Consider the following 288,358-nt stretch of genomic DNA (forward strand, 5'->3'; position numbering starts at 1 on the left):
AGGATGGCTTCGCAGGCCACATGAAACCACTTCGCGGGCCGGATCCGGCCCCCGGGCCTTGTGTTTGACATGTCTGGGGTACAAGAATTCAACTAGAATTGTAGTTCTAAGAGACCTAAAGCAGAGCTTCACAATCTTTGCAACTTGGAAGATGTGTAGACTTCAACTCCCAGAATTCTAGGAGTGGAAGTCTTCAAGCTGCCAAAGTTGAGAAACTCCGCTCTAGAGAATGGAGGTATTAGTAAAGCAGCAGTAACTCAGTGAAGGAATATATGGACAAGGCTGGAGAAGATAAATACTCACATTAAATGCTTTTCAAGGAGGGAAGATGTTTCTTAGAGAAAATGTAATCAGCTCCAACATAGTGATACAAGAATATACAGAAATAGGGGCACTTTTAGCTCTGGATCTAGCAAAACTGCAGCAAATGTATTTATGGCATTGTTACTGTTTGTTATCTCAATAACTGAGTCATCTGGGTATGCTAGCTCTGTTAGTTTTTGGTTTCAGGCTGCCTAGCTAATTTTGCATAATATTTTAAGTTCAAAGATTTTTGCGAAAACAACAAATTTATTGCTCCTGCTAGCAGGATTCATTCCCCAAAGCCAGGAAAAACAACAACAACAACCAACCGGTCGGACCAAGGGTGGGATATAAATGGAATTAAAATAAAATAAATAAAAATAAAAGTAGGGTCATTCCGAGAGTGAGATAGGCACTATCTAAATTTGATAAATAATTAAACAAACAAACACAATTAATCTTTTTTCAGCTAAAGCTTGAGGGGTTACCAGCCGCCAGGCCCCAAGGACCAGGAAAGACATGAAGAGTTACTCCTGAGCTGTTTCCTTTATTGTTCCTCGCCTATACAGAAAATCTTGCCAAACTAAAGCAATTATTGTCATCACTATAGATACACTCTGGGACTCATTAGGGGGGAGCCTTCTTAACTGTCTTTCCCCTGACCAAACTACCGTAAGTAAACTTTGCTCTCTCTTGGTCCTCTGGAATGCAGCCCCTCCCTCTTGGGAATCCAGACTACATTCCACCACATCAGTGAGCCTTTGGAAGTACCACCACCACAACTATTTCCCCCACATACAGTAGGACAAAGTTTTTTTTTTTAATGATACAATCATTGGGTCAGCTATGGAAACAAGAGGTCATACTCACTGTAGCTAGAAGTCCATTTTTGTGGCTGCAGATATCATTGTATTGATAAGGAGGAGTCAGGTCCATCTAGATGCCATATGAAAGTCATTCAGACGTTCACGTGAGCCAGAGTTTTAATCCTAGATTCATACTTTTATTGTCCAGACATGCCTAGAAACACAGAAAAGCAATTTTGAACAGGTACAGAATGCTCTTTCACACTAGCAGTAGTTCTCTGCGGTTTTGGTGAGTGTTTCCTAGCCCTAGCAAGTGATACTATCTGGTGTCTTTGGTTGGAAAAGACATGGTCATAATTTGGCTGGTTTTAGTCATACTTAATTTTATCTGAAGTGAGTGTGCTACATGAATGGATTCTGGTGTCAAATGATTGGTCCCTCCTGCTGATGTTGCCGGCAATTGGCTGGGTTCATGCAAAGCTGGATTATCGGGCTACCTTTTTCTCAGCTCTTGAGGCAGGCCAGGTCAGAAAACAACACCACAAGGATTGCTAGAACTTTCTAGTAAGAATATCTTAAGGCTGAGATCATTTTTCCTCCCATCCTCTTAATACCAAGAGAATTAAGGTGGAGCCAGTTTAAATTTCTAACTTCCTCTCCCTGTTAAAATGTAGGTCCCCCTGAATTCACCCTGAAATTTTTGCATTTCAATTACTTCTTCCTGAGGCAGTGCAGAATGTTTGCTATTTCTACGCTTGCATTCTAGAAAAGCCCTTTTGAACATTAAATATGATTTAGCTCTCCAGCAGGGCAAGGATTGGCTGTCACTGTATCTGATAGTTGGTACTGGTTATCCAACAGTACAAACTGAACACTCTGGCATGAAGTTTAACAAGCAGAGAGGGCTGGCATTTATAAACCATAATTATTTTTAATGAAACAAAAAAAACAACAAGAAAATTCACCAGCAGAAGCATCCAGGATGCATCTTCAGTAATGGGCATTTTGACCTTTTCTAAAATTCAGGTAATCTCTTGTTCAATGTATCCTTTTGGAAGAGAACAGAAAATAACAGACATCTTCCTGCCAGACAGACTGAAGTTCTGGGGAGAATAATTGTATTATAAACATATAAAATATATCTTCCATTGTATGCTGTTTTATTGTGGCGTAATATCATTGTGATGTGGTGGTGCAGGTGTTGCACTAGGAGTGGATAGACCAAGTTGCAGGTCCTCCCTCAGCCATGGAAAGTCCTTGGAAAACTTGGCATTAGTCACACATAACTGGGTGGTTGTTGTAAGGATAAAAAGATGGGAAATTTCCCTTGTGTCCCCCTCTCCCAACATATCTACAAAGCTTTCATGAGGAATAGTCTAGTAGTCTTCTGCTGGATAAAGTCACCTGGATCTCTTCTGGGCTCTGACTGGGCAGGTTCTGTTGAGTTAGTCTTTTCCTGTTGCTTGGAAAGAGTCTTACAGAAGTGGACAGGATCTTCACGATTGTTAAGTCTCTCCACTGTCAAAGTTCTGACTGTTGAGCCCAATGATGTAAGCACAGCTGAGGCATTCCAATCTCTAATGCAAAACTTTATTGAGTACAGCATATCGGCACTGATGAGTAGAAAAGCAGCTCTGGCTAATATGGCACCAGAACGGTAAATTACAAATGTAGAACCACCCTTCCCCCCAATAGTGCAGGTCACATTCCCCAGTTAAGTGTCAGACATTTGTTTTGAGAAAATCTTCAGTTCCCAGCCAACTGCTCTCTGATGACCTTGATTTTTATGAGGGACTGCTCACTCCTACGATGAGCATTCCAGTTCTCCTGCCTCCCCACCCCTGGGTCTGTTGGCAAGCTAAGAAACAACAATGGCTGAAACAGAATAAGTTTCTTTGAAGCTTGACATCCACTTGCTTATTAGATCCTGGACCCTCCTGGTTGATGTATGGTGCAACCATGGTGGTAAATTCATGCCTGAGAGATGAGATGATTCTTCCTAGAGTACTCTGAAGGTGGTGGAGGAATCCCTTCCTCCAAGAAAGCATTGCTGGATCTAACAGTTCTAGACAATTTTCATTGTCTCCATTCTTTCCTTTTTGGGTGTGGTTGCCCAAGTATAACTCCAGGGAATTAGTTGGACCCATTTTGATAGGGTTTCAGGTCAGGGCAAAGTACAGAGAGAGTATTGATCCCATTATTTTGCAGCCCAAAACAGTGTGCCTGCCTCTGCTATTAACAGAGGGACCAACGCCTCCTACTTCATGTCTCTTGGTCTTCTTTTGCAGCTTCACCCAGCTGGTCCGCAGCCGGTGAGGTCCCTCCAGGTGGCCATGCTGAATGGGGAGACAAGCAACTCTGCCGCCAGGAATGTGGTCCGCAGCTCCAGCATCAGTGGAGAAATGTACAATATAGAGAAGAGTAATGGTGGCAGTTCCGATTCAGCAAGTCTCTCCTCCACCAAGAAGCGGCGATCCAGCCTGGGGGCCAAGATGGTAGCTATTGTGGGGCTGTCACAGTGGAGCAAGAGTACCATGCAGCTCAATCATCCTGGTAAGAAACTTCATGATCTGACTGAGTCTTCCTTGGGCTCGAAAAATTCTCTGCTCTGCAACTGTCACCTGGTGTCTCTGCAGGTCTTTCGATTGCTTGATCCAAGAACTGGAATCACATGTAAACCCCAGCCATAAAGATCTTGGTTTGGCTTTGGCTTTGGCTTAGGAACCAAGCTAATCTGGGTACCTCTGAAGGCACTGCCACATGAAGTGTCTTTGGTGGGCTTCATGTGTAATGTTAAGCTGTCATGTGGTTCCTTCAGGCTTTGGCTTAGTATGTTGTGTGAGCAAAACCATTGGCATTTTATTATGAAAAGCTAGCAAACTGTAAACTAACATTAACCAAATTAGGACAAGATGTAGTGTAGACTCATCTTGCATAAGCGTTTTCCATAGTTCTGCTTTCTACTCTTTCCAAAGTGGAATACGCCCAAAATTTAGCAGATAGGAGGTCAGTCTGAATTTTTATTTATTTATTTATATATCGAACTTTAAAACTTTTAAATTTAAGATGACTCCTGTGCTTCGCTTTGTGAAATAAAATAAGACGGGGAAAAAAAGAGAGAAGAAGATGAGCAATATAGAATGCTCGATTCGCATCAAAAGGTTTTAGGAAATCTCAATAAATGGTCTCAATAAATGTAATGGGTTTTGAACACATCGCAACTGTTAATTGATAAGGCACTTATAATCGGTCTCACTTGCATCCTGTTTCTACATAAACAACCTTTCTTCTTGTTTCCTCCCTTCCTTCCCCCCAATTTAAATCCTACATCGATTTAGCCTCTTTAAGCGTCTGATCAAATGAGTTGCAGCTCAAGAAAGCTTTAAGCCATTTAATAAAATTAGTTAGCTGGAAAAGGAGCTACCGGACTTCTTGTGCTTTTTTTTTTGTCCCCACAGACCAGGGGTCTGCAACCTTGACAACATTAAGACTTGTGGACTTCAGCTATGCTGGCTGAAGAATTCTGGGAGCTGAAGTCCACAAGTCTTAAAGTTGTCAAGGTTGCAGACCCCTGCCATAGACCAACAAAGAATGAGCCTTGGTGGAGCAGTGGGCTAATGCCTCCTTCAGTAACACCAGCTGCCTGCAATTAGTGCAGGTTCGAGTCCCACCAGGCTCCAGGTTGACTCAGCCTTCCATCCTTCCGAGGTAGGTAAAATGAGGACCCAGATTGTTGGGGGCAATTAAGCTGACTTTGTAATAATGCCGCTGGGGGGGGCACGAAAGCCCTAATAAGCAGGCATATACATAGAATGAAGGCTATTGCTAAGCACATTGGTTTGTGCTTAAATTGTAAGCTGCCCTGAGTCTTCAGAGAAAGGCAGGATATAAATGGGATTAAAAAAAAAAAGTTCTCCCCCTACAAGGCAAATCTAATCATATCACTTTAAAGGTAAATTATTTAGGGGAGCAAAGCTATTTTAATTTGAAGTAACTCTTGTATTAGCAATGGCTTCTGCAAGTGGAATGCCAATGAGATTCAGCAGATACTCGGTTATTAAACTCATTAAGTTCTTTTTCTGTTATTGTTTATACCCGGTGATTGTATTGTTTGGTTTATGACAGTACAATTATTTTTGGTAATTGAGTCTTGATTACGCTTGAGAGCAGGCATTTAAATCTAGCTCCCAATACTGGCCATACAAACAGTGCCCCTTACATTTCCCAAGAAGATCAGTCCAGAAGCAGGAATACCTTGGCCTAGATGATGTAGGAAATGAACAGGCTGAGCTGGAAGGCGGGATCAAATGCATCATTAGATTGGAGTCACTATGCTCTCACAAAAGACCCAAGTCCAGCCCCATCCCCCAGCCCAAATTCCATTGACCCCTATCTACCACCAATTTGGTTTGACTCTTAGTAGATCAGATTCTTGTGTATAAGTTGCATGTAATAACCTTTTAGGTCTTTGAACTCAATTCCTGTTCCTAGTTCCTTGCACCTGACAGATATTCTGGAAAACAGAAAATAGCTTATTGGAATGCCTGGATTCAGATGACATATTTAGCCTGGTTACCGATTTAACTCATTTTCTGGATTTGTGCAAAGTCCATCATAAGCTAACCCAAAGGTCTGAAGGCTCACAGTGATCTAACTTACAAAATATTAGCCAAGTTTACAAGTAACCAGTATTCATTTTCTAATTGGTAGTATCAGTGAAGACTCTCGGTCATCCAGGCAAAAGTGTCTGAAGTTTGAATCATGACAACTCAACACATTTTGGTTAGCCTGAGATGTTTTGCTGCTCATTCAAGCAGTTTCATCAGTCAAAGCCAGTTAGGCAGAGAGTCATTGGAATGTACCAACTCTTGCTGCACCAACTTCAGGGGTTTCGTCCCTAAAATGCCTTGCAGAGGAAACTCCTGAGGTTGGTGTAGCAAGAGTTGGTACATTCCAATGACTCTCTGCCTAACTGACTTGCTTTGACTGCTGCTTGGATGAACAGCAAAACGTCTCAAGCTAACAAAATGTTTTTTCCCAGTTGCCACAATTCAACCTTCAGACATCTTTGGCTGTCATGATTCAACTTTCAGACAATTGCTAGTACCCATTATTTTCATTGGAGGGATGCAAAACTGAATGCTCCAACTATAACAGTGGTGGTGAACCTATGGTACAGGTGCCAGAGGCGGCAGTCAGAGCCCTCCCTGTGGGCACCCACGCCATGCCTCGGAGGTGGCAACTGTCCCTCTTCAACCAGCCGCCCCCATAGGTGTCCCTCCCCACAAGCGACATTGAGGTGACCACACCCACCCAATCTTCCATGACCACCACAGCCACACCCACCCAGTGGGCCATGCCTACCTGGACCCAGCAATAAATAAATGGGTTTTGGTTTGCAGTTTGGGCACTCAGTCTCTAAAAGGTTCGTCATCTTTGAACTTTAACAATATTTTTTAAAAAATAACACAGGTCACCAGAAGGAAGGAGGCAGGCAACATGTACAAAGCAGTTGGTCTTTAGGTTTGGAAATGAGATGAGACATACGTTAATGCAACTTTGAACAATCTTAGAATTTCTGTGTGCTTGTGTGTATGTTTTCCTTTCCCCCCCTCTCCCAGGGTGTGTTTCCTTTTCACACTAACAGAACACTCTTTGCATGTGGGGTCAGAAAGAAGACTCCTCTGAATCGTAGGAGCAATGCCTAGGATTCAGAGTCTAAAGGGCCCAATCTGTCACATTTTGCCATGAGCCCTGGCGGCGCAGTGGTAAGAATGCAGTACTGCAGGCTATTTTTTGCTGGCTGTTGGCTGCCTGCAGTTTGGCAGTTCGATCCTCAGCAGCTCAAGGTTAATTCAGCCTTCCATCCTTCCGAGATCCAGATTGTGGGGGGCAATAGGCTGACTCTGTCAACCACTTAGAGAGGGCTGTAAAACACTTTGAAATGGTATGTAAGTCTAAGTGCTATTGCTATTACTACACCTCATCTAATCTTTTCTTAAGTGTGTTTGCATTTTGCCCTTTTTTCCTGCATGCAATGGTTCTCCTTAAAAAAGGGGAAAAAATCCATGCTGCCATTTTCTATCCAGCAGACACTGAAGGTGTTTCTGTTCTTGCTGAGTGGTGAGCATCAGGATCAACTGACACTAGTTGGCATCTTGCTTGGCAAAGCTATTGCTTTCTCCCAGGACATTTGGCAGAGTCAGAAGGTTAATTGACAGCTCTTGTTCCCTTCACCACCTGCACTTCTCTTGCCAGAAGAGTGATCAAATTATGATTATCCAAGGAAGCGAATCCCACTCCTCTTGTAACCACCAAAATTTGATAGTTAACCTCCGAGAACAATATTTCTATTGCGGCTTTTATGATTTTAACTGATTGTTAACCTGCCCAGAGTTTTTGCAGCTGAGCAGGCAAAAACAAACAAACCATAATTAAAATGAATCTCAGAGCAAGTATACAGGATGTGTAAGTAGTGACTATCCTGAACAATTTACTAGCAGAAACAGAAGGCCTATTGTGTACCCAAACGGTACATGATATGATTTGAATGTAGAATTCTGCCATGCTTGTTTTGAGTTTTGGACAAGCTTCTATCACATTCTTGGGGAGTTTTGGCAATTTGAAACGGGTGAATTTGTTCTACCAGCAGCAAGATCTGACTGCTGGCCTAGTGATGGATTGTATTGCAAATCAGGGCTGTTTCCAGAGGAGGCAGAGGAGGAGAGGACCTGGAGCTTATGGGGCGAAGGAACTGGATGAGGCTGTCAGCAGGCCCAGAGGAAGAGAGAGAGAGGCTTTTGGAGGAGTTGGTGGCGGCGGCAGCAGCGTGCTCCAGGGGCGAAAAGAAGCAAGGCCTCTTTAAGGAAAGGGTGGAAGAGTCAGGATCAGAAAAAGGAAAGAAGGCGAGGTTGTCAGAATACAAGCTAACTTGAGGGCTAATCCACATGGAGCCCCATTTCCATCTGTCCTGTTTGCCATCGTTCATTCCCTGGAGACTAAAATGGACAATGTGAAATTTAAGCGGGCCCCGAACAAGGAGCATATATCGGAGGTGGTGACCCTTTGAGAGCTGTATGCAACGAAATTTCATTTTGATGTATGCCGGTTGGTGTACATTCAAAGTGACAATAAAGTTATCATCAGTCATCATCATCATCATCATCATCATCATCATCATCAGTTATCATCTTTGTTTTGATTGGGATGGTGGTTAAGCATCAGAGACATCTCATAAAAAAGATGCCTTGTTGGAAGGAGTGGGATGAAAAGCTAAAGAATTATTATAAAAGGTGACATTCTGGTTTCTATTTGACTCCTCTCTCTGCCAGCCCCTGTTCCAAGGGAAGCTGTTGCTACCCAACTCTGCATTGGCTTTGAGGGTGAATAAGAACGACATGGTGGCAAACAGAAGTTGTAGTTATGAGTTCTTGTGTGGGGAGTACAGATAGACCTTGACTTATGACCGGTTGCTTAGTGGCTATTTGAAGTTGTCACCTACCTAAAATAGGGAACAGACAACCTGGCTCCAAAGTTCTGAAGGTTGGGCCTCTCACTGTGGTCATGTGACCACATTTTGGGTGCTTGTCAAAAACGGCTGCGTTTACAGCCTTGTGCAGCATCCTGCATCCACGTGATTTTATGATGGTTTTTCCGACACTCAGCACTTTTGGTTTTCAGCAAAAGAGTGCCCATAGCACAAAGAATGGGTTTGCACTTCTGACTATGTTGTTGAAATAGAACAGAACAGAACAGAATAGAATAGAATAGAATAGAATTGGAAGGGACCTTGGAGATCTTCTAGTCCAGCCCCCTGCTCAAGCAGGAAAACCTATACCATCTCAGACAAGTGACTGTGTAGCCTCTTCATAACAATCTCCAGTGACGGGGTGCCCACGATTTCTGGTGGCAAGCTGTTCCACTGGTTAATTGTCCTCACTGTCAGGAAGTTTCTCCTCAATTCCAGGTTGCTTCTCTCCTTGATTAGTTTCCAGACATTGTTTCTTCCTCTGGTGGTTTGGAGAATAATTTGACGCCCTCTTCATTGTGTCAGCCCCTCAAGTACTGGAACACTGCTGTCATGTCTCCCCTATTTCTTCTACTTTTTAGACTAGCCAAACCCAGGTCCTGCAGCCGTTCTTTGTATGTTTGAGTCTCCAGGCCTTGGATCATCTTAGTTGCTCCTCTCTGAATTTTTTCCAAACTTTCAACATCTTTTTTGTGATTTAATGACTAAGGTGTTCACCTAATGCCTGGGATGTTTGTACTTATGACTGTAGCATTCATACTTATGACTGCGGCATTGTAAAATTGGTTCAGATAGACAGATAGCCTATATTGTCATTTTTTTCCCCTGGGGGCACAATGGCACACATGAAAAATGAAATTTAGTTGCTTGCTCTCGAAGTGTACATATACACAACACACATTTAAACATACTATACACAACATATGTATAGACCTACACCCTTACATATAGGCAACGTATAAACACTAATCCCTGTCCATCTTGAATACATAATGGAAGGAGGTAGCCTGAGAATTCACATGGTTAATGCTGTATGGAATGAAACTATGGCTGAATCTGGATGTTTTGCTTCGGATACCACGGAGCCCCCCCCCTCCCAGAAGGTAACAAGGAAAACAGGTCATGGAGAGGATGTGTAGCATCCCAGGCAATCTTGTGGACCCTGCTCAACAACTGTGTCACTAACTTAACAATTGCAATGATTAATAACAGTAACAAGAAAAGTTGTAAAATGGCATAAACCCCCCCCCCTTAACAGATGTTTCACTCAGCAACATAACATTTGGGCTTAAATGTGGTGGTAAGTCGAGGGTTACCCTTATTTATTTATTTATTTATTTATTTATTTATTTATTTATTTATTTTAATTCCATTTATATCCCGCCCTTCTCCGAAGACTCAGGGCGGCTTACAAGCTTAGAAGTAGCCTTCATTCTATGTATATGCCTGCTTATTAGGGCTTTCACACACACCCCAAGCGGCATTATTACAAAGTCAGCTTAATTGCCCCCAACACAATCTGGGTCCTCATTTTACCTACCTCGGAAGGATGGAAGGCTGAGTCAACCTTGAGCCTGGTGGGACTCGAACCTGCACTAATTGCAGGCAGCTGGGGTTACTTAAGGAGGAATTAGCCCATTAGACCACTGCTCCACCAAGGCTCAGTATTATTATTATTATTATTATTATTATTATTATTATTATTATTATTATTATTATTATTAATCTGCAAAATAAATCTTTATATAGAATTACTGAAGAAGGGGTTTGGGAGACGCTTTTTCAAAACTAAAAAAGGTTTGTCAGCTGCGGAAGCTTGAGGGAAAATTTATGTGCCCAATTGTGGTGGTGGTGGTGGGGGAAAAGAACCCTCCTCACTATGAAGAGACAATTATAATCTTGGTGACTTGCCTTGCATTATTTCGTTCTGGTTCTGTTAGGCAGTTTATGGCTCAGCTGCTATTTGAAAAGAAGTTTATTTGGAGCCCTATTAGACTTGTGCGTTTGAAATGCTTTAAAGAGGTTGTAATTATGTTCAGAAAAGCTAAGAAAAGAAATAGGGAAAATCATAAATAGAAAATAATAAGAATCCATGCTAATTCAACTAGATAATAATACTGAAGAAGAGTTTGGGATATTAAACAACAAAAAAAAAACCGTTGTGACTGCATGGAAGAACAGAGAAGGCTGCTAATATTTAATTCCCATTTATAATATGTGTGTGTGTGTGTGTGTGTGTGTGTGTATGTATATGGTTTCTAGTAAAAGTTTTAAAGAGAACATAAGATGAAAGAAAGGACAAGAAAGGAAAAAAGGAAAAAGTGCAGAGAAAAAGATAAAAAGAAACGGGGGAAAAAAGCTTTCCATTTCCTTTGTGAGAAATGTAAGTGTGGTTGTGAAGTTATCTTGCTGTGTGAATACAAAAAAGCTCACTTTTTCTACAATCTATTTTTTTCTAATCACCAAAACCACAAGTTATGCTCCATCTTGAAAGTCTGGAATAGATATAAAGTAAGATTGACTTCCAAAACTCCTTTATGTTTGGAGGCCATAAAAGAATTTCTATAGAAAAGGCCAAGAGGCATTTTTAGAACAGAAATGATAACCACACAAACTTGGTTCGTGTATTCTGATTTATCAACATTCTCTGAAAGAGAACCTTAACCTGATTGTTACATTGTATAAATACCTGTTGAAAATAAATAGGGAGGGGGATGTAGGGAGATGAGAAGACTGAGGCTTGAGGGAGGGGTCAAGCATGTCATTAGTTTTGAATCCCTTTGTGCTCACAAGAGATTTAAGTCCAGCCCACATCGAATTCCACTGATTCTTATCTACCGCCATTTTGCTTTGACGGTTAGTAATTCAGATTCTTGTAAAGAGTGTGAACTGCAATAAACCCGTAGTCATTTGAGCTTCCTTGCTTCCTGATTTATTGCACTTGACAGATGAATATGTTAAAGCTTGTAAGATCAAATGGGCGAGAAACTTTGATTACAGCATAACGCTTAATCAATAGGAGAATATGTTGGGTAAGGACTGAAATTTACATTGCATTATAACTTAAAAGAGAATTTTGAAAAGATGATGTACCATTGGCATCTAGCAGCTGATAAATGGTCAATGTATAAATGTGTCAAATGTATAAACACATGACACATGAGAGTGTGTCAAATGTATAAACAGTCTGAAGGGCTTTTTTATCATCTCTGGTGGACATATAAGAAAGCGAAGACTTATTGGAAATAGATAGGTATTTTAATTCGGAGAATTTTTAATCGGAATGTACAACTGAAGTAGGGGCTTTTAGGTTTGATGGACATACAGCTTGAAAAAAAAATATAGCTTTGTTTTTAAAGATGACAAGAGTGCAAGGCTCCTGTATATGCACAGGTGTAAGGACTCACACATATTCACAATGCAAGAATTGATGGTGAAAATTAATGGAGTTGGTGGAGATGGTGAAATCGTTTTGAATGAACAAAAGACTGTATCCAGCTTCACTTGGAAACTTCGTTGCAACTGAAATAAATGAAATTCTCACCTTGGGTTTTAACAATTAGACTTGTTTATAACGATAGAAATGCTGTTTGTTTTGGTTTATACTAGTTCAAAGGGTCACTGATTTTTAGATTTCTGTCTGTACTGAAGAAAGCCAGAATTTATTTTTTTCTATAACTTTTTTCCCTTTTTGTTTGCATTCCTTGTTTTTGTTTTTGTTTTTATTTATTTTATTTTATTTTATTATTACATTTATATACCGCCCTTTCCCGAAGGACTCAGGGCGGTTTACAGGGTGATTAAAAACAAAGATACAAAAGTTAAAAAACAGATTTTCCCCTACCTCTTCCTTTTTCCATATTTTTTTTGCCGTTTGTATTTTACACTTTTTTGAAAAATCTATAAGGGGCTTCCTATAAGTGTGAATATCGTCTTTTCTTTAATCAAGGTAGTCAATTTAGCCATCTCGGCAAGTTCCATCATCTTCACCAACCATTCCTCTATCGTGGGTTGCCTTGAACTTTTCCACTTTTGAACACAGTGTAATCTCGTTGTGGCTGTCATATATAAAAACAGAGTTCTGTTTGTCCATTTTCCCAAAAGAAAAATCTCTGGTTTTGTTCATCCTCAAAAGATTTATAATTAGGTCTAATCGTCCATCTGGTCCAGTTGCCTTTCCTGCTTTATAGTTTCTAATCGCTTTTGAAATTTCTTGTTATACTTCATCATTTGTCTTTGTACTTCTATCATCCTTGGTAGATTTTGTATTCTGAGATATTTCTCTCTCTTTTCCACTGAAATATCATGCCCTCTGTATGACTAATTAGGTGAATATTGATAAAACGTTTTTGTATACCCACATTACAGGTTAGTTTACTGTTTCCCTCTTGTAATTTCAATGTGATTTTCTTTCTGTAATTTATAAGTTGACCATTTAAATGGCTTATTAGCAAATTCAAAACTAATTTGTTTCACATAATTCAATTTTCTTTCCATTTTTCTTATTGTCAACGTGGATAGCTGTTGCTGTAAAATCTTAATTTGTTGAGAATACTTGTGTTCCCTGGAAAATCTTTAATTCTTCTTTTCTTTTTATCTCATCCAAGAACAGAAGAAGCCGTTCTTTACTATCTGATGTATATTTTTCAGGTCTCTTTTCTGCAGCTAGTGCTTTTTACAACACAGGCATTTATTGATCACAGCAAGTGGCAACCCACTTGGGGGGGAGAATTGGGGGGGGAGAGAAATGCAGAAAAATGCAATGGTAAACCAGTTCCATACTGCAGAGGAGTACTAGAACTGTTAGCAGAATTGTTAAGACATAATAAAATAGAAATAAAATTATTATTATAAAATTATATTAAATAAATATTTTTAATTTTTATAATTAGAGATGTTAAGACTATTGTAGTGCCAACAGTAGACAAAAAACACACACATCATATACTTAAAGACATAAACCAGTAGTTGGCACTGTGTACAGGATTCCACGGAATCCAAATAAGAGATTCCACAGAAGGTTGTGGAAAATAGGAGGGCTAAGATCCAGTGGGATGTCTACATCCAGACAGACAGGCGGTTACTAACCAATCAAGCAACCAGACATCATCATAGTAGATAAAGACCAGAAGATGGTGGTGGTAATAGATGTAGCAGTGCCAAGCAATGGCAACATCAGGAAGAAGAAGTAGGAGAAACTGGAGAAGTACTAGGGCCTAAAGGAGGAACTGGAGAAGCCAAAGTGGTCCTCATAGTAGTAGAAGCTCCTAAGCTGGGAGACTCTCTGTCCAGAATTGTGCAGTGCTAGGAGCAGCTAGCATCCCGTGCAGAACCTTCAAACTCCCAGGCCTCTGCTAGTGGACCAGAGACTGAGGAAGACAAAGACTACCCATAAGTTTGTTTGTTTTTCTTTTTTTCTGAATGATCCAAACATTCTTCTGTTTTGTTTTACCTTGGTTGTATTTACAGTAATCAGACACTGGCTGCTACAGCAATTTCCAAGCTCCAGATAAAGGCTGAAATAAACTTTCCCCAAAACTCCTGAATAAGTTTGTAACAGAAGTGACACTGAAATTGCGCTCTCTCTCTCTCTCTCTCTCTCTCTCTCTCTCTCTCTCTCTCTCTCTCTCTCTCTGTGTGTGTGTGTGTGTGTGTGTGTGTGTGTGTGGTCATATACACAAATCCCAGTCCTCACCTGCTTAACACAGGATGAGGCAGTCGTGAGAATCCTTCCTTTTTTCCCCCCTTCCAAATTGGACTGGGGGTAAAAATAAGGAGAACATCCACAATGCCATGAAGAGGCTGGAATGGAAGCCTGTTCATCTGGGTTTTCCAGCATAAATATGCAATAGGTTGCAGGGTAGTAGTGTAAAAACACAAATATCATGAATATGGAACATCTTGAGAGGCCTCATTTTGCAGGATTTCTTTAGGATTTTGTCATGGTCATGGAGGAATTTAGAGTGGTTTGTTTAAGTACTTTCAAGTCATAGCTGGCTGAGGAATTTTGGCAGCTGAAGTCCACAAGTCTTAAAGTTGCCGAGGTTGCAGACCCCTGCCTTACAGCACTCTCTGGGCGGTTTACAATGTCAGCATATTGCCCCCAACAATCTGGGTCCTCATTTTGCCAACCTTGAGCCCCATCAAGATCGAACTCCAGACTCTGGGCAGAGTTAGCCTGCAATACTACATTCCAACCACTGTGCCACCAGGGCTCTTGGCAATTAATCTTCCAGCTCTACCCCAATCTTCTTGCAACTCCATTTGGGAAGTTCAGCACCTTGGACAGGGCAACATACAGCCCAATTGAAAGGTGATTGGAAAGATGAGTAAATAGTCTATATTTTTTTAAATGCTTAAACTATTGTCTGGCTCCATGTCAACGGGACTCCTCCTCACATTCACAGCCCATTGAATTGGCAGATTCAAAATATCTGCAGCTTACAGTCACAGCAGGAACTGAATGATATCATAGATTTTATCCAGAGGTTTTGTAACTGACGTAGTACATGAGAATAAAGATGGAATATACATGATATTAAGCATTCAGGGATTTTGCTTCCAAACTGAGCTTTCAAATCTGTGTAAGCTATAGCCATTTTGTTCACGACAGCAGAGAAGTATGTATTAAGAAATCTCCTTTGGTCTTTATATATATTCTTGTTGCAGGCGGCAGTTTTGCTATTGAACAGCATAACCGCATAAAAGATAGACGCCTCCAAGTTATAGGTTTTGCAGACAGTTGCAAAGAATACCATGGGTTGCAAGAAGCACCAGCCCACCAATCTAGGACCAAATGAAGGCTGATTTTCCCCTGAGGCAAAAATCAGCAAAGAAAGCCTCATGCAGTTTAGGACAAGTGGATGATTAGAAGATACAGTGATGCTCAGCAAGGTTGAGGGAAGGAGAAGAAAAGCAAGGCCGATGAAAGGATAGGGTCAAAGAGATGATGGGAATGTCTTTGAAAGAACCGTGAGTTATTATCAAAGGAAGGTCAAGATGGTGAGCATTGATCCTTGCACCTCACCGGGTGTCAAGTACAATTCCATGGCATCATATGCAAACAGATTGAGTTGGTTTGCTGCCTTAGATAGAAACTCTGTTTTTATCTATTGCTTTTATTTAGAAAACCAGTTTGATATAGTGGATAAGGCTCCAGGCTAGAAGCCAGGAGACTGTGCATTCTAGTCCTGCCTCAGGCATGAAAGTTGGCTGGGTGACTTTGGGCCAGTCCCTTTCTCTCAACCCAATCCAGCTCACGTGGTTGTTATGGTGGAGAAAATAAGAGGAGAAAGGAGCGTTAGGTACATTCCCTAGCTTGAGTTATTTATAAAAATAATAAAAGGTGGAGTCAAACATGAATCAATGGATCTCCTAGAATGTCTCTCTCCCTGGCTGTAAAAATACTACAAAAAATATCTTACAATATTGTTTGTTTTGTATTTCCATTATCTCCTAAACTGTCCCATTATTTATATGAATTGTCCCTATTAAATATCTAGTTGGCTATTAGAGATTGAGTAAACAGTAAACTCAAATCCTTTGGCCACCTAATGAGAAGGAAGGACTCACTGGAGAAGAGCCTAATGCTGGGAAAGACTGAGGGCAAGAGAAGAAGGGGACGACAGAGAATGAGGTGGCTGGATGGAGTCACTGAAGCAGTAGGCGTGAGCTTAAATGGACTCCAGAAGATGGTAGAGGACAGGAAGGCCTGGAGGACCATTGTCCATAGGGTCGCGATGGGTCGGACACAACTTTGCAGCTAAGAACAACATATCTATATATAGCTATATCTATATCTATCTATATCTATATCTATTTCTCATTGGCCACCTAATGAGAAGGAAGGACTCACTGGAGAAGAGCCTCATGCTGGGAAAGGTTGAGGGCGAGAGAAGAAGGGGACGACAGAGAAGGAGGTGGCTGGATGGAGTCACTGAAGCAGGAGGCGTGAGCTTAAAGGGACTCCAGAAGATGGTAGAGGACAGGAAGGCCTGGAGGAACATTGTCCATAGGGTCGTGATGGGTCGGACACGACTTCGCAACTAACAACAACAAAACTCAAATGTTGTTGTAAACTGCATTTGTATTTATAAAATTTAACATTGAGTGCAGACACATACAGGGTACAGGAGGAGAGGTAAATCTTCTTATCAGAATTTTGCTTTGCTTCTATGTATTTCAACGTAGGTTATATGGGTGCTTTGGTCCAGCAATGGCTTCCGTATCAAAAAAAAAAAAGAGAGGGTTCTATGCCTGTCTATTTATTTAATTTTAGGCACTGCCCAACTCCCAAGCAACTCTGGCCAACTTGTACTATCAATGTTCTTGGCAGCCATACCATTCCCAAGATAAGCATTTCTGCAGGTTACCTGTGTAGTATAGAAATGAACTAACTAGTCTGTCATTCCCTTAACATTTCCTTAGTTGGAGCATGACTCACAGTTTGAAGGCCACTGTTGTTCAGGGTATGATCGATGAAGATGAGTCACCACCCAGAAAGCTGGAGGAGATGCCATGTCAGATTAGACTACTGGCCTCTCTTGTGGTCTTCCCAGTGATAGTTGTTTGCTTTAGGATCAACACAACTGTTGTTGCGGTTCCATACTGCTGTTTCCTTTAGTGCTATAAAAGGCAGTGGGAGACTGATCAACTGCCAGCAGGTCCCTTCCTAACCTTTGAATCAATTGAAAATCTTACCTGCTGTGATGTTCTAGCTGAACATTTTCCAAAAATGTTCCTCAGAGGACTGTAGGTAAACCTAGGAAAGAAACAAGGACATGAATTTTGGACATAAAGAATTATGTCCGAGACCATAGTTATTATTGTGCAAAACAAAGTTCTGTTTATAGGTCAGTGATCCCCAATTTGGAATCCCCAAGGAAATTCAGCTATGGTGAATGTCATCTACATATACCTTCTCTGACAATGTCCGACTGAGATAAAGGATTTTCATTTTTGTTGAGCAGGCTTATTGGTGGGAGAACATCAGATGGTTTCTGGAGGGTATATAATGGGGATATCTCCTTAATGGGTCAAATTGTGGGATGAGATGGTGAAAGCAGCTTTATGTAACAAGACATTGAAAACAAAAATTGGGGATTTTTTTTTTAAAAAGTTACTTGGGATGTTAATATCCTTATTCATAAATTATAATTGAACAGCATTATATGAAAGCCTGGACTGACCACAGCCAAGATGATCAAGTTCTAAATAGTGCATAAGACTGCAAAGGAAATAATCTTGAGCAAATGAGATCTGTGTTGTCAAGATCTTATTGCAAACACCACTTACAGACTAACATGTCTCTGTTACTTATCTACAATAGTTAGCCCTGAGGCCAGGTCAGGAAATACCCAGGATTGCAAGAATTTTACTTTATTGTTATATGGCAGGGCTCTTCAAACTTGGCCCTTTTATGACCTGTGGACTTCAACTCCCAGAATTCCTCAGCCAGCGTGCCTGACTGAGGAATTCTGGGAGTTGAAGTCCACAAGTCATAAAAGGGCCAGGTTTGAAGACTCCTGTTATGGGGTATGACGAAAGAAACTTGAAAGCCCACCAGTGTTTCCTTAAGCCCAGTCCCCCTCTTATGCCAGGCAAAATCAAGCTGGGGTTACTTTGAGTTTCATCTCATGTTTTCCTAGAACTGAGTTGTTGTTTTTTTCCTTAATGGTTTATCCATTCTTTCTTCAAGGTTATCACTACATTCCCCTCCCAAAAATATGGATTAACCATTTAATATGGGATATTTTTGCCATCCTCTTGAGATGAGTGAGCTTGCCAAAACATGGTCTGCTTTACCGCAATTTATTGAAATGGCTGCTCAGAAAACATGGTTCCCAAATAACAGTTTGGTAGGGACTGACTGTCACATGATGGTTTCATATGAACCTGGACTCTGACAAGTTGATATGGAAGGAGGACATTTTGGAGATGTTAAGAGCTACAGTAGTTATCATTTTTAGATTAAAAAGTTGATGAATTGGGCAGACTCTAAGCAGCTTGAATCCCTCTATCTTGAGCTCCCACTTCTAATCTACGTAGGCTTATCTTCAAGTTTCATGATTTCTATCCCTTTCAATACATCAGTGTTTCACAGCCTTGGCAACTTTAAGATGAGTAGATTTCAACATGCTGGCTGGTGAATTCTGGGAGTTGAAGCCCACTCATTCTAAAGACCTTGTGGTTGAGAAAAACTGCAGTGGATAGTTGTTATAGGTACTCCTCGACTTACAGCTGGTTGCTTAATGACTGAGATTATGATGGACAACCCCAAAAGGTACTTGTGATCTGGTGCCAAAGTTCTGACAGTTGCTCCCTTCCTGCAGTCACATGACTGCATTTTGGGCATTTGGCAACTGGCCTGTGTTTATGGCCTTCAGTGGTGTCCTGCATCATATGGCAGTTTATGATATTGTTGTGTTTACTGCCAGGTTTTAGCAAAAGCATCCCACAGAGAACAATGGGTTCACTTAAAAACTGCAGCCGTTGTTCAATGACCATGGATTCACTTAACAATCATGTTGATTTCTTAATCACCACCACAGAAAAGGTTGTAAAAATCAGGTCAGCCATGTGATGATCCCTTTACGACCAATACGACTGCAATGGGCAGGCTCCATTATGTTTGTAAATCGAGAACTATCTCTGTTATGAAGTTGGCAGGATTTTCTTGGGCTGTTTTATATTCCCTTGAAATTAAGGCCAGCAAGTGTATCTGAACTGCTCCTGCTTGGGAGAGTGGAGAAGGTTCAATGCAAATTGGAGAACCATGGCCCAAAGCTAAATTCATGTGGTAAATGTCACCTGGATTCCCAGAAGGGAGGGGCTGCTTTTCAGAGACCAAGGAGGTAACAGAGCTTGGAAAGTTTGGTTCACAGGAAGAGGATTAAAATGTCTTCCCCCTAGCAGTTCCCAATGTAAATCTGTAGTTATGCAAATAGTTGCTTTAGTCTGGCAAGATTCTGTCTATAGAGAACTACTCTTAAGTAACTCCATGTGTTGTTCTTGGTTCTTGGAGCCTGACAATCCAGGAGTGAACGAATAGATAAAAGGGTTTTCTTTCAGCAGAATCCCGTACCTTCCTTCCCTCTCTCTTCAGATTCCAGATTGATCCCTTATGCCTCGTGTCTTCCCATCGGATTTCCTGATTCTTAGAGTCAGATGACATTTCAGAAATTGAAGGTGCCTAAATCCACCCTTGATCTCTCTCTCTCTCTCTCTCTCTCTCTCTCTCTCTCTCTCTCTCTCTCTCTCTCTCTCTCTCTCTCTGGGTGGTATCTGGTCCTGCAAGTCTGCAGCCCATGCCCTTTCTCTGAGCTGTAGGAGTTCTGCCAGGTCTCTTTCCTTCCTCTGGGACTGACCTGCTGGAGGATGCAGGCACACACATTAGTATTACTGATGCCAAGAGAAAGCGTGAGGCTGGTTTTGCAAAAAGGACAGAAAGAAGAAATGGGTTGGGAGGGGGGGGCAAGAGGAGGAAGAGTTGCCATGGAGACCTGTGAATGAGGCACCAAGGCGCATGTGAAGTGTTGATTAGGAAAGAAAGTGAGTGCTGAAAGGAGCTAAAATATTACCAATTGCTTTCTTTAGCAACACTACACTGCTACGCTTGCTTTCTTCCATAGGTGTTCCTCACTGGATGGCCTGTAAGGTCTTGTGCCTTGAGAAATCAACCAAAAATAGAGTAGAGAAGAGTAGAGTAGAGTAGAGTAGAGTAGAGTAGAGTAGAGTAGAGTAGAGTAGAGTAGAGTAGAATAGAATAGAATAGAATAGAATAGAATAGAATAGAATAGAATAGAATAGAATAGAACAGAACAGAACAGAACAGAATAGAATAGAATAGAATAGAATAGAATAGAATAGAATAGAATAGAATAGAATAGAATAGAATAGAAGTTGGAAGGGACTTTGGAGGTCTTCTAGTCCAATCCTTGCTCAGGCAGGAAACCCTATACCATTTCAGACAAATTGTTGTCCAATCTCTTCTTAAAAACTTTCACTGTGGGAGCATTCACAACTTCTTGAGGCAAGCTGTTCCACTGACTAATTGTTCTAACTTTCAGGAAATTTCTCCTTAGTTCTAGGTTGCTTCTCTCCTTGGTTAGTTTCCATCCGTTGCTTCTTGTCCTGCCTTCAGGTGCTTTGGAGAATAGCTTGACTCGCTCTTCTTTGTGGCAAGCCTTGAGATATTGGAAGACTGCTATCATGTCAGTCCTCCTTTTCATTGAACTAGACATACCCAATTCCAGCAAATGTTCTTTATATGTTTTAGCCTCCAGTCCCCTGATCATCTTTGTTGCTCTTCTCTGCACTTCAACTTCACCTACTAAATTCTTAACTACGGAATGGTCAGGAACAAGTCTGTATGTGTGCAAATACAATGGCCATGGGGAACCAACCCATCTGGCCTGATCTTCCAGGGAACTGATTTCGAATTCTAAGCAAGCTAGTACGATGCATGCAAAATATGGAGTTTAAACCTCAGAGTAGGTTTGCTGGTGTTAAAAGGGTGCTGACGATCATGGAATGGATGCTTTGATTGGCGGAAGATTGACAAGATCATGCCCTTGCAAACCATAGGCTGGGAACCATTGCTTAAGAGAATGCATTGTTGGGAAGGAATGGTAGCAATGCACAGTGAGTTCTAGATAATTGATGATTCTAATTTAGCTGTTTTTTTTAATTGCTGTGATCCTAAAGGGGAGATTTGTAGGTGCCTTCAATTTAGTTTTTAACTCCTTGATGACTCCTTGCACACGTATCTGCATGATTTCTTGGCAAGATTTCAGAAGTGGTTTGCCATTGCCTCCTTACCAGGGCTAAGAAAGAGGGACAAGGTCACACCCAGCTGGCTTTGTATCCAAGGTGGGACTAGAATGCCTGTCTCCTGGTTTCTAGTCTGATCCCTTAACCATTAGACAAACTGGCTCTCGAAATACATTGTAGGATGACTTAAATATCCTTGGATAGATCATTACTTCTTAAAACATTGGACTTGAATGCAAGTTGAAGTCATACCAAATGATCAACCAAACTGGGCTCTAGGTTATCACAGTAGAACTTTAAAAAGAGCAATTCTTTTAAAAAAAATGGCAAAATCAGATTTTATTGATTTCTATACTTCCCATTTCACCTAAATGATTCTGGGCATTTTACAAAAAAAAATATGTGTTTCTAGTCCTTGTAAAGTTAAAGTTTGAAGGCAGAAATGTGGCAGATATATCAGAGATCTGGCTTTTTGCACTTTGTATGTCTTTTGCAGCTGTAGATTCATGTTAGCAATTTGGCTATCATTAAAACCTTCACTCTCTCTCCCTCTCTCTCTCTCTCTCTGTATATTTAGTGCAATTGTTTGCATGAATTAGTCTCATTTGGAATTTGTTTGATATTGAACCCTCTGATTAATGGAATGATTCTAAGAGCCACCTAGGGACCATCTGGCGAGACGTAATTTGATTTGCCAATTTTCTCCTGCCCAAAAAAATAGCCATTGCTTCTGCTGCGGCAAAGAGTGGATTTGCTGACTTGAAAACAACCCCTCAGTTCGAGTCTCCGACTTTCTATAATTATAACCTCAGAAGCTGAGTTAATATCTCAAAAACAAGTTCTGATTTGAATACATGACTCATGTCATGTCTAGCTTACACTTGTTCTAGAGGCTAGTCTCAGTATGCTATTGTTAGGGTGTTTTTTTTTAAAAAATAATCTTTTTTGGAAAGTTGGTTAAATCTCAGTGAATCTGTAAAAACAGGATGGCAATATGGGGACCGTTCCAAATCTCTTTGGAACAGGCAGTCAAAATGCTAATCAAATGCTGTTGTCTGTTTTTCCATTCTTTTCCTAAAGCTGGTTTTGCAGAACAAAGCACTTTTTTGGGGGGGGGGGGAATTGCCGGTCTTGCGAGGTAGTTCAGACCAAAAGCACACCCAGAAGTACTAATTCTATCTTTATTGTAAGATTACATCAGTATTTCTCAACCTTGGCAACTTGAAAAAGCTTGGTTGGCTGTGGAATTCTGGGACTTGAAGTCCACACTTTTTCAAGCTGCCAAAATTGAGAACTACTGGTTTCATTAACAAAATCTTGGAAGTCAGAAGTATCTCTCTCCCCCATCACCTTTACAGTCCAAGAAACTAGGGGTGGTGGTGTCCCTCCTGAGACATTACCCCCTCCCTCCTTCCTTCTGCAGGCTCAACTCCCTCTTATCTGCCTCCTGTCTCCCAGTCCTCCTCCTTTGCCATTAAGGGATTGACCAACTGGGGTTCCTATCACCTTTGCCAGAGCCTTGGTGGAGCAGTGGGCTAATGCCTCCTTAAGTAACACCAGCTGCCTGCAGTTAGTGCAGGTTCGAGTCCCACCAGGCTCAAGGTTGACTCAGCCTTCCATCCTTCCGAGGTAGGTAAAATGAGGACCCAGATTGTTGGGGGCAATAAGCTGACTTTGCAATAATGCCGCTGGGGGGGGGCGAAAGCCCTAATAAGCAGGCATATACATAGAATGAAGGCTATTGCTAAGCACATTGTGTTTCTTAGATTGTAAGCCGCCCTGAGTCTTCGGAGAAGGGCGGGATATAAATGGGATAAAAAAAAGGCCTGGAGGAACATTGTCCATAGGGTCGCGATGGGTCGGACACGACTTCGCAACTAACAACAACAACAAAAAAAGATAAGATCAGCAGTGTGTTGTGCAATTAGCTCGCATGGTGTAACAAGATGGTGGTTGTGTTGTCACTGTGTTGAGGTGTTGGGGGCACGAAGGGAGGCTCAGCCTGTCTCAAGGTATACATGTTGTACTTTGATAATAAAGGTTCATTCATTCATTCATTTATTCATTTCTAATGCTTGATAGCTGAACAATAAAACAGAAGCACAAAGGGGTTCTTTGCTTTCCTGAGCGATTAGGAGATTAGTGCAGCTATGCAATTTAGACCCAAGAGTAGGAGAAAGCTCCAGAGACAGATTTACCGCTCCAAATTCATTGTGAATTCTGAAGTTGGCTCTTTGTGGGATTGGTGGGAAAATCAAGTTATCTTTGGCATGTTAGACTACCTGCCAGGCATGGCGAGTTTGGTCTCGGCTTTCCAGAAAATTAAACATGCATCAAGGAGCTAAATGCTGATAGATCATTTGCTTTGGATGGGTCTCCCACATCCAGTAGGAATGAAGCCATATGCAACTGGTGGATGGGTGGATGTCAGCAGCAGGGTTTAAATCCTAATCCTCTTCTCCTGCTTTTTACGCAGTAGACTTTTAGCTGTTCTTTTCTTGGCCTTGAGACTCGAGAGGCACCTGTTCCATGTTTAGATAATATTCTGTCTGGCCTGAGAATTGTGGCTTTGTTAATGTTAGCCTTTACAGCACACTCTGTATTTTATAAAGCAATCTGACAGCAACAATCAGGAGAAGTCATATTTATGTCAGTGCCTTGAAGAAGATTCTTCCTCCCTATCCAGGTGAGAGAGAAAATCAGGTGGTGTTTTTCTGTCAGCACCACTGTATGAAGACAGTGATGAGTGAGCCAAGAAGAGCCAGAACTCAATCAATAGGCTTTGGGATAGTATTATTTTGGGGGTGAGCAAGATGGTCTACTTGGGGGTATCAGGTACCTTGACCACCAGGAGGCAGTTATGTGATCCGTTTCATTCTGATTAGCGGTCAGAAAGAGTTTGCAACTTTGCAGGATCACGTGACTGACCAGTCTCTTATCATTGGATGCATTTTAATTTGCTAATTATGCAAACTGAATAAGTTGCACTTTGCCTTACCTCAAACTGCAACGTAGGGATGATAATGATGATTGACATCAACTGCATTTTTATGGCAAAATTCAGTTGACTTTACAATGTCAGGAAATTCTTTTTTGAAACACATACAAATGACAACTGGCTTATCTCGTCTCTCTGTCATCATCACTCCTGATGGAAAGATAGCTGTAAAGTCTTGTTGGTTCTTCACAGAGGGTTAGATTTTACGTGGAAGAGATGCCATATACATAATAAGGCACTAAAGATGCACTGAATTGCATCTGGAAGCCAGCTGTCAAACAGTGCCACTCTCTCAGAAGTGCAGTTATAAGGCAAAACCAGGGTTAAATTATTACTGTGCAGACAGCCGTAGCTTCTGAACAGTCTTCACGCTGAGCCCATGTAGAGTGAATTTCAGTGGCCTGGTTGTGAGGTGATAACCACACGAACAATGTCTCCCAGTGCAGGAAATATCTGACACATTATCCAAAGTTGGGCTAAAGCTTTCCTGGCCATCTTTCAAGAGATATAAGTCCAGGAGATTCTCAGATTGTAAACGTGGTCTCTATTTGGGAGTGCAACGTCATGTAGAGGCAAAGTTGGAATTTTTCTAGAATCGGAGGACTGCAGAATCAACAGCAACTGTATCTTGCTATGATTAATACCAAGCCCAAATGCCCAATCACACAGAGTGAATTCAGGCAACATTCTAAACTACAAAAAAAGCCCTTACCAAGGTTAAAACTTGGTCAGTCGTAGAGGAGATCAATCCTGACTGCTCTTTAGAAGGCCAGATCCTGAAGCTAAAACTCAAGTACTTTGGCCACCTAATGAGAAGGAAGGACTCACTGGAGAAGAGCCTAATGCTGGGAAAGATTGAGGGCAATAGAAGAAGGGGACGACAGAGAATGAGGTGGCTGGATGGAGTCATTGAAGCAGGAGGCATGAGCTTAGATGGACTCCAGAAGATGGTAGAGGACAGGAAGGCCTGGAGGAACATTGTCCATAGGGTCGCGATGGGTCGGACACGACTTCGAAACTAACAACAACAACAACAAGGTTAAAACTAATCAAACCCTAGTATATTGTCCAAATGCAGCTGTTAGGATTGTAAGTGACCTGGGTGAGCTTGTTGTGTGAATCGCAATACCTGATCCTATGGTTTGCAGAAATACCCATAGTCAGAGAGTGGTCATTTGAAACTTTGTTCTAGAATGTAGGCCCTCCAATGTATTTACAGCCAACTGATAAGACTGACTGAATGTTGAGATGCTAGAAAGTGTACAGACAAAAGCAAGATTTATCTTCTTTGTTGCTTTTGTATGTACTCTTTCTAGCACCTCAACAGATCTGGAGGCTAAATCATATGAGGAATGACTGAGGGAAGTAGGCATGTCTAGCCTAAAGACGAGAAGGACTAGGAGTGACATAATAGCTGTCTCCCAATATCTGAGGGGCTGTCACAGACAAAAGGGATTTGACCTATTCTCCAAAACGCCTGAGGGCAGGACAAGAGGTAATGGGTGGAGGATCACTGAAGAGAGATTCAATCTAGAATTAAGGAGAAATTTCCTGTCAGAAAGGACAATTAATCAGAGGAATGGCTTACCTCTAGAGGTTGTGGGTGCTCCATCACTGGAGGTTTTCAAGAAGAATCTTTGTCTGGAACGTATAGACTCTCTTGTTTGAGCAAGGGATTGGACTAAAAAAATCTCCAAGGTCTCTTTCATTCTATGTTCTTTATTCTAAATATCCTAAATGTCCCTTCTATTCTATGGTCTTTATTCTAAATGACTTGTACACCTATTGTATTTACACTTCACTGGCGTCTAGCCAAACAAAAGCGTAAATCACAAACAAAAAACAACTGCATACAAATATTTCATCACCTGAGGAGCAAAAACATTTTTTTAAAAAAGGTTATATCGAAGCCTGCAGAGACCATCAGTGCTAGTCTCTGGTTTTGGGAAGCCCAGGGGTGAGATGTTTCTATGGGCCCTGCTCCCAAGGGCAGCCATTCCCCCAGCTTGCTACTGCTTCTGTAACAGTATTTGCTTTTCTCTCCTTCTGGGTTTAATCTGCTCAGCCTCCCAGAGGTAAAAAAAAAACATGTGGTAGTGACTACTCATCCTTGCTTCATTGTTTGCTTGCAAACAGAAGGCAGAAGACTTCTGGAGTTGAGTCTTACCGGGACACAGGCTTTCAAAAAGACGCAATAACACTGTCTGTGCATGCTAACTGTAAAACAGACACAACTGCCCTGTTCAGATTCAATCTCTGATTTCCAAAGAGAGAAGAAGGGGGTGGGGGGAGAGGGGGAGAGAGAGAGCCAAATCACTCAAAAGGGCTTACTTTCACTTGAGAACGCAGGAAACTGGGACCTTTTGCGTTCCATCCAAAAGCTACAGTTAGGCAGGAAAGAAACTAACCAGAATCAGCTTAGCTCTCACTGAATGTATTGTAGGACAAGTCCCATCCTTTCCTGGCAGTGAGATGATGCCCCTGGACTGCCTAACCCTCTATTCGTGTGGTTTCCCCCCCCCCGCCCCCTCCAGATGGTGGCTTAAAGAAACTTCGAAGTAACATCCGTCGCAGCACTGAGACTGGGATTGCTGTGGAGATGAGAAACAGGGTCACCCGTCAAGGGAGTCGGGAGTCAACGGATGGAAGTACTAACAGCAACAGCTCCGATGGCACGTAAGTCCTGCTGTTGGTTAACATAGTCACTGAATAAAGAGTAGACATTGCACAGAGAATATAAAAACAAGTGCTACATTTTTTTAAGGAAAATGTCCTGATAATATTAACTCATAGATAGGAAACCCCCCCAAAAACCAAGATGCATGAAAATGTCTGATTCAGTTGGTTTATTGACTCAAGTCTCATGTAAAGGCAAAAAAGAAAATGTAGGAGAAGGATGAATCTCTTTTCTGCATGTTCTTTCATGCTATGTCTTCTTTTTCTCTCACACTTGTCTTTCTCACCCTTTCCTTCAGATTTATTTTCCCCACAACCAAGCTGGGAGTTGAAAGCCAGTTCAGTGACTTCCTAGATGGTCTTGGACCAGCACAAATTGTAGGGCGACAAACACTCGCTACTCCACCAATGGGTGAGTGAACCTTTGGTGACCATCTCAGCCCTTTAGGTTCAGGGTCACTTGATGGAGGAGGATCTCATTTGGATCTTTCTTAATTAACAGTCTCCCTGGATTCATATTTTGTGAGGGACTGTCTAGTGTTTATATATTGAGCCATAATTCCTGTAATTTAGAAATCATGGTTTATGGCTGAGTGTTTTTTGAACCTATCTAATTGTGATTTACTCAATAAAATCTTCTTCAGTGTAAGCATGATTCCTGATGTCAGCTGGCTGGGGAATTCTGGAAGTTGAAGTCCATACATCTTCAGCTGTCAAAGTTGAGAAACACTGGTTCATACTATACATTTTTGTAGCAAATCCCCACGTATTGCATGAAATTCGTGACCACAAAGGCTATTATAAGTCCTAATAGAATCTGTCTAACAATAAGTCCTTGAAAATCTTCCTACCTAATTAAATAAATTTGACATGAGTCAGGTTTGGCCATCTGCAAATTTCGGAAGGTGAGTGGGACTCAGGTTGTTAAAGTTGCTTCAGGATATACCCAATATTCTACCAGTAGGACTATTTTTGATTCGTCTTTCTTTTATCCTTAAGATGTGAACAGATCAAGGTCAATTGTAATTAATTTTTTCATGTTGATTTAAGGAGAGTAATTCATTTTGGCTAGAACTCATGGGTGAAGAATATGTGATTCCCCAGGTGCTACTGAATTTATTTATTTATTTATTTCTATTTATGTGTTAAATTTATAGGCTTTCTATATTTCTTACCATTGGCCAAGTTCCTTAGATTTCTTGGAAAGTCTGATTCAGCAATATTTGGAGAACCATAACATCTCCATCACAATTCCATGGGTTCCATTACTTTGAAAAAGTCTCCTAAATATAGATCTACCACAAAACATTAAGATGAGCTGAGACACCACAATCACACATGGAAATGGGGGAAGACGTTGGTGTGAAGGGCAAAAAGCTATTCTTTACTATATAAAAAAAAATCCAATTGAACTTTGAAAGACCTTTTTCTCAGGAATGCTAGTAATCAAACAGCTTGTTAAAGATGGATGCACACAAACTGTTTCTAAAAAAACAAAGGATACTTCCCCCCCCACACACAGTTTCCTTCTTTATTTTGCATAATCACATGTGGACAGCACAAAACTCTGGAGTTGTGTCCATGCTGACTTTACTGCCGTTTTCCTAGGTGATATCCATGTTGGGATGATTGACCGGAATGGCCAGCTAGAGGTAGAAGTGATAGAAGTCCGAGGCCTCATTCCCAAACTAGGATCCAAGTCTTTCCCTGGTAAGTAATTCCTTCAGAATAGGACTGAATAGAGATAAAGTGAAAAGCTGCCTGGGACAATTCTTGATACATACAGAAAGTTGTTTGTATACTTTATGTCTGTTCTTTAAATTACGACCGATGTAAATTCAGCCAACTGACCTAGAAGAATTCTAAGCAAATTAACATATTTTCAAGTCAGTTCAAACTTTTCAAAAACTTGGAAGCTAAAGATTTTTTTTACTGTGACAGCGAGTCCTCACCTAGTCAAAAACAGGCAGCCTGACTGCTTCTGATTGGGTGTGACCCAGACTGGATCTGGCTGTTACCCAAACAAGGAGTAGACTGACTCATTTCTAGCCCTCTACACAGAGCAGGCAGGAGAAAGTGGCAAAGTAATTTGAAGATTGATCGCAATATAAATGCAGTTCCCACTTTAACACACAGAAGTAACTGAAATTCTTTCCTAACGGTTTGCAGGCTTTTCTATAATAAATCAGAAATGTTTGCATTTTTGTGGGCCCTTTTAAATGTTCTATTCCAGTTTATTAGGTTGAAGCCTGATGCACACCTGTTAGTATATCCATACTGTCTTGAATCTGGGTTACTAGGTTACCTTAGCATTTAATGCAAGAGGTAATTGCATTAAAGTGTACTTAATCAGATACTTTATTAATAAAATAGCTGTGGACTAGGACTGACGGGTTCCTCTTTAATCCAATAAATTTGATTTGACACATGCAGTTAGTCCTTGAGTTTAACAATTACAATTGTAGATCAAAACAGTCGTAAAGCAGGCCACCATGTTATGAAACCCAGTTTTATGATCTTTTTTACAGTGGTCATTAAGTAACATCATGGTCAGTAAGCAAGCCCATTGTTTATTATGGGGTGGTTTTTGCCAGAGACCAGAAATAAACACCAGTTTCCGGTGAAATCATTGTAAATCACAGTCATGTAACCGCGGGGTGCTGCAAATGGCCAAGCACCTCGAATGAGGTCCCACGACTTGCAAGGGAAGACCAACATCAGGATTTTGAAACTGGGTCTCTGGTAACTTAGAATGATTGCTAAGCAACCAGTTATAAGTTGAGGACTACTTGTAGATGTTTTGCCGGCCAAAAATCTTATTGCAAGAATTAAAGCATCCTTGAGGGGGCTTTCTGAGCTTGGCTGTTTTCCTGCAAACATTTCATTACCCAAACTAGACAACACCCTAAGTGCTAGATACTGATGATATTATCTAGTCAAATAATGAAACATCTGCAAGAAAACAACCAAGCTCAGAGAGCACCAAACCCTCATTTCAACCCTGAGCTACAAATATTCTCCACTGCATGCATGAATGCACATATACACTTCTACAGATGCAGCTGGTAGAACGTTCAAAACATCCCAGCCTGGGGCAGAATAGCCATTATTAAGCTCCCTGTTTCTATTCCCTTCTCTCTGCCAATATAGCCACCTACGTTAAAGTATATTTGCTGGAAAATGGGGCTTGCTTGGCCAAGAAGAAAACAAAGACTGTCAAGAAGAACTATGACCCGTGCTACCAGCAGGCCCTTCTGTTTGACGAGGGCCCTCAGGGTAAAATGCTACAGGTGAATGCTTTCCTCCTCTTTGAAGGGTAAGAGGATCCTCCTTCAGCCCATATGCATTTTAGAGCCACAATTCAGCCACAGGCCTACTGAGATGCCCTCACAGCAGTCCCCTGGTGTCCCCATGGGAGATAACTTCCTACTAGGTTTTAGACAAGCAACCTATGTAGGTCCAGTAGACATTCTAGTCAGTTTCCCTGTGGCCTTTATGGGAAGGTGGTTCTGGTAGCTATTAAGGTAGACAATCGGTATGGTTGCCGTAGAGATTCCTGTTGGGTTGTCCTCTGAAAAGGTCTCTGGTGTCCTCATCAGAAATAAGATGTTTCAGCTGGGGAACGTGTGTAGTTTCCCCCAAAAGATTCTGAAAGCCCCAGAAGGGAAGTTGGATGCTATGAAGATACTTGAAGAAGAGGGTTATCATGAATTGCCTCAACTATTGAGTTTAAGATCTAGTTTCCTGTAAAGTCCCAATTTAGATAAAAATGGAGATGTTTGGTTTCAGGAATATGCTGAATTCAAAGTTCAATTCAGGAACAAATGGCCTTTCAGATATTGCTAAGGAAATCTTCCAGAAATCAAGAGAGGCAGAAACACAGATTTCACATTCCTGAAGGAGGAAATAGGAATTTGATAGAGAATCAGGAAAATATTTTCCTGAAATCTTAATTAAGATCTTGGTGTAAGCAAGATTTTTATTTTGAGCAGTGGGATTTCAGAGGGTTGGCTGTATGGCACCCAGAGTCACTTTATGTGAGATGAATGACCATGCAAATTTGATTATTAAATAAAGTCAATAAATAAAAGGTAACTGTCCATAAATGATGAGCTAAAAATTATTGACTCATTTTTAGTTGAAAGAGCAATTTATGATATACTTACTTTCCATCTCCTCCTTTTTAGAATCTTTATCGCCCAGTTAGGGAAAGCCAAGAATTAAAAATCTGATTCTAGATTGCAAAGGAGAGCAAAGGGCAGAATCCTGACACCTCCCACTATTGGATGGTTGTAAGATATTAAAAGGGTACCAGGACCAGGGTGCTTCTCAATTTACTGATTGAAATGATCCTTCTTCTAGTTTTGCACACTGACTAAAAACTGATACGGGGGGGGGGGATGTTATAACTAATTGAACCTTGTGATGTTATGTGGATGCATTCACTAAATCTTTAAATGAATGGAAGAAGCATTTTAGGGTATTTTCAAACCATTGGGTACTTTTAAATAGCCCCTAGCACTACCAGTCAAAAGACATTTTAATATCACCTAATCATGTATAAACTGGGATCCACATCAGTTAAGCAAGAGCATATATTTTCCCCCATTTCCAGGATAGTAAATGATTGACAGAATGCAAAACTCGTTTTTTTAAAGGCTGCAAGGTTTATGCCAATGAGTTTAAAGGGATATCTTTGAGAGGCAAAACAGACCCGCTCCTACCTTACCTAAGAATAAGTTCTGGAACCCCTGGAAAGGTTAGTTTAGAGTCAACATAGGTAGGACTATGCTGTTAATGATTTATGATAATAGTATGAAGAACCAGGGTGTTAGCCAAAAAATAGAAACACCCCCAAGGCTGAGTTTTTTTTTTTAAATCCCATTTATATCCCGCCCTTCTCTGAAGACTCAGGGCGGCTTACAATCTAAGAAGCACAAATCAATGTGCTTAGCAATTAGTTAGTTATGGCAGCGTTTCCCAACCTTAGGAACTTGAAGATGCGTGGACTTCAACTCCCAGAATTCCCCAGCCAGCTATGCTGGCTGGGGAATTCTGGGAGTTGAAGTCCACGCATCTTCAAGTTCCTAAGGTTGGGAAACGCTGAGTTATGGCATGTTGGTAAAGGCCTTCTGCTTTCCACCTGACTCTGTAGGTCTTCTAGTCTTCTAATTCTCCTGCCTTGGATTCTCGTGGCAATCCAGCTCTTCCTCCTGTTCCCCTTTAGGTGATTGTCTGGGGAGATTATGGCCGCATGGACCACAAGTGCTTCATGGGGATGGCTCAGATTGTCCTAGATGAGCTGGACCTGTCCAGTGTAGTGACAGGTTGGTATAAGCTCTTTCCCACTTCCTCACTGGCAGACTCCACCATTGGACCCCTTACTCGTCGCCTTTCTCAGTCTTCGCTAGAGAGTTCCATAAGCCCTTCTTGTCCTTAAAGAAGACAACACAACAACAGAGAATGCCTTGTTCTACCACGGCTCCCGGAAGTATGGTTTGTAAATATTCCATGTCTTTTCCTCCCATCACCCTTTCTCCAACCTCCTCTTCCTCCTCCTCCAAGAAAACTGCTCCAGTGACTTTAGACATGTCTGATCCTCCCGCTCTGGGGTGGACAACTTAGGAGAAGTCCAAAAGGGTGATGGAGGAGGAATTGAAAGGGAAAGAAAAGAAACACGTATTTGAGGGGGGCGAAAACCCCTGATAAAAAATGGCCAGTTTCAAGACTGTTACATCACCCCAAAGAAAATGGCCTGTGGAAAGGAGTAAACCGTTTCTCACGTTTGAAACATCTTAGGCAGGATCTCAACCGTTAAACCCACTTCAAAATAGCACATTAGGTTTTCTTTCTCTCTCAGTCCTGTATTCTTTTGGCATCTCTGGAGGATAAGCTTTGTTCTCCTAGTGTTTCTTTAAAAAAAGAAGGAAAAAAATGGAATGCGGCACTAACGTCTTTTTTTTTAAAGGAATGTAGCATTTTCAGACATTATGTAGCTTGCCACGTGCTTACGGATTCCTCTGCAATAGTTGTACAGTACGGTCATCTTCCCACCTGGCAGGAGCTGTCAGCATTTCACTTCCTGCTTAAATCCTGGGTTTGGAATCCTGGAGAAAGCAATTTTGTTTGCATTGCATATCTGGAGAAGGATAGGAGGATCTGCCAAAGGTGCGGAAGAAGAGAGATCTCCAAAGGGTGCATCTGACTGTTAAGTTCAAAGAATATTAAGACTCATGTTTTGCTTTGTCATGCTTAGAGAAATTTAATTGTGTCTCCTCCTTTAGACACTCCTGTTTTGGATATTGGATCTTTGATGCTACTTTAGCAAGGCATATGCAAAGAACACTCTTATTGAAATGGGCCCTTTGTTCAGTTTGTCCTCATTGTGTCTGGACCAATTTGCAGCCTGAAAGGCAAGATACCAAATCAATCAATTTTCAAACAGAAGATAAAATATAATGAGAAGAAATGTACTGGGCAAACATAGAAGCTCTTCAAAATTTCGTAGGAGAGCCCCTGGATTTCTCAAAAGGATGAGTATGGAGTCTCTCCATTTATTAACTGTTTCAGTTTAATCCAATCTGGCTGCTATCCAAAACCAATTAATTTGTTTAAAAAAAATGAACATTTGATGGAATTTGCTTCTGTGTAAACCTGCATAGGCTGGATTGTTAGTTGTACGAATATGTGTTTTATGTAGCAATCTGGTCTCTCAGTGATGGCCAGTTCCCGTAGCAAAATTGAGAATTACAGAAGCTTTTCATGAAGGTGCCTACTAAAATTTGTTGCAAATACTCAGGGGAGATACTACTGAAAATCACAATTTCTTTATTGTTCCTGTTGTTTATTTATTTTTAAAATTTCCCATAGACTATAGCAGCAGTAAAAGCTGGCAGATTGAGTGTTGACCTGACAGCAGCCTGAAAGCTACTGGTTAGTTTCTGGATACTAGACAGCCTTGGAAGTGGCTCTTAAATTGGAATGCTCATTTTAGCTATCTACACTTGATTTTAACTGGAGGCCAAGAAACAGTTTTACTTCTTAGGTGTTTTATATAAGTAAAGTAAACATGGGTTCTTCTGTAACTTCAGTTAGGATAAAGCGCAAGGGAAGTTCTCAAGAAGAAAATTAAGGGGAAACAAGACCGATAGCATTTAATTTCCCCCTTACAAGGATGACAAGTTTCCAGAGGATATTTTGATGAGATCCCATCACACCCTTCAAAAAAAGGACATGTAAATATATTAGTAACTTCTTTCAGTAACATTAACCGGCACCGATTTTTGGATATGGAATTTCTGTAGCCACCAATTTGGCCCTACAATTTCACCAGACCAAACCATCTACAGCACAGGTGTCAAACTCGATTGTGTCACATGATGTATTGTGACGTTTTTGCCTTTGTGGAGCTGGGGTAGGCGTAGCCTGCGCACGACGCATCTGGCCCGCAGGCTGCCAGTTTGACACTGACCTGATCTACAAGTTTCAAAGCAGGGAGTTGATAAAATTATCTTGGCCTTGTTCTCCTTGAACGCCCTGTCGTTCTGTTACTCTCCACATGTATGGACTGTTGTGACATTTTCCAGAATAAGCAATATATTGGTTTTGAGTCTACACCTGAGACACTCTGTCTTGTTCATTTTAGAAAGTCTTTTCTGACAAAAAGACAAAAATATGTCATCTGGCATTCGCCTCTCAATCAACAAATGTTGCCTGGTTTCACTGCATCCTGAATCTAAGTTTGAATAAATGCAATTTACAAAAGATTTTTTTTAAAAAATGCAAAGCAGGACTAACTCAAAAGTTTGCCACTAACGACAAAATGTGGTCAATCGCTCGGTTGTCTGTTTTGCAGAACACCAAGATCTGCTTCCAAGTAGAAAAATATGGATTACGAAAGCCTTGTGATAGTTTGTCTTGTGGAGTCAGCACAATTTGCCCTCTAAAATACAATTTTGAATGAATAGCAGAACTGGGCCTCAAATTATGACTCACGGCGACCGTTCTGCTAAAGGATATCACTTAGCACAACAATTATTTAAAATATAAGCAAGGAAGGCAGTAAAGATTTTGTGCAACCAGCGACGGGCTTCTCCTGAAGGGGGATCTCTTTTGAAAGAGCAGCAGAAAATGAATCAATGAAGTGCCTGCAGAAAGTACAACCGTCAGTGGAAGCTGGTCCAGGTCCAAGAGGTCCTGCCGCAGAAAGAGCAGCTACTCTCAATGAACAGCACGAATCCACTCTTCTTCCGGTTCCTAAACCGAGAAGAGTCCTTCAAAGACCAATTGCATTCTTGAGACTGAAGTTTGGCTTATCCAGGGATCCTTGCACATTTTCCTAGATAGTTGGCAACTTTTGCCAATATAGATATCCTCTTCTCTAAAGCATAGAAGTGTTTTTTGAACAATCCCTAGTGCTCCGGATAATTGTGCTACGGCCCCCAAGCTTGCTATGTACCCAGATTCTGGGGTCTTTGAACTTTCCTACCTCGACCTTAAACCACTCTGGATATCTGCTTGTATCATCTCTTTGGCTCGATCACCTGAACTTGTTTTTTCCCCCCCCAGTGTATTGATTGCTGACCCTCAAAATGGTCTTTGCTTGTAAGATCTTGAATTGTGCTTCATCTTAGCTAAGCAGCTCCTCGAAATACATTTTATTGCCAGCTTCAAGTCGTGGTCTACACTGAGCAGTGCCCCGGCTTGCTTAGCGAGTAACACTAGTTATAGGAATACAATGGCGTCTTTTGGTGGCGGACAGGCAAAGGATGCCTTATTTATCTGTGGAAAGGTCTGCATAATAATGCTCATGGTGTAAAAGAACAAGGATGAGACACTGCCACATCTGGAGACACCTCAGCTAGTTTAGAAATGGCACCGTCAGTCTGAAAGAATGGAACAAGGTAGCAGATAAATAGAAATCAAATTAATTCTGTTCCCCAGTAGTGAAATTAAGGTACTAGGGATTTCTAAGTAGCTTCCAGCATTTTTATAACAGTTCAGACAAGAGCGATACGATGCAATCCTAAGAATAGCATGCATGTTGTTGCAGTCAGGCACATACTGAAACCAAAGTTGGAACCGCTAAGACATTTCACATGCTTTTATAAATTCAGCAGTGAAGGAAAGAGGTACAAAGAGGGATGTCCCAACCTAAAAACTACAAATCTGGATGCAGTAGAAAGTTTTGGATTTGTCAGGCAGCCCATAATCATTTTGATAAAAGTCTTTATTTTATTTAAAAACAAACAAAAAAACCCCCCACAAAGTATTCTCACAGTCAGGAGCTGATGTTAGAGAGATGATCAGGTTTCAAATAGAGTTTCATGTCTAAAACTGCTCCCAAATACTAAAATGAATTTCATGGGAACAAAAAAAAAGCAACTAATTCCAGGCCATGAAAGGAGCTTTTGGTTTTTATTTCATAAGCATCAATCCTTTCTCTTTTGTGCCAGAGCTGATGGTATCTCTCACTCAGAGGATTTGATGTGAGCGAAAGTCCCAGTGAGGAATCCCAAATGCCTTTGAACGTGCTAAGAAGGAGTCCTCTAGATCTTGGGTTTTTTATTTGGGCTGTGACCTCCATTTTTTTTTTAAAAGTGATTTCTCTGCACAAAATAAAACAAAGATTCCCAATGGCAAAATGTAAAAAAAAAATTCCTGTTGAAATGTTAGCTATTTTTGTTTCAAAAATAGGGGGGGAAATAGTTATATCCCAAGACCATTACATTGCCTTCAAATTGGGTAGATGCAGAGAACATTTATCTCACGATCTGCATTTTGAAGTGGACCACTGGCATTGCCATATTTCCAGATGATGCTGGTTTGTTTTTTTTGCCCTCTAACATTGTTCCCTTGTCTGCTGTTTCCGACAGGAATCACTGAAATGCATTTTATTTATCTGGCACATTTATATCCCATTTTTCTTCCCTCGTGGAATTCAAAGTGAGATATATAAGTTTGCCAAGCCCCCCACAAACCTTTCATTTTTATCAGAGAGGGCTGTTTTATCTACATTATTGCAAAGAAAGGGCAGGAAAGTCTAGAAATCAGCCCCAGTTTCAGTTAAAGGTTTGCCTCCGACCATAATTTACTAGAATTATTGAATGGAGGGAACTTGATCCGAATGAACAAGAACCCTGGTGAATTGTACCCTCTGAATTTTAATCCACACTACTTCGGTGGAGAATAAGAGTTAACAATAACCAACCGCAAGCTAAAATGGAGAAATGAGCTAAGCAACATGGGGATGGAGATAGAATTTGTCGAAAGATTAAAGAAACATGTAACAGCTCATCTTTACAGGGGTGGTGGTGGTGGAAATGCCTCTGGACTTCTTCCAGTACAAAAGACAATTTGATCGAATGTACAATGGAGATGCGTGATAGATTCAACACTGCCATCTGCTGCTCGGAGAGAGATCCCGTGAACAATTTCAGTAAAAGATTAAAAAGCAGCTGACATCCTAAAGCTGCACCTGCCTCCAGGTGATGGACTCTGCAGAAATCTTGACTCATGCAACCCGAGGCTTCGTATTAAGTAGAGTTAAAAGAATGAAGAAATTTATCCTTTTTCTCCACAGTCCACGAACTGAAGTGTATGAAGATGGGAACGATGGCTAAAATTCTTTTTTTTTTTTTACCAAACTATTTGTACTGGAATGGTAATTAAGGGTGCAAGACAAGCTGCCCAAGTGAAGTGCAAATTGTTGGTTGTATACCTCATGATTTTATAGCTAATATGTTGTGACTTGTTTTGTCTGTTAGTCTAGTAGTAGCGGCAAGAGAGGGCAAGGGACAGGGATGGTAGGACTCTACTAGCACATCTCTTTTCTTGTTGCCTTCTCCTTCAGCGTGCAAAGGAATTATGTGGGACAGCTTCTCCAGTATTTTGTATTTATTTTAATAATGCATATCTCACCTTAAAAAAATAATCAAGAGTTGCTTTGCAAACTCAAAGCAGAAATAAAACAAAATCATAGCTAGAACAGTGTTAGACTATTAAGGATTCAGTCTGAAGAGAAGAGAATAGATAATAGAACAGCTTATTGAATTCCAGCTGTTCAAACAATTAAGTTGGGTCAATTTTTATGAGAATTTTTTTCCATTCTGTGCATGGGAATTCTGGGAAATGTAGCTCAATATCACTGGGATTCTCCAGGATACAGGCAGTTCTGATATATGACTTGATAGCCTTGAATATTTATTTTGCCCTCGCATTTCCCGTAAAAATGGTTTTTTCAACCAGAACTTAGCCGTTCCCTCAATTTGAAAGCTTCTTTCAGGGTGTGTTTTTTACATCACCAGTACAATGAATATAGAAAACAATCATGACTGGCTGTTCTGATGCCTTCCTGCCCAAGTTAAATTTCAAAGTGGAGAAGCCACAGAGCTTACACAATTCATGTGATTATTAATGTTGCCCTTGCACCAGGATTCAGGAAGAGCGTGCACAGTTGCAAAAGGTATTTTGAGGTCTGCTGTTCTCAGGGGACACTATACTGTTGCACTCTTAAAGGTATGGAATTAAAATGAGAAATAGACAAGATGGTTAAAATGCAATAGAGAATGGTTGTCCTGGGCTGAGCCTTTGAATGTCCCTTAACTGAAATCAGCCAATGTTGGTGAAATCCATATTGGGACCGCCACTATTATTGCCTGTTCTGGAGCTTTTAAAGAAAAAAAAAAGTATATTTAAAAAAAAAAACAACCTTTGGAGATGATGACTGAGAAAAGAGATGTGTGTGGAGATGGTACTGATTTAATGTCACTAGTTAAGGCACGGGTGGGGAGAGAGTAGGATGTTTGTCTCATTGGACGACTGTGTCTCTATTTGAGGTTCTTGGGATGTGCTGGGAATCCGTCAGTCATGCTTGGTTGAGAATTCCAGTCCTAAGACACCAATTGGAGGAGTTGAAGTTGGGGAAGATTAGACTAACCATTCCACTTACTGCTGGAATGAAAGATCTGTTATTTGTCATTGTAATAACGATGTTAAAGCAATGCTCTTCTGATGCCAGAGTACTTTTCAGTCGGAGTGTGGGTGCAATAGGCTGTCTTGAGTTGGACTATCTGGCTCGTTGGATAGCAAACCCCTCTGGATTGTAGCACTTTTGATGTTGGTGGCCTTGTTGCTGTTTTCCTTTTAAAATATAAGGGCTTATATGTGTTCATGTTAGCAATGGATAACTTTCTTCTCCCCGCCAATTAGTTCTTCCAATGCCCTCCTTTCCCCCAAAAAAGAATGTTGAACAAAGCAGCTTATTGTTCACTGTGACATTGTGAAATTATTCCCCAGAGACGGTCACTAGAAACTGAAGGCAATGCTACCTCTAAATTTTGTTTGGCCTGGAGCCATTCTGGAACTGAACTCTTAGTAGGGGCTTAAGATGTATTTGTATTTGTTTATTGGGGTAATTTATATCTAGCCTTTCTCCTAAAAACGTGGTTTACAAGGCAGCAAGCAAAAGCTTTATAGAATAAAATGAAAATATTAATATGCAGTGGGAGCAATGTAAACTTGACCTGGAAGCTTAAGTTCATTGTCCTGTTTTAAAAAAGGTCTACTGACAGGAGGAATCAAACATTTCAGCTATGATTGGATGAAAGGGAATGTTTTCTTTTACATACTGAAAATACATCTTTATAGCAGCTTTTCAGAACAGAAGGCCCCAAACGAAACAGAACGAATCAGACCTAACAACAGTTTTTAAAATATCAGTTAAGCGACATCGATCAATGGACAGGCTTGAGAAAAACAACTGGATCCATAGAGCTCCTTGAAACCATAGCATGAGTAGGTTCTAAAATGGTTGTGAAAAGGAAAGGATTTAAATAGGTATGACTTATTTAAGTAAGTCTTTGTTTGGGAGACTTAAAATCTGGGTAGCCATCTCCAAGGTGCTTTTCCAAAAGGCAACTGGACTTTTTCTTTGAAAACGTTTTGCTTCCCATTCAAGCAGCTTCTTTGCTTCTGACTGACTTATTTATTTATTACATTTTTATACCGCCCTTATCCCGAAGGACTCAGGGCGGTGTACAGGGCAATAAATACAAAAACAGGATACAAAAGTTAAAAGCGAATTAAATAAATGCCCAAGGTTAAAACAGTAGTTAAGATGTATTAAAACCCCAACCCTAACCCATCAGACCAGGTCAGACTGCTCAAATAGATATGTTTTTAGATCGCGCCGGAAGGAGCGAAGGTCGGTGGCCGTCCGGAGCTCAACCGGCAAGCGGTTCCATAGGTCTGGCGCGCCCACAAACTTCTTGGAAACATTTTCAAACAAAAAAAAATAATAATCAAGAAAGCCCAGTTGCCTTTTGGAAAAGCACCCTTGGAACAACCATGACCTGGATGATTGAGAGTCTCCACATCTGGGTGGTCTGTCATATAAAAGATTTCCTCACACAGCAAAGACCCATTCATTATGGCACCTTTGGTTAAAACCAGCATTCTTGAGCTGAGCTTGAGAAGGTGGCAGGCAAAACAGATGGCTCCATTCTAGATTCTTGAAGTTGAAGTAGCTTTAGCTTTTATCTTCAAGGCTTGTTCAAGTAATGGGGATGGGTGGGGGCCTAAACATGCAGTCCACCTGACCCAATTTTATTTGGAAGCAAATTCTAACTAAACTCATATTCCCTCTGTTCCTTTCTGTGAACAGAGTAATCCCGGGATCTTGTCATGCAGAAGAATATCAACAGAAGAAACTATTTGTAGCTCAGGGTTGAACTGTGGAGTCCTTGGCAGCCTCTTAATTTAATTGCTCTCTTGCAGATTATCTAACTAGGTAACCTCTTCAGTGTTCTTCACTGAAGATGCTACTTAGGAGGGTAATGGAATGTCTACAAGAAAACAACTAGGTTCAGAGACCACCAAGGGCTCCACAGAAGAATATGGCAAGGGATGGAGTAATCCTAGAATAGGAGTCATTGCAAAACAGTAATTAGGTATTATAGTAATCTTGATCAAAGCATAGCTAAGGTTTCTAAACTGGGGTTTAGAAGGAGTAAATCAAGGCTGTCCAAGCCAACCAATGATTATATGAGCCTGCCTTCTTACTTGCCTCCCAAGATTATGGCATAGCCTTGGCCTTAAGTAGATTATTTGAGAGAAATATGAATGGGGATCAGAAGAAGAATTTCAAAACTTCCAGTCACATTGAGCACAAGGGGTTGTCTTGCAATGGGCAGTGGAGAGAACAGTTACTAATGGACCAACACACACACACATACACACACAAACAAACAAACAAACACACAGACAATTTTATACCTGTGCTCTGTAATGTTTTCTATGTGATGTGGTCTTTCCTAAATGTAAAACTCTTGTATTTTTCTGTGGATTTATATATGCAGCAGGACTGACAGCTTTGAGGGTGCACGCTCAATTTTGTAAATTATTATTGACAAGATTTTTTCCCCCTCTTTCCAAAGGAGACAAGTTGGATTTTCAAAAAAAAAAAGGTTAATGTTTCTCCATTTGGCTTGTTAACTGCATGTACAGTACAGTATTTGGACAGCAAGTAAAGATAATTAAAGCCAGTTTTGAAAACTCTTTTGTTTTCAGGTGTTACTGTTACTAGTTTTTAACCAGTGATGTTTCATGCACACATACAAAACACAAAGGTGTACTATAGTTGAGTTTCTATTGTATGTATGTGTACTTGATTTTGATATAAGTGTATCTTGTTTACATCATTCCTCTGAATACAGGGAGGAGAATGATTTATCAAGTTCCTTCTCTAACCACTAAAACAATATTTAGCAGCTTGTTGAAGGTCTGAAATGTCAAGAGATCTTGACTATGGATTTGCCGCAGCTGCAAGACCCAGAAATTTCAACTTAATTTTCAGTGATAGCTGTGTTTCTCATAAAGCTGCATTTGGCACGCTTGGTCTCCTACTGGGCGCATGATATTTTTGATGCTTTTAATACAGGGAGCTTATTACTTTGGGTTAGATCAGTGTTTCTCAACTTGATCTACTTTTAAGAGGGGTGGACTTCAACTGTCAGAATTTCCCAGCCAGCATGCTAGCTGGGGAATTGAAGTCCACAGATTTTAAAGTGGATCAGATTGAGAAATCCTGGGCTAGATGAATAAGACTAGTCTTAAATAGTCTTGTAGGACTATTGCTGTGATTGGTGTGTGTGTGTGTGCCACCTATTCTCAGAGACTCTGGGTGCCTAACAGTGTCAACATACTCGACTCAAAATACATATTAAAAATTGGCATAATGAAAAAAGATAAACACCAAACACAGAAATGCCATGCACCATGAACTCATAAGTTATAACATGCCCTCCTACTGGCAAGGCAGAAAAAGTAGGTTTTCACCATTTCCCTCTACTTCAAGAAGGATGACGGTGACCAAATGTCTCCTGGTAGAGAATTCCAAAAGAGAAGGCCTTGGTGGAGCAGTGGGCTAATGCCTCCTTAAGTAACACCAGCTGCCTGCAATTAGTGCAGGTTCGCATCCCACCAGGCTCAAGGTTGACTCAGCCTTCCATCCTTCCGAGGTAGGTAAAATGAGGACCCAGATTGTTGGGGGCAATAAGCTGACTTTGTAATAATGCCGCTTGGGGGGGCGGGGCGAAGCCCTAATAAGCAGGCATATACATAGAACGAAGGCTATTGCTAAGCACATTGTGTTTCTTAGATTGTAAGCCGCCCTGAGTCTTCGGAGAAGGGCGGGATATAAATGGGATTTAAAAAAAATGTTCTGAAAGCCTCATCACTTGGCAATCTCAAAGAGATTGCAATCCCAAAGAGGATCTGCAGGAGATTGGTCCTATTTGATCTGGTTGGGCAGATAAGTACAAAAGGCACGGCCTCAGGTAACCAGGTCTAGAGTCATAGGAGGCTTTAAAATTGACAATCGGCATCTTGAATCATCTCTAGAAGCCAACTAGCAACTAATGAAGCTCTTGAAACAATGGAAAGAAGGTATCACTTAAGTATTTTGGGAAAAATGGTCTTGAGAGTATTGCTGTTGCATAAATTCTTGGTATGCTGGTAAGATCAAAGTGGATGGAGGCAGGTAAAGCTATTTAGGCACGAGGGGAAATCAACTCACTTAGAAGGAACTGCAAAATGAAATCCAGAAAGTACTGCAAAATCAGTTTCTTTTGCTAGGAAAGCTGTATGGCTATGCCAAACATTTAAACTATCTGTGAAAACTCCCCAGTTCAAAAGGTACTCCCGTTACTGTGGAAGAACCTCATATGCTTTGATAAGTAGATCCGACTGTGATAACATGGCCAGCTTAAAGCTGCAGCAAAGTCTCGATCACTGGTGGTGCCATTCCTGAGAGGCTCCTCATTTTGCACTTGGAAGAGCAGTGTCAGAAGCATCAGTGAAGGAAAAACTGAAATTGACATGGTGGAAATGAAATGAACTAAACTGGATATCTTAATGAATAAATGTATAGTCACTTTGCCACTTTTAAAGAATAGAATAGAGCAGGAAGGGACCTTGGAGGCCTTCTAGTCCAGCCCCCTGCTCAAGCAGGAGAACCTACACCATCTCAGACAGGGGAATGTCCAGTCTCCTCTTAAAAATCTCCAGTGTTGGAGCGCCCACGTTTTTTGAAGGCAAGCTGTTCCACTGGTTGATTGTCCCCACTGTTAGGAAGTTTCTCCTTAATTCCAGGTTGATTCTCTCTTTGATCAGTTTCCAACCATTGTTTCTCGTCCTTCCCTCTGGTGCTTTGGTGAACAACCTGGCCCCCTCTGCCTTGTGGCAGCCCCTCAGATACTGGAACACTGCTATCATGTCTCCCCTATTTCTTCTTTTCTTTAGATTAGCCAAACCCAAGTCCCGTAGCCATTCTTTGTATGTTTTAGTCTCCAGGCCTTTGATCATCTTAGTTGCTCTTTTATGTATTTTTTTCAAAACTCTCTACATCTTTTTTTGATATGGTTTTGAAAGAAATGGCGTGGCAATCATACACAAAAGGGATATTGCACACTATGTGCTTAGCTTTAGCTCAGTAAACAGAATTGTGTCTATTAGAATGAGTGGATATCTAGGAAACAATCAAATCATACACAAGGTTGTGCAGCTACTACAAATTCAATGGAAGCTGCAAAAAAAGCACATAATGGTATTGACCAGTATTTGGAATGCAAGTGTTCAAAGGAAAGGGTGAACTTGGAATTGCAAGAAAAAATTATATTGAGTAAACAGAATAATGCAGGAACTGAGTTAGTGGAGTTTTGTGGAGAAAAATGGGGTTTAGGCATGCTGGTGAGATATGTATCGGAAAATATATAATCAGAATGCAAGACTAATGTGAAAATAGTTTTTGTAAACTTAACTTACGTGAAATAAAACTTGGGAAACTATGGAAAGAGAGAATGCATCGAGCACATAAATCAAGAAGTAGCATTGCTAACCTTTATCATAGGAACAAATTCCTCTTTCGTACCATTTCAGTCTAAGACGTACACCTGCAATTTTCAACAAGCCAAATAAATGTGATTGACATGCCTCTATATAACAGGGGTCCTCAACCTTGGCAACTAAGCTGGCTGAGGAATTCTGGGAGTTGAAGTCCACAAGTCTTAACATTGCCAAGGTTGGAGACCCCTGCTCTATAATCTTTATATCTAAGTATCTCATTCTGGGATTCTCTATTTTTGTACAATTGCAGAGGGGTGGGTGGCATGCAGGTTTAACCCAGGAGACACGACGGTCATAGTGATTATGCCAGTTTATTATTGAGAAACCTCATGCCTCTTCCTCATATGATGCCCTCCGGTGCAGCAAAGGGATTTGCTAGCATAGAATAGTGGAGGTGGATCACTTAGTGCCATGTCTTTGAATCCTGCAACTCCTAAGTTCTACCCAGCAGATGAATCCAGCAGGCAGAAATTCAGAGATGTAGCATTGCAAACAACAGACTAGATTAATTCCATAGCAGTACGTTAAAATCTAATGGCATTCACTGTAAAGTCTTTCAACAAATCTGAGAAAAAATGTTATCTCCCATTTGTTTTAACACAGGCATTTAATACAAGGACAAAAAAGGTAAAGAGTTTCATTGCAGCATTTTATTAATGAATTTACATATACACAAGATAGGTGCCTGGCTTCAATTTGTGCTACAAAGTCTTTCAAAATTGTGGATTGGGTGATCACTGCCTGTGTGAAATGACTGAGATGGGAGACTGGCCCCATCTCTGATGCTTCCCCCACCCCCCTCCGATAAAAGTCATCATGCGGGCAAGCTGAGTGCTTGTGAGAGTTACACAGGGGAAAGCAAATGCAGGCGAAAACTTGCCAGGGTTCTGGACCTTCATCAGTTAGAGCAGCGTTTCTGAACCTCAGGAGCTTCAAGATATGGACTTCAACTCCCAGAATCCTCCAGCAAGCACTGGAATTCTGGGAGTTGAGATTCACACATTTTAAAGTTGCCAAGATCGAGAAACGCTAGGCTAGATCTTTCAAAGGTTAAAATAGAGAGAGAGAGAGAGAGAGAGAGAAAAAAAAGCATTTAAATATGCCAGGACTAAACAAGCAGCACTTCCTTTTAAGAGGTATGTTTCCTCCCCAACTCACTTTCAGAAAAGAAGCGTCATTTGTGCTTGAGGGCTCACGGAACTCCTCTTCAGGGATAACGCATTTCAAGCTCATGAAGTAGTCTTGGAAAACACCACAAAAATCATGGAATGTATTGGTGGAATAAAAAAACAACAAGAAGAGTATCTGGTGCCAAAGTTCTAAAATGCAAAGTGCCTTGAGGTGAAGCCTCGACTAAAGATGCAGAGGTCACATCAGCCATCATGACCGCTCCTTTCGCAATCCCAGAACAGGCTTTGAAATGGATGGTTACATCTACCAGAAAGGCCAGCTGCCATCTTTGGTCCACCCTCCTAAAAAAAAATAAAAAATGCTCGCCTACGGACAAGATGAGCCAAGGTAGCAAAGACTCCGTCGGTGTTTTGAACATGAGGTGGGAAATTGGTAGAATAGATCTCCGTTCGCAAGAGGAAGATCCGTCTGGAGACCCATCAGCAAGGTAAGTAAAAACATAACGTCAGGGAATAACTGATGTTTCATACAGAACCGGGAAAACAAAACGAAGAGAGCCGAAGGTAAAAATGAACGAGAAAATGGTCCAAATCTGGTGTGTGTGTGTGTGTGTACTATTTCCACACCTGGGAACTGAGGGCTTGATTGGTTCCTGGGGCACCCCCTCTGCCCATTGACTGTCCATAGCGCATCACCCCGTTTGTGCCACAGAGGTTCATCCCTGCCATTTGCTGCGTCACCTGAAGGAGAAGGCAAGGAGGGGTCAGTTCAGTTCTTCTTACACCCATTGCTCAAGCTTCCCTGATGCAGACGAGCTTTGCAGTGGCTTTCTATACCCAGTGACACCTTTCATGCCCTCACTGCACTGGAGCTGATCAGCCACCTGGTGACAATCATGGTGCTTAGAAGCTTGAAGATACCTCATGTTCTTATCCTTGATAGGCATGGTTAATGGGAGGAAAAAGCTTGGTTGTTGTTGTTTTTTTTTAAAAAAAAATCTGCATAATGTTGGAAATCACCATGCGGGTAATCCATGCCAACAAGAGGTGTAAAACAGTGCTGAAGAACACGGCTGGCTATGATTAATGGGAAGCTGAAGCCAAACACATTTACAAGGCACGAGGTGCTTGAAGGATTGAGAATCTGATTACCTCTCAGCATTCAAGAATAAAGATAACACCAAGGCTTATGTTGACAGACGTAGAAGTTTTCTTAAAAAGGGTAAACTTAAAAGAAAGCCAGACATGTGCAGAAGAAACATTCTCCCTTCCCACAAAGAATTTAGGTGGGAAAAGATTGGGAAAAAAATACATAATGAATCCTAATTAATCCAAATCATCCACGTGTCCATTGTAGCAAGCACTGACTTCATGTACGGCCTTTGACATATTCACATAACATTTTGTGGCAGGTCACCAATTTACCAGAAAACTAGACTTCCCTTATATCCCGGTGAGCTATGAAATGCTCTTTTTGGGAATGAACTGAGGTTTGATTGGAGTTTGGTTTAGGGTACTTAGGAGAGAGGGTTATAACTATGTATATTAGGATGATTAAAGAATGAATTCCATTCCTAAGATCTGTCCTCGAGTCAAACCTGTATGTAAGCCACAGCAGTATTATTATATAATACTGTGTAAATATTGGTTAATGAAATAAATCAGTGTAATGAACTTGAACCATTGTATATTTAACTTGAATCACTGTGAATTTAATTCAAATTTTGCTACAATAGGCTCTATTCTTAACTATGGGTCATCCTTAAATTGGGCTACTCTTAACCCATAACAGGAATACAGATTTTAGGTGCTATGGTTGCCACTAAAAAAAGGTAGCTCTAAGGATGTGAAATTTAGAGGACATCAGAGAAGAGACCTATGGAGATACTGGTGCCTGTAGGCATTGTGTTAAAATTAAGCACATCTGCATATTATCCTCTACGGGAGGATTTTTGAAATGGAAGAATATTTTTCTATTTCCATCAAGTTGATTTATTTCACTCAACTTATGGGCTACATCATGAAAAACTGCTGATGCACAGAGAATATAAACATGATAGGGCTTCAGAAAATACTTCATCTTTTCATCAAGTGATTCTCAAAGTTGCTTATAAAAAACTTGGGAAAGAATTTTATGGTTGCTGCTGGTCATTCAGCATCTATCATTTTCGCTCTTGATCGTGACTACCAGATCAAACTCTTTGAGAAAAAATGGCAAGGTAAAAACTTGTACATTAGGACTAGCAACTTGAAAGAGACCTCACTCAGACGCACACCTGAATTCTCACGGTTGGCTCTTACCTGAGCAAGGTTCCATTGTAACTGGTGAGCTGGCTGTACAACATACACTGGTGGTGGGACAGGTGCCATGCCAGGCATGTACCCAGCTTGCTGTGTTGCCATCATCCCATTGGGGACCCCAATGACTGCAGTCTGCATGCCGCCTACATAACCTGCTGGGATCGCCATAGGTGCTGTCATGCCTGCTGCCACTCCTGGCTGCGCCATCACCCCCACTGGTGGTGCCATCATGCCACTAGGCGGTGCCATGCCTGGGAAATTGGGATAGGTGGCTGGATAGCCCATTGGGGTTGGCGCTAGGAACACGGCTCCTACAGAGACGTGAAGAAGGGAGAGATCCAAATGGAGATGTCACCTTCTGCCATGAAAACTCTCTTAAGCTACCTCCTCTATGTGTCCCACCAAGAGGAACTCAGAAACACTCTTCTGGGAAGAAACGGAGGACAGCCCTTTCCCCCCACAGCAACTGGGGCTGAACTTTAGGAAAAGGGATCAGACAAAGATGGATGAAGCATTCCAGGTTCCAACCCCGGGAAGTGCTTCGGGGGTGATGGTGGTGGGGGGAAGAGTTTGGAAAGAGGGGAAGGCCTGTAGAGATGGAGACAGGAGTGGAGTGTGATGCAGTCAGCAGAGGGACAGAACACTTGAACTAAACCTTTGGCTCCGGTGGGAAGCTTCTTAGTCCCAGACCGAGGCTGGATGAAGAGGAGATTAAGTGCCTTATTTTAGCATGAAACCCACCATGAGATCATTGGCTGCTCACCTTCATTCATCCCTGATCCTTTGGGCCAGTCACTTGAGGGAATGAGTGTGACCAGAGTGCCCTCTAACCCTCATTACAGAATTTTTCAGTAAAATCCAGCTGTTATTTGGCAGTGAAATTGCTCTGAACCAGGAGGACAGGGAAGCAATACAGGAGGAGGAATTCAGAAATCTGCCCGTCAAAGCCAGGTAGCTTGTCCTACAGATATGGGTTGATCTCGACTTAGGATCACCATTGCGACCAGAAATTCCATTGCTAAGCAAGGTGTGTCAAGTGACTCGTGCCCAATTTTACATTGTTGTGTGTGTTTTTTTTTTGCCATGGTTGTGAAGTGCATCATGTAATTGTTAAGGAAATCCATCTTCTCCCATCAACTCTGCCCATTGGAAGCCGGATGGGAAGGTCCGAAATGCTGGTCATATGTCATTGGGCTATTGCAACCACCATAAATACATGCCTGTTGCCAAGTGCCTGAATTTTGATTGTGTGACCATCAGAATGCTGCAACAATTGTGTGAGGACCAGCTGTAAGTAACTTTTCAGTGCCATTGTAGCTTCGAATGGTCACTAAACAAATGGTTGCAAGTCAAGGACTATCACAGAAGTGGGGGCCTATAAATTGAATATGGAACAGGGCCTACACTTAATGAGCTTCATATCCGAGAAGCCGTAGTTAGAATGCAGTATTGCAGGCTTACACTGCCCATAGACTGGAGTTCGATCCCGATGGGCTCAAGGTTGGCTCGGCCTTCCAGCCTTCCGAGGCTGGTAAAATGAGGACCCAGATTGTTGGGGGGCAACAGGCTGACTCTGTAAAAGTGCTCAGAGAGGGATGCAAAGCACAATGAGGAAGTATGTAAGTCTAAGTGCTATTGCTATTATATCAACCCATTTCTAACAGACCTCATTGGCTCCTAGGGCAAGAAAGGCAATCTTCAGCCATTGCCCACCACCACTCCCTGCACTGGGACCACAGAGCATTCCAGAACGCTACCCACCTCCCCATCGGCACTCAAGAGATAAGGATATTTCTGCACTTTCCCTGATCCCTGAAAAGCAAATTGAAACCAATCCAGGATGTCTTCTTTCTTGCCAACTTGACAAGGATGTGAGAACCATAGGTGAAAATCTGCCCTGCCCTGAGTTATTACAGAGCCTGCAGTAACAAAGCCATCTTATTCCCACTCATGCAGAATGAAAATTAAATATTTATTTATTTATTTATTTATTTATTTATTTATTTATTTATTTATTTATTGATGGGATTTATATCCAGCCCTATCTCCCTAAGGACTCAGGGCGGCTAACAACAAAACATATAATAAGTACAGAAATCAAGATAAAAATAAAATTAAAATCATCTGTGCAATAAATTAAAATTAAAAATTAAAAAATAAATTAAAAATTCTAAATATTATTAATTAAAATGCCTGTCAGTCCAGGTCAGCCTGGTGGAAAAGGAGTGCTCGAAAACTCTAGCCACCCCCCTCATCATTTTTAAAAAAACTTTCTGATGTTACACATTTTCCTGGGGGGAAGCCAGTCCCTCCTAATCTCAACTCAGTTTCAGATCCTTATTCACAGGGAACGGCAATGGCATCATACCTATTTTACCCTTGAAAGATGAGACACTCGGAAGCCACGGAGGTGGACTGACTGCACAGTGTTAGCTTGCTTATTTTAAAAGCTTTACTGCAATTCCAGATACATCCACAGTTCAGCCAGAATTAAACCAGTTCAGCTTTTAAGTCCGAGATCACTAAAGTCTGTGGTGCTTTTGAACTAGAGCAAAATTCTTGCCTAGCAGCATCCTACAATAACCAGGCTATTTTTCTGATGTACTCCTAGCACAGTGGAAAAATCAGAAAGACCATTCATGAAAACTCCTCCAACAAATCCACCTATGCAAATCAGATCTCTTAATGAGAATCTTCTAACCTGGAACGGCTACTCACCACTCGCTCCACCTACTACAACTTTATGTTGCCAATGACTCTCTCATAAAGCAGTGAGTAGCCGTATAGGTAGTTCTCGAGTTAACAACCGTTTGTTTAGTCACTGAAGTTACAATGGCACTGAAAAAAGTAACTTATGACCATTTTTCCCACACTTAACGACCACTGCAGCTTCCCCATGGCCATGTGATGAAAATCTGAATGCTTGGCCACTGCTTGAATTTACGATGGCTTGCAGTGTCCCAGGATCATATGATCACTTTTTGTGACCTGACAAGCAAATTCAATGGGGAAGCCCGATTCACTTAACAACCGTGTTACTAACGGAACAACTGCAGTGGTTCACTGAACAACTGTGGCAAGGCCGTAAAATGGGACAAAACCTACTTAACAACCATCTCACTTAGCAACGGAAAGTTTGGACTCAACCGTGGCCATCCCTCAAGGACTACCTGTATGATGAATCCATTCCTGAGTATAAAAAGCCCGCCAGGTGTGTCTGCCGTGAGAGGTGGGGTGCATACCTTGTGCAGGGATCTGTGGCGTATGGGAGCCATAGAGGGAGAGGATGGAGTCTTTGGAGAGCTGCTTCTTCCCCGTCTCCTCAGCCTTGCTGTCAGGCTCAGGGAACAGGTTCAGCTTTTCAGGAACAGAGCCAGCGCTTCCAGCTTTGGGCATTGAGCCGACAACCTGGTGAGAGAATATAAGTTGGGAGGCCAGAAGAGAACTGACACAGCAATTTTATTAAAGGTTCCAGTTCAGGTTTTCCATTTTTTCAAAGTACTGCATAAACTAATTTCCCACCTTAGAAGAATTCTGCAAGAGAGGCAGTATCTCTCTCCTGACTCTCAAATGGGAGATAAAACCAAGCCAATATGAATCAACCCGTTCAGATAAGCACAGACTCAAGGGATCAAGAAAGAAAAACAGCTAAGAATTCTCTACAATCACAGTACATAAAGAACGTGTTCACACCTTGCTAAATCAGAAATGAAGAAGCATACCTTCTTCACGCTGACCTATGCTGCTCAAAAAAATAAAGGGAACACTTAAACAACACAATGTACTGTATTTAATAGTAGGATGTCTTATCTTGTGTTCCCTTTATTTTTTTGAGCAGTATATATCAGTCCTTTTCCTATTAAATGCATAATCAATCCAATTGCAGTTGAATTAGAACTCCCCCAAAGTCTACGACAAATCCACCCAGTTTTCCAATGTACTGTATTTAATAGTAGGATGTCTTATCTTGTGTTCCCTTTATTTTTTGAGCAGTATATTTTACACAATGATCTGTAAAGTTGGCTCTTGAATCTAACATGTAATGAAGATCTCGTTGACTGAAAGATTAAGCAAGACTTGCATCTTACTGAACATTTCAATTAAAATTTAGAACTCTTTACTTTTTTTTAAAAATCATGAATCTGTTTACATCTAAACGTAGTTTTAGACCTATTTTTCCCACTCTCATTCCTGGGATGAGAGTGAGGTTCTGGCTCAAGGTCTCCCACCATTAATATAACTTTCTTACCTTTCTCTCAGTACCCAGGGATCCAAATAGGTCCAACTCTTTCTCCAGACAACTGCTGGATCTTCCATTGGGCAGGGCAGCTGAAACAGGAACATCTGGGAGAAATGGGGTGGGGTGGGGCAGGGGAGGTAGTATCAGCTGGCTTCTTGAGATCACCCAAAGGATCACCTTCCCCAAATTAGCACCCTCCAATGTGTTGGAGTGCAACACCCAGAGTCAAAGGCTAAACTTGGTAAGCCCAAAGATGATACTGTGAGGTCCAAATCACTGTGAGTTTTTTATTTGCTTATATTTAATAAGACAAAATCTTGCCAGACTAAAGCTATAACCTTTTAACCAAATAGATATACCTTGGGAGATTCCAGGCCCGTGGTGGCGAACCTTTGGCATGCATGGCACAGGTGGCATGCAGAGCCCTCTCTGTGGGCACGCACACCGTCACCCCAGTCCTAGGCCTTCAACTGGGTTTTATAAAACCTTTTTGCTTTAGGCCTCCGCCGCCGTGTCCCCCCCAAAAAAAAGGTTCAATCAATCAATTTCAACTTCTCACGGGAAAAAAAAGATCTCGCAAAGTTGGAATTGATTGAACTTTTTAGTCCCACCCAGTCTGTCGTTACCACCGCAGCTACGCCCACCCAATGGGCCACGCCCACCTGGCACCCGACGATACATAAGTGGGTTTGGGGTCGCAGTTTGGGCACTCGGTCTCTAAAAGGTTCGCCATCGCTGTTCTAGGCTGTGGCTACCCTGAACCTTTTCCTCCCCTCACCATCCATCTCAGGAATATGCAGTCTCTTGTCTTGGGCTTCTCTTTGGAATGTGCTGCCTTCTCCCTGAGAAGCTGCGGTGTGCTTGCTAAGATTCCCTCCAATCTTTTATCCATCACAGGATGGATGTCTTGGCCTTCTATATTGGATGGTCCTCAAATCTTGTGGAAATCAACACATAGCTGCTAGGGTAGATCTGGATGGCAGAGAAAGGTCTAACTTTTCAGTGTTAGGTTCTGCTTTTCTCCCCAACCCCAACTCCTCCCCCGTAGCGGGCTGTATACGTCCTATTGTTAATACTGTATTTTCTGGCGTATAAGACTACTTTTTAACCCATGAAAATCTTCTCAAAAGTCAGGGGTCGTCTTATACGCCGGGTGCTGAGAATTTAGGGACAGGGCTGGCTGGAAAACCTGGAGCAGATCTCTCATTTAGTCTGCGCAGGGAAAACAGGACCAATTGGAGAAGAAGCTGCAGTCTGTGATTTTTACAGGGTTTATAGGGTTTCCTGCCTTAGCAGGGGGTTGGACTAGATGACCTCCAAGGTCACCTCCAACTACTACTTCTTCTTCTTCTTCTTCTTCTTCTTCTTCTTCTTCTTCTTCTTCTTCTTCTTCTTCTTCTTCTTCTTATTATTATTATTATTATTATTATTATTATTATTATTATTATTTAACCCACTTGCACTGTTTTGTTTACATGTTTGATGACAAACAGCCTTATGTTTATAAGTGACAGTTTTCCTACTAAGCACCTGCATGTCATAAGCATTTGAATTAAAATTACCATATTAAAATCAAATCTGATGTTTTTAAATTTTTATTTAGTGTGCGTTGGAAGAGGGGTAGTCTTATACGGCGAGTATAGCCCAAACCCTATAATTTAACAGGAAATGTAGGGGGTCATCTTATACGCCCAGTCGTCTTATACACCGGAAAATACGGTAGATCACACTGATTCTCTTCAAGCTGCATAAATTGCTATGCTATGCTCCTGTGTTACATTTCTTTGCTTGTGTTACTGGTATGGAGGACAAGAAGCTGTAGTGAGGAGTATGAAGTCTCATCATTCTTCCTCTGAATACTTGTTCAGACCCAACTCCTGTTTTTGAGATGACTTGGCAGCCATTACCATCACACCTGGCAAGCTGTTTTGGGTTTGCTGGAAAAGATAAGATTCTTATACAGCTAAACCATTGCCACCATCACACGTGCATGGATGTGCCCTGATGCAGGGGTGGAATTTGCTCGTTTTCAGTTTTATATGCAGAATTCAGCTCTTAAGCTATAATGTACAGATTATCCCTTACCTCTGCCCTTTTCACACTAGCTGAGCTGTTACTGGCCTTTAACGGCAATCATTCTGGTGGCCTATTTCCTCTTTTTAGCCTCAATCGTTTACCATATTTCCTTTGCACAGGAAATACTGATTGGCTCAGCCCTCAAAACGCAACTGTTGATGAGCTGTCGCTGATGAAAGAGGAACTGAAAAGCTTTCCAGCCCACATGTATCTTCTGCCACTGGTGTGTTATGCAACTTTAGGCTAGGAAAGTCAGGACTGCTATTTGCAATGTTTTTGTTTTGAAAATGTTATAGTACTGCGTTTTCAGTGGGACTGGTGGCAAAAAAAGACGTAAAAAAAAAGATTCCCCGTCTTCTTGTGGAAATCTATCTGCCCTATCAATTTAAGCTGCAACCTTGCACTAACCTGATCCATTAAACTGAAGAAACCTCTGAGCTGAACTTACTGCAAAGCATTCTGGGATGTTGGCAGGAGTACAGGTAGTCCTCACTTAACAACCAGTGGCTTAGTGACCATTTGAAGTTACAATGGACCACCCAAAAGATACTTACGACCCAATTTCAAAGTTACAATGGCTGCACACCCTCTTGGTCACTTCACTGCATTTTGGGCACTTTGCAACCGGCTCACCTTTACGACCATCTGCAGTGTCCATATGACCGTGATTTTTATTTTATTTTATTTTACTTTTTTGCCAATTTCTGGTGTTTACTTCTGGTTCTGGCAAAAATCTCTCATGGGATAAAACAGATTCAATTAACAAACACCATGCTCACTTAATAACCACTGCAAAAATGGTCATAAAACTTGGCACAGTCACGGTGTGACCTGCTTAAAGACCACAACAACTTACAACCGTTAATTCCAGGTTTAATTATGGTTGTTAGTTGAGGACTAGTTGTAGTTCTGGGCCTCCTTTTCCTCCAATATAAAATTAGGGTCAACATTTCCCTGCATCTATCACAACTGAAAAGATCTCACTACACAACAAACAATTGTTTGTTATTAATGACCTCCACGATAAACCTCCATGTTCTAGAAACACAAATAACTGATTTAGCAGGAAATAGTGAAATCACAGCCAGTATTTAGGTCCTTCTTAGCTCTCCTCCCCCAAATGCAATAAATATTGCAACAGGGCAATAAATACTTTGAAAAGAAACGAGTCTGTCAGCCGTGCTCTTACCAAGTCCCAGCAGGTCTGTGACTGGCTCTGAGGGTCTGGAAAGGCTTTTGGTAGGTTGAGCATCCTCTTTCTTCTGAGGCTGCAGGAAGCAGAAACCACCAAAATGCTTTGATGCATATTCCATGAAAAGAGCAAGCTTCTCATTTCTGTATCTCCAGAAAATGTTCCAGAAATGCTCGTGGATTTTGAAACCTATTCTAAGGCCCATCCCAATGATTCAGCCAGCCAACTAAGACAGTTGGGCTTAGTCTCTCTAGATAAGCGTTGCTCAACCTTGGCAACTTGAAGATGGATGGACTTCAATTCCCAGAATTATCCTGCCAGCATATGTGGAACCAGGTTATTCTGGGAGTTGAAGTCCACCCATCTTCAAGCTGCCAAGGCTGAGAAACACTGCCCTTGATTCTGTGGATGTTAGCAACTCATTCAGTTGACAACTGTTAGCATTGTTAGTAATCTCTTACTGACTACCTCTAGCCCCCTTCCTCCCCACAAGACACCAGAAGGAAGCCAGAAATAATCATAGCCACCTTACCATTTTGACTTTCTCAAAGATAACTGGCTCCATTCTTTTTTCAGTAGCTGCTTCCTTCTTCCGTTTTTCATCCTTTTCTCTCTATGAACAAACACAGGCAGAATGGTGAGAAAGCAAACCAACTGGTTCAATGGAATAATTTCTCCCTCTAGGTCAAAGGGAAAATTTCCCTGCTAAACATCAAGGGATGGTCAATGCAAAATGCTTCCTTTCGCCCAACCTAACAGTGCTGTTTGCACAAGCCTTTTAATGTGGACTGACCCATTTTTGGTGCTCACATAATACAGCGTTTCTCAAACTTGGTCATTTTAAAATGCTCCCAGAATTCTGGGAACTGAAGTGCAGAGATTTTAAAGTTGCTATGGTTAAGAAACACCGCCCTAAACACTAAATTAACCAAAAAGGACTGGTTTTTCACAATATGCTAAACTGTTCCTCCCACCAGTGATCAAAGTTAAAACAAGCCAAATCTCATGAAGATGCATTGCCAGGCCTTTCATTAACCTTATACACACACACATATGCATGTGTATGTGTATGTGTATGTATATATGCATATATGTGTATGTATATATTTTGTATTTATTTTTATTTTAATCCCATTTATATCCCGCCCTTCTCCGAAGACTCAGGGCGGCTTACAATTTAAGCACAAACCAATGTATGTATATATGCATGTGTGTTTATATGTATATGTGTATATATGTGTGTATGTATATGTGTGTGTGTGTGTGTGTATCCATCCAAAGAGCTCTTTTGGATTGCTTCAGTCTAATTTGTTTCTTCTCTGTACAGTAAGCAATTTAGATTTCTCTTTTCCACAGCAAACGATGATACCACACTCAAAGAAGAGGGTGATAAAACAGAGTGTCAGAGAGATATGGGTATTTTTTACCTATCATGGGCTCTGCCCCATTCACTATTTCCTATATCCCCTCCCACACGACCTTGAAATAATGGGATCCTTCATAGAATAAAATTGTTCACCCCCCATCTCAAGACAGCTCCTGCCGGTCAAAATTCTGGATGGAAGCAAAAGAACAAGCATTGACGCGTTTAGAACCAACCAACCCGTAACGTGTTGATGTCGAGACTTCTGTCCATGTACTTCTTCTTTTCGTACTTGTCTCTGATAAAGCTCTCCACTGCTCTGGAAGGAAGCTAGATAAGGATGAATAAGCCAAGAGCAGATAGTTTCGCTACCAAATTAAATGCTACAATAACTTTGGAGACAACCATCAGGAGGCTGAAGTTAAGCTAATCAGAACTGGCAGGGGTGGGGGGGGTGGGGGTGGGGGTGGAGAAATGTAGTTGTTTTCACTGTGATAAATGTAAAATCTGGACTGCCATTAGATTGCAGCACAAGTTATAGTAAACTCTAAGCATCGTCTGCCATCCATCTGTCTTTGTGGATTTTCCAGCCAAGATAATGGTAAATTTGCAGTTCTGCTCCAATCCAGAGAATATGGTACTTTTGCTTCTACTATGCAAAGCATGACAACAAATTATAGGATAGGAGATTAGGGCTGTCAATCTGTGGCCATGGGCAGATAAATTTCTCCTGTCAGCATAGATATTGCTGTTTTTATGAGTTACCTGCCTCCATATAGAGCAGCGGCCAAACTTCACAACATTAAGATGTATGGACTTCAGCTCCCAGAAGTCCCCAGCCAGCCATCCTGGCTGGAGAATTCTGGGAGTTGAAGCCCGCACGTCATAAAGTTGCCAAATTTGAAAACAATGATCTAGAGCCGTCCTTTTGTTCCGTACAAAACTGTTTTAAAAGTTATCTCCAGCAAATCCAAGCGGTGTTAAATGAAGTAAAAAACAAAAAAAAACAAACCCATTTTGGATAAAGGCAACAACAATTCCCATTCATAGTGCTGCCAAAAAAACCAAAATGCAATCTCCAGGAGTGCATAGACTAGAAGGAGAACACTGCACACTGGCCCCCTAGCCAGGCTTGACCTATGAGGCTTGGTTTTCCAGAAGACCAAACCTGACCAAAATTCTGAAAAAGGCTGCGGACACCAAAAGGGTTTGTGCAGAAACTGATCTAGAGATATCCCCTTCCCAGACTCCCTCCAGTGATGCTAAGCCTTTCAAAGGCTTCCATCTTCTTGTGGGGAAAACAGGCAGAGAAAGGATGCTGGTCTGTCTGGGGTCGTCTGAAGTTCTCAGGCAGGTAACCCTCGTAAAGGCGATTCGCTTTCCCATTTCCCATTTCTTGCATGCACTGAAATGTAAAATAGAAAGTCTCTGTGACGTTGTATAATTAATTAGGCTTTTCTTGCATTCGTTTCATTTCTTTGAATTAACTTCAGGAAGTACGCTTTTTTTTTTTGGAACCCTGACAACCAAAGCACCGGTGCCTGCCAGAATATTTCTAGAATGGTGTTTGGACATCAACCTGCAGTATCAAGGATTATGATGACTTGGTACTTAAATGCATTATCAGCTTCTATCAGCTCAGCAGAAAACTGCATTTGGATCTACTGGAAGGAGCAGTTATGTTCCCTCACCAATCATGGTGATTTTATCTGATAAAACGACAGGTCTAATGTAGGCCTCTCCTTCTGAAGTGATCGTTGCTTATTCTGAATCAACTTCTCTGAACCTGAAGAGGAATGGTGAAGAAAGGGGCCTTTATGAGCCCCATCAATGTGTTTCCTTACGAAATGTGTATACAGATTACTCCAGATTGGTTTTGTGGGGAATGAGGAAACTCTGAAGAGAGAAAACTAACATATAACGTTAGTTGACAACTAGATTCTCTACAACTCATATAGTCGTTAGAAATGAGGAAAAATGAGATCAGAAATAGAGATGCCAACTATCACAGGATATGTTAGATTGGGTATGGGGGAGAAAATAAAAACTTGTCAAATAACTTACATTAAGGCCTGGGGTTACTACTGGGATATAAGACTACAATTTTATTTTTTTTATTGTTTTTTAACATTTTAATGTAATAATGATTAAGGCATAGGAAATGGGAGATTATGAGTTCTGGTCCCATCTTAGGTATAAAGCTAGCTGGATGACCATGGGCTAGACATTTTCTCTCAGCCTCAGGAACAATCTTTCTCAACCTTGACAACTTTTAAGATATGTGGCTAGGGAATTCTGGGAGTGGAAGTCCACACATATTAAAGCTGTCAAGGTTGAGAAACACTGACTAGGAAAGAGACAATGACAACATCACTTCTGAAAAACCTTAGAAGAAAGATGCAGATACTGTTCAGGCAATCTCCGAAAATCGGACACAATTTTTGAAGAATACTAAATGTGTATACAAACAAATTACTCCAGACTGGTTTTGTGGGGAATGAGGGAACTCTGAAGGTACAAAACTAGCATATAACATTTGTTGATTCTCTATTGTCTAGTGTGCATTTATTTGAGGACAGAAGAGCATTCCACTAATTTTAAAACTGCACACACACATCCCCCTATAACTTTTCTCTTATGCTGCTGGCAAACATCTATACTGACCTGTATTTGTTCTTGTGTCCATTGATCCAGATTGACAGATTTTACTCGGGAGATATGAACTCCCATGTTCCGGTGTATTCCAGCACAGCGGATGCAAATGAAGACACCGATGTTCCATGAGGCCCATCTTGGCCCTGCAAAAGTGTAAGGGAAAATGGTCATGAGAATGGCTGTAAGTTTCTGGGCAAGATCTCTCTTCCAAGAAACTGCTACAGATAGTCCTTGACTTACAACTGGCCACTCAGCGACCATTAGAGGTTATGAAGGACATTTGCAGGGGCATTAACGATGAGGATTTGAAGTCCCATCAGCCGCTTCCCCTGGTCGTATGATCACATTTTTGGTGTTTAGCAACAGGCCTGAATTTCCAGCTTTTTGCAGCATCTCACGGTGATGTGACTGTAATTTATGATGTTTTCATCCAGAAACTGGCGTTTACTTTTGGTTTCTGGAAAAAAATGCCCATTTACTTAACAACCAGAGTGATTCACTTAATGGCTTAGCTGCAAAATCGGGTATGCTCACACGGTCACCCATTTAATGCATGACATACAACCATAATTCCAGGTTTAATTACGGTACTGTATAAGCAAAAAAGTCTGGAGCTTCCAGCTATGGTACAAAGTGGTTTTTAAGTATTCATACCAAGAAACAAAGTCATAATTTTATCAGATGAAGAAATAACTAAAAAAATACTAGAATGTGCTGAGATGGACAGACTTACTTTGAGGTTGAAAGAAAAAGAAGAAACAGAGTATTATCAAACTTGGGACTTATTTTATCAATGGCTAGAGAAAAGAATAAAGGATTAGGAATTAAATCTGTATTAGTGAATGTAAAACTCAGACAACACGTTTGTTGAACAAGTACTACTGAATGTATGAAAAAAATCAATAAAATTTTTATAAAAAAGAAAAATTCAAGCAAAGGAATTTTTTTTATTAAGGGGGGAATCATGTCTTTTTACAGGGTACAGAAACAAATGATACATACATCCAGTACATGGAATATGTCAGTAACTTTGCAAGTTGTTCAAAATATCCACGATTTCTGGATTATGAATCCTGATAAGTTTATAAATCATTTGCCAGTGATTTGCATTCTCTGAAAAAAACTCTTTCTGAATCATTATCAGCATTAGTAAAGAAACCGAGATGCTTAAATAAAACAAAACAAAATCCCCCCTCCCCCAAAAAAAGAAAGGATGGAGAAACAATCTACCTATGATACTGTTGTAAAGCAGGGGTGGATCAAGAACAAGAGAGGGGGAAAAAAAACCTACACCGGCTTATTGTCTTTTCCAATATTGAGTCCAAACTCTGCTCATGAATAGATCATCTCACTACGTGTACCAACGTTAATTAATCTGTTATTTAAGGCATGACATTCAAAGCTTCAGTTTATTTGAACAAGAAGAGGCATCATTCAACAGAGGCAAAATTACAAGTCTTATTTAAATGGCTGACTGTTTTACAAATGTCAAAAGGTGGGCACAGGATGACACCCAGAAGACTATTATCCTTTTCATACTTAAGTGGAGTTTTTCCAGCTGGGTGAGAGGCTGAACAGAGTTTGCCAATGCAGACTGCAGGCAGATGAATGCTCTTTTTTTAAAAAAAATTCCATTTATATCCCGCCCTTCTCTGAAGACTCAGGGCGGCTTACAAGCTTAGCAGTAGCCTTCATTCTATGTATATGCCTGCTTATTAGGGCTTTCACACACACTCCAAGCGGCATTATTACAAAGTCAGCTTAATTGCCCCAACAATCTGGGTCCTCATTTTACCTACCTCGGAAGGATGGAAGGCTGAGTCAACCTTGAGCCTGGTGGGATACGAACCTGCACTAATTGCAGGCAGCTGGTGTTACTTAAAGAGGCATTAGCCCACTGCTCCACCAAGGCTCTTTACTTGCACTCTCACCACACTCTTGCAAACCTGGTGTTTCAGGGCAGAGAGAAAGGAAAATCAGCTTTGTTATTGGTGTTCTTCCTTGCACACCAGTAGATAGAAAGAAATAACTGCAGGAAGGTGCCATTCCTTTTCCTTTGAATGCCCTTGAAACAGAACATTCCATTGTTTGCCTTGAATATGGGCAGCAGCCACAAGATGCAATCCAGCTCTGGCTGAGGCTTTTTTGGCCTGCCAAGTTCTTGAAGGCCTGGAATCAGTTCTTCGAGTCCACAGAGAACCATCATCGTACTTGTAGGAGTGGGTGAAGCAGAGAATCCGGGATACTCCGTGCCAAACTGGGGTGTAAATGTCACTGAAATTCTTTGCTGTGCTTCAGTTTGGAAAAACGTAGCTTAAAATTCTGGGAGTTGGAGCCCTCATACCCGCAGAAAGCTCCAAGGAGAGGAAAATAGTTAAGAATATGACTTGTTCAAACAAGCAAGATTCAAATAACAACAACAACAACAATAGTAATATTGGGAGGGACCTTGGAGGTCATCTAGTCCAACCCCCTGCTCAGGCAGGAAACCCTATACCATTTCAGACAGATGGCTGTCCAGTCTCTTCTTAAAACCTTCCAGTGTTGGAGCATTCACAGCTTCTGGAGGCAACTCGTTCCACAGATTAATTGTTCTGTCAGAACATTTCTCCGTAGTTCTAGGTTGCTTCTCTCTTTGATTAGTTTCCATCCAAAGAGAGAAGCAACCTAGAACTAAGGAGAGGTTTCCTGACAGTTAGAACAATTAGTCAGTGGAACAACCTGCCTCCAGAAGCTGTGAATACTCAGAAATCAGAGATAGAAGAGCTGATGGGATATTAGACCTTGAAAACAGCTACTTCAGGGCACTCTTCACATCGGCTAGAAACAAGCCTGAAGGGCAAATGGGTTTGGAGAAGGCTGCAGTGCCCAATGACAGCTTAAGGTGAATTACTGGAATTGGCAAATTATGGAATTTCCAGGCCTGACTTTGCTGTATGAACAAGACTGGCAAGACCGTCGTAAGGACTGCATCATCTATGAAGCACCATGAACGCAAATGTCAGATGAGTAAGACCTGCAATGTAGGAGAGGTTCAGTCAGCGCAAAGAGTCGCTTCTGTGTTTTTGTAATCTTATCTCACAGACCACCATTTCGGCTTCTGCCTCTTTCAAAGAGTTGCTCTTTAGGGATCATTCGACAGTGTCAATCCAACTGCAGAGCAGCAGAGAGGAAGTGCCGAAAAGGAAATCTTGAAAGCGGATCCCACCCGGAGAACTCTCACATCAGACCTGGCAGGTCAAAGGAACAAAGAAGAGAAACTCAAATTTAACACACTGAAGTTGTACTTCCAGCTTCAAGAGCCAGCCAGGAATCATAAGGAGGATGGTATATTTCAGATTTACAATGTAAAGATTAGCAGCAGAGCCTAAACTCTGATGCAGGCACACCTGCCGACACTTTTAAACTATGATACTTGCTCCTTCCCAAACTTAAATATTCACCCCCCCCCCCCATATTTTAGCAGACTGGATTTATGACATTTCAGTGAGGAATTTCAGGCTGGTTGCCAACATTTCCTCCTCCCCGGCCCACATGCACAAATCTTGCAGCATGATTAAATCAGCTTTGCATGCCTGCAACACGCCGTTATGCACCTATCCTCTCCTGTTTTAAGTGCCTCTACCCAGCTCAAGCCCCAGCACTTTGCAAAGCCAGATCAAAACTCTTGAGGAGCAATGTGGATTGCAATGCTGGAGGGGGGGGGGAACTGCACCTGCCACAAAGTCCCACTGTGACAGGTATGGAAGATACAGCACAACTCAAGACAGTCTTAATATGCCTCCCAGCTCATCTTCCATTTGTCTTTTTTTTTTGGATAGGGGTGGGGGGGGGAGACAATCCAGGATAGTTCCAAATAAATTTCTGCATTGCAGCCACTCATTTTGCTTTTATTTTCTCCAAATGCCTGTGAGGTTTAGAGGTGACCCATTGACATTGCAGCAGGGAAGTCAGGTCCTAGAGCAGTGTTTCTCATAATTGACTGGGCTTAGCTTTAAAGGAGGTATGGACCTCGACTCCCAACTTTGTTGGCCGGGGAATCCTGGGAATAGGAATCCTCACCTCTTCCAAGTCGCCACGGTTGAAAAGCACTGTTCAAGAAACGTATGCTTTGCCATGTAGCAGCCCTTCTGTCATGTGCTTTACAGAATTTTATTTTATTTTGCTGGTGAGTGCCTGGACTTCCATCTTCTTTATTCGTTTTGTATTGTGTTGTTTATCACTTTCGGTATTCATTATATGCGAAATTGTGAGCAATACAGAATTATCTGGGAATTGGACACCACCCATACAATACATACAGACAGACACGGGTGATAAGAAACAAGAAAATGTATGATGGCATGAAAAGACAACAAGATGGATAAAATAACAGTGAGGTATAATTTTAAAAAAATATATCTGCAACCTTGTCTTTATTGAGACTTACTGCCAGTGTATTACATGGTGTAATAAGATGGAGGGTTTGTGTCACTGTGAGTTGTGGGGGTGGGGGCACGAAGGGAGGCTCAGCCAAACTCAATGTACACATGGTTGTACTTTGACAATAAAGGTCCATTCATTCAGTAAAGATAGGAACTCAACCAGGGCTCATACACAAAGTTGAAGGGACTTAGCTTTGTCTTGGATTGATTTCTAGGGCTTTCCAATAACACTCAACCCATAATTATTGAGAAAAGTCCCTCTTGCCTGTAGACTTCCTTTTTAGAAAAAAGTCCAGCTGTTTCTCTTGCAGGATTATACCGTGGGTTCCATTATGCAAATTTTCAATGTTTTACGAAGTCAGGAGCCTTGGTGGAGCAGTGGGCTAATGCCTCCTTAAGTAACACCAGCTGCCTGCAATTAGTGCAGGTTCGAGTCCCACCAGGCTCAAGGTTGACTCAGCCTTCCATCCTTCCGAGGTAGGTAAAATGAGGACCCAGATTGTTGGAGGCAATTAAGCTGACTTTGTAATAAGGCCGCTTGGGGTGTGTGTGAAAGCCCTAATAAGCAGGCATATACATAGAATGAAGACTATTGCTAAGCCCATTGATTTGTGTTTCTTAGGATTGTAAGCCACCCTGAGTCTTTGGAGAAGGGCGGGATATAAATGGGATTTTAAAAAAAATGCAAAACAAAAGGAGGAAATTCTTGATGTTCTTCTCTAAACAAGGAGAAGAAATAACTTCACTAGAAAACATGATACACAGGGAGGGAGTTTCAATTCTGCTGTAGCTGAAATGGGCCCATAAGAGATCTTCAGAGAGTATCTGGAATACTGGCAGTCACCTGATGCTTTCTTTCTGCTTGATAAAAGGGATATTATTATGGGGAGGACCTTTATAATGCTACTCCCAAGAATTATATAAAAACCCCAAATATCTTTCTGTTCACGTTTTTAAGATCTTCAGAGGTGGTTCCTATCCTATGTTTGTTTGCTGTGGGAGCACACGGTATACAAGAAGTCGTCCTGGGGCCTGCTTGTGGTGCCCCATCTTTAGGAAGGTCCACTGAGTCCAATATTAATACAGGTAGTCCTTGACTTACATCCAGTCACTTAACAAACATCCAAAGTTACAACAGACCCCCCCCCAGCTACTTCTAACCCATTTTCGAAGTTATGATGGAAGCACTATGAACACTAGACAATCAGTTCCCCTTTACGGCCATTTGCAAAATCCCCTGGTCCTGTGACTGTAACTTTTTTCACTTGTTTCTGCATTTATTTCTGGTTTCCAGCAAGCAAAAAAAAAAGACACTGGGGCAACTGGATTTGCTTAATGAGCACGGTATTTTCTTAACAACTGCTGCAAAAAAATGTCAAAAAAATCAGTTGTGTTTATGTCATGCATTGACTCCTGACTACAGCAACTTACTTCTTTTAATTCCAGATCATGGTCATAAGTCAAGGACTACCTGTATTTTAATACCAGAAGTTATGATGCTGGCTCCTGTTTGCATCACATTAACTGGTCTGTATGCTGATGCTTTAGGAAGAGGGGTCATTCAATACACCTAATAATTATTTAAATGAAATATTCCACAGTAAGAACAGAGACGTAGATTCCCCAGATCCCAGAGACTTAAGCATTTTACAGGTTAGCTGCTAACAATAAAGCCAGCCAGACCTTGCTGGGCAGGAGAAACATTTAATCTTGCATACTTGATTACAGATGTCACTAGATCACGGGTCGGCAACCCGCGGCTCCGGAGCTGCATGCGGCTCTTTGAGCCGTCTCCTGCGGCTCCCAGTCGCCCGGTGCGCGTGCACCTCTTCGAACGGGCAGTGGTGCGCGCGCACCTCTTCGAATGGGTGGAGGTGCGCGCGCACCTGTGCGCGCACCTCCACCCGAACGGGCAGTGGCGCCGCTCGTCGGGAAAGCAGCAGTGGCCTGCTTGTAGAGTTGCCGCCTGGCGGCAGCCTGCACTTACAACACACCAGCTTTCCCAACGGACGGCGCCACTGCCCGTTCGGAGAGCTGCGCGTGCACCTCTCCGAATGGAAAGTTGCCGCGGCCCGTTACTAAACTCTACATATTGCAGAGCACACATAACTTGCCAGTTTCTAAGGAAACTGACCGGGGCCTGCGCACACCGGTATCCCTCGCATACCTTCTCTATACCCGCAGGGGCGCACGCACGCGGGGGGTGGTGGTGGTGATGGTGAGCGCCCTACGCTTTGAAGCGCTATTGTTCAGCTTGCAACTATTTCCTGGAAAGCCTGGAATGTGGTGTCTTTGGCACCATCCATGCGCCCGGTGACAAGTCCAAACGGCGCGGATTTGCAAGGGAAATGCTAAAAGCCATAATTAAGGCACTGATTGCGGCCCTCCGCCGGGGGCTTAAAAGAAGCCAGTCAGGCTTGTCGTGGTCTGATGTTGATGACAAACAAGCTTACATTTCCTTTAAAATAAAATAAAATGGATTCCCCTTCCCCTCCTTCCACCCCCCCACCTCGCCCCCCGAAAGGAACACAGTATAACACTAGGCGTTTTACGTGAGGGGAAACGTCTCTCGTCTTCGCCCATCTTTGCCGCCGATGCTGTTTCCCGAGGCGCTCGGCTAAGGAGGAACTTTTTTTTTTTTGAGCGTGAATGAGGACGGAGGACTTGTCCTGTGCGTCCATAGGCAACGAGGGCAAAAGCCCTTGCGACCTGGTTGTGAGAAATGGGGAGAATGAACACCCCCCCACACACACACACGGCCTCCCTGTCGCCTGGATTCTCACTTCCCCTTCAGGCGTGCTCTGAGACTCAGGCGCGCGGCGCTTTTCGTTTGCGGAGCCGGGGGAAAAAAGTTGCCTTTCCCCCATGTTGCTTTTCTTTCTCCCTGTACTTCTAAGATTACGGAAACTTTGCCAGAAAATTTTATGCGGGTGGTTGAAAGATGGCATCACAATAAGGAGGTGACCGTTTGACTGGGTGCCAGATTAATGTCGGCTCTGCAAACGGGCTGTCGCTGCCGCGGAACCGGTCCCATCACACATAAAGTGGCAACCGTGCGTGCGCATCTGCGCGCGCGCAAGAAACAAAACGTTTTGCGCATGCCGACCCCTGCACTAGAGTAAACTCTGGTCTGCAGCATAGAGGACTAAGAGCCGCAGAAATGGAAAGAAATAGCCACTTCCACACACCATGCTTATTAGCTCAATGGCCTCCAGGTTCGCATCAAAGGATTTTCTCAAGAAACCGGGCATCTTGAACAGGATGCTGAGAAGTACAGGTAGTCTTCAATTTATAACCATTTGTTTAGTGACTGTTCAAAGTTACGACATTGAACGAAGAAGGGATTTATGACTATTTATGATTGTTGGAACGTCTCCACAAAAAACATGACCAAAATTTGGGCGCTTGGCGATCAGCACATATTCATGACTGTTGCAGTCACATGATTGCCATTGGCGACCTTTCCAGCCAGCTTCTGACAAGCAAAGTCAATGGGGAAAAAGTCACACTCACTTAACAACCATGGGCCAAAGGTGCTTTTTCAGGAGGCAACTGGACTTTCTTGTTTTTCTTTGTAGATGTTTCGTTTCTCATCCAAGAAGCTTCTTCAGTTGCCTCATGAAAAAGCACCTTTGGGACAACCATGACCTGGATGACGGAGAATCTCCACAGACATTTATCAACCATGTGATTCACTTAACAACTGTGGCAAAAAGTCATAAAATTGGACACAACTCATTTAACAACCACCTTGCTTAGTAATGGAAAAAGGTTTCACATCTAAAAGAAAGCCAGCAAGCTCAGAGAGCACCAAGGACCCCAAAGTTCAAACTTGAGCGACAAATAGTCTCGTCTATTAGATCTATTTCTTGTTCATCATCAACCTTTCAGGAAATTATTTTGGCATCTGCTATGATTTTAGCTGAAGAAAGAAAGCTCACTTACAGCCATATGCAGGTAGTCCTTGACTTACAACAGTTCATTTAATGACTGTTCAGTTACAACGGCACTGGAAAAAAAGTGACTTATGGCCATTTTTCACAGCTGCAGTTACAGCCTTTGCAGCATATCTCCATGGTCGTCTGTTGAAAAATCACATGCTTGGCAACTGGTTCATACTTATGACCGTTGCAGCATCCCGTGGTCATGCAATCACTTTCTGCAACCTTCTGATGAGCAAAGTCAATGGGGAAGCCAGATTCACTGAACAACCAGCTTACTAACTTATTAACTGCAACGATTCACTTAACAACGGTGGCAAGAAATGTTGTAAAATGAGGAAAAACTCACGTAACAAATTCTCACTTAGCAACATAAATTTGTATATTTGTGCTCTTGAGCAGAGGTCTCCAACCTTTGGGGCACCAGGGACCGGTTCCATGGAGGGAGGTTTATCCGCGGACCGGAGGGTGTGTGGTTTTGTGTGGTGCCTGCATTCCATAGATGGTGCTTTGCTTGCTTGTGCGGACTGGTTGCTGGCATGCCGCGGCCTGGTACCAGTCCACAGACCGGGAGTTAGGGACCCCTGGTCTTGAGAACCTTCACAAAGAAATGCACACCATCTCTGATACAGTAACCGAACAAGGTCAATATCGCCATGACTGCTGCTGGGGCTATCCAGAAGAAACAATAGATGAGAAAGAGAATACAACTGCATTGCTACTTGATCCAGCAAACCGAGACGTCTGCCTCTTGTAAAGCAATTAAAGAGAAAGCAGCAGCAGCGTTTTCTGCAGTGACATCTAAAAGGCTGATTTTAAAAATATAGAAGGCTAGACCTCAGAATTAGCAAATGGCCCAGAATCTATTTGGAATTATTAGAAATGTGAAAGGATCTTTGGGGCTAAAGTAGTACCATAAAAACAGAAACACAGACACAGAGGGTTGGAGAGTATCTTCAAGATGATAAAGAATGAGTTACATCGAAAGAAACCAATTTTTCACAAGAATAATTTTAACAACAGAACTACAATTGGAAATCCATGTGTATGAACAGTACGTCTTGGATGTAGAATAGAAGAGAGTAGACCTGGAAGGGACCTTGGAGGTCTTCTAGTCCAGCTCTCAGCTCAAGCAGGAGGACCTGTATCTCAAACAAGTGACTGTCCAGCCTCTTCTTAAAAACCTCCATGATTTCTGGGGGCAAGCTGTTCCACTGGTTAATTGTCCTCACTGTCAGGAAGTTTCTCCTTAGTTCCAGGTTGCTTCTCTCTTTGTTCAGTTTCCAACCATTGTTTCTTGTCCTGCCCTCTGGCGCTTTGGTGAATAACGTAGTAGTATTATTATAACAATAGATGCAAGAGAAGTTGCGATACGTCGTGATACATCACGTGACGTGGTGAGTTTGATACCCGTAAGCTAAGCTTTGATTTACAACTGTTCCTTTTGTGCAAAATTACAAGGGCGCTGAAAAAAAATCCTTGCACTTATGACCACTGCAGCATCCCTATGGTCACATGATCAAAATTTGGATGGGTGGCAAACGCATGCATTTATGACAGATATACCGTCCTGGGTTCACATGATTGCCATTTGTGACCTAGCCAGCCCAACTTTCCAACAAGCAAAGTCAAGGGGGAAAGTCGGATTCACTTAACTGCACTGATTTGCATTAAAGGGTTGTAAAATTGGGCACAATTCATTTAACAACTCTCTTGCTGAGCAATGGAAATCCTGGTCCCGGTTGTGTTTGTGAGTCAAGTGCTCCTGGGATGTTGAGGAGCCGTTTCTCTGCTTAGATGATAATGGATTTCTCCCCCCCCCTTGGACAGTCAACTGGACAAACCAAGTAGGCAGGAATTACATAGCAGAGTATGCGTGAAAATCAGTGGGAAAGTTTTCAAACCCCTCCCCCTCAAAATCTTTTTTACCCAGAAATGGTGAATGGGGTCCTCTAACAATATTAGCCGTGGAGCTAATTAGGAGAATGATGAGCGCTGAAGGTTATGTAGACCCAAACGTTTCCCACCTCACGTAGGGGTTTCTAGAGTTGGATAGAAATACATTAATCTCAAATTTTTCTTAGCTTCTTTCACTGCATCCCATCTGGGGAACAGGATAAAAAAATTATATGCTCTTTTGGATACACAGTCTGCACTTTTCCCGTCATCTGACTTTTTGCAAATAATTTTCCTTAACAATATGCTTCCTCTTAATGTATTCATTTTGGGGCATTTCCCCCATTTTTATACATTTTTGTACATTCTTTTTGGCTATAAACTGCACTTAAAATTTACAGATTTGGTGTGAAATTGAGTTCCCATTCTGCATTCATTTGGGAAGTACAAATTGATAATTGAATTTAATTTTGTAACTCTGGTTTTAGATCATTTCCTAGGGCACAAATCAGCTCCCACGGCTGTCCTCCACAGGGTCCTCTGGAACAAGGACAGGCAGAACCCAGGATGAAAACTCCTGCTAGATCCGAAGATGGCCTCCAACAGATTGGCAAAGCATCTGAACCACAGAGGCCTAAAAAGAGCATAAAGGCTAGAAATTTTGGGCAACTCCACACCCAGCCATCTTGAGGAAGAACAATAAAGTGGCTCTGGCCTTCAACATTTCCTTCCCTACAGGAATCTGGAAAAGGATATTTGTGTGGAAACTAGGGACATGTTTTAGAAAAAGACATTTTTTGTGGGATTAGTTTTCATTATTAATCACAATTTCTTGGCTGAACATGTGTCCAGAAGCACATACCCACCCATCTGAAGCACAAAAAAAAACTATTTGGAAGACTGAAGTTCGTATCAGAGGGGCTCAAAACTTTCCCACCAGCTACATGTGGCTGGAGAATTAATAATTTCTTGCCTTCCTCAGGAGGAAGGCCCTGTGCTCAGTCACTTATGCCTTAGTCATTTCTTGGTTGGATTACTGCAATGTGCTTTACATGGAGCTACCATTGAAGATATTTGGAAGTTACAGTTGGTACAGAATGATGTGGCACAGAAAGTTCTGGAGGCCCTCAAGGTGGTGCATGTTATACTGCTGTGAGGCAAACTTCTATGGGTTGCCAGTTTTTCCTGGGTCCACTTCAAGATGTTGGTTATCACCTTAAAAGCCCTTCACGGCATGGGATCAGGTTATCTGAGGAACTCTCTTGCATCAATGGGATTGGTTCATCCCACTAGCTTTGGCCGAAGGGCCTTGCTAAGGATCCCAGCGGCCAAGAAATTTCAGCTAATGGAGTCTAGGAGAAGTGCCTTCTCTTCTGTGGCCCTCACCCTCTGGGACACCTTGCATCTGGAGGTGAGATCTGCCTTCCCCTTTCTGGTCTTAAAACTTGGCTCTGCTGGTTGGCTAACCCAATGGGGGTGTGCTGGGGATGGCTGACTGAATGAGACACAAAAGGACGTTGATGCTTATTCAATTTTGTTCATTCTAATGCTTTTATGTTTATGCTTTCGTGCTATTATAAGTTGCCCAAAGTCATTCTGGATAGTGAGACGGGCGGCATATAAAACAAAAAAAGCAAACAAATAAATATCCTATAAGTGCATGTTACAGAACGCCAACATGGACCCAAAGCAACTTATTAAACATTTCTTAGCAGTCTTTCTCAGCCTGCAAGACATCTTGCAGCCTTCTGAGTCTGGATTTGGGGAATAATTCTAGGACTTGCAGTCTACTGCATCTGAAGGAGACCAGATTCTCAGACTATCCCACTATCCTGAATTGCTGGGATGATAAAAGATAATTGAGGGACAGCATTAAATGCCACAATGAGTCTGCAAGAGGAATAGTTAATACAAAAAAGTCATCCAGAAATCCGAGGTCCTCTGGCTGCAGTCAAACGGCACAGCATTTATTTCACCCTCCCTCATTATGAATGGGAGAGCCTGACCTGTCCACGAGCCTGCAGAAAGCCAATTTATTTGTACTGTATTTATGAAAACCCAGCCTTGTTTCTGTCAGTGGTCCAGATTCTGTCAATTTAGTCTCTGCTAAAATCCCAGGCAGATTCTGTTCCAAGAGAAAATGGCATTCCCGCTTTAGATCGGCATGTGGGTTCATGAAGGCGTTCTGACATCTCCCAAATGCATTTCATAAGGCGGTTACCCTAGCAACCAGAAGTCATTGCATTGTTCAAAAAATAAATAAACTGAAAGTTCAGTTTTCTGTAGCAAAAGCTGCCTGTCTTATACACAAATCGGCAGGCTTTGATTTTATAATGCATCACAGGTGCTTGTGCCGTAAACCCAGCATAACAAAAAAAAATGTAAGAAATGCCATTGTCCATCTCTCGACAATTTAAGTGTGCTGGCCTCTAGGTGGTTAAAAAAAATGTCTTGATTTTCACCAATACAGTATTTAAAACACATGAACAATGTTTGGAATTAGTTGAACTTCTACAATTGTTTGCAGAGAGCCAGTTTGGTCCAGGATTTAAGAGGCTAGAAACTGGGAGACTGTGAGTTCTAGTTCTAGAAAACTAGTTCTAGAAATCTGCAGGGATTTGTCCAAACAGCATTTGAGAATCAGACGCGACTAAATGGAAGAAGAAAAAAAACTGTTTCTAGACACTTTGCAAATTTGGTCTTCTAGTTATTCTTACAGAATAATCTTTGTAAGAATATTCGAAGGGCTTCAAAATTTGAATATTTGAGGAGTTCTAATATTTGAGGGGCTTCTACAAAGACAAGGGGTCAAACTGTTTTCCAAAGCACCAAAAGGCAAGATGAGAAACAAAGGATAAAAACTAACCAAGGAAAGAAGCAACCTAGAATTAAGGAGAAATTTCCTAACAGTAAGAAGAGTTAACTGGTGGGACAGCTTGCCTCCAGAAGCTGTAAGTGCTCCATCACTGGAGGTTTTCAAAAAGAGACTGGACAACCATTTATCTGCATAGGGTCTCCTGCTTGAGCAGAGAGTTGGATTAGAAGACCTCCAACGTGTCTTCCAACTCTATTACTCTATGTTCTAAAATGCTTTCTACTTCAGAGTGACATTGCCCTGAAGCTACATACTGTATGTCATGTGGCCTGGTAAACTGAATGCAGGCAGTGTCCACTTGGAAGATGACAAGACTGGGTGCTGTTCAGGGCAAAATAAGCAGGTGGCCCACAATCCAGATAGCATAATAGTCTGTCTCTCTGCAGGAAGAACTCATAGGAAGATCTTAACATCTTCCAGGTTTATTTCAGTTTGAGCCTTTATATAGTCTATCGACCCAGTGGTGGGATTCAGCCAGTTGGCAGAAGCAGTAGCTAATTTTTTGTTGCCCAGGCCCAGAATGGACTTCCGGAAGTGGCATCCACACAGAGAACCGGTTGTTCACATATTTGAATCCCACCACTGAGTCTACCTTTTAACTGAAATACTCAAGTTCTCAATATTTCTCAATTACTACTGTTTGCTAAGGCTACTAGCAAATTCAATATTGATCTCAAGAAACCTATATTAAGCCATGTCTTCCAAACTGCCATTTGAAAGTTGGAGAGGAACACAGCTTGCTGCAGAAATACAAAGCCAAAGCATTGCCAGGAAATTGCATTGCAGTCTTGTTCAGCTACTCTGGAGACAGAAGTTAGATAAATTGACAAATAGGATTTCGAGAAGCTTGTTAATGTTCACTCTAAATATGGTTAAGAGTTGGAAAAACTATTTGTCTGATATTCCCCCAGGAGTACTTAAGTCTACAATATGGGATCTATTCACGAATTCTTAATTTCTAAAATAAAACAATATAGGAAGCTGGCTTGCTATAAAGCAATGGTTTCTACTATCACTTTTCTTGCCAAAAAAATTTCTTTTTATCTTACCATTTCTCCTTCTTAGGAAGAAGAAATGGTAAGTGGAAAAGGGGGAAAAACAGAGAAAAATTCTCATTTGTTTTTGGCTCTAAGTATGTTTATGTAACTTCCTTTGTTGTTTTGTCTATTTTTGTACTGCTTGCATGTGTTTCGTCTTAACATTTTAAGAGGAGCAGGGTGTATATCTTGTCTGTCTGTATTAAGACAGGCATTTTTCGGCATGTGTATCTGTGTTTCTTTTTGCTTTCTGAAATATCTTACTGTTATCTGTGATTTCCCGTGGTAGCTGTTTATTAGAATACCCATTAACGCCTTTCAAAATTCCAAATAGGGCCACATCAATCTATATAGTAATTTTATCTTGTTTGAATGAATCCATAATTTCAAACACATAGACAACAGATCAAATCTTAAGGACAATGTTGTTGTTGTTAGCTGCGAAGTCGTGTCCGACCCATCGCGACCCTATGGACAACGTTCCTCCAGGCCTTCCTGTCCTCTACCATCTTCTGGAGTCCATTTAAGCTCACGCCTCCTGCTTCAGTGACTCCATCCAGCCACCTCATTCTCTGTCATCCCCTTCTTCTATTGCCCTCAATCTTTCCCAGCATGAGGCTCTTCTCCAGTGAGTCCTTCCTTCTCATTAGGTGGCCAAAGTATTTGAGTTTCAACTTCAGGATCTGGCCTTCTAAAGAGCAGTCAGGGATGATCTCCTCTAGGACTGACCGGTTTGATCGCCTTTCAGTCCAAGGGACTCGCAGGAGTCTTCTCCAGCACCAGAGTTCAAAGGCCTCAATTCTTCGGCGCTCAGCCTTTTTTATGGTCCAGCTTTCACTGCCGTACATTGCAACTGGGAAGACCATAGCCTTGACTATACGCACTTTTGTTGACAAGGTGATGTCTCTGCTTTTTAGTGTGCTGTCTAGATTTGCCATGGCTTTCCTCCCCAGGAACAAGCGTCTTTTAATTTCTTGGCTACAGTCCCCATCTGCAGTGATCTTGGAGCCCAGGAAAATAAAATCTGTCACTACCTCCATTTCTTCCCCATCTATTTGCCAGGAACTGAGAGGGCCGGATGCCATGATCTTGGTTTTCTTAATGTTAAGTTTCAACCCAACTTTTGCACTCTCCTTCTTCACCCGCAACAAGAGGCTCTTTAGTTCCTCTTCACTTTCTGCCATTAGGACAATATCTGTCCCAAAACAAATATTACATAAGCCTGCATAAAGGTTTTAGGTCCATTTGTCATGTAATTCTCAGGGAACCTTCATATCCATTCCTGGCATCTCAGAAAGATCTGAGAAGGCTTTCTGAAATTAATAGACACCACCTAAGGAGGAATTACATTGTGAACAATTAAGCTATTTGTCTCCCGGAGTTGTGCTCCTTGCTTAAGATGTCAAATCTCCTGTGCCCAACATAATAGAGAGAGAAAAAGAGATGGCATTGGGCAGGTGCTATGTTGTCATCACTTGCCTAATCGTTTTGAAAACAAAATTCCAGTTTTTAAAAAACTGTTTTGACAACCAGCTCTAACGATATTCCCAGAAGCTACTTCTATGTAACTTCCTAGAACAGGGGTAGGCAACCTTGGCTCTTTTATGACTCGTGGACTTCAACTCTACGAGGCGTAAATGTTCTGTAGCAGCCTGCTACCGGCCCTGCAGAAAAGGCAGGGACAACCCCTTTACAAACGGCAAGAGGCTGGAATAAAGCCTGCCAAATTTATTAACATAAAACAGACACCAACCATGAAACAGGAGCTATGAAACAGGAACTATTCAAGCGGTTGCCTTCAGCAAACCAGCCCTCCCACGCATTCCCCCTTAAATACAGTTCAGGGCGTGGCTTCTCTCTGCCTCCTTCCGAGGAGCCCCATTGCCTTCCTCTGTTTACTCCTGATTGACTGCCTCCTGCGTCGGGCGTCCTTGAACAGGGCCAGCTGTGGGTCATCTTCATCCACGCTGTCAGGCTCACAAAGCTGGGTCTGCGTCGTGACCAGATGAGAGGGGCCTGGCTGGGGGCTCTCATCAAGCTCTTCAACACCCCCCTCCTCCTCCTCCTCTGAGTCGTCCGACCCAACTGCCGAACCCACAGGCTGACCCTGAATCACAACAGTAAAGGAGCCAAGGTTGCCTACCCCTGTCCTAGAAGCTACTTCTATGTAGCTCTCCCACGTGAACTGAAACCAAAGAATAGTAGGCCTTGAAATGATTATGGAACTGAAACAAAATCAAAACATTTTCCCTTGCAGCTGAGCCTGACCTGGAAACAAAATGTAAAAATGTTGTTTTGAAACCAGGGAAAACAGGAAAGTGTACAAAACAAAATCCAAACAAAACAAAAGGAGAAATTTAAGGTGGCAGCCTAGACTTTCTGAAAACCCCTAATGTAGCTTCCGTGAGCTAAGAGGCCCACTGGAATGATGATGGACACTACGGCCACTCAACCCTACTTTCAACCACACAGTTGGAAATTGTTGTATCAAAGCTCCATGGTGAGATGAAAACCATAAAGTATTGAAAAATCTGAAGTTGACATCCAGAGGTTTTGAAGTAGACTATGGAAAGCAAGAACCTAGAAACGTTTCTGGTTGGAGAAAAGGTGTTTGCACTCCAAATTCTCCAACCTTACTCACAGGAAGTTCTTGCTATACAAAGAAAAGTAAAATGTTATGATTAAATACGAAGAATAAAGATCATAAAGTTGGTTGGTTCCAAGCAAGAACTCCTAATGCAATCTATTTTTTTTCTATTTATTAACAAAAGAGGACTCTTCTGTTAAAACTGAAAAGTCCAAAGGTTCTCATAAAGCATTACTCGACTCCTTTTCCAGCACCTCCCTCCCCCCGCCTTGCTATTTAACTGCATCTATAGTAATTGTACAATCGGCACCGTTTCACTTTGTGTATCTCAGTGCTGAATCTTGGGGGAAATTGTATGGAATCATTTCCAGCAAAGCGATTTTTCACAAGCACATTTAGTTGTTTAAGATGCAAAAATTACCTTGACTCAGTTTTATTATGGATTCCTTGAAAAAACAAAGGACAGAATATTTTATCCTTTCTCTGGGTAATCACTGGACATTAATGCAAAAGGATCTTTGGCTTCTGTTAAGGAAAGAGTACAGGCAGTCCTTGACTTATGGCAGTAATTGAGCCTGAAATTATCATAAGTTGTAATGATCATTAAGGGAGTTACCATATAACCATGCCTGATTTTACACATTTTTTGTGGTGGTCATTACTGTAAGAGAGCACTGTGGTTGCTAAGAAACCTGTTTTCTTTAATGGGCATGTTTTGCTAAAAACCAGAAGTAAAGGTTAAAAATGCTAAAAGTCATGGTCAGATGAACCTGGGATACTGAAAATGGCCATGAGTGTGAGCTGGTTGCCAAATGTCCAAAATCTGATTGCATGACCACAGGATGCTGTTGTATGACTCTGGAGCCAGGTCATAATCAGCTCTGGGGAGGTTTGTCATAACAGTTGCTAAGCAACCGGTCATTAAGCAAGGACTACTTGAAGGCTCGCTTGAAGCCAGGGAAATAGTCTTTTTTTTAACCTAAGCCTTCTTCTCTTATTTTTTATTTTATTTTAATTTCATTTATATCCCGCCCTTCTCCGAAGACTCAGGGCGGCTTACAAGCTTAGCAGTAGCCTTCATTCTATGTATATGCCTGCTTATTAGGGCTTTCACACACACACCCAAGTGGCATTATTACAAAGTCAGCTTAATTGCCCCCAACAATCTGGGTCCTCATTTTACCTACCTCGGAAGGATGGAAGGCTGAGTCAACCTTGAGCCTGGTGGGATGCGAACCTGAACTAATTGCAGGCAGCTGGTGTTACTTAAGGAGGCATTAGCCCACTGCTCCACCATGGCTCTCTTCCCGGATACACTATGAAGTTTGCGAATTTCCACTCAGCACAACCAACAGCATAATTTAGAGCAACTGGGCTGCAACAGGACAGAAAAGCTACCTTAATTCTCACTTCCTACATACAACTGGAACTAACTGGGGGGAAAAAGTTGCTTTTGGTGAATTTACTTTGTTCTAGCACCATGTCAAGTTCCAGCCACATTAAACATGTCGTTGGTTGCAAGAGAATCCTTTCCTTGGAGCATTCTGCACAAGTAGGTTCTCAAATAGCAGGGAACAAACTGGAATAAGGGGGCACTTTTTTCTCTAAGAAAGTTGCCATCCATGGAGACATGCTTGAAAAAATTAGCTCTGATTTAGCCCAAATTTAAGCATTCCTATAAGCAGGTTTGGAAGATGCCTGCCTTTGATTTCTGCCTGTGGGATATTATACGCAGGGGCTCAGTGGCTTAGGACGCTGAGCTTGTCTATCAGAAGGTCGGCAGTTTGGCGGGTCGAATCCGAAGTGCTGCGTAACACAGTGAGCGCCTGTTACTCGTCCCAGCTTCTGCCAACCTAGCAGTTCGAAAGCACGTAAAAATGGAAGTAGAAAAATAGGGACCACTCCGGTGGGAAGGTAACAGCGTTCCGTGCGCCTTTGGCGTCTAGTCATGCCGGCCACATGACCACGGAGACGTCCTCGGACAAGCGCTGGCTCTTCGGCTTTGAAATGGAGATGAGCACCGGCCCCTAGAGTTGGAAACAACTAGCACGCATGTGCGGGGGAACCTTTACCTTACATATACATATACATATATATACACACACACACATACATACACATATATACATACACACGCACACACGCACGCACGCACACACACACACAGAGCTTGGTTTTTCTCAGCCTAGTTGGCAGTAAGATGCAAGATATATTCAGGTCTACCTTTCTCTTTCCTGCAGCCTGTTCCAGGCTGGGGGTGGGGATATCAGAAAGAGGAAGGAAAGGAGGGAGGGAGCGAATGAGTGCTGAGAAGATGACCTTGATGGAAATACCGGTACCTTGATACAAGAACCGTCAGAGAGGCTGAAACTGTGGTGATTCTTGCAAGCTGGTTTTTTTTTTTGGTGGTGTAACACATACAGACAAACTCTTGGCAAAATATCTATCACTCTAGTATCTGCATCTGCAATATATTCAGAGAACTAACAGGAACTATTATTTCCCTCACATATAACATCTGGGCTGAGTTGCCTCTTACTCCTCTGGAATGCAGCCCCTCCCTCCTGGGAATCCATGTCTTCACAATATTTCATCACATCCACATTGCTTAAATCTTGAAAAGTGAACTAGTCTTGGGAACTGACTCGGGCAGAGAGGCCTTCCTGATTCACCGGAGAGCAAAAGGGGAAGGAGATACAGCCCAATCAGACTAGAAAGATTCCGCTTTAACAGCCAATCTAAACAAAGGTGAAATTTATTTCCTGGTCAGTCTACGGGGGGGGGGGGGGGGGATGGGTGACAAAAAGTATGTCCCCAGTTTTTCTTATGTTCCCTCTCCCCCCCCCCCACTCAGTCTTTGCTTGTACAACATAGCCCAAAGCACACCACAGGTTGTCCTCAGCTTACAACCACAACCGAGACCAGAATTTCAACTGCGAAGCAAGGCGGTTGTTAAATGAGTTGTGCCCAAATTTTGTTTTACACTTTTTTGCCAGGGTTGTTAAGCAAATCACTGCAGTTGTTAAGTGAATCACACAGTTATTAAGCGAATCTGGCTTCCCACATTGTTGGAAGCCATCTGGGAAGGTCGCAAATGACAATCACATGAACCCAGATACTTACTGCGACTGTTATAAAGACATGCCGGTTGCCAAGTGCCCAAATTTTGTTCTGAATTTTGCCTGTGGGGATGCTGCAATGCTCTTAAGTGCGAGGACCAGTTGTGAGTTGCGAGGACCAGCTGTGTCGCTTTTTTTCAGTGTCATTGTAACTTTGAACATTCACTAAATGAATGGTTGTAAGTTGAGGACTACCTGTATCCGGAAGTTTTCTGCAGAGAGGGAAGTCTGCTTCTGATATATGGCATCCAGTACATTTGTCATTAAATAACTTATTACAATACAAGAAGTTAGGGCTGGCAAATTTCTTTCCCTCAGACTTGAGCACTGCAGCAGGGTAAAGAACTCATTGCTCGATGATAGACAAAAATAATATCAGGGAAACAGCAACTTTACCCAACCTCTCGCTTTGTAGATGTAAGCTGATAATTGGCTGTACAAGGCATTCTAATTTAAATATAAGGATTGTGACCTATAGGTCCTCTAAGCCAGGGGTCCCCAACCTCTGGGCTGCAGCCCACTACTGGATTGTGGCCTATTCAGAATTGGGCCGTGCAAAAGTGTCTGGTCAGAATGCAACACAAGCGGTGCGCACGTGTGCTGGCCTACCTCTTGTGCAAGTCGAGTTGTATGCATACACGCCGCTCCGCCAGTCCCACAGCCCAGATCCCCTCTCCCCACCCCAGCCAGGCCACCAAGCTGCAAAGGTTGGGGACCACTCCTTTAAACCAACCTTCTTCATCATCATCCCAATTCCCCAAGACACATGTGGCTTCACAAGGTTGTGGCATTAGCCCGGAGAGACTATTCACTAACCTGGCACACTTTAGATGGAGAATGCAGCCCTTCCCCAAATGAAGCAGGTCTCTTGATATACAAAAGGTCCTATTTTCCAAGCTATAATGGCATATGCTTGCCAGAAAGAGAATTATTCTTCATACAACGACGAAAGCATTGCTCAACTACAGAAGCAGCGTGCTACTTATTTAATCTCAATTTCCATAATCATCAGAGTTGATATAACTGGTAGTCTCTAGATGATACATGCCTAGTGGAGAATGGACATCACGTCTCTTAAGCTCAGCAAAAAACCCTATATTCTTTTTTTAGTCAGAATATCTAGTGGTTTATAGTGATATATCTCAGTTGGGGAAAAATAAAATCATCAGTTCATTTTTTTATGGGGAAACGTCTGACAGAATTGATGCAAAGACTCTATGAGAACAAGCACTTACCATCCAGCTAGCATCCGAGATGTTTATATTTAGGATTTGAAGAAGCTTGAATTCTCAGCCTTCCTCAAGAGATGCAGTTTATCCTGATCAACACACACAGAGACAAGCCATACACACACAGAATGAAGATGCAACACAAAGGGGAGAGATTTCTTAGGAAAAGATGAGCAACATAGTACAAAGTTGTGGTCTAGTGAAGAAGTCTTTCCATATAGAGCTCTTTCCAGTTAACTATAAAATGAAAGAGAAATGGGTTTATAACAGCTGTTATTCTGAGAATCCATACATGGAGCAACAGAAAAGAAAGCATTACAGAAGGCAGAATTAAAAGACGACAATTGGGTAGGTGTAAAACCCAAAACAGTGAATACAGGAGTTTGCTCTGCATCCATGGGAAGAAAGAGGAGGCAGTACCCAACCTCATGGACGGATCCCTGCCCTTTTGAAGAAGCGGCAGGTGTATCAGTCATGCCTCTCTAGCAACCGAACCTCCAGAGAAGAGAGGAAAATAGAGGGCATCCCACTGAGTAAATACTCATTACCAATAACATGTCCTATATTTGACTCTCCCACGTGAACTCAAACCGAAATGGTTGACTAAAACGAGGTGAAATGATTACTGAACTGTTATGGTCCACAACTGAAAAAAAAGCAAAGTAATTTTCCTACTTGCTCAGCCTAAACTAAACAAGCAAAACGGCCTGTTGGTTCACCATTCCTTTAGTGATAAGTTTAAAGTTACCACCAGCCCTTTTACAGCCATCTTCACGTCCCCATGATCACATGATCAAAATTTGGGGGCTGGCATATAGTTAGGACAGCTGCCATGTCCTGGGGTCATGTAATTGCCGTTTGTGACTTTCCCAGTGGGCTTACAACAAGCAACGTCAAGGGAGGAAGCCAGATATGCTTAACAACTACACAATTCGCTTAAGAGTCACAGTGATTTGTTTTGTGACCGCAGAAAAAGGGGTTGTGAAATTGGTTGCATTGGTTGCGTCTCACTTAACCACTTCATTTAGTAATGGACGCTCCGGGTCCAACTGTGGCTGTGAGCGGAAGGTGACCTTTATATTTATCAGAGCAAACAAGTTATATAGGAATGCCACTCTACCAAAATTTCATGAAAGATGCAAAATAAACCTTAATATAAGGAATAAGCTTTGAAATACTAAAGAGGAGTTTAAAAAGAAATTAGATCAGGTAGTCCTCTACTTACAACCAGCCGTTTAGTGACTGTTCAAAGTTAGAACACTACTGAAAAAAGGGACTAATGACTGTTTTTTCACACTTATGGCCATTGCCACATCCCCATGGTCACATGATCAAAATCCAGACACTTAGCAACTGGCAGGTATTTATGACAAGTTGAAATGTCTGGGGATCACGTGATCATCCCCTTTTGCAACCTTCTGACAAGCGAAGTCAATGGGGGAAGCCAGATTCACTTAACTCAGGGGTCTTCCAACTTGACCCTTTTATGACTTGTGGACTTCAACTCCCAGAATTCCTCAGCCAGCGTGCCTGGCTGAGGAATTCTGGGAGTTGAAGTCCACAAGTCATAAAAGGGCCAGGTTGGAAGACCCCCTGACTTAACTGGTTTGCTGACTCCACAACTGCAGTTGATTCATTTAACAACTGTGGCAAGAAAGGTTGTAAAATGGGGCAAAGCTCATTTGACAACTGTCTTGCTCAACTGTAGTCTTAACTCAAGGACTCCCTGTAAAGCCAGGAGGAAAAGAGGAAAGTCTTGCTTAGTGCAATGGAAAGCTGTTGTCTTATCTAAGTGGGAGATATGACAAGGGAGGCTACCGCTGAATCTTTACCGATGGAAAGGATATCTAAAATCATGCCTGCTTCCAAGCATCTCCCTCTCCAGCCCAATTATCAGACATGAAATCATTTCAATGTAAAAAAACAAAAAACCCTCTGGCAACTGTTTTATTGATGATTACAAACATAGCCAAGGACAGTTTAGTCAAGCGAGTGTCCAAATATTTTTCTCCAACGGTATCTCCTTCCAAATTTATTTTTTTTCCCCCTCTTCCCTTCAATCATCTCTGATTCTCGGAGACTGCCTGGAAAGTCCCTGATATTTTCTTGACAAGGTTTTTCGGAAGCCTTTTGCTACTGCCTCCTTCCTAGGGCTGAGAGAGTAACTGGACCAAGGTGGCTCCCAACTGGCTTTGGACCCAAGGTGGGACTAGAATTCACAAGCTCCTGGCTTCTAGCCTGATACCCTCACCAGCAAAATACCAAACTGCCGCTCAAAACGTAAACTCTGGAAACTATTTTTTTATATATTAGCAAAGGGCTATATAATGTAGCAACAGTGTGGATTTCTGCAGTTTCCGTTGTAAACTAACTGATGTGAAATGAAGGAAACATCTCATGTTTTATATCCATGTTATAAACTTTTCCAAGTGACGTTTAACGATTAACTCTTTAACCCAGATGTTTTCAAACCTCAGGAAATGTACTACAAGGCTATAATGAACAATGCAGCTGTTGCATTGCTGTTGAAGTGACAAACTCTACCTACTGAAATATTGGCTAATCTGTTTGCTTTCACTATTATTGTGCAATTAGAAACAAACTAATCCACTTGATGGCCTCCGGTATGTTCATAATTCATTGCAGGGAACCGCTGATAAACCAACCTAACAAATCCAAAACCTTAATGATCCCTCCCTCCCTGTCTCTCTCAGTTGGGTCAGAACTACCATACTGGACTCAATGCTGTCGGTTATATTTTGCTAATATTGTTCTTTTTATCATTTCTAATGTAATTTAATTTTAATGTGTTGTGAGATATCCAGCCACATCTGAGATGGAGTGCCATATGAATTGTTTAAACAAATGAATAAAACATATCCCAAGAAATTCCCTGGTTCTAAACGAATTACAAAAACAAAGCTTTTAACACAAACCTCAACACATTTATCGGCATTTATTCTAAATGATTAGTGAAATACTACTCAGAAATCATTTTATTTGATTAAATGAATGCAGAATTTAAACAGGACAATTTATGCGCAAAATAGGAATGGCACTAATATTTAAATGTACTGCAGATATTATCCCCAATGAAAACTGGAATAAGATGTTTTACACTGGCATATTATTCCACTAGGTAAAGGTAAAAGTTCCCCCGCACATGCATGTTAGTCGTTTCCGACTCTAGGGGCCGGTGCTCATCTCCGTTTCAAAGCCGAAGAGCCAGCGCTTGTCCGAGGACGTCTCCGTGGTCATGTGGCCGGCATGACTAGATGCCAAAGGCGCACGGAACGCTGTTACCTTCCCACCGTAGTGGTCCCTATTTTTCTACTTGCATTTTTACGTGCTTTCGAACTGCTAGGCTGGCAGAAGCAGGGACGAGTAACAGGCGCTCGCTCTGTTACGTGGCACTCGGGATTCGACCCGCCAAACTGCTGACCTTCTGATCGAGAAGCTCAGCGTCCTAACCCACTGAGCCACCGCGTCCCTAATTATTCCACTACTATTTGCTAAAACAAATACAGTAACTCAGAATACAGAATAACCAAGTTGGAAGTGACTTGGAGGTCTTTAATTTAGTCCAACCCCCGCCCAAGCAGGAGACCCTATCTCAGGGGTAGGCAACCTTGGTTCTTTTATGACTCGTGGACTTCAACTCCCAGAATTCCTGAGCTAGCATAGCTGGGAGTTGAATTCTGGGAGTTGAAGTCCACGAGTCATAAAAGAGCCAAGGTTGTGTACCCCTGCATTCTGGACAACTCGCTGCCCAATCTCTTCTTAAAAACCTCCAGTGATGGAATACCCACAACTTTTGAAGGCAAGCTGGTCCACTAATTAATTGTCATGAAATGTCTCCCTAGTTCTATGTTGGACCTCTCTGATAAGTTTCCATCTATTACTCCTGGTCTTGCTCTCAGGTGCTTTTTTTTTTTTAAAGAAAATTCATTTTCTTTAAAAAAAAAGTTGAAAATACATCGTTTCATATTTGGTGGCAATGTTATAAAGCTCAAAAATTCTGGAAAATGATTTATTGTAATTTTCGTTAAGTTGAATTCTCTTGCCAACCAGATATTTTTCTATTAAATATTGCCATGTTCCCATGAAGGATAATAAGCTGGCTTTTTATATGATAACATCTACTCAGATGCTGTGTGCTCACATATACTCCCCTCTGCTGCAAAATGGCAAATTAAGTTTTAGGAGTAGACAGAATGGGGGGGGGAAGGGGGGGGGAAACACAGTATTTGAGCAGGAAATTTGATACAGAATTTAACTTGGAAATTATTCATGAATAATAGTTCTGCATATGGGCTCATACTACCTCTTAGTTTGGGTTTCTCTTAATATCTTTAATACTTTAAGGCAGGGGTGTCAAACTCAATTTCACTGAGGGCCGCATCAGCACTGCGGTTGCCCTCAGGGGGCTGGGTGGGTGTGGCCTGGGTGGGCGTGGCCTACTGGGTGGGCGTGGCCAGCTCTACATCGTTCGCATCAAGGGTGCCTGGGCAGGAGTGGGACAGATCTGAGGGTCTCTGGCAGGAGGAGGGTCTCTGGGCCAGGGCCAAGGCAGTGGGGGCTGTTCCCTCACTGTTTCCAGGATGGCTTCGTGGGCCGCATGAAACCACTTCGTGGGCCGGATCTGGCCCCCGGGCCTTGTGTTTGACATGTCTGCTTTAAGGTAAAGGTAAAGGTTCCCCCGCACGTGCGTGCTAGTCATTTCCGACTCTAGGGGCCGGTGCTCATCTCCGTTTCAAAGCCGAAGAGCCAGCGCTTGTCCGAGGACGTCTCCGTGGTCATGTGGCCGGCATGACTAGACGCCAAAGGCGCACGGAACGCTGTTACCTTCCCACCGTAGTGGTCCCTATTTTTCTACTTGCATTTTTACGTGCTTTCGAACTGCTAGGTTGGCAGAAGCTGGGACGAGTAACAGGCGCTCACTCTGTTACGTGGCACTCGGGATTCGACCCGCCAAACTGCCGACCTTCTGATCGACAAGCTCAGCGTCCTAACCCACCGCGTCCCTTTCTTCAATACTTACATTTTCCTAAATAAGGGTAGAATTTTTAGCTATGCAGAAATTTTGATCTATGATTCACACCATAGAATAGAATAGAGCTGGAAGGGACTTTGGAGGTCTTCTAGTCCAGCCCACCGCTCAAGCGGGAGAACTTATACCATCTTGGACAACTGAATGTCTATCCTCTTCTTAAAAACCTCCAGTGATGGAGCGCCCACGATTTCTGAAGGCAAGGTGTTCAACTAGTTAATTGTCCTCACTGTTAGGAAGTTTCTCCTTAATTCTAGGTTCATTCTCTCTTTGATTAGTTTCCAACCACAATTTTTTGTCCTGCCCCTCTTCTTTGTGAAAACCTCTGAGATATTAGAACACTGCTATCATGTCACCCCTAGTTCTTTTCTTTAGACTAGCCAAATCTTGCAGCCATTCTTCATATGGTTTAGTCTCCAGGCCTTTGACCATATACACTATTATGGTTATTTATTGAATATTTACTCAATTTTAATATTGTTCTAGTTTTAAATATAGGATATTTTAATATCCAGCACTATTTTAATACTTTTTTCTCCAAATTCACCATTCTCCATTAAATTGTTTAAGAACATTGACCCTGCATAGTTGACTGATTTACTGTTTGCTATCTTTATTTTTATTCACTCTTCTGCTGCTGGTAAATCTCTTTTGCATTTTTTTGTTTTCCTGTGTTCCTTGATTATGCTCTTAAATATCTGCTGCAATAAAAAGTATAACTTGTATACTCTGGATAGTTTGGATTTAAAATTATGATCTATTTTTAATTCTCATTTTAATAACATAGACAGTTTTGCATCAATTAAAAGTGCAATTGCAGACCCACTATGGTTTTCAAATAAACTTTAGGAAATGTTTAGAAAGCATTTCTAGCTGTCACAAAAGCAAGTCAAAATTTGGCTTCTTAGGGAACCATCACAGAAATCTAGTCTAAGGAAGAGAAGGACTAGGGGTGACATGACAACAGTTTTCCAATATTTGTGGGGTTGTCACAGAGAAAAGGGGGTTGACCTGTTCTCTAAAGCAGTGTTTTTCAACCTTTTTTGGGCAAAGGCACACTTGTTTCATGAAAAAAATCACGAGGCACTCCACCATTAGAAAATGTTAAAAAATTTAACTCTGTGCCTATATTGACTATATATAAAGTAATTCTCTTGAATAGGAATCAAATAAACACAAAGAAAGTATTTTATAATTACTTTTCAATTTTTCCCACGGCACACCAGGCAACATCTCGCGGCACACTAGTGTGCCGCGGAACAGTGGTTGAAAAACACTGCTCTAAAGCACCTGAGTGAGGGCAGGACAAGAAATAATGGCAGGACATTTATACAATCTAGAATTTAGCAGAAATTTCCTGACAGTCAGAACAATTAATTAGTAAAATGGCTTGCCTCAGGAAATTGTGGGTGCTTCATCACTGGAGGTTTTTAAGAAGAGACCAGACATCCATTTGTCCAGAATGATACAGAGTTCCCTGCTTGAGCAGAAAACCTCATATTCTGCTATTCTATATTCTGTAAATATCATCCAACCCTCCAACAGAGGAAGCCTAGAATAGTCAGCACCACAAATACACAGGAAAACATGCAAATAAAGTCAAGAAACTTTTCGTTTGATAAATGAACAGGAAGAGGAAGACTGAATATGGCAAATAAGCCATCAAACAGACAAAACAAAGCATTACGCAGTGCTAGCATTTACAGTCTCTCTAGTACATATGCTGAACTATCCACCAAAAAATTACCTTTTTTAAAAAAAAAACAATTCTTCCTTTAATGAGGCAACATAAGCTTATCTCTACCAGAAAATGAAATCTGGTATCTGTTGTACCTGATCCTGCAATTCAATTGCTAAAGCTATTTGCTTGTCCATTTGCAACCTATTGTAGGAGGAAAGTCTATAGTAATAAAAAAAAAACAACAGAAGAAGTCTGGGACAGCATCTTTTCTATCAAATTTTATTCAATTATTAAAAGGCTAAAGGACTTGTGAGCCACAGTTCATCTTATCAGACGGCTTGAGTATCTAAGAGATAGATCAGGGGTCTTCAAACTTGGCCCTTTTATGACTTGTGGACTTCAACTCCCAGAATTCCTCAGCCAGGCGTGTCTGGCTGAGGAATTCTGGGAGTTGAAGTCCACAAGTCATAAAGGGGCCAAGTTTGAAGACCCCTGAGATAGATAGTCTATAATTCGCAGACACAAGCACACTTACTGAATTTCTATGGCTGCCCATCTCAAAGTGACTCTAACCACAACCTGTATCTACACAGAGATCATGGTTATTCCAACAAGTTGCAGCTCAAAGAAAAAAGAAAAAAAAGCTTAGGCTGTTTAATAACATTTACTAGTTGAAACAGGAGCTACCAGATTCTTTGAAACCGAGCAACTGATAACAAGCAAATGGCCCTGAAGAGAATAGGAAGTTTATTTTTATTTTTTTCAGTTCCTCTTTAGGACAAAAGATGAAAACAGCATTATATGGGGAGCCAAAGGTATATATATACTATGGAAATTTAGTTAAAAATTGACTCAAGGAAACACTTAAACCAATTATTTCCTTTGTACAGAAGCAGGTACTGTACTGTAAGCTGAATTCACAGAGTTTACATAGCATTTTTAATGTGTTATTTGACTGCCAAGTAAGTTTGCTGGAATATACATTTAATTTTATAGGACTCTGAACTACTGTTTGTCATTTATATTTTTCCGCTTAGATCAGGGGCAGGCAACCTTGGCTCTTTTATGACTCATGGACTTCAACTCCCTGAATTCCTGAGCCAGTCCAGGAGTCCTAAAAGAGCCAAGGCTGTCTACCCTTCCTTGTCTTAGATGGAGGCCAAAGGCCCTGCAGGTATTCAGCCTTCTGGGTTACAAACCTGACCATGAGCATGCAGAGTGAGTAGCTGGCAAGGACCAGGTGTGCCTCCAAGCAGTAAATGCGAAAGCAAGTCATCACCAGCCAACTCAAGTCAAAATATGCAAGAAGCAAAATAAACAAGCCGACTAACAAACAACAAGATTCCATTCTTTTTTTTAAATCCCATTTATATCCCGCCCTTCTCCGAAGACTCAGGGCGGCTTACAATTTAAAGCACAAACCAATGTGCTTAGCAATAGCCTTCGTTCTATGTATATGCCTGCTTATTAGGGCTTTCGCGCCCCCCCCCAAGCGGCATTATTACAAAGTCAGCTTATTGCCCCCCACAATCTGGGTCCTCATTTTACCTACCTCGGAAGGATGGAAGGCTGAGTCAACCTTGAGCCTGGTGGGATGCGAACCTGCACTAATTGCAGGCAGCTGGTGTTACTTAAGGAGGCATTAGCCCACTGCTCCACCATGTTTCATTTTTTTGACCCCAGGGTAGAGTAATTATAGAGTACCGTAATTACTAAACTCTTCTGAAAAGAGGTTTAGGTCAATATCTTTAATCAGCCTTCCTGAGACTCTTTGAATATACATTTTGAAAATCAGAATTAGTTCAAAAACAAAAGCAACCGTTTCTAGGTACAAACTTTTCCAACTTCCCAGCAATCATGTTAACTAGAAAAGTATGGCGTTTAAGGATAGGAAGCTGGAATTTTTTAAAGCAAAAACCTGCCTGGGTAGACAGCTATTGACAAAAAAAATCCAAAAAACTCACAGCTGATTTTTCTATTTGATTGAATCAAATATTTGCCAAGTTCAACCTACCCATTTCTTTTCTGATGCTTCTTTACTTTACATATGAACCAAAGGTAAAGCCAAAATTCAATGCCAATTTGCTTTCTCTGGGTAGAATACCTGTAACCACAACTGCTGCCAACTTTTGATGGCATTATATAACAAACTGCAAGCAAGCATCCCCTAAATTACAAATGGGTTCCTTCCCTTCTCATGAAAGCCAGCAACCTTTATACTTCTGCATCCTACCACTCTAATTCTCAACACCAGCCACAAATCCTTCACAGCAAATATTTCCGAGAAAGGAACCTGCACTGCATACTATTTGAAGAGTTACTAGGTTCAGGGAAGACAACCTGAAATGCACAGCGCTTGCGCCTAGAACCAACACTATGACGCTGCTTACACAAAGCAAAAGCTTACCTGTGTGGGAGTTTGCGTTATTTCTTGCTATCGGCAAGTGCTCACCTTTCAACAACAAAAAAAATATGCCCGCCAGTATAGACACTCGTCACATCTACTCTTTCTATGGGAAGACGAAATTCAAGGACCATTCTGGCCCCTAAGACAGACAAACACACACACACACACACACACAAACACAAAACACTTAAAAGCCACACAGGTTACCTTTCGCCTGACAGTCTGCACAGTATTTGTTCTCTTCTTCCAGCAGCAGGTTGGTAAGGACAGCCTGGTATCTGTCCACATCCCGCACGGATTTCCCTGTCATTGCAGATCAAAGCTGGCTCCGTAGAAGTGCAAAGAAATAAAGGGGGGGGGGATAATTTAAAGGGAGGAAGACCCTTTCCTTCCTCAATGCTTCAAAGGAGACTCTCTGGCCATGCAACTCAGAGAGAGAGAAAGAACAGAAAGAAAGTCAAGAACAGCCAGCCAGGGCTTCCCTATTCCCTTCTACATAACCAGCTGCGGCTGCTTGAGAAGATAACCTCCAGGCAGGACTTCCTCTTTCAGTTCTCAGCAGATGCCCTCCTCCTCCTCCTCCTCCTCCTCCTCCTCCTCCTCCTCCTCCTCCTCCTCCTCCTCCTCTTTCTTCAAGGTTGTCCCACAGCCTTGACAATGACCGACCAGAGCGCTTCTCCATTGCCTTCGTGTCAATGCCGGGCACAGGCTGGCTGGCACAAGGCAGGCTGGCGAAGGTTGCACCTGCAAAGCCCCAAGGCCTCTTTCTGGGATCCCCAGATGGCACTGGCTAACCCATTTATTTATTTATTTATTTTATTTTTATTCCATTTATATCCCGCCCTTCTCCGGACTCAGGGCGGCTTACAAACTTAGCAGTAAAGACCCAGGCACCCTGAGGGCAACTCCAAGAGGCCAAGACCCTCCCCCTCCACTTCTTGCCCACCCCGGGGGTCTGCGGGGTCAGGGTCTCCCACCCCTTTGGGCCTCTTTTCCAGAAGGACTGGAGCCCCCACCCCACCCAGACAGGCACACCACACACACACACACACACACACACACACACACACACACACAGAGTGGCCCCGTTCTGCTCTCTCCACCCACCCACCCAGGCCTGGGGGAGGGACCCTGAGGCACCCCCAAATCAGTTGGGGGACTTTCCAAGCTGAGCCCCTTCCCCTTCAGAGAAGCCCTCTTTTGAGGTGCCCCCCTCCCCCAGGCAGGGTCCCTAAGACAAGGCTCGGGACCCCCCCCCAGCCTCTGGGAGAGACCCCGCCCCAGCAGGACAAAGGAGGGACCCGAGGAGGAGGAGGAGGAGCGGTGCCCCTCACGCTCCCCCCAGCCGGGCTGCCTTGGCCTCCCCCCGCACCCCACCTTTCCCCAAATACTGACCCCTCCCCAAGGCACCGACCACCACCCCCCACCCGCTTCAAATTGGCCGCTCCCAACCTCCTAGGGTCCTCAGACGAGCCCCTCCGCGGCCCCCATTTGCCTCAGCCGTGGCGTCTAAAGAGAAGAGGAAGGGGCGCTCAGAAAGGGAGACACCCCCCCAGTCCCCCCCCTCCTCCAATGGGCGGGGGAGGGAAGGAAAGAGAGGAAGAAAGGGGGGAGGGAGGGAGGGAGGAGCGCGCACGCGCCCGCCTACCCCGCCCGCGTCTCCAGGCAGCGGCCGACCACGGCTCCTCCCCTCTCGCCGACTGGCGCCGCCCACCGGCAGGCGCACGCGCCCTCCTTTCCCCTCTCTCTCTCTCCCTCTCTCTCGGCCGCGGAACGCGAGCGTAGGCGGGAAGGGGAGGGGAGGGAGGGAGGAGCGCGCACGCGCCCGCCTACCCCGCCCGCGTCTCCAGGCAGCGGCCGACCACGGCTCCTCCCCTCTCGCCGCCTGGCACCGCCCACCGGCAGGCGCACGCGCCCTCCTTTCCCCCCTCTCTCTCTCTCTCTCTCTCTCTCTCTCTCGGCCGCGGAACGCGAGCGTAGGCGGGAAGGGGAGGGGAGGGAGGGAAAGAGGGAGGAGCGCGCACGCGCCCGCCTACCCCGCCCGCGTCTCCAGGCAGCGGCCGACCACGGTTCCACCCCTCTCGCCGCCTGGCACCGCCCACCGGCAGGCGCACGCGCCCTCCTTTCCTCTCTCTCTCTCTCTCTCTCTCTCTCTCTCTCTCTCTCTCTCTCTCTCTCTCTCTCTCTCTCTCGGCCGCGGAACGCGAGCGTAGGCGGGAAGGGGAAGGGGAGGGGGGGCGTGGCTTGCCCGTTACGGCCGCCTCCTTCCTTAGGTGATAGCGCGCGCCAGCTAAGGGAGAAAGAGCGAGCGAGCGAGCGAGAGCCAATCCGAGGTCTCGCAGGAGGACGAAGGGGGCGGAGCGAACTAGGCATGAATGGAGGAAAGGATGAATGAATGAACGAAGGCGCAAAGCGAAGGGGAGATGCGGGGGGAGGGGCGTAGCGAGGAAAGGCTGGGCTGGGGTGGCGGGGTGTGTGTGTGGGGGGAACAGACCCGGGTATCTCCGGGAGAGGGGGCTGGAAAAGGATTTTCCCAGAGGAGGAATGCTTGCGAGCTGGCTGGACTGAGCCAGCCTGGGAAGCCCCGGTGGGTGTTGCCTCGCAGGGTGAATTGTAAGCTGCTTATCTCTTGCAGAAAAGAACCCTGGAGGCAAAGGAAAAATCTCGTTTCTGGGAATTGTATTGGCCATTTTTTTTAAAATCCCATTTATATCCCGCCCTTCTCCGAAGACTCAGGGCGGCTTACAAGATTAGCAGTAGCCTTCATTCTATGTATATGCCTGCTTATTAGGGCTTTCACACACACACACCCCAAGCGGCATTATTACAAAGTCAGCTTAATTGCCCCCAACAATCTGGGTCCTCATTTTACCTACCTCGGAAGGACGGAAGGCTGAGTCAACCTTGAGCCTGGTGGGACTCGAACCTGCACTAATTGCAGGCAGCTGGTGTTACTTAAGGAGGCATTAGCCTGCTGCTCCACCAAGGCTCTTATTGACGGGGAGCCTGTAGCTCTCCAGAGCAGTGTTTCTCAAACTTGACAGGTTTAGGATAGGGGAGTCGGGATTGCAGCGTTCTAATGTTGGAGGGGGCTCCTCGAGAGACAAAGGGGTCAAAACTATTTTCCAAATCACCAAAAGGCAAGACAGGAAAGAGTGGATGGAAACTAACCAAGGAGAGAAGCAACCTAGAACTCAGGGGAAAAAAAAATTCCTAACGGTCAGAGCAATCAGTGAGTGGAGCAGCAACTTCAGAAGTTGTAGATGCTCCATCACTGGAGGCTTTTAAGAAGAGATTAAAGGTAAAGGTAAAGGTTCCCCCGCACATGCGTGCAGGTCGTTTCCGACTCTAGGGGCTGGTGCTCATCTCCGTTTCAAAGCCAAAGAGCCAGCGCTTGTCCGAGGACGTCTCCGTGGTCATGTGGCCGGCATGACTAGACGCCAAAGGCGCACGGAACGCTGTTACTTTCCCACCATAGTGGTCCCTATTTTTCTACTTGCATTTTTATGTGCTTTCGAACTGCTAGGTTGGCAGAAGCTGGGATGAGTAACAGGCGCTCACTCTGTTACGCGGCACTTGGGATTCAACCCACCAAACTGCCGACCTTCTGATCCACAAGTTCAGTGTCCTAACCCACTGAGCCACCACGTCCCTTTTAAGAAGAGATTAGACAACCATTTATCTGAAGTGGTATAGTCTCCCTCTCAAGCAGTGGGTTGGACTAAAAGAGCCTCAAGGTCCCTTCCAGCTCTGTTATTTTATGTTCTATGTTCTAAGATGGATGGCCCGATTCCCACAATCCCCCAACCAGCAGGTTGCAACACCATAAAGAAGCTGAGAGCTGACTTTGGCAAGAAAAACCTTGCAAGCCCCGAGAATAAAATGTGCCCCTTTTAAACAGAAGAATCTTAAAATGGCTGTGGAGTTACATTGGGCCACGCTTGCCTGATAAGAGAAATAGGTGCTCTAAGATACCGTATTTTCCGGCGTATAAGACGACCCGGCGTATAAGACGACCCCCTACTTTTAAGAAGCTTTTCAAGGTTTTTTGTCTTATACGCCAGAAAATACTTACATGCCCTGCCCTCCCTGTCCGTCGCAGAGGAGGCGAAGGCCCGCCGGCCCTCCCGCTGCTCCCGCGCTTCTGCCGGCCCCCGAGGTGCAGCGTTTCCCAGGCGGCAGGCAGCGCCGGAGGGCAGCCGGCGCCCCTCCTGGTTCCCCCCCCAGGCCTTGAACTTCTCCCATTCGGCGCAGGGCGGGGCAGCCCAGCGGCCGCACTCTTAGGCGAGGCCGGCCCCTCGAATCAGGCGCGCATAGCTGACCTACCACCAGCCCCAGTACCTGCTGCTGCGGCCGGCTAAAGAGCCGGCCTACACGGTACCAAAATCCTTCTTGGGCCCAAGGCGCGCACAGGCGCCTCTCCCTCTACGCAAGGCGAAGCCGGGTGCGAAAAGCGACAGCGCGCAGGCGCCGTTGAGCCAGCCATTTGGCGCAGCTTCCGGTCCGCCTGTATGTAAGTAAGTCTAGGGACAGAACCGGGCCATAGAGTTATGTTTCTGATGCGATCTGGTGCGGAGGGTTTGTACGGCTGACCTGCTGCAGGGGGGCAAGAAAGATCCCATGTAAGACGCGCGAGAGGCGTAATGGTTGTACGAACAAGCCGTCTCTTTACCTGCTTCTAGTGCGGAAAGTATAACCGGGCGAGATCCATCGGTTTGCTCAGCGAGCCACTGAGGTTGCTGCTCCTTTCTTGGTGTATGCGCATTTCGACAGGGCAACTAAAGCCAGTGGGGTTGCCCACAAAGAAGAATTCACAAGAAAAAAAAAGGCGGCAGATGGGCCATTAGCATTCCTAATGACGTTGATTTAAAAAAGGAAATCCCAAAAGCGGATTTTTTGGGATACCTTTGGTGCAGTTTTTTGGGATACCTTTGGTGCGCGCGTGTGTGCAGGACTTCCCTGCCAGCTCCCGTCTGACGCTCTTCTCTTTTGAGGCAGCTGCTGCCTCTTCCCTCTTGAGGCAGCAAACCTGAGGACTCCTTAGGAGCCGGGGAGCGATGCTGCCTCAAGAGGGAAGAGCGTCGGGCGGGAGCAGGCAGGGCAGTCCTGCACACGCGCGCACTCCCCAGCTGCTAAGGAGCAGCCGGGGAGTGCGCGCGTGCGCAGGACTGCCCTGCCAGCTCCCGCCAGATGCCACCCACTGATTTTCCGGCATATAAGGCGACTGGGCGTATAAGACGACCCCCCAACTTTTGAGAAGATTTTCAGGGGTTAAAAAGTCGTCTTATACGCCGGAAAATACGGTAAACCCGCAACTGCACCTCAAGATATTTATAAGTATGTACCTGGTCTATTGGGCTCCCATTAATTTGCCATTTATGTAACCTATAGTTTTGTGCAAACACTAGCACTTTTTGTTTTTGACTGCACATTGTTCTTTTCAGCAAAAGGATGCAAAATGTCTTCAGTGCTCTTCTCCTTCACACCTGGGAGAAACAAAATTACTACATGATTTCCTGTGCTGTGCCTCATTGCCTGACATGCATTTTTTTGTATTCTCCTCCCTTGCAGAGGGGAAGAGATTGCTTGACAAGCTACTTCTTTCTAAATTGCTTTACTTTGCCCCATTAGTTAATTAGCACTTTTGAAGGTTTGCCCTGCTATTTAAAATAGACATGATCCTAAATAATTTTACCACAATGGTTTCCTTTTGTATTCTAAGCGGCTAGGCTAGAAGCAGACTAAGCTTGCCAGTGCCAACTGTTTTCCTGTTGTGTGCTTGCTTACTCTCTTGTAATTTCTTCCTTTTCAATGAATGTAAATACAACTTTGATTTTTCCCTTGCTAATAATCCTAGAACAGAGATGAGCATTATAAAGGGTGGGGTGAGTGGGGAAAAGGGCTATAATATTTATCCCTTTTCCCCAGCTTCCTCATGAGTCAAATTCTGGAATATGAACCTTTCCATCATTAGGGCTCACCCGGCTAATTGGGGTTGTACCCTCCTGACATTGTAAGAATTAAGGGGGATTAAGAATGTATAGGTAGTGCTCATTTAGCAACTGCCTTGTTTAGTGACTGTTTGCAGTTATAACAGTGATGAAAAGTAACCTAGCTCCCATTTCCAGATCCTCAGATTTATGATCTTCGCAGGTCTGCAAAGCAAAAGAAAGCTGAAATAAGATCATAATCTCAGTTTCAGTTAGTGGCCACTTTGCTTAACAACCAAGTTGCCCATCCCAATTGTCATTAAGTGAGGACTATCTGTAAACCCACAAATTTCCAGTTTTGGGTGGTACTACTGTGGGGCTAAGCATCTAAATTCTGCTTAAGTTGACTTATAGGATGTTCAGATTTGAAATCAGCATTGTGCATAACTCCCAGTGTGTAGTGGGCTTTGCTCTGAAGTTTGTCAAGATAATGCTTCTTGTTGTTAGTTGCGAAGTCGTGTCCGACCCATCGCGACCCTATGGACAATGTTCCTCCAGGCCTTCCTGTCCTCTACCATCTTCTGGAGTCCATTTAAGCTCACGCCTACTGCTTCAGTGACTCCATCCAGCCACCTCATTCCCTGTCGTCCCCTTCTTCTCTTGCCCTCAATCTTTCCCAGCATTAGGCTCTTCTCCAGTGAGTCCTTCCTTCTCATTAGGTGGCCAAAGGAATTGAGTTTCAACTTCAGGATCTGGCCTTCTAAAGAGCAGTCAGGGTGGATCTCCTCTAGGACTGACCAGTTTGATCACCTTGCAGTCCAAGGGACTCGCAGGAGTCTTCTCCAGCACCAGATAATGCTTATTACCGGTAATCTTATTTGGGAGTAAAAATGATGCATCTTAAAATTGCTGTCACCATTAGCTTATTTGTCAAGAAAGTGATGAGAGATTAATAATGTGTGAACACATTAATAACTAGATGGGTAATATTATCTGGTGCTTTAGAGAATTTTTTTTCAGTCAAAAGAAAAGAAGGCCTGTCTTATTTCCACAGAACATGTAAGTCACAGTTCATGGTTTGTTGGAATAAGGCATAGTAGCCAAATTCATAAATAATGGTTAATCATAAATTTTGTTTTATCTACAACTGTCACTGGGTGTACACAGAAAGCTAATGTGTAATGTGTAAAGCATTTGCTGTGCTTGCTTAATGCACTTAATGTGCTCAGTTGTAAACCTAATAGTTTTTTATTTTTTATTTTTTTATTTTAATCCCATTTATATCCCGCCCTTCTCCGAAGACTCAGGGCAGCTTACAATTTAAAGCACAAACCAATGTGCTTAGCAATAGCCTTCATTCTATGTATATGCCTGCTTATTAGGGCTTTTGGGCCCCCCCAAGCGGCATTATTACAAAGTCAGCTTATTGCCCCCAACAATCTGGGTCCTCATTTTACCTACCTGGGAAGGATGGAAGGCTGAGTCAACCTTGAGCCTGGTGGGACTCGAACCTGCAATAATTGCAGGCAGCTGGTGTTACTTAAGGAGGCATTAGCCCACTGCTCCACCAAGGCTCTCGCACAATGCACTATTGCATTAGTTTTGCTTTTCGATTGGTTTATGTTTTGTATCTTCTAGTATCCTGTGTGAATCCAGGCTGTTTTATGAGACTGACAGTTCAATTTCTGTCAGCTGTCTTTCCCTTGCAGAAAGAGACAGAAAAATATTTTGATCTCAGAGGGAATGTATGTATCCGTATGTATTTATTTCTATCCCACTTTTATTATGTTTACAAACAACTCAAGCCAGCGATCATAATTTCCAACATACCTAATGTCAACCATCCCACTCAGTCATTCAGCAAAGAAAGATTCCTGGCCGTTTGTGTTTCCCAAGACTCTATTTTACTGAAGCTTAAGTGGTGACAGAAGTAGTGCAAGTTGAATCGGAGGTTTTCCCATACAAACAATACAAGGTCAATTTTCCTCTTCACCCTCCCACCATTCCTCCACACACATCCCCTCCCTTATCTGGAAATATCCAAATAGGTACTTGCATATTGTTTAGGACAGGGGTCCCCAACCTCCGGGCCGTGGACCGGTACTGGGGTATGGTACGCCAGCAACCGGTCCGCACAAACAAGCAAAGCCCCATCTGTGGGATGCAGGCAGCACACAAAACCACACACCCTCTGGTCCACGGAAAAACCTCTCTCCACGTAACCGGTCCCTGGTGCCCAAAAGGTTGGGGACCTCTGGTTTAGGAAGCAGGTTCTTGGTTATAGTTATAGTTTATAGTTTATTTGATTTATATACCGCCCTTCTCCTTGGTAGGGACTCAGGGCGGTTCACAGGGCATATATAAAAAGAGAGACAATACAAAAATTAAAAAAGGATTAAACCCATGCCCAATTAAAAACAGTAATACAAATTTAAAAAACAATTAAAAACCCATAATCCCCCATCAGGCCAGACCAGCTAATTCGAACAGGTGGGTCTTCAGGCCCCGACGGAAAGTTCGGAGGTCTGGTGCCATCCGGAGCTCCACCGGCAGTTGATTCCATAATACCGGAGCACCCACAGAGAAGGCCCTCCCCCTGGGGGCCACCAGTCGACATTCCCTGACTGGCGGCACCCTGAGGAGGCCCTCTCTGTGGGAACGCACAGGGCGGAGGGCAGTCGATGCCGGCAGCAGGTGGTCCCTGAGGTATCCCGGACCCATGCCATGTAGGGCCTTAAAGATCGTAACCAACACCTTGAACCTCACCCGAAAGACAACTGGTAACCAATGCAGCTCGCGGAGCAAAGGTGTAACATGGGAGTACCGGGAAACTCCCAAGACAACTCTCGCGGCCGCATTCTGTACCAGTTGGAGCCTCCGAGTGGTCTTCAAGGGAAGCCCCATGTAGAGAGCATTACAGTAATCAAGGCGAGAGGTCACGAGCGCATGAGTGACCGTACACAGGGCATCCCGGTTCAGATAGGGCCGCAACTGGCGCACCAGGCAAACCTGGGCGAAAGCCCCCCTAGTCACGGCCACTATATGATCTTCCAGGGTAAGCCGTGAATCTAGGAGGACTCCCAAGTTGCGAGCCCTATCCACGGGGGGTAAGAGCTCACCCCCCATAGAAAGAGATGGAACATTTTGAATGTCCCGGGATGCCGGAATGCACAGCCACTCAGTCTTGTCAGGGTTGAGTTGAAGTCTGTTCCTCCCCATCCAGACCCGAACCGCCTCCAGGCAACGGGACATCACGGCGAGGGCATCACTGGGGTGGTTTGGGGTCGAAAAGAAAAGTTGGGTATCATCGGCATACTGATGATACCCAACTCCAAAACCACGAATGATCTCACCCAGCGGTTTCATATAGATGTTGAACAGGAGAGGCGAGAGAACCGACCCCTGCGGAACTCCACAAACGAGAGACCTAGGGGCCGATCTCTGCCCCCCTGCCAACACCGACTGCGAGCGTCCCAGGAGATAGGAGGAGAACCACTGAAGAACTGTGCCTCCCACTCCCAATCCCCTGAGACGCCGCAGTAAGATACCATGGTCGATGGTATCGAAAGCCGCTGAGAGGTCTAATAGGACTAGGACAGAGGAATATCCCCTATCCCGCGCCCTCCAGAGATCATTCACCAGAGCGACCAATGCCGTCTCCGTGCTGTACCCGGGCCTGAAACCCGATTGGTAGGGGTCCAGATAATCCGCTTCATCCAGGACCAGAGGGAGCTGATGCGCCACCACACTCTCAACAACCTTCGCAAGAAAGGTTGGAGACTGGACGAAAGTTGTTCAAAACGGCTGGGTCCAGGGCAGGCTTCTTGAGGAGAGGTCTCACCACCGCCTCCTTCAAGACGGTGGGGAAATAACCCTCACTCAAAGAAGCAGATATAACCGCCTGGAGCCAGCCTCGTGTCCTCTCCCTAGCTGCATAAACCAGCCAGGAAGGGCACGGGTCCAACAAACATGTGGAGGAGCTCAGCCTCCTCATAATCCTGTCCACTTCATCAGGGGTCACAGAATCAAACTCTTCCCAGATAACATTGACAAGACCGCCCGTGTCCTGATCGCCTGACTCTGCCCAGCTGGAGTCCAAACCGGTCCGAATCCGAGCGATTTTATCCGACAGATGTTGACTAAATTCCTCGGCACGACCTTGCAAGGGATCCTCCCTCACCTCCTGATTAAGAAGTGAGCGAGTCACCCTAAACAAGGCGGCCGGGCGATTATCTGCGGACGCGATGAGGGTGGAGAAGTAATTACACCTCGCCACCCTCATCGCTGCGAGATAAGACCTAATATAGGTTCTTAACCGCAACCGGTCGGGTTCGGATCGGCTAGACCTCCAGCAGCTCTCTAGGCCCCGTTTCCGACGCTTCATCTCCCGGAGCTCCGCGGAGAACCATGGAGCTCGCTGGGATCTGCGCCGGGTCAGGGGCCGCAAGGGTACAACCCGGTCAAGTGCCTCAGCGGCTGCCCTTTCCCAGGTTTCCACTAAGGCATCCGCCGAGCTGTGAGCAGTGGAGGCAGGTGGGGACCCCAGCGCCGCTTGGAATCTATCAGGATCCATTAAGCGTCTGGGGCGGTACCATCTAATTGGCTCCGTGCCCCCACGGCGGGGGGTGGCAAAGCGGAAGACCAGCCGCAGGAGATGATGATCGGTCCATGACAGGGGCATAATAAATGGAGAGCCCCCACCTAGATCATCCAACCACCGTCTAGATAAAAAAATCAGGTCAAGGGTGTGGCCTCCCTGATGAGTTGGCTCTGAAATTACTTGCGTCAGGTCCATGGCCGCCATGGAAGCCATGAACTCCCGAGCTAGCTCAGATGAACCTCCCAGGGATGGTAGATTGAAGTCTCCCAAAACTATAAGATTGGGAAACTCAACCACCAAGCCCAAGAGGATATCGAGCAGCTCGGGCAGGGCTGCCGCTGTGCGACTAGGCGAAATGTACACCAGCAGCAAGCCCAACTGCGCCCCAGGACCAAATCTCATGAAGAGAGACTCACACCCGACTATCTGAGGAACGGTGGTCTCCCGCGGACATAAGGTCTCCCTAATGGTAACCGCCACTCCCCCACCCCTACCTTGAGCTCGTGGCCGGTGTAGCACCCGGAAGCCTGGTGGGCAGAGGTCAACCAAAGGGACCCCACCCTCTAGGCCCAACCAAGTCTCCGTGATGCAAGCCAGGTCCGCATGCTCACCCTCAACTAAATCCCTAACGAGGGGAGCTTTATTAACCACGGACCTGGCATTCAGGTACACCAGCCGGAGCTCAGGAGGCTGCACATCCCCGCTCCCGGGACCTCGGGGAAGAACCAGAGGGTCGGAGCGCCTCACCGCTTGTAGACAGCGGAGACGGCCCTCCCGGTAACGATATGGCCCCCTGTCTATCCGCCTGCTGCCATTCCCCGTCGTGGGAATTGGTAATCCCACGACCCGCTCATGAGCCCCAGATGTAACCACAACCCGCTCCCCCCGAACGCCGTCAGACCCAGGCCTGGCCTGCAACAAAGTTGTTTGGCTACCCCCCACCACCAGACAACCACTACCCCCCACCCCCCTCCCCAACCCCCTAAAAAATTTGACTAAAAAATTAACCAGGGGCCTCTTGTTAGATTTATATCGAGAACCCCTGGCCTTTCCCGGCCATCTCTCAGGGTCCCAATAATTGGGCCCCTCATCGAGACTAGGGATAGAAAAAAAGGCGGGACGCACCCAGGAGAGGGGGGCACCCCTGAGGGCGAGTAAGTCCGTATCGGAATATCGATGCATCCAGTCAGCAAGTCCAGAGAGGGCAGTCCAATAATTAAAACCAACAGGAGGATCGAAGGAAAGGAGTGGGACATTTGGGCCATCCACCAACCAACTGCCACTTGGTTGGATGCTCCCAGGGGCACACCACAACCCGTCCTCTCACAACGGGGCGCGAGTATGCCTCCGGGGATGGTCCAAAATGCCCACCCTGGGTGGGGCAGCACCCACAGAGCTCCCACCTCTATGGGGCTGCCGATGTAAAACAGGCCACTCTCCCACTGTGGCCTGTGCCCAGGTCCGTCCCAGTCCAAAGGGGAAAGAAGGAGGCAGATGGAAAGTTAATAAATAAGATAGTAAATAAGTTAATGAATAAGTTGGCAGTCCGCTGTATCGCCATCGTTGCCACAGATATCGTTGCTGCCGGCAAAACAGGCCAATGGGCCACGGAGACGCCACCATCACCGTCGCCGCCATCATCTCAAGCAGCCGGAAACCAACGAATCGCTGTCGCCATGGTCGTCCTCTCCACCGCCCAGAGCAGCCCGAGGACGCCGTCGCCATCGCCACCTCCATCGCCGGCAGTAACTCAGAACCCGCACAAAAGGCAGCCTTATCAATAAAGTAACAAGCGGCTGTCTTCTCCGCCGCCAAACGGCCCGAAGATGCCGCAGCCGCCAACAAAACGGCACAGGCAGGTCCAACAATAAAGTGTCTCCGCCGCCGCTGCCGCCATTGCCGCCGCTGCCGCTGCCGCCGCCACCAGAATAGTCTGCAGGCATCTCACACAGGCTCTCCTCCCCTCTCACGGAAGCGCCGATCAGCTGGGGCTCTGAAGACGCCGAAAGCTCTGAAGACGCCGAACGCTCCAGGGACGCCGAGAACACCGCCGAAAACGGGCGAAAATCGTCCGAAACAGCAGCGCCGACCCGACAGTCCATGGCAGCCCAAGACAGATGGAAACACCCCCGCTGCCGACCGCAGCCTCCTAGGAGAGGTCCGGAGACACCAGGGCAGCAGAAACCGGCAGGCCGAAAAAGCCGAACCCAGCAACACCGCGGGAGACAAACAGGCGAGGGAAAGGCGACGCACAGATGGAACAGGCAAGCAGCAAAACTGCCTCCTCATTTGCCTCGTAATTCAGCTTCGTGGATTAAGAATCCACATCCCCTACCCAGCGGGCCCAAAAAGACCCCTGAGGGACTCCGAAAGGACGCCCCACAGCCGGAGTTCACGGAGCTCAGCCCGACACGTCCGCCATCTTCAAAAGCCGTAGGGAAAAAAAAAAACTGATGGTTGACCTGGGCTGGCTGAAGCTTCTCACAAGACTCAGCTGGGCTTCCATTCCCCCCATTCTTCCTCCTTACATTCCAATCTTTCCCTCTCCCCCCTCCCCCCTCTTGCTGTCACCTCATGAAGTTTGGATAGGAGAGATGCAGCCATGACACCTTCCCCTTCCTTCCCCTTCCCCTTCCTATTTTCCCTACAACAACCCTGTGAGGTGAGTTGGGCTGAGAGAGAGAGAGAGAGAGTGACTGGCCCATTGTCATCCAGCTGGGCTTCAGGGCTAAGGCAGGACTAGAACTCATGGTTTCCTGCTTTCTAGCCTGGTGCTTTAGCCAGTAGAACAAACTGGCTCACATAGTAATAGCATGAATAGGAATAGGAACAGTAGTCTGTTACAGAGAAAATTGGGTACAAATGGAATATGATAGTCATTATATTGGCTGTAGCTGTGCTCATTCAGTATGTTAGCTTTCTTTAACCATAGCTTGTTGAATATCAGTGGCTAAGTTCATGCAACAGGTAAAGTAAAGGTAAAGGTTCCCCCGCACACGCGTGTTAGTCGTTTCCGACTCCAGGGGCCGGTGCTCATCTCGGTTTCAAACCTGAAGAGCCAGCGCTTGTCCGAGGACGTCTCCGTGGTCATGTGGCCGGCATGACTAGACGCCAAAGGCGCACGGAACGCTGTTACCTTCCCACCGTAGTGGTCCCTATTTTTCTACTTGCTTTTTACGTGCTTTCAAACTGCTAGGTTGGCAGAAGCTGGGACGAGTAACAGGCACTCACTCTCTTACACGGCACTCGGGATTCGACCCGCCAAACTGCCGACCTTCTGATCGACAAGCTCAGCATCCTAACCCACTGAGCCACTGCATCTCTTTTAAGTTCATGCAATACCATACACTAAATGAACTGCACTCTTAATGCATTGTGTGAACTCATACATAAAAGAAAAATATTAATATTAATAATAATTGTACACTATTTGCAGTTACTTGTGTGATTGGGCAAGTGATGTATAGCCTAGTCTTGCAGCTTCAAATCTCTCCAGTGTCAATCACTGTGACCAATTTAACATAACTGGAATTTGATAGCTTTTCCATCTAGTCCTTCTTTCTCCGTTTCTGAATGTTTGCCTGCTTCAACTCCTGCCTGCAGTCTATGAGAAGAGCGGGGCGATAGAATAGCCTCAGTCAGTGGTTAAGGAAGGGCGTTTCAGTTCCCACCTTTTCCTCCCCTTTTCCCCAAATGCTAAATATTAAGGTTCCCACCTCCCTTCCTGACTTTCTCCGCTCCTCTTAGCTCTCTTCATTCAAAGGCTGGCTGTGTCCCAGCCTGAAGCTTCTTGATATGGCTAGATTGCTGGGACTCTGCCTCCTTCTCCAAAGCTTTGTCTTCTCCTTAGGCCAGTTGGTAAGTTATTTATTTATTTATTTTTGGAAATGTATTGGGGGAGATATAGAAGGTGTTGCTGATGACCTGAAAGGGAATAATGTTTGGGAAACAATGTCAGTCACCGTTGAGGATGCAGTGTTGGCAAAAGAATGGGCCAGTGCAAATGTACATGTGTCAACATCCTTTTCTGCATGCCTTAGAATCAGTATTGTGTAATTGGAAAGCCCTGGGCATTCTCAGACTCTGTGAGTTTGATTGCTTTTGTTTTGTGTTTCTGTGTGTTTTGGGGTGAGAGGAGAAAATTCTTCTTGTTTTACTTTGTATTTCTTCTTTAGGTCTAGTCATTCTTGGAAGTTAGTTTCTTCTGACTTAATGGACTAGGTTTCTTTAGGTTTCAGTCTTTATATGCGTTGTGAGATGGTTTCTGCTGTCTCTATGTGCGCTTGGTTGGGAATAAGTTCCATTGACCTCTACAAGGTTTGCTTCTAAGCGGGTGTGCCAAATCACACTGCTACGGTGAGACTTTCAGTCCATTGGGCGGATAAACTATTTCTCGTTTAGTGGACAAGGAAGTCCCAATGAACTTTATGGAGCCAATTTTGAGTCCTAAAATATCTGCATAGTCCGGGGCAGAATCTAGTTAGGTAAGACAGGTCTCCATCCAAAATCTGGGTTAGAGAACCAGTCGCATCAAAGAGGCAAGAAGGATGGTGGGGAGGATGGGGTGAAATTAAGATGAACTTATTTTGGAAACCCGTAAAAACACCCCTTTTGGAACAGGATGGTATAGACTTTCTTATCTGTTCCCCAAAGGCAGAACAGGCGACGAGAGAATGCAGGAGGGTTACAGTGGAAGACTATAGCATCCATTCCCCTGTTCTCAATGTTTCCTCTGCACGTATCTTCTGTAATTCAACAAAAAACAGGGAGGCTCTGTCTGGTGAAATTACTATCTTCCGACTGCAGTTTAAGAATGAATGAATGAACCTTTATTGTCAAAGTACAACCAGGTATACATTGAGATTGGCTCAGCCTCCCTTCGTGCCCCCCCCCACAACTCACAGTGACAACAAACCCCGCATCTTGTTACACCATGTGAGCTAATTGCACAACACACCGACCTCGCAAGTCAATCATACATAAAATTATTTCCCGTTCAAGAGCCTAACAGCCCATGGATAAAAGCTGTTCTTCAGCCTGTTGGTACGGCTGGCTATACGCCCTATATCTCCTACCCGATGGTAGGAGAGTAAAGAGGTACCGACCAGGGTGTGAGTCGTCCCTGAGAATTTTCCTCACTCTTCCAACAACAGCAAGTTGGCTGTTGTCTTGATAGCAGGCAAGAGGTTGGAGTCAAATTAAAATTGCATTACATTTGAGTTTCAGAAGCAATCGTCTCCATGAGCAGCAGGGAATGTGAAAGTTACTCCTTTTAAGAAGGAGAGAGTTAGTGTCAGGATATCTGTGCCCATCTATACGATGCTGTCAGTCCCTGCTAGGAGCTGAGTGCTGCTTTCAAAAAAGAATCAAGTACTGTTAGGTAGCTTGGTAAGGACAAAGAGGGCCATTCACTCATCAAATACTTTCTGGAAACCTTCACTGCAAAGGTGGTATTTTAAGTTCAGTAGTTCAGTTGTCTTCTTGGAACTTGCAAGCATTCCATACTCAAAATATCACCTTTAAATATATTTATTCATTTCCAACATTCACATAGCTGCCCACCTTCTAACCGACTCTGGGCAGCTCCCAGTCAAAATTAAGCAAAAGTGGAAATAGGTAAACAGTTTCCTCAACTTCTTGAGGGAGGGAGGCATTGGGCATTTGTTTGAAACCTGTGGCATTTTGATTACCCTGGAAGGCAGATGTTCTATGATACATGGCATTAATTAAAGGATTGAATTAGGAGTGCAACATTCTAGCTGATGACCCCAGAAAGTGAAAGTTGAGAGACTTGGGCCTATATTTTATGACAACTTGTTCTTACGTCTTATGACATCTTGAAGCTCATTTTAGCAATTTTGCTGCCCCCATCCCTAAATTAATTTCAGATTTAATTTAACTTAAATGCAGTTTGTCTCAGGGGAAGATATTGACTTTGTAGCCTTCTAGAGGCCCACAGTGGTTCCTTGTTTGCAATTCATTTCTGATTTAGTCTACCTATCTGTAGACAAGCAGGCAAAAGTCTCAAACCAAGAGAATCAAGGAGAGACAATTATACTTCGTTTTGACATGTCCCCAAACAATTAGGATTCTTAACCCGACATTCTCCCCTTATTCTGCAAACAGGTTAAAGGTGAAAGACATAAAACTTTCCAAGTGGGCTCTCAGTGCAAGTAGGTTTGACATTTTATTTCTGAGCAAATAGATTTTGTCCACATGTCTACACAAACTCTAGAAGACCTAAAGCTGTTCAGTGATGGGGCAGACTAAGCTGGAAGTCTATCTATTAGAGATATTTCAGCAGAGGCTGGAGGTCCTTTGCCAGAGACTGTAAGAGCAGATCCAGTATTGAAAGAAGAAGGGTCCCCATGACCTTTAGATCCCATGGAGTCTAGCAAGAGTAAGCATGATAGGCCCAGAAGGCAATAAGAAATGTTTTGAGTCTTTTTTTTCCCTCCCTTCTAGTGGTATTTATGTGGTATTCTTGATTTCTTTTTGTCTGTCCTTTAGAGTAGGTAAAGTAACAGAATAACAGAATTGGAAGGGACCTTGGGAGTCTTCTAGTCCATCTCCCTGCTCAAACAGGAAACCAGTTTCATTCCAGACAAATGGTTGTCCAAACCCTAACCCTAAAAACCTCCCAGGGTTGGTGCACACACAACTTCTGGAGACAAGCTCTTCCACTGATTAATTGGTCAAGAAGCAGACAGAGCGGAAGATTTCAGGAATGCTACTTTTCCGTTATAGGATCCAACCAAGGGAATCTTGGAAAGCCTACCAGAATGTCAGTCAGTCTATCTGCTCTTATTCCAAACGGAACCCAAGTGGAGTTAAATTTTGAGTTTCTTTCTCGCGTCTTCTCCTCCTTTCCTGGGACCGAGTTTTCATTTAGTTTTCCATAAATTTCTTGCATGCCTTCACGGGTGTTATCTCCACGCGCTCCCCCACCTCTGAAGAGTCTCTTTTAAAAAGAAATATGGAGCTGTTCTTGCTCTTGAATTAGAAAACTTTAAATGGAGATTTAAGTGAACGAGTGCCAGCAAACAAAAGACTTATCAGTTAAAAGACAGCTTTCCTTTACATCTCTGAAAAAGTCCTGCTAAGGGACGGGACTGCACCTACGTTGTGACACCTGAAGCAACACTTTCTCAAAGGGGTTTCGTCCTTCATTCCCAATGTATTGGGGTGCAACACTCAGAGCTGCAAAATTAAGCAATAACTGTCTAAATGTAAAGAAGAAATATCTAATTGATTTGCAAAGACTTAAAGGCTGACTACTTCCATACTTTAAGGACTATCTATTTTACGAGCTGCTTTACAGCTTAAAAAAAGATAGGCCCCATGTTCACTTTAGTTCTTTAAATATATGTAATTATTCACAAGTACTTATCCTATTTTAGAAAGCTATAACTTCTGTGACGTTCTTAAATTCACGGTTTGCTCTTTATGTTGCATTATTATTTTTATTTTTTCATGTTCTCTCTGGGCCTTGTTATAAATCATAATCATAATAATAAAAAATGACAGATCTGTATGAGAAATAGGTAACTCAAGCAAAGAAGTCAAGCTGCATGCTACTGTGGGAAGCCACTTGTTTTTAGAACTATAATTCAGAGAAAATATGTGCTCATTTCACAATGAGTTTCTTAGGAAATGAACTACTGCTAAGGTACTGTTAATCCCAAATATAGTACATCCAGGAACACATTTTTTTAAGAACTAAAAAGGGATTGTTCCTCCTCTGAATGAGATATTATAATTCCAACCTCTGGGCAAAGTAGCAATTGAAATATTACTGTCGTTCCCCCGCTCTCCTCTTCTTTTTTTTCTCCTTTGGATCGAGTGTTTCAAAACTAAAATGTGTTTTAACCTTTCAGTCAATTGGATTAAATTGCACTGCGGCATTTTTTTTTGGACTTGGTCTGAATGCCGATCGGGCTTTTCCAGTGGGTGGTTCTGGAGAGTGGCCAAAGAGTCTGGTTGGGCCCCCTGGACTCATGATTGTCCCTTCCTGCCATTTGCCCTATGATTTTCAGGGTTAAGCAAGACTTCTCCAGCCTCTTCTCAGCCACGGTGTCTCTCAAGATTTGGTGATCCTCAAGAGTCTCTCCTGTTTTCAGTGTGGTTCTCAAACATGGATGGGTCTTCCAACGGTTCTGTTTTCCCACCCAATTGCCAGGGTGCTTGAGTTTGGATTGACTGAAGACTTGTTTTAATGATCCAACCAAGCTCTGAGGAGCTTCAGACCTCCAGGGCCTCATCAAATATTAGGGTGACGCTGAGGTCCGAATTCAGAATATATTTGGCCTAAGGCAGTAGTCTTCAAACGTGGCCACTTTTAAGACTTATGGCCTTCAACTCCCAGAATTCCTCAGCCAGCCCTGGCCTAAGGGGTTCCCCACAGGTCTGCTCTGGGTTGCAGTTTGCCCTTCAGTCCCCATCCTTGCATAGCCCTATAGATTCCAAGCCCTTCTAGGGGAAAAGGTCCCAGCAGCTGCAATCCAAAGATCCTTTCCATCGCCCATATCTCTTTTTTTCTCCCCTCTTATTTTGCAATGGTGGAAGAAGTGCCACGGGTTCAGCTCTTCTCCTGTTTTCCTGCGGTTCTTTTCCTCCACTAAATAACTTTTTTCTCTCCCTTTCTTTCCTTAGCAAGGTCCGCCAGGAGAACCTGGGCCACGGGGCCCTCCAGGCCCGCCTGGTGTGCCAGGATCGGACGGCATTGATGTGAGTCCACCGCTTAGCTCCGAAGCCAAAGCAGGCAGGGAGAGCACCTCTGCGCACAAAGATGGGCATTGTATCCAGAAGGAAATGTGAGGCTCTGTCCCTCCCGTGTGGCCCAAGGTTGCAGGGAGGAGGGGGAGGAGTTGCTGTGGGCTCACTCCCCCCCCCCGTCCCCATCTGGCTTCAGCTGCAAAATTATCCAAAGCCAGCACACCCTATTTTATTTATTTATTTTTTTCTGCAGGGAATTTTGCAGCAAAATTGTGAGAGCAGCAGAAGGGGAAGTTTGCAATTGGCCCTCAGCAGCCTTCATTCGTTCACTGGTTTTTAAGCAGAAGTGTTAACTTTTTTTTTTCTCCTCCCAAGTGAAGGTAGAAAGGATTCTGTGACTATGGGAAATAGTCCTGCTGGTTACTTTTGGAAGATGGAGTTGTGGGGGGGGGGAGGAGAGAGAAATGGGGTGGGGAAATAAACCTGAACCAGTTTGCTAACTTGGAGATGAAATTTGCAACCTGCAGCCGCTGTCTTAAAGAGAGTCGGAGTCTAATTTAACCCTTCTCTCTTTCCTTTCTTAACAATGGAACATTATTCATAGAGGTTTTCTGTGTGTGTCTGTATTGGCAGTATATTGGCAGTGTAGTCCTTGACTTACAATGCTTTATTTAAGTGACCGTTTGAGGTTAGAACAGCACTGGAAAAAGTGTTTTTCACACGATTGCTGCAGCATCCCCACGGCCATGTGATCGAAATTCAAATGCTGGGCAACTGGCATGTATTTATGACGGTTGCAGTGCTCCGGGATCATGTGATCACCTTTTGAGATCTTCTGACAAGCAAAGTCAATGGGGAAGCCTGATTCACTTAACTGGGTTACTAAGCTTTAACAACTGCAGTGATTCATTTAACAATTGTGGCAAGAAAGGTCATAAAATAGGCCAAACCTCACTTAACAATTGTCTCGCTTAGCCACAGAAATTTGGGGCTCAAGTGTGGTCATAAGTCAAGGACTACCTGTACAGAAATTGGTATCCGGACTGAAGTAGAGAAATATGGAGACTTTGAATTTCAATGTGATTTGAAGTGCAAGTTTCTAGTCCATATGGCTGCGTGCAAGCAGGCACATACAAACACATAGGGATTTGGGGAAACCCATGGGAGTAAAAATGAAGATGTCAGAGGCCTCATGGTATTAAGGAGGTACCAGCTCTGGGGTTTTACTGTCCTGGCCATTGTTTTCAACCATCCTCTCCAATCATTTTTGGTTACCTTGTGTTCTGTTCCAGCCTACTACTGGCCCTGCAGAAAAGGCAGGGACAACGCCTTTAGAAAAGGCAAGAGGCTGGAACTAAGCCTGCCAAATTTATTGACACAAAACAGAGCAAACAGAGCAAAACAAAAACACGAACCATGAAACAGGAGCTATTCAAACGGTTGCCTTCAGCAAACCAGCCCTCCCACACATTCCCCTTTTAAACAGTTCAGGGCGTGGCTTCTCTCTGCCTCCTTCTGAGGTGCCCCATTGCCTTCCTCTGTTTACTCCTGATTGACTGCCTCCTGCGTCGGGCGTCCTTGAACAGGGCCAGCTGTGGGTCATCTTCATCCACGCTGTCAGGCTCACACAGCTGGGTCTGCGTAGTAACCAGATGGGAGGGGCCTGGCTGAGAGCTCTGCGAAGCCTCAGAACTGTCCTCTGCAGGCTCTCCAAACCCCTCCTCCTCCTCCTCCTCTGAATCATCAGACCCAACTGCCGAACCCACAGGCTGACCCTGAATCACAACACCTTGATCAGGATGATGAATTTTTCTCTCCCAACATACTTCATTTCTATATGATAGAAGGAGTTACAAGTTGCTGGCAATGTGGTTCTCGAACCTGGATGGTTCCTCCAAGAGTGCCCCCCCACCCAAGTTTCTGTTTTCCTGCCTTACACTGAGGGTGTTTGAGAGGTCCTTGGTTCTCTATGAGCTTAATTGTTTTCTTGCAGACATTTCATTACCCAAATTAAGTAACATCATCAATGCTAGCACTCATTAACGGAATAACAGAGTTGGAAGTAACCTTGGAGGTCTTCTAGTCCTTCTCAGGTAGGAAACCCTATATCATTTCAGGTTGTTCAATCTCTTCTTAAAAGCCTCCAGTGATGGAGCACCCACAACTTCTGAAGGCAAGTCATTCCACTGATTGTTCTAATTGTCAGGAAATTTCCACTTAGTTCTAGGCTGCTTCTCTCCTTGATTAGTTTCCATCCATTGCTTCTTGTCCTGCCTTCAGGTGCTTTGAAGAATAGGTTGACCCCCTCTTCTTTCTGGCAGCCCCTTAAATATTGAAACACTGCTATCGTGTCATCCCTAGTCCTTTTCATTAAACTAGACATACCCAATTCCAGCAACTGTTCTTTATATGTTTTAGCCTCCAATCCCCCAATCATCTTTGTTGTTCTTCTCTATACTCTTTCTTGTTTGCAACATGGTGAACTTTTGTACATTATAGTGATTATGTTACCTACTTTGGGTAATGAAATGTCTGCAGGAAAACCACCAAGCTCAGAGAGCATCAAGGACTCCTCATTTCAACCCTGAACTTCAAATATTTTCCTTTATTTGTAGGGTGTATGAGTTTGGGACGCAGTGGCTCAGTGGGTTAGGACACTGAGCTTGTCGATCAGAAGGTCGGCAGTTTGGCGGGTCGAATCCCGAGTGCCGTGTAACAGAGCGAGCGCCTGTTACTGCTTCTGCCAACCTAGCAGTTCGAAAGCACGCAAAAATGCAAGTAGAAAAATAGGGACCCCTACGGTGGGAAGGTAACAGCATTCCATGCGCCTTTGGCGTCTAGTCATGCCGGCCACATGACCACAGAGACGTCCTCAGACAAGCGCTGGCTCTTCGGCTTTGAAATGGAGATGAGCACCGGCCCCTAGAGTCGGAAACGACTAGCACGCATGTGCGGGGGAACCTTTACCTTATGAGTTTGGATTGTTCAAGATCTGTTTTATTGAGTTTGCTGTCTCCTTAGAAGTAGGGAGAGCCTAACTGTTGGCATTAGTGTTTTCTCTGATGAGCCATCCTGAAGCCCAGGGCCGCCTCCCTGGCTGCTCAGCTTCCCAGTCTCAGAAGGGTCCAGGAGAGGCCTTCCCTTGGGGGCGAATGGAAGGCTGAGAAGCCAGGGAAGCTGGAGACAAAATAGTCCCACGAAAGACAGGACGTTTGCCCTCCCATCATGTCCCATGCTTCACTAAGCCAGTGCAAGAACATCTAATCCCAAGGCAACTTCCCCTGGATTCTTCTCTTCGAAGGACATTTGGCAATCCGAGCAGATCTTTGAGCTTTGAGAGTGAAACGGGCAGTCTCTAAATTTGATACATAAACAAAATATTGCTGCTCTATCAGATGCTTTGTTTTTGCCTTGAAAGGATGACTTCCCAAAAGGGGGCTGAAAAACTATCAAACCGATTAATAATGACTATTCTTTTTTTCTTCTTCTCCTCCGTAGGGTGATAAAGGTCCCCCCGGTGCAGCAGGCATTCCTGTAAGTATGCTGACTTTGCAAGCCACGATCTGCAGGTTTCTTATGCCTGCATTAATATACAAGGCTCAGGATATGGGGCAGAACACCAGAGGGAGTCCTGCAGCTATTTTCAGGGTCTCGTTTTTTGCTAGATGTTGCAAAAATAGCATATTTTGAAGACACTCTTTGTGGACAACTAGAGTATAAGTAGTCCTTGACCTATGACCAGTTGCTTGGTAACCATTCAAAAGTTATGATGCACCTACCTTGATCTACGTATGACCCATTTCAGATGATCGGGCTGCTTCTATAGTCACGTGACCAAACTTCAGCCATGCGGGAACACAGTTGACTTTAGGAGGATTTCCAAGATCATGCAGTCATGTGACTGGGATTTATTTCCATTTTATTTTATTTATTTTGGCAAAACTATGCCCATAATAGGGACGCGGTGGCTCAGTGGGTTGGGACGCTGAACTTGTCAATCAGAAGGTCGGCAGTTTGGCAGGTCGAATCCCGAGTGCCACGTAACAGAGTGAGCGCCTGTTACTCATCCCAGCTTCTGCCAACCTAGCAATTTGAAAGCACGTAAAAATGCAAGTAGAAAAACAGGGACCACAACGGTGGGAAGGTAACAGCGTTCCGTGCGCCTTTGGCGTCTAGTCATGCCGGCCACATGACCAAGGAGACGTCCTCGGACAAGCGCTGGCTCTTCGGCTTTGAAATGGAGAAGAGCACCGGCCCCTAGAGTCGGAAACGACTAGCACGCATGTGCGGGGGAACCTTTACCTTTACCTTTATGCCCATAATAAACCATGGGTTTGCTTTATTACCATAGGGTTTGTTTTATGACCACTGTGGTCACATAATAACTGCTGCAAAAAGGGTTGTAAAATCAGGTCAGTCACCTGATGACTGATCCATTTTACAACAGTCACAACTTACAACTGCAATGAACAGGCTCCATTACAGTCATATGGCTTGCAACCATTCGTTTAGTGACCAAAGTTACAACAGCATTGAAAAAAAGTGACTCAGATGAATTTTTACACCTGGACTGGACTGGACTAGGAGAGGAGAGGACAGGACAGGAGAGGACAGAATAGAATAGCAGAGTTGGAAGGGACCTTGGAGGTCTTCTAGTCCAACCCCCTGCTCAGGCAGGAAACCCTATACCATTTCAGACAAATGGCTGTCCAGTCTCTTCTTAAAAACTTCCAGTGTTGGAGCATTCACCGCTTCTGGAGGCAGGTTGTTCCACTGGTTAGTTGTTCTAACTGTCAGGAAGTTTCTCCTTAATTCCAGGTTGCTTCTCTCCTTGATGAGTTTCCATCTGTTGCTTCTTGTCCTGCCTTCAGGGGCTTTGGAGAATAGCTTGACTGCCTCTTCTTTGGGGCAGCCCCTGAGATATTGGAACACTGCCATCATGTCCCCCCTCATCCTTCTCTTCATTAAACTAGATCTACCCAGTTCCAGCAACCATTCCTTGTATGTTTTAGCCTCCAGTCCCCTAATCTTTGTTGCTCTTCTCTGTCCTCTTTAGTCTCAACATTTTTTTTTACTTACAACTGTTGCAGCATCTCTGTGGTCACATGATCAAAATTCGGGCGTTCATATTTATGGCAGTTGCAGTGTTCCAGGGTCATGTGATCCCCTTTTGTGACCTTCCTGGCTAGTTTCCGACAAGCAAAATCAGTGGGGAAAGCCAGATTTGCTTAATAACTGCATGATTCACTGAGCATCTGTGGTGATTTGCTTAACAACTGTGGCAAAAAGAGGTCTTTAAAGGGGGTACAACTCATTTAACAATTGTCTTGCCTAGCAATGGAAATTTTGGGCTCAGTTGTGGTCATGAGTCAAGGACTACCTGTATTTTAATTGGGGGAAATGAGGGAATTTTGACAGTCTAACTTGCCCTTCCCAGATAGGTATTTTCCAGATACGTTGGGACTACGGATTCCATCCTTCTCACCCAGCAAGGCTAAAATCAGGATTGCATGTCCCAATAGACCTGGAGAGCATGAAGTTGAAAAACAACAGCTTAAGTCTTTCCAGAAGAGCTAGGCACGAGGCCCCGGCTTGTTCTTGAATTTTTGAAGACTCTTTTAATACCTACATCATTTCTTTGCAACAGGGAACCAAAGGAGATCCAGGCCTGCCAGGACCAGATGGAGCTGCAGGAAAACCCGGAATAGATGTGAGTAGTTGCTCAACCCAAAATCTGAACTGCATATTTTATCATTGCTTTTTTTTATTCTGTCTTCTACCCTGATTGCAAGCTCTGACGCTCTATTCTTCCAATCCGCTTTAGTGTGCTTTTACAAGTTTATGCATTATGCTTGACTTGGTTTGCTGCTTTTATGGTCAACAACCACCCTGTTACATCCATCACTCTCCAATGATCAAAAGTAGGCAGTCATTTTCTAAGTCTAGGCCCTGAGTCTAGGTCTAAGGTTCAGTCTAAATCTTGTAAAGGAGGCTGGAGGAAAGCAAAGACTATCTCTCCTTTGAGGGCACCATTGGCATAGTGTTATGTAGTGGGTCCGACGCAAGGAAGAGACGCCAGCCGGAGTACGTGTTCAGCTCTTTATTGGGGGGGGGGGAACGTACTGAGGAACAAGGGTTACCTGGCCTCCTTAAATACCTAGCCAGGTAGGCATCCAGCCAATGGGGTTGGCCCTAGGTTTCCCGCCGAAACTAGGTTTCCCGCCAAAACCGTCCAGGCCAATGCCCCCTGGTGGCTGTTGCTATGCAGATGCCTGCATTGGATACATAACACATAGAGTCCCTTTATTTTCTGCTTTCCGGTTGCTGTTGGTAAGTGACTCTCGTGCCATTATTAAGTTCAACATCCTATGGATTTGCGACCTCTTGCTGGCTTCCCCATTGATTTTGCTTGTAGGAAGCCAACAGAAGTTTCTGTTGTTTAAGTGAGACGTTTGTTAACTGAGTTTTGCCCCATTTTACAACCTTTCTCGCCACAGTTATTAAGTGAATCACTGCAGTTGATAAGTTAAGTGAATCTGGCTTCCCCATTGGCTTTGCTTGTCAGAAGGTTGCAAAAGGCGAACAAGTGACCTTGGGACACGGCAACGGAAAAACAGTCACTTTTTTCCAGTGCCGTTGTGATTTTGAACAGTTGCTAAACGAACCGTTGTAAATCAAGGACTACCTATAAATATTTTTCAAATTCCTTCCCTCACAGCCCAAAATTGCCAGAAACTCAAGGTTGTGTCCTAGAGTTTTAGTAACCAAGGGACCTTGCTAGATCCTTTTAATATAGAAAGCTTTTGTTGAGAGTCAACCTGCCACAATTTGCTCTCTTCCAGATTGGCTGGAGCAGAAATCTCCAGCCAGAGTGGATGAGACTTGCACTTCAGCATATCCATGGGGCTCTGGGTTCTTATTTACAAGATTAATTTGCTTCATATCAGTATGCAAATATATGCAAACACATGCTTCCCCCCAAAAACAACAACAACCCACCTTAATTTGACACTTGCTAATTCCTTGATCTTCTCTTCTTGGCTTAGTTTCCAGGCTTCAGCAAAGCTTGTACTTCTCTCTTCCAAATGCTGGTTGATACCCACAAGCTGATCCCTATAATTCTCCTTCTTATCTTTTTTTTCTTTTTGTTTGTTTCTTCTGGCAGGGCGTTACAGGAGCGAAAGGAGAGCCAGGCCGTGTTGGGGGACCAGGTCCCAAAGTGGGTAACTCTTGCTCTGCCTGGGGGAGAGATTTTGATGCATGTAATGTGCTGAAGTGACTGAAGCACCCTTCCTCAGCTTCTTATTCCCCACGTGTTGGAATTGCACCTCCAGATATCCCTAGTCAGCCTCACGCATATGGGTGTGTGTGTGTGTGTGTGTGTGTGTGTGTCACAGTTTGGAGAAAACTGCTTTGAAATAAGGCGCAGGATAAAGAACTGTTGGAGAACGACTCTCTCACCTCTCTACCTCTCTATCATTTCTCTGTCTTCTATCGTATCTATTTACCTATCACCTCTTTCTCTATTTCTTTATCGACGGAATCCTAGAAACATAGGGCTGGAAGGGACCTTTGAGGTCTTCTAGTCTTCTAGTCAAGGCAGGAGATCTTATACCAGGGGTGTCAAACTCAATTTCATTGAGGGCCGCATCACCATTGCGGTTGCCCTCAGGGGGGCGGGTGGGTATGGCCAGGGTGGGCGTGGCCTACTGGGTGGGCGTGGCTAGAGTGCGTATGGCCTACTGGGTGGGCGTGGCCAGCTCTACATCATTGGCATCAAGGGTGCTTATGGGGGCCCGGGCAGGAGTGGGACAGATCTGAGGGTCTCTGGCAGAAGGAGGGTCTCTGGGCCAGGGCCAAGGCAGTGGGGGCCGTTCCCTCACTGTTTCCAGGATGGCTTCATGGGCCACATCAAACCACTTCGCGGGCCGGATCCGGCCCCCGGGCCTTGTGTTTGACATGTCTGTCTTATACCATTCCCAACAAGGGGCTCTCCACTCTATCCTTGGAAACCTCTAGTGATGGAGCACCTACAACTCCAGGAGGCAAGCTTTTCTTTTTCTTGTCTTTTTCCTTTTTTTCTTTTTCTTTTTCTTGTCTTTTTCTTTTTCTTTTTCCTTTTCTTTTCTTTTCTTTTCTTTTCTTTTCTTTTCTTTTCTTTTCTTTTCTTTTCTTTTCTTTTCTTTTCTTTTCTTTTCTTTTCCTTTCCTTTCCTTCTTTCCTTTCCTTTCCTTTCCTTTCCTTTCCTTTCCTTTCCTTTCCTTTCCTTTCCTTTCCTTACCTTACCTTACCTTTCCTTTTGCTTTTCTTCTTTTTTCTTTTTTCCTTCCTTCCTTCCTTCCTTCCTTCCTTCCTTCCTTCCTTCCTTCCTTCCTTCCTTCCCTCCCTCCCTCCCTCCCTCCCTCCCTCCTCTCCCTCCTCTCCCTCTCCCTCTCCCTCTCCCTCTCCCTCTCCCTCTCCCTCTCCCTCTTTCTCCTCCTCTTTCTCTCTCTTTTAGTTGGTTACCTGCTTTGTATGATGGGCTAAGGCGTTGAGCTGTCCTATGATGGCGAACCACAAACTACCTGGTCCCATTGTAGTTGGGTTTACCTTATCACACTTCAGCCAGAAAGCAAGGCTACCAGGGAACCATGGGAACAAACAGGTGGCTGCAAAAGCAGATCTGATACTAAACACTTCATGGGAAAGTAGACTCATTCTTTGTTTAGGAGGGTAGGGACTTTTCACCACAACTTTTGCTTGGGAGGAGATCAGACCTGACTAGCAGTGATGATGTTACCCTACTTTGGGTAATGAAACATCTGTAAGAAAGCAACCAAGCTCAGAGAGCACCAAGGACCCCTTCAACCAGACCTTATTTTTCCCAGGAGTGCTCTTCCCAGAAATCGCCATCCCTTATGCAGCTATTCGCCTTGGAATAAAAGCTTCAGTCAGGGCCCCACAGAGTCAGTGGCAACATGTGTGCCAGGAAGCCATCATCATCAAAATGCCATAACTAAAACATTTGTAATAGACACAAAAATGCAAGTGCGTAGCTGTGTCATGTCAATATGATTGTGGCTTGCAATGGATGCCACCAGCTTCAGTCATTGCGATTGCCGTCCTAACAGTCTGGTGAGACGGAACAAAGGCTGAGAAATGCGGTAATCCTCTTAATCATCCCTGACGGGCGTTTAACAGCAGACGGGCTTTCTAGCGCCACGAGTAGAGTTGCATCTAGCTTTGCTCTGACTTTATAGAAACAGTACCATTTCTGCATAAAATGTAATGGCAGGTAGGTGAGGGTGCCTGCCTCCAAGGGGTGCAAAAATCCACATATTGCTGTGATGACATACAAAGTAGTACCTAGAACAGGGGTAGGCAACCTTGGCTCTTTTACGACTCGTGGACTTCAACTCCCAGAATTCCTGAGCCAGCATAGCTGACTCAGGAATTCTGGGAGTTGAAGTCCACGAGTCGTAAAAGAGCCAAGGTTGCCTACCCCTGACCTAGAACATAGAATCATAGGGCTGAAAGGGACCTCATAGGTCTTCTAATCCAACCCCTTATTTAAGGCAAGAGACCTTATAGCATCCTGCTCAAATCGTTGTCTAGTTTATTTTTGAAAACCTCCAGCGACGGAGCATCCACAACTGCCGGAGGTTGCTGGCATCAGGATGGCCAGGAAGGGCGTGCAGACTTTTCTCAGTTGGGTGAGAACCGTCCCTTGGGTTGTGTTCTACTTCCAAAAAAGGTTTGGGGTTCAGCTTTGCAGAAAGGAATGCAAGTGCTGTGATGTACAGGAGATGTGTAGGACTGTAAACAAGCTAAAAAAAAAAGTAGAGGGCCTTTCTCTTTTGTCGTATTTGGAACATTTCCTTTGAAGCACATCTGTCTTCAGCCTCATGGATGCTGGGAAACGTATCCCAAGATCCATGACTGGCCTCAGCTTTTGATCCTGGTTTCTAACACCATGATCTGCTGCTGAAGAATTATATTATTATTTATTTATTTATTTATTTATTTATTTATTTATTTATTTATTTATTTATTTATTTATTTATTTATTTATTTGATTTATATACCGCCCTTCTCCCGAAGGACTCAGGGCGGTGTACAGGGCAATAAAAATAAGAATACAGGATACAAGATTTCAAGTTAAATGATTGTGCCCAATGTAGTAAGTTAGTTAAAAATAATGTTAAAACCCCAAACCCATCAGGCCAGGCCGGCTTGTTCGAATAGATAAGTTTTTAGATCACGCCGGAAGGAGCGAAGGTCGGGGGCCATCCGGAGTTCAGCCGGTAAGCGGTTCCACAGGTCTGGCGCGCCCACAGAGAACGCCCTCCCCCTGGGGGTCACCAGCCGGCATTCTCTGACCAGTGGCACCCTGAGGAGGCCCTCTCTGTGGGAACATACAGGACGGAGGGAAGTTGACGCCGGCAGTAGGTTCTCCCGTAGGTAATCCGGACCCATGCCATGTAGGGCTTTGTATGTCATCACCAGCACCTTGAATTTCACCCGGAAGGCAACTGGAAGCCAGTGCAGCTCACGGAGCAGAGGTGTAATATGGGAGTATCGGGAGACCCCCAAAAGAAGAATGAAGGGCAAAGGTCCCTGTGTCTGTTAGGCATGGAAGAAGAGCTACTGTAGGTCATCATTGCTACCTGGGACAGACTGCCCGGTTTTCTTCTTTTCCTTGCTGATGATGGAAGTTGCCAAAAAAAAATATCCAGGCCTCTCAACGGGTGGCAGATCAGGTTTGGGACCTTGGTGCTCGTTCCCTGCATCTGCCCCAAGAAATGAGCATTTGGGAAACCTCTGAAATGGGAAGTTGAATCAAAAGTCTTGTTTTGTGGCTCCTGCTACATGGCTTTTCTCTTTTCTCTCGCGATGATACAGGGTCAGCTTGGGCTTCCAGGACCACCAGGGCCCCCAGTAAGTATCTGCTTTTATTTGCACGTGCTGGATGAGAAAATGCCGAGCTGAAATGCCTCCAGTGTACACAGTAATGCCAGATTTAACGCAACTAGGGGAAGTCATTGGTTTTCCAATCGTGGCTTGATTTTTTTTTTTATCTAGCCAGGACTCCTCTAAAGGTAAAGGCAAAGTTTCCCCCGCACATGCGTGCTAGTCGTTTCCAACTCTAGGGGCCGGTGCTCATCTCCGTTTCAAAGCCGAAGAGCCAGCGCTTGTCTGAGGACGTCTCCGTGGTCATGTGGCCGGCGTGACTAGACGCCAAAGGCGCACGGAACGCTGTTACCTTCCCACCGTAGTGATCCCTATTTTTCTACTTGCATTTTTTACGTGCTTTCGAACTGCTAGGTTGGCAGAAGCTGGGACGAGTAACAGGTGCTCACTCTGTTACGCGGCACTTGGGATTCGACCCGCCAAACTGCCGACCTTCTGATCGACAAGCTCAGCGTCCTAACCCACTGAGCCACTGCGTCCCTTAGGACTCCTCTAGAGGCCAGCAAAAGCCAAGCCTTTGTGTATGACCTTAGATTGTTAACAATACAAAAGATGGTTGGATTGTTAGGTTGTTAACAAAAGAGCCGTGGTGGTGCAGTGGTTAGAATGCAGTATTGTAGGCTACTTCTGCTGACTGCCGACATTTTGGCAGTTCGAGTCTCACTGAAGGTTGACTCAGCCTTCCATCCTTCCAAGGTGGGTAAAATGAGGACCCAGATTATTGGAGGCAACATGCTAACTTTGTAAACCACTTAGATAAGGCTGTAAAGCACTGTGAAGCGGTATGTAAATCTAAGTGCTATTGCTATTGCTAATACATCACGCAAGAACGCAAATTTCTCTGAACCTGCAGAAAATCAGAATTTTCTGATTCATTTGGCAGCGGGATCCCCTAATGGAGCATAGAAATGGGCTCAGGTTTTGCCCAAACCCCTTTTGGTCTTGGAACATTCCTATGGAGAACCAGAATTGAACCGTAAATATCTACCCGATCCGTATTTAATGCAGTGCCATTAGACCCAACTCAGATCCTAGAGGTATCCTTACAAAATTAAGTCATGGATGGCTGCAGCCAGGTAATTAATTTCCCTTCTGCCATAGAAGTGTTTCATGGTTGGCCATGCCCAGCACGGTGATAATTTTGTGAGAATCGCTCTAGTATGTTCTCCAATTCTACTTGTCTGCCATTGTTGAAAAGTTATGACCCCCTGCCCCCCAAGCCCTAGGCCTCTTAATTGTGGAGTGCCTCAGGGTTCGGTGCTCTCGCCCCTCCTGTTCAACATCTATATGAAGCCGCTGGGAGAGATCATCCGTAGCTTCGGGGTGAAATATCATCAATATGCTGATGATACCCAGCTATTCATCTCCACCCCGAACCAACCCAGTGATGCCCTTGATGTGATGTCCCGTTGTCTGGAAGCGGTACAGATTTGGATGGGAGAAAACAGGCTTCGACTCAACCCGGCCAAGACTGAGTGGCTGTACATACCGTCATCTCGTTTAGTCCAAGAGGTTCCATCTCTGACTATAGGAGGAGAGATGTTACCTCCCATTGATAAAGCACGCAATCTGGGCGTCCTCCTAGATTCACGACTCAGTTTTGAAGATCACATTGGAACCGTGGCTAGGGGGGCATTTGCCCAGATTCGTCTTATATACCAATTGCGCCCCTTTTTGGACCGAGATACCCTATGTACAGTCACCCACGCGCTCGTTACCTCCCGTATTGATTACTGTAATGCTCTCTACATGGGGCTGCCCTTGAAGACCACCCGGAGGCTTCAGCTGGTGCAGAATGCAGCTGCACGGGTTGTGATGGGAGCTTCCCGATACTCCCATATTACACCCCTCCTGCGTGAGCTGCATTGGCTACCAGTTGCCCTCCGGGTGAGATTTAAGGTGCTGGTACTTACCTTTAAAGCCCTACATGGCTTAGGTCCGGGATACTTGCAGGACCATCTGCTGCCGGGAACAAATTCCCATCGTCCAGTACGCTCACACAGAGAAGGCCTCCTCAGGGTACCGTCAGCTAGGCAATGTCGGCTGGCGACCCCCAGGGGGAGGGCCTTCTCTGTGGGAGCACCAACCCTATGGAATCAGCTCCCCCCTGAGCTTCGGATAGCCCAAAACCTCCAATCCTTTCGCCGCGGCCTCAAAACACACCTGTTCCACCAAGCTGACCTAGACTGACAGGCATTTTAATTAATTTATATTTAGTATTTTTAATTCATTTTAAAATTCTCTAATTTTTTATTGCACTGATGTTCTCAATTTTCATTTTATCTTGATTTATGTACTTATTATATGTTTTATTGTGAGCCGCCCTGAGTCCTTCAGGAGATAGGGCGGGATATAAATCCCATCAATAAATAAATAAATAAATAATTCAGTGATTGGAGAAAAGCAAGATGTTTTCTGACTCTTGGAAGTTTTGGTGCCAATGCTACAGCGCTTAATTTTTTAGCAGTGGACCTGCATTGAAAAATGACAACCTATTGTATCTCTTTGTTTCAGGGACCCGGAGTTCCAGGGCCTCCCGTAAGTGTGGCTTGTGACATATTGGGTTAGGCTGGTGATAGGTAGTGTGTGCTTGATGACAGTAGAGAAAAAAAATTGCTTGGTTCTCATTTAAATGCAAAATCATCAAGTACTCCTGAACGATGACCATTCAAAATGAGGGTGCTGAAAACTGTGGCTTGTTATTGGTCCTTGACTGTCACAGCATCCCCATGATTACATGAACCGGGTGCTTGGCAACTAACATGCATTTATTATGACGGTTGCCATGTCCCGGAGTCGCTTGTGACCTTCCCAGCCAGCTTCCAACAAGCAAAGTCAAGTAAGGGAAGCTGGATTTTCTTAATGACTGCCTGATTCACTTAACAACTGCAGTGATGCCCTTAACAATCGTGGCAAAAAAGGTCAGGCATGACCAGCATAGCATAGCATAGAATATATAGTAGAATATGAAGTAGAGTGGAGTAGAGTAGAATAGAATACTATAAAGGAGTTGGAAGGGATCTTGGAGGTCTTCTAGTCCAAACCCCTGTTCAGAAAGGAAACCCTGTATCATTTCAGACAAATTGTTGTCTAATCTTTTCTTAAAAAACATCTAATGCCCACAACTTCTAGAGGCAGGTCGTTTTACTGATTAATTGTTCTAACAGTCAGGAGATTTCTCCTTAGTTCTAGGTTGCTTCTCTCCTTGACTAGTTTCCATCCGTTGCTTCTTGTCCTGCCTTTGGGCGCTTTGGAGAATAGCTTGCCTCCCTCTTCTTTGTGGCAGCCCCTGAGATATTGGAACACTGCTATCATGTCACCCCTCACCCTTCTCTTCGTTAAACTACACATACCCAATTCCAGCAACCGTTCCTTATTTGTTTTAGCCTCCAGTCCCCTGATCATCTTAGTTGCTCTTCTCTGTACCCTTTCTAGAGTCTTGACATCTTTTTTACATCATGGTGACCAAAACGAAGAGAAGAGTGAGGGGTGACATGATAGCAGTGTTCCAATATCTCAGGGGCTGCCACTAAGAAGAGGGACTCAAGCTATTCTCCAAAGCCTCTGAAGGCAGGACAAGAAGCAACGGATGGAAACTAGTCAAGGAGAGAAGCAACCTAGAACTAAGGGGAAACTTCCTGACAGTTAGAACAATTAACCAGTGGAACCACCTGCCTCCAGAAGCGGTGAATACTCCAACACCGGAGGTTTTTAAGAAGAGACTGGACAGCCACTTGCCTGAAATGGTATAAGGTTTCCTGCCTGAGCAGGGGGTTGGACTTCTTCTTCTTCTTCTTCTTCTTCTTCTTCTTCTTCTTCTTCTTCTTCTTCTTCTTCTTCTTCTTCTTCTTCTTCTTCTTCTTCTTATTATTATTATTATTATTATTATTATTATTATTATTATTATAAAACTGGATGCAGTATCCCATAAAACTGCCTTGTTTAGCAACAGAAATTCTGATCCCAATTGTGACCATAAGTCAAGGACAACCAGTATCCAGAGACAGAATTTTAATAAGAAGGAGATGTAATCCAATCAACACAGCAGGTATGGGTAGTCCTTGAGTTACGACCTCAGTTGAGCCCAAAATTTCTCTTGCTAAATGAGACATTTGTTCAGTGAGTTTTGGCCCATTTTATGACCTTTCTTGCCACAGTTGTTACGTAAATCACTGTAGTTGTTAAGTTAGTAACATGGCTGTTAAAGTGATTCTGGTGTTCCCCCATTGACTTTGCTTGTCAGAAGGTCCCAAATGATGATCACATGACCCCGGGACACTGCAACCGTCATAAATACGAGTCAGGTGCATCTGATTTTTGATCACGTGACCACGGGGATGCTGCCATGGTCATAAGTGTGAAAAACGGTCATAAGTCATTTTTTTCCCAGGGCTGTTGAAACTTTGAACGGTGACTAAATGAGCTACTGTAAGTCGAGGACGAACTGTAGTTAAACTGATTTGAGGCATTGAAATCAATCTGGTGTCCTGCACATGCGCAACCTTTTATTTTTCCAACTGGACTAATACTTTGAAATCAAAACGAGGGAATTTGCAAATCGGTGTGCCTTTTTTTAAAAAAAACAACAAAGAAACAGTGGGCGAAAAAGTGCTTCCTTTTCTGCCTGAGATTTTAGGCAACTTAATAGTCACGTCGACAATCTGATTCAGCATCGGAGAATTTGGGATGCTGCTAAATGCTGACCCAAGCAGAACTTGCTGCTCTTGGCCGGTGATCAGAAGCTGAATGTGCAAACCTTGGAGCAGATCCAGGTTGCTTGCAACTTAACAACAGTTTGTTGAGTGACTTTTTGAAGTTACAACTTGAAAAGAGTAGCTTGTGACCTTTTTTCACGCTTGTGACTGTTGCAGCATCCCCATGTGATTTACATTCGGATGATTGACAACTGACTCACATTTATGACCCTTTTGCAGCATCCCGGGGTCAGGTGATCCCCTTTGGTGACCTAACGAGCAAAGCCAATGGGGGAAGCCAGATTCCACTTAACATCCGTGTTACTAATTTTAACAACCGCAGGGATCCACTTAACCAATGTGACAAGCAAAGTCGTAAAATGGGACAAAAGTCACTTAGCAAATTTCTCACGGAGCAACGTAAATTCTGGGCTCAGTTGTGACCGTAAGTTGAGGGCTACCTGTACAGTTGATTTCCCTACTCTTCACTGTACAAAAGAAGCACAAAGTGATTTTTTAAAAGATACTTTCCATTTTTTTTAAAAAAGAAGTTAATACGTGAGCAAAACAACCCAGCAGTCTTACAAAGTCTTTTTATTTCCAACCATGCCTTTCGGCACTACTACATGCCGTCCTTGACTTACGACTGTAATGGGCATTACGGCAATAAGGTGTGGTTGTTAAGCGAATCTGCAATTGTTGATAGAACGTCACGGTCCTTAAGCAAAACACTAGTTTTCAGCAAAAAAAAAAAAACTTGTAAATTGCACTCACGCAATTGCCAGATGCTACGAACGGCCACTAATGCAGGCTGGTAGCTGAACACCCAAAATACAGTCATGTAACTGCTGGGGTGGAGCAGCCATCAAAACTTCAGAATTGGGTTATACGTACCTTTGGGGAGTTTTAAGTCGAGAATTGCTTGTAGGCTGGTTCAGTGTATTCTTGAGATGGATGAGTTAATTGCATTCTAGTTGCTTGCTTATGACAAGCTACACCCATGCTGTGAATAGGCAAGTCTCCCATGGATGGAGGTCAGCAAGGGCGCAAGTGGCAAAGCTTATACCATGACACCGATTCTGCCTCGGACCTCTTCTAGTCCAACCCTTTGCTCAAGGCAGGAGCCTTAGACCATCCCAGTCAAGTGGTTGTCCAGTCTACACCCTGCAAGGATGTTAGGGCAGGATCGAGATTTGCATAATGAAATATGGTTTTTGCCATATTTCTCCCATGGCAGCCATTGTGTGGGTATATTTGCTACATGCTTTGATGTGCTCCTGGCCCAAACGATTTGCTGTCCCGGTTATCGATAGGCCTTATCATAATGCAAGGTTGGTTTTGAAGGATCGTTGCTGAGTAACACGGCACATCTGTCTGGCACGTAGAAGTTTGCAGCATCAGTTCCTGCCTCTCCAGGTAGGACCAAGAAAGATACCGCGCTGAAACCCTCAAGAGTTACCAGGCTAAGTGAAATGAAGCTCTTGTATGATATCAGGCATCTTTCAGTCTTCCTATCAGCCAAACAAGGAGCCCTCTAGTCATAGTTTTGGAGAGCTTCCAAAATATGCCTTTCATTCTTTAACCAAGCAAATCTTTTCTGCCAAGGAAGAAGTCCAGCTCAGTCTGCATGGTGTCCTTCACTCTCTTATTCTGTCATCTAGAATACAAATGATGAGAATAATGCTCCCTCCCTCCCTCTCTTTTTTCATGTCTCAGGGGCCTCCAGGTCAAGTTGGACTTCCTGGAGAAATGGGACCTTTGGGACTTAAGGTAAGGGTTCAGTTGAGATATATACCTATTCCTCGGGGTTACTGAGTTGTCTAAAAGTGTTCTGGAAGCAGTTTCTGGGTACATATTGAAGAATGATGAGGGTCCTTATAGAAAAAAGATAGAAAGATGGATATAGAATGGATGGATACAATATTGGTGGGGTAGATGGATAGGATATTGGATGGGTGGATGGGTGGGTGGGTGGATGGATAAGATATTGGATGGGTGGATGCGTATGATATTGAACGGATGGAGAGATAGAGGGATGGATGGAAGGAAGAATGGATATACTGTATATTGGATGGATGGAGAGAGAGAGGGATGGATGGATGGATGGAAGAACAGATATACTGTATATTAGATGGATGGAGCGATGGATAATTGGAGGAATTGAGGGATGCATGGATACGATATTGAATGGATGGATGGAGGCCACTCAGAAACGTCTCCGGAGCTCTTCTCTGGACAGAATGTTCCAAGGAGAAAGCAAAGTTTGCCAGAATGAGAGAAGAAACAAACAAGGAACACCCCTCCTTCCAATTTCCCAAGTCTTTTAGCCATGAAATTTAAAGTTGGTCGCCAGGTGGACATTGTCAACCTGAATGTCTTATTTCATGGTGGATGTTGCGCATGCTTGATTACGGTATATTAAACAGAGATAATAATGATGGCTAATGTACTTCATTCCAGGTCTGGAAGTAGGTTTTCTGGCTTTTTATCTGGAGACAAGATACATGATTCTTGTATCAGGACATTTGTAGAAATTGTCCAGAAAATACTATAAATAAAAAATAAATCTGATACAAAATATAATCTGGAGGCAACATGTACGTATATGTAAACCTGTATATAACTAATATATAGTTACTGCCACCATATGGCTGAGGACACTTTCATCTTTGAGACTAGCTCAACAAACAAGGAGAGAGAGAGAATGAAAGATTCAGAAAGAGACCCTCGTTAGAAATTTTAAAAAATGAAAGGTGCCCAATCTCTCCCTCTTTTCTTTTCCTACGATTAGGACTATGCATGCTAAATGAGTTAAATCAAATTAGATAATGCAAATCTTGTGTTCAGAATAGGGTGGTTCTGTATCCTGCATAATTTACCTTCTCATATCCGCATTCTAAAAATAAATACTGCACAAGTTATTATGTTGTTGTTGTTTTAAATAAATCATCCATTCAGCAAAACTTTGCTCCATTTTGGGCAGAAGGAGGCAAAAAAATAAAGCTGAATTGAAGACCGCCCCTCAGAAATCATTCTTTTCTCTCTCCACCTTGCTTAGTAATTCCATTTTTTTCCTTCCTTGTTTTCTTATCTCTTCATTCTCTGCACTCCGGGTTGCTTCTTTGGCTATCTGCTTCACTGTGTAGTTTAACACAGCTCAGGTGGCAATAGGAGAGCCATCCTGAGCGGTATGTCTCAACCTTGGTAACCTGAAGATGGGTGGACTTCAACTCCCAGAGTTCCCTAGCCAGCAAGCCCACACATCTTCAAGTTGCCAAGGTTGAAAAACGATAATTCCAAGAATTATGACTATTAGTACCCACTCCTAATGCCCGTTCTTAAAGACTGTGGATGCTCACAATGGAAATCTTGCTGGAGAACTCATGAGTGGTAGATTGTCTTTTGGACTTTGCTGCTGGAATGCTTTTGTGATTCATCTTGTGTTTTTTAGGGGGAACGTGGACCAGATGGACCACAAGGGCCTGCAGGACCTCCTGGAAAGCCAGTAAGTTCTTGTCAGGCTCCAAAAACCAAGAAAGACACCATGAGATTCTTCCAAGCAGATTACTTTATTGTTCCTTACCCATAGACAGAATCTTGACAAACTAAAGGACGCTAGCACCCCCTAAAGGCATATACCTCTGGGAACTATTAGGGAGGAGCCATCTTCACCCTCTTTCTCTCACACAAATTATCTGAACTGAGTTGTCTCTTGCTCCTCTAGAATGCAGACCCTCCCACCTGGGAATCCAGTCTACATTCCATCACAGCTCCGTTGCTACTGGTTTGGGTGCTTGACACCGCAGTTTGAGGATGAGTCATTTGTAGATTTGAGAGTAATGTCTAGTGAACAACTCAAATACATCAACACCCGTGATGTATCCCAGAACTGAATTCACTCAATGTTTTGACCAGGCATGCTCGTTCTTATTTCTGGCTATAAAATAAGATGTGCATAGCCTTCACTTACTTCAGGGCACGCTTTCACCATTATATGACTGTGCCTCAGGTGGTGGGATTTTTCCTTTGTATTTCTCCTATTTTCCATTGCCAGTCCCTCCATCATTTCCCTTATCAGAAAGAAAGAAAGAAAGCCATGAAGGGAGAAAGATGAATCAATTTCATGGTGCTTTTTAATCAGAAGTGCTAAAAGCCTTCACTCTGGATAGTTATAGCCACAAAACCTTTTATTTCAGTTAAAAATGAAAAATAAGCTTTTCTTTCTTTCTTTCTTTCTTTCTTTCTTTCTTTCTTTCTTTCTTTCTTTCTTTCTTTCTTTCTTTCTTTCTTTCTTTCTTTCTTTCTTTCTTTCTTTCTGCAAGTGAGAATGTTCTGCATTTTTGACAGCTTTCTGCTTTCTCATGTTTTCCAAGGGCCCAATAGGTCGCATCCAAGGAGCCGAGGGCAGTGCCGATTTCGTGGTAAGAAGGACTACATTAAATTCCCATTTCAAAACAAAGACCATTGTGTTTTGGGCTAGATGAAAAATAGTAAGATGCAAAGAAACTCTCTCTTCTCTTCCCGTGGTTGGTTTTTCTTGCACTTCGTGGTTGTTATTAGGACTTTTATTTTTCATAGCTTTACCATACTGGATGCTCAAGAAACTTCCTCTGATCTTTATTTGAGGCTGGCAAATGTCCTGAGCCAGTCAGAGGCTATTTGGAACATAAATATACTAACGTAGCTTTCGCTGGTTTGAGTTCACATTCACACTTTAATAGGAGGAAATTAAGGTGGGGGAGGAAAGAGCACAATCAGACTTGCAAGTTTGTGTTCTCAATTAAAAAAAAATAGTTTTAACCCTGATGTGGAGTTGATTCCCTGGCCTGGTCTACCTAGTGGGGGGTGAGATCAGTCTTGCCTATCTGATTGTGCCGTATCTCTTCCACTTTATCATATTCCTGTGAATTAGAGAGGTGCCTGTTTAAGCCTCCTTGGTATATTTCCTGTTTATTGTGGACTTAAGTATGCTTCCCCCCTCATCGCTTGGGTAACGTATCTTATATATCTCCTCTTGCCTTCCTTAACTGTACACAATAGGTGGCTGGGCCAGGTAGACTTGCCGTCTGATCCAGCTTCTGGGTGTCCTTTAGGTTCTTCTTTCCTGCTCAGTAACGTACTGTAAAACCAGTGGATTTCCCAATCACCCTGCATGATATCCATATAAGGTCCCAACATTTTCATCTTAGTTGAACATCTTAGGCAACCAACCCATTGGCTAGCTTTTATTACCAGCCCACCCCCCCTCTCCCTCTCTCCCTCCCTCTCCTTCCTTCTTCTTCCACTATTCCTTCCTCCACTCACCTTCTTTTCCTGAATTACTCCTTCCTTCTTTCCTTCCTTCCTTCCTTCCTTCCTTCCTTCCTTCCTTCCACCCTCCCTCCCTCTTTCTCCTTCCTTCTTCCACTTCTTCCTCCACTCACCCTCCTTCCTTCCTTCCTTCCTTCCTTCCTTCCTTCCTTCCTTCCTCCCTCTTTCTCCTTCCTTCTTCCACTTCTTCCTCCACTCACTCTGCTTCCTTCCTTCCTTCCTTCCTTCCTTCCTTCCTTCCTTCCTTCCTTGCTTCCTTCCTTGCTTCCTTGCTTCCTCCCTCTTTCTCCTTCCTTCTTCCACTTCTTCCTCCACTCACTCAGCTTCCTTCCTTCCTTCCTTCCTCCCTCCCTCCCTCCCTCCCTCCCTCCCTCCCTCTTCCTTCTTCCACTTCTTCCTCCACTCACTCAGCTTCCTTCCTTCCTTCCTTCCTTCCTTCCTCCCTTTTTCTCCTTCCTTCTTCCACTTCTTCCTCCACTCACTCAGCTTCCTTCCTTCCTTCCTTCCTTCCTTCCTTCCTTCCTCCCTCCCTCCCTCCCTCCCTCCCTCCCTCCCTCCCTCTTCCTTCTTCCACTTCTTCCTCCACTCACTCAGCTTCCTTCCTTCCTTCCTTCCTTCCTTCCTTCCTTCCTTCCTCCCTTTTTCTCCTTCCTTCTTCCACTTCTTCCTCCACTCACTCAGCTTCCTTCCTTCCTTCCTTCCTTCCTTCCTCCCTCCCTCCCTCCCTCCCTCTTCCTTCTTCCACTTCTTCCTCCACTCACTCAGCTTCCTTCCTTCCTTCCTTCCTTCCTTCCTCCCTCCCTCCCTCTTTCTCCTTCCTTCTTCCACTTCTTCCTCCACTCACTCAGCTTCCTTCCTTCCTTCCTTCCTTCCTCCCTCCCTCCCTCTTTCTCCTTCCTTCTTCCACTTCTTCCTCCACTCACTCAGCTTCCTTCCTTCCTTCCTTCCTTCCTTCCTTCCTTCCTTCCTTCCTTCCTTCCTCCCTCCCTCCCTCCCTCCCTCCCTCCCTCTTCCTTCTTCCACTTCTTCCTCCACTCACTCAGCTTCCTTCCTTCCTTCCTTCCTTCCTTCCTTCCTCCCTCCCTCCCTCTTTCTCCTTCCTTCTTCCACTTCTTCCTCCACTCACTCAGCTTCCTTCCTTCCTTCCTTCCTTCCTTCCTTCCTTCCTCCCTCCCTCCCTCCCTCCCTCCCTCTTCCTTCTTCCACTTCTTCCTCCACTCACTCAGCTTCCTTCCTTCCTTCCTTCCTTCCTCCCTCCCTCTTTCTCCTTCCTTCTTCCACTTCTTCCTCCACTCACTCAGCTTCCTTCCTTCCTTCCTTCCTTCCTCCCTCCCTCCCTCCCTCCCTCCCTCTTCCTTCTTCCACTTCTTCCTCCACTCACTCAGCTTCCTTCCTTCCTTCCTTCCTTCCTTCCTCCCTCCCTCCCTCTTTCTCCTTCCTTCTTCCACTTCTTCCTCCACTCACTCAGCTTCCTTCCTTCCTTCCTTCCTTCCTTCCTTCCTTCCTTCCTTCCTTCCTTCCTTCCTTCCTTCCTTCCTTCCTTCCTTCCTTTTCTATAGCCACCCAACTCAACCAAGTGTCTCTTGCATTTATTGCTATCCAAATTGCTACTTGGATGAAAGATCCCTCATTTTCTTTTCTTCCTTTCCCTTCATGGTCTGCAGTGTCCAACCAATTGCCCACCTGGACTCAAGGGGCCTCCAGGTTTACAAGGGTTGAAGGTAAGGATTTCTCTGCTCCACGATCTGTGGAGGTTGCGTTGTTAGTGATAATTGCCCTACAGATTTTTGTAATCACGAAGAGTTTCTCTAGGTTAAGCACCCATGGCTAAACTTAATTAGCTCCCGCCCCTAATTCTGACTCTTGAACAGCTGGAAATATTAATCTATATTACTGAAACTGCCAGTAATTTTAATACAGATTAATATTTCCTGCTGTTCAAGAGTTAGCAGAAAAAAAAATGGCTATATCATGTTGGAAACAAGCAAGGGACGTTGGTTAATTTTATTAATACTGTGTTGTTCGATAGGCAGATAGATGGACAGACAGACAGATGCAATTTTTATTGAAACTTTTGAACAAGGTAAAAAAACTAATGCAAACTAATGTAAGATAAGGAAGAAAAAGGAAATCAAGGAAGGGAAAGCATGAAAGGAAAAAAAATAGGAAAGGGGGAAATGGGGGGGAGTAATAAAACATAAAAGTCAGGCTGAGTTTTAATTGGGTTTTAACTGGGGTTTTACATGTTGCAGGGACTTAGTTTAATCTTTTTTAAATTGGTCTTAATTTTTGTATTAATGTTTTAAAATTATACCCTGTAAACCACCCTGAGTCCTTCGGGAAAGGGCGGTATATAAATTCAATAAATTAAATTAAATTAATATTTTTATAGCAGTTATAAGAAGAAGCATATTTTAACCCCCCTCTCTCTAAAGTTACATCATGACTCTCTTCTTTCCAAAATCTTATCTCATCACCAGAACCATAAATCACAAGTTCATTTTTTCCCCCAATTTTACGCAAAATGTCCACAAGAGGCTTCCAGTCACCAATAAATGTAGGTAAAGTCTTGTCTCTAATCAAACAAGTCAAGGTTAATTTTATTAGTATCGTATTGTGCAGGAGACAAAAAACGAGTGATGCAACCACCTCCTTTTCATATAACTCTAACCTCTTTCGTTATTACTAGCTTCCATTCTGATTAAAAGGGACCTATTCTAGCTTGGATTTTCTCCTTCTATTTGCTTATATATTTTTATTTGTTTGTTTGTTTATATATCACATTTAGAGCCTGCCCATCTCCCTCACAGTGCAGTTCAGGGCAATGTGCAAGTAGGCAGAAAAATAAAGGCTATATAAAGACCTTGTACTAGAAGGCACTTAAAACAAGAGTAAAGTATTTAAAAAGATGGAGAGGCAGTAAGCAGCTCCGGGGGCCGCATTCTCCTCTTTGGTCCCCAAGTGAATTGGCACAAACGGGTTTTTTCGAACATTTTCGAAAGGCCGGAAGAGGGGAGGGGGTGTCCATCTCACCTCTGGGGGGGGGGAAACGTTCCAAAGAAGGGGAGCAACTGCAGAGAAGGATCTCTTCCTGCACCCTGCAGGTCAGTCTTCTTTAATTGATGAGGTTTACAACGTGCTCTGTCTGCCAGATCCAGTGGGGTGGGCTGAGATAATGAGTCAAAGACGGTTCCATAGGCACTCTGGCTCCATGCCAGATGAACAGAATAAAAAGAGCTGGAAAGGGTCTTGGAGGTCATTTAGTCCAACCCCCTGCTCAGGCAGGAAACCCTATACCAGGGGTCAGCAACCTGAAACAGTGAAAGAGCCACTCGGAACCGGTTCCCTCACAAAAGGAAAACCTGGGAGCCGCGAAAAATGCGTGCGCATGCACGTACATGCGCGCATGCGCAGAACAGGGTTTGACTGAAGAGTGGAGCCAAGGCCTGATATGCACCTACCCTGCATATTTGAATTGATTGGTTGAACTTTTTTAGTCCCACTTTTTTTTTTTTGGACTGCACATGGCAGAGGACTGGGAGCCGCAGGAGATGGCTGAAAGAGCCGCATGCGGCTCCGGAGCCACGGGTTGCCCTATACCATTTCAGACAAATGGTTGTCCAATCTTTTCCTAAAAACCTCCAGCAATGGAGCACACATACATTCCAGAGGCAGGCTGTTCCACTGATTAATTGCTCTCACTTTTAGGAAATTTCTTCTTAGTTCTAGGCTGCTTCTCTCCTTGGTTAGTTTCCATCCGTTGCTTCTTGTCCTGCCTTCTGGTGCTTGGAATAGGTTGACCCTCTCTTCTTTGTGGCAGCCCCTGAGATATTGGAACACTGCTGTCACGTCTACACTACTCCTTCTTTTCTCTAGACTAGTCATACTCAATTCCTGCACAGCTACCACCTCAGAAGGAAACCAGCACCCAGAGCTGCAAAGGTGTTACTTGTACCTTTCCTCCTATGATGGTGGTTGCTGACCCTGATGAATTGTACAAGTCTGAATGTGCTTCGCTCCTCCTCTTGGTTTCGTAAGAACTAGGGTGGGTCTTGTTTGAGTCATTTTTTTCAGATTATAATCCTGGCCCACACTCGGATTTCTTTTGTCTGACTGCTGTCTTGGTTGTGTCTCTTCCTTCTGTTCCTCAAGGTTATTCCTTCTGCCCATTTACAAACTGTTGATTGACATTTGTTTTGAAAGTTTGATTCGCTTTCCTTTTAGGGACACAGAGGCAAATCAGGCGTTTCTGGAGAGCCTGGAAGACAAGGCCGGCCGGTGAGAATGGAGATGCTTCACCTTCCCTTCATTTTTTTTTGGTTTTGTTTAACTGACTGAACATTAGCTAGGGAAGATTAAGGGGCTTTGTTCAGATCCTGTACTGTTTTCTCAGCGCTCTTGGGAGACCGTAGCTATCGAATTCCATCCCAAAATTTATTGCCAACCAAACTAGTGGATTAGCGTGTAAGAAAGGGTCATCCAATCCAACCAGGTTTGCCAGCTGAAGAAGTCTCAATCATGCAACCCAATGTTTCTCAACCTTGGCTAGTTTAAGATGTGCGGACTTCAGTTCCCAGAATCCCCCAGCCAGCAATTCTGGGAACTGAAGTCCACACACCTTAAACTGGCCAAGGCTGAGACGCACTAATGTGGCCAACCTTGCCTGCCTGTTAAACTTTGGGGTATGTTGTATGTTAGCTTTCCTTGAACTGGTGGCCCCTGAGAACAGAGCGGCTGGCACCCCCAAAGTCATTGCCAACAGGATCACTGGCTCCATTTGACTGATAATTTAGAAGTGGTATAATTCTGGCAATGGGTAGGGCACCAGGGAAACCTAAATTGGTATGATTGTAGTTGACAGTTTAAACAAGCAGTCAGGCCGATTTCTAATCCTCTGATTTAAAGCCCGTCTCTAGATGTTTGTCCTTTCTACCACTTTGATACTTGTCTGCTTTTATTTCCTAGGGTCCGAAGGGTGATGTGGGCCTGTCTGGAGAACAAGGCATTCTAGGTCCTCCGGTAATGTATTTAATTACTGCTACTTCTTAATCTCGTTCCCTTGGCTCCCGAGATTTTATTACTCTTGTGCCATAGACCCTCCTGTAGCCTTATTCCCTTTTTCCACTCTCCCATCAAGGCTTGATAAGGACAAACAAGAAATGGGAAAAGCTGGAGATGCATTTTTTTTTACTTTAGGAGCCTGACAAGCAAGCATAATTATTCAACTTTCTCACAATTTCTAAGCTTCCATATCTGATCATCTAGAGATGATTATTATGTACAATATAGGACATCTCTCTTCATAAGTACCTGTGTCCCCCCCGAAAATAAGACTGGGTCTTATATTAATTTTTGCTCCAAAAGACACATTAGGGCTTATTTTCCAGCTAGGTCTTATTTTGGGGGAAATATGTGTCCGTCTGGCTGACAATCTTAACTGGGGCTTATTTTTGGGGTGGAGCTTATATTACAAGCATCCTGAAAAATCAGGCTAGGGCTTATTTTCCAGTGAAATCTTATTTCCGAGGAAACACAGTAGGTGCTGAGACCTCAATACATCCAAGTAATATAATTTTTATTATACCATATATCCGTTTTTCTCAAGACTGGTAACTTTAACGTGTGGATTTCCACTCCCAGAATTCCTCAGCCAGCCTGTTGATATTTTTTTTTAATATTCCATCTCACAACAGGACAAACGGGGTCAAAGCAGGAAGGTCCACTCATGGGAAGAAGATAGGTGGAAGTCAAGATGGTGGTCATGACCACCCGAATCCAAGCCCTCTCCCTTTTTACGCACATTGCACATTTTAAAATATGCCTTCAGTGACCCCTTCTGGGCCATGGATGATGATGGTTTGTGGGATATCATCTTCCCAGGTTGCAGATTACATAATCCCTTCTTGGTTTACCTTTCTTTCCTAGGGCGCAGAAGGTCCTCGTGGACATCCAGGAATGGCAGGACCAAAAGGGGAGATGGTAAGTGAATTAAACCCTGGGGATTTGGGGATTGAGGTTACAATAACGCCACAGTAGTATCACGTGAGGTCTAATCCTACCTTAGACCTGAAAGTCATCTGGGTGACTTTGGGGCCAGTCGTTCTCTCTCAGCTCAGCCCACCTTGCAGGCTGTTGTTGTGGGGAAAGTAGGAGGAGGGAGGATTATTAAGTGTGGGTCAGGCTCAAAAAAACCCCCCAAGAAGGACATGTGATTTCTCCAAGCAAATTTCTTAATTGTTCCTCGCCTATAGACAGAATCTTGCCAAACTAAAGCAAACTACTGCCTCTGTAAGGCATTTACTCTGAGAACTATGAGGAAGGAGCCGTCCTCGCCCTTGGTTTCGCTTGTACACTTGTTTTAAGAATTCTCTGACTTAATATATATATATTTGATCCCAATAACGTCTAGCTTTCTTGCCTGCCTACCAAAGGTGATAGAAGGTGTCTTCGCCTCTTTTTCTGAAAATCTTGTTGTTATGTACTGGAATGTAATGATGCAAGCCATGGACCCTCGCCTATTGTGAAGAAGCTAAGTAGGCATTTTCTGCCAAGCCGAGCTAGCTTAAGGGTCAGCCCCAACAGTTTCGGCGGGAACATTTGTATTTGGGGCAAGAGAATTCATGCAGGTAATTGGAGGAACACCTAAGGGCTTACGTGTATAAGTACCAGCCATTGCCTGTAGCTGAGCAGGTGTTTGCTGGAGACTATAAAGAGATGCTTTGACGCTTTGTCGCTCCTTGCCTATTGACTTAACCCACTACATAAAACGTGTGTTGCCGGATAACTTAGAATTTGCAGGATGGATATCGGAACTGGAGGATTTGAGGGGTCGTCACAGGGAAGAGGGCGTTGACTTATTCTCCAAAGCATTGGAGGGCAGGACAAGAAGCAGTGGATGGAAGCTTGTCAGAGAATCTTAAGGAGAAACTTCTTGACAGTAATAACTATTAATCAGTGGAACAGCCTGCCCGCCAGAGTTGCGGGTGCTCCATTGCTGGAGGTTTTCAAGGAAAGATTGGACAACCCTTTGTCCGAGATGGTATAAGGACTTGTGTCTTGTTAAGGTGGTTGGACTAGAAGGCCTCCAAGGCCCCTTCCGACACTACAATTCTATGAGGATATTTAAATAGGTGCCAAATAGCATCTTGTTTGTTTAAATTGTCCTCCTGAATTAGTTACACCACCAAGGGTCCCCCCTCCATCTGGAATTCAACTTGCAAAGGGGTGGCTTTTCTTGGACACATTTTATAGCCATGCCACCTCTTGTTTCCTCCTCCACCCCCAGAGTTCCTCAGTTTAAGAATCAGAAAAGGAAAGTGACAGATTAATGAGGATCAAATTTCTAGCTGACACTGGATGCCTGCTATGACCAAAAGGGAAAATAATTATCTGATTGGGGTTAGAGTTGGAAGTTTGTTATCTCACAGCTTACAAGTGGGAATAAAAAGAGGTGCTACCTTGCTTCAGCAGCTTCTCTTCCAAGTCAATTAATTAAAGCTAATTAAAACATGCAGGTCAATCACAAGACGTCCTAACATACAAAACTTTCAATGTACTGCTTTTCGGGCACATAGTCTTTTACATTTGGATTCTGTTTCTAGGATGTGGAGCACAAATATCCAACAAAACTTCTATTACAATTTAAGGGTCTTGGAAAGAGACCCCAGCCTAGGAAGGGAAGAAATATAAGAGACTGCAATTCAGTGCAATACCGGTGATTATTTGTCCATCTATTTTTTATTGCTTGACTTCAAAACAGCTCTAGGCTTCTTTGCTTCGAATAATCCCTACGTAGCAGGCAGAATAAAACCAACTGAAACATCAGATGTAATAAATCAATTTCAATAAAGCTATATAGAGAAAAAGGTAAAGATTCCCATGGATCAAGCTCAGCTGGTGGCAACAGGAATATTTCTTTGAAGTTTTCTTAGCAACAGTTTTTAAAACTTCCTGGTCCAGTCCTACTTTAATTTCTGAGACCTGCCAAGGTCACCTACTGATTATCTATTAGGACATTGGAAAAAAACCGTTCATGTAATAAATAGGTAAAGGTAAAGGTTCCCCCGCACATGCGTGCTAGTCGTTTCCAACTCTAGGGGCCGGTGCTCATCTCCGTTTCAAAGCCGAAGAGCCAGCGCTTGTCCGAGGACGTCTCCGTGGTCATGTGGCCGGCATGACTAGACGCCAAAGGCGCACGGAACGCCGTTCCCTTCCCACCGTAGCGGTCCCTATTTTTCTACTTGCATTTTTACGTGCTTTCGTACTGCTAGGTTGGCAGAAGCTGGGACAAGTAACAGGCGCTCACTCTGTTACGCGGCACTCGGGATTCGACCCGCCAAACTGCCAACCTTCTGATCGACAAGCTCAGCATCCTAACCCACTGAGCCACCGCGTCCCTATGTAATAAATATGATTAATAAAAATGGGTAAAAAGAATAAAACAGGTCAGAGCTAGGGGCAGGGTGAGTTAAGAAGGATATCTTGAAGAGGCATTGAAAATATAGCGGGTGAGAAGGATTAGCATGTGTCAGAATCTATAGGAAATAAGCCAAACAGATTTATTTATTTATTACATTTTTATACCGCCCTTCTCCCGAAGGACTCAGGGCGGTGTACAGGGCAATAAATACAAAAACAGGATACAAAAGTTAAAAGCGAATTAAATAAATGCCCAAGGTTAAAACAGTAGTTAAGATGTATTAAAACCCCAACCCTAACCCATCAGACCAGGTCAGACTGCTCAAATAGATACGTTTTTAGATCGTGCCGGAAGGAGCGAAGGTCGGGGGCCGTCCGGAGCTCAACCAGCAAGCGGTTCCATAGGTCTGGCGCGCCCACAGAGAACGCCCTCCCCTTGGGGGCCACCAATCGACATTCTTTGATCGGAGGCACCCTGAGGAGGCCCTCTCTGTGGGAGCGCACTGGACGGAGGGAAGTTGTAACAATTGCCACGTAAATATCTTGTAAGATTAGTACCGTCATGAAAATGTCCCTTGGTCTTACTGGTTCAACAGGGCAATAATGAGGGAAATGGTCTTTCAAGTCAGCTGATCCCAAGTTCCTTCAAATTTCATATATTAGCCACTGTTAGAAGAGAATAATTGTAGATCAGGTTTGAACTGAAGGGTCCTTGCTATTCTTTGAGCTTGGCTGTTTTCTTGGAGACATTTCATTACCCATCCAGGTAACATCATCTGTACTGATGACTGTGGTATTTGTTTCCTGTTTATACTATAGACCAGGGGTCTTCAAACCTGGCTCTTTTATGACTTGTGGACTTAACTCCCAGAATTCCTCAGCCAGCGTGCCAAGGGCCACGTTTGAAGACCCCTGCTATAGACTGTATACTGTTATAATAGTAGCTTGACCTACCAGTGAAGGACTGAGAGATGAAGCACTTATGATGTTACCTAGTTGGGGAATGGAAACTTCTGAAACAAAACAACCAAGCTTATTGAGCACTAAGGTTCCCACATTAGCCACCATGTCCTGACATAGTCCTGTTCTGTGCAGATGGTCAGTCTAGTTCTCTGAATCTCAATAATGGAAGCATAGTCTGGTAGCATCAAAATTTAGCATCGGGCTCTTGACCAGTGTTGGGTATGACTTTCCATCATTCCCAGCCAGCTATCTGGGATTACAGGAATTGAAGTCCTATTCATTCTGCTAGTGATGCCATTGGAGAAGGCTTTGTCTGCTCTCCTTGATACTGCCCCACTCCCCCAGTCTACCTATTTTGCCTCTGTATAATCCCTCACACGTTAAATCTTCTGAATCCAAATAAATTTTCATGATGGGACTTCTGTTTCCCAAAAGCCAGGGTTGATCTGGAGAGGAAGAAACACAATCTCTCCCTTCTTCAAGTTGTCTGAGCTTGGTTTTCTTTAGAAGCTTCCTGAATGATTTTGCGGTCATCACTTGCTCTCAGAATCCCTGAGTCCACCAGGGTAAATATGGAATAGAATGCTCTGAGCCTTGTCTCAGTTAAGGCACCATAAGATTCCATCCATCCATCCATCCATCCATCCATCCATCCATCCATCCATCCCATTTCTATACTGCCCATCTCACCTATATGACTCTGGGCAGCTTACAGTTAAAACATGTCAATAAGAACCAAGTTAAAAATAGAATTAGAAGGAAGGGTTATGGTATTAAAAGTTAAAACGGTGGAGAGAACATCGTTACAACATCAACCTTCCCCACAGTTGCCTACACTCTTCGACACCACCAACCTCATGCCAATTGGCAGAGCCATGTGGTGAAGGTCAAAAGAGTAGAGGCCGGCCTCACCACTGATGGTAAGGTAACAGAGTTGGAAGGGACCTTGGAGGTCATCTAGTCCAACGCCCTGCTCTCGCAGGAGACACTATATTCCAGACAACTGGCTGACCAGTCTCTTCTTAAAAGCTTCTAATGATGGAGCACCTACAACGTCCGAAAGCAATTTGTTCCACTGGAGTTAATTGTCCTGACTGTTAGGGATTTTCTCCTTAATTCTAGGTTGCTTTTATCTGTGGATAGTTTTCATCCATTGTTTCTTGCCCTGCCTACAGGTGCTGGGGAAGAAGACAAATCACATGAATTGCAACACTTGTGTTTTAGCTGCAAAACTCTGTGGGAATCTGGCAATGGTTTGCAAGAGAGGAGGGGCCAAAGAACTAAAGATCCTCCCTGAAATCTGGCAAGATTCCTACCTCTAGGCCAGGGGTAGGCAACCTTTTATTCCAGGCTGGCTCAGGAATTCTGGGAGTTGAAGTCCATGAGTCATAAAAGAGCCAAGGTTGCCTACCCCTGCTCTAGGCCAGGGCTTTTCAACCTTTTCACCCATTGTACCACTTTTAGGATAGGCCAACATCCGAGTACCACCAGTCGCCTAGCAAGGTGTCAAAAACTTGATGACCAAAAAAAAGGGAAAAAAGTGATGAAGTACAGGTAGTCCTTGACTTACAACAGTTTGCTTAGTGACTGTTCAAAGTTACAATGGCATTGAAAAAAATGCCCCCCAAGCCACAGCCGAGCAAGACACTTGCCTGCCCGCCCGGCGGCGCTCTTCCTTCTGTCCGAGGTTTTCATTGTTGTGAGCATTTCTGTTGAGGATTGGCAGCGGGGGTGGGGTGGGGGGATGTTTGGTTTTTATTCCCCCCCGTCTGCTGGGTGCTTGCAGCAGGTTTGGTCACTTCAATGACCCTGGGACACTGTGACCGTCATAAATATGAATCAGTTGCCAAGCAGCTGAATGTAAATCACAAGACCCTGGAGATGCTTCAACATTCCAGCTGGATCCTGGCGCTGATCCTGGCACTTCTGCTGATTCCTGACAGTTCTGCAGCTCCAGCTCAGGTTTCTAGGATGGTCGCGTACCACCTGCCAGATGCCAATGTACCACAGGTGGTACCCGTACCACTGGTTGAAAAGCCCTGCTCTAGGCGAACAGCAATAAAGGAACTAGCCTGAGCCATTCGTTGTGATAGTCTCGGTTCCTTGAGCCTGACTAAAGCACACTTAGATCAAATTCTGAGAAGCTTTAAGGGAAGATCCCTCCTGGACGGACGAAGTGCAGAGGAATTGCCAATCCTCCCGGTGTGACCCTGAGTGAGATTTCTGCTTTACTTTTTTGCTGTTTTCTTTTTTTAGGGTCCTCAAGGTTATAAAGGCATGACTGGGAGTATTGGAGCTGTTGGTCCCCGGGTAATTTTCTGTCCCTTTTATGTTCATTTCTATTTTTTTTTCATTAATTACCCAGCCCCATGGGGCTAGTAGTGTTGGGGTAAAAGAGCTCCTTCTCTCGTTTTCCTGGGCAAAATTCCTTAGATGAGGAGGGGGGAAAAATAGCAAAATGTCACATTTCCCTTGAAAGACGTGTGGTTTATGCACGTTTCCCTGCATTCTGCCTGGCTTGCCACAAGGAGGTCGACTGCCAGGAAGAACTTCTTGGATGGATTCATAAGGGACACTAAAGGAGCCATGCACCTGTAACGTTCTCCTTCTTGGTCTATTTTTGAACTTTGCAAATGGTGGACACTGCTTGGAAATGGGAAATGGCTTGATCTACCCTTTGCCTCCAAAAAAGCACGGTCGTAATAAATAGTAGCATTTTAAGAGAGGAAGGGAGGGAGGGAAAGAAAGAAAAAAAGAGAAAGAGAAAGAAAAAGGAAGGAAGGAAAGAAGGAAGCTGTAATCCAGGGGTCTTCAAACTCGGCCCTTTTATGACTCATGGACTTCAACTCCCAGAATTCCTCAGCCAGCATGCCTGGCTGAGAAATTCTGGGAGTTGAAGTCCATGAGTCATAAAAGGGCCGAGTTTGAAGACCCATGCTGTAATCCTTTCATGACAGCATTTAGAATTTGGGGGTGATTCTGATCCCGAGAATTTCCATCCTAAAAACCCTCCTGTACCCACTTATAAAACCTGATGATTGGCATTCATTACATCCTGTAAATTTGACTCTGAGAGAATATGGGATGCTTAAGCAAGGCAAGATCTGAGCGATGGATTTCTTGATCTGCGGCTCTCAAGGTTACAGCACTTGAAGTTACCTGGGCCCGTCTCCAGTGCTGCTCACCTCTTAGCCATACATTTTCTCACACTTTCAGAGTTTAAGAGTAATGGTGCCCAGATTGCCCCCATTTTCCTGACCTGGCAGCTTTTTCTGATGTGCTGGGATTATTCTAGTGAGAGGCCAGGAACCTCAGTTCCTTGCATCACACGAAGCCTCAAAGAACCCAAACTGGTGTAACTGGTCTGTTGAGCAAAGGTAGTCACTGGCTTGCAGTTAGCCCATTATGCGTAATTGAAGGGCCGCAGCCAAAATGGATTTGCTCAGGCCAATCCTGTTGCATAAACACTTTTACTCATTATTTTCTCTGTAACCATGATTTAGGGCGAAGATGGTCCCAGGGGCCCCCCAGGACAAATTGGAGAGAAGGGAGAAATTGTGAGTAATTCCCCCCCCCCTGAAGAACTGCATTAAATCTTTGAAAAGCGGAGCTCCATACAAAAAGCGCTAATGACACTCTACAGATAGTTCTCAAGTTGCAGTTGACCCAAAAACGTAGCTTATGACCGGATTCTGGAGTTCTGATGCTCCTCATTCACATGACCAAACTTTGGGCGTTCAGCAACATGGCTGCTGTGGGACCATTTGCAGTATCCCACAATCTTGGAGCTGCATTTTTTATGATAGTTTTGCCAAAAATGGCCCTTCCAATTTTTGGCAAAACTGTGCCTATAGCAAACCATTGGTCCACATAACGACCACAATGTTCACTTAACAACTACTTTGGCTGCTTTAGGACTACCACATTTGTTTAACCATCAACTGCAAAAACAGTCATAAACGGTCACGCATGTGATAACCGTTATGTCGTACGACCATAATGGGCAGGCTCCATTACAATTGTCTGTCAAGAACTATCTGTGTTGTAATTAATTTATTTGTTCCTTTTCATTCCTGGGGGAGAACTGAATAGCTCCCACCACACAGTGGATTAATACAGTATATGTGTGTATTAAAGCTGGCAATTCTACTTCCTCCTCCTTCCAAGGAATTTGCAGAACTTGAATACTCTTCTGCAAGAAATACTCTTCTCCATGTATTTTTGGAATTATTTATTGAAGTAAATAAAGCTGAAAAATCGGGTTAGAGTTTCAGAGCTGAGGCCTCTGTGACTTCTCAGTCTGGACCTACAGTCCTGGGATGTCTGAATGGTCTCTCATTCAAGAATTAGCCCAGTCCAGCCTTGTTTGTATGTTCTGATGCCCTTATTCATGAAGCAACCTTTGCTTTTCTTAAAGCCCTGAACTTCGGAGGTTAGCATTCAGTTGATTTCCTGGACTTACCGTGTTTCCCCCAAAATAAGACCCAGTCTTCCCCCCCCGCCGCCAAAATAGACACCAGGTCTTATTTTGAGGGGATGCCTTTTCCCCTGTGTCACCTTGCAGTGGCGGTACTGACAGCTCAGCTGGCCCACTCACTGCCTCTCGCACGTGTTGCCGTCCCCCCCTCCCCCCAGCCTCCATTTTACCATCAGAGGCCTTCGGGAAAGGCCTCTCCAGCTGAGAATGGAGCTCCGGATTGATGCGCGTCACCCCCAGCCTCCATTTTGCCATCAGAGACCTTCATGAAAGGCCTCTGCAGCCAAGAATCGAGCTCCAGATTGACGCACGCTGTGCCCCCCGGCCTTTCTTGGTTCTCGGCTGCAGAGGCCTTTCCTGAAGGCCTCTGACAGCAAAATGAACACCGGGGTGATGCGCGCGAGCAGCCATACAAGAATTGGGGGTCGGGGCATGGGAAGCCTGGCTGCAAGCAGGTTCAGGGCGCGTGGGGCAGCTTCATCCCCCCACCCCCCACCCTAGCTTGATTTTTAAGGTATGTGCCTTACCCCAAAACTAGGGATTGTTTTGGTAGTAGGGCTTATATTAGGCCCATCCCACCAAAAAATCAAGCTAGGGCTTATTTTCGGGGTAAGGTAAAGGTAAAGGTTCCCCCGCACATGCGTGCTAGTCATTTCCGACTGTAGGGGCCAGTGCTCATCTCCATTTCAATCCCGAAGAGCCAGCGCTTGTCCGAGGACGTCTCCGTGGTCATGTGGCTGGCATGACTAGACGCCAAAGGCGCACGGAACGCTGTTACCTTCCCACCGTAGTGGTCCCTATCTTTCTACTTGCATTTTTACGTGCTTTCGAACTGCTAGGTTGGCAGAAGCTGGGACGAGTAACAGGCGCTCACTCTGTTACGCGGCACTCGGGATTCGACCCGCCAAACTGCCGACCTTCTGATCGACAAGCTCAGCGTCTTAACCCACTGAGCCACCGCGTCCCTTTACCTTTACCTTCATTTTCGGGGTAGGGCTTATTAAAACATGGCAGTACTTCGCAAGTACTTGTTAGTATTGTTAATGGTATAAGGTTTTCTGCTTGAGCATGGGATTGGACTAGAAGACCTCCAAGGTCCCTTCCAACTCTGTTATTCTGTTATTCGTGATGGTTGCTATACTAACAGAGCCTTTGCTTTCTTCTTTTTGAGGGTCCTCGTGGATTCAGCGGTTCTCAGGGCGAAATGGGCCCCAAAGGAACACGGGTGAGTACAATTTCTTTCCAGCCCAGCGAGATTTGGGATTAATCACCTAGGGAAGCTTGCTTAATTTTCCATTAGAGGTCAGAAATAATGTCTCACTCTTTTCCCCCCTCCTTCTAGGGGCTTCCTGGGATTGATGGCAAAGATGGATTTCCTGGCACTCCTGGGGTGAAGGTAAGAAGATGCCCTCAAGAAGTGCAACATCTGGCTACTCATGGTTAATCTCAGAAAGCTGAGTAGGGTCAACAGCAGCACATTTGGATGGAAGAACCACCATGACCATGCTAGCATGGGTGCTGTCTTGACTTTTTTGACCAGCCCTTCCATCAGCCCACCTTCACCTAGGGGAAAAATATCCAGGGATGAAATGGGGGGAAGTTATTCTTTTAGGGCCATCAGAACTGGGGCTGCAAGCTAAGAGTCTAGGACAGATTTTCTTGTGTTTTCCTGAGCAGGGAGCCGGGTCCTAACCTAGAAAATACAGATGTCCCTCCCCACTTTATCTCCCTGCAGATAAATAAATTATTCTCTGGTCCAGTTTGATTCCTGATGACTTCAGGGAAATGGTCACCTATGATGTTTTCTTGGAAATGATCCTGAAGTGGGTTGCCAGACCATTCTCCTAAGATGCTTTTCAACTTCCCCTGTAATCCTCCAGATCTGTGTGACAGTGGTTGGCCTTACTAAGCTTTTTGAAATCAACCAGGAATAGCCAGATGTTGCCATGACCGTAACATGTTTTGGATGTCTTAAGACTCATGAGGTAGTGTAACTGCTAATTTAATGGAAGTCACGTAACCCTAACCCTATTAACATTACTATTTTTATGTCCTTGTTAGTGGGGCTGAATGCTGTAGGTTGCAAGAGAGGATGGTGGGGGTTAGAAGAAGCATGATTCTGGATCAACATACATTTGTCTCGGTACGATTTAGCCTTCCTTTTCCCTTGGTTAACATTTCTATTAACATCTTGGTTGATGAGGTGGTGAATTGTTTATTGATCTGCAGAGGACATAACTTTGGTGAATTAGATTATACCTTGATATGCTAGAAATGGAATTCAGTTCAAAACAATGTTGATAGATGAACGAAATGGGCTGTAAAGCACACAATGAAGTTACGCACACTTAAGAAAGAGAAATCCAGTGCAGAGGTGGTAGAAAAAAAACACACACCTTGAAACCGTGCTTGATAGCAAAACTGGATATGAGACAGCAAGGTGAAGTCAGAACAAAGAAGGGAAATGCAATTTTAGCCTGCAGCAACAGAGTATAATGGCCAAGTCATGGGAATCAGTCCACTTGACAGGTATTCCTCGAGTTATGGGCACAGTTGGGGCTGGGGTTTCTGTCCCTCAGTGATGTGGTCATTAAGGGAGTCACCACAATGACTGCACCCAGTCTTGCAACCTTTCCCACTGTTTAAATGAATCTGGCTTTCCCCATTGACTTTGCTTGTTTGAAGCCCTCTGGGAAGGTTGACAGTGGTGATCACGAGACACACCGCCTCCCTCGGGACGCTGCAACCATTGTGAATAGAAGCTGGTTTCCAAACATGGCCCAAATGTTGGTCATGTCATTATGGAGCTGCTTCGATGGTCATAACGCAAGGACCAGTCATAAGTCCACTTTTTTCAGTGCCATCATATCTTTGAATGGTCCCTAAACAAATGGTTCTACGTTGAGGGATAGCTGTACTTTGCTTTAGTCAGATCTACAGGCTGGGATATTCCATTTGAAATTTAGTTTAAGTTCTGTTTTAGTTTTAAAGACAGGAAATAAAAGATCCCCTCTGTCGGGTAGCCCAGGGGTCCCCAACCGCCGGTCCGTGGACGGTTCTAGGCCACGGCATGCCAGCAACCGGTCCGCACAAACAGGCATCCGCGAGATGCAGGCAGCACACAAAACCTTGGTGGAGCAGTGGGCTAATGCCTCCTTAAGTAACACCAGCTGCCCGCAATTAGTGCAGGTTCGAGTCCCACCAGGCTCAAGGTTGACTCAGCCTTCCATCCTTCCGAGGTAGGTAAAATGAGGACCCAGATTGTTGGGGGCAATAAGCTGACTTTGTAATAATGCCGCTTGGGTGTGTGTGTGTGAAAGCCCTAATAAGCAGGCATATACATAGAATGAAGGCTACTGCTAAGCTTGTAAGCCGCCCTGAGTCTTCGGAGAAGGGCGGGATATAAATGGAATTAAAATAAAATAAATAAATAAATAAAACCATAAACCCTCCGGTCTGTGAAAAAAATCTCTCTCCACGGAACCGGTCCCTGGTGCTCAGAAGGTTGGGGACCTCGTTTTACGACCATAATTGAGCCCCAGATTCCCAGTGCTAAGCAAGACGCTGGTTAAGTCAGTTGTGCCCCATTTTATGACCTTTCTTACCACAGTTAAGTGAACCCCTGCAGTTGTTAAGTGAGTAGCACGGTCGTTAAGCAAACCTGGCTTCCCCCATTGACTTTGCTTGTCAGAAGGTCGCAAAAGGGGATCACACGACCCCGGGACAACCGCAACAGTCATAAATACATGCCACTTGCCAAGCGTCCAAATCACGTGACCATGGGGAGGCTGCAACGGTCATAAGTTTGAAAAACGGTCATCAGTCACTTTTCAGTGCTGTTGTAACTTCGGACGGTCGCTAAATGAATGTTGTAAGTCGAGGACTACCTGCATTTGCCATTCTCTTTGCATCTTTCCTAATATTACAGAAGATAGAATAATGGAGTTGGAAGGGACCTTGGGGGTCTTCTGGTCCAAACCCCTGCTTGAGTAAGAGACCTTGTGTCATGTCAGACAAATGGTGGTCCATTCTCTTTTTGAAGAGTTCCAGACCTTCAAGCTTAATCAGGAAGCTAAGATGGTCCTCACCGTGTAGATGAAGGACAACTGAACGTTGATCAGCTCCTCAAGCTTGGTTACCTTACTCTTGAGCTTCTGGCATCTCTTAGACTTGTTTTATATGTATTATTTTTTTTTATTCCCATTTATATTCCGCCCTTCTCCGAAGACTCAGGCTTACAATCTAAAGCACAAATCAATGTGCTTAGCAATAGCCTTCATTGTACAGTATGTATATGCCTGCTTATTAGGGCTTCCCCCCCAAGCGGCATTATTACAAAGTCAGCTTAATTGACCCCAACAATCTGGGTCCTCATTTTACCTACCTGGGAAGGATGGAAGGCTGAGTCAACCTTGAGCCTGGTGGGACTCGAACCTGCACTAATTGTAGGCAGCTGGTGTTACTTAAGGAGGCATTAGCCCACTGCTCCACCTTCTATGAAATTATCTTACCGGGACTTCACAGCAGCCTGAATGCTGGTCCAGAAAAAGGGATTTTAAGTTTAGGGCTGAATGTTTTAGAGACACGGGAAGAGAAAATCAAGTGGTAGCAACAGAGGAGGATATTTGTAGCTCGGGGTTGAACTGTGAGGTCCTTGGTGGCCTCTGATGGACCTCTCAAGTTTTCCAAAATACAGCCAGCCACTTAGCTCCAAAGTCATAAACCTTCCCCACTGTAAACTCTCAGTCGCTTTCACGCAGACATGCACACCCCACGGCCAGGTTGATGGAGACTTAGCGACGTCCATTTATTCCCTCTCTTTTTTTTTGTCATATAGGGAAGTGTGGGTCAGCCAGGCCTTCCAGGGCCTCTGGGACACAGAGGAGTGGCTGTAAGTATCGTGTGGTTCCAAAATATGTTCCATCCACCCAAAACTAGATTTGCCAAAGTTTAAAAATCAAATACCTGCTGTTTAATTCTCCTCCAAACAACAACACCACCAACAACAAAAACCAGCCCAAAGCCCCCAACATCCCTGGAAGCCTTTTCTGATATGAAATCACCAGGTTTTTGTTAAAAATGGGCTGGTACCTGCCCAAATTGTAATTGCTGCAAATTGGAGATCTAATGGAAAATTATGTATTATGGGCAAGTTCAGGAAATCTCCTACCAAAAGTGAAAAAGCCAGACAGATGGGGAATTGTCGGGAATGGCTACAGAAATGGGTTCCTTCCAATAAAACAGGAGAGTCACTTGTGTCCAGCGAAATAATTGCATCCGTAATTGTTGCTGAATTTCAAAACACCGCTTATTTTTCCCAGGTTGGCAGAAGTTCTAAAATGATGCCAGGGCATCGTGACAGGACAGTTGGTGGAGTAGTTAAAGGCACTGGAATTTTTAAAAAAACCTTCTGTTTCTGTTTAGAAACAATGTAGATGACCTTCGTCCAGATCCTCTCTCTCACCCCTGGAAGGAAAAAAAAAGATTTTCTGAAAACGTTGCCAAGAAAAGCGACAGGAATTTGTTCATGTAGACCAAGGGTATCTTACTTTGGCAACTTTAAGACTTATGGACTTCAACTTTCAGAGTTCCCCAGGTGGCCAAAGGGAATTCTGGGAGTTGAAGTCCATAAGTCGTAAAGTTGCCACGGTTGGACACCCCTGATATAGACACCAGACGTCAAGTCTGACTTGAAGGCAATGACAGCCAGTTTGGTGTGATGGTGATGCTGGATTGGAAGCCAGGAGACCATGAGTTCTTCTCCTGCCTTGGACACAAAGCCAATTGGGTGGCCTCGGGCCAGTCACCCTCTCTCAGCCCTAGGAAGGAAACAATGGCAAACCACTTTGAAAATCTTGCCAAGGGACTTGGCCAGGTGGTCAAGTCTGCTTTGAAGGGACATCCCAGGCCACTAAGGTGTTGTTTGACTGAGCTTCCCATCTCATGCTATTTTGGAACAGTGCCCCACTCTGGGAGAAAATGATTCCGGAGCTTCCAATTGGCTTCTCTGCAGCCAGATCATCGAATGAATCATCCTATAGGGAGGCTTGGTGTACAGCAAGTAATTTGGATTTTTCTTATCTCCCCAAAGGGTTTGCCAGGCACTCCTGGGAGCAAAGGTGGTCCTGGGGAGAAGGTATGGTCGTGAGCCTCTTCCTGTTCTTCTTAACTTGAATCATTCGCTTCTTTTACCTCTTCCAAGCACTTCTGATGAATTGGGAGTGGATTATATGCATTTTCTTCTTAATGTCTTCCCAGGGCCAGCCCGGGGCACGTGGTCCGCCAGGCTTACCTGGGCCATCTGGAAAAATTGTAAGTAAAAGAGGATTTCCATCTCTTTCTCTCTCCTCTCAACCTCACTTTGTAGAACATTGGGGGGGGGGGAAGTTCCTTTCATTGCCTTTTTTGTTTCCTATTACCCTCTCCTTTTTTTTCTTTTTTCTTTTGCATTATTCATCCTTTTTTAAAACCAAGATGATTCCCAAAACAATTCCTTTCTGTTTGGCTGTCCCTCCATCTCACCGTTTCCAGGTTTCAGCCGAGATTGTATCTGGAGATACTTAAGAGGCCCTTGCAGAAGGAGAAGCGAGGGTCTGGGGAACTCCCCAACCCGAAATCTTGAGCGTCCTGCCTTTTCAGAGGGCCTCACCCACGTTTGCCATAAAGCTTTGGGGAAGCCCGTGGCCTTTGGTGTTCCGAACCCTTTGAAGTGGCCAAAAAACCATATTCCCACGGGGAAATGGAAGCTTTGCTGCTTCTTAGATGGATCTGCACGGTCAAGGCGTTCTGCGGTTGTTGTTTTTTTCTTCATATTGCAAATAATTTTGTCTAATAGTAAAGTCGGAGAAGGGAAAACGCAGAAGTTCAGACTGGCTGGCTTAAGAGGGTTTGAGGCGGAAAGTCCATTTAGTAATAAGGATGAGTGATCTGCCATTACTTTCAGGCAGGCCTTTTTAAAAAATGTCCTAATTACAGGTAGTCCTTGACTGATGCCCGTAACTGAGCCCAGAATTGTTGCTGTTCCTACCTGAGATAGTTATGAAGTGAATTTTGCCCCATTTTACGATCTCACTGGCCACAGATGTTAAGTGAATCGCTGCAGTCGTTCAGTTAGGGACACGGTTGTTAAGTGAATCTGGCTTCCCCGTTGACGTTGTTTGTCCGAAGGTCACAAAAAGTGACCCTGGGATCTTGGGACACTGCGACCGTCATAAATATGAGTCAGTTGCCAAGCGTCTGAATTTTGATCACGTGACCCTGGGGATGCTGCGACGGTCGTAAGTGTGAAAAATGGCCATAAATCACTTTTTTTTGCATTGTAACTTCGAACAGTCTCTTAATGAACTGTTATAGGTCAAAGACTACGTGTATATTATTGTTTAATAATAATACTATATTATTACTGATAATAATATATTATGATTGGTCACATACCCAGATGTTTAGACTGGATTTGACTTTTTTATCCAGTTGTTCAGTATTTCAGGAGGGGGAAGAGGAGGGGGAGGGGCAGGGGTAAGAATAAGGGTAGAAGGACATTGCGGATGACCCCTGACCTTCGGTCCTTCCACCGTGACCTGAAGACGTGGTTGTTCCAACAAGCGGGCCTGGACTGACTACGGTTTTAATTAGCTTTTTACTGATTTTTAAATTGTCATATAACTATTTTATTTACTGTTTAATTCTTTTTTAAATTTTCTATTTTATGTTTTTAATTTTTATTGTTGTGCGCCACCCTGAGTCCTTAGGGAGAAGGGCAGCATATAAATTTAATTAATTAAATAAATAAATAAATAATTAAATAATTAAATAAATAAATAAATAATATAGCTGCCTTTTCCAGTGGATTCTACAATCGTGTGGTGTCTCCTCAAGAACTACCCAGGTCATTTAGCCCAGGCCGGCTAATAATTGTTTATTTTTTAAAGCCATCTTCATGTCACCTTTCTTGTCTGTAAACATAGAAATAAAGGAATTCAAGAAAGAAAAGCTTGAACTTTGTACAATTCCCTGCGTGAGGAGAAAGTCCCGGGCTCCTTATCTGCCATTTTGCTGGTTCTATCAAATTCCCCAAAAGGGGGATGGCTATGATGCCTGCACTTCCAGTTGCTGCCAGATGGGGGCAGCATTGCCCTATGAAATAATACAAGCAATTCAGCAAAGGCCAGGAGCTGTGCAGAGTTGAACAAATCATATGTAAATAACTTTGACTTACTTTCAGAGCAGGCATTTTCTCTTTCATTCAGTATTTATTTCTCCTGCCACAGGTTTTTGAAGCAAAATGCTACATATTTTTTTTTGTCTTTTTTCCTTCACTGCCTCTTTTAGGGAGAGCCTGGTCCACCAGGAGCAGTGGGTCTTCAAGGCAGCGCTGGTTTGAAAGTAAGTCTGCAAAGAATTGTAAGCTTACAAGTTCCTACAACTTACCACTCTCCTATTCTAATATTCCAACTTTTCCCCTGTGAGGTGAAGTCTTTCTTCCATCATGTGGGTGACAGAGAATGGATTTCAGTTGTCCATTTAATTTTCCAAAAAAAGTCTTGATTTTTTTCCCTAAGACTTTTGAGAGGTGTGATCCATCCTCTCCTCTTAAGATACAATGTTCTTTTTTTTTTTGCAAATCCTGCTCTTCCATTCAGGCTGGAGTTACTGTGTGTTATAATGGTCCTTCAAGGATTGAATGACAACTTTGGGCCTCTCTCATCATGGGCCTCGGTGGCTGGGACTTCTGGAAGGTGTAGTTCCACCCTTTGGGGGGAACTCAGGTTCCTGAACTCCTGTTTTGGGTCGAGAGCTGAGAGTGAAGGGCGAATTGGACCTCCTGACTCAGTCTTTCAACACAGACTCAACTAGGAAGTCATGCCTGCTAATAACTAATTTTATTATCGTGTTATAGAAAGAGAACCTTGCAAGGCTGAATATGCTCTATCTTTGAGAACAAAGGAAGGGCTTGTCTGAGTCACTTAGATTACAGTTCTAGCCGGGTTTTTTTTTGTCATAGAACGCTCAGAACGGAGTTCCGGTACCTTTTTTGGATGGAACCTTGTATGGTAGGCAAGGCGGGTTGTATGACGTGTGAGTTCCGGCACCTTTTTCTTTTTCAAAAAAAAGCACTGGTTCTAGCCCAGATCCAGGTTTTTCCTTATCTGACTGTGGTCTTGATTGCACCTGTTCCTCATGGTTATTCCTTCTGCTCATGACCATCTGATCTTCCACCCTCTCTTTTGCAGGGAGATCGGGGTGAGAGGGGGCCTACAGGACCTCCAGGGCCACAGGGAAAAGTGGTGAGTATGAACTCTTGGATCCATACAGATCCCTTTTTCTTCCTGCCAAGAAGGAAACAGAGATTCTTGGAAACTCCAACTCCTCCAGACGATGGTCTCTTCTATCTGCACGGCTGTTCTCCACATTCTTATGACTCCTGTGCTAGTAGACTATGTCGGTTGCTTGGTTCATTGAAGTACATTGATTCAAAAATGGTTACCCTAGGGCAGGGGTAGGCAACCTCGGCTCTTTTATTACTCATGGACTTCAACTCCCAGAATTCCTGAGCCAGCCGAGCTGGCTCAGGAATTCTGGGATTTGAAGTCCATGAGTCATAAAAGAGCCGAGGTTGCCTACCCCTGCCCTAGGGTGCACCACTGCATCTAATCGAAGGTTACAAATAGACAGACACAGAGAGTATGTCACTGTTTTTATGAGGTTTACGTGACTTCCACCATACCTCTTGCTTTACACAGTGTAGGGATATACTTATTCTGACACCAGGAGGCAGTACATGACCAATTTCATTCTTTTGGAAATTCACAGAGTTGGAAGGCACCTCGGAGGTCATCTAGTCCAACCCCTTGCTCAAGCAGGAAACCCTACACCATTTCAGACAATGTTTGTCTAATCTCTTCTTAAAAACTTCCAGTGTTGGAGTATTCACAATCACTGAAGGCAGGTTGTTCCACTGATTAATTGTTCTAACGGTCAGGAGATTTCTCCTTAGTTCTAGGATGCTTCTCTCTTTGGTTAGTTTCCATCCGTTGCTTCTTGTCCTGCCTTCAGGCGCTTTGGAGAATAGCTTGACTCCCTCTCCTTTGTGGCAGCCCCTGAGATACTGGAACACTGCTATCATGTCACCCCTAGTCCTTCTCTTCGTTAAACTTGACATACCCAGCAACCGTTCCTTATATGTTTTAGCCTCCAGTCACCTGATCATCTCTGCACTCTATCCAGAGTCTCAGCATCTTTGTGGTGCCCATATGTGTGTTTGTGTGGTGTATACATGTGCTTTCTGAAATGGGGACAGGAGAGAAAGGTGTTGCTTCCTAAATTTTGGCATGCTAGGAAAAGGAAGGTTCAATGCCCTTTAGGTTTGATGGATAAATAGCTTGAAAGAAAATTCAAAATTTTGTTACCATCTGCGTTGACAGCAGTGAGAATCTCATACAGACAGTCCTCAACAACCATTTGTTTAGAGATGGTTCAAAGATACAACAGCACTGGAAAAGGTGACTTATGACCATTTTTCACACTTATGACCATTGCAGTATCCCCATCAAAATTCGGGCACTTGGCAACTGGCTTGTATTTCCTGATGCTTCCGTTGTCCTGGGGTCCTGTAATCACCAACTGTCACCTTCCTAACCGGCTTCTCACAAGTAAAGCCAATGGGGGAAGCCGGATTCACTTCACGACTAGATGATTTGCTTAACACCTGTGGTGATTCGCCTGTGGCGATAATGGTCGTAAAAGTCAGCAAACTTCACTCAACAACTGCCTTGTTCAGCAACGAAAACTTTGGGCTCAGTTGTGGTTGTAAGTTGAGGAATGGCCTATTCATCATGATTAAATCAACACTGGGCAACCTTCTGATGACAGATGGTCACCATGAACACAGGGGGAGAGGGGGGGGGCAGACTGAAATCCAAAGCAGGTGAGCCAGATTAAAAGAGTCTCTGCATTTTTTCCTGGATGTTTTTCTCTGCAGGATGCAGAGAGAATGACATTTTTCAACAGTAAACCTACAGAGACTCTTCAACTTACGACCACAGCAACTTTCTTGCCATGGTTAACTTTGAACAGTCACTAAATGAATTGTTGTAAGTTGAGAACTGTCTATAATTCACACCAGCGTTGTGGGATGATAAGGGTTGCTCCCTTTTTGAACTTTTTTTTAAAAAAAGGGAACAATCCCATCAGGTGGGTTGGAACGTAAAATTGCTTGACGTAGCCAAAGTCTGATCTTCAAAATATAGCTGGCCTTACTATGAGACAACTTGACACAGATGATTGACGTGTAGCCTACATGTCAATCATCTGTGTCAAGTTGCCTCATAGTAGGGCCAGCTATATTTAAGGCAAGAACACTTATTTATTTATTTATTTAATTAGTTTTTCTACGCCGCCCTATTCCTGAACGACTCAGGGCGGTTTACAGGGCAATATTTAAAAGACAATATAAATTAAGATTAAAATAGAATTAAAAAGAATTAAATTAATAGTAGCCCAACAATAAAACAATGTTAAAACTTAAAACTAAAAACCCACTGAGTCCAGGCCAGATAGATCGAAAAGCCAGGTTTTCAGGTCCCGGCGAAACGAGCGCAGGTCGGGGGCAGTCCGGAGTTCCACTTAACTTTGCTAATTGTTTAGCTTTCTCTAACCGTATGAAGAGAACGCCTGTTTGGTGTAGTGGGGAAGGCATTATTGGGTCCTCGAGAGCCAGAAACTGGGAGTGTGTGAGTTCTAGTTCTGCCTTAGGCACGAATCTAACTGAGTGACCTTGGGCCAATCACTTTCTCTCAGCCTTAGGAAGAAGGCAATGACAAACCAATTTTGAAAGTCCTCGCCCAGAAAACTCTGGAAAATTGTCTAGTCTCACCAAAATTGGACCCAGCTCAATGGAAGGAAATACATTTGCAAAAATCTTTGAGGATGCCCTTATATTTGGAAAAAAATAAAATAAAACCAGCCTTGATCAGTGGCTAATGCAAAGATTTATATTGTAATCCTTAAAATGAATTTAGATCCTTCCTACCATTTAAGATGCAAAGCACAGGGGCTATCAGCCATGTCAGACTTAAGAGCTATCATGCCCATCCTCAATTTATGGCTTTAGCGTGTATCCACCAGGCAGGGTAGAAGTTATGGCTGGTTAATTAACAACACTTTGCTTTTATGAATTGTATATCTTTCAGACAGCCTGTGAAAGGAGCTAAGCTATTCCACATAAAGTCCTTGCCAGCTATTCTTTCGTGGCCTGCAGATACAGTAAAACTTTGATTTTTATGGCCCAACTGGGAGGAAAGGATGCATTATAAACCCAAATATATTCAATCTACAGACATTATCTGGACTGATTCACTAAAATTTGTTCTTTGGCAAATTCAGTTTTGTCCTTTACATCCAAAACCTCTTCAGAGGACCTTGGTGCTGGCTGAGCTTGGTTGCTCAGACAGCATCATAATTGCTAGCGCTGATGATGATACCTATTTTGGTAATGAAACATCTGCAAGAAAACAACCAATTATCAGAGAGGTCCACGGAGCGCTCATTTCAACCCTGAGCTACAAATATTCTCCTTTATTGATTAAAACCTATTGAGTGTAAAATTCAGGCGTTATTGTAGGAGAAAGAGACTGTGTGTGTGTGTGTGTGTCTTGTCTTTGTTCTATTCCTTTTTTTTTCCTGCCTCACATTTTATTTTCCTTTTTCCCCTCTTCCCTTCCAGGGCCTTAAAGGAGAACAGGGCCCCCCTGGAATTCCGGGGCCACAAGGCCTCCCAGGAGTTAAAGGCAGCAAGGTAACCTTTTGACCTTCCTGACTTGAAGCCAATTTTCTGTGATCAGCGGTGGTCAATTTGAAATCCCTGATTTTGTTTTGATTTTTTTTTTAAACATGCTCTGCAAGATTTTATTTTATTTTTTGCAATCCCCATTTTTCCCGGCAACCAAATTTTTCCAGCCAGTGTTGCATGACTTCATGTAGCATTGTGAAGTTTAAAATGTTAACCGATTCACAAAGACCAGGGGGGTGGGGAAAGCAGATTGGATAATAGCTTATACCAGGGGTGCCTGGTATAAGCTGACTCAGGAATTCTGGGAGTTGAAGTCCATGAGTCATCAAAGAGCCGAGGTTGCCTACTCCTGGCTTATATGTTCTCACAGAACAGATCAGATTCGACAATGTAATGAGATTTGGGCCACTTGAAATATTTAATGAAAATGTTTTGATTGTGGAGATGTTTGAGTGCTATTTATTAGAGTTATTGTGGTCAGAGCACTCTGATGGGTTAAGTTACTGACCCTCAGATTACAGATGCCCCCCCAAAAGGGGTTTTTGTGTGTGTGTGAAATGGTGGCCTTGCCCACTTCTAAGGCCATGATGAGAATGACCTTGGGAAGAGATGCTACTTAGAGAACAGATTTATTGTTTTATTTTTAACAACCCTGAAATCCCTCGCATCAGGATGGAGTCGACTGAACACAGCTTGAGCATTTACTGGCTGGATTCCCTTCCTGATGTCTATGCGGAGTTTGCAGTAGACAATTGCTCCTTGTGCCCAAGAGAGACATATCTGCCGCTACCTAGGATCAAACTTGCAGCCTCCTGATTGTGAGGCGAGAGCTCCACCACTAAGCCACCACGCTGCTCTGCCTAGAGAACAGATAAGAGAGGGAATAACCCACAGCTGCAGAAAGGGTGTAGAAAGAGGGTCAGAAGGGACCCTTCGCAAGTTCTCAAGCTCTAAAGGTGATGGCAGGAGGTTTGTACTTTCAAACGTGCAAGATTCTGTTCACTATGTAGCCTTACAGTAAAGTAGAATGAGCTCACCCGGTCATTTTTTTTCTTACCTGGTCTAGCTGGGAAGGCTTATCTCAATCTTACATTTTGTAGCTGTGGACGATGCCCTCTCTTATCTGACCATTCCCTGGGCAGCTTCTCTCACCTCCAAGGTCATTCTCATCTAGCGTTATATCGCTTTGGGCTGTAGCTCTGCCCTCTCCTTTACTCAGCCCCACCACCATTGGCATGCAAGGCAGTTCTTAACACTCTTATCCCCCACTGAGACCCTGAATGAGCCGAATAACATGTAAAGTTGGTGGCCCAGAATGGAGACTTGGGTTCCTAATTAGAAAGCTGCTAGTAACAACAATAGTAAAGGTAAAGGTTCCCCCGCACGTGCGTGCTAGTTGTTTCCAACTCTAGGGGCCGGTGCTCATCTCCGTTTCAAAGCCGAAGAGCCAGCGCTTGTCCGAGGACGTCTCCGTGGTCATGTGTCCAGCATGACTAGACGCCAAAGGCGCACGGAACGCTGTTACCTTCCCACCGTAGTGGTCCCTATTTTTCTACCTGCATTTTTTACGTGCTTTCGAACTGCTAGGTTGGCAGAAGCTGGGACGAGTGACAGGCGCTCACTCTGTCACACGGCACTCGGGATTCGACCCGCCAAACTGCCGACCTTCCAATCGACAAGCTCAGCGTCCTAACCCACTGAGCCACCGCATCCCTAGTAACAACAATACAAGAACCTTTTTAGATCAGATGTATTTGTCCAGCATTTGGTTTTCTGCAGTAGCCAACCAGGTGGTCCATTGAAATCCCATAAGTGGTGTTGTTTGGTCATTCCCAAATGACATTGGTGGTGATTAGATTATATTCAATTTGGGAATTCTGTAGTCCCAAACCATCTGGAATAAACCTGTTGTGGACCTTCACAGAGTGCTGCAATAGATTGAACATCTTCTATATTTCATAATTTTTTCCCTTTTCCTTCCCGTAGGGCTTCCCAGGGAAAAGTGGATCCAAAGGAGATATTGTAAGTACATCTGTTGCATTTTTTTCCTTTTAATCATCGTTACTACACAGCTAGGCCAGGAAGCAACCAGCAATTTATTGTCTACTCTTTTGATCATATTTCATTTCTTTGACTTTTGATCTGGCGGTGCCTTCGGCATAAAATATTCCCTAGGCAGCCAACCAAACATACAAAGAGTTGTACAATTAATCCATAGAAATCGATGGAGAAACAGCAACAGATGCAGCCAAGTCAATAACTGTGAAATAAATAAGGAAAAACAGAAAGATTTTTGTTAGCTCAGAAAGTCTCAGCACGTGGGCAAGTGGAAGGATTAAATGGCCTGGGATAATGGAGACAAATACAGTAGGTGTCAGGCTCCTAAAACTGCAGCACAAGCTCCTAGAAGCAAGAGCTGACATGGACTCCCTTTAAGGAGTTTTAAGACCAACAGTTCGGGGTTAAAATACAGAATCTTGCGAAGTGAGATAAGAACCCTCCAAGCTTCTTTTATTAGTGCATTTATTAAGGCAGGATCTCTCTGAAGCTTTTTAAATCTCTTTTCCCCCAAGCAATCTGCATGATCAGCTAAGAATCTGCTTTTGCAAAAAAAAAAAATCAGCAACGCTCTCTCCGATCTGATTATTTGAGTCAGCTCAAAGTGGGCTTCAACAGTATGGATTAGGGGGGCTTCCTGCAGCCTCCTCCCCCCCAGCATGCCATTGCTGCCCACCCCCATCCCTCCAGGATCGTGAAATCACATTGTTGGCTTGCAGTAAAATGGCTGAATTTCAGAGGTTGGCAGTTGACTCCTCTTCAGATGGGGGGGGGGGGAGGAAATGAAGCTGGATGGACACCCTTCGACCTAGCCACCTCTCTCCCTGAAAAGTGGGCTGAATGAGCTTGACCCTACCCCTCCCACCAGCAGATCTAAAGACTGACATGTATAAAAGGGACACAATCAGTCATTGCAATGGCCACAATGCTATTTTCACTCTGTTGACTTAAAGCAGCAGATCCGGTGGATGTCTGTCCAGAGGTCAAAAACTATCTCCAAAGGTATGTTCCCTCTGCTCTGGTAGCTAGAGGACCTCTTTTCGTCTAGAACCTTCCAGATGAGACCTAGGCATTTTATGGCCCCTGGGCCACCTCTGGCCCTTCGGCTGTTTCTTTCCGTTTCACCTCAGGTCAGTTGGAATTTAGAAATGAAAAGTAAATAAGCGAGCCGCAGGATGAGGAGGAAGAAGCTGAGTCACGTCCGAATCTGTGTAGTTGCTCTGCACGCCTTCTGTCAGCTGGCGGTCACTGGTGGGCAAAGAGAGAAAGCACTTTTTTCTGCCTACACAATGCTTGCCTGTCAAGGTTCCAACTGACGAACCCAACCAAGCAAACGCCTTTGAGATGTTCCGATCTCTTAATGTAAAACTTTATTGAGTACATCACTTCGGCACTAATGAAAGCAAAACCGGCTCTAGCAAGACCCCTCCCAATCCCATATAGTAAAAGTATAGAATTTCCCCTTCTCCTTCTTGATCAGGTCACGCTGCCCAATTAGGTGGATAAATATTGTTATGAGAAAGTGTCTGGGTCTGGCCAGACACCTGGTGCACTGTCCTTGGTTCTCACAGTCTGGCTTTTCGATCTTTGAAGTCTGCATTCCAAACCCTTTCCCTTCCCCCCCCCAAGTTCGTTGGCAAGACCCCTCCCAATCCCATATAGTAAAAGAATAGAATTTCCCCTTCTTCTTGATCAGGTCACGCTGCCCAATTAGGTGGATAAATATTGTTATGAGAAAGTGTCTGGGTCTGGCCAGACACCTGGTGCACTGTCCTTGGTTCTCACAGTCTGGCTTTTCGATCTTTGAAGTCTGCATTCCAAACCCTTTCCCTTCCCCCCCCCAAGTTCGTTGGCAAGCTGAGAAGCAATCATTGTCACACCAGCAAAACTGTGCTTCGAAACCTGACACACCCCTTGCCTGGAGCAGCTTGAGGAGGCAGCGGCAGTGGTCATCCCATGAGGGGACTTCTCTGACTGTTATTATGGCTTATACTTCTTTTCTCATAGGGGGATCCTGGTGTCGAAGGCCTTTCTGGAGGAAAGGGGCAGAAGGTGAGATGGTCTAAAGCAGGGGTGTCAAACTCAATTTCATTGAGGGCCGCATCAGCATTGCGGTTGCCCTCAGGGGGCCGGGTGGGTATGGCCAGGGTGGGTGTGGCCTACTGGGTGGGTGTGGCTATAGTGGGTGTGGCCTACTGGGTGGGCGTGGCCAGCTCTACATCGTTCGCATCAAGGGTGCCTATGGGGGCCTGGGCAGGAGTGGGACAGATCTGAGGGTCTCTGGCAGGAGGAGGGTCTCAGGGCCAGGGCCAAGGCAGTGGGGGCCGTTCCCTCACTGTTTCCAGGATGGCTTCGCGGGCCACATGAAACCACTTCGCGGGCCGGATCTGGCCCCCAGGCCTTGTGTTTGACATGTCTGGTCTAAAGAGTTTCTTAATCTGAGCCCTTTAAAGAGGGGTGGACTTGAACACCCAGAATTCTCCAACCAGCATGCTGGAGTTGAAGCCCATCCCTCTTAATTATTAACAAGCAATTTCCAGAAATGATGAAGAAGGGAGATAGGAGAATCCAGTATCCTTTCAAAGGGACTGACTATTGTTTGTGTGAAGATGGCTATTCCCTTGGTTCCCAGAGCTCTGAGCCTGCTGGAGACCACTGTCTCACAGTCTCCTGGTGGAGAGCTGCTGTGTGGAGTGAGTGTGGGTGATTCTGAGTCCTCTCCCTGTCCAGAGAGGAATTCTGAGAAGCTGGTTAATTTGCCAGCTCCTTAACAGTCTAAAAGTATTAAAAGCTAAAATGGCGGAGAGAACATCCTTACAACATCAACCGTCTCCAGGGTTGCCTAACATTCTTTGACCCCCATGGCAAAAGTGGTGAAGGTCAAAAGAGTAGAGGCCTCACCTTTGGTGGTAACAACAACAGAGTTGGAAGGGACCTTGGAGGTCTTCTAGTCCAACCCCCTGCTCTCGCAGGAGATCCTATACCATTCCAGACAAGTGGCTGTCCAGTCTCTTGTTAAAAGCCTCCAGTGATGGAGCCCCCCACAACTTCTGGAGGAAAGCTGTTCCACTGGCTAATTGTTCTTCCCCATAAGTCTCAAAATCTCTTACCTATTTGGAGCCTTAGCTCAACGTTTCTCTTTGTTCTTTATTTTTAGGGTGAATTGGGTGAACCTGGACCAAAAGGGCAGGTGATTATTTGCTACTATACGTTATTTTGAACAGTGTGGTTTATCTTGGGTATCTATATATCTATATCTATATCTATATCTATATCTATCTATCTATCTATCTATCTATCTATCTATCTATCATCTATCTATCTATCTATCTATCTATCTATCTATCTATCTATCTATCTATCTATCTATCTATCCCTATCTATCTATCTGTCTGTCTGTCTGTCTGTCTGACTGTCTGTCTGTCTATCTATCTATCTATCTATCTATCTATCTATCTATCTATCTATCTATCTATCTATCATCTATCTATCTATCAATAAATAAATACAGAAAATATATATAACAACTCATTTGATTGGGGTGAGAAATAATTGTTCTTATTAAAAAAATTCTTGAATAATGGGTTATTTTGTGCTAAGAACAAAATGATAATTTTGCTGGATCTGTAACTTTATATGAAAAATAGTTTTTATAGCTCTGTAGCTTATCCCTTGCATATGCCATATAATTACGCTGTTTTACATTTTTGAACGCCTTCAAATAGCAAAGAATAAAAAATTGATAGTGAATGTTAAGGCAAACATCAGGCCATTTTCTTTAATATGATACAAAGCCACGTTTGTTACTCTCTGGAAGATTTTTGCATCAATGTTTTTTTTTAAATAGCTAGATCTTAAATTCCCCCTCCCCCCTCAGGACGCCTTCTCACTTTTAAGAGTTATGGAGGATCCCAAAAGAGTTTTTGTTTGTCTGCGTTATATTTATTGGTATTTGCCATATTAAAAATTAAAATGGACGCATCTGCTGCTACTTCTGCTTCTCAGCATTGTTTGTTGGGATTTTAATACAGGCGGTTCTCAGTTAATCACTGTAATTGGGTTCAAAAACTCATTTGCTAAGTGTCATGGTTGTAATGTGAAAAATTACAGGGCTATGTCAACGTTACAGTGACACTTCCAGCAGTTCCACTTCTGATTGTCAATTGATTCATGGGCACAAGGCTGGGGAATTTGGGGAACTGAAGTCCACACATCTTGAGGCTGCTGAGGTTAACAAACACTGCTACTCTTGTCATTTCACAGCAAGGCATCCGTGGGGAGCCTGGTTTTCCTGGACCTCCTGGAGACATTGGAGCACCTGGAGTCAGAGGTTTCCCAGGACCTCCTGGCCCTCGAGGACCTAATGGGGAACGTGGTGTACCTGGAATACCTGGGTTGCGAGGTGCCCCAGTAAGTAAATATCATAATAGTTCCAGGTCGTGGTAGGATGTTCAGGCCAATCAGGATGTTCTCCAGATATACCCACTTCAGCATTCTCTATCCTGTGTGGCCATTGTGGAGAATTTGAGGGGTTCATTTCCATACCTCTGAAGGATGGTGTCAACCTGCTATATAGACCTCACTACAGTAGGGGTCATCTTAGAGAAAAAAGATCTCTAAGGTCTTTCCCCCCCCCCCCCTTAAGATCTATTGAGAAGATTTCATTATGGGTCTGTACATGCAAGTTCTGTCTTCTAATTAGCATCAAACCCGGGCAGGACCTTCCTGGCATGGAAGTTGATCACTGATCCTTCCTGGAACAGAATAGGAGAATTACTGACCTTACGTGGGATGCTTGTTAAAAATCAGTGGGGTCCTGTTGTGGCCTTGGCCTTCTAATTGTGTGGTGGTGTCCCTTTCACCGGCTCATTCAACCATTCTCCCTTCAAAGGTTGAGTATTAAAAGAGGCTGCCCACTCCAGCATGGAATGAGTCCCTTGAAAGGAGTCTGCTTTTGAGGAACTTTGATCCTTGACTGTCGAGAGCCATTTCATTATTGTGACAAAACAGACGGTGTGAGCTGCCTCTGCATGAGTCTCTTCTCCCTGAGATCATCTCCTATATGCAGAGTGACTCCTCTAGACTGCCACCATTTTAAATGTAATTTCGTTTTTGTGAAAGATGTTCTGCTGAAGCACCAGTACTACAGTTGTGTAAGGACCTTCAGCTGACGTGGCTGCAAGGGGAATTCTATGAACCGTAATTCCCAACTCCTGATTTTTGGGGAATGTGTTAATTAAGCCATCACCCTGTCAACAAAAATGCGTATAGCCAAGGCTATGGTCTTCCCAATTGCAATGTATGGCAGTGAAAGTTGGACCATAAGAAAGGCTGAGCGCCAAAGAATTGAGGCCTTTGAACTATGGTGCTGGAGAAGACTCCTGCGAGTCCCTTGGACTGCAAGGCGATCAAACTGGTCAGTCCTAGAGGAGATCAACCCTGACTGCTCTTTAGAAGGCCAGATCCTGAAGCTAAAACTCAAATACTTTGGCCACCTAATGAGAAGGAAGGACTCACTGGAGAAGAGCCTCATGCTGGGTAAGATTGAGGGCAATAGAAGAAGGGGACGACAGAGAATGAGGTGGCTGGATGGAGTCACTGAAGCAGTAGGCGTGAGCTTAAATGGACTCCAGAAGATGGTAGAGGACAGGAAGGACTGGAGGAATGTTGTCCATGGGGTCGCGATGGGTCGGACACGACTTCGCAACTAACAACAACAACAATATGTGTGTGAGTGTATATACATATATACAGATACATATGCATATACGTTTATACATATACAGATACTCTTTGAGATTGTGCTGACACCTGGAGACTAGTCCCTGCTGTTTCTTGTCAAGATTTTGGAAGCATTGTCCTATTGCTTCCTTTCCAGGGCTGAGAGAGAGTGACTGGCCCAAGATCAGCCAGTCCAGCTTCATGCCTAAAGCAGGACTAGAATTCACAATCTCCTGGTTTCCAGCCTGGTGCCTTCACCACCCTTCTTCACTCTGCTGGCCTTGACATTGGCAGGAACAGCAAATACCAGTCAATTCTCTTTCCAGCCAGCCAATAGGAAAGTTCACCCGGGGCCTTGTTCCTTACAGGGGAAGATAATTCTCTATGGAAAGGAGGAAAAAAAATGAAAAATAAATGCTTTCCTGCTTGTTTTAATGCATGTTGTACACATTTCTCCAGGCATTATTCATCCTGCATATAAATTTCCACTAAAAGCTGCATCTGTGGCTGAGGATTTTCAATGCAAGAGTCTATCTCTCTGTGTGTTATGTGTGTAAGTGTGTGTGTGGGGGGGGGGAGAGGGAAGGAGTGACAGGCTTGAGCCCAGAGGCTGGCAGGCCAGTGAAGATTGCATGAGAACTGAAGCAGGCCAGCTTTTGACAGACGCTGCTTGAGTATAATAACCTGAAGCCTCCCTGCAGGATCTCGGGTCCTGACAAACTGATTTAAGAGTGTTGTGGTTGCTGGCATTGTGATGTTGCAGAAGATCACCATCTGCGGCTTCTCTTCCATTCTCCAGGGCAGGGACACCGGAGACCAGCATATTGTTGAGGTCGTGGTCAAAATGCTGCAAGGTCAGTGTATCCAAAGGTCACTGCTGGCCAAACCGCACGCTAACCAGTGTGGTGACCCAGGGCCAAAGGGAAATTAAAGCTCACGAATCAAATGCCACGAACCTGGCAGGGATTCATCCCTGTGGGCCTGGCACTTGGCTGTGGACATACTTGGGGGCTACAACTTGGTTTCCTGATTGACACTGTATGACATCCCTAGAAATGTGTGTCTTTTATTTTAGTCTTGTTAAAATTAAAAAAAAATTAGGGTGGGGATGGTGTGGAAAACCTCACAATCCTCGCACTTAAAATCCATCTCTAACTACAGCCTGAATTTTTGACCCGTTCAAATTCTGCTGGCCAGTTCTTAACTATATAGGTAAGACCCCAATTGAGCCTAAACGTGTATGTTGTCAGGTGAGACATTGGCTCAAGGAGTTTTGCCCCACTTGTCTTGCCACAGTTGTTAAGCGAATCATTGTAGTTGTTAAGTTAGTAACCCGGTTGTTAAGTGAACCTGGCTTCCCCCATTGACTTCGCTGGTCAGGAGGTCACAAAAGTTGATCACGTGACCCTGGAACACCAACTGTTGTTAATTTGAACCGGTTGCCAATCATCTGAATTTTGATTACGTGACCACGGGAGTGCTGCAACGGTCGTAAGTGTGAAAAACGGTCATAAGTTACTTTTTTCAAGTACTGCTGTAACTTTGGGCGGTCACCAGACAAACTGTCGTAAGTCGAGGACTCCCTGTAGTGTGAAGTGGGGATGACTGCAGATGCGAATCAGATGCAGATGGCCTGTGGTTGGTCTGACACGCAAGTCCCATTTAGCCTTAATTAATGGCCATTCATTGACCCTTGTTCAGTAAAACGGTCTAAGCCAGGGGTGGAGAACGATGGCCTCTTTCTGACTTCGGAACTTCAACTCCCAGATGTTGGCTCAGGAATTCTGGGAGTTGAAGTCCACAGGTCACAAGAGGGGCATCATTGCCCACCCCGATCTAAGTAGAAGCAGCCCCGACACCACATTGTCTGGGCTCAGAAGTTAAGCAGAATCAAGACTGATGTCTTTGGAGATTCTCAGTCATCCAGTTGTCCCAAAGGTGCTTTTTGGATGTCACCATCTAGTCAGAGCTGAAGAAGCTTCTTGGATGAGAAGCGAAACATCTTCAAAGAAAAACAAGGAAGTCCAGTTGCCTCCTGAAAAAGCCACCTTTAGGACAATCAAGACTGATCAGTGCTTGAAAGAGGAACCATCAGGGAATACCAAAGCTGTAGGCTAGACTGAGAGGTTGAAAAAAGATACGCACAAATGTTCCATGTTCGTATCTTCAAAGTCCCCAGGAATCAAGCAGCAGTTACAGAACACATTTTACCTGGTTCTGACTGAATCCATTTTCCGACTGTCTACAATAACTTGAATCATAAGCTAACAAACTAGCCGGGTTCATATAAAACATTAATCTAGAAATCGTCGAACCGAATGAAAACTAATCCAGCTCATCATGTTGGGCAAATACAGCTGCTAGGTTGTTAATTAACACAGTTTTGTAAACACAGCTGTTGAGGAGCAGCCGTCTCCTTAAACCAGAGTACATTTGTGGAGAAACGTGTCCTCACAGTCTATCTGGATATCTCCTGAATTTGGGAAGGGTGGTGACACCTGGGAGATAACGCACTGCTTTCTTTTCACCTTTGCCTTCCAGAACAACTGGCTGAGTTAGCAGTGAGTGCAAAAAGAGAAACTTTGGGTGGAAGTGGCATGATGGGACCACCTGGTCCTCCAGGGCTTCCTGGACCACCTGGCCCCCAAGGCCCCCACGGACATCCTGGTTCCCGTGGTCTTCCAGGAATCATCGGAGCTGTTGGACAGATAGGCAACACTGGGCCCAAAGGTAGGAAGCATGGGCATTTTGTATAAGGGCTTGTTATCTGACTGATGAGGGTTTTGTAGACATAAATAAAAAGGTAAAAGGTAAAGGTTCCCCCGCACATGCGTGCTAGTCGTTTCCGACTCTAGGGGCTGGTGCTCATCTCCATTTCAAAGCCGAAGAGCCAGCGCTTGTCCGAGGACGTCTCCGTGGTCATGTGGCCGGCATGACTAGACGCCAAAGGCGCACGGAACACTGTTACCTTCCCACCGTAGTGGTCCCTATTTTTCTACTTGCATTTTTACGTGCTTTCGAACTGCTAGGTTGGCAGAAGCTGGGACGAGTAACAGGTGCTCACTCTGTTACGTGGCACTTGGGATTCGACCCACCAAACTGCCGACCATCTGATCGACAAGCTCAGCGTCCTAACCCACTGAGCCACTGCGTCACTTACAGACATAAATAGACACCTGCAAGTTCATTCATGATCGTCATGAAGAACTTTATCCTTGAAGTTCCCAGAGAAGCCATTAGCAAGAAATTACAAAAGGCTCCATCTTAATTCTTTAGGAAACACGTGTGTTCTAAATGGGGGAATGCTTCCTTTGCCAAAATCCATACAAACTTTCCACAAATCTTGCTAAAGAAGACTTAATTCCTGATGGGAAAAGAATTACTCTCAGCTAGAGTCAACCACCCAAAAGCTAGATACCTCATCTCTACTCTACTTATTAGATACCAACAACATCTGGAATTAATAGCATGGAGAATCTTGCCAGGAACATCTGCTCAATCCCCCAGTATTTTGAATGGTGGACTTGGTGCCAATAAAAATTCATCCTGGATGGAATTCGGCCTCTACCATTTGGGCCTGTGTAGTCATTGTGGATCTTCCCATTCTCCCTTTTCAATCTCACACACTGTAAAAGTTTCATTTTGTTTTTCCATTATAAATCATGTTATTGGCAGTTGTTATCTCAGTATAGCTGCAGGATGTCAAATTTGAAAGAAAAAAAATCTAGAGTATTTTCTTGATAGAATATGCACGGTCCATTCAAGCACCAGGAACAGGAAAGGATTTCAGAGTAACAGAATAACCGTTTTGGAAGGGACCTTGGAGATCTTCTATTCCAACCCCCTGCTCAGGCGGGAAGCCCTATATACCATTTCAGACAAACGGTTGTCCAGTCTACTCTTGAAAGCCTCCGTTGAGGGAGCACCCACAACTTCTGGAGGCAGGCTATTCCACTGATTAATTGTTCTCACTGACAGGGAATTTCTCCTTAGTCCTAGGTTGGTTCTCTCCTTGATTAGTTTCCATCCGTTGCTTCTTGTCCTGGTTGTGCATTTCTCTGAATAATGTCTTTCATGTCAGTGACATAGAGATAAGGGCTAGTGTCAGCCCTTTGAGGTGGGCCTGGTCAGAAAACCAAGACTCCACATTTTGGAATTGTATTGACACAGCCTATAATAGCAGAATCTTAGAGAATTCGTTTGGTGCAATGGCTAAGGGAACGAGGTTAGAAACTGAAATCCACTAGTTAGGCACAAAGCCAGCTGGGTGATCTTGGGCCAGTCACACTCTCTTAGCTCTAGGAAGGATGCAATGGCAAACCGTTTCTAAAATCATTGCCGAGAAAACTGCAGGGACTTGTCCAGACAGTCATCAGGAGTCACAACTGACCAGAAGCCACCAAATCATAGAATCTTAAATGCCTGTTTCCTCACCCCCAATTCTCCCCCCCCTCTCTTACACTCCAGCGAGTTAGGGCAGAGGCAGTCTGAGCATCTTCCAAGTGTTTTCTCTGTGTCCTGGATTTAAAGCATTTAAAAAAAAACACAAAAAACCCCTTTCCAGTCTCTTCAAGGTCACCTTTGTGGCTTCGTTAGCTAGAAAGAATTAGAGAGAAGGTCCAGTCAAACCGTATGTCTACAAAATACGAATCTAATAAGGGTTAACTTTTGTGGTTTCCTTCTCCTACAGGGAAGAGGGGTGAGGAAGGAGACCAGGGAGAACCTGGCCATGGACATCAAGGGATGCCAGGGCCTCCAGGCCTACCAGGTGAGAGGATCTTCTGCAGTTACCTTGAGAGAAACAGACGTACAAGATTGGGTTTCGCCTCCCCGTGTGGAATAACGTCTAGGATTCCTAGTCATTCTAGCTAGGCGCTGACACAGGATATCTTCGGAGGACAGTCAGAGCCACTCAGGGTCACCTTTTAGGGGAGATGGCTGGCATAAAAGCATTAATAAATAAAACAAAATAAATAGCTGCGGAAAGTTCCATCTCCAGACCCTGCACGCAATAAACCACCTGTGAATCTTCTGCAGTTTTAGAGAAGGTGCTGATATGTTTACAGCTGTGGATCTGAAGTAATAAAATCAGTGCCGTGTGCTCTCTCTATAGCTTCCCTTGAGGAAGATTTTGGAATGATTCAAACGTTTTTCATGGTGGGAGGGATGAAGGAGCTGCTGCCAAAAATGGTCTGGAGGAGGTCACTTTGGGGAATGTTAATAATAATAATAATAAAAATAATAATAATAATAATAATAATAATAATAATAATAATAATAATAATAATAATAATAATAAGAAGAAGAAGAAGAAGAAGAAGAAGAAGAAGAAGAAGAAGTTGGAAGGGACCTTGGAGGTCATCTAGGGAAAATAATAATAATAATAATAATAATAATAATAATAATAATAATAATAATAATAATAATAAGAGGAAGAAGAAGAAGAAGAAGAAGAAGAAGTTGGAAGGGACCTTGGAGGTCATCTAGGGAATGTTACTAATAATAATAATAATAATAATAATAATAATAATAATAATAATAAGTTGGAAGGGACCTTGGAGGTCATCTAGGGAATGTTATAATAATAATAATAATAATAATAATAATAATAATAATAATAATAATAATAATAATAATAATAATATAATTTGGAAGGGACTTTGGAGGTCATCTAGGGAAAATAATATAATAATAATAATAATAATAATAATAATAATAATAAGAAGAAGAAGAAGAAGAAGAAGAAGAAGAAGAAGTAGTTGGAAGGGACCTTGGAGGTCATCTAGGGAATGTTAATAATAATAATAATAATAATAATAATAATAATAATAATAATAATAATAATAATAATAATAAGTTGGAAGGGACCTTGGAGGTCATCTAGGGAATGTTAATAATAATAATAATAATAATAATAATAATAATAATAATAATAATAATAATAATAATAATAAGTTGGAAGGGACCTTGGAGGTCATCTAGGGAATGTTAATATAATAATAATAATAATAATAATAATAATAATAATAATAATAATAATAATAATAATAATAATTTGGAAGGGACCTTGGAGGTCATCCAGTCCAACCCCCTGCTCATTTACTTATAGGTAAGATAGATTTTGTAGATAGTTTTCACTCCCAGGAAGTGAAAGAGCTATATCTGGAGAAGTAAAACAGTGGTAAGAAAAAGCAATGGCAGAAAAGACCTTGGGGTATATAGACACTATTTGGTGATGTCTTGCTTCACTACTATGTCTTTTGCTCACACTGCTTTCTAAACAATTGATATCAATAGCTCCCAGCTCTAGATCTTGTAGAGACTGTTGGACCTCTCAAGGGACATCAGTGTACGGTCTGCATTGTCTCTTTTCCTGTGGTGTTCCTTCGTCACCAGATCTGAAGCATTGGCCATTAGGATCTAGATGACCTCCAGTTTGCATCAGCTTGGGCGTTAGATATTGTTTGTTGCGTGTCCAAGTACCTATTGTTCAGGCCTTCTTTCCTGAAAGACGATGGTGGCGAGTAGGTGGCTAATAAAACACAAATTCTGAGACTTCACCCAAGTCTTTTAGAGGTGATGGGGTCTTTAGAACTTTGAGAAGCAATAGTGATTGTGGAAGAGGGCATGGCACGCAATTATAAACTGCTTCATTCTGTTTCATTTTTCCAGGTCCCCCTGGTCAACCTGGTCAAGCTCTCAATGGCAAACATGGAGAGCGAGGTATTCCAGGTGCTCCAGGAGAAGCAGGACGTCCTGGTTTACCTGGAGTTTCGGGCCTTCCTGGCTTTTGCGAGGCAGTTGTCTGCCTTGGGGCCTCTGCCTCAGCTCAGCTAACTGAAGTAGGTTCTGTCAAAGGACCTTCATACTGAATGCTGTCAAGTGAAAGAGTTCCATGGTTGACCACACTGATTCATCAGAAGCTTCACTACTTGCGTTAAGCAATGAACACCCTTGGATTGGGCCCAAAGAGATGTCAAAGCCACCAGTCCAAAACCTCTTGACTGATGAGAAACTTTTGCTTGGATCTGAGCATCCCTGCATATCCAGTCACCTTTGCTGGTGAGAAGACACTTAGGCATTCTGAGTGGCGCCAAATGGACATTCACATCCATGCAAAAATGGCTGGTGTCTTGGATCATGCTTGAGTTTCTCATTGAAAGGATTGCTTCTTTTTTTTTGATTTGTAAGAAATAGTAGAGTCCCCCGCAAAATTATATGCTGTCTTGAAGAAATGCGGGGAAATTCTCATTTTGGGCCCCAATACTTTTTCTGAGGTAAGAGTTCCAGACGGTAGCATTTTTATGTTCATGGGATCCTTGCTGCTTTTTCTTGCAGATGTTTCACTACCCATCTAGGTGACACCATCAGTGTTAGAAGGGAGTGGGACAAACCCCCGCTCCCTTCTGGCACTGAAAACATTACCTAGTTTGGTAATGAAACGTCTTTAAGAAAGCAGCCAAGGTCAGAGAGCCGCAAGGAACCCACAGTTCAGCCTTGAACTACAAATAGTCTCTTCTGTGTTTTAATCTGTTAAGGATTATGAAATATTACTATGTGGGAGAAATTCAAAATTCAGATAGAAAAAAAATCCTTGAAAAATGATGGCGCTTGTGTTTCGGTCTCTTGATTATTATTTTTTTAATCACTTGAGGTTGACTTCTTACAAGCACCTCATCATGGAAAAAGAACGCCGTAAAATATGTTACAAGATGTCTCCTTTCCCAAACAAAATCTCATGAGTGAGTTGAGATAATTCTTGATTTACTGCCCTCCATGGGCCCCATCATTTCAGCTGCTTTTGTACCGAGTGTCCATTTTTTAAAATGTTTTTGGTCAATTATGTATTATTATATCAAGTTGGCTGATGGAATTGATCTGTCCAAATTAATTGCATTTTTAATTACAAAATTAGCCTTTTTGTTCTCCCTTTTCTATTATAGTTATTATTTAATGATGTACGATACTCTCTCTGAGTCATCTGCCAAAAGTTGTAAATCTTTGTAAAATAAGGCTTTTTAAATACTAATTAAAAATATTTTTCTCCACAAAAGAAAACAAACAACATAAAGAATGAATGTCGGTGAACTTAACAGTTGTGTCCGATCCTCTTGATTGAACAGACTTGTAAAAACAGTTATTCTTCAGTAATTATTTTTGTAAGTTGATTAATCATCTTCATGAAAAAAAAATCATTGGATCTTGATATTGTTCTAGATGTCTGCTTGGATTACTCTGGAGCAGGGGTAGGCAACCTTGGCTCTTTTATGACTCGTGGACTTCAACTCCCAGAATTCCTGAGCCAGCTGGCTGAGGAATTCTGGGAGTTGAAGTCCACGAGTCATAAAAGAGCCAAGGTTGCCTACCCCTGCTCTGGAGGACGCCTTTAGTTCTGTGAGAGTTAAGAGAACTGACCACAAGGCAAGATTTGAAATAACTGCTAATTTCCTAACTCCAATTTTATAACCCATTTGGGGAAGAACTGGTGTTTCACACAACTCATTGCCAAGGCTGTGGCTCTCCATACATTGCAACGCCCTGTGTTCACACATCCTGTCTAATGTGCTAACTGAGGTCTGAATTAGACTTACCCATCACTGCACATCAGGGAACATAGACACTGCACATTGCGATGGTTGCATAGTTGTTGCATTTATGCATCTACAGGTGTACGTTTACACATCCAAGAACGCTCATTCTGGCTAGGGGGCGCTCAAACAGTAAAGCTGGACCAACCAATCAGCACGCAGGATGTGCACCTCCGTACAACACACAGTTGGGATTTGGGAGGTGTTTGCATTGGCCGCTCTGCAGCCCTCTGCAACCTCCGTTTGCCCATCCACCCCTTCACAACGTAGTTGTGCCGCGATGGTTATGGGCAGTTCCAGGCAAACTACATCAGCCTACAGTTATCAAGCTGACATAGGACTTCTAACGTAGTTTAGTTTAGGTAGCATGTAAATGTTGCCTAAACTTGAAGTTTGCTCACTGGAACTTTGTATGTCCATTCTATTTTGATTTGAAATGTAGTGTTTGCTTTATTAAATATGGGCCAGGTGTCAGTAATATACAAATGTAGATATTTACTTGTTAACTCTCCTTTGTTTGTGGCTATTCTATGGTACCCATTGACTATCCTAGATCTGTTAATTGGCCTCCAGCAAATTAAAAAAACACCACCCCATAATCATGACTCCCCCACCCTCTTTTTAGGAAAACTGTGTCCATTCTTTCTTATCTCACCTTTCTCTCCTCCCTATCTTGGCTAAAAAGGCATGTTAATTTCCAAATTTATATCTGTGAAATGGAATTCAATCAAGAAATTAAGCCACTTGAATACTAACAAATCTTGATGTATCTGTCAAATGGCAAATGTGGAAAAAAAAACCCTTTCCTCTTTCTTTCCCTCCCTCCCTTGTGTGCTCCCATCTTCTTCATTAAGGGCCTTCATAAATATTCATTGAATAAATAGAAGATAGGATGTTATTAAAGCGACAGGGGGGAGAGATTGAGCGGGGAGCATTTCTGCAGGAATGAAAGGCCAGCCGATCTTCCCAACGTCTGTCTGAATAGCAATAAATCACCGGGATAAGCAAGCTGAGAAACAGCCCTGTCATCGCAGCGTCATCGCAGCCTTCTGGGGAAATCAGAATAAAGTGCAATAAAAATTCCTTCCTTCCTTCCTTCCTTCCTTCCTTCCTTCCTTCCTTCCTTCCTTCCTTCCTTCCTTCCCTCCCTCCCTCCCTCCCTCCCTCCCTCCCTCTCTTTCCTTCCTTTCGTCCTCCTTCCCTCCCTTTCCTTCCTTCTTTCCTTCCTTCCTTCCCTCCCTTTTCCTTCCTTCCTTCCCTCCCTTTCTCTCCTTCCTTCCCTCCCTCTTCCTTCTTTCTCTCTGTCTCTCTCTCCCTCCCTCCCTTTCCTTCCTTCCTTCCTTCCTTCCTTCCTTCCTTCCTTCCCTCCCTCCCTCCCTCCCTCCCTTTTCTTTCTTTCTTTCTTCCTTCCTTCCTTCCTTCCTTCCTTCCTTCCTTCCTTCCTTCCTTCCTTCCTTCCTTCCTTCCCTCCCTCCCTCCCTCCCTCCCTCCCTTTTCTTTCTTTCTTTCTTTCTTTCTTTCTTTCTTTCTTTCTTTCTTTCTTTCTTTCTTTCTTTCTTCCTTCCTTCCTTCCTTCCTTCCTTCCTTCCTTCCTTCCTTCCTTCCTTTCTTTCTTTCTTTCTTTCTTTCTTTCTTTCTTCCCTCCCTCCCTCCCTCCCTTTTCCTTCCTTTCCTTCCTTCCCTCCCATCCCTCCCTCCCTCCCTCCTTCCTTTCCCCCCTCCCTCCCTCCCTCATTACAGACAAACAGGTAGGTAGTGACTGAGTTGTATGAAAAGAGTTGGGTGAGTCTCCAGGAATTGGCGCTGGTTATGTCCCTTAACAATTGGAATAACTTAACTGGAAGTGCTGAAAACAGATTTTGTATCACTTTTCATGCGTACCCTGTGCCCTGCCAGCGAGATGTTTCTCTTCACTCTGCTTAGGCTTGGCCAATCTTGTAGGTCAGAAAGCGGGATCACAGTGACCACCTGGGGGTGGGTTAAAGACTGTCCAAACTGACCTCAACAGGATGAGGAATTAATGCAGGTGGAGGTAGGAAGAATGAAAGAAATTGTTCTTCTTGACCCATCCATGCTTCATCGATAAAAGCCGACGGTGACCGACTTGCCTTCTGCTCTTTTCCAAATGCCTCATGAGAAGCTGCTTTGAAGTTCCTACTCCTCAACTGGAATCCCAACTAAATTAAAAAGCCTTCAAAGGTCAGTTGTCCAAGTTATTACCCATCAGAAGTCGTTTCAAATCTTTTTTTTTCTGCTCATGAAGGGCTTTAACATGATGTGAGTTTTTGTTTTATTTTTTTAAAAAATGCAAACATCACAATGTTCAGATTAAAGCAACAGTCAGTCAAAACTCTAGTGGAACGATGCGGCAATTATTGTTCATGTAAAATTTTATTAGAACTGTGGAACAGCTGCAGTCCATCACTGTTTGCGGTGTTGTTCTTCACCCACCAGTGTGCATGAAATTCCTCTTCTCCTCAGAATGACCAAACAGCCATTGATCATTTTGGGAAACAATAACATTGAATACAGGTAGTGTACAGGAGTGTTGCCCCATTTTACGACCTTTCTTGCCACCGTTGTTAAGTGAATCACTGCGGTTGTTCAGTTAGTAACACGGTTATGAATCTGCCTTCCCCATAGACTTTGCTTGTCAGAAGGTCTCAAAAGGGGATCAGGTGACCCCTGGACACAGCATCGGTCATAAATATGAGTCAGTTGCCAAGTATCTCAATTTTGATCACGTGTGCATGGTCATTAAATGAACTGTTGTAAGTCGAGGACTACCTCTATTAGTTCCCGGGTGACCACATGGACCCGTCAATTCCTTGACCTCTACAGGAATAATTTGTAGCTGCTCTAATAAATCCCAGGTTACGATTTGAGCTTAAAAATTAATTTCTTAATTGTTCCTCTTCTTGAACGAATTGTTCCTCTTCAAAGTCACTTTCCTGTCTTTCCGTGGCCAGAGGGGCTTCCGTGAAAAAATGTCTACCTTGACTTTCCACATGGTAAAGGTAAAGGTAAAGGTTCCCCCGCACATGCGTGCTAGTCGTTTCCAACTCTAGGGGCCGGTGCTCATCTCCGTTTCAAAGCTGAAGAGCCAGCGCTTGTCCGAGGACATCTCCGTGGTCATGTGGCCGGCATGACTAGACGCCAAAGGCGCACGGAACGCTGTTCCCTTCCCACCGTAGTGGTCCCTATTTTTCTACTTGCATTTTTACGTGCTTTCGAACTGCTAGGTTGGCAGAAGCTGGGACGAGTAACAGGCGCTCACTCTGTTACGCGGCACTCGGGATTCGACCCGCCAAACTGCCGACCTTCTGATCGACAAGCTCAGCGTCCTAACCCACTGAGCCACCGCGTCCCTTGGTAGAAAACATCAAAACGGCAGTGACCCTTTCTTTTTGCTTGCTTGCTCTCATACTTCAGATCCAAAGGGTGCTTTCTCCCCTTCTACCACCAGGGGGCACTGTTTGCTTTCCAAAGACTGCTTTAAGAAATTTCACAAATCGGAGAAGCATCTTAAGTTTGTCTGGCGTCCAAAGGAAAAAAAAAAAAGAAGAAGCAGCATCAGAATGAATTGGTAGACGGAGCAGATGTGAAATGGAGAACGAATTGGCATATGCTCGTGTGTATTGTACTCTCAGGCATGTCTGCTGTTTGTGTGTGTCCTGGGAAGGCTTTACTTGATAGTTTCCATTTTTTAAAAAAAATCTAATTGCTCGGAGACCCTCACATTTTAATTGTTGTGGATTTTGCTCAGTGTGTCAAAAGTTCTAATTTCTGGCTTCCATCTATAACTAAGAAGTTAGGATCAAAATAACACAATGCAAGTTAACGGGGATGCCCATAATATTCTATATATTTGTTTGAAAAAATAATGGCGCCGTGACTGAAGATGCTGGACTTGTAGGCTGGAAAGCTGGCAGCCCAGGTTTGAGTGTCATGTGATGGAGTGAGCACCTGTCCTCACCCCAGCTCCTAGCAGTTTGAAAGCATGCAAATGCGAGTAGATAAATGGGTAGCAGCACTCCATCATGTCTTTGATGAGTTTTGGTTGATGTTCCCCAATCCTAACTAGTGAAAAGCAACAAAAGCTGATATTTAGAGGGTCCCAGGTGGCATTTATCCTATGGAATGTTCTCTCCCACCACCCCCAACGTAGCTTAGTTGCATCTTTCTTGATGTTCTAGAAATCCCTCAACACCTGGTTAGGTTATCAGGTCTGGGGGCCCTCAGGAACTGGAAGCATGTGTAGGCGACTTTACTTATTGAGGTGGTTTTATTCCTTCTCCTCCTGCCTGGGGTTTGAATATATTTTAGTTAACATTTAATTTTTAATGTTGACTTTTTCTATTTTTTCCTATTTTTAACGCTCGTTTTCATAGATATATGCATTGTTCTTTCTTTTATTATATAGCATGCCACAAGAATAATGTCATGTGAGCTGGGCAGCTATGTAAATTTGATGGATGGATGAATGAATGAATGAATGAATGAATGAATGAATGAATGAATGAATGAATGAAACAGAGATGAAGCAATTAAAAATAAACTACTGTACCTTTTCAAGGCAAAGGCAACTGAAGAGAATTGCAAGAGCAAATTGAAAATTATTTTAAAATAGCTGTTCAGGTCCACACTGTTGTTGATCAACCCACATCTCAGAGTTGTGAGATTTCACCTGAGCCCAGGAAAAATAACCTCCCATTCAATTTAGCTGCCTCCTTCTTTATAAATTCTAAACTTATACACTTTTATCGTTCCTTCCCGGCAAGATTTCAAAGGCCTGTTTCTCATCAGTTGCCTCAACAAATTAGTAATGGGAAGAATGACTAATAAGGATAGGAAGAAAACACAATTAGTTCATATTTAAAAATAACCTTCTGTTGTTGTTGTTAGTTGCGAAGTCGTGTCCGACCCATCGCGACCCCATGGACAACGTTCCTCCAGGCCTTCCTGTCCTCTACCATCTTCTGGAGTCCATTTAAGCTCACGCCTACTGCTTCAGTGACTCCATCCAGCCACCTCATTCTCTGTCGTCCCCTTCTTCTCTTGCCCTCAATCTTTCCCAGCATGAGGCTCTTCTCCAGTAAGTACTTCCTTCTCATTAGGTGGCCAAAGTATTTGAGTTTTAGCTGCAGGATCTGGCCTTCTAAAGAGCAGTCAGGATCGATCTCCTCTAGGACTGACCAGTTTGATCGCCTAGCAGTCCAAGGGACTCGCAGGAGTCTTCTCCAGCACCACAGTTCAAAGGCCTCAATTCTTTGGCGCTCAGCCTTTCTTATGGTCCAACTTTCACTGCCATACATTGCAACTGGGAAGACCATAGCCTTGACTATACGCACTTTTGTTGACAGGGTGATGTCTCTGCTTTTTAGTGTGCTGTCTAGATTTGCCATGGCTTTCCTCCCCAGGAGCAAGCGTCTTTTAATTTCTTGGCTACAGTCCCCTTCTGTACCTTCTGTACCTTTACACATTTGAACCAATATATAAACTCAGGCTTCAGAGTCTTTGGAGCTCTCTGACCTTGGTTGTTTTCTTGCAGACGTTTCATGACCCAACTAAGTAACATCTTCAAGGCAGTGAAGATGTTACCTAGTTGGGTAATGAAACGTCTGCAAGAAAACAACCCAGCTCAGAGGGCACCAAGGACCCCACAATTTATTCTATTGGAATTCAGACTTGCAATGCTGCTCATCCGTCAAAGTTCATTTGGGAATGTCTCTGTAAAAACAAAAATATTTGTGGAAATAATTGATAAACATGCATGGTATGACTGGAAACTGCGTAATGTACTTTTGATGAACTGCAAACAAAAATCTTTTTTTAAAAAAAAATGTGCATCAAAATGCAGATAAATTTTAGCGCATATTTTTAAATGACCAGAAAATGAGAATAACCAAAATTCACCAATTCTTCAAAACGAGTGATTGTTGTGGTGGAAGAACCTGCCTCCAAATCACCAACAATTGATCCAAAGCACAGAACCATTTTATTAGTTCCAAAGCCAACAACTTACAGTGGGTCATTATCCTGAGTCCTTGGTCTCTTGCGCCAGAAGTGTCAAGAGCCAAGAGCTTAAAATTACATACTGTAGATCCTAAGCAGAACATCGATCAAAGACCATTTGAGCAATATAAACTCTAGCAGGAGATCTCCAGTACAGAAATAATTGCTTTACACTTGATAATGACACCAGATAACTACAAAGGGAGATGATGAGAGGGGGGGATTACAGACATATTCCTAGTACATTTGATGTGTGAATTGAGTCAAGACTCTGACTGTTATTCCAATGGACTTTAGAGCATGAGAGAGAAGAGGTGTAGAGCCATAACCTTGAAACATGCCACTTTCCTAAATTCTATAATCAGCTAGACTACCTGTGACCCATTGGATGGTCATCATTTCAGATAAATTTCCTTACCTAAACAGGGCAAAAAATACACTAGGAATAGGAGTGACCTCTGACTTCCCGCTGGCTTCCCCATTGACTTTCTTTGTAAGAAGCTGGCAGGGATGATTGGAATCGGCAATCACATGATTGGGGCTGGCTGTGGCAGCACAGTGGTGCAGCAGCACTGATGCGACCACAACTTTGGCAAATGTCAATCCCACGGGAGTCATGGGTCCCAGATTTTGGGTGCATTCTATAAGTTAGCCCCATTTGATTCAAAAATTGTTGCCTTATAATGCACTGCTTTGCCCAATTGCAGGTTACAAACAATAAAACAGACAGAAGAGTCTTAGAAGTATATAGATTAGTCACTACACACTGGCACAATAGTAACAATTTCATTCTTAAGTCTGCTACATGACAGATACAAGAAAGGATCTCTGTCCCCCTGGAAACATACATGAAGTTCTCTGCTTATAGTTACACAATTGATTCAGTGTGAGTTCTTATTCAGCTTTCCACAGTGAGAAAGAAACAAAATGATATACTTACAAAAACAAGAAATTGAAAGAATCAAAACTCCCACACAAATGAGAGAAGAAGACAATCTGATACGGACAGTCCGTTTCTTCCTAAGTGCTAAATGTAAAGCTGCGTACACTCAGAACTAAATCTATGGCACCCATTCACACTATCTACCTCCTTACATACTCCTCCTTTCGTATTCATTCTTTCTTCCAACACCAATAGTCCTTGAGTTACGACCACAATTGAGCCCCAAATCTGTGTCACTAAGTGAAACATTTGTTAAGTGAATTTGCCCCATTGTACGACTTTTCTTGCCACAGTGGTTCATCATTGCATTTGTTAAATTAGTAACGTGGTTGTTAAGCGAATCTGGATTTCCCGTTGACTTTGCTTGTCAGAAGGTTGCAAAAGCGGATCACATATGACCCTACGACCCTGCAGCCGTCATAAATATGAACCAGCTGCCAAGCGTCTGAATTGTAATCACGTAACCATGGGGGGTGGTGCAACGGTCGTAAATGTGAAAAATGATCATAAGTCGCCCTTTTCAGTGTAACTTGGGATGGTCACTAAACAAACTGCTGTAAGTCGAGGACTACCTATAGTTAGAGTGGTAGAGAATATCTGTAGCTCATTGAACTTCTGAATTCTTGGTGTTCTCTGAGTTTCATTGTTTTCCTGCAGACATTTCATTACCAGGCTAGATAACATATCAGAGGTGGTGCAGTGATTCTGCAGTTAAGACACTGGGCTTGTTGGTTGGAAATCCAACACATATGGAAATCTGGCAGGCTGGCTTCAAGACCCAAGCATCATGCAACAGGGTGAGTGCCCATTCTCACGCCAGCTCCTGCCGATCCAGCAGTTCAAAAGCATGCAAATGTGAGTAGATAAATAGGTACCACTTTGATGGGAAGATAACAATGCTCCTTGATATCACGCTAGTCACATGACCGCAAATATGTCTTTGGATAGCGCTGGCTCAATGGCTTTGAAACGGAGACGAGTATCACCCCCTAGAGTTGGCAATCCCTAGCGGAGTAAAATCAGCCGGGACTCTTTTTACTGGATAACATCATCCGTGCATAAGTGATATTTCTTAGCCTGCTAATGAAGCATCTGTAGGAAAACTACCAACTGAAAAAACACCAAGAATCTAATCAATATTACGTCCCAATTGATGCAAAGGGATACACAGGGAAGTTCATTTCCTTCATTCATAATTCTGTTTGCCATTGTGTTGATGTGTGCCTATAGGTTTGTTTGTTCTTTTTCTAGGACAGGCAAAGCTGTGATTGCAATGGCAACAAAGAGTTAGACTCTTCTGCTTCTATTTGCATCTGGATTTTTGCCACCCGGATCTGATAGATGTCATAATCATGCATCTGATTTCAACAGAGTATGTTTGATTTTAGCTAAAGGTAGGGTACCGAGTTCAGGTAGATTGAAATACAGTTGTATTCCCTTTGGACCTTCCAAAAACAATCTGTGCCCTTCGCAAGGTCATTGAAAGATCTAGCAAGTTCTTTTGTAAAACACGCTAAGCTTAGTTACTGCTTGTCCTGCTAAGGTTTGGCTTAGTCTTCTGCATGGACTCTGTCTATTGTTGTTAGTTGATGGGTCAGTAAGTTATACAAACACAGAACACGAATTCATTTCATAGCTGGGTTGTGCAAATACAGCCTACAGTATATTGGATTGCCATTTGCCTGAAGGTCTTGACAACATCAACCTGCAGTGAGTGCTGCATTCAAACAATTGAAGAAGACCTGTTCAAGGGAAGTTAGCTCTCCCTTGCCATAACTACTTTATTGGCTGGAGGTCTGTTTCCAGCAACAAAACTCTGTGCAGGATTTTTGGGGAGTGAAAAAATACTCCTGCATCCTTATCATGGAACCAAAATAGCTTTAAGTGTCTCTTGATCTCACCACCATCAGGAACATGCCTGGTTGACATGCACAACAGGATTTTTTCAATGGTGGTTCCCACATTCTGGAATTCCCTGCTAAGGGAGCACAGGAAACTGAAGATGTTGCCTAGTTCGGTAATGAAACATCTGTAAGAACATCTGCAAGATTTTGCTTCCCAGTAGCAAACGACAGGGAAGAATGGAATCCAAAATGCTTCTCTGTTGTTTGCTATTGGGAAGCAAAATCTCTTGAAGGTAGAGACATGGAAATTCACATATATGTGTGCATAAAAGGTAAAGGTAAAGGTTCCCCCGCACATGCGTGCTAGTCGTTTCTGACTCTAGGGGCCGGTGCTCATCTCCGTTTCAAAGCTGAAGAGCCAGTGCTTGTCCGAGGACGTCTCCATGGTCGTGGCCGGCGTGACTAGACGCCAAAGGCGCACGGAACGCTGTTACCTTCCCACCGTAGTGGTCCCTATTTTTCTACTTGCATTTTTTTACATGCTTTCAAACTGCTAGGTTGGCAGAAGCTGGGATGAGTAACAGGCGCTCACTCTGTTATGCGGCACTCGGGATTCGACCCGCCAAACTGCCAACCTTCTGATCGACAAGCTCAGCGTCCTAAAGCACTGAGCCACCGCATCCCATATGTGTACATATGGACACACAATAACTTACATGAAATGTGCAGAATCAGCCTGGCTCTGAATAGGTTCCTTGGTATAAGGAACCCTGTTGGTCCAGTGGTTAGAATTCAGTGTTGCAGATAAATTCTGCCCACTGCCAGGAGTTCAATACTGACCAGCTCAAGGTCGAATCAGCCTTCCATTCTTCCGAGGTCCCAGATTGCTGGGGGCAATATGCTGACATTATAACTGCCCAGAGAGTGTTGTAAAGCACTATGAGATGGTATATTGTATATCCAATATTTAATTCCACTCCTAGGTCTTCAAATCTACAAATTTATTGCCATCTATTAGAAAGTTATGATGTTATTATGCAAACAACATGAATTGGCACACATTGTGACTTTAAACTACAGTGACACCTCCTTGACTTACAACCATTCATTTCGCAACCATTCAAAGTTACAGTGGCCCTGAAAAAGGAGACTTACAACTGGTCCTCGCCCTTACGACTGTTGCAGCATCCCCATGGTTCAATTTGTGTGCTGGGCAACCATATACATTTACAGCAGCTGCAGCATCCCAGGTCTTTTGATCACCATTGGAGACCTTCCCAGCTGACTTCCCACAAACAAAGTCACTTGGGGAAAGCCAGATTTGCTTCAGCAACCATATGATTCACTTAACAACTGTGGCAATTCACTTAACAACCGTGGCCAAATAAGTAATAAAATCAGGCATGACCCAGTTAATTAGCACCTTGCTCTGCCGTGGAAATTCTGTTTGTGCTTGAAAATCAATGTCTCTCTGTAACGCTGTAACCATTGGATTGTACTTTCAACTGAAAATTGCCCAATTGAGGCTTCCGTGCAGATCCAGGTGCAGTTAATCAACACCGTGCCAAAAAAAAATATGGATCTGCAATTTGAGACTGAACATATTAAAAAAAAATCCACAGTACTTAAATGCTTTATTTTGATTCTGGCTCATCCTTCCAATAATTTTCTTTTATTAAGCGCCACGCGCTGCCCTTTTAAAATTTAAATGACCATTAGCCGAATTTATCACTGATAGCGTGGGATTGCCTTCACATCATATTGCCTGTTCCATTCAATTTAGGCTTGTCTTTTCTTTTCTCTCCCCCCCCCTCCATTTCTGTAATGAGAAAAGTAACGAGGAGAGAGAGAGAGAGGAGACTGTCAGCTCTCCAACAGCAAATGTGTTTTTTAAATGCTCTGTCCCCGGTTCCACTGACTGCATCTTCCATTATTCTGATCAAATAGTCACCGGAGTTTATTTTTCAAACCAGTGGAGATGAGGGTCTCTCGGGCTTCCCCCCCCACCAAGATAACAGCTTCAGCACTACATAGCTCAGGGCCTGGGTGTCGTGGTGACTGCCCATCCCAGGGTAAATTTCATCCATCCAATCCAAGCAATCTCAGGATGCCAAATAAAAGTCCCCAGCCTAGACCAGGGGTTCCCAACCCCCCGGGCTGTGGCCTATTTGGAACCAGGCCGTGCAAGCGGCAGACATCCATGTGCAACTCCATTTGCGTGAGCGGTGAGCACCAGCGTGCGCATGTGAAGCTCCATTTGTGCGAGCGGCAGGCACACCTGCCGCTCGCACCGAGGGAGCCTCACACACAGGTGCGTGAGTGCCCGCCACTCGTGCAAATGGAGCCGTGGGTGCCAGCACGGGTGGCTGCTGCTCACATGCTGCTCTCCATTTCCTCCACCCTTCCCCTGCTGGTCCGCAAAGCCAGAAAGGTTGAGGATCGCTGGCTTAGACAATGGTCTAATGAAAGAAATCTGAGTGCAGAGCAACAACAGAGACGGAGAACTCTCACAATCTGTCCTTTCTAGGTCTCTGGCAGGGGAGGGGGGGGAGGGGGAAAGAATTGTCAGATTTGCAAGTTTTTGTTACTGTAGCCTTGACGTGAAGGCAATAGTAGTACTCTTGGTTTTGGTTTGCTGGTCTGCACTACCTTGGAGAGCTGCAAGAAAGACCTACCAAGAATACCAAGCTTCATCTTTATAGTAAGGTGACACTAACAGAATCCTACAAGACTCATAGTATTTCTTCCCTCTTGTTACTCTCTGGAGAGCTAGGAGGGCTCCCTTGTGAAATGTTTCCTGTGCCCCTTTTCCTTCTGTGGACTGAGATACCTCTTCCCCACCCCTTGTCCAGTCTGTGGCTCTCCCTCCAGTCTAGCATTTTCTTCAGGTCCCACCGCTGGTACGGACCACCCCCTGCTTCCTGAGGGCAGAAAGGGATGACAGGACCCTCACACCCCCAGCCCACTGCAGATGCATTCCAGATGCTTGCTTTTCCAACTGTGATTCAGAATATTTTCTGACCTGTGCCATTCAAAGCAAATGTTCACCGGTGCATTATCATCTAAAAATAAAATCACCATTATTAATATGATTAGACTACAAGGAAATGAAGAGGGAACTCAGAGCATCAAGGATTTGTCTTAATAAAAACAGGGATAGAAAATGGCCATGGCTAAAAGTCAAGCAGACATTCTTCACAGCTCTCCACAGACCATTTAGTGGCACCTCCCAACACATCCACGTTATTGTCGACCCACGGAATGATGTTGCCAGGCATGTTGATGGAACAATTCGCAATTTTCATAATATTGTCCGGCTTTAAAACTCTGTCCCAAATATTGAACTGGCTCATTTCTCCAACAAAAGCTTGGGTGGCGTCAAACCTGCCTCCAACGGTGTCCTGTTCCTACCCAAGGATCAAAACCCCTCCAGGTTTAGTAGAATGCCAAGGGGCTAAATTTTCTTTGGTACCCAATTTCTCTCCATCCTGAAAAGCTTCCCACATCCCATCTCTGGTGGTCCAGGTGATGCAAATGTGGTGCCATTTTCTGTCGCTGATGAAGAGGGGAAGCTGAGCAACCTTGTCATTGATCATTGATTCATTTTGATGTATGCCAATTGTTGTAAATTGAAAGTGAGAATAAATTATTATTATTATCAAGTTCTGGGTAGCAGCTCAGCTCTGCTGCAGTGGCTGAAGTGGCTGGAATGCACCTTGCTCTTAAGTCCTACATGCTGGGCTGCTCGGCTGATGTGCTCTGATGGTTATTGTTGTTGTTTTTTAGATGTGTGTATGTGTGCGTGTATAACCAATCCCAGCAATGGCTTGTTAAGTCAATAAACTATCCTCAGTTCCAGAGGGACATTCATGACAGCTCATTTTGGTGGAGGTTTTCAAGAAAAGATTGGATAGCCATTTGCTCAGGATGATATAAGGAATCCTGCCTCGGTAGGGGGTTGAACTAGAACAGGGGTAGGCAACCTTGGCTCTTTTATGACTCATGGACTTCAACTCCCAGAATTCCTGAGCCAGCCATGCTGGCTCAGGAATTCTGGGAGCTGAAGTCCACGAGTCATAAAAGAGCCAAGGTCGCCCACCTCTGAACTAGAAGACCTCCAAGGTCCCTTCCAGGCCTAGGATTCTATGATTCTAAGTTCATGCTCCATTCCGCCCTTCATGTGCCAGTGGCTACTTTTTTCCTTTTCATCCAGCTGGGTGGGTGAACATCCTCCCTCTGCTTTCCCACACCTTGCCCACAGGACCTCAACACTTCCCTTCTCTTCGTTTTATTTTTTAAAGTGTGCAGATACTACTACTTCGTTTCTGCGAAGCTCCACTCAACACTTCATCTCCCTGCCCTTCACCGGCAGGGCAAGCTACTCTATATATACAGGAAACAAACATCACACTCTCCAGCACTGAAGATGTGACCTAGTTGGGTAATGAAACGTCTGCAACCAAACAACCAAGCTCCGAGAGCGCCAAGGAGTCCACTCGTCCTCTTCAGCAGCCATCATCCAGATAAGCAGGAACGAAAACCAGAAAAACAGTCCAGCAAAAAAAAGAGAAAGTTTTTAAGGAAGTACAAAGGAGAAAAACCACACCCCACCAACGTTGCTTGGCAAGCTGTTGTATATAAACAGGGAAGAACAGCCCCCCCATACACACACCAGCACTGATAATATTACTTAGTCAGGTCGTGACATGTCTGCAAGCAAAAAACCAAGGACCCTACGGTACAATCCTTTATTCTTTACTATTCTCCAAGGATTTATTCTCTTCTATTTGAGGAATAAATCCACCTCCTAAATATCGGCCCAGTTCTGTCACATGCCATTGCACATTCCGCAGCCATCCTTACGTTACCTGCTTTATGTCGGTTATGCTGCGGTTGTAAAAAAAAGATCTATATTTAGTGTTTATTTCAACCAAAACCAACCTTAATTGAGACAGTGCTTATTTTTGATTCAGAGGATGGGTTTATAACCTGATTTTTTGGGGGGTGGGGGGTGAAAGTTTATCAGCTTCAGGAGTCCGGTGGTTAAAAAAACCCCAACCCAATCTATCTTTTAGTATTTAATAACAACTTCTCTCCAGAAATTGTGAATGCTCCAATATTGGAACTTTTAAAGAAGAGACTGGACAACCATTTGTCTGAAATGGTATAGGCTTTCCTGCCTGAGCAGGGGGTTGGACTAGATGACCTCCAAGGTCCCTTCTAACTCTCTTATTCTGTTAATATCTCATGAACCAACTTTTCATAGTAGATTTTTGCTTTTTGATGCTTTGCCCAAATGCCCTTCTTAACTTTCTGCCTCACTGTTCTCTTATTTATGCTATCTTTTCTATTTTGTTTTAAACAATCATACTATCATTTGCATATAATTATATCTTTTTTTCCCCATTTATGGCTTCAGCAAGCAAACAATTTTTGAGGCTGAGATAATGAAAATTTTCAGATGGCTTCAAGTTAGGAACAAGTAAGTGTGTTTTATTCTTTCAGAAAGCCATTTCTTTGAATTTCTACTTCCTTCTCTCTGCAATGCCCATTCCCAGAATTCCCCATCCAGGTTTCAGTGTCTTCCATAGTGGCCTGGTTATTCGTAGAATCATAGAATCCTATGGCTTGGAGGTCTTCTAGTCTAACCTTCTGCCTAGGGCAGGAGACCTTATACCATCCTGGAAAAAAGGGTTGTCCAATCTTTTCTTGAAAACCACGAGTGGTGGAGCACCCACAATCTAGGAGGCAAGCTGTTCCATTGCTTAATTGTTGTCACTGTCAGGAAATTCCTTCTTATTTCTAGGTTGGATCTCCCTCTGATGAGCTTCCACCCACTGCTTCTCGTCCTGCTCTCAGGTGCTTGGGAGAACAAATTGAGGTTGTTCTCCAGTGGTGGGATTCAAATACGTGAGCAACCGGTTCTCTGTGTGGATTCCATTTCCAGAAGTCCATTCTGGGCCTGGGCAACAAAAAATTAGCTACCGGTTCTGCCGAAGTGGTGCGAAATGGCTGAATCCCACCACTGTCCTTCTCCCCGTGACAGCCCTTCAAGTATTGGAAGACTGCTATCATGTCTCCCTTAAGCCTTCTCCTTGTTAAGCTAAACTTTCTGGCTCCTTTAGCCATTCTTCATAGCATTTACCTTCCAGAGCCTTACCATCTTTGTGCTTCTTCCTAGGATCTCAACATCTTTACAAGAAAGATGGTGACCAGAGCTGAGTGCAGTGTTCCGCGGGTGGCCTCACAAGTGCAGTATAAAGCGTGATCCGTTTTACTTGTTAGTATTTAGTGGTCTAGCTTGTGTTAAAGGCCCCAGAAATAAGGCGAAATTTCAATGGTGAAGTGTTTCTAGGAAATATACAAATTCAATTCTGAGCCATGCCTGTTTACAACTTGGCAACGATAGAGACCTCTTTAGCCTATACATCTGCATATAAGTGTTCTCCATGTAGAAAAATGAAATGTTTATGAGCCATTATAAATTCACCATTTTCATAATTTATTTATGGATCATTTAGTAAGCTTGAACTGAGTTAATTTTCAATCCCCAAACAGCTCTCCAGCAGAGGTCTGTGTGCCCAGATCTTTAAAATGTACCGATACTTTGGTAATGAGTTAAAATTCTTCTTCACCACGTTTTATCTCGCTGTTATCTTTAACTCCCAGCAGAATGCAATATGCTAGCAATTTTTCAGTGCCTGATGAACTTATTGACCACCAGACTGGCCTGAAAAAATGCCACATCCAAAATTTAGGATTAGAGTTCAGTAAAAGAGCATATTATTTCTGAGGTAAAAATTGGAACCCTCCAAGCAAATAGGTTCAATTTAAAAGACTGTCTCACGTAATGTTTGCTTACTGTCTTACGTCAACGTCTTCCTACTATCTTATAATTCCCTAAAATGGGGTGTTAATCTTTTCCTCAGTCCCTAGCATAACCTGCCTAGCCCTTTCTGCTGCATCAATCTTGAAGACGAGATCTAAGCCTGCTGACAGAATGACTACCAACATTTGTATCCAATGGAGGTACTGCTTTCTACTTCGGGTCCCTATTTTCTATTCAGGTTTAGGATATGGAGGTAAAAGGATGAGAGAGAGAGAGAAATCAAAATAATTTATGAAGAAAAATGGATGCCTTGGAAAACAAAGCTAGCAAGAAGTGGTTTAAGCAGTGCTTTTTTTGTAAAAGAAAAAGGTGCCGGAACTCACATATGTCATACAACCCGCCTTGCCTGCCCTATAAGGTTCCATCCAAAAAAGGCGCTGGAACTCTGTTCTCAGCGTTCTATGAGAAAAAAAGCCCTGGGTCTAAGAACTTGGGCAGTTTCATTGCCCCTAAAGCTTCTGGATCAAAGTAGGCTTGTAAAGCATCCCTACATCCATTGGCTTGGTGGGAGATTCAGTGGGAGACATTTGTCATCAGGCCCTGTCAGCCATTTCAGTATAAATATATGGCAGTCTCTAGATACTGCTGAAAATGGATTTCCAGCATTCCAAAGTCTGGATCAAAAAGTATAGCGGTGAACGTCATGCATTAGGAGCAGGAAGACCCAAGTTAAATTTCACCCTTAGCCATAGAATCTCCTTGGGCGATTATGGGTCATTGTCCTTCACAGGATTGTTGTGCTGGCAAAAATGGAAGGAGGGACCACTAGGTATGCCACTTGGACTTCCTGAACAAAATATGGAGTATAAAATGAACAAAATGTACAAAATTAACAAATAATTAAATTACAACCCGCCCCCCCCCCCGTGATCATGGTTTTCCTCCGTGTGAGAACCTGGGGGCTGCAGTGATGCAGATACAGGATTGGGATAGAGAAGATCCAGGTTCAAGTCTCCTTCAGGTGGGAACATTTTCAGGGTGAATTTGGGAGGGAGGGAGGGAAGGAGGGAGGGAGGGAAGGAAGGAGAAAGGAGGAAGGGGGGAGGAAGGGCAAACGAGAAGGAGGGAGGCAGAGAGGGAGAATAGAAGAAAGTGAGGGGGAGGGGGAGGGAGACCGGGAGGAGGAAGAAAGGAAGAGAGGAGGAATGAAATAAATCCGACTGTGCTTTCTGTGATTTTGATTCTAAATGCAAAACTGTTTTACATTCATCATTATGCCTTGCTCCTTCAGCTTATCGTTTTGAATCTTTTCAGCCTTCTTGATTAGGTGTTTTTTTTTTTTTTTACAAAGTAAGCTGTTTCCGCCGAAACTCCCAATTCCCCTCTCCCATGCAATCCTATAAAGGGAGGGGAAAATTACTGCCCTCTCCCCTTGAGAATGTTTTTCATGAAAGCACCACAATTTTTCTGTTTTTTTCTTTTGGGAGTCTGCTGAGGCTTTAGGAAGCATCATCCCTATCACTGTGGGATATTCCTACCATTTAGCCAGAAAACCTTAGAGAAAGCGCATCTTTTAGGGGGGAAATTCAGCTGGAACGGGTTCTTTTTTCACAGAACGCGTGAAACCTTTCATGAAAAACCAGGCAGTTCAATACCGAACTGCGCATTTCTTCCAATCCTGCCAAGAAATGAAACAATCAGCAGTTTCCCTTTATTTTTATTTATTTTATTTTAAAAAAAACCCAGTGTTGAAAGATGCTTAGTACAAAGTTACCAGAATCCTTTGCCTGACATTCTCAATTCCCTCCTGGAGAACAAGCATTTTGACACACACACACACCCCTCAAAAATGTTACACAAATGTCCTTCTTTGAACTAAACAAGTAACTGCAGTAACAGTTGGACATTTCCAAACCATTAAATCCAAGTTCACAGCAAATCTTGGGCTTCTGCACTGTCCTAGTATTGATAAGAAATGCCCGAGCATCTTTCATTTATATTGACAGACAAGTCAAGAAACTTTATGGTGGTCAATGACCTCTCATAAAACACGTTGCATAGATGGAGCTAATATGGGTTAGCCCATTAGGGAAACTGATCAATCGGAGGGCTGTGCATTTTCCTCGTTACTTGACAAAGTTTGGCCATACTTAAGAATATAGAACAATTTGAATTTAAAAGTAAAACATTTAAACAAAACTAATTAGAGTAAACCAGGATATTTAACTAAGTAGGGGAGTTAAGAGATCAAGACAAGCGTTGTCTCAGAATGAACACTGGTATACAGGTAATCTTCAAGTTATCTGTTTAGCGACTGTTTGAAGTTACAGTGGTGCTGAAGAAAGTAGCTTACAACCAATCCTCAAACTTATGATTGTGTCAGGGTCCCTGTGGTTACATGATCAGCATTTAGGCACTTGGCAAATGGCTTGTCTTTATGATGGTTGCAAAGCTCACCATTTGTGAACTACCCAGCTGGCTTCCGATAAGCAAAACCAACAAGGGAGGCAGGATTTGCTTAACAGCAGCATGATTCACTTAACAACCATGGCAATTGCGATTCAAGGTGCTGATAATCACCTTTAAAGCCCTGCATGGCTTAGGCCCCCGGTACTTGCGAGACCACCTGCTGCCAATGCCAACCTCCCATTGCCCGGTTCACTCCCACAGAGTTGGCCTCCTCAGGGTGCCGTTGGCCAGGCAATGCCGCCTGGTGACCCTCAGGGGGAGAGCCTTCTCTGTGGGCGCACCGACCCTCTGGAACGAACTGCTCCCAGAGCTGCAGATGGCCCCTGACCTTCGGTCCTTCCGCCGTGACCTAAAGACCTGGTTATTCCAACAAGCGGGCCTGGACTGATCATGGTTTTTAAATTTGGTTTTTTATTGGTTTAAATTGTTCTTATTTCTTATATTGTTTAATCCTCTTTTAATTTTTGTATTTATATCTTTTAACTTTTTATTGTTGTGAGCCGCCCTGAGTCCTCAGGGAGAAGGGCGGCATATAAATTTAATAAACCTTAAACCTTAAAATGATCATGATATTGGCTGTGTCTCAGTTAATAACCACCTTACCTAGCAAAGGTAGTTCTGAGGACTAGCTGTAAGAGCACATATTTAGTAATATCAATGGCTCCTTTACCATACTTATATTTTGGCTACAAGACTGGGGCCACAAAGGCTCTGATGGCCATTAGATAGCCCAGATTTTTGCAGCCGATACAATCCTCATTTATAGTTATTTCTAATGTATCTAGTTAATATATAGGTGGTCTTTAATTAGAGACCATGATAGAGGCTGGCAACTTTGTCACTAAGAAAGGATCATATGACCATGATGAACTTATGACATAACTTGTAATTCAGTCATTAAGTGAGTCATCACATGACTGCCCCTTATGATTTCACCTCCACATTCTCTATTAACTTTGCTTGTCTCGTGCCAGTTGCAAAACACACAAATGGTGGTTATGTGATTGCAGAATACTGAAACAGCCATAAATGGGAGAACTGGTTCCAAACCTATTTTTTTTAATTCTAACTTTGGATGGTTGTTAAACTACTAGGCTGTCAGTAACGGGGAACTATCTGTATTCTATTTTATTTTGTGACTACAAAGGTCTCCAAAGCTTAAATACGTTTGCCTTAAATACATTATAACTTCCAGTCACAATTGAAATGAACTTCTCAGTTAAAAGAGCTACAGATGGTTAGCCTCAGCTGATAGCAATTCTTATTTTAGGGTGTCCCAAAAGAACTGTGAGCAGTGATAATTCGTAACTGAAACAATCTTAGATTCTTTCTATGTGTAAAATATTTCATAGATTCTGTTTAAGTTAAAGCTAAGTTAAAGTAGTTGGAGACAGCCTAAGAGAGATTTTTTGAAAATACCACCAAATATGTTGTTTTGTTTTTTTTCTGGAATAGATCAGCAGAGCTATTTCAATGAGAGAAATAGAAATAGTTTACCACAGAATCTAATTACAGCCATAGCTGATGTCATCTTAAGTACCAATCAAGTCTGTTTCTTGCTGCCCAAAGACAAAATCCCATTATAGGGATGGATTAGAATTAAAACCATGTCCTGAAGCTGGTCAATATTTTAATATCACCCATAATGAGATTGGCTAGTAGTCACTATGAATTATTGGATCCTTTCTTGACTTCTGAAATATGAAAAGAAAGGGTTTACCAGCAAGATTTGTTATGAAATTTCTGGAGTCTGAAGTCTAACTTGAGCTCCCTTGCCTTTTATTTCAAGAATTAAAGGTAAAGGTAAAGCTTCCCCCGCACATCTGTGCTAGTTGTTTCCAACTCTAGGGGCTGGTGCTCATCTCCGTTTCAAAGCCGAAGAGCCAGGGCTTGTCCGAGGACGACTCCGTGGTCATGTGGCCGGCATGACTAGACGCCAAAGGCACACGGAACGCTGTTACCTTCCCACCGTAGTGGTCCCTATTTTTCTACTTGCATTTTTACGTGCTTTCAAACTGCTAGGTTGGCAGAAGCTGGGACGAGTAACAGGCGCTCACTCTGTTATGCGGCACTCGGGATTCTACCCGCCAAACTGCCAACCTTCTGATCGACAAGCTCAGCGTCCTAACCCACTGAGCCACCGCGTCCCTACATTCAAGAATTAGGTATGGACTAATATCAAAATGTTTGAGATCTTATGCCACAGTAGATATGAAACTGTGGACAAAAAAATTAAACAGTGAACTCTTTAGGGCAATATAAATTATCATCTTCCATCTACTCTCTCATTCATTCATTCTTGTAGTGGTGGCGAACCTATGGCACACGTGCCAGAGGGGGGCACTTGGAGCCCTCTCTATGGGCACACGCGCCTCGCTCTTTGGCTAAGATTTCACAGGAAAAAGCCATTTCTCAAGCCTCTTCCTAGCCAAAACAAGCCTCCGGAGCGAGCGTGCTGTTTTCAGCTTTGAATTATAACAAATCTGACACCAGAAACAGACTAACAGATGACTTGAGTGCTGCATGTATAAGTATAAGCCAAGGTTAGACAAATTATCAGCATGCATACAACAACAAAAATCACATTCATCGTTCAAAAGCATGCCAAATGCAAACTTTTACCTTTCAGTAAAAAGTTGCTTGTGTCATTGAAAGCTTTGCTATTGTGTTTTTCTTTTAAGACAAAAGATGTTAATGTAGGAGTTGTTTTTTCTAAGTATTTTTTCTTAGTATTCAGATTAAGTTGCCGTGTTGGCACTTTGCAATAAATAAGTGGGTTTTGGGTGGCAGTTTGGGCACTCGGTCTCTAAAAGGTTCGCCATCACTGTTGTATACCATCCCTCAGCCAGGGAGACGAGTCACTGGTTGGGATTTCTGGAGAAGACACTACGTGTTGCAATTGGATGACTTGTGTCTTCCAGTGAACCCCCTTTTCACATTCCACAACGTCGCTTCTTCTCTGGTGGAATTTACTGTTAATCAGCTTCTCTTTGAATCCATGCTCTGTTTTCTAGTGAAATGTGACGTTCAGTGATTTCCACTTACTCACCTAAACTCCTTCCCATTTCTCACTGTCTTAGAACAATTGATCTCCTTTTGAGGCAAATTGGCGTCTACCTTCCCGTGGTCACAAGTGGTATCTCAGATCATTTGTAAGAGACCTTGGCAGAATTTCCCCCCATAATCAGTTCAGTGTAGCTTGACTAGGCTCTACAATTGTCTTCAGCGTAAGGCTGTCACAGCATAACTAAAAAAAAATCTTTACTGCATATTGGATATTAGGAAGAAGACACAGAAATGTTTCTTTTTTTTTCTTTCTTTCTGTCAACATGAAAGTGTCATTCCTTTTTTAGGCCACTTTAGTTTAATTCCCATACTTCTTTCCCTTACATCTCCCATTGTTTAATGAACCCATGATGTATATTCCCTAGATGTGAAACTGGGAAACCATTGGTTATTGACATAAATTGACATCTCTGTCGTGACCAGCCTTAGGGCTCAGTTAACTCTTACAGAACCTTATACTCAACCAGAGAATCAAAAGATCTGGTCCCATCATTCTTAAGCAATTCATCAAGTTTCCAGCTGGAAGCTAAAACTCCCCTGAGGTGCTCTGAATCATTTGTATATAACCCTGATTTTTTTTTAAAAAAAATGATACCGTAATCCCTTGCATCAGGGTGGAGTTTGAGGGACAGAAGAGAGGCCAGTGTTTACTAGCTGGATGCCCTTCCTCACGCCTACACTGAGTTCACAGTAGACAATTACTCATTATGCCCAAAGAAATATCTGCCGCTACTTAGGATCGAATTGTGAGACAAGAGCTCCACCTCTTGGCCACCTCACCGCTCTGTATATAACCCTGAATAAATGGAAGAAATTGTCTACTTTATCCACTTCGATTGTGTAGCTTTGATCTCTTGATATTTTTTAAAATGAAAATGTTTCATTATTATTTGAGATAAGACAGATGTCAACGCTGCTAACATCGAATTCACTTGCTTGACAAGAGATGAAGAAGTAGCCATTTCATATGTTAAACTTGAGTATTGCTTTAAGAGATTGGGCTAAGGTTGGGAGGGGGGAAGAGGAGGATTGTACCTTCAAGGCCATCTCTAACTAAAGACATAAGACCTTGGCAGGTTTTCTAACAGAAGGGAGACTGATTCTTTAAATTAATTGGAGAATATGATTAATGACAAAATTAGAAAGGTGGAGAATTGTGTTTTAATATATTGTGCAAGGGGCGGAGATTTCAGATTCCAGCTTCCTTCAAGCAAGCATTTGCTGGTGTATTAGGCTAAATAAAGGACTTTTAAGGTTAAAAAATGCCTCAGAGTCACTTGAAAAGCCCATAAGTCGGAAACTTGACAACAAATAAATAAAACTAAATCTGATAAACAGAGAGAGACAGTGAATTCTAGTCCCACCTTAAGCATGAAAGACAGCTGGAAAACTTTAGGCCAGTCACTCTCTCACGGCCCAGACTACCTCGTAGGGCTGTTGTTGTGGGGAAAATAGGAGAGGAAGGAGCATTAGGTATTTTTACTGCCTTCAGTTATTTATAAGAACAATCCAGTATAGGCGGGATAAAATAAATAAGAAACTAGCAATAAACTAGATTTTGCCTAATAATTTTCTACAGAACAAGAAAGAGCAAAATCAGTTCAGTTTTAGCTCATGATTCTTGTTAATAAGAATTATTATGAGATCAACAGACATTTAGAGTTGTAAAAGAGCTATTTGATGTTTGTTCAGCAACAAATAATTTGTCGGACATGCATTTGAGGGCATTGACCCAAGTTAGGACTTAACATTCATTTGTTTTCTTTTACTATTAATTCACTTGCTTTTAATAAAATAATTCATTTATTACATGCCTGAGGCTGCCCAACTCCACGATGACTCTTATCACTGTGCAATAATACAATCACTAGAGTTACTTATTAAAAAAATGATACAAATACAAACCACAGAGATTCAGAAGGAGACAGACAATTCATTTAAAAACAATGCAACGCACAGCATCCACCAGTGGGGTCTAATACAAATTTGGGGGAAGAGTCAAGTTTTCAGGGTTTTTCTAAACCCAGCCTGGTGGCACCAGGCAGAACCCAGGGGAGATAGGGTTCAAAACATCGGGCCCTATAATACGGAACGGACATTTCCTAAGTCCCATTCGATGACACTGCTTAATGGATGGGACTTGATGCCAGTGCTGAACAAATGTACAGTAATGATAATGCAGTGGTGTTCTGGGACTCATAAGAAGTAAGAACAGCTCAATAAAGGAGTAGAAAATCTTTTTTTTTTTTTTTGTTGAAGCTAAAGGCAGAATTCATCCAGGGAAAAATGTTTCAGAAGCAATAGAAAGGGCAGCGAGCAGACCCAGCACTTAGTCTCTGTCTGTATTTATTTCTTGTTATTTATGGATTCTCCTGACACTATCTGAAGAACAGAGATAACGGTTCTGCTCTTAATGTTTTGAAATGTGAGCCTCAGCTAGCCTTTACGTCTTCAGGTGCAAAGAAAAGCTGCAGTTCTGGGCACATCTTAGCAGTATTCATCTTAAAGTCTCGTTTTGATTTTAGCTGCATCAGTTTTATGGCACACTTCATACTTACTTTTCATTGTAAATGGTTTTATGTGTTGGTGTCTACAGAAAGGAATAAAATAAAGATATTAATAAGAAGCAGTCATATTTAAAAGAACACCAAACAGAATTTTAGCAGGAGCAAAACACAACTGAAAACCCAATATTATAGATAAACATGGACACGTGAACAGCTGCTGCTCTTGTTTGGACCCTTAGAGTATCTTGTTTGGACCCCTTAGTCCATCATCCCACTACTACTTCCAGACCCAGTTCCCCTTCCCTTTCCAACCAGTTGGGCAGATTGTCTTATGGGCTGATGTAGTGGCAATGAGGAAGACCATTGTTATCTCTGGGGAATTTAGTGACATACCTTGATTTCTCCTTCATATTAAGAAAAGTCCAGAGGTTTAGAACTCATTCTGAGCTAACCTGCTTGTCCATGAATAATGGACAAGGTGTGTGAGTGTATGTGTGTGTGTAACCTCACGTATATTCTAAGCTTTTCCAGCTGTGAAAGTCTCAGCTGACTGATTCTCATCCCAGAGTTGTGTAGCCAGCCTGGTTTTGCAGTCTTCTGACGGTAGCAGTCATAAAGTCATGGTGCCTGTTTTTCACAAAAACCTTGGGGTTGTCGTCTGTTTGGAGCTTCTGCACAAAACCTTGCACTGAGTTCCATAGAAACTCTCCACCCTTGGTTATCTCCATCATCATTACTGGAAATCTCCTGGCAGCTTTTGAGAGATTTGGCTATCATCTTGCAACTGGGTAGTAGCTCAGAAAGTGGCCAACCCCTCCTTTCTAACCTGCCTCCTGGTCTTGTGGCCCAGCAAAGCCCATCTAGACTGCTTTGTGCTTTTCCAGTGCACAACCAGATCCTCAAATGTCCAGATGCAACACATTGCTTAGTTGCACAGGAGAAAGTATAGATTAGTGATGGCGAACCTATGGCATGCATGCCAGAGGGAGCGCTCAGAGCCCTCTCTGTTGGCACGCGTGCCATCGCTGTCAGCAGCAGGTCCATCAGGCCACCACCGCCACCTGGAGCAGGAGCCCCACCCAGCACAAAGGAGGCAAAGCGGTGTGCATGGAGCCACGAGCATGCATGGTCTAGAAATGGGGCGGGGCTAGTGCCTGCGTGATACTCACTAGCCCTGCCCCGTTCTTGTGTGGTGCAGCGCCTTGTATCTGCACCCTGTGGCACGGCGGTAGCCATTTTTGTGACGTGCAGCATGGTGGCCTGTTTTTGCATGGCAGAGGTGGCACTCAGAGCTGCCTCCCTGTTCCCCCCCCCGAGGGCACCAGAATGCTGATGCGGCCTTGGCACTTTGTGATAAATAAGTGGGTTTTGGGTTGCAGCTTGGGCACTCAGTCTGTAAAAGGTTCGCCACCACTGTTATAGATGGCTTCTCTGCCCACGGCTTGTAAAGGGATTAGGAAAATGTTATGTGAGCATCCCCCCACTTCTTTTAGCTCAAAAATCCCTTCCCGCATGATTGCTTAGCTTTCCTTACCAAGCCCTACAAAGCTGATCTTTTATTCATTTTTAATTAATGCCTGCTTTTTCCTCCATTAGCAGAATTTAATAAGAATTTGTTTGTTCTAATTTGAGGGCACCCAAGACCTTGGGCATTTTACTCGTACAATGAACCCACAACTTATCGAAGCACAACAAAGCAGACTAAAGTAGAAAATAAACAAACACAACATCGGCATCTGACTAAGCACCAACTGAAAGATGTAAAATGCTAGATGGCCTCCAACCTCTTCATTTCATTTACCTAACCTAACCTGGTTAAATATGTGATGCAAACACAGTCAAAGAGTAATTGCTACCATCTTCATTATTCCCCACAAAAGGTTTTCTCCAATTCACACAAATTAGCTGGTCGGGTTGTTTTGTTGTGTAACTTATTAGCAAACAGATGGCAAGAATATTAGAGTATTATATTCGTTATAGTAGTATAAATGCTATTTTTACTGTGGCTGTAACCATATCTTATCAAATATAGCTTATAGCTTTTCAAAGAACTAAAACACTGGACATTTTTAAGAAGAGACTGGACACTCATTTGTCTGAAATGGTATAAGGTTTCCTGCCTGAGCAGGGGGTTGGACTAGATGACCTCCAAGGTCCCTTCCAACTTCTTCTTCTTCTTCTTCTTCTTCTTCTTCTTCTTCTTCTTCTTCTTCTTCTTCTTCTTCTTCTTCTTCTTCTTCTTCTTCTTCTTCTTCTTATTATTATTATTATTATTATTATTATTATTATTATTATTATTATTATTATTATTATTATTATTATTATTATTATTATTATTAGAGAAACTTCCTGACAGCGAGAACAATTAACCAGTGGAACAACTTGCCTCCAGAAGTTCTGGGTGCTCCATCACTGGAGGCTTTTAATAAGAGATTGGACAGCCATTAATCTAGAATGGTATAGGGGCTTCTGCTTGAGCAGGGGGTTGGACTAGATGACCTCCAAGGTCCCTTCCAACTCTATTATTCTGAATTCTGTATGATATATATTGATTTTATTGTTTTCATGTAATTCTAAAAATTGTTAGCTTTGACTTGTTAATTTTGTTAGTCACTGAGCCATATTTTGGTGGACTGTGAGATAACACTTTTTTGCCTGTTTCCCCCCTCAGAATGACCCAATATCTTTATCAATTATAGCTTTCTAATTTCCTCTCAGAATTTTCCAGATTCCCTCAGAGTGGAATTCTGTATGAAAGGGAAGTAGAGGCCTTGAATGGCTGGGAGACGTTTGTATGATCTCAACCCAGTAGTTTAGTGTATCTTCCCACATACTCAGGAGATTGAATATCCCGGGACTGCATGGCCAACCCCGTGAACAGTGGCTATATTCAGATGTTTAACTAGGTTAGGTAAAAACCATGCAGATGTGTCTAGATACCATAGATCAAGTTTAGCTTGTACTGTGGATGAATTGAGCTCTGGCTTTGTGGAAGAATTTGGAGAGGAGAAATGATTGCTCAACCCTAGGAAAGTAGAAAGTGTAGGAAAGAGATGCCGAACAGTCCCACCTTAACTTTGATGACCTTAAAAAAATGGGGACTGAAGGTTTTGGATAGCTTTCAAGAGCCTCTCAATAAATACCCACCTGCCAAAGAATAAAGGGGGACTAGCAGCCTCTCTGCAGAGTTTGTTTTTTGAACTGGCCTACCTTGAAAAGCTGACAAGTATTAACCTTAATTAGGTCTGTTTGTGACCTAGCATCCTGTGCAAACCCACCCTTGTAGTTAGTTAATGGTTCAATGTATTCTATGAGCAAAGCCAATGGTTCAAATCATTCGGGTTATACGTGTTATATGAAAGCAGTCAACACATCTGGAGAATATCTTTTTAGGCAAGGCTACCTTAAAATGAAATATGCATATGTGAGTTTTTTTTTCATCCCAGTGCTTCTCTTTCAATAGGAAAGTCAGCCTATGGGCTTTGAAGTTTTCAAGGGACAGCAGCTGATAGACGTCCATCTTGATAGGAATTGACACCAGTTGTTCTCGGGCCTTGTGTTAAACATGACAGCCAGTCAAGGTGCCATCCCTTAGAGGAACGGCAGTTACTCCTCCTTTAAGAGGAGATGTCACTTCTGTGGAATTGGCTGCAGAGAAGAAGACAGAATCCTCCTTAGTTTATGATGGGACATCAGTGGAGGTCACGGCAAGGTTGTTCTGCTTAAAAGTAAAGCTTGTGAAAAGTGTCTTATCACAGAAGGTGGATGCTTTTGGCTGGTTGCTAGATGGCTAAATTGATCTGATCTGAGCACCATCTTTCTGAATTTCTGAAAAAAAAACCTCCTTAATCATAATGTAGGTCAGAAAGTGAAAGCTATAAAAGGCACAGCTGGGTAGTTATTTTAAGGCTGGGGAATTTGGGCTTATTTTCTTTAAATTCTGAAATGCCTCTTCTGGATTGACAGTGGCTTGTGATCTCTCTCAAAAGGGTGGGAAACTGCATTCTGCTTTTAGAAACGATGACTTAGGTGGGGTATGAAAGCAACAATGGGGTGCCTTAGGTCAGCAGCCCCCAACCTTTTGGGCACCAGGGACCAGTTCCATGGAGAGAGTTTTTTCAGTGGACCAGAGGGGACATGGTTTCATGTGCTGCCTGCATCGTGCAGATGGGGCTTCGCTTGTTTGTGTGGGTCAGTGGCTGGTCTGCTGCAGCCCAGTGCTGATCCGTGGCCTGGAGGTTGGGGACCTTAAATAGTGCTGGAGATACAGGATGTGCCCTATTCCAAACTATATCTACATCATTTAATACCAGCGTATGACATATTTTTCTAGAGTATTCAAATATGGATGGTACTTTCTAGAGAACTAACTTGGCCATGCACTGTTCTATTTCAGTTCCAGAGCAGGGATTTAAGCAGGAAAGTTTCCCAATCAACTGCAGACTTGCTTTCAGACCAACGTCATTTTTTCCACTTAAATAAGGCCTTTAGTCTGAGCCTGTTCCGTTTCTAGAGATGTTCTCTTGAGAAGGTTCTAAAGAACATGAACCAGCAAAGCTACAAACAGGATGAGGGACCTACATAGCTTCCTGCCTCTATCTGGCAGTTGTCATTGTTATCCTCATATGTGCTATGTATCCTGTCCTAACAACTCTGAGCAACCCATCTCTGGGGGATTCCTTAGGGACAATGAAAAAGGCACAGATTTGGACTTGGGCAGGAGAAGGTATAAGGGGCCGAGAGAGCAACCTGTAAGAACTTGACTCTCAGCAGCTGCTGATCAATGGAAGCTATAAAAGGGGCCACTTGGTTTTGTGCATTACAGATCCTTAACTTGGGGACCACATTTCTTTCTGAAGGTCATGTCTGAGCTTTTAAAGTAGAATTGTTCGACACGGGGTGTTTTTGTTAGAAATAGGAAGTAAATGTCAAAAACATCGTAAACTGTGGCTACCTGGCCACGGGGTGCTGCAAATGGCCGTAAATGGTTTCCGAGTGCCCCAAGTGCACTCTGTGGAGAGTGGTGGGAGACACCAGAACTTCAAATATGGGTCACAAATCCCATTTTCAGGGTCTGCCTTAACCTTGAGCCATTGCTAAGTGACCAGTTGTAAGTCAAGGGCTACCTGTGGTTCAGATTTTTTAATTTAACAACATTTTTTTAAAAAAAAATAACTTTAAGTACCTATTTCCTACATTAGAAGCAGATGTGCAAACTCAGATAGCTCCTAATTTCAACACAGAGACAGTAGAAGATAAAAGGGACGTAAGCAGAACAAAGATTCTTCGGTTCTATTGCACAGATTCAAACGTAATGATTGCCACTATCATCACCATCAGATCAATATATAATCATACAGGACTGAGTCCAATTTTATTTGTTTGGATAGCCCATTAAATACTGGATTTAATAAGGTGGGAGTAACTGATAGGATTGGCCCATATGGATTTGGACAGCTGTTTGGATCTTTCAGGAAATCAGCACACAGCCTAAAAGTGAACAGTTCTCACACACGTAACAAGTCTATGCAGGAAACCGGGTGTAACACACTGTCTTTTCTGTAATCAGGAATGGAGGGGAGGAGATAGAGCAGGGGTCTTCAAATGTGGCAACTTTAAGACTTGTGGACTTCAACTCCCAGAATTCCTCAGCCAGCTGGCTGAGGAATTCTGGGAGTTGAAGTCCACAAGTCTTAAAGTTGCCACGTTTGAAGACCCCTGAGATAGAGTGTTCAGTATTGGCATAATGTGGCACATCAAATAAAGCAGCTGGATAAGATACACCTCTGTCCAGTTTGCTATCTCCCTAAGAGACAGCAGGTTTGGAAGATTAATGCCACTCAGCACCATTCTTGTGTACCCTGGCCACGGCTTTTAAAAAATCTGCAAGAAGTTTTGATTGGGATTAAATGCCATTGTCCATGAAGAGATTGTTCATTAGCGAGAGGCAGACATCTTGGACATAGAGAGTTAGCTTTTGTGTCCATCTGTGAGAAAGGCGGCCACATGAAGTGCTCCCTTGTGACTCTACTTCTTACTGTACAGTACTCACACGCTGATGCTGTGTTGAGTGAAGGTTGCCATCTTTCAAAACTATTGGTGCTTCCTAATGTTATATGTCTCCAAGGATAGCAGTATAATCTCTTCCCTTGCCCTTCCTTCCTTCCTTCCTTCACCTTACCTCGCCTCGCCTCGCCTTGCCTCTGTGAAAAGTGGGCTTTGGAGGGATTCGTACAATGGATGCATGGAGAAATTTGTGCAAAATGGCCTGTGTGATGTCCTTGCCATGCTTCATTGAAAAAGTGGCTGAGCAATTAGATGTGAATGCCATTCGATTCCATGCCCTTGGCCTGCCAGCTTCCTCACATTTTCATATAATCCCCAGGAATAACCCCCAAAGAGTAATTCTCGCCAGAGGGCTTCTCGAGGCCAGGAAAGAATACCTAGCCTGGGCCTCACTGAGTGAAGAGGAATGGTATATATATACCAAGGTCCATTCAAAAAGCCTTGACAAATACTTAAACATACATTTGCCTTGCCTTCCAGCTAATATAAGAGAGAAAGAACCCCGTGGCTCAGGAGGTTAAAACACTGCCTGATATACAATCAGCCCGGGTTTGAATCTCAGATAAAGGGTATGACTAACTGATGAGAACATAAATGAGTTCGAAATGATCATCTTAGCCTCCCAAATTCTTTATTAGCAATTTGAATAATTTGCACAAATAATGAGCTGTCATAAGTTGACTAGTTCCTGTGGATAAGCCCTGAGCCGGGCCAAAACAGGAATGAAAGAATTAATTAGCAAGGTCCATTCAATATATATATATAATGGTATGTACACATACATTGAGTGAAGAGGAATGGGATGTGTGTGTGTGTGTGTGCGGGCGTGCGCACGTGCGCGCGCACGCGCACACACACACACCATTCCTCTTCACTCAGTGGGGCCCAGGCTAGCCAAAAGGCTGGGCAATCATGTTGTAAGGCTATGTTAATAAAATCTTGCTTTATGCTTTCTCCTCCCAGCCAGCCCCAATTTTTGTTTTCTGTAAATAGTATTTTGTAGTTTTGGGTTGTCCATAATCCTTTGAACTATATACCTTTTTGTATGTGTGTTTGTGTGTGTGTGTGTGTGTGTGTATGTATATGCATATGTATATGTATATGCCAGATAAAAATGTTAAAAGTTTACCATCTTGTGGGGCTGCGTTATCAGCTATTCAGGGCTATGGGATGGACGTGCCTACCTTACAATAAAGTAGAACTAACTCTTCCTGTCATGTTTCCTTCTGGTCTACCTGGGAAAGCCTGATATCAGTTTTGTAAGTCCGAAAGTACAAATCTCCCACCACACTTAGAACAATTAACCAGTGGAATAACCTGTCTCCAGAAGTTGTGGATGCTCCAACGTTGAAAGTTTTTAAGAAGAGACTGGACAATGATTTGCCTGAAATGGTATTGGATTTCCTGCTTGAGCAGGAAATTGGACTAGAAGACCTCCAAGGTCCCTTCCAATGCTGTTATTCTATTCTCTCTCTTTTACCACTTGATAACTTTGGGAAGTTCTTTTCTGAGTTTGTTTCTCTGCCCATTAGGCAACCCTGTTTTATCTGTCTATTCCCTAGGCAGTGTCTCTTTCCACTGTCTCCAAAGGTCATTCTTGCATATCATTACAGATGCTTTTCTTGTAACTCTAGTGTGTGAGAGAGATTGGGTACTCTCCTTTGATGCTGCCTTTCCAATGATTGAAAAGGTTAAAAAAACACAAACCAATAACTTCTATAGCATCACTTCCTGGCCTTGAAGTGTTATAGCCATGTAGCTAAAGGATTTACTCCTCCAAGATATAGATGCATCTCATAAGAAATAAACCAAATCAAACTCCTCTAAAAATAGAAAAGATAAACCATAAAAACCCTACATTTTAAATATCCAAAATGCAAACATTCACCAGTAATTAGACAGCTGTTTAGGTTATGGGAAAATAACAGCTTGATATATATATATATATATATATATATATATATGTATATATATATATATATATATATATATATATATATATATATATATATATATATATATATATATATATATATTAAAAATAGAAAAATTAATTACCCCAGTAATTCATAAATGTTGTTGGGTTGCTATAAACAAGCAATCTACCAGATTTAGAAGAAGATTCTGGGAAGGATTTCCAATTGCTATGACCCAGAACTCAGAAGCTGCTCCAGATGAACCCATGGAATGTCAAGATTCATGAGACACCAAGCCAACCACAGGCTGTATCAAAACAGGTGGAGCAGTCAGATGATGACATTTCACTTCCAAGCCCAAGTACTTGGAGAGTAGAGAGTAGAACAGAGGAAAGATGCTCAATAAGGCTCCTTGCCAAGCAAGGAGGTAACTCTCTTCATTAAAGGCAGCTACCTGCATGGGATGCGGTGGCTCAGTGGGTTAGGACGCTGAGCTTGTCGATCTGAAGGTCAGCAGTTTGGCGGGTCGAATCCCGAGTGCCGCGTAGCAGAGTGAGCGCCTGTTACTCGTCCCAGCTTCTGGCAACCTAGCAGTTCGAAAACACATAAAAATGCAAGTAGAAAAATAGGGACCACGACGGTGGGAAGGTAACAGCGTTCCGTGCGCCTTTGGCGTCTAGTCATGCTGGCCACATGACCACGGAGATGTCCTTGGACAAGCGCTGGCTCTTTGGCTTTGAAACGGAGATGAGCACCGGCCCCTAGAGTTGGAAACGACTAGCACGCATGTGCGGGGGAACCTTTACCTTTACCTGCATCTTGATATCAGAGACAAAACTGACACATATTATTCTATTGGAATCTTGCTCTGGTATGTTCCTGTGAATCTTGCTTGTGAAACCTGGAACTTTGGACTGGATTTTGACTGTTCTTCTGCATGTTTCTATTGAAACCAAAATCATCCAATCAAGCTTTCTTTCCAAGGGGCTAAGTTGATTCATATTCTTTTCCTTGTCTTCTGTTATCTGTTCAGCTTTGAGTAAACTGTTTTCATCATCTACACAGAAGTTCCTGAGAGATACATAAATAAGGAGACTCAAGAAGAACCACATTAAAGTAGAAATTAACCCTAACGTAGCCTTTTGATTAGACTGTTATTTATTATAGAGGAGTAACAATTTCCTGAAACATATTTTCTGCTGCAGATTACCTGGCCTTTCTCTAGATTCCAGCCACTTTTGCTCTTTGTTTCAGAAAAGATCAACACTTTTTAGTTATGGAAAAGGCTGGACAATCCCTTTTGCATATGTGACAGGTAGTGTGTCCCCCCCCCATTTGTGAAGGTGTGGAGTGGGTACATCTGAATCAATAGCCTGGCAGGCTGTGAATGTGTAACCTCTTGTCTGGCAAGAAAAATCTATTTACTATAGTTTTAATGGAAGTGTTAAAATGTTAAAATGATGTTTGATGATGACGAAGATGATATGTTGGAAAACTGGATGTTTTAAAAAATGATGCTTCTAGTCCTCATCACCTTCTTAGTACATTTCGAAATCAAATCTACCGGAACAAAGGAGAAAAGTAGAAAGAAAATTATATTTTTCATTTCCCTCCTCTATTGCACCTGAATTCAATGTCTGCTGAAGAATGGAGAGTAAGCCTGTCACTCGTTTACCCACCAATCCTTCACTCCTTTTCTCTGTAGCATGAAGAGTCAGTTAAATTTTATTTAACACCATTTCTCAGCTAGCAAAGCTGCTGAGCAGTCAACTGAAACAAAAAAACCATAAAAATCAGTGCATAATTGTAGGAGGGAAGGGAAAGAGAGGGAAGAAATTTTTATTACCAGGACTGCAAGAACACAAACAAACAAACAAACAAACTCAAAGCACAACCAAAGCCTTAAAAAAGAACCAAGCTGATCTACTCTGAATGGAGACAGAAGGAGCAGAGTTTTCCCACCCCAGATTCCTTTGGGGTGGGGTGGGGAAGAGGCTAGTTCCTTTCAGCCGAAGGGTGTTCTGCTCCTCAGTAAAGCCACTTACTTGTGAGATGCACTTAATAACAATAATAATAATAATAATAATAATAATAATAATAATAATAATAATAATAATAATAAGAAGAAGAAGAAGAAGAAGAAGAAGAAGAAGAAGTAGTAGTTGGAAGGGACCTTGGAGGTCATCTAGTTTCCTGCTAAGGCAGGAAACCCTATACCATTTCGGACAAATGGCTGGCCAGTCTCTTCTTAAAAACAACCAGTGTTGGAGCATTCACCGCTTCTGGAGGCGGGTTGTTCCACTGATTAGTTGTTCTAACTGTCAGGAAGTTTCTCCTTAGTTCTAGGTTGCTTCTCTCCTTGACCAGTTTCCATCTGTTGCTTCTTGTCCTGCCTTCAGGTGATGAATAAATCAACAAACAAAGGAGGCAGCAGGATAATATTGTGGTCTGAAAACTGGATATCAAAGTGGCTTTTCTCAGTTTCAAAGATCAGAGGAAATCCAGGGTTTAGCCCAGGGGTGGGCAACCTCAACTCTTTTATGACTCATGGACTTCAACTCCCAGAATTCCTGAGTCAGCATAGCTGACTCAGGAATTCTGGGAGTTGAAGTCCATGAGTCATAAAAGAGCCGAGGTTGCCCACCCGTGGTTTAGCCCTTCTCTTCCTTTTTTATTTTTCAATACAGTCCCATTTATTCCTCTCCCACCTTTCCTTCAAAATGCAGATTATAACTTTTCCAGAGCAGAAGCGATCTGTGGTTTTTGGTTTGTTTGTCTTTCTGAGCAGCGAAAAGCCCTCGTAGCTGCATCTTGCTTGGAACAAAGGTCTCCCCAGAGCAGTTTACCCTCAGGGTTCAAAGCATCGTGTGTAACACAAATGATAGGATCCAAGAAACAAAAGCCCAGATTCACTCAATTTCTAGCGTAAAGGCCATTGCTCCTAGAGTCAACACAGTACTACTCGTGCACAGGAGAAAGAGCTTCGTGGGTTTAGGAGAAAGGCAAGATTTTTCAGAAGGAGATAAATCAGGTGGAGGGAAAAACACCTGAAAGGATTCCCCTTTTCCTTGATTAATTTAGAACAGGGATTTTCAACCTTTTCACCCATTGTACCACTTTTAGGATATGGCAACATCCCAGTACCACCAGTCGCCTAGCAAGGTGTCAAAATCTTGATGACCAAAAAAAAAAAAAGGAAAAAAAGCGATGAAGTACAGGTAGTCCTCGACTTACAACAGTTTGCTTAGTGACTGTTTGAAGTTGCAATGGCACTGGAAAAAGTGCCCCCCCCAAGCCACAGCTGAGCAAGACACCTGCCTGCCTGCCCGGCGGCGCTCTTCCTCCTTTCCAAGGTTTTCAATGTTGTGAGCATTTCTATTGAGGATTGGCAGCGGGGTTGGGGTGGGGGGGTGTTTGGTTTTTATTTCCCCCCCCTCTGCTGGGTGGTTGCAGCAGGTTTTGGTCACTTCACATGACCCTGGGACACTGTGACCATCGTAAATATGAATCAGTTGCCAAGCATCTGAAAGTAAATCACAAGACCCTGGGGATGCTTCAACATTCCAGCTGATCGGCGCTTCTTCTGGGCTCAGCAGAAGTGCCAGGATCAGCGCTGAGCTCCAGCTGGAGCCTGGCGCTGATCCTGGCGCTTCCACTGAGCCCTGACAGCCCTGCAGCTCCAGCCATCTCTCGCTCAGGCTTGTGTGGTGCTGCCACCAGTTCAGCTCATTCCCCTCCCCGCTTCCACTTTTCTAGGATAGTTGCATACCACCTGCCAGGTGCCAATGTACCACAGGTGGTACCTGTACCACTGGTTGAAAAGCCTTGATTTAGAATAGAATAGAATAGAATAGAATAGAATAGAATAGAATAGAATGGAATGGAATGGAATGGAATGGAATGGAATGGAATGGAATGGAATGGAATGGAATGGAATAGAATGGAATAGAATAGAATAGAGCTGGAAGGGACTTTGGAGGTCTTCCAGTCCAGCCCTCTGCTCAAGCAGGAGAATCTATACCATTTCAGACAAGTGACTGTCCAGTCTCTTCTTAAAAAGCTCCACTGGTGGAACATCCATGATTTCTAAAGGCAAGCTGTTCCACTGGTTAATTGTCCTCACTGTTACAAAGTTTCTCCTTAATTCCAGGTTGCTTCTGTCTTTGATCAGTTTCCAACCATTGTTTCTTGTCCTGCCCTTTGGTGCTTTGGAGAATAGTTTGACCCCCTTCTTCTTTGTGGCAGCCCCTCGGATACTGGAACGCTTCTTCATGTGTTTTAGTTTCCAGGCCTTTGATCATTTTAGTTGCTCTTCTCTGAACTTTTTCCAAGGTCTCAACATCTTTTTTGTAGCATAAAATATTGCAATATTCCAGGTGTGGTCTTACTAGGGTTTTATAAAGTGGTACTAATACTTCACACGATCTTGATTCTATGCCTCTGTTTATGCAACCCAGGATTGTGTTAGCTTTTTTGGCTGCTGCTGCACACGGCTGGCTCATAGTCAAGTGATCATCCACTAGGACTCCAAGGTCCCTCTCACAGTAACTGTTTTTGAGCCAGGTTTCGCCTAATATGTACTTAAACCTTTGATTTTTCCTCCCTAAATGTAAAAATTTAATGATTTAATTTAATTTAATTTAACTCAATGGCCATGAAATATTTGACATTATCTAATGGGGAAATGGCAACTTGAGCAAAGAATGTGAATGAAATAGAGCTGTGTTTCTCGGCCTTGGCAATGTGAATTCCCAGAATTCCCCAGCCAGCTGGAATAGAGTATTCTTAGAGAGGCTGGCTAGCATGCTCCACATTGCAAGGCTGCAAGACCCACAGCTAGTTTTCACAGGCAGGGATGGACTTCTGCTGAAATATAAGCTGCAGCGAGTGTTCAACAACAGAAAACTCTGCTGCTGTACCAGAATGTGGCTGACATCCATTTACCCCAATTGTCTGCTGCTTTGAGGCTAAATAAAGTTGGAAGGAGCAGAGGTTCTTTGGAAGAACTCAAGTGTGTGATGATGATTAAAGAGATTGAGGAAAAATGAGATGTATTAGATTATCATTCACACTGTGCCCAGCTTGAATATGTTGGCCAGGGATGATAGGGCTGGTATCTATGGAGATTCTCTATTATCCAGGTCAAATAGCAATTGGATTTTGTTTTTCCTTGAAGATGTATCGCTTCTCATCCAAAAAGCTTCTTCAATTCTGAAGAACCAAAGAAGCTTCTTGAATGAGGAGAGAAATGTCTTCAAGGAAAAACAAAATCCGGTTGCTTTTTGAAAAAAGCACCTTTGGGACATGGGGCTGGCAGTCCATTTGACAGCCAGTGTAGTACAGTAGTTAAGAGATTTGATTTAGACTGAGGAGATGCAAATTAAAGACTTCACTCAACTATAGAGCTAATGGGTGGATTTAATCTGGTCATTAATTTTTGCCTTAATCTAATAGTTGTGAAAATTAAATTGGGGGGGTGGGGTGGTTCCTTTCTCCCCTCTTGAACTCCCAGAATAAAAATCTCAGAATCCAATTCCATGAATCATTTAGTTGGCCAGTAGTTCATTTAACCATACTGATCATACTGATGGTGGAATGACGAATGAATAATTTTGCAGCAGAGCTTCATGCATGAATACTGTAAGCAAATTGTCTCTTCAGCAGTTCAGATTTTTTTAAAGAACTTTTTTGTATTGACTGTAAAGCCACAGAGCCCCCAACTGAAACTTTAAAATAAGACTGGATTAATTAATTAATTTATTATTTATTTATTTGTTTTATATACCGCCCTTCTCCTGGAGGACTCAGGGCGGTGTACAGAGCAATAAAGTAAGAATACAATAAAGTAATAAAGTGAGAAAATTTTAAAACCCAAATCCATCAGGCCAGGCCAGCTTGTTGGAATAGATACGTTTTTAGATCACGCCGGAAGGAGCGAAGGTCGGGGGCCATCTGGATTTCATCTGGTAAGCGGTTCCAAAGGATTGGCGCACCCACGGAGAATGCTCTCCCCCTGGGGGTCACCAGCCGACATTCCTTGAGCGGTGGCACCCTGAGGAGGCCCTCTCTGTGGGAGCGCACAGGACGGAGGGATGTTGACGCTGGCAGTAGGTGCTTCCGTAGGTAGTCCGGACCCATGCCATGTAGGGCTTTGTATGTCATCACCAGCACCTTGAATTTCACCTGGAAGGCAACTGGAAGCCAGTGCAGCTCACGGAGCAGAGGTGTAATATGGGAGTATCGGCAGACCCCCAAAAGCACTCGTGCAGCTGCACTCTGCACCAGCTGAAGCTTCCGAGTGGTTCTCAAGGGCAGCCCCATGTAAAGAGCGTTGCAGTAGTCAAGGCGAGAGGTCACAAGTGCATGGGTGACTGTACGCAAGGCATCCAGGTCCAGATAGGGTCGCAGCTGGCGCACCAGACGAACCTGGGCGAAGGCCCCTCTAGTCACAGCTCCTATATGATCTTCTAAGGAGAGCTGTCAATCTAAGAGGACACCCAGATTGCGAGCCTTATCTACGGGGGGTAATAACTTGCCCCCGATATTAAGAGATGAATTAATGTTCTCTGAATAATCAGACAAGTAGTTTCTAGCTATTTATCATCCTTTTTTCTGGCTTTTGCTTGAAAGTTTTGAAGTTTTGAAGTGAGCTGAGATGGTCCCAGTGCTCAGTCAAGAGAATTATGCTCACTTTCAATTGAATGCAACCTTCTCCAGCCCTCTGGAAGAATATCTGAAGCTTCAAAAGAAGACATGTTTGCACTGAACATGTGACCTCATCCTCCACCAGCTTTCAAGTCTTCACAGGTTCGCCTGAAGGCCCAAACTTAATTTTCCAACCAAACCGAAGCAGATGCAGGTTACTGTAACCTAATGTGGGTTTAACTCAAGCATTTGCTCATTTCTTATTTCTGTTTTATGGTCCAATGAGTAGAGATGGCAAGGAAATTCATCTGAAAAGTTTTTCTATCTACTTTTTTCCATTACACTTACCAAATCTAAATACCAAATGAACCAGAACTGTGCATGAAAAATCCTTCTTTTCAGAATTCTGTCATGCTAGAGGCAGCTTAAAAATGCACCCTAGAATACATTTATTAAAGTGAATTGTACATAAACATGTTGATTCAGTGTACAGAACACACAAAATATTAAGAGCAATGTTAAGAGAACACCTTGATTCCTTCCTATCTAAAAGGAAGATTCCCACTTCTTTGGTAGGAAAAGATTCTCAAACTCAGAATGTTCTTATTTTTTTATTTTTATTTTAATTCCATTTATATCCCGCCCTTCTCCGAAGACTCAGGGCGGCTTGCAAGCTTTGCAGTAGCCTTCATTCTATGTATATGCCTGCTTATTAGGGCTTTCACACACACACACACCCCTAAGCGGCATTATTACAAAGTCAGCTTAATTGCCCCCAACAATCTGGGTCCTCATTTTACCTACCTCGGAAGGATGGAAGGCTGAGTCAACCTTGAGCCTGATGGGATGCGAACCTGGGCCTTCCATAGAGTTTACACATAATACCTAGGGTGGGTGCATATTTTCTGAATGGAAGAAATCTTTATTTTAATATTGATTTTTAGGAATGCCAGCTGTGGATGAGCACCCTAAAGTACAGATCTTAAAGCATACCATGGTGAGCTATATTAAAGTTGTGCAAAGCATTAGAAGGGGGCACGTCACACAGTGTATTAGCATGAGGAAAGCTCTTCTTCTTAAACAGTAAACCAACTGCATCCATCAGAAACAGTGGCAGAGATACTTTTCTGGTTTTCTACAGAGCTACTAGGCTCTGTAGAAACTTAACATGAAGAAAACCAAGATCATGGCATCCGGCCCTCTCAATTCCTGGCAAATAGATGGGGAAGAAATGGAGGTAGTGACAGATTTTGTTTTCCTGGGCTCCAAGATCACTGCAAATGGCTGTAAATTCAGGCCGGTTGCCAAGCACCTGAAATGCAGTCACGTGACCAGGAGGGCAGCCTTTGAACTTTGGAACTGGGTCCATCATAATTTCGAATGTACGCTAAGTGATTGGTCATAAGTCAAGGACTACCTGTAGTCCAGACAAGAAACCTCAACCTGGAGTACTAGCTCGATCTTTATTGTAAGATACATTAACAGAATATTAGAAGAATGAAAAAATTTCTCCCTCCTTTCCTTCCTTTCCTTTTACTCTCTGGAAAAATAGGAAGGATCCCTTTTGGAGGTAATTTCTGAAGCACTACCCATGCCTCCCTGCCTTCCGTGGGTTGATATATCTTTGGCGTGCCAGTGGTTCAGGTAATTCCCACATACCATTTACAGGTCTCATCCCCCAACATGTAGATCTCAATTCTCCTGGGAATTCTAGCTTTTAGAGGATTGCCTCAAGGGAACAGGGTGCAAAAGCTGTTGATTCTGGTTTCTGGATCTCTCCCATCCCCTGGGAGAGAAAAAAGAGAGAATGCAGATCAAAGGATGTGGCTTGAGATACTTGGAATACAATATCTGACTTTTTTTTCTGCATCAAGATAGTTTTTGTTTTGGTATCCATTTCAGATAGATTGTTTCTTCTCTTAAATACAAAATATTGCCCGAGGAGAAAATTTACTCCAAGGGAAGAGAATATGGTGACATTGAAAAAGTGAAGAAATTCAAGTTCCATTACCACAGCAGATCTTGCAATCTCTTTTGTTATTATGATACAACAGCCAGTTTCAAAAGTGAACTAATTTAAGTGAGGGAGAGAGCTATCCAAGTACAACTTCTAGCCAAGGGCAAGAAGACACAAGAAAGGAAATGGGTGGTCTTTAAGAAACTGCTGGATGCAAATTACCACCTCTGAAGAATCCTCAGATGTTTTCAAGCTCTTTTGTTATCCAGATGCCCTGTGGCCATGACACTCCATGTCAGTTGATGCTCAGGTCTGGCTTCATTCCTCACCATAATACATATCTGTAGGTCTTTCATCTACCAGGAAAAGTATTGTGGGATAGTCTCAGGAGGCTTTTTCATCCAATGGTGTGGTAGAATGTAGTCTGGATTCCCAGGAGGGAGGGGCTTCATTCCAGAGGGCAAAGAGACTGCAGAGCTTGGAAAGAAGAGAGTTAACACAGATCCTCTCTAGCTTTTCTTAATTGTGCAAATAATCACTTTAGTCCAGCAAAATTTCTATCAGCATTTATTTTTGAGTTTTGGCAAAAACGCCCATAGCGAACAAAGGGTTTGCTTAACAACTGCCACAAAATAGATAGTAAAATTGGGTCAGTTATGTGGGTGGCCTGCTTTACAACTTACAGTCATAATGGGTGGGCTCTATTAGCATCATAAGTTGAGGACTATTTCTACCCGATCTGATCATTAAACAGGCCTGATCTCAATATTAAATAGAATAAAGCAGCCTGGAGTCAGAATATCCCTTTGAATTTATTGCCTATACACTCTTTCTTCCCAGTTGCATTCCATTCCATCTCCTGTTTTTTTTTCCCCTCCGTGTTCTTTTGCTCATTGATGTCAACAGCTCAGAAAATGGGAAGGTATAGGAAATCCCAACTATTGTAATAACCTTCAGAGTTTAAAAAGGTTGACTGGAAAGTACTTATTTCTCTGATCTTTTCCAATAGCAAACCCACTTTGCTTGACCCCCCCCTCTCCCTTCATACTGACAGCTCAAGGCAATTGCCGTTCTCTAAAAGAAGGCTGGGACTGGAATCTTTTGCTGCCATGTAGAAAATTTCTTTGTTCAATATCTAACACCTTCAGGCAGGGAAAACATTTGTTAGTGAGTCTTAGGAGCTGCTGTCAGGCAGAACATTCAAAATACATGAATCGTACTAGCCTGACTTAGCATGCTCTTTAAAATTTGATATTTGGGAGAATAGGGGATGTCAGAGAGATAATGAAGTGGGTTTCAACAACCCATTCTCCTATTAGAAATAATTCTCCATCTGCACTTAGTGCTTGCACAGCATTCTTGGCAACAGTTTTGAAGGATTTTTAATCAATAGCTGGTTTATATTGTCTCTGTACGAGAAAAAAAAAAGCTTAGGCTGTAGCTGTGATCTCCCGTATACAAACAAACCTCAGGTCCATTTCCTTGTCATCGTTCCATTCCTGGGAGATGCCACAGGTTGCCTTATTTTTTTAAAAAAGAAAGAAATAATGGAATGTTCCCAGGAAAGGTTTTGCAACTGTAAACTCGCGTGCTTCACATAGAGACGGACACAGAGCTGGGGTAAAGATGAGTTTATTCTGAACAGAACGAACTGGGGAAACAGGGAAAGCCTGGCGTCTATTTGTACCTGCCCAGGTGGATGGCATCCAATCAGTTCAAACCTGGACTTCCTGCCAGTGCAGGTGACAATGGGTGTAGATCCTGGCTTCCCACCAGGCTGACCATGCCTGGGGCTGTCAACAGCTTAAGTCATTAGGCTTATCCTGAGTGAGCAGTCATCGCCCAGAGCTGTCCAGCCCCTCTGCTGATCTGCACCATCAGCCTCCTGCTGTGCTGTCCTTTGTGTATGCTGGGAGGCATACACTGCAGCAACTAAATGCCCTTTTCTTGGTTTTATTTGAAGAACTGGTTCCAGGTGTCTTTTCAAGGTAATATCTTCATTTAGAACTTGAAAAGTTTCAAGAAAAGGAAACCAACATGATTACAGTAACAATCCTAGGAAACACTACAAGGTTTTGTTTTGTTTTTTAGTTTGAACTAATGGGAAACCCCCAAGTGAGATTTATAAATTACTTTTGTGGTGGAAAATGTGGATTGGGAGAAGTGCATTTTTTTATTTCAAGTTCTCCAGTATTGGAACTTTGTTGTTGTTAGCTGCAAAGTCATGTCTCACCCATCGTGACCCTATGGACAACGTTCCTCCAGGCCTTCCTGTCCTCTACCATCTTCTGGAGTCCATTTAGGCTCACGCCTACTGCTTCAGTGACTCCATCCAGCCACCTCATTCTCTGTCGTCCCCTTCTTCTATTGCCCTCAATTTTTCCCAGCATTAGGCTCTTCTCCAGTGAGTCCTTCCTTCTCATTAGGTGGCCAAAGTATTTGAGTTTTAGCCTTAGGATCTGGCCTTCTGAAGAGCAGTCAAGGTTGATCTCTAGGACTGACCAGTTTGATAACCTTGCAGTCCAAGGGACTCGCAGGAGTCTTTTCCAGCACCATAGTTCAAAGGCCTCAATTCTTTGGCGCTCAGCCTTTCTTATGGTCCAACTTTCACTGCCATACATTGCAACTGGGAAGACCATAGCCTTGACTATACGCACTTTTGTTGACAGGGTGATGTCTCTGCTTTTTAGTGTGCTGTCTAGATTTGCCATGGCTTTCCTCCTCAGGAGCAAGCGCCTTTTAATTTCTTGGCTGCAGTCCCCATCTGTGGTGATCTTGGAGCCCAGGAAAACAAAATCTGTCACTACCTTCATTTCTTCTCCATCTATTTGCCAGGAACTAAGAGGACTGGACGCCATGATCTTGGTTTTCTTCATGTTAAGTTTCAACCCAACTTTTGCACTTTTTGCACTTTTGCACTTTTGGAACTTGGGGTCATGTTATTAAATATGATATGAAGAAATTTATGATGGATTTGCTGCCTCTTTGAGACAGGCCAGGAAACAGAATCCACGAAGCCCGATGCAACTCTATTGTTCTTGGGTAGAATGATAGAATCTCAAAAGGCTGACAGGGTTTCTCTCTCTCTTATACCATAGAGAAGGGGTGTCAAACTGGTGGCCCACAGGCCAGATGCGTCACACACAGGCCACGCCCATCCCAGCTCCGCAAAGGCAAAAGACATCGCGATAGGTCATGAAACGTCACGTGACACAGTCGAGTTTGACGCCTGTGCTATAGAGAATCAAGGTGGGTGGGGGAACGTTGAATTTCTTTCTCATCCCTTCCTTTGTTTCAGGGCTAAGCTAATGTAACCATCCTTACGCTCCTTCTTTAAGAGGACAGATGATGACTTACCACCAGTTTAATGAGTGAACTTTCAAAGTCACGACAGTGCTGAAAGAAGCAACTTACAAGTTGTTTTTGCACTTAAACAATCACAGCATCCTTGTGGTCACGTGATCAAAAATTGGGCAGTTGCAACTGGCAGGTATTTATTATAAGGGTTGAAATGTCCTGGGGCAACTTTCCCAGCCAGTTTCTGACAGGCCATGTTAATGGGGGGATTTGGATTCTTTCAACAACTATGTGATTCACTTTAATGACCACAGTGATCCACTCAATGTCTGTGGCAAAAAAACGATCATACTTTCTTAACAACCTCCTCGTATAGCAACAGATGTTTTAGATTAGATTAGATAAACTTTATTGTCATTTTTTTTCCTGGGGGCACAATGGTACACATTAAAAATGAAATTTAGTTGCTTGCTCTCGAAGTGTAGACATACACAATACACATTTAAATATACTTTATATACAACATATGGATAGACCTACACTCTTACATATAAGCAACATATAAATACTAATCACTGTCTATCCTCAATACATAACGGAAGGAGGAAGCTCACAAGTTCACAAGGTTAATACTGTATGGAGCAAAGCTGTGGCTGAATCTGGATGTTCTGCTTCGGATACCACGAAACCCCCTCCTCCCAGAAGGTAACAAGGAAAACAGGTCATGAAGAGGGTGTGTGGTGTCCCAGACAATCTTGCGGACCCTGCTCAAGCAACTCTTCTGTGCCATGTGCTGGATGGAGGGGAGGGAACTGCCAATGAAGTTTTCAGCCATCCTCTCTGCACCGCCTTCGTGTCTGAAGCAGTGATGCTTCCAAACCAGACTGTGATGCTGTAGAGACAGGATGTTCTCGATCGTCCCTCTGTAGAAAGTGGTCAGGACAGGGGAAGAAAGATGTGCTTTTCTCATGTGACGCAGAAAATGCAGGCACTGCTGTGCACACTTCACCAGTGTCTCACTGTTGAGCGACCAAACTAGCCTACTTGTTAACTGCACACCCAGCAATATGATGCTGGTAACCATCTCCACAGGTGAATCATTAATGCACAGAGAAGTGTGGCTCTGCCTGCCTTTTCTGAAATTGACAATGATCTCTTTCCAGTTTCAGTTGTAATCATAAGTTGAGGACTACCTGTATGCCCATATGGCACTACAGGATCTAAGGAGAACCAGGAAATTAGGGCCAAGATAGGAGAAAGAAATATACTGCAAATAGAATATCCTTGAATTTAGAACCAGGAAAATAGGGCCAGGATAGGAGAAATAAATATACTGCAAATAGAATATCCTTGAATTTAGAACCAGGAAAATAGGGCCAGGATAGGAGAAAGAAATATACTGCAAATAGAATATCCTTGAATTTAGCTTAGGACAACTCTTGTTGTTCACTGTGTAGCCATCTGATCAATCTAGGCCTCAGATTCTCTATCCTCAGAAAGTTTCCATCTAACTGAAATATGTGAAAAATCCTAACTGCTGCCTTTTTTTGCAAACAGTATCTAACTTAAAATTTACTAGCTTAAATCTATGTGGACAATTTATTCTAGGTGCTTGGATATCAAGCTTCCCTCTTTTAAAAAAATTAAACATTTATTGACAAGCAAAGACCCTGGATATAATTTTAAGACCCTGGATATAATTTTTATAGTGTGAGCCAGTTTGGGGTAGTGATAAAGGTACCAGGCTTGAAACCAGGAGACTGTGAATTCTAGTTTCATCTTAGGCACAAAGCCAACTGGGTGACCTTGGTCTAGTCCCTCCTTCTCAGCCCTGGAAAGGATGCAATGGCAAACCACTTCTGAAAAACCTTGCCAAGGAGACTGCAAGGGGCTTGTCTAGGCAGTCTTTGAGAATTGGACATGATTGAATGGAAGAAAAAAATATTATAGTCTTTATCTCTTCTTATTTATTCATGGCTGTTATTGCAGAATTTTATCTTTAGAATAGCATCCGAAACAGTCTGTTCATTAATTCTGGCATGAATTATCCAGAATTCTTTACAAAATTGCTTTGTCTCTTTGGTCAATTTCTCATGCATGATTTATAGTGTCTTCTTACATCATCCAGCTATTGCTGTGCCAATATCAAAGCCTCTCTCCATGACTGTTATCTTGGCAAAATGAAGGTCGGATGTCAGTATCAAATAACATAAATCCCTAACACCAAAATGTCCTTTGTGTATCTTCCCTTTAATACCAACATAAACAATAGCTCTGTTTACTAATTTACAGTGCCAAATGCTTAAATATTTGCGGTTGTTCTTCATTTAGCATTTCATAATAAAAAAAGATCCTCTATTGCTTTGTGCAAAGCAAATTAGCAGTTTTGCAATAGTGTTTCTAGAATATTCAATGAAGCTAAAGCTTAGAACCTGTGGCAGTTTGTCACACATTCCAGGCAACATTTATTCAGCCCTCAAAAAATAATCTATAAAATACAAGTGAGCAACTTTTTAAAGGATTTAATGCTTCCTTAAAAACATATCTTCCAAAAATATAAGAAGTGACATCAAAGGGTCTTTTTTAAAACAAACAAACAAACAAAAATCTGTTTTGATAATTTGATTGTTTATAGATTGTTCATAGTGCTCACATGCTTATTTTGCTTATTTAATTAAAGGAAGAAAAAGAGAATATATGCTAATGCAGTTAATGTAGTACAATGAGGAAGGTATTAGATTTGAACTGGGGAGTATCCCCTCAGCCTAGAAGTTCAGCGAGGCAATCTGGGGCCAGCTCCTTTAACAGAATAACAGCATTGGAAGGGACCTTGGAGGTCTTCTAGTCTAACCCCCTACTCAGGGAGGAGACCCTTTGCCATTTTAGACAAATGGTTGTCCAATCTCTTCTTAGAAACCTCCCTTTGATGGAGTACCTTGTTTTTGTATCTTGTTTTTTTAATATGTATTGCCCGTTCACCGCCCTGAGTCCTTCGGGAGAAGGGCGGTATACAAATAAAATTAATAATAATAATAATAATAATAATAATAATAATAATAATAATAATAATAATACCCACAACTTCTGAAGAGGAAGTATTCTACTGATGGATTGTTTTCAATCTCAGGAAATGTCTCCTTAGCTCCAGGCTGCTTCTCTCTAATCCATTGCTTCTTGTTCTGCCTTCAGGTGCTCTGGAGAATAGGTTGATTCCCCTTCTTCTTTGTGACAGACTTTCTCTCAGCCCAACCTTTCCCACAGGAATATTGTGGGAGAACTTTGGAAGATGTAGTAAAATAGAAAAATATGTATTTTTGTCAGGCCCCAAGAACCAAGAGTGACATGGAGAATTACTTCTGAGTAATTTCCTTTATTGTTCCTCACCTATAGACAGAATCTTGCCAGACTAAAGTAACTCTCTGCAAAACTCTACAGTAGATGCACTTAGGAAAGGAGTTGTTTTAACCCTCTTGCTCCCTATGAAAGTCTTCAAGCTTTGTTGCCTCTTTGGCCTCTGGGATGCAGCCCCTCCCTCTTGCAAATCCAGACTACATTCCACCACAATTTTAAGGCTACACTGTTAGGCATATGGTGATAGCCTACAATGTTGGGTTGAAAATATATTAACCATGATGTTGTGACTTTAAGATGTTAATTGGCCAATGGGTGTGTAAGTGTTCTGACGGCCATAAGAGGGAGCTAGGAACGTAGCTTCTCTCTCTCTCTGAATTCACTGCTCTCTCTACTGTTACTGTTTTTGCTCTGTTTTGCTGTACTATTGGTTTACTACTGTGATAAACCTGTACAACTGTGTATTGACCTCTGGACCGGTAAGAAGACTTTGTATTTGGATTGCTACTTGGACTGTTAATATTGTGTATGACCTGGACTGTTTATTTTTGACTGTGCATTTTTGTTTTTATACCACCTCAAAAGTAAAATACTTTTTGCTTTTACAACTCAGTGTACTCTTGTGGTTACTGTGTGACTCTTACTGCTCTCAGTACCCTTCCTTGTCTGTGCAACTCTTTGGTAGCACAAGGAGACCTCTGCACAACAATTCCTTAACATACACGAATGGGAATGAAGATGCACAGGGGCCCAGATTATCCATGCCTGCTCTACAGAGATGAGATCTAACAGTATCTGGGCTAGCTGTCAATCAATTGTTTCCGTGCCAAAGTATAGCATGAGACCTATTGCCTTCTCCTTCTCTTTCTTATCCAAGGAATACTTTCCTGGAGTTTGGTGGGAACAAAATTTAGGAACATCCTTAAAAATCCAGTATTAAATCCGAACTTCCGGTGGCTCCGCGGCGACGGAGGGAGCCTTCCTGGGCTGCCCGCGGCTCAGCTGTTGTTTTTTCGCCCGAAACAGCGCCGATCAGCTGTTCGGGCGAATCCGAAGCCCCCTCCTCGGGAGAAGAGGAGGGGGCGAGCTCCCAGGTAGGGGTAGAGTTCTCCAGGGCCGCCTGAGCTTATGGCTTGGGCGGCTGAAGGATTGAACTCCCCCGTAGCCTGGGCTGCTCCCAGCTGGCCGTCACCTCTGCTCCTGACTTCTTGGAGCAGAGCCAGCCATCTGCGACCACCCCTGCCTGAAGGAATGACTATGATTTAAAGGAGCAGGCAGAGCGATACAAGAGGAAATGGTAAAGAGGATTACTATGTTTTACTCTCCAGCTTGATGGACTTTTTTGGATTACAAATCTGAAGTGAAAGTGCGTCATATTTGGTAAAAGATGGCGGCTAAACCACCCCCTAAAACTCTTCGGAGTGCTGGAACTTCTCCCGTGCAACAATCATTATTGCAGGCGCTGCATCCTCCTGATGTATTGACATCAAAGGACTTACAAGATGCTCTTGAAAAACATACCCAGGTAATTTTGGAATCAATTAATATTAGATTTGCACAGATGGAGGAGAAATTGGAGAAATTGGAGGAGAGAATGGAGGAGAGGATGGAACAGAAGCTCAAAGCGATGAGGGTAGACATCTTGACTTCAGTGTTTAAAGTGGCTCGGTGTGTGGAAGAATTGGAGGAAAAGCTAGAAGACTTGTCTCAAAAGAATGCTATATTAGAAGCAAAACTATTGGAGAATGAAAATAAAATGGAAAAGGAACTGTGTCTTGCTCAATATTTCCAGATGCAGTTTGCCATTAGAATTAGAGGCTTAAAGGAGAATACTAAGGAAGATCTAAAGCAGCTTGTTTCTGAGGCTTTTGAAATAGTGTTGAAACAGCCAGCATCTGAAATAAAAGGAGGCATGGACAAAGTGTTTCGTGTGAATTCATGGATTGCCAGACAGAGAAAGTTGCCTAGAGATGTGGTGGTATATTTTGCAAAAAGGGAAACTAGAGATGAAGTTATACAAGCTGCTTATGATACTAAAGTTATGATTGCTAATCAAGAAGTTTTGGTCTTAAAAGAAATTCCTCCAAAGATTCTAAGGAGAAGGAAGGATTTTACATTTCTTGTGCAAGAGCTCAAGCAGCGAGATATAAGGTTCAGATGGGAGATCCCAGTGGGGTTGATGGTGACGCACGAAGGTAAAAAGTACCGTTTGGTTACTGTGATGCAAGCGCGTGATTTCTACAATAATGTTTTAAATGCAACGCCATTAACACTTTTGGAAGCTGGAAAGGGATCTGGAGAAGGAGTGCATCAAGAGGCCGAAGATGGTCAGATAGAAGACAACGGTGTTGGAGGAGATCAAGATACAACCTCGTCGGATGAATCTATAAAACAGAGGGTGACGCGTGCTGCTGCAAAACGATCTAAGAAGAGAAAGTAGCAGGAATTGCAGAAGTCTATGGAACTTTTACGATATAGTCAAGTAGTCAAGTAGGGGAGGGGGGAAAAGATTTGGGTGTAGACGCAATATATTTTTATATTTGGTGGTTCTGTGGAAAGGGTGAGCTTTTTTGGATTGTGGTACTGGAAGAGGAACGGCCGATTACAGAAGAGTTGACTTTAAAGTTTTTTGATTTGGGATCCTTGGTTAATTTGGAAAATTATTTGTAAGAATGTTATATCATGGAATGGATAAAATGGATGGAGTTTATTTAGGATAAGTATAGGGTTGAGAAGGGTTTTTTTTCTTCTTTTTCCTTTTTTTTTGTCTTTAATATATATTTAATACTATTAAGGTTTGTTCCATTCTATATAAGCTAGAGAGTGTCCTTTTCTTATTCTAGTTTTTTTTATACATATATTTAATATTGTTAAGGTTTGTTTTATCCTATATAAGCTAGAGAGTGATGGATTTTAGAATTTATAGTTGTTAGTATATGGTTGCTTAGGTTTGCTTTTTTTATATATATATACCTTGTATTCAGCTCTGGGAAGTAGGGGGGGAGGGGGGAGGTAGGGGGGGAGGAGGGAGGGGGGAGGAGGGGAGGTAGGGGGGGAGGAGGGAGGGGGAAGGGGGTTTTTTTAAAGGAAAATTGTATTTTAAAACTTTTCAATAAAAAAAAATCCAGTATTAAATCCAACTGAATCATCAAGCTGAATCACTTGCAAAAACAGCCAGCTAGAAAATTCTCTAGGATGAAAGACACTTTAGAATCCATGTCAACTGCTATAACTCATTTTACAATTTGGGCACAATAGAGTAAATTCTTTTCTTTGCAAACTGGACCAGCTTCATTCCACATACGTTTTGGGTGTTTAATGCCTTTGTGTTTAGTGTGCTTTGAATCCTTTCTAAACACTCTATATTCCTTTACCAACAGTGATCAGTCAAGACGTCAGAGAAATCCAGCAGTGTGAGTTGGGAATACAGAACTCTTCCCCCTGGCTAGTAAGTGTGTTGTTTACAGCACTGAGTGCCATCTGCTTCAAAACATATACCAGAATTTAAAGCTGCATGCAGAAATGCATATAGATGAGAAAGTTGCATACAGAAATATTCAGGGGAAAAAAAGAAACACATTACACACAAAATGCCCATCACATAGATAAGTGGCGTATCAAAAAGCAAAGAATGGTTGCCTTTTAACAAAAATATATGTTTTTTTTTAAAAACAAAAACAAAAAAGCAACAGAACTTTGGTAAAACACACTAAGAGAAGTATGTGTATTTTGCTGATGGGACGTGCTCTGGACAGCACCGTATATTGCTTTGAAATTGCTGATATCAAAGGAACTTGATTCTGAGATTCAAGAGGTTGTAACAAAGCATTTCTTTTTCTCATCTTTCCCCATATTGCTGGCTTTTCTTCCCCTTGAACCCAGCACCCACTCCAAGGTCTTAGTCCAGTACACGTCCTTTTCCCCATTTCTGATGCTTTACAGTGCGTCCTGTGGTTGTGCAGCAGCACACTTAAATGCTTTCTCTCTTCTCTCGCTAAACCCAGCCAAATATGATATGAGCCGTTTTCCAAGAAGTGGGGTTATTTGTGCAAATATGCATCGTGATGCAACAAATACTACGTTGTTGCTTCTCAAACTTCTCTCTGTTCTCTTATAATTGGGATTTTTTTAAAAAAACAAAAAGGAAAGAAGGCTATTTTAAACATCAAATTAACGTACAAATGTAAAAATGGGGGGAAAGAAGCACCTAATGTCTTTGCTAGAGTGACATAAATACAGAGGGTGAGGAAAAAAAATGGAATGGTGCATTAATGCTAATTGAAACAGCGAGTGCTTCATTTATGCCAACTGAATATGCATCAGGTGAACTAAGAATTAATAGAACCTTCCCTTTCATACAAATGCTGTTTTCTGCCCCCACCATCACTACCAAGGCAGCTTCCCCCCCCCCCAGCCACTGGCAAAATGTTTAATCTAGGGAATAAGTGTCTGAGTTTTAAAATGAAAATTAACCTCTGAGACACCCGATTGCATTATAATTAGCAGCTTCATATGTTCAGGCCACAATTGCATACAGATGGACAGAAAATGGCCAGTTCTTCACATCTCATTTTCATAAGCTGCCCATTTTCTAAGCAAGCATTGTCTGGTGTGTTAGAATGGCAGGAGCTCAAAATAGGCTCGATCCAATTGCTGGGAGATTAATATTCTTTCAACGGGTGCCCTCCAGATGCGTGTGATTTCAACTAGTTGGGAATTATGCAAATTGCAGTGAAGGGAAAAGTCTTTGCTCCTTTCTTGGAAATATTAGAGACTTTCCCTATGGGTGTCAGAGTGTAGGAGAAAAGCAGGCAGAGCTGGAGGTGGAGTTAAGCACATCAGCAGCTTAGAGTCGTTGCATTCCCAAAAGCAGTTCAAGTCCTGAATTCCATTGGCCATTGAAGAGTTGCAGGAATTGCTTATCAATAAAGGAGAATATTTGTGGCTCAGGGTTGAAAGGAAGGACACTTGGTGCTCTCTGAGTTTAGATGTTTTCTTGCAGACATTTCCCCAAAGGTGCTTTTTCACAAGGCAACTGGACTTTATTTTTTCTTTTTTTTTCTCTTTGAAGAGTTTCGCTTCTCATCTAAGAAGCTTCTTCAGCTTCTTCATAGATAGATAGATAAATAGATAGATAGACAGACAGACAGACAGACAGACAGACAGACAGACAGACAGACAGACAGATAGAGACGTCAACAGATTCCATCCTGTGGCATAGGCTTTGCTGAGTTCTTTTTTTGGCAGATGTTCCACACTTTTACATCATTTGTCCTTAACTTAGCACAGTTTCAACCAGCTCCTGTTGCCCTGAGTTTTACTTTGATGGGGGCTGTAGCGAATGAACTGATTTTAATGATCTTCCTGATGCAAGAAATAAGCAATTTAAGGCATAGCAGAAATTGCTGATGAGAAAAAAAAAATTGCCCAGTTGTGCCAATTGGTTTCAGATTTGCTTTGGCAACCTTGCAAATGTATTTGTTTGCATATCACCATATAATTCTTTCTTTGTTTTATTTATATATCAAACCTCTTAAGCACCCACCTCCCTCATAGTGGAGCTCTGGGCGGTGTACAATTTAATCCATATAATAAAACATTAAAATCCGAATAATTTAAGGTTAATTTTTAAAAATAAAATAAAATAAAACATTGTAAAATGGCAAAAGATGGAAAGTTCCAAAGACGGGAAGACTAGGAGTTGTTAATACAAGTCAGGTAGAGGATTATCATGGGGCCAACCAGCCCCAGGACTGGATGGGGCCTTGTGTCCCCCATGCAAGGCTGCACAGCCAAGTTTTAACCCCTTTGTGGAAAGCCAAAAGTTTGGAGGTTTTCCTTACCTCTGAGGCCAAGATGTTCCACAAAGCAGGGGCAGAGGCAGAAAAAGCCCTCTTCCAAGACTCTGCCAGTCAAACGTTTTTGATTGCTGGAGTGTGTAGCATGCCTTCCCTGCCTAAATGAGTGGGATGGGCTGAGACAAAAGGGCAAAGCTACCCACTATGCCATGTGGGTATAATTTGGTGTAATTCTTGGTAGGAGATAGTGAATCCTTAGGAAATGTCCCAATTTTCATGATAGACATGTGGGAGGATCTACATGTATATTTGTAGCTCAGGGTTTAAAGGAGAGGTCCTTGGTGCTCTCTGAGCTTCGTTGTTTTCTTGCAAATGTTTCATTGTCCAAATTAGGGAACATTATCCGCTGACATTGATAATGTTACCTAGTTTGGGTAATGAAACATCTCATGAATGAAGGCAAATATATGTGTCCCAGGATAAAGTTGCAGGATCCAATCTGGGTCAGCCACCGGGACCAGAGGTTTAGTCTTCTGAGCTTTCTGACTTGGGCTGGAGCCCACCCTCAGCTAACCTTCTGGTGAGGATGCATAAGTCAGAAAGCTCAGAAGACTAAACCTCTAGTCCCAATAACCGACCCAGATTGGATCCTGCAATCCTGAAACGTCTTGCAAGAAAACCATCAAGCTCAGAGATCTACACTGCATCATGCTTAATCTTTGCCATGGCTATTTGGAAAGAAAAGTTGGCTTTCCGATTTGAAATGCAAACGTATGTTCCCATATTCACGCCTACACCCAGAGGAAGAGAGTTTCCCGCAGACAGAGCAGCATGTGCCAACCGGTCATGTTGAAGTCAAGATCTTATTTTGCTTTCCTGGCATAGAGTCTGCAATCCCCATTTTAAAGCCTGCCAAGTCTCAATGGGAGTATTATTTGAGGGATCAATCGGGCTGCTCTTAAGTGAGCCTGAGCTTTGACCGCTCAATTTTTTTTTAAAAAAGGCCAAATGAATTGCCTTCCCCGCTAAAGGAGACAAGGGCTTTGCATTTTAAAGCATCAGATGGCAGGGTTCAAATGGCCTCCTTAACAGTTGCTAAAACACTTGTCATGTGTTGGAGTGCAGGCCATAAATAAAATTTAAGCACCTTTGTGGAGTAGGAGAACCTGATGTTTTGAGTCATGAATGATGCAGGGAGAAGAAAAGTGGCAACAAAAAGCTCTAATTAAATTAAAGGGTCATTTGGAGCAACTTTAATTGTGATATATTTTCATGCCCCAAAGGAACAACAAAAAAATTTTGGCATCTAAATTCTCTTGCTTTGTAGTAACTGCCTTTTGAGCAATTCTAGTGAGATGTTGGATTTGCCTTGGCCAATCATTCTTTGAATCTCATAAAACCAGTTTTAGTGAGTATCAGAGAAATAAATGATGATATACTATATTTTCTCTTAAAGATATCACCCGTGTATTTTCCTCTTGAAATTTTGACATTATACAGCCAAGAGATTTTTGACCCACAGGTAGTTCTTGAAATATGACCATGACTGAGACTAGAATTTCTGTTGCAAAGTGAGGCAGTTGTTAAGTGAGTCACATCTGATTTTAAGACCTTTTTTTGCCACGGTTGTTAAACAAATCACTGCATTTGTTAAGTGAATCACACAGTCATTAAACAAATATGCTTTCCCCCTTTGACTTTGCTTGTCAGAAGCCAGCTGGGAAAGTTACAAAATGGTGATCATGTGACTCCCAAGATGCTGCAACCATTGCAAATGCAGACCAATTGCTGAGTATACATTGTGGTCATGTGACTGTGGGGATGCTGCAGCAGTAATTAGTGTGAGGACTAGTTGTAAGTCATTTTTTTATTGTAAGTTCAAATAGAATGGAATAGAGCTGGAAGGGACCTTGGAGGTCTTCTAGTCCAGCCCCCTGCTCAAGCAGGAGAACCTATACCAGGGGTAGGCAACCTCGGCTCTTTTATGACTCATGGACTTCAACTCCCAGAATTCCTGAGCCACTTGGCTCAGGAATTCTGGGAGTTGAAGTCCATGAGTCATAAAAGAGCCGAGGTTGCCTACCCCTGACCTATACCATCTCAGACAAGTGACTGTCTAGTCTCTTCTTAAAAACCTCCAGTGATGGAGCGCCCACAATTTCTGGTGGCAAGCTGTTCCACTGGTCAGTTGTCTCCACTGTTAGGAATTTTCTCCTTAATTCCAGGTTGCTTCTCTCTTTGGTTAGTTCCCAACCACTGTTTCTTGTCCTGCCCTCTGGTGCTTTGGAGAGTAATGTGACCCCTCCTCTTCCTTGTGGCAGCCCCTCAAATACTGGAACACTGCTATCGTGTCTCCCCTATTTCTTCTTTTCTTTAGACTAGCCAAACCCAAGTCCTGCAGCTGTTCTTCATATTTTTAGTCTCCAGGTCTTTGATCATCTTATTTGCTTAGTTGCTTAGTTGCTCTTCTCTGAACTTTGCCCAAAGTCTCAACATCTTTTTGGTACTAGGGTGACCAAGACTGGTTGCAGTATTCCAAGTGTGGTCTTACTAGAGTTTTATAATAGTCACTAAACGAATAGTTGTAGTTGAGGATTACCTGTATTGTGGTATAACAGAAGTCTAGAATGGGGGTAGGCAACCTTGGCTCTTTTATGACTTGTGGGCATAGCTGAGCCTGGGAGTTGAAGTCCACGAGTCATAAAAGAGCCAAGGTTGCCTACCACTGACCTAGAAAGATCCACTTTCAGGTTGTTCTGAAGTTTATTGTATGATCATGGACCATAAAAACATTGAAAGCAGCCTTTTAGTGTCTGGGTGAATATGGTGCATTAAATTCAATTGTGACACATATTATTTTATATATTATATTTTAATTTGAACATAACTATTGAGCCTAGAAACACTTTTGTTTTAAATGGATCTACTGCCAAGAATGAATCCAGCAAATGAGCAGCATTGCTTGAGTTCAGTAATGTCCACTACAATCCAGGTCTAGAGCAGAACTTGGTGAGCTATTAAAAACTCTTTCTAAAATTTCCACCAGTTGACTGATGATTAAGATCCAGCCAGTGGGAAAGAGATCAACACAGTGGGAAAGTTCCCTCTTCCTCCATTTCTCCAGCATTTGGTGATTGACATTCTGTATGGACCATTCTGTATGGATGGTAGAGGACAGGAATGCCTGGAGGAATGTTGTCCATAGGGTCGTGATGGGTCGGACACGACTTCACAACTAATAACAACATGGACCAAGTCTTGCATTTTAGAAACACACAACAGTAAGTATTGTAGCTATGGAAATGTTCCTCACAGAATACCTGTGAAGTGGCTGGAACAGACCACTCAAGACAGCTGGTAACTTCAACAGGTTTATTAAGACAGAGCAACACTAACAGGAGCCTTTCGGCTTTTTATAGTCTGGCGCCGGTCGTCTGGTCCAATCGCCGGCCGGTCTTTTTCCCGCTTTGCTTCTGCTCCAATCAGCTTCGCGGAACGCCTGACAGCTCGGCTCCTCGTGCTGGCGGCATGTGTTGCTTTGACAGCTGAAAGCTGTCAACTAGTGCGCCTGCGCAAGTCGGGGGTTTTGACAGCTGTCAAAACTCCCTCGTGGCCGGCTGTCAAATACTTTTACCTCATGTTCGGCTGTCAACGTTTCTCTTATTATTGCGAACTGCTTGTGTTAACATATTACATAAACTATATACATATAATACACCCCTTACCCTTCCCCTGGATGGTTTTCACCCCCGTGAGTTTGTTTGTTGCTTCCTGCCCATTCATAGTCTTGCAAGTAAGTCGGTGGCTTCCTCGATCGGCTGGACCGTCGTGGGGGAGCCTCGTCTCCGAGTTCTCCTTCCTCCTGCGGTTGTGGCTGTGCTTCTTCGGGTGGCGGAGTATTTGGTATAAAGGGGGTTAAAAGGGGTTGTTGTGATGGTGGGGGTGTGTTTTGTGGTTTGCGGATTCGTATTTGGTCTAGGTGTCGTCGTAGTTGGCCGTGTGTGTCAGAGTGGATTAAGTATGAGACAGGTCCGGTTTGTTTTATTATGACCCCTTGGATCCATTTTTGGTTGCTGGTATAATTTCTAGCCCAGATAGCTTGCCCTGGGAGAAAGGTTCGTGGCGCGGGTGTAGGAAGTTCTTGGTCATTAGGAGTTCTGTCTGGGTGTAGTCTGTCTAATCTTGTTATTAGCCTCCTGCCCCATCGAAGTTCAGCTGGTGATTTGCCAGTGGTGGTACCGGGTGTCGTGTGTTGGGCTAGGAGGAATTGGCTAAGGCGTCGGTGCCAGTTTCCTTTTATGAATTTATTAAGTGCTTCTTTTGTTGACCTCACCATTATTTCTGCCATGCCATTAGTCGACGGGTGGAAGGGTGCGGACGTCACCAGTCTAATACAGTTCCTCGAAGCGAACATCTGAAATTCACGAGAAGTGAATTGTGGGCCGTTATCGGAAACTATGATGTCTGGGAGGCCATGTGTTGCAAAAACTTTCCTAAGTGCTTGTATAGTGGAGTATGTTGTTATTTTATTAAGGGGTATCACCTCGAGCCATTTAGAAAAGCTATCCACAATTATTAAGAAATTCTGCCCTCGTATTGGTCCCGCAAAATCTAGGTGGATACGGGACCATGGGTTTTTTGTTGTTTCCCATTTATGGATTGGGGCATGGGGTGGTTCGCTTCTTGTTAGTTGGCACGTATAGCATCCCCCTACATGTTGTTCTATGTCCTTATCAATTCCTGGCCACCATACATAGCTTCTTGCAAGTAACTTCATTTTGACCATTCCCGGGTGTCCTTCGTGTAAGGTTTTTAATGTTTGTTGTATCTTTGTGTGTGGTATCACTACTCTATTTCCCCATAGTAGACAGCCTAAATGAGAAGTTAGTTCGGCTTGTCTGGTGAAGTAGGGGCGAAATGTTTCTGCTGGGCTTTTGTGTGGCCATCCAGTTGTGACCCATTGCAGAACCCTGCTGAGAGTTGTGTCCCTCGCGGTGCTATCAGCAATGATTTTTGCTGTGAGGGGAAATTCTGGTAATTCCTCGATGGCCATAATGTTACTTGCAGGGGCTGGGTCTGGGTCGTGGCAACGTATAGGGAGTCTGCTGAGGCAGTCTGCATGCCCTAATTCCCTGCCTGGTTTGTATACCAATTTGTAGGAGTAAGCTGATAGAAAGGTTGACCAGCGTAGGATTCTAGGGGACAATATTTGCGGAGTCGTTTTGTCCCAGGTAAATATGCCTAATAGGGGTTTGTGGTCTGTGAAGATAGTGAACTGTCTGCCATACAGATAGTCATGAAATTTTTTAACCCCGGCGACGATGGCCAGGGCCTCCCTGTCAATTTGAGCGTAATTCCTTTCTGTTTTAGTTAGAGTTCGAGAATAAAATGCAATGGGTCTTTGGGTGTCGTCCTGGTCCAGGTGGCTCAAGACTGCCCCTATTCCGTATGGAGACGCATCGCAAGCGATGCAGACGGGTGTGTCCTCCTGGAATAGTGTGATAGTGGAGCTTTTACAAATGATGCTCTTGAGTGACTGGAAACTATTTTCATGCACTCTTGTCCAGGTCCAGGTTTTACCCTTGTCTAATAGCCTATGAAGTGGCTCTGCAATAGTAGCCTTGTGGGGGAGGAAGGCATGGTAAAAATTTAATAGCCCCAAAAACGCCTGAAGTTCCTGTTTGTTTTTGGGGCTGGGGGCTGCTTGGATGGCTTTTAGTTTGTCGTTAGTGGGGTGGATGCCCTGAGCGTCAATCTTATACCCGAGGAATTCTGTAGAGGGAACTCCTATAGAGCACTTTTCTCTTTTTAGTTTAAATCCGGCCGTTCGGAATCGCTCTAGCACAGCTGACAGCCTGTCAGCCAGAATGGCTTCTGTTTCTCCGGCGATAAGTACATCGTCGAAGTAAGGGGAGACCCCGGGGATTCCCTTTAATGTTTTTTCCATAATGCTTTGGAAAATGCCTGGGGCGGTCGAAATGCCAAATTGTAGTCTTGTCACTTTAAATGCTCCGCGGTGCGTGACAATTGTCTGGGCAACCGCGGTGTCATCTGTCACAGGCAACTGCAAATACGCCTGCGTGAGATCTAATTTCGCAAAAATGGCGCCGGAGCGAATGGAAGCCAGGACATCCCTAACTGCTGGAATGGGGTAAGAGTGGGCATTAAGTGCTAAGTTTAACGTCCCCTTATAGTCAGCGCATATTCTAATCTGGCCATTTGGTTTCACAGGTGTTACGATGGGGGTTTCCCAACTGCCCCCGTCAGTAGGTTCTAAAACTCCAAGTTTGACAAGGCGTTCCAGTTCGTCCTCGATTTTTTGTTTGAGGGCGAAGGGGACCCGCCTGGCCCTGATTTTAATAGGCTGTATGGCGGGGTTTAAATTAAGGGCGATGGGAGGTCCTGTGTATTTGCCTAAGGAACCATCAAAAACGTCTGCAAACTTCCTGCAGACGGTCTCCAGGGTTGAGGTTTGAATGGCGTTGACGCCTGTAAGAGCAATTCCTAAGGGGTTAAACCAGTTTAACCCTATCAGATTAGTGCGATCTCCCTGGGTGACTATTACTTCTAGCGGTCCCTTGAACTTTTTGTACTCTACCCAGACCTTAGCCCTGCCCTTGAGTTGAATCGGTGTTTTCTGGTAGTCAGCTAACTGAACTTGAGGGCTTTCTAAAGTTATTGTTTTTTTACTGCGCTTACAAATTTCCCTATACGTCCTTGACGAAATTAGGGTTACAGCAGAACCTGAATCCACCTCCATGTCGCAGAAGACTCCCTGTAATTTAGCTTTAATTTTTACCTTAGGGCTCAAACTGTGTACCCCCTCCACTGTTTTCACTAACCCCTCTGAGGGCTTTCCCTGACTGGCTCGGTGGGTGATCGTACCTGGGGGAGTAGCCTCTACTTCATGCAGGTTGTCGCGGGGGCGGCCTCGGCAGACGGGTTTAATGTGGCCGGTCTTGCCACAGTTATGACATTTAGCGCTCTGGAAACGGCAATTTGCCCGGGCATGGTTGCCTCCGCAGCTGGCACAGGCGTTTCGTTGTTCTCTCTGGGCTGAGGTGAAGTTTCTTGGACTGGGACGGTCGTTGTTGTCGCTCCGTCTACCTTGCCTTCTCTCCATTCGGCGTTGAATCGCATCGGTGTCTGTCAGATCGATGGACTCTTCGTCGCTGAGACACGCTTCGTCCTGATGGACGCTGCCTTGGGGTTCCCCTGCCGTTCGGTTGAGGGGCTTCTTGTGGTTATCTTCATACGCCAAAATCTCTCGGGAGACCTGGGCGAGTGTCATCTCCGGTTTGGACGTGATTTTCTTCTTGAGACGTTCGTCCCTCAGCCCGATGACCACCTGGTCCCGAATCCGGTCCTCTAAGTCGGGGAAGTTGCAGCTCCGCGCAGCGTGCCGGACTCCCGCAATGAAATCATTTGCAGGTTCATCCGGCCGTTGTTTTCGCTGGGCGAACTGTACCCGCCAGTACAGTTCTGAGCGGGCCGGCATGTAGTGCTTGCTGAGCCGGTCGACGAGTTCTGAATATGGAACTTCTGTGATCGGCACCGGGCTGAATAACCCGACAGCAGCATCGTAGACGGGCGGACCGCTGATGTATAGAAGTGCAGCTGCCTTGGCTCTGTCATCTGTTATTTTGCTGACGAGGAGGAATCCCTCTACCTGCCCCAGATGCGACTCCCATCGCTCGGGGTGGTGAGTGTCGAACTCCCTCACTCGTCCGAAATTTGCCATGCTGTCAGGGCTCGGTGGTCCGCTTCGCTGCGGGAGTTAAAACTCCCAGTGACTCGCTCTATAGGCCGAGGACTCTTCCTGGCCGTGACCTCAGCTCTGGAAGCGGATCCCACCTTCGTCGCCAGTGAAGTGGCTGGAACAGACCACTCAAGACAGCTGGTAACTTCAACAGGTTTATTAAGACAGAGCAACACTAACAGGAGCCTTTCGGCTTTTTATAGTCTGGCGCCGGTCGTCTGGTCCAATCGCCGGCCGGTCTTTTTCCCGCTTTGCTTCTGCTCCAATCAGCTTCGCGGAACGCCTGACAGCTCGGCTCCTCGTGCTGGCGGCATGTGTTGCTTTGACAGCTGAAAGCTGTCAACTAGTGCGCCTGCGCAAGTCGGGGGTTTTGACAGCTGTCAAAACTCCCTCGTGGCCGGCTGTCAAATACTTTTACCTCATGTTCGGCTGTCAACGTTTCTCTTATTATTGCGAACTGCTTGTGTTAACATATTACATAAACTATATACATATAATACAACCTGCATGTGGAATAGCACAGGTCTTTGACCAGGAGCAGGTTCTTGGTCTATCTATATCATGGAGCTACCTGGAGGACTTTCAGCCAATCCCTTTCTCTCAGGCCAAAAGCCAGGTTGATCCAGTGGCGAAGAAGTTGGACTGGAGATCCAAATTCTAGTCTATCTTTAGGCATGGATTTTCAGTGGATGACTTTGGGCCAGTCTTCTTAATTCAAATGACTTCACAACAGTGGCGTAGCGTGGGTTGTCAGCACCCGGGGCAAGGCAAGTAATTTGCGCCCCCTAACCTGTGGATTTTAGCATTCGAGTCTCTTCCACTAGCTCAGGAATTCTGGGAGTTGAAGTCCATGAGTCATAAAAGAGCCAAGGTTGCCTACCCCTGAGTTAGGTTCAAGGCAAAAAAGGGTCTCTGGAGAAGAGGGAAAATGCTAGTTTAAAACTGAAACAAGGCAACTTTAAGGTGCCTCAGCTGTGATTTAGGATGAGACAAAGAGAGGACATGGCATTGAAAATGGTTAATGGGGCATGTTTGTTCCACTCTTAGTGGACGTCAGGATAAACCCCACGAGAGAATGACCTTACAACAGATGTGAATAGGCTTGGACTACATTTGTAGATTGAGTGCATACATCACATGGAGCGATGATGGGCTTCATCAAGATTTATGATCCCACAATTGGCTAGTTTTCTCCATCTTGTCCTAAACCCTGGATACCAACCACGGTTTATGGCTTAGCATGTGGCGTGGGGTTGACCCAACATGTTAGGCGACAAACAATGACTTCCAACTTACAATGCCTCAGCTTCCCAAGGTTATTCCAAAGCCGGAAAAGCCAACCAACCCACCCTGCAGCTTTGCCTGCTTAGGCTGTACCCCAGGAATTCATACTTGCTGCGGCGCCCGACCTATTTTCTGCCCAGACGCTGCTTATCCAAGCCAAGCCGCCTCCTTCTCTTTGGCACCTCACCCCAAACAGAAACTGAGATTGAAGGCAGAAGAAGAGTTCAAGCTTTTAATGGGGGGGGGGGGCGAGGGCTGCTTTTCTGCATTCCAGCAGGACAGGATTTATTTTTATTTTTATTTTTATTTTTTTAAAAAAGCGCCTTTTGCAGAACAGAGACAGCACGGGCGCGCCCACAAACACACACACACACGGACATGCACCCGACCACGTCCTCTCGCCCCCAAAGTCTGCATGCACGGTTGGATCGGCAACCTGCCGACGCAGCTTTCGTTCCAGAGCAGGGACCCCCGGAGAGACGCTGCAGCGATCCTCCCCCGTGGGAAATCCACCCTCTTTCAAGCCCCGCCGCGCCCCCCCGCCTTTGGCAACCCCGGGAGCGCCTTGGGAGAGCCTCCGCAGCGGAGCCCCGGGCTTGCAGGAGGGCCGCGCTCTGTGCACGCTCAGGAGCCGCCTTCTCCTTTGCGGGGGGGGGGGAGGAGGGAGAGAAGGCTTCAGTCCAGCGCCGGCGGCCGGAGCGAAGGCAGAGCGGCCCGAAGGAGGAGTCACGCTGTGTGTTTGTGTGTTTGTGTGTGTGTGTGTGTGTGTGGTGCGCCGTGGGGCGTCAGGCCCTTCCCAGCTGGGGCTCCGGTGCCTCCGCCCTGCCGGATCCCGGCACCGTCGAGCACGCCCCCCCAGATGTTGCGCCCGGTGCGGCCGGCCCCCCCTGCACCCCCCACGCTACGCCACTGCTTCACAAGATTGTAGCTGTGGGACAAGTGAAGAGGAGGGAGTTCTACCTATGCTAGCTTTCTGTTGGGAAAAAAATCTAACACAATCCATCACTTCTGTTCTATGCCTCTCTGAGAGTTTCAACAAGTCCATTCATCTTCTGGATTAACTTGTAAGATGTCTAAAATTAGTTTTGAAAACAGCTCATTCTTGCTTCACTGGGGTTGCCAGTTTGGGGTTTCCCTGTTCGAAGGTAAATGATGTGAAAGGCTACAAGGGTGGCTGGACAGGGAGGTCTGGAAAAAAGACCTTAATGTGATGACAGTTGGGTGAAACTGGCAGGACAAACTGCTGTATCTAAACAGGGAGCAAACCCCACACTCGCACAGACGGCGTTGTCTAGTTGGGTATTGAAATGTCTGCAAGTAAAGAAGCAAATGCAAAGAGCACCAAGGATTCCACAAAAATGATTCTTACGTGTGAAGTTGCCAAGAATCATAAAGCTTTCCTATTTGTTATAGGTTCATTTACTAATATTTTCAAGTGAATATGCTGTTCTTCTGTTTGCATACGAACTTGCCGCATGATTTTTGATGTAAAATTCAACGACAAGTGGGAACTTTTCAAATACATTTTCTCTCTGAAATGTTAAAATGTTATTTTGATTCAATTGTCTAGCACCGTGGTGGCGAACCTATGGCACGGGTGCCACAGGTGGCAGGCAGAGCCCTCTCTGTGGGCACGCGCGCCGTCACCCCAGTCCTTGGCCTTCAGCTGGGTTTTATAAAGCCTTTTAGCTTCAGGCCTTCGCAACCGTGTGCAAAAAAAAAAGAAAGTTCAATCAATCAATCAATTTCAACTTCTCGCGGAGAAAAACATTTCCCGCAAAGTTGGAATTGATTGATTGAACTTTTTAGTCCCACCCAGTCTGCCATTACCACTACAACCATGCCCACCCAATTGGCCACACCCACCCAAAGGGCCACACCCACCCAGCACCCGATGATACATAAGTGGGTTTGGGCACTTGGTCTCTAAAAGGTTCGCCATCACTGGTCTAGCACTTTGGTGAGAAGGTAACAGTATTCCATGCCCTTTCAATATAAGGTCATGCCAGCCACAAGACCATGGAAGCCTCTTTGGACCTATAAATTTAATAGATAGATAGATAGATAGATAGATAGATAGATAGATAGATAGATAGATAGATAGATAGATAGATAGACAGACAGACAGACAGACAGACAGACAGACAGACAGACAGACAGACACAAACAGGATGATGATAGATAGATAGATAGATAGATAGATAGATAGATAGATAGATAGATAGATAGATAGATAGATATAGATAATATAAACTGATGGATGACCTAAGCCCATCCCAGCAATGGTGACCCTCAGCCCTTCCATTGCTTAACTGACAAGACATTAAAGGTAAAGGTAAAGGTAAAGGTTCCCCCGCACATGCATGCTAGTCGTTTCCGACTCTAGGGGCCGGTGGTCATCTCCATTTTAAAGCCGAAGAGCCAGCGCTTGTCCGAGGACGTCTCCATGGTCATGTGGCCGGCATGACTAGACGCCAAAGGCGCACGGAACACTGTTACCTTCCCACCGGAGTGGTCCCTATTTTTCTACTTGCATTTTTACGTGCTTTCGAACTGCTAGGTGGGCAGAAGCTGGGACGAGTAACACGCGCTCACTCTGTTACGCGGCACTCGAGAATCGACCCGCCAAACTGCCGACCTTCTGATCGACAAGCTCAGCGTCCTAACCCACTGAGCCACCGCGTTAAGACATTAAGATTCATTAAATTCTGAAAACTAACATAAAGTAGGGCAGTGAAAGAGCTAAGGCTGTATTTTTTTTTACAGCTAAGGCTGTATTAATTAGGGGAAGCGGCTTAGGGGTTAAAGATGCTGAGCTTGTCAGCTGGAAAACTGACAGCCCAGGTTTTTTGACCCAAGTGCTGCAAGACAGGGCGAGCTCCCATTACTTGCTTGAGTTCCTACCAATCTAGCAGTTCAAAAGCATGCAAATGCAAGTAGATAAATAGGTACCATTTCAGTGGGAAGGTAATAGTGTTCCATGTGCCTCAGTATATAGAAGATGAGCACCACCTATTAGAGTCAGACATGACTGGCAGTGGAAACTTTTGGCTTTTTTTTTTTTAGGAGAAGGCTAAATGACAAAAGCAAGATGCATATGGATATCACCCGATGCATTCTTCAGCCTGGATATAGGGGATCTGCTGGATCTGTAATAGCATTCACAGTAGTCAAGTTGTTCAATCATTTCCATGAGAATCTTCTTAACTTTGAAACCAATGCACATCTACTTTGTTTTTCCTTCTCTCTCATCTTTCTGCCCATATGCTAAATAACTGCCCAAATATTTTTTTGACTTCCTTTTATCCATTCATTTCTTTCCTGGCTCTAAACTGTCTCTTGCTTTTCTGTTCGCTGTATCCAAGCTGTCATCTTCTCGCTGACATGAATCAGTTTTATAAGCTTGTCTTGCTGATGACCATAATGTCGCGGAACAATTAACAGTCCGACCAGAGCTGGATGGACCGTGGTTCATTTGCATGGTCAATATCAAAGAAAAGAAATCCAAGGCATATTCTATAGTGAAACTTTTAATGAGAAAACAAAAGACCTAGACTGACTACATTCTTCCATCAGGCAGAAGAACAAAGTAAAAGTAACTGGTAGTAACTGTAGGAAACTTTTTCTGGGCATGCGCACAAAACAGTTTAAAACCAAAACATGGCTGGACATAGCTGGAGTCACCATGGTTACATGATAAGATAATAACACAGGTGCAGAGCAGAAAGAGATGTACACTTAGAAATGAGCGAAGCTGGCAAAACTAAAAAAAAAACACGCAGTGACACATAATCACTGTGAGCGGTGGGTGTAATTTCCAAGCATCTGAAGCAATTGAGGAAAGTGATGCTGAAATCAAGACAGGTGAGCGTCATGTTTACATCAGGCCAGTATGAACACTAGAAGTAATCCTTGACTTACCACTATTTGCTTAATAGCAATGGCAATAGCACTTAGACTTATATACTACTTCACAATGCTTTACAGCGGTGTACAGAGTCAGCATATTTGCCCCCAACAATCCATGTCCTCATTTTACCAAACTCGGAAGGATGGAAGGCTGAGTCAACCTTGAACCAGTGAGACTTGAACTGCCAAACTGCCGGCAGCCGGCAGTCAGCAGAATTAGCCTGCAGTACTGCATTCTAAGGGACGTGGTGGCTCAGTGGGTTAGGACGCTGAGCTTGTCGATCGGAAGGTCGGCAGTTTGGCGGGTCAAATTCCAAGTGCCACGTAACAGAGTGAGCGCCTGTTACTCATCCCAGCTTCTGCCAACCTAGCAGTTCGAAAGCATGTAAAAATGCAAGTAGAAAAATAGGGACCGCTATGGTGGGAAGGTAACAGCGCTCCGTGCGCCTTTGGCATCTAGTCATGCCAGCCACATGACCACGGAGATGTCCTAGGACAAGCGCTGGCTCTTCGGCTTTGAAACGGAGATGAGCACTGGCCCCTAGAGCTGGAAACGACTAGCACTCATGTGCGGGGGAACCATTACCTTTTACTGCATTCTAGCCACTGTGCCACCAGGATTCTTAACAACAGTTTGAAATGATAAACATGTACGCCTGGAATAATATTTGCAATAGAAAAACATAGAATTGTAACTGCTGTTATATACCATATCATATTATGCTTTTTGGTTGCACTTTTTTAGCTTTTTACATGTTCTTGTTTTCCTCTTTTTGATAATGTACAGTATACACAGTGGTGGGATTCTGCCGGTTTGCACCAGTTCAGGAGAACCGGTAGCTAAATGTTGTTGAGTTTGGAGAACCGGCTGAACCCTCTTTGCTTCTGGAAGTTCGTTCTAGGCCTCGGAGGCCAGGTCAAGAACGGCCCACAGGAAGTGCATGGATGTCACTTCTGGAAGTCCATTCTAGGCCTCGGAGGCTTGGAGGAGGCCGCCCAGCCCTAGAATGGCCCACAGGAAGTGCATGGATGTCACTTCTGGAAGTCCATTCTAGACCTTGGAGGCCCAGGCCTGTATCTATGCAGAGAACTGGTTGTTTAGGTATTTGAATCCCACCACTGTGTATACATCATTATCCAAACATAAGTATTTTAAGCATTTTGCTCTTTTTTCTTTCTTTATTCATTAACAAGAAATAAAAATTAAGAATGGGAAAAATCAGTTTGAAATTTTGACAGTGCTGAAAAAAAAATGAATGAAGACCAGTCCTCGAAGTTATGACTGTTGCACCATCCCTGCAGTCACATGATCGCCATTTTGGGTGATTGGCAACTGACTCACATTTACCACATTTGCAGCATCCTGTGGTTACATGATTGGACTTTGCAAATGGCTTCCGACAAGCAGACAAAATACAGAAGCCAGCAAGCAAGGCTGAAAATCAGGATCACATGATGTCTTAAAAACCTTAGCAAAAAGGTTGCAAAATCAGGTGTGGTCATGCGAGGTCTCACTTAATCACCACCTTGTTTAACAAGGAATTATGGTTGTAAGTCAAGGACCACTAGATTTTCCTAGGAAGATTAATTTATGGAAGTCTTGATACACCTGTTTTACTTTCCTGTAGTGCCACGATTGGTATAGGGCAGAGGTCCCCAACCTTTTTGGTTTGGTGGCCCGGAAAGGGAGGCAGGCACCATTACGCAAATGGGCTGCACATGAGCACATGTACTCACACACAAACAGGGCCATACAAACGCGAGTGCCACAAATGGGGCGTCGCTAGCGCTGGTGGGACGCTTAGCATGGGGCAGTGATGTTCGGGGTAGCACTAGTGCCGAGGGATGCTCGCAGCGGCACTAGCATGAGTGTGGGGGTGAGTGCATACACACATGCGCAGGCACTGGTCATCCCTAAAGATGGCCCAGTGGCCAAGAGGCCATGGCCCGATCATGGGCCACAGCCCACCGGTTGGGGACCCCTGGTATAGGGCAGTTCCTATTGTGCCTCCTGTCTTTCATTCCCCTGATTCTATGAAACACACACACTTTGCAAGATACCTTAGGAAAAACATTTCTCTCCAAATCCCTCTCTGCTCCTTTATCCCCGTTCAGGGACTGCAGAACTGGGGCCTTTTGAAAGAGGGTGGAGAGTTCAGAGTGTTGGGTAGGAAACCAAGGAAAGAGACAAAGGAAACTCATTTAGAATAGTCTCTGCATCGCTAATGATGCTTAATCCATTAGGAGTTAGCCTAAGCCTGGTTGGTGCTGCAGAATTTTAATCACATGACATGACAAAGATTTTGATTTATTTTTCAAAGACGGCAGCTCTCCCTCCCTGAACTCATGAGTGGAATAGGAAATAAAGATGAGATTTATTCAACAAGGGGATGGTTGAAATACACTCCAATAATGACAGTCCCCTTCCACTAGCATCCCCTGGGGTCCATCTGAAAGGTCAAGCTTGTGACACCTGGAACAATTCATCCAAGCCAGACATGTTATGTATCTGTAAGAGAATTTGCATACAGTTTTATGTGTGTCAGGCCTGAAAACATTTTTCTAGTAATCTTTCTATATGCGCCATTTTTACCAGTGATTTTTCCTCAGTTTTAACACATTTTGGTGTGTACTTTTTCCGCGTGCATGCAGTTTCCTAAGAGCATTTGTTTAATATACAGTTTTGTCTAGTCTAGTGGTTAAAGCACCAGGCTAGAAAGCGGGAGAGGATGAGTTCAAGTCCCGCCTTAAAGCTGAGTGACTTTAGGCCAATCACTTTCTCTTAGCCCAACCCACCTCACAGGGTTGTTGTGGGGAAAGTAGGAGGAGGGAAGGTGTATTGGACAAGTTTGCTGCCTTGAATTATTTGTAAAAATAATAAAGGCAGAATACAAATAAATAAATAAAATACCCATTTTGGTTGGCATTTTTTAGGTTACAATGTCACCAGCCCCTAAAAAGGACCAAATTTGCTCTACCCTTCCCTTCATTTGTCATTTACATTCAGCCAATGTGGTTTAGCAAAATCCATCCAAATATTCAAGCGGAATAAACGTTTCTGCCTTTGCTGCCTCAATGGCCTTCCTGAACCATCTCTAAAGAGATAGAAGTCTGAGAAAAGAATTGCATAAGGAAGAGCTTGAACATAAGTGGACGTAGTTGAAATATGCAGCCATTTCAGTCCTATATAAGCATAGGTGAATTATTGATTGACGGCATTACTTTTCTTGAAGAAGACAACTCCCACTTCCTTCCTTTGATCAAGTGGCAGTTCTTCACATTATTCCACAATGAAGGAAGACGAGAGAGAAAGATGGAAAGAAAAGAAATCCTTAACCCACAATCAGAAGATGGCATTTGTATCCAAGAATTGCTGGGTTGTTTTTTTTGCAGTGATGTTTTTTATGCATTATGTGTCTGAAGTGGATCTCTGAGTGGCTATTGAGGAAAACATAACCAATTCAGACAATTCAGTGTGTAGCCAAAACACTGAAGCAACAGGCTCATAACCAGGTAAGGAATGATATTTTTCTCAAGTAAAAGATGATGGTATATCTGCTAATTCCACTTTTATTATGGAGGTTCAGAGTCACAAAACACTGGAGCTGAAGAATTTGTCATCTGGAACCCATTCTGCATCACAACCTGGGCTGTATAAGGACCCTCTCACCTCAGACTTACAGATATATATATCTGTGGTGGCGCAGTGGCTAGAATGCAGTATTGCAGGCTAACTCTGCATTCCACAGCCAGAAGTTTGATCCTGACCAGCTCCTGATTGACTCAACCTTTCATCCTTCCGAGGTCGGTAAAATGAGGATCCAGATTGTTGGGGGCAATAGGCTGACTCTGTAAGCTGCTTAGAGAGTGCTGTATATAAGTCTAAGTGCTATTGCTACAGAAGGTTGAGAATTATTAACAAGGCATACACAGTACAGGTAGGCCTTGACGTACGGCCACAGTTGGGACTGGAATTTCCATCATAAGTCAGTGCAGTCATAAAGCGAGTTATCATGTGACTAGACCTGATTTTACAACTATTTTTAACATGGTCATTAAGGGAATCATATGGTCATTGAATGAATCAAGTTGTTAAGTAAATCCGGGTTCCCTAATTAACTTTGCTTGTTGGAAACTGGCTGGGATTGTTGCAAATTGTGATCACACAATCGCAAGACACTGCCACTCTCATAAATGTGAGCCAGTTGCCAAGCACCCAAACTGCAATCTTGTGTACTGTGGGGGTTGCGTGACAAGTCAAGGACAGGTTGCAAGTCACTTTTTGCTGAGGCCATTGTAACTTCAAACCATCATTAAACAAATTGCCTTCAATTGAGGACAACTTGTAAATCTCAAAATCACACCTTATGGACAGATTATTTAGGAACTACTCACCATCACCTGCCATTAAGCTGTGAGATAATAAAGCTGTAACCATGTATGAAGCCAGTCCATCTTCTCAACCCCCTTACCCACTTGTTCCCTTCTTTTTCTTTTAATTATTCTGTAATCCCTTTTATCAAGGCTGAGTCTCGGCGAGTGAATGGAGCTGAGTGTTTACTGGCTGGAGGCCCTTCCTGACACCTACCCAGAGCTCACAGCAGATATTTTCTCTCCTCTATCTCTCAGATAGAAAAATCTTAAGAGTTTTCAGGGAGGAATGTATGATTGAACCAAACTAACATTACATGGAGCCATGCTAAGCTGTCCCTGAAATTATATCTTCCCATAACAAGTCCTTTCAAATGACACAAAGGAACGCTGCCAGGATTTGAATGCTGTCATTTAGTAAGTGTGTGTTTCAGAGATAGTCCCAAGTGAACTGTTGATTTGGTCTGGATTTAAGAGCTGATTTGATTTGGTGTGTATGTTACACGTGGAAAAAGCAGCATTTACACATTTGCTAAAGTCATCAGAATCAGTCATTGATTTGGAAGCATTAAGTTCAATCTCACAAATTGAAGTGATCTGCTGAGTCAACTTTGGGGAGAAAAAAAAACATGTTTGAGTTTGGAGATTTGAATAACCTCTGAACTGAATCTCCAAATGAAATATTTGCACACCCTTAGTGTTTAAAATCTGGCAGGGATAACTGGCATGCCTTGGCACAGAGTACACTGTTCCTTGTCAAACGATTGCCAGAACAATTAAGCAGCAAGTCCAAAAACACTTGAACTGGGAAACAAACAGCAGCATGCTCCCTCCATCCGGCTCTAAAATATCTCTTGGAGATAGAATCCAAAATGCCACAAAGCCCTAAAATCATTTTTTTTTAAATTATTTATGGTCCAGTATGAAACACAGCCCTAAAATAAAGTCTTCAACCTACCAGGATTATGAGTCTTTGTTTCTTTGGGCAGGATATTGTTGCTCCCATAATTTGGTAGGGCAATGAGGCAGCGTCTTGATGACCTCCTAGAACAGTGATGGCAAACCTTTTAGAGACCAAGTGCCCAAACTGCAACCCAAAACCCACTTATTTATCACTGGGTGCCAGGTGGGACGTGCCCCACTGGGTGGGCGTGGCTGTGGTGGTTATGGCAGACTGGGTAGGTGTGGCCAAAGTAGGCATGGTCACCTCAATGTTGCTCGAGGGGAGGGATGCCTGTGGGGACTGGACAGGGTTGGGGGAGATCCATGGGGTCTCTGGCAGGTGGGGTGGTGGGCAGGAGGCTCATCCTGCGGAGTGAGGTGAAGCAGGATGGGGGTGCCATTGCCATGGGAGGGGCCAGGGCAGCTGCTGCCTGACACCATTGGCCCCCGCACAAAGAGGCCAGTGAGTGCATGGGGGCTGACGGTGTCCGTCAGCAGCCAGAGCCTGCCGGCTTCTTGACCGGAGCACTCTGGAGCTCCGCAGCCCACCGCAAGTAGTTCAGAGAAGCTGCCTCTGAGGTGGACAGCTGGCTGACAGCTGAGGAGGTAATGCAGTGGGTTGTGCCCAGGAAAAGGAGAAGATGCAAGGCCAGGAGGGATGGGACGGGGGGGAGGGAAACCAGCTGTGCCGAGATGCATCCGGCCACATGGGACCTCGGGCGGCTGGTTGAAGAGGGATGGTTGCCATCTCCAGGGCATGGCATGTGTGCCCACAAAGAGGGCTCTGAGTGCTGCCTCTGGCATGTGGTGCCATAGGTTCACCACTACTGTCCTAGAATGTGAAGCTTACTCGTTCTTAAGTTGCCAGACTGATAAATCTGTGCAAAGTGTGAGCTCTCCTCATATCCGAGGACTAAAAAGTTGCCATTCACAGGTAATTGTTTTTTTAATATAAATTTTATTAAAAGTTTGACAAATCATAAAAGCTAACGCAAAAAGTAAAGGAGGAGGAAGGAAGGAAGGAAGGAAGGAAGGAAGGAAGGAAGGAAGGAAGGAAGGAAGGAAACTTCCAGTTTCTCTTGTGGCAATTATAAGTACAGTTACAAATTATCTCTTACTCTATAATTACAAAAAAGAAAATCTCATTTTTTCACGATCCACTTTTTTCCTATTCAACCAAACCACATAAGTGTTTCCACCCCCCATTTCATCCAAATGTCGGGGGGGGGGGGGTTCCAGTCAACCATAAATATAGATATTATCTTTTCTCTGATCAAAGAAGTTAATTTAACCAATTAGCCACAAGTTCCATAATCTTCACCAACCATTCCACCATTGTGGGTAGTGTCAAACCTTCCCATTCATAGCCAGTTGCTGACTTCAGTCAAAAGGGTAAAACCAGAATCTGGCCCTTAATGAGAGGGGAGGAGAGCTCAGGGTAGGAATGGGAGTGGGAATCTTCCTTGAGATAAGTGTTTCCACCTTCATTCTTAAAATGATTCCAAACCAGGGAGAAAAAGGATGAAATTGTGCTGCCCAGATCTGCCCATTCTGCTAAATGTTGATGGCAGGGGCTCAGAAGTCTGTAGGCCACCCACTCATAGCGTGCATTTGTGTTGAACACAAGACAAAAAGAAGAAGAAGAAAAAAAACCACCCAGGAATTTTGAAACCCTTTGGCGCAAGCATTTACAGAGGATTGAAAAGGATTTATCAGAGAAGAAAGAGCAAGCAACAGCTCCTTTGAACTCAGATCCACCATGGCCAGGGGCCGGCTGTACAGGACTATCCCCCGGGTTTCTCTTGCCGGAAGATGAGAGCCTGCAGGTTTATTTCTGGTTCTGCTGGTGGAAGGAGTTTTGCAGCAACAAATGTGTCCACTTTTCCCCCGCAGAATGCAACTGATGCCCTAGCTCAGGGGTAGGCAACCTCGGCTCTTTTATGACTCATGGACTTCAACTCCCAGAATTCCTGAGTCAGCATAGCTGACTCAGGAATTCTGGGAATTGAAGTCCATGAGTCATAAAAGAGCCGAGGTTGCCTACCCCTGCCCTAGCTGGAGTTCACCTCATTTTTATTTTCAATTGGCATATCAGCAACATTGCTAGCCTAGGGTGAACCTGAGTTGAGTGGGTTATTGGAAATGACAAACTGGGCCGCCATATTAAGTCCATAATATGGGATGTTTGTTTGCACGCTGCCCATTATGAAAACAACATATCAATGATATTTTCTTAACTGGGGTTTAAGGTTCCATATAGTATTCCGTGCAGCTAGTCCTCGCTTAACAAATATTGGTTCGGTGACTGTTCAAAATCGTGACAGCATTTGTTTCTTAGCTCGTGTTTTATGGTTGGTGTCTTGTCTTGCTCTGTTTTATGTGAATAAATTTGGCAGGCTTTATTCCAGCCTCTTGCCGTTTGTAAAGGGGTTGTCCCTGCTTTTGCTGCAGGGCCGGTAGCAGGCTGGTACAGAACAGCATTGAATGAATGGACCTATGACTGCCACTTGAAGTTGTGCCCGGTGCATTGGCCCCGTCATCACGTGACTGTGAGCTGGACTCTTGCCAGTCTGTTCGCAAGGTTGCTAAACTGCTGTCACCTATCTGGGTCCTGGGGTCTGGCTGAAAAAGGTCTGTCAGGACCCTGCTTGGGGTGGACCTTTTTCAGGCATCTCTTTCGAGAGCAGATGGGCTCCCTTAATGACCATGGTAAAAATAGCTGTAAAATCAGGTCTAGTCACATGATAACTCGCTTTATGATTGCACTGACTTATGATGGAAATTCCAGTCCCAACTGTGGCCATAAGTCAAGGCCTACCTGTACTGTGTATGCCTTGTTAATAATTTGCTCTGCGCGGGGTGGAGTCGCTCAGCCAAGCAACCCTGTCACTCACCACGGTTACTGGTGGGACAATATTGGAAGACGGATAGTTTGCCCACTGTAGAAGAATGGGTGTTTAAAGTTTCGAATCTTGCAGAAATGTCTAAGATTTCTGCTTATTTGAAGGATCACTCACAGGAAAGATATATTTCAGTTTGGAGGAGATGGATAAATTATATTCAAAACAAATATGGGACTAAAAAGTTCCATTTAGCTTATGAGTAGATTTTAGTGGGATATTGTTATTGGTACGCTGTTGGTAGTTATGTTAAAAGAGAGTTAAAGCGCATTATGAATTTGGTTAATTGTATATTATGCATAATTTTTATTTAGAATATGATTATTTTAACTATAATCCTGTATTTAGCTCTGGGAAGTGGGGCGGGGGAAGTGGGGGGGGTTTGGGGTGGGAGGGATTTGGGGATATATTGTAAAAATTTTGTTTTTGTAAAACTCTTTAATAAAAAAAAAGATGCTGGTTGGATAAAGCCTTTCCATACTTCAAAAACATCATCATTTATTCTGATTTTCTGGTCAGAGAGCTAGTGAACATGATCTTTCCAAAGAGTAGAAAGGCTGTATCCAGCCTTTCAGAAAGATTGCATTTGCCAGCATTCCAGTTGTAAGGGAATGCAGGATTGCAGTCACTGAGTGAGACAGTCATGTGGGTAACTCACTTAACAACTTGATTTATGATCAGAATTCTGGGTCCAATCATAGTCGTAAGTTGAGGACTACCTGTAATCTCAACTGCTCACTTGCACATCGTTTTTTATTCCACCCACTCACATAAATGTTCACTGACGTTCACACACAGTCTCTTTATTCTTAGAGTACAAGTTATCTAAAGTGGAATTGCATAAGGCTGAGTGGAAGAATGCAGAATATTACCCTCTGCCTTAATTATATGGAAAATGACATCTTCACCCTTCCCAGTTTTGCAATAACACTCCAGGGTTCAAAAAGATCCCTACATCCCTCACAAGCCTGAAATCTTGGTTTCAAAGTTGTTGAGATGGAACAACCATTGGACATGATCTTAGAGCACAAAATCTGGAATTGGGAATGTCAGGTTTAGCGAAGAGAAGGACTAGGGGTGATATGATAGCAGTCTTCCAATATCTCAGGGGCTGCCACAAAGAAAAGGGAGTCAAGCTATTCTCCAAAGCCCCTGAAGGCAGGACAAGAAGCAACAGATGGAAACTAATCAAGGAGAGAAGCAACCTGGAACTAAGGAGAAACTTCCTGACTGTTAGAACAATTAACCAGTGGAACAACCTGCCTCCAGAAGTGGTGAATGCTCCAACACTGGAGGTTTTTAAGAAGAGACTGGACAGCCATTTGTTTGAAATGGTATAGGGTTTCCTGCCTGAGCAGGGGGTTGGACTAGATGACCTCCAAGGTCCCTTCCTACTTTATTATTATTATTGTTACTGTTATTGTTATTATTGTTATTGCCATTATTGTTATTATTATTATTATTATTATTATTATTATTATTAGTAGTAGTAGTAGTAGTAGTAGTAGTAGTAGTAGCAATAGTAGTAGTAGCAATAGTAGTAGTAGTAGTAGTACTATTAGTATTATTATTATCCATCTGAGCTCTGCACCCTTACTGAAAGAGAAACCGGGAGGGGACATAACTGAGCAGAAAGCTTCCAACAATAGGCTGCATAACAAGATGCCTTCTTTTCTATCCCCAGGACGGCATTTGGTAAGACTCTGTCAGTGATCCAAATAATTATAATAGGTCACTTCCTCCTATATACTACATGGCTGGCTGGGGAATTCTGAGAGTCGAAGTCCACAATGTTCTCACGCACAACAGCTTCAATTTGCCAAGACTGAGAAATGCCATATGACAGAGTACCCCTATCTGCTACGTTTAGGATCAAGCCTGGTGCTGGGTCAACACCAGGTAGGCAGTAATTGGACAATCATCCCCTAAACCACAGGTCTGCAACCCGCGGCTCTGCAGCCGCATGCGGCTCTTTCAGCCATCTCCTGCGGCTCCCAGTCCTCTGCCATGTGCAGTCCCCAAAAAAAAGTGGGACTAAAAAAGTTCAACCAATCAATTCAAATATGCGGGGTAGGTGCATATCTCGCCTTGGCTCCACTGTTCAGTCAAACCCTGTTCTGCACATGCGCGCATGTACGCGCATGTGCACACATTTTTTGCGGCTCCCAGTTTTTCCTTTTGCGAGGGAACCGGTTCCGAGTGGCTCTTTCACTGTTTCAGGTTGCTGACCCCTGCCCTAAACAAATCCGGTGACTTGAGGTGTGGCAATAAAAGTTTTATGGAGTGTCAAAGAGTGAGGATTTCCCTCCCTGGGACATGTTTAGTCACTGATTCCCTCTAGGGCACAGACTTGGAGAGCGTGATTCTCCTGGGAAGCCAGACTTAGGGTTGCTAAATCACTGTATGCCAGTAAGACACAGAGAGAAATTCACCATTCTCTGACAAGGGTCATCAATACTGGAGGAGTAATAAAACCTTCCATTTTCTCTAAGCCCCCAGTCAATCAGCTGTCAGAGGAACCCAATAGGTTGCTCAAAAGGGGAGCATTAAAAAGTTCCAGAAAGCCACTTTATACGTATCTTCCTACACACTTTTTGGTCTGGCTTTTTGTCATCCCTCTTTCTCTTAGTGGATGGTTGGCCTATATAATGTTCTGATGCAGGTGGTCACCCCTGTGAGCCTTCAGTTCTTTTTCCATCAGTGGAGAGTTTGTCATTGCATTCCTCCAGGCAAAACCTTCTTTGATGGCAGTTTCTTTAAGGCGACTCCCCTTCATCTCTGAACAGCCTGGCCTTTGCCTGCCAGACCAGCCTTCACTAGGAACTTTGGGGGGGGGGGAAAGGAGAAGGAGAAAAATGTAATTTCTACACAGACCCCTTTGCATCATATTGGCCACTTTTAAATTAGGAGTATTTCCAACTGGATACAATAAAGATAATTATGTCCTGAATACTGGCAGGGTTTTCGTGTTTCGTCCCTTGGACCACATCCCCGGTGGGCTGTGGCAAAGGTCCTGCCCAAGCATCTTGGCTTGCTGAGTTGAAACTCAAGTTGCCTTTTGCTGTAAGGGCCAGGATTCCACAACCACAATCCCTTACAACCAGAAAGTTTGGTCTGTCCAAGATTGATGGTGCTGGAGGACTTCAGTCTATCTTCTCTGAGTCCAAAGTTGGAGATGGCCCAGTAGGGGAATAGAGGGAGTAAATAGCTTTGGACTTTTTAATGTTCCATGCCCCAGTTGCCTGAGTTCCATGATGATGGTTCTTCAGCAACTGTGAATCCAATTTAATGGGCACTGTGGCACTCTCAGCTGCTCCTTTGATTATTGAGAAATGTCCACTTCGTAATTCCCACAGTTGTATGGGGAGAATGGTACTGATAGACTAGATTGGATTCAGGCTGTGCTCATATAAGTTAAGTCCTGCTGACACTGATGGGAACAGTGAGTCCTGACTGATCAGTAGGTATCGGATTGCAGCCACAGAAAGCAGCTAACCTTGAAAGTATGAATGTACCTTTATAGTAGTCTAGGTAGCCCTTGACTTCCAAACATGATTGGGACCAGGCCTTGCGTTGCTAAGGACAATGGTTGTTAAATGAGTCGTGCCTGATTTTATGAGCCTTTTCCCATGGTTGTTAAACAAGTCACTGCAGTTTGTAACTGAATCACACAGTCATTAAATGAATCCAGCTTACCTCATTGACTTTGCTTGTTGGAAGCTAGCTGGGAAGCTTGCAAAAGGCAATCATGTGTGACCCAAGGATGCTGCAACCAGTGTATAAATACATGCTGGTGGCCAAGTGCCCAAATTTTGATCATGTGACCATGGGGATGCTGCAACAGTTGTAAATGTGAGGACTGGTCATAAGCAACTTTTTTCAGTGTTGTAACTTTGGTTGCTAAGCAGATGGCTGTAATTCAAGGACAGCTTGTAGTGTGAATTGGCAACGTAATTTGATTGGCAGTTTTGTTTTATTTTTCCCCCCCTTTCATTCAATCACGTTTGATTTTTCAGAGATTGCTTGGACAAATCCAGGTAGTTTTCTTGGCAAGGTTTTCCAGAAGTGCCTTGCCCTTGTCTCCTTCCCGGGGCTTAGAGAGAATGGTTGGCTTGAGGACACCCAGCTGGCTTTGTGCCCAAGGCAGGACTAGAACTCAGGGTCCCCCAATTTGTAACCTGATGTCTTAACTACTATACCAAACTGGCTCTCTTGTTTTTTTTTTTTAAATTAATCAAGTTCAGGACCTTCTCCATCTTTCTGGCTCCCAGTTACACTGGATCTTCAGTTCAAATGTTCATAGGCTTTTCAATTTTTAATATACCTTCTGGCATTCTGAGAACTGCAGTCCCCAAACTTCAAAAACATATCGTGTTGAGGAAAGCAGGACCAGACGGGCAGTTAACAGGATAGAAGCTTTCAGCTCTGTGCTAGAACTTCCTGAGTTGTCTGTGGTTCTAGTTTTGTTGAAACTCTGCAGTGACCCTAGAGGCCAACCACATCCGGTCCCTGTTCCCAGTTGCCAAATACTTCCATTCCATATGGCAAGTCATAAATCCTTCCCACTTCTCCATCCTCCCCCACTCTTAAAAAAATAATAATCATCCTTTTGATATGTCAAGGAATTATAGCCCCCCCCCAGCTATTTATAATAAACTAATCTGTAGAATTTTAAATTTTTCATGAGGGATCAGGCAGGAGACAACCATCACTTGAATTGTCTCACGGGCCAAGCTGAGTTCAAGGTAGCTCCTCTTTTCGTTGCATTGGCTGATTTGCATAGCCCTCTTTGGATGGCGTGGCAGGAAAGTGGTTTTTCCGTGGGCCTTCACATAAGTGGCTGAATGAGTATTTGAGAGGCAGCCAATTTCTGGTAGTGCCAAAGGCTATCTTTAGAAAGGAACGGTGGCTTTTCAAATACTTATTAAAATGAGCTCAGATTCTCATGGCTTTGGAATGCAATAAAGTACTGAAGTATGGAACTGCCTCATTAAGAAGCAAAAACTGAAGGCTTTGGATAGCTGGACTCTGAAGTGAGACCAATTAGATATGCAAAGGTGCCCAGAGACCTTGGCATTCCTGGCTATCAAACAGTGGCAGGTCAAGAATATATTGATTTTTTTCCTTCATCCATCATTTCCAGGAAGGAAGGAAGGAAGGAAGGAAGGAAGGAAGGAAGGAAGGAAGGAAGGAAGGAAGGAAAGAAGGAAGGAAGGAAGGAAGGAAGGAGAGGAGAGGAGAGGAGAGGAGAGGAGAGGAGAGGAGAGGAGAGGAGAGGAGAAAGGGATTGAAGGAGGGAGGGAAGGATTTCCATTTATGAAATAGTCCTACTGGAAGGTAAATTTGTCCAGTCTAGATTCTATCCCATTTAACACAATTTGCATGGCCAAGAGATTTAGGACACAGGAGATTTAAGGAAGGCACCAGGAAGTTGATAAGAAAACTGTCAGTTCTGAGCACAGAATGTATTCTGGCAGGGAAGCATGTTCAATATATACACTGATATTTTTTAAAAGGTTGGCTATTCTCTTTTGGGTAATATTATGACTGTTCCCTTAGTGAAGAAATAATTATAACGTAGCTTAAGAAATTCCTGTCTCTCAAGCCCCTCCACACCCACCCCCCAGAACAAGGAATTAAGTTCTTCATCTGTAGCCTGCAATGCCACTTGCCAATTGCTTTTCCAATCTTAAGCCAAAGCAGGCAGGGATAAGATACAGTGAAATCTCATCATCTACCTGCCCCATGGAACTTGCCTGTCAGCTGCCATAACTCATCTGGCTTTTGCAAAGAGGCGGGTGTCAAACAGGGACAATTGATTTGTTGCTCTGGCAAGGTGGAGATAGTGGCGTGGAGAGACGAGCGTTGGATAAAAGCTTTCTGATGAAGATTGTAATTTTAAAGAAAAGGTTGGGGGGGGCGAGAAGGACAAAATCCCACACGTATCACCCGTGGGTCCCATCCTTTTCTCGTTTAAGTCTTCCAACTTTCTTCATCTGCATTTGCAAAGTGTATGAACACAGGTTTGTTTCTAGGGAAGTGGAAGATTGCCCATCAATGAGCCCCCAATTCAGAGCATGGCCCGGTTGATAAGGGTTGCACCTTCTAATAGGCAAGGGAGCTACTTGGCTGCAGATTGCAACAAGAACAACCACCAAATGGACATGGCAGTATGAATGAGTCTGATTTCCTTGGGCGGTCTGGAGACTCTGCTTATCTGTTCAGACTGGGCTTGGTGTCGCTGTATCCCCAGCCCATGCGGGCTTCTCAAAAGTTAAAATCCTGTAAAAGAAGGAAGCACATGGGAAGACATGAAAGCATGAATAGCTATCAGGCATGAGGAACCAGAAGGACACTGTGAGCTGATCAGAGAAGTTACTTTATTGCTACTCTCCTATTTACAAGAATCTCATCAGGCTAAGAACACTTTCTTGACAACAACCAGGTAAGCACTCCAGAGATTTGGGGGTGGGGGTGATATCGGGTCTTCATTGTTTCCTCTCCTGCAAGGATTTCATGCTAGCCAGTTGCTTAACTGTTCCCCACACTTCAATTGCAGATTCCACCACATCAACACAGAGGAGGGAGGGGCACATACTGTGAGAGATATGATGATGATGATAACTTTATTGTCACTTTGAATGTACACCAATCGGCATACATTAAAATGAAATTTCATTGCATACAGCTCTCAAAGGGTCACCACCTCCAATATATACTCCTTGTTCGGGGCCCGCTCAAATTTCACATTGTCCATTTTAGTCTCTAGGGAGTGAACGATGGCACACAGGACAGATGGAAATGGGGCTCCATGTGGATTAGCCCTCAAGTTAGCCTTCTTTCCTTTTTCTGATGCTGAGTCTTCCACCCTTTCCTTAAAGAGGCCTTGCTTCTTTTCGCCCCTGGAGCACGCTGCTACCGCTGCCACCAACTCCTCCAAAAGCCTCTCTCTCTTCCTCTGGGCCTGCCGACAGCCTCATCCAGTTCCTTCGCTCCATAAGCTCCAGGTCCTCCTCTGCCTCCCCTGGAAACAGCCCTGATTTGCAGTAGAATCCATCACTGGGCCAGCAGTCAGATCTTGCTGCTGGTAGAACAAATTCAAACAGCGCCAACGACTTTTAACGGTCTCACCAACAGTTCCAAAACAACTAGAAACTCGCCAGGCCAGCAAAGATTGTCGGTCGTATGTCGTATGTTACCTTAATTCCACCATGTTGCTCAAACACATTAAAATCTTCCTGATCATGTGGCCTCTAGCCCTTACTATCCCTCCCAAAACTATTCGCCTTCAAGAGCCAATGCAGCCGCAGCCATTCCAGGCGCCGCCATCTTAGAACATCTTAGATATGGCTGCAATGGGGGTTATTTGTGCAACTGTTTTGGATCTGAATCTTAAGGGTTGCATAGAACTACTTGCTAGTGATCAGAGAGGAGGTGGTGTGTCCCATCATCCACCACTCCCAAAGCACGCCACTGATCACACTTGCAACAGATCACAAATCTAGCCTCCAAGTGTTAGGTCTGCTACCTATGTTGAAGTTATGATGGGACAATGCCATCCTAAGAAGAGAAGGCAACATTTACAACACTACTGATTGATTATGTACTGTCATGTCATTGTCGACTTAATGACCGCATGGATAGATCACTACACAGCGTTACAGTTAGCAATGAATTAAGACTGACTCTCCTGGGTTGGGAACGAGATAGGGATAATGTCAAAACTGGGCTTATCATAAAGGTGATGCACTGAGCCAGCATTGCAGAACAGGCCTACAATTAACAATGATTGACTAATTGCCATCTAGTTGGTGTTGATTCGAAGCAACTACATAAATTTTCTCCAGAATGGTGTGCCTTCCACTTGGCTCTTTGGCCCTCTCAGTGGCACATTCATTGCAGTCATCATCAAATCCATCCACCTTCTTCTCTTTCCTTCACCTTTTTCCAGCATTTACACTCTTCTTTTAAAAAGTTGTGTGTTAAAATATGAAAGTTTGAATGAGGTTATAATATGCCGCCAGGTTCCCTTTAGAAATAATGTCCTAACACTTCCAAATGATGCCTGGAGCAGAATTGGGAGAGTGAAGAACACCCCAATAAAACAACGAAAAGGCCACACACAACCAGGCACCACATAAATACTACACCTAGAATAGCCCAAAGCACACATTCTGCTAGAGAGAAGTTTCATGAGGATGGGCTCCAGCAGGAGAGCCAAAAGCTCAAAAGACTAAGTCCATAGTCCTGGTGACCGACCCAGATTGGATTCTGCAGACTGAACAATCAACAGCTCTGAATTTCTCATTTCGGCTCATATGCCTGGATTCTTGTTAAATACTTTTTCTTCAGAGCAGCTTTATTTGCATGCCTTCCCATTTTCACATAAAAGAAAAGCTAGCGAGGTCATGCTTGCACGCTTTCTGCTAATCTTCTCTCGGAGAGGAAGAAAAAATGGGTTGGGAGGAAGGGGATGGACCTTAACAGGTTCCATTACTTTTTTTTTTTTAATCTCACAACTCCAAATAGGGGTTCCACTTATTTTGCTTATAACACCAGTGAAGAAATATTATTATCCCAGGCAAGTGAGTTATTTACAGATTCAATTCAATTAATTTCTTTCTCACTTCCTGATCAGAAGGTATAAAAATACCTTCCTTTGACACTTTAAAATGGGGTCTTGACAAATATATCGGCTGTGAAAGAGACTGTAGCTTGCTTCAGAAGTCATAAATGCACACATGCATGGAGAGAGAAAGTAAGGGATATAAAAACCTACAATGAATAAAAAATGAAATAACACCCAAGGTAGCATTGGAGAACGTCTTTGAGTTCTGGGCCATGTATCTTCAGAGGTTACTTCTTCTAACGCAGATCCTTGAAAACAAACTCCCCTGTAGTTCAACTTAAATGCTGAGAAATCTTTTTATCCTTGACACTGGTGTATTTCAATGGCAAAAGAGCCTGAATTTGAGACAATCACCTCCAGAAAAAGGGAGATTGACCAGCAAAAACTCATCTCCATCCATTTAAGATGTCTCGTTGGTCTAAAAAGGGTAAATTATGTGATGAGAAAGTTATACTTCCTTTCAGGTAAATATGTCAGGTTTTTAAATGTAGCAATATATTCCTCATTCAGAAACGTGGGTTTATCTTAATCTTGCAGTGGCTAATTTCACACAGCATGATGAACTCACCGTTGTTTTAACCTGATTTATTTAGTGAAGCATAATAGGTTAGGGCTTGCACAGCATTTTAGCATACAGTCTAAACAAAGCATATTATTTTTGTGTTCATTCAACCAGTTTAGCAGCAAATTAGCTTGATTTTCTTGATTTGCATGGATCCTTTCAATTTTGTTGAATTGCTGGGAACGTTATGGACCTATTCATGGAGGATTTTTTTTGGCAATATGGAATGGCTGCCATTGCCTTTGGAGACATATTTCAACTTTCCCATCATCTCTCGAGTCCTGGAATCTTCTGGTGGTCTCCCATCCTAGTATTAGCTAATCTAGTTTCTGACTTTCAAGAATCATTCTACAATAATCCTAGATTTGCTTTAAACTCAATCTGTTGAACCATCAAAAACAAATATAGTTTTACAGATAAGCAATAACTTGTTTAGCTAGTTCCCTTGTATGTCTGTTTCTCGCAACATGGTGCCATAATGGTGAAATAATGGCTCTGGGTGATTTACAGAACTAAAACTCCAAATGCAAAACACAATAACACCCCCAACACCCCCTTGCTCTAGGCTACAGGTATTCTTTGGCTTATGATCACAGTTGGGACAGGAATTTTTGTTGCCAAGCAAGGAGGTTGTAAGTGAATCATGCCTGATTTTATGAACTTTTTGCCATGGCCGTTAAGTAAACCACCATAGTTAAGGGATTCATGGATTGGTTAAGAAAATCTGGCTTCTCCCTTTGATTTTTTTTTTCTTGTTGAAAGCCACCCGGGAAGGTTGCAAAAAAATGGTGATCCCCTGATACTGGGATGTTGCAACTGTCATAAATAGATGCCAGAAGAAGCAGAAGAACACCAATACTAACATCTCCTAATTTCCTAAATTCCGTTGAAGATGATACCTAGCCTGGTAACGAAACATTCGGTAACCACCTCAGAAGCTCAGAGAACAAACCTCCACTCCCATATATGCCAGTTGCTGAGTGCCCAAATTTTATCACGTGCCTCTGAGGATGCTGTGCCATGGGGGCACAGTGGTTACAATGCAGAACTGAAGGTTAATTCTGCTGACTACCGACTGCCGGCAGTTCGATCCTGATGGAGCTCAAAGTTGACTCAGCCTTCCATCCTTCCGAGGTGGAAAATGAGGACCCAAATTGCTGGGGACAATATGCTGACCCTGTAAACTGCTTAGAGAGGGCTGTAAAGCACCATGAAATGGTATATAAGTCTAAGTGCTATTGCTATTGCTATCCTGCAGTGGTTGTAAGTGTGTGTGTGTGTGTGTGTGGGTCATAAGTCCCTTTTTTTAGTGCTGTTGTAATGTTGTACAGTTGTGAAATGTATGGTTACGAGTTGAGGACTACCTATATTTCAGATTTAGAATCCTGGGTCTGGACGGAAAAAAGGACCCTCGATTTTTATGCAAATCAGTTTCTTCTCCCCCGAATTACATTATAAGGGAATGAATGTTTCTACAAAGCTGTCTTTTTGTGGTTAACTTTTTCAAGTTAATGTTCTCGCTGCTCCTTCTGTGCCAACCATTATGCATCCGTATCTGTATTTTGGAAGCCCATGTATTTTGCATAATGTGTATTTTTGTCGCAATTGTTTCCTTTTCAACAGGAATATGTCGAACACTGTTTTGTGTGGTGCTTGACAGGGCCTTAACCGATGGAACACAATGTATTGCCAAGGAAAAAGCATTGGGCTTGCTTTAGTGAAGCTAATCTCATCTCTTCCTAGCTCTTCATTCGCCACGGGGGAGACAATTTATTCTGAGGGAAAGATTTCTCTCCTGTGAGTTTTTTTTCCTTTTCCTTTTGCTTATTTCTACGCTTTTAGCAAATTCTCAGGGATACTAAAACTATTGTTTCTATTTAATAGGACTACTGGAGCAGCTGCAAGGTCACCCATCCATAGGCTTAAATGGACTCAGCTCTACGTCAACTTCCCCAGTGTCCAGTCAACTGCAGCCTGACAAAGGGGAAATTTGAGCGGGGGGGTGGGGAGATTTTTTTTGGGGGGAGGGGAGAGGACATTGAATGGTCTAATGGTCAGAAGACTGATGGAGACCATGGGTAGGAAAGTTTAGCATCATTGGATCTCTTTAGCCTTGTCTCAAGTAATCTGAAATTACATTTGAGAGGCTTACAAAATTCCAGCATGGCCCATGAATGGTTGATTGCTAAGCCTAAACCTTCCTCCATTTGGGCTCCATTCTACTGACTGGAGATACCAGCCAAAGAAGAGGTTTAGAAACTTTCAAGACAATTTCAAAAGCTCCTGATATACTTTGGATCAATATACCGAATGTTATGGGACTTTGCCCTACTTGTCCCTAGCACTACTTTTTTTTCCTGATGATGCACAAAGAACCTGGGGTGGGGGCTGCTACTGAATGTATATTCACACAGAGAAAAACCAAGTATGGATATCTCTAACTTTTCCGGGATCTTCTAAGAGCAAATATGGATATCTCTAACACTTCCAGGATCTTCTAAGAGCAAGTATGGTTTGCACAAGAGGAGAAATCAAGATATGTATGCTGTCCTCACTTCCATCCAACTCTTTTCATCAGAGTCTTCATGGAGAAATTGGTGGTTTGCAGGAAGCAAATGCTCTGAGAGACTCCAGAAACAAATAGATCTGGACTGCAGAAAAAGTGTCATCTATAATTTTAAATTGTAGGCTTTTGAAGATCTAAAGTGGACTTATGTTGAGGAACAGAAGAAGCTGCCTCCACCCCTCCCTCCCCCACCTCTGTCTCTCTGTGTTTTTCCAATCTTAGCTGAAGATGACTGCATTGCTCTCAAGATTTTTGCATTAGTTAGCCCAGTTGCTGAGCTCTGGTGTCTCCCACCCAACAATACCTCCTTGAACTACAGTTCCTTGTTTATTACCCCAAGCACACCCCTTCCATTCTAAAGAAGGTGAAGGAGAAGCTAGGAAGAGCGCCATTAAACAGTTCCATTAAAAAGCAAAGGGACTAGGGAACAGTTCTTGAAAGATCTGCTTCCAGAAGATGCCCAGGACTAATGCAACTGTTACTGTTAAGGGGGTGTCCTGCCCTTGAGCAATTGTTGGGGAATTCCTTCTTACCTTGAAGAACTTGAGAGAAATTGTCTATCCAAGTTCTCTGCTCACACATTTGGTGGAGAATTTGAGAGGCCATTTCTGACTACTGTAAATGCCATATGACATACAGAACCTGACAGTTAGAACAACACATCCTGACAGTTAGAACAACTAACCAGTGGAACAACCTGCCTCCAGAAGTGGTGAATGCTCCAACACTGGATGTTTTTAAGAAGAGACTGGACAGCCATTTGTCTGAAATGGTATAGGGTTTCTTGCCTTAGCAGGGGGTTGGACTAGATGACCTCCAAGGTCCCTTCCACCTTCTTCTTCTTCTTCTTCTTCTTCTTCTTCTTCTTCTTCTTCTTCTTCTTCTTCTTCTTCTTCTTCTTCTTCTTCTTCTTCTTCTTCTTCTTCTTCTTCATCATCATCATCATCATCATCATTATTATTATTATTATTATTATTATTATTATTATTATTATTATTATTATTATTATTATTATTATTATTATTATTATAACAGACAGTTCCTCATTTCTTCTTTACTTTTATTTTCAAAGTGAGCCTGCCCCATCTTGGCTCTTGTCAGAAGTTTTGGACTATAACCCCAAACAGCTTTAGGCAGCAGGGGCCTTGGACAGAGAGAAAGATAACTGTTGTCCAAAACATTTGGCAGAAGAAACCATTCTAAATAGCTTGTTCCACCCTGGATACAGAAGGAATATGAATTATGTGAAATTGGGAAGGAAATATCTAATGCCAAGAGTCTTGGGAAATATGGTAGGCTCTGATTGCTGGCAGAATGTTCTTCCCTTCAAATTTCTTTCCTTTGATGTTTTAATCATTCCTATTAGTTAGACGCCTCTTAGCATTGATTGTTACAATAAATAGTCTGGAAGCCCACCAAATATTAGCCATTAAAACAACCTGAGAATCTGTTGCTCCCTTCTACCTTGGCCAATGAACATAATTGATTGTGATCGTTGTGCATCAGGGTTTGTTTTTTTTGGTCTGGCTTGGAGATGCTGTCACTTGCTGTTTTGCAGAATGAAAAAGGAGCAAAAGTAATGCAAGACCATATGTGGGAGAAATGTCTCATTTGGAAGATATTGAGCTTTGCTGTTGCGGACTACCTCCTCTACGCTTCCTAAATGAGGTAGATCGAGTCGGAGCTGGCTGGTGTGTGGTGTGAAAATAACCCTCCTTCCCATAAAGTACATTCAGAAAACATAAAGGAGCAGATATGGTTTAATTCTGCTTCAGCCCAGATTGCAGGAGAGAAGGCAGTTTAAAAATTATTCTTATTTAATTGACCGATTCATTGGAAATGGCTGTGTTATGGCTTTTCATGGGATGTAGTACTTACAGTGAACTATAAACAGGTAATACTCAGCCTTAAAATTACGTTACGGAGATAGAAATATTTGCTGGCCTTCCTTGGCAGGTTCTTGAGTAGTCAGCCTCTGCTGTTTTACAGTAGTAATATATTTAAACCAAATACCTATCCCTAAATTTAAGACAGCATTAACCCTAGAACATTTTAATGGACTGGGAACAGCCATCCTTGAAGAGACATTTAGAGGGGGGAAAAAAACCCTTTACCCTTTAAAGCTGTGTCCTTGTGATGAAGAGGCAGTTTATATTACGATCTGGGTATTGCCAAACTGCCAATTTTATTAAAATGCATGATTATGTATTATATCTCCTCACTGGTTATATTTAAGGGCTATTTGAATTTATTTTGTGTACAGTGGTTAGCCAGCATTTTAGTTTCTTTGAATGTGGCCAAGTTTTGTTTGATTGTTTGTAAAACCCTCTGCAGTTGTGGTGGCAGCAGTGGTTAGAATGCAGTATTACAGGCTAACTCTGTCCACAACCTGGAATTCGATCCTAACTGGCTCAAGGTTGACTCAGACTTCCATCCTTCCGAGGTTGGTAAAACGAGGAGCCAGATTGTTGGGGGTGATATGCTGACTCTGTAAACCACTTAGTGAGGGCTGTAAAGCACTATGAAGCGATATATAAGTCTACAGTAAGCGCTGTTGCTATTGCAAGCAATTATATTGATTATTTTTTAGGTTTTATTTGTTTGCATTTTTGCTTATTTAGAATCTTTATTTATTTTTTTACCTTTTAAAGGGGAATTTTCATCACTGACTATTATCTGATGAAGTTCTGACTATTATTTGACGAAGACAAGAATGGTGCAACGCTACAGCATAAACCAGTAAAACAAAATGGGCCATTAGTCTTTCAACGCTGGCAACCTTCTTCCAAAGACATAATTAAAGAGACCAGCCCTACTTGACTGTATGTAACTGAAAACCAGCAATCCCAGTTGAGCGGCATTTAGCAACTTTCACTGACATTTTGATAGATTAATCTACCAGTAGGAAATAGATAATAGGAAATAGATAACATCCATTTGAGGCCAATCCATGCATTCAGTGTGAGGGAGGCAAGGTTAAATCAGAGCCCCCAAAATGGTACATGGGGCAATCCAGTCAAACTGCCCTGTTGATTCTGCCTAACCAGAGACATGAGCGTGGTAAATATGGAATTTTACCAAATCAATTCATACAGAGATACAATACTGGGTATCTTTCAACCTGGTAACTCTTTCATGCTACTGACTTGGGAGTAATCGAATGATTGCATCTCATGCTGGCTGGGGTATTCTGGGAATTAAAGTTGCTAAGGTTGAGAAACAGAAGGACAACAAAAAGTTAGACTACCAGGTATCTTCTTGGGAGCCTGCTTTATTCTCCTGCATTTTGGGAATAAGGAAATTATCCTACAGTGTCCGGTGCAGAAATGCAGCTCAAGCCTAGTTTGATGCTAATTGGAAAGTTAAAGCAGCAGATACAGATAATCATTGACTTACAACCATTTGTTTAGCCTCCATTCAAAGTTTGTTGTTGTTGTTAGCTGCGAAGTCGTGTCCGACCCATTGTGACCCTATGGACAACGTTCCTCCAGGCTTCCTGTCCTCTACCATCTTCTGGAGTCCATTTAAGCTCACACCTACTGCTTCAGTAACTCCATCCAGCCACCTCATTCTCTGTCATCCCCTTCTTCTATTGCCCTCAATCTTTCCCAGCATGAGTCTCTTCTCCAGTGAGTCCTTCCTTCTGATTAGGTGGCCAAAGTATTTGAGTTTTAGCTTCAGGATCTGGCCTTCTAAAGAGCAGTCAGGGTTGATCTCCTCTAGGACTGACCGGTTTGACCATTCAAAGTTACAATGGCACTAAAAAAAGTGACTTCTGACTGTTGCAGCATCTCCATGGTCATCTGATCAAAATTCAGACGCTTGGCAACCAGCATGTATTTACAATGCTTGCAGCGTCCTGGGGTCATGTGGTCACCATTTGCAACCTTCCCAGCTGACTTCTGACAAGCAAAGTCAATGGGGGGGGAAGCATGAACAACCGCGTGATTCACTTAATGGCAGGGATTGCTTCACAACCATGGGAAAAAGGTTGTGAAATCATGTGTGGCTCACTTGACAACTGCCTTGCTTAGCGATTGAAATTCTGGCCCCAAATTGTGATCCTATGTTGAGGACTACCTGTCACTTAGACATTTAACACCCTCCTTTGGGATGCCTGGATTATTTCTGGTTCACCAAAACCTCCAATTACTTTTGTTATTCAAGCATAGTAAGAAAATATGTACAGGTACTGCTGAGGATTACCAGATTAGCAGCAAAGGCTGAATGCAGAAGCCAAACGCTTATAAGTTCCTGATGATAAGATTTTTTTTTTTATAATATTTCTATACCGCCCTTCTCCCGAAGGACTCAGGGCGGTGAACAGGGCAAGAATAAAAATACAAAATTTGAAATAGTCGGCATTTTGAAATAGTTCCACCAGGTTCAGTCATTCTCAGGACAGGGAAAGACGCCACTTTTTTTCCTTAGCTTTTCACTTCTTTTCAGTGTGTAAATATCATTTTCCTTTCCTGAAAGCCAGCTCTATCAAATACACCCTCACCACACATGCTAAGGGCTAAGCAGTAATAATAAAGTATAGTATACTTTACTCAAAAGGGACGCGGTGGCTCAGTGGGTCAGGACGCTGAGCTTGTCGATCAGAAGGTCGGCAGTTTGGTGGGTCGAATCCCGAGTGCCACGTAACGGAGTGAGCGCCTGTGACTCGTCCCAGCTTCTGCCAACCTAGCAGTTCGAAAGCACGTAAAAATGCAAGTAGAAAAATAGGGACCACTACGGTGGGAAGGTAACAGCGTTCTGTGCGCCTTTGGCATCTAGTCATGAACACGGAGACGTCCTCGGACAAGCACTGGCTCTTCGGCTTTGAAACGGAGATGAGCACCTGCCCCTAGAGTCAGAAACGACTAGCACGCCTTTACCTTACACTTTACTCAGTTGACCATATCAAAGCTAAGTGTCAAGTCTTGAAGCCCAGCCTTGCTGGTGCGACAAACTTTGCTTCTCAACTTGCCAACAAGTCCAGGGGGAGGAGAAAGGTTTGGAATGCAGACTTCAAAGATTAAGAAAGTGGACTGTGGGAACCAAGGACAATTGCCAGGTGTCTCGCCTGGATCTAGAAATGCTTTCTCACAACAATATCTTTTCCCTTGATTGGGCAATGTGACCTGATCCAGAGGGAGGAGGAAGAAATCAATGCTTTTACTCTAGTGACTTGGGTGGGGTTTGGTCAGAGCCGGTTTTACTCTCATACATGCCGATATGGTGTACTCAATAAAGTTTTGCATTAAGAGCCTGAAAAGTTTCAGAGTGTTGGCTTAGTTGGGTTTGCTTGACACTAAGCACACTAAAGTCTGAGTCTAGTGAACCCTAGGTTAACTGAGCAAAATGTAAATGAAATGTTTTCTCCCATTGAACCCAACCTCCTAAGACTCTAGGAACACATCCATGTCCATTCTGGAAACAGAATGGAAATGTTCTGCTGTTGCTGTTGTTGTTTAAATTTCCCATCTGAGTCACACTCCTGGAATTTCTTGGTGTCTCCTACCCAAGGTCAGCCAGGATGCAATTTGCTGAGGAGTTAATTAAATAAATCCTACTTTAACTAACCAAGGTTAGTTAATTGAACCATATTGTTCATTTTTTATTTGTTTATCAAAATATAAAATACAGAAATACAAAGAAAAATGAAAATAATGGTAAAGGAAGAAAAGGGGAAGAGAGAAAAGTGTAGCATGGAGCAGAAAAAGAAAAACATTGACTTCTGACTCCTTTTGGTACAGTAGAATAAGGTAATAACATGAAACTTCAACTTTTTACTTATATATAATAATACATACTAGCCATTTCTATAACAACAAACCTGTCTAATCAACAAAACCCAATATCAAAATTTCATTTCCCCCCCCACCTCAAGCATAAAGTTCAAAAGCGGTTTCCAAGTCCAAGGGGGATTATATTGTGTGAATGTGATAATTAAGAGCTGGTAGATGCAAACTGCATGGGTATACTGAAATTCACCTGCAAGTGAGTGGATAGACAGACAAATGGAGATCTGTGTGAGCGATAGACAGATTATTGTGGTACAGGTTTTTAAAAACCCCACAGCAGAGATGGAAAAACTTTGCAGGGGGAAGATTTTGGAACAAGCCACCTTGAAGCCCCCTTCCCTGCAGGCACTTTAAATCAGGTATAAATTCATGATGGTGTCTGGCTGGCGAATTCTGGGAGTTGAAGTCCACACCTTTTGAAGTTGCCAAAGTTGAGAAGCATTGGGCTAAAACCTGGCCTTCCTGGGACCAAACGAAGCAAACAATCAGGACAATTGAAACGGCTAAGTGAGTATTTTCCTAAAATAAACAGAAAATCACAGCAACGCAAAAGTATTGTAGAAGTAAATCTTTGTAGAGCCAGGAATGAAGAGTTAAAAGGAAAAGAAAATCAAGCAGAACAGCCCAAATGCAAACCAGTCTCTTTTCTCCCAATCAGCTGATATATGATTAAGCTTTTTCTACAGTTGCAATCAATAAAGTGGGCAATGGGGCAGGATGAAAAGCTCATACCACAAGGGATCTAATTAGTTTTAATGGCAAAGATAATTCACCCTGCAGAGCTTGGCTTTGCTTCAAAGCACCCAGCCCAACCCAAACTAAGACGGTTTGTCTACATGACAATCATCTCACTCTTCAATATTTGTAAACTCTGATTTGCAGATAAGAGGTGGAGCTTCCATGCTGATGTTCTCAATAAAGATTTAAGCTGACTGGAATATTAAAGGGCAGGGAGAATTTTGGTGCCAAAATGGGTGAAACTGGAACTGGAGCACTGGGATGAATTAATGCTTACTAGCACTGTCTGATCGAGGAGAATTTGCTTTGGAACTCCTTTTCTGTGTTACAAGGAAGCTCAGAGTTCTGAAAACTGAGCTCCTGATCTCGAGCTCCTCAAGCATTTTTAACTTAAGGAAGCCCAAGTCTTCCTTCCTTCCTTCCATCCATCTATCCATCCATCCATCCATCCATCCATCCATCCATCCATCCATCCACCCATGCATTGTCCAATAATTCATATCAATCCAGGGCCAGATTAAATCCATACATGCTCTACAAGGGACTACCCTTGAAGAGTATTTGGAAGCTACAGCTGGCAGAGAATGCAGCTGCCTGCATAGTTCTTGAAGCCTCTAGGGTGGCCCATGTAACACCCCTATTGCTTGAGCCACACTGATAGTCAGTTTGCTTCTGGGTCCAACTTAAGCGGTTGGTTATTATGTATAAAGCCCTTTATGGCATGGGACCAGGTTGTCTGAGGAACTGTCTTGCACCAATGGGATTGGTCCACTCCAATGGCATCGGCAGAAGAGGCATGCTACAGACCCCAGTGGCCAAGTAATTTTGGCCAGTGGGGTCCAGAAGAGCCATTTCTGCCATGGCACCCTGCCCTCTGGAACATCATCCCCCCCCCGCTTTCTGAAGAGAGATCTGCCCCCCCCCACCTTTTTGTCTTCCATAAAGCCTTTAAAACCTGGCTGTGCAGTTGGCCTGGGGCCCAGATGGGGGGTGTTTCATCCTGGAGGTAGTTACTGGATTAGAAAATCCCACCTCCAGTTTATCGGTTACCCCCTGCCATCTTCGGATGTCTTTGTTAATTATAGTGTATCTGTTATCTTACTGTTTTAATCTTTTATAATATCATTTTGTTGTAAGCTGCACAGAATCACAGAAGCAAGATGGATTGGCAAATACATGTAATAAATAAGTAATTAAATACCTTTGCACTATTGGTATATAGTTTTTTTTAATGAGTCCTGTTATTTAAATATTTCTGTATTTTATGGTACTGTAAATGCCCCAGAGTCTCTCTGGAAAGAGACATGGGTGCCATTTAAATTTAATAAATAAATGGATAGAATCCCAAAGCCCAGCCCTTCAGTTGTGGCCCTCAGCCCTTGCATTGCCTAGCTGACAAGACATTCAGACTCATTAAGTGTTGAAAACTAAAGTGAGGTGTAGCAGTGAGAGAGTTATGGATGTACTAGAGGAGAACACTCTGTGGTACCCCCCTTCTGTTGATTCCCTAAGCATATCCTTTTCTGCTGAATACTTAATCCAGGGTTCAGTCAGTCAGTCAGTGTCTCTGTCTGTCTGTCTATATCTGGTTTCTGCAAGCAGACACTGCACCTAACATTGTTAAGCAAACCTGTAATAAATGTGCTGTTCCTTTAGAGGGAGGGGTATGTTTGGATTGCCCATTGGATTCAGGTGACCGTATTCAAGTGATGAAGTCAGCTGGTCCTTTTTGGGATGGGCATATATAGGATTTTCATCTTTCTCTTCCTGGCTGCTAGAGGTTTAGGCCATGGAAGAACCTCTGGTGGAAGAGCATGAAGATAACTCAGCACAAAGAGGAGGTGGGGGGGGTGAGTAACACATCTGTAGAACTTTTGACAATTTGGTTTTGGGAAAATCTCTGTGTGGTAGAGCTTGTTTCTTTTGCAGTGCCTCCCATTTTGGCTATATCTTCATGCACATCTTCCTGAATTTTGATTTAAGCTGGGCCCAGTAACAAAATGTACTGTATAACAGTTTTTCTGCATAATGGCTGGGGAATGCTGGGAGTCGAAGTCCACATATCTTCTAATTGTCAAGGCTGAGAAACACTGGCTTTATTGAATGCTAACCTGCCTTTATTATTTTTATAAATAACAGAAGGTGGCAAACATCCCCAATGCTCCTTCCTCTTCCTATTCTTTCCACAACAATGACTCTATGAGGTGTGTTGGGCTGAGAGACAGAGACTGGCCCAGACTCATCTAGCTGGCTTTTATGCCTAAGGTGGCACTAGAACTCACCGTCTCCTGGTTTCTATCTTGATGCCTTAACCACTAGGCCAAGTATAAATTTAATAAATTGTTCAACTAACATTCTATTGTTGGGATGGGTTTCTTGTAACAAGCTAGAACACCTGTAACCCCAATTCTTGCTTAGCATCATATGACTTTAGACAGAATATTTATTTATTTATTATTTATTATTTATTAATTTAATTTATATACCGCCCTTCTCCCAGGGGACTTTGAACTTTCTGAGTTCAGGCTATGAATCTGTTGCTTTGCCTGGGAAAAACAAATTGATTCTGTGTTAGCAGGATTGCCATATTAAAGTTTTTTAAGGCTATAATTAACTCATTTCTGTTTCCTTCCCTGAAGGTGTTTAACAACACTTTTTAAAGAAATGACTAAAAATCTCAGACAATGTAGTGCCTAATTTAACATTTCCAGAATATTGTGGGGTGGGGGAAGGCCTTTCAGTTATTTTATCTTATTTTCCTTGTGGTCTTTGAAAATTTGGAAATGTTAGGGGTTTTTTTGTGTGCTACTACTGCTATTACCTCCTTTAGTGTAGATAGAAGAGCAGGCAGGCCTGGGGGAACAGAGTTAAATGTGTCATTAGCTCAGAGTCCATACGTTGCCAGAAATGATCCAAGTCCAGCCCCTCTTAAATTCTTTTGACCCTTATCTGGTGTCAGTTCAGAACTGAACTTTATTTGACTAGATTTTTGTATATAGGCTTGAAATAATCGTCTGTGCTGCAATTTAACATACAGTCTCAATCACCTGAGCCTGACATTTGGACTCAAATGGACAGAACCATGTATATATAAACATTATGATTCTTTTAAGCAAAATAGTGCATGAAACCTAAGGAAGCAGTTAAATCATATTTGCATATTATCTCCTTTCCGCTTTGGGGGACGGGTGGGTTAAACTGAACTTAGATAGTCAAATGTGAGGCCGTAGTACCATTTCTCTAACAAATGTGTACAGAGACATAAATTAAAAATAAAAATAAAAATCAGGCTTTCACTTTAACTGGGGCACAGATTAGCATGTTTCCTGTTCATATATTGGTGATTTTCTTTAAATCCAGGTTTTCATTACTGCATGAAGTAATTACAAAAATCCTGATGGCTTTAAAAAAATGTTTCCCTTGGGGAAAAGAAGTCAAATCCTTTAAAAGATGACAAGCTTTAAACTATAAACCCTTAAAACTCCGAGACATGAAGTACAGTAACAAAGCGGAATAGTAAGTACTTATATTATCAATAGTTGACCCCCAAACCCCAGGGAATTAAAGAGGGAAAGGGTTTTTCTTATAGAAAGAGGCTTACCCAATAAGGGAGGTGAACCCCTTCCTCTTATAATGTGGGGTTCAGTTCTGCTTATATTATTGCAGTATTTGCCCTCTGCAACAGCCTCAGCCTCATCTGATCTGTGTGGGTTACATCCAGTGGTGGGATTCAAATAGGTGAACAACCGGTTCTCTGGGTGGATGCCACTTCTGGAAGTCCATTCTGGGCCTGGGCAACAAAAAATTAGCTACCAGTTCTGCCGAAGTGGTGCGAACCGGCTGAATCCCATCACTGGTCACACCCTGATAAAGGTAATCCCCAACTTACAATTAAGACTCAATTGAGACTGAAAATTCCATTGCAAAATGAGGCAGTTGTTAAGTGAGTCACACCCAATTTTTATGACCTTTCTTGCCATGGTTGGTTTTAAAAATCATCCTGGTTTTCAAGTTTTTAACTTACAGGGTCATTACGTAAATACAGATTCTCCCATTGACTTTGCTTGTCAGAAGTGTTCCAATATCTGAAGGGCTGCCCCAAAAGGAGAGGGAGTCAAGCTATTTCCAAAGCACCTGGAGGCAGGACAAGAAGCAACAGATGGAAACTAATCAAAGAGAGAAGCAACCTAGAACTAAGGAGAAACTTCCTGACAGTTAGAATGATTAATCAGTGGAACAACCTGCCTCCTGAAGCGGTGAATGCTCCAACACTGGAAGTCTTTAAGAAGAGATTGGACAACCAGGGGGTTGGACTAGAAGACCGCCAAGGTTCCTTGCAGCTCTATTTTGATTGATAAGGGGTTTCCAGGTAGGAACAAAATTAATTGTATTCTTTTCTTTGATCAAAGCAGTTAATTTAGCCGTCTCTGCTAATTCCATCAACTTTTTATCAGAATTCATTTCTGCATCCTGCTCAGATGAAAGAGAGGAAACTCACTCTTCCAAACATTGGCAGCTCCAAATCATGCCTTGAAAACCGTGATTGGCTGAAGCCCCACCTAGTCCTGTTGGCACGTCCAAAGGGGAAGGGCCAATGGTGGAATGGAGCCAGGCCACTATTCTGGCAAAAGGACTTGTGACAAGGAAAGGAAGCAGGCGGGGAGTTAGGTGGCAGTTTGTGTCCAATGTATGGCATTGGGTGCCTTGGGCTGGGATGATGCATGCATGAATCAGAATGTCATATTTAAACTATGACATCCCAACCCAGCTGTCCTGCAACCTGAAAATATTGCTACAACAGTCAGAATATAAGAGTTTTGCTTTTTTTACCCAGCAGCTTCTTACCTCTGAGCAAATGGGATGAATCCCTCAAGCACAGATCAGCTCTGGTCCAGTGTTCCTTGGACCTGTAATACTTTTGAGATCTTTTAAAGGAATAGGGGTTGAATTGATCCTGCTTTATTATAATATTTATTACTCTCTCATGTTAAAAAGACAAATCGGAATCCAGCTCAGGTGAAAAGCTGGGTGCACATATTTAAAAATAAATGAATAAGGTAGAGTTTTTAATTAGTTTGCAGGAATGTCGCCTGCTGTTGTCTTGAGGCTTGAACAGATTGCAGACTTAGCTAAATGCTTTGTTCTCTCACAGAAATATTTATTCCCCCCACACTCATTTTATAATTACACGGAGTCTAAGGGAAAAACTCAACATAACTCATTATTTCACTGCCCGTGTGCGTATTTTGCGGCTCTTCAAATGTTCAGTTTTTCTGCTCATCTAAGTAGTTTTATCATTTAGCCCATCTTTTCAATTTATAATTGAGTCCATTAAGGATTAACTCCTTTATTCCATTCTAATCTTTATGCTGCCTGGAACTGTGGAACTCTGGCACTCATCCACATAACCAAAACTTCCTATTCAGACTGGGGATAACAGAATATATCAGAACATCAGAGTTGGAAGGGTACTTGGAGATCTTCCAGTCCAACCCCCTTTTCACGCAGGAACCCTATACCATCTCAGACAAGTGGCTGTCCAGTCTCTTCTTAAAAGCCTCCAGTGATGAAGCACCTACAACTTTCGAAGGCAAGTTGGTTAATTGTTCTCACTGGCAGGAAATTTCTCCTTAGTTCTAGGTTGCTTCTCTCCTTAATTAGTTTCCATCCATTGCTTGTCTTGCCTTCTGATGCTTTGGAAAATAGTTTGAGCTCCTCTTCTTTGTGGCAACCCCTTGGACATTGGAACACTGCTATCATATCACCCTTAGTCTTTCTTTTCACTAGGCTAGACATATCCGATTCCTGCAATCGTTCTTCATATATTTTTGTCTCTAACCATATTTGTTGCTCAGTTGTGGTCATAAGTGGAGGACTAGCTGTGGGGGCCATTGTGGAGATGGAAGGAGTAAGCTTTAGGGGTGCATAAAGCATAGAAATAAGAATAGCATGTATTAGATGTGTTGAAGGGACTCCTCAGAGGGACAAAGAGAATTAACATTTGCACACTGATTGCTGAGAACTGATTTATGCAACCTTGGCTGTTACTGGAATTAGTCAATTCCTTTGAACTCTTGATTTCAGTTAAAATGTGTTCCCAGCAATAGCAGATGTACCCTGGGTATCAAATGGCATAATGCTGCCCCCCCTAGTAAATTGGTGTTCCCTGAAGCACCCAGTAAATCCATAATGTCAATAGAGGGTTGCAAAAAAAAAAAGTTTCGACCTGAATGTGAACCATCTAATTTCAAATTTTCAAACCCAGACCAGAAGTTTATCTTTCAACATTTCACTTCTCCAAACTCTTCAAAGCAGCTCACCAAATCTTTGCCTAAAAAAATTTCTAGACAAGGTCTGTAGCAAAATAATAATAATAATGTTCATGAATATACAAAGATACATTTGCCTATTCCAAGTTGCAAGGACGATTTAACACTTAGATTTTCAACCAGTTGTACCTTTTTAGGTAATGGAGGAACATAATTCACATTTGTCATGTTTCCAATTTATGTTTCTAGATAATCTGTCTCCAGGGTCCTCCGTTGTGTACATATTTGCATTTTATTTACCTTCATTTTTGTTCAGCTAGTTTGCCAGTTAGGCTGTGTGTGATATGATGAGGGTAAATTTCTCCTTTTGAATTTGGCATCAATGCCTGGCTAGAGAATCTGGAAATCTTCTTGTGTTTCATTGGAACTGAAGTGGCTCCTGATAATAATCTGGGAAATATTTTTGCTGATGTGAAGAGGAATCTTGCCATATGTGTAACTCTATTCCAGAAAAAAGAGAGTAAGGGGGCATAGCTGAAAGAATTCTGGGAAGCTCCCGGCTGGAATTAGGTGCAAGACAGATGCCAAATCGGAGCTCTAAACAGTATGGTCCAAATTAGAAATCAGAAGGCTGAGGAAAGCAGAAAAGGTTTTTACAGTCTGTACAGTTCAGTATCTTATTTTTTTTATTTTTATTTTTTATTTTTATTACATTTATATCCCGCCCTTCTCCGAAGACTCAGGGCGGCTTACAAGCTTAGCAGTAGCCTTCATTCTATGTATATGCCTGCTTATTAGGGCTTTCACACACACCCCAAGCAGCATTATTACAAAGTCAGCTTATTGCCCCCAACAATCTGGGTCCTCATTTTACCTACCTCGGAAGGATGGAAGGCTGAGTCAACCTTGAGCCTGGTGGGACTCGAACCTGCACTAATGGCAGGCAGCTGGTGTTACTTAAGGAGGCATTAGCCCACTGCTCCACCAAGGCTCTCTAAACTAAATCTTGACTGTTGCACCAGATTAACTTTCAACATAATCTTCCTAATGCAATGTATTTTTCACACCCCAGATATTTAAGTTTTGGTCCCCATATTATAAAAAAAGATGTTGAGATTTCTGGAAAGAATGCAGAAAAGAGCAAGATAGATGATTGGAGGGCTGGAGGCTAAAACATATGAAGAACAGTTGCAGAAATTGGGTATGTTTAGTTTTAATGAAAAGAAGGACTAAGAGTGACATGATAGTTCCAATATCTCAGGGGTTGCCACAAAGAAGAGGGGCAGTCAGCCTATTCTCCAAAGCACCTGAAGGCAGGACAATGAATGGAAACCTAATCAAGGACTAAGGTGAAATGTCTTAACAGTGAGAACAATTAATCAGTGGAATGGCTTGTCTTCAGAAGTTGTAAGTGCTCCATCACTGGAGGCTTTCAAGAAGAGGCTGGACAGTCACTTGTCTGGACTGGTATGGGGTCTTCTGCTTGAGCAGGGGGTTGGAGTAGAAGACATCCAAGGTCCCTCCCAACACTGTTATTCTGATCTGAAAGCAGAGCCTTGCTATTTGGTGAGTTCCGGAAATTGTATTTCTATATAGGTAAAATGAGCAAGTTTGCTCTCAGATATCCTAACCATTTTTGGTTTCCCCATCAGGTTGTTCTGTTGTTCATCTACAGGGTTTGGTCCCTTGCTAAAATTTTGGACGCTGGAATAAAGAGGGCTGGGCATTTTACTGTATTTTTCCCTTCCTAGTTGCTATTTAGTATCTAATGTCATATATTGAGCACAGGTTTGGTATGGTGGATAATAATAATAATAATAATAATAATAATAATAATAATAATAATAATAATAATAATAATAATAATAATAATAATAATAAACAACCTTTATTGTCAAAGTACAAGATGTGTACATTGAGATTAGCTGAGCCTCCCCCCGTGCTCTCTCCCCCCAACACACAGTGACAACAAACCCTCCATCCTACCAGACCATGTGAACCTACTACACCACACATCGGCCTCCCAAGTCAATTCTGCATAAATTCACAGAGATTATATCCCATTCAAAAGCCTAACAGCCCATGGATAAAAGCTGTTTTTCAGCCTGTTGGTACGGCTGGCTATACTCCTGTATCTCCTACCCGATGGTAGGAGAGTAAAGAGATACCGTCCAGGGTGTGAGTCATCCCTGAGAATCTTCCTCACTCTTCCAAGGCAACGAGCCCTGGCGAGGTCATCCAGTGGTGTCAGGGGACAGCCCACAATGTCTTGTGCTGTGCTCACCACTCTCTGTAATACTTTCCTGTCCGCGGAAAGGAAAGGAACTACTAAGAACACTCCCACCAACATGGACAGGGCAAGCCACTTGTGTATAAAAAGAGAGCAAACCTTACTCCCTTCCAGCACTGATGATATTATCTACTCAGCTGGTGAAACATCTGCAAGAAAGCAACCAAACTCAGAGAGCATGCACAAAAAGGATTCCCAACGAGTACAAGAATTAACTCCAGCACAGCCATTTCAATGGGTGATGGAGACAGGATGGGACCTCCCCCCCCCACAACTTTCAGTTTCCACCCACGTTGCAAATGATCTTTGGATAGGAAAGACACAGAGCAGAAGAGAAAGGCAGGTTGGTTGTGAAGTGGCAATTTGGATAGATAGTTTGCTCGACAGTTTGGTTAGAAGATTAAAAACCACTAGCAAAAAACATAACCCAGCCCACTACACATTTGTAGCCCTTTGTATGAATGTTTTCAGGGTATTAACTTGTTTATGATAACCATCAACAGCTCTCACGGGCAAGCTGCACAATGAAAAAGCATGAAATAAACAGTAACAATTAGATAAACTTGCCAGGTTTCATTACTGGTTTCATTGCTTGTTTGGCACAGGCTCTAAAGCGGAATTTGGCTCTTCTAGAAGTATCTGTGCAGGTCTGAGAAAGACCTGTATTGAGATGTAATTTGGGATTTAAGTGTAGCAGGATTTATATCTGAACAGTAGAATGTGCTTTAGATCCGAGATGTGCAGCTTACGGTCTGCAGACTCTTGGGAGAGATGAAATTCAATGGCACACAGTTAGGGATTTGGACACTACGGGATCTTGACTTCTGGAATTGCAGCCCACAGTGAAGGTGTCCTGGAAGACTTTAAAAAGCTGGCTGTTTCAACCACCTAAGTGTTGGAGATGTGGTAATGAAGAGGCAACTTATTATCATATATGGTGGACATGTAAAAATGTTAAAGCTTTTTGGATAAAAATAGGGTGGATTTTTCAGAAAGTTTTTAAGAAAAAAAAATAAGATTTACCCCGCAGTTATTTTTATTGGGGATTATTCCGGATTGTACTGTTATAGAAACTAAATGTTACATTTAATAACGGCAGCCAGATTGTTGGTGGCGCAATATTGGAAGAAAGAAGATTTACCTACAGTAGAACAATGGATACTTAAAGTAATGGGAGTAGCTGAAATGGCAAAGGTTTCAGCATATTTGAAAGACCAGTCACAAGAAAGATATATTTTGGAATGGAAAAGATGGATTGATTATATTCAAAACAAATATGGGACTAGAAAGTTTCAAATAGCATATGAATAATTTTTAATAATTATAGAAGTGTTATTATAATTATTTTAGTTTTGTTATAAGGGAGGTAAAGGGTGGAAGGTTTGTTAATGTTGTATTAGATATTTAGCATATGTTTGCTTAAGATTGCTATATGTAATACCCTGTATTCTGCTTTGGGAAGTCCGGGGGGGGGGGGGAAGGGGGGAGGGTTGGTGTGGAGGGGGGTTTTTTCATTAAAACTTTGTAAAACTTTTCAATAATAATAATAAAAAAAGCTGGCTGTTTTATCAAAGTTTCAGGTAATGCGTTTGGGAAGTGTGGTCTTGTAAAAATGTGTAGAGGCTCTTTGGGGTTGGGTAATCTTTACATTATTAGGATTGGTCACAGTCAGCCAGATGTTTAGACTGGATTTGACATTTTTATCCACCTATCAAGGACCTGGAATAGGCAGAAATTATTGTTTGATGGTATTAAAGGTGTTAAGAGTTGCAGGATGTATGCTGTTCCAAGTAAAGCTGCCTTTTGCAATTGAGTGGTGATGATTTTGTCCATGCTGATGTTGTTTCAAGTGGTGCTCCAGATGTTTTGGGATTGCACCCGAGGCATCTATTATTACTGATCTTATCTTGGCTTTCTTTTGCCACACTTGTTTTTGGTCTTTGTATTTTGTGATTTTCTCCAGCTCTTTCTCGTCTCTTCTGTGGTCTCCAGCTCATAAAATGTCCACTATCCAGACTTTGTCTTTCTTACCGACAGTTGCTAAGTCTAGGGTGTTGTGTGGAAGATGCCTGTCTGTTAGATCTGATCCTGCTTAATAGTTTGAGCTTTCAGGAAAGGAAAGCTGGAGGCTGTCATGATCTGGTTCTGCATAATTCAGATTGGTTTGTAAGGGGTAGCTGTTGAGTTTTCATTTTGTCATTTGACTATATTGTTTGTCAAAACCTAGAGAAAAGTGACAGGTGTGTTTCCAAAGAAACAAAGCCAAGATGCACGTGCTTCCTCATTTGAATGATTTTATGATTGTTTAATGTGGTAAACAGATTAAGCCACCTACATTGAACTGTTTGCCATTCTGCGCCACATGCCGTGCCTTTAACACCTCTGTATTTTAGCACTGTAAGTATTATTTTGCTCTGCGCTAATAACAGACTCCTTCCCCAGGTGTAGAGGGAGTCAAAATAGCTTCATTTACATGCCAGGAGATGGAGGGAAGATTTGGAGAACTTCAAGATTTGCAGAAGCCAGTCTGATCTTGCAAAACAAACACACAGAGGCAGGAGAAGGGTAGGACATTTATATTGTAGAAGGAAGCAGTCGCAAAAGACTGAAATTCATATGGTTAGAATTCAGTATTGCAGGCTAACCCTGCCAACTACCAGCGTTTGATCCTGACCAGCTCAAGGCTGACGTAGCCTTCCGTCCTTCTGAGGTTGGTAAAATGAGGACCCAGATTGTTGGGGGCAAGATGCTGACTCTGTAAACTGCTTAGAGAGGGCTGTAAAGCACTGTGAAGCAGTATATAAGTCTAAGTGCTTTTGTTATAGCTATTGCCAGTTCTTGCCTCCTGGTTCCCTTGAGGAATCCTGTCAATAGGGGGGAGGGTTGTCAAAGTCAAGGTAATGACCACAATTGAAGTCACACTCTTCTTTACCTGTATGGAGTGACACACATGCCAAAAGGATGGCTCTGTTCACAGAGTTCTGGCTACCATCTTGACTTTTTTGATCTCTCTGCAGATGTTCCTGCAAGCTTACTGCTAAGTAAGCTTGTAAGCTGCCCTGAGTCTTCGGAGAAGGGCGGGATATAAATGGAATTAAAATAAATAAATAAAAAATAAATCCTGTGCTTGTGGCTAATAGCTCAGCCAGTGGTCACACTGGAAAGGAGTTCCACCCTGTGGAAAAATCATTTAGCTTCATTTCACCCATTTGTTTGTGCAACCTGCTAAGGAGAAGCGGTGACTCATGGTCTTTGGAATGCAAGACTACCTGTATATATATGCTGGTTTATGTGTGTGGTTAAATACAAAGCATGAACTCAGCTCTGGCAACTTAGAATTAAGCATTAGGAGACTCTGGATCAACCTGGTACTGAATCCAGTTTAGACATAGATCTTTCTGCACTGTCAGATCCAGCAATGTGACAGGGTGGTCTGATTTGATCTGCCTTCTGCTTGTATCTACTTATGCTTTTCTCTGTCCACTCAGCCAAATCCTGGCTGAAAACAGTGCAAATACAGATGCTTCTTCTCTGGCTGAACGTTCCCAGCTCTTCCACTTGAGTGTAACTGAAAGCCCAGTGACATCTGCAAACCCCAAGTGTGTCCTAATAGCTGAGCATGGGATCCCTGCTAATAAAAGCAGATTTCTGCAATGAATAGTCCTTCCTCCTTTTCCTTTCTTCCAACTGGCTTTCCTGCAGAACAAGCTAGACTCTTTTTCAGCACACTTGAGTTTCACGAGAACAATAGGACTCTTCTGAACTACGGGCTGGATTCTGACAAGCTCATAAATATCCTTCAGCTAGGAAAATGAGAAACGATTAAGGCTGTAGCTAGAGGTCACTCCAGGATTTCCTTCACCCTGACATCGATTTGTTTCCATAACTTTGGCTACGCAGCAATTGGTTCAGAGATACTAATGCTCTTGCTTGCCTATTGCCCTTCTTTATTAGATGGAGGCCCCCTCCCGGATAATTATTTTCCACCTCGCTTGACAGTGGAGTAGGATTTGAGTGTCCTTCAGCTTGCCAAGGGAGATGTTCCAATAAGCAATGGTCAGAAAGGCATCTGTCAGGGCTCAAGAAACTAGAAACCAGGATATTCAAAAGCACTGCAAATTTATTCCATGCTACCCACATACAAGAATCTGATCTACTAATGGTCAATGCAAATTGGTGCCAAATAAGAGCCAATGGACTTAGATCCCTTTTGGAGGTGTAGGGACTCCAGACTGATGATGCATTTGACCCTGCCCTCGGGCTGAGCCTGGGTATCTCCCACAGCATCCACATTCATTGTAAGCATTCTGCTGTCTTTCCTAATGTTGACCTTTTTTTGGTATTCAACCTGTAATTGCACTAGCTGGCAGGAATGAATAATTCATGAGCTCCTATAAACTATGGCTTAGTTGTGGCTGTTTTGAGTTACTCATAAAGTAATAAAGGCAGGGTAAAACTCTCATAAATAACTAAATAAACTCTCTTCATTTCTGGTGGTGGAAAAATCTGGAGTAGGGACACTTTCCCTCAGTGCTTTAGAGCAGAGGTCCCCAACCTTGGCCACTTTGTGACCTGTGGACTTCAACTCCCAGAATTCCTCAGCCAGTTGCCTGGCTGAGGAATTCTGGGAGTTGAAGTCCACAAGTCATAAAGTGGCCAAGGTTGGGGACCCCTGCTTTAGAGCAAATGGGCAAGATCTTACCGTAAATAATAAACCTACCATTAGCTGAAAAGCTTTGCCTCTGTGCTTCCTGAGAAGTGGAAACTACCGAACAGATTCTTCTTTGGACGAATTTGAACCAGATTCAATCTATCTTTGATTACTAGAAATCCTGGTCACTCAGATTTAGACTATGCTGAGATGCAACTCATATACAAAGAGCGTTTTCCTACAGTGACTGTAGCTAGCTTTTGTGCCAGAGCATGGAAGCTTAGAATAGGGTCAACCTATTCTCCAAAGCACCTGAGGGAGACAAGAAGATTTACTTAATTAGCTGCATGAGTCACTTAATTGCAATGATTCACTTATGGCAAAAGAGGTGGCAAAATCAGGGAAGACTCACTTAACAACCAACGTGCTTAGCAATGGAAAGTCTAGTCCCTAATGTGGTTGTAATTCAAGAACTACCTGTAGCCTAGAGGAATTGTATCTTTTGGACTGTACTCTGCAACTTGAAGATGTCTGGACTTCAACTTCCAGAATTCTCCAGCCAGCAAATGCTGGCTGGGGAATTCTGGGAATTGAAGTCCACACAACTTAAAGTTGTCAAGGTTGATAATTGAAGGCAGAAGGTGGGACCACTTTGTAAAGGCCTGAAAGAGTTGGCATGTTTTTTTTAATCCCATTTATATCCCGCCCTTCTCCGAAGACTCAGGGCAGCTTACAATCTAAACACAAATCCATGTGCTTAGCAGTAGCCTTCATTCTATGTATATGCCTGCTTATTAGGGCTTTCGGGGCCCCCCAAGTGGCATTATTACAAAGTCAGCTTATTGCCCCCAACAATCTGGGTCCTCATTTTACCTGCCTCGGAAGGATGGAAGGCTGAGTCAACCTTGAGCCTGGTGGAACTTGAACCTGCACTAATTGCAGGTAGCTGGTGTTACTTAAGGAGGCATTAGCCCACTGCTCCACCAAGGCTCTTTTGGACTGCAGAGTACAGTCTAAAAGATATAATTCCTCTGACTTTTAAACCACTTTGATGAGTTCCTAGCATACATTCTTGATTTCCCTCCCAGATGTTTGGAGCCTATTGCAAACCAAGGCTGAAAAATGCCTTTAATAGTACAGTGGTTTGCAATAAGAAGAAGGAAGCCATAGTTGAACTGGACTTTCCTGTAAGGCAGGGAGCTGTAATTTAATCTAACTGGACTTATTAAATCACCTGCTATTTGAAGTTTATTTCTCACAGAGCAGACCTTGGAAAATCTAAGCTTCAGATATCATTGATGGCTGAGCTGCAGCTTAATATGTTCAGTTACTCTTTCTTCCCTATACAAAAGACTCCACAAAACCACCTGAGAATCAAATCTCTTCTATTGGTATCATCTTGATTTATCCATGGAATAAGCTCTCCTGTGCAAGCAAGGCTTGTGTAAAGACTACCTAAAAAGGTAAAGGTAAAGGTTCCCCCGCACATGCGTGCTAGTCGTTTCCAACTCTAGGGGCCGGTGCTCATCTCCGTTTCAAAGCCGAAGAGCCAGCGCTTGTGTGAGGACGTCTCCGTGGTCATGTGGCCGGCGTGACTAGACGCCAAAGGCGCACGGAACGCTGTTACCTTTCCACTGTAGCGGTCCCTATTTTTCTACTTGCATTGTTACGTGCTTTCGAACTGCTAGGTTGGCAGAAGCTGGGATGAGTAACAGGCACTCACTCTGTTATGCAGCACTCGGGATTCGACCCGCCAAACTGCCAACCTTCTGATCGACAAGGTCAGCGTCCTAACCCACTGAGTCACCGCGTCCCTTCAAAAAGACTACCTAGACTTGTGTAAAGCCCCTTTCTAGAAGAAGAGAGCTTTCTACAATCTGGAATCCTTCTGCTTGGATTGAAATTTGCATATTCAACTTTCTCTCACTGAATATAAAGAGTTCTTAGCTCCACATGTCCTGTTTCATAATTTTGCCCGGTAGCATTTTTCTTTATTGCAGTTAATAATAAAGGGAGCTAAAGCTCTTACAGGGCAGTATCAAAGCTGGGGAAGTCTTCCTAGGGCAGTCTGCAACAGAAGGGCCTGTATTTCTTTCATTTTTCTCCCAGGACATCTTTTATCCATCCTTGCAAAGGTTGAGGAAGTATCTTTTCTCCACTAATTTGAATGCAGGGGAGGGAAAGAAGGTCTTTAAGAGTCTCCCAGGTGGGATTTTTTTCCCCCCAAACCTTTCAGCTGAGAAATTAGCAAGAATCTTTTCCCCATTTCTTTTTTATCCTAGCATTAATTCCCAGCATCTTAAACAGCAGTGAAGAACAGTAGACCGATCCAGATTCCTACTTGCTCTAGGCACCCAGGCAGAAATGCTTTAATGCTGTTTGACATATCCTCCTGTTCAGCATCCTGCAGTTAGCCAAATGTTGCAGAGATATACAAAGACACAGTTTGAGATCCAGGACATCCACCGATGCCTTTTGATTTGGTTCTTAGTGGCTGATTTAGAACTTTAGCATTCTAGAACAAAGCAAATGCTTTACCATGGGACAGAGGGACCGTTGCAAATATTCCGATATGATGGTGATGTTATTGTCAAGGTTCTGACTGATGAACCCAACCATGCAAGCACCATCGAAACGATCTGATCTCTTAATGCAACACTTTATTGAGTACATCATTTCGGCACAAATGAAGCAAAACCAGCTCTGGTTAATTCCGATGCAAACCAGTATAATTAAAATATAGAATTCTCCATGCCCCTATTAGTGCAGGTCACATGGTCCAATCGAGTGCCAAATTATTGCTATGAGAAAGTGTCTTTGTGGGTTTGCAAACACCTGCTGAAATGTCCTTAGTTCACACGGGCTGATTTCTTGTTGTCTGGAGCTTGTATTCCATGCCCCCCCCGCTCCTCCCCCCAGTGCGTTGGCAAGCTGAGAAGCAATAATGATGGCCACCTCACATGCACACTTCGAACTTGATGGTTATCCACTTAGATATGTCTGACTATGGGCCAAGTCTCTGTACATCTTCCAGTCTTGCACTGCTTTGAGTCGTTCTAGGCTCTGGCTGGCGTCAGATTTGATGGTGTTCAGCCATCTTCTTCTTTGGCTGGTTTCCTTTTACCACTAACTCTTCCAAACATAATTGCTTTCTCCAGTGAATTCCCCTGCACAACAGGGTTCAAAGTAAGTGAGATGCAGTTTTGTGATTTTTCAAGTGACAGTTCTAGAAACAGTTCCGCAGTTTCTAGTGACGAATCTGATGTTCCAGTGTACTGAATCCCAAAAGAAGTCTCTTGCTTAGAACAATTCCCTCAGTCTTGTTACATCTAGTCCTCGATTTGCCACCTGAAATGAACCTGGAATTGCAGTTGAAAGTCATTGGGGTTGTAAGTTGGGGCATCACATGACTGGATCCATTTATTTTTACATCTTTTCTGGTGGTTGTTAAGTGAAAGTGGTGGTTATTTAAGTGAATGCTGCAGTTGTTAAGCAAATCCATTTTGCCATTATACATTTGACCAGAAATCAGAAGTAAATGCCAGAAACCAGAAAAAAAAATGTTACAGATTGTGGTCACCTAACTATGGTACACTGCAATTGGCCATGAAAGTGAGCCAGGTGCCAAACATCCGAAATACAATGACATGACCCAGGGTTTGTGCAGTTCTCATAACTTTGACAACAGGTTGTAAGTAGTTTTGTAGAGGTTCATCATAACTTTGGTCATTAAGCAACCGGTCATCTGTTAAGGACTACCTGTAGATCAGAGGGGGACCATCCAAACAGAAGTTAGAAATTAGGTGAAACCTGGCTTAATAGCAGTAACTGCAAGAGAGATCATGGATTCCTAGTGGACAATCATTTAAATATGAGCCAGCAGTGGTCGGGAGCAGCCAAAAAACCCAATGCAATCCTAGGTTGCATCAACAGAGGGATAGAATCAAGGTCACAAGGAGTATTACTTCTATGATACAAAGCCTTAGTAAGACCACACTTGGAAAACTGCATCCAGTTTTGGTCACTACATTAAAAAAAGATGTTGAGACTTTGCAAAAAGTACTGAGAAGAGCAACAAAGATGATTAGGGGTCTGGAGACGTATGATGAACGGTTGCAGGAATTAGGTATGGCTAGTCTAGTCTAGTCTAGCGGTGGCTCAGTGGGTTAGGACGCTGAGCTTGTTGATCAGATGGTTGGCAGTTTGGCGGGTCAAATCCCAAGTGCCGCGTAACAGAGTGAGTGCCTGTTACTCGTCCCAGCTTCTGCCAACCTAGCAGTTCGAAAGCACGTAACAATGCAAGTAGAAAAATAGGGACCACTACGGTGGGAAGGTAACAGTGTTCTGTGCGCCTTTGGTGTCTAGTCATGCCGGCCACATGACCACAGAGACGTCCTCGGACAAGCGCTGGCTCTTCGGCTTTGAAACAGAGATTAGCACCAGCCCCTAGAGTCGGAAACGACTAGCATGCATGTGCGGGGGAACCTTTACCTTGACCTTTAGTCTAGTGAAGAGAAGGACCAAGGGAGACATGATAGCGCTGTCCCAATATTTGAAGGGTTGCCACAAAAAAGAGAGGGTCAACTTATTTCCAAAGCACCAGAAGTCAAGACAAGAAACAACAGATGGAAACTAATCAAAGAGTGAACCAACCCAAAACTGAAGAGAAATTCCCTGACAGTGAGAACAATTACCCAGTGGAACAGCTTGCCTTCAGAAGTTGTGGGTGCTCCCAACACTGGAGGCTTTTAAGAAGAAACTGGAGAGCCACTTGTCTGGCTGTCTCCTGGTTGTGCAGAGGGTTGGACTAGAAGACCTCCAAGGTCCTTTCTGACTGTGATATTCTATGTTTTATGTATTTTAGAAAGCAGAAAAGAAGCAAAGGTCTTGGCCAGGAGGAAGAGAGATCTGTGGACAGGAAGGTTAGAGAGGGTGAAATGTTAGTCACTGATGCAAAACGCATTCAGCTGAGAGGCTGCATTCCCATTATGGTCTGCCCTTTGAGATCTTCCTGTGTGCATTCACTTTCCTTTTAATGTGAATGATTGCTCCCTTCTTCCGTCTGTATGTCAACTGAAAGGCAGAGATTAATTGTCAGCATCTGTCCTTTTTTCAGTTTTAAAACACAGATTGGCAATCTAAAAATGTACAGATAAAGCTAATGCAGGTGTGTACCATCGCACAGCTTAAGGAAAGATTGATTGTGAGCTTAGGGTGGTGAATATTTCATTTTTACCAGGTGAAGCTGTGATGCTGATGGCTGCACACCGTAGGGAAAGACGCACACAAAATGCGTTCTCTTTGGGAAAATGGCTCGCCAAAATTACACATAATGGAAAAAACAAAAACAAAAAGGGCATGAAAATGCAATTTGAGAAGAAATACAGAAAATATGAAATATGGTTTCGGGAGCAGCCTTTTTATTATTATTATTATTATTATTGCAAAGCAGTTTGGGGGGAAAAAGGGTGGAACAAATTTAGGCTGTGATCCCAGAGTTCCCACGACTATCATTCCAATTCATTGCTAGCAGATAAATATCTGAGGGTGCTGTACATACATATATACTACACACATAGTACATACTATGTGGCTGGTAGTATTTTAAAAAGGAGATGTTTTTGAAAAGAAAAAAAAGAAAGGGAAAATTACCTTGATGCTCAGAAACTGGGTGGCAAATTTAACCGATTAATTAAGTGATTCAAAGTCCTGTAATTTATGGACTCCACTCTTTTTTGTTGGCTGAGGGCTGTGGTTTTATTGACTCATTTGGAAAAGCAATTTATACTAGCAGCTTTTAGCATCATCTGGTGGCAGGCTAAGCCATATTGACTTTTCTTTAGTTCCACGCGCAGGTTACACCCATCACACACTTTCGTGCAGTATGTCTTTCCCAATTACCTTTCAGCTTTCCGGGGACCTTAGGAATAGGCAGTCATTAAGGAAATGAATCAAAGTGGTACGTATTCCAATCCAAAAAGTGTTTTGGGAGCTGGCTGGATGTTTCTTGAAACAACAGGACTGGATGTTTCTTGAAACAACAGGACGAAATATACCCGCTTCTTACTGGAGCAGCTAAAGTGCCAATTACTTAATAAGAGCAATTAGGAGCTGCCTTGGGTGACACACCATTAGGCGAAAATTTAGAAAGTCAAAAGGAGAGAAAAGCACACATTACCTATGCCAGCCTAGAATTTCTCTCCTGCGTTAAGTAATGTGTCTTATCAGGTTTAAAAGGTTGGTTGAGTCAGAAAGTGGGAGGGCTGAGATGGATTGCGAGGGAGGCTTGTCATCTCTTCTCCAGTGTTGTGATGTTAGCACCAGGAAGCAGGAAACCAGGTGACTTCTTTCATCTTCTTTGGGACTCGCCAGATGTGTGTAACCATATCTGTTGTTCTGTAGGGTTCAAATCCTCTACCAGGAATTGAACTCCTGGGCCTTTGTGCTTTAGTGGAATGAATGAATAAAATGTGCCTGTTTGTCTATCTCTCTCCCCCTCCCCCTCTCCCACTTCCTTCCTTCCTTCCTTCCTTCCTTCCTTCCTTCCTTCCTTCCTTCCTTCCTTCCTTCCTTCCTTCCTTCCTTCCTTCCTTCCTTCCTATCTAATATATCAAATGCTTTAGCTTTATATAGATCCTTGTGCTCAGTAGTGCTATAGGAAGGGACAAATAGGATCGTTCAAAATGGCAAATGCATCTGTGATAAATCTAGTATTGTTATTACTGCTAAGCTTGTAAGCCGCCCTGAGTCTTCGGAGAAGGGCGGGATATAAATGGAATTAAAATAAAAATAAAAAAGATTATGGGGGGGGACACATTTTGGGGAGAGAGAAGACCCCTGAGGATGGACTCCAGCACAACTCCAAAAGCTCGGAAGACTAAACCTCTGGTCCCGGTGAATGACCCAGATTGGATCCTGCATTATGGAAAAAGCTGTCAGGAAATGTTTCAAACAGGCTTATCTCCAAAGTCTGCAAAGGCAATCTCTGTGTATAAATTTGACAGAGAAGACTGTAAAAATAAATAAAATAAATCAATTCCTCCTCTTGCAAAGAAAACTTATATAAAATGTTTTATAGATGGCACTTGCCACCAGCAAGACTAGTAAAAATGTTTAAAAATATATCAGATAGATTTTGGAAATGTAATCATAAGTCAGGTATCTATTATCATGCATGGTGGACATGTGTTAAAGCAAATAGATGTTGGACAAAAATACATACTTGGCTAGAAAAGATGTTGGGAAAACATGTAGATTTTAAACCTGAACTTTTTTTTATTAGGTATAATGCCAGAAAAGCTTGACAAACAAAGTACAGTATATATTTGATTTTACATGTGATAACAGCAGCAAGAATCATATTCGCACAATATTGGAAAAATGAAGAAATACCACCAGAGGAAGAAATAATTAAAATTAATTTTTAAAAAATATGGATTGTGCGGAAATGGACAGACTTACTCTGAGGTTGAAAGAAAAAGAAGAAGCAGAATACTTTCAAACTTGGGACTTATTTTATCAATGGCTGAAGAAAAGAATAAGGGATTAGGAATTCAATTTGTATTAGTGAATAATAAACTCAGACAACACGTTTGTTGAATACGTATTTGTAAGTCAAGTCCCTCCAAATACAACAACTTTTTATTTCTAAGAGTTATCCATTCTTTTACCCATGTTAGTACTGATGCTTGATAATATAAAACCCACTCTGACAAGCCAAAACCTCGTTTTGTAACATTTTCAGTTTAATTCTAGCTTTCTTTCCTTGCCAAATAAAATTTAAAATTAGAGAATCTAAGGCTTCAAAGAATTTTTTCTCCAGTTTTATAGGTATTGTTTGAAATAAAAACAACATTTTTGGTAATATATTCATTTTCCCCATAGCAGTCCTTCCTAACATCAACAGTTGCAAGTTTTTCCATTTTTCCAAGTCAAATGTTATTTAATTCAGTAATTTTATACAGTTATCTTCTTTTATCATTGAACATATTGCTGTCAGGTATATTCCCAAGTATTTAACCTTTCTGACTATTTGTAGTTCTATTTTTTCTGACTTTTTTTGTTTATCTGTAAGATTTTTAACTATCACTTTGGTTTTTTCTGTTTATCTTCTAAGTCCTGCTTTTTCTCCAAACTGTTCTATCTTTTCCAATAATTTAGGAATCATCTCTAAAGGTTCCTCTAGGATGAATACCAAGTCGTCTGCAAACGGTTGCAGTTTGTAAGTTTCACCTTTTATTTCTAGTCCTTTAATTTCTGGGTCTTGCCTAATATTTCTATTTAAAACTTCCAAATTTAAAATAAATGACAATGAAAATAGTGGACATCCTTGTGACTTTTCTTATGTCAAAATTCTCTCTATAATTTATTTATTTATTTATTTTAATTCCATTTATATCCCGCCCTTCTCCGAAGACTCAGGGCAGCTTACAAGCTTAGCAGTAGCCTTCATTCTATGTATATGCCTGCTTATTAGGGCTTTCACACACACACACACACACCAAGCGGCATTTTTTACAAAGTCAGCTTATTGCCCCCAACAATCTGGGTCCTCATTTTACCTACCTGGGAAGGATGGAAGGCTGAGTCAACCTTGAGCCTGGTGGGACTCGAACCTGCACTAATTGCAGGCAGCTGGTCTTACTTAAGGAGGCATTAGCCCACTGCTCCACCAAGGCTCTCTAATCTCCATTTACAATCACTTTTGCTGTTTGTTTGTGATATATTGTTTTAATCATATTTATAAAATTTTGTCCAAGGTCCATTGTTTTTAGTTGTTGAGTCATAAATTGCCAGGAAACATTATCCAATACCTTTTGAGTATCTAGAAATACTAATGCCAATTGTCTCCCTGGATGCATTTCATAATATTCCAATACGTCCATTATAACTCTTCAATTATTTTTTATTTGACTCTTTGGTAGAAATCCATTTTGATCTGGATGTATAAATTCAGCTAGAAATCTTTTCAATCTCTCCGCTATTATTGAAGTGAAGATTTTATAGTCCACATTTAGTAACGATATTGGTCTGTAATTTTTTTTATCTGTGTCAGGTTTGACTCCTCTTTTGGTATCAAAGTAATATTTGCTTCTGTCCATTTGTTTGGGAGTTTAGCCTCCAATAAAAGTTCATTACATACATCTTTCAACAGTACACTTAATGTATCTTGTAAAAATTTGTACAACTCTGCCAGGAGCCCAGGGTTCTTATAGCCTCTGTCAATTCCATCATTGTTATTTTCTCATTTAGCATGGTTTTAAAGTTTTCTGGAACTTTTGGTAAATTATTTTTTCCCATATATTGAATCATTTTCTCCCATGAAATTTCTGGTACATCATACAGTTTCTCAAAATATTCTTTAATTATCTTTTTTATTGCTTTATTTTTAAGTTGTAAACAGCTTTTTTCATCGACTAAGTTGTTTATCAATTTTTTCTCCTTCTGTTTTTAAGTTTGTAAGCTAGTTTGTAAGTTTGTCCTCCTGGTTTATTTGCATTTTCAAAAAAGTTTTGCTTTGCTTTTTTAATTTGCTGTGCCAATTTTTCTGATTCTATTAAATTGAATTTATGTTTTATCATTTCCATTTGTCCTTTCAGTATTTTCTTTATTGGATTTATTTGTGGTTGTAATTCTAGTTTTTAAACATTCTTCACTTAACACAGACATGTCAAACACAAGCCCCGGGGGCCGGATCCGGCCCGCGAATTGGCTTCATGTAGCCCGCAAAGCCATCCTGGAAACAGTGAGGGAATGGCCCCCACTGTCTTGGCCCTGGCCCAGAGACCCTCCTTCTGCCAGAGACCCTCAGAGCTGTCCCACTCCTGCCCAGGCCCCTATAGGCACCCTTGATGCGAACGATGTAGAGCTGGCCACGCCCACCCAGTAGGCCATACGCACTCTAGCCATGCCCACCCAGTAGGCCACACCCACCCTGGCCACACCCACCCGGCCCCCTGAGGGCAACCACAATGCTGATGCGGCCCTCAATGAAATTGAGTTTGACACCCCTGCCTTAACAGTATACATTGTTGTTTTTTTCTTTGTTTTTCCCCCCATCATGTATGTAATAGCTACACCTCTAAAGTGTGCTTTGG

General features: G+C 43.2%; 3 protein-coding genes across 5 annotated transcripts; 2 read left to right on the forward strand and 1 right to left on the reverse strand.

The window, feature by feature from the left end:
• Window positions 1–3,442: 3,442 nt before the first annotated feature.
• Window positions 3,443–32,629, forward strand: RIMS3 (regulating synaptic membrane exocytosis 3; the record flags this gene model as incomplete). The annotated part of the gene is made up of 6 exons (XM_083369844.1): window positions 3,443–3,662; window positions 26,941–27,082; window positions 27,382–27,494; window positions 28,691–28,792; window positions 30,233–30,372; window positions 32,310–32,629. 6 exons carry the CDS (start codon window positions 3,443–3,445, stop codon window positions 32,520–32,522), a joined length of 930 nt encoding a protein of 309 aa, XP_083225970.1. The 3' UTR covers window positions 32,523–32,629.
• A 12,484-nt stretch (window positions 32,630–45,113) lies between these two features.
• Window positions 45,114–91,415, reverse strand: SMAP2 (small ArfGAP2). Of its 3 annotated transcripts, none has more exons than XM_083369842.1 (11): window positions 91,337–91,415; window positions 89,896–90,010; window positions 59,452–59,585; window positions 58,107–58,192; window positions 57,028–57,106; window positions 55,957–56,037; window positions 55,422–55,500; window positions 52,166–52,260; window positions 51,159–51,324; window positions 47,917–48,227; window positions 45,114–46,356 (listed from the first exon to the last, which is right to left on the reverse strand). In XM_083369842.1, exons 2-11 carry the CDS (start codon window positions 89,996–89,998, stop codon window positions 46,231–46,233), a joined length of 1,260 nt encoding a protein of 419 aa, XP_083225968.1. In that variant the 5' UTR covers window positions 89,999–90,010; window positions 91,337–91,415; the 3' UTR covers window positions 45,114–46,230. The 3 variants fall into 3 exon arrangements, with proteins under 3 accessions (XP_083225968.1, XP_083225967.1, XP_083225969.1); XM_083369841.1 differs by lacking the exon at window positions 91,337–91,415 and adding an exon at window positions 91,141–91,269; XM_083369843.1 differs by lacking the exon at window positions 91,337–91,415 and adding an exon at window positions 80,557–80,639 and having other exon boundaries at window positions 89,896–90,003.
• Window positions 91,416–103,975: 12,560 nt separating this feature from the next.
• On the forward strand, window positions 103,976–172,391 carry COL9A2 (collagen type IX alpha 2 chain). Its single transcript, XM_083370078.1, has 32 exons — window positions 103,976–104,076; window positions 108,871–108,945; window positions 112,432–112,467; window positions 114,581–114,643; window positions 116,099–116,152; window positions 119,815–119,850; window positions 122,398–122,421; window positions 126,294–126,347; window positions 128,029–128,082; window positions 128,951–128,998; window positions 131,552–131,608; window positions 134,112–134,165; window positions 134,853–134,906; window positions 135,813–135,866; window positions 141,525–141,578; window positions 142,772–142,825; window positions 144,917–144,970; window positions 145,088–145,141; window positions 148,583–148,636; window positions 149,837–149,881; window positions 150,004–150,057; window positions 152,074–152,127; window positions 152,976–153,029; window positions 156,467–156,538; window positions 158,519–158,554; window positions 160,598–160,642; window positions 161,748–161,780; window positions 162,854–163,000; window positions 165,111–165,165; window positions 166,853–167,041; window positions 169,002–169,079; window positions 170,984–172,391. Exons 1-32 carry the CDS (start codon window positions 104,014–104,016, stop codon window positions 171,181–171,183), a joined length of 2,058 nt encoding a protein of 685 aa, XP_083226204.1. The 5' UTR covers window positions 103,976–104,013; the 3' UTR covers window positions 171,184–172,391.
• Window positions 172,392–288,358: the final 115,967 nt, after the last annotated feature.

This window comes from Vipera ursinii, assembly GCF_947247035.1.
Source record: "Vipera ursinii genome assembly, chromosome: 9".
Taxonomy (NCBI): Eukaryota; Metazoa; Chordata; class Lepidosauria; order Squamata; family Viperidae; genus Vipera; species Vipera ursinii.

What these genes read in the sequence shown, in the direction of transcription:
- SMAP2 (XM_083369842.1), bottom strand. Translation starts at nt 89,998, where the DNA reads ATGACAGGGAAATCCGTGCGGGATGTGGACAGATACCAGGCTGTCCTT. An exon ending in TGCAGACTGTCAGGCGAAAG is followed by an intron (nt 59,586 to 89,895) that starts GTAACCTGTGTG and finishes ACACTTTTGCAG; the next exon opens with GGCCAAGATGGGCCTCATGG. An exon ending in GGACACAAGAACAAATACAG is followed by an intron (nt 58,193 to 59,451) that starts GTCAGTATAGAT and finishes TTTACATTTCAG; the next exon opens with TGCATGCAAGAAATGGGAAA.
- COL9A2 (XM_083370078.1), top strand. Translation starts at nt 104,014, where the DNA reads ATGGCTAGATTGCTGGGACTCTGCCTCCTTCTCCAAAGCTTTGTCTTC. An exon ending in AGGGCAGTGCCGATTTCGTG is followed by an intron (nt 128,999 to 131,551) that starts GTAAGAAGGACT and finishes CATGGTCTGCAG; the next exon opens with TGTCCAACCAATTGCCCACC. An exon ending in AAGGTGGTCCTGGGGAGAAG is followed by an intron (nt 149,882 to 150,003) that starts GTATGGTCGTGA and finishes ATGTCTTCCCAG; the next exon opens with GGCCAGCCCGGGGCACGTGG.